General features: G+C 39.4%; 1 protein-coding gene across 2 annotated transcripts in view; it reads right to left on the minus strand.

The window, feature by feature from the left end:
* Positions 1-277,258: 277,258 nt before the first annotated feature.
* pcdh12 (protocadherin 12) overlaps positions 277,259-288,358 on the minus strand; it is a 21,441-nt gene continuing 10,341 nt past the window's right edge. For both annotated transcript variants that reach the window (XM_059346700.1, XM_059346699.1), the window contains exons 4-5: positions 280,617-280,781; positions 277,259-280,026 (exon numbers count right to left, since the gene is read on the minus strand). In XM_059346700.1, coding sequence (XP_059202683.1) covers positions 279,773-280,026; positions 280,617-280,781 — 419 coding nt within the window. In that variant the 3' untranslated portion in view covers positions 277,259-279,772. The remainder of the gene's footprint in view (positions 280,027-280,616; positions 280,782-288,358) is intronic.

A 288,358-nucleotide genomic window follows, 5' to 3' on the forward strand; every position in this document is an offset into this window, starting at 1 on the left:
TAAAACAAAATATAATGAACGAAAATAAATGTTTTTGTGGAATTCACATATGAACCTGCTACACCATGCCCTGATTAGTTTCACCTGTGTCTTGTTATCTGTTAATATATACCCTGTGTGTTCATTCCCTTGTCCCTTCATGACCAGTCTCTTTTGCCTTTTTACCTGTACTCTCTGGACACCTTTGCCTAGCTGACTGCCTTGCTATGTACCGACCAAAGCTTAGTGAAGCTCGTTTGAACTGATCTACCTTGTCTGAGTCATGCATTTTGTGCCCCAGTGTCACAGCCATGTTTCTATAGTAGCCCAGAACCAGAAAGCCATTTTTGAAGCAACATTTAGAAATGTTACACGAAAGAAAATGTGAATTAGTGAGTTTCCATCAGCTGGTTTAGAGCAAATAAATAAAGCTGCATAAACTTACTTTGGTCTGCAGATGGCAGTGTAATGTATTGCTGAATGCTAATCCGTCAGTTAACAGGAGAAGAAGAAAAAGAAGAGAGAAACCAACAAACAAGAGGTTGTGAGAGAAAATAGAGAGGTCTTCAGGAATTAGATTTGACTGGACAACATAATTGTTCTTTCATGTCAGAGGAAAGAGCTGATCAGTGATGAGTTGCCAACATCCTCAGTTGATTTTACCCTTTTAAGATAATCACTTCTTTGCCACATTCATAGGCATCAGATAAGAACCCAGCAAAGAAGAGCTAGAGGGAGATTGTTTAGTTATCAGTTTAGTTTATCAGTGTTTTATTGTTGACACGAATATTGGTAACACTTTATTTTGAAGGTGTCTACATAAGAGTGACATGAGCGTGTCATAAACATGCCATGGGATGTGTCATGAACATTAATGACACTTTGAAGTAACATTAATGCTCATGATACTTGTCATGTCATGTTTCTGACAGGCTTGTGTGACTCTTATGTAGACACCTTCAAAATAAAGTGTTACCATATCTTGCTTAAGTCACAAAGGCATGTTCAAAAAATTGCCTAAGTCATTTATTTCTCTTAAGTTACATAATTTACACACAGTGTTATTACTATGCCAATAGCCATCCTTTGTTACATCCTTTTTGAGTGAAATGATCAATAAATGTCATATGTTACACTTTTGGTGAAGCGTTTTGTGTTTCCTGCAAAACTTGAAAAAATGAGTTGAATTTTAACAGGTTGACGATATATAATGTAGCTATTTCATGTACATAATTGACAATTTGAAGGTGGAAGTAGAGAGAAATCTATGGGTTGACGCACTTTGGCTTAATTTATCTACATAGATATCTTCAAGACTTTCTTATTCACGGCTCTGAGTCTGGTAGTTAGAGATTAATCATACATCAAGCTCACAGCCAACATGAGGAATAATTTTCCTCTTTCCTAAAGCAGCTCTCTTTACATTTGATGACAGTCTAACTGCTAGCCTGCCGTGTTGTTACCAAGGTATCCATTAGATATTTCAGCTTCCTTTCAATCACACCACTTTCATCCATCCCGTAGTAACCTTCAGCGGCAGACAGTTCTGCTGGGAGACAATAAGCTCTCTGTTCTTTTGATTCTTGGCTCTGTCTGAGGAGACGAAGCCTTTAATCAGTCTGGTCCAACACCGAGACTACACATGTCCTCCAATTTCACCACTTTTCATCTCCTGCCTTTGAAATGCAGAACTTCACTAATGGCTTTCGCTTGTCACAGGATCAATACATCCCCTGTACATCCTGAGAGAATAACATGCTATTAATTTGTCGGACCGGATGGATTGCGACAGCCCCTGTGTCTACCTTTTTTTTTTAAAAGCATGGCGGCACGTCATCTGTGGCTGTGATGTACTGTAAGCCTGAGCGGCAGAGCGCTCGGGAAAGGGACGGTGGAGCTTGAACTTTAAACCCTCCATCTGAGTTGTAGAAAGGTCCTCCCTCCCTGATGTAATCCATAAGCTCACAGCGTTAAGTGCTGCAGGATTATTAGCACAGAGGCGACGTGTGGAAGCAGATAAAGCCTGGACCATATGGATGTTCAGCATCAGCTCTCAGGGCTGGATGAAGCTTTCTAGGCCAGAAAGGAAAACCTCCGCAGATGTCCGACACATTCATCCGCAACGAAATGGACAGATTTGTGACCACAGATTTCTGTTTGTGTTTGAAGAAAACATGGCCGCCAGCAGGCTTCTGATCAAAACATTGATGCTTTGTAGATGAAACATGTAAACACTAATTCAATTCAATTTTTATTTTTATTTTTATAAAAACAGGTGGAAAGTTTACAGCACTCAATGATTTATTGTTTCAGTAAAAATGAAATCATGACTCGTGTCTGCAGTTTCATAACAAAACTTGGAACAGCTCCTTCATTCGTAATCTTTTTATCTTTTTCATTTTCCTTCTTGGCTAAATGGTGACACTTCCATCTGTCGCTAAATGGTGGCAAAAATCTGTGATCGTTTCTGTGCTTCAGAACAAATGAATCACTGAAAATGAGCATTAAGATGAAACGAATGTGAGTGTAATATTAAATGTACAGACGGTCTCTAGAAACTAAGTTATCACACTGGGGTTAATGCTTGAAAAGTTAAACCTCTAACAACTTCTTTGCCAACATCTTTGGTGGGTGTTTGGGCGGCTGCAGTCATATGATCACTTTTAACTTGCTTCCTAATATTAAATCTGTGAATTAAGAGGTGGACACAAAAAACAACATGTGACTAACGCTTACTTTACTCACCATCTCTACACACTGAGTCTAATAAGACAATAGTCACAACAGAAATGTCCTTAACCCTTTATCAGGCAAAGAACCATATTTGGTAACTTGAGCGGACATCTCTAACAGGTCTCCTCGCTCTCCGTGAGCTCATAGAACCACATGGATTTCTATATCACAGATAGTGACACTGTGGCATCTGACCAATCAGTAAATCATCCAAAATTCAAGCTTTCCTTTATTTTCACTGTATTAAAAAAAGTATACAACTAAATTTATGTGTGCTTCTCATATATAAGGTGCTTCTAAAAAGACATTCAGACATTACGCATATGTAATAAGTAGTCTAAAAAGATAATAAATAGTTTAAAGGTGAAAGATAAAGTGGTGATGGATGCAAATTATGTGTTATTGTCTATTTAGGGTTGCTGTGGGAAAGAGACTATAATAAATATAATAATAATAATGACTCAATTGACCTTGATTTGCAATATAAAAATGAAACATTTTGCAAAAAGTCTTGTAATATCCTCCAATAGCACTTCGGGGTTGACATTTTTAATTTCCAGGAGTGCCCTATAAAGGGTTAAATCAGCTGCAATCAATACTTTTAACAATTCTAACAATGAATCAAAAGACAATGTGGAAGAGGTCACTCATGGTGATGACCCTCCAGAGAATCAGCAGCTTTATCAGCAGCTCCAATGTGATTGATGGAGCTTAATAATGAGTTTTAGCTCATTGTTTATCCGTCCAGCTACAATTTTACAGTTCTGGTTCACCCTCACAGCTTTCACTGTGCCATTTTTAGAGAAAATGCTCAGGAAAAAACACTGTATATGACCTGCTCTGCAGCAAACAGCAGACAGACACTGAAGCATTAAACAACTAAAGGGATTATTCCTCTCAGAAGTGGGAAGAGACCAAAAACAGAGCTAAAAGAGAGTGAATATCAGACTAATATTAATCAGTTCGCCCTTTTCACCTGGCATTCAAATACATTTTGTGTGATCTGATTGCATTCAGATAGTGCTTGACCTGGGTTTGAGTGCACCCAAAACGCATCGAGGACAGATTATCAGCCAAACCACCTCTGGAGCTGGACAGGGACTCATTGTGCCCACAATGAACAATTGCCTTTTCAGTCGATACACAGTAACTAACCAGCACAGAGGAGCGCACAGCTGCCCACACATGAACATCTCCATGCAACAGCAAGAGAAAAAGTATGAGAAATAAAACAAATCACAGCTGGATTGTAAATGGGGCCTTCGTTTCCAGAGAAAAGAGGAAAAAACTGCCACATAAACAACATGTCATTCACTTCGTTTGTGTTGAACTGTGAGTGGCAGAGAAACCAAACCATGTCCATTACTGGATAACAACAGTGACAAAAAGCTTGATTTGGGTGAACATTTAAAGCATTTAAGGTGAAAATACAATTGCAGCTTGTCTCTTTGATGATATCTCCATCAGCACAATGTGCTTGAAATGCACACGGCTCTCTGAAAGGCCAGTTTGTGTTCAGCAGTGCAGAAAAACAACAACAGATACGAACCTTTTCATTACCGAGGTCACAGAGATATTTGTATCTGTGTATCTGACCTTTGACTCCTCTTGTGTTTCTAACATAAACATGTGTGACATTACTGATAAAGTGTTTGCAGGTAAAGTCCATTTAACTTTGAGTGCAGTCTCTTCAGCTTTCTATCTTGTGTTTTCCGCTGTTTGGCTGGCTCACCCCATTGACTCGCTGTTCTTCGCCCCAACCCCTTTCATCACAGTTATGAATATTTTCACATTAGTCGTGGGTGGCTGATAAAGTAGCATTGTTTAATGAGAAGTTTTTGTCGGTGGTGTCAGGTTGGTCTGTTTACTAGATCTCAGCTTGTGGGAGGCTGGCATCTGTTTCACTCTGACTGTAACGCTCTGAGTGTCAGCTTGTTAGAAAAAACAACAACTAAACAATGGTTTGGAAAATATTTCATATATATACGTAAAATAAGAAAAACAGAAGCGAATGTGTGGTGAAATAAAATAAAAACAAAGCAGACCAAGAAAGAAAGAAAGAAAGAAAGAAAGAAAGAAAGAAAGAAAGTAAGGGAGGGTTTGAAGGCAAAGAGAGACAGAAGTGAAGGAGTTCTGCAGACTACTGTTTGGACATTTCCTGTCAATCATCTATTTAACCCATTTAAGGCGGGAAAGCATTTCCGCATTTCTACCATTAAAACCGGGGGCGCTCTTGCGTTATTCTACCATTAAAGCCGGGAAAGTGGATACGTCATTTTGTAGTATTTTTCTAGAGTTTTAGTATTTGTATAATAATGTATAATAAATAATGATAATGTTGGCAGATATAAACAATGTAGTGAACATTATTACACCAGGTTGAAAAAAAAAAACCCTAAAAAATCATAGCATCAGCAGCAATCTTAGCTTAATTGACAGTTTCTCATCCAAAATTCAGAAACCTGTCTAAAAGAAAGGGCCCACTATTTAAAAAAACCAATGCATATTTTCATTGGTAAATCTGCAAAAGAGCCACGCTAGAATCCATAACTCAAAGTCATAGCAGCTGTAAATACGGGCCGTGGTCAATCAAACGAAGGTTCACTCTGTTTTGAAGCAGCATTATGTTTCTGTGGTGAAATTTGATGTGACGGCTGCTGACGTGTCAATATCAACATGCTAACAGTCCACACTGGGGCCCTGCTGTGCATCAGGATCATACCAGTCTGTGAATGTTATTTTCCTGCTCAGTCAAACAGTCAGTGTCTCCTCCTCCTCCTCTCTGTCTTCGGTGGACATTGATTTCTATTGGTTTCTACCCGAGCCTCCTGTCTTGTTAGTGAAGCCTTTGCTATCTTTTCCATCAGTAAACGAACAGACTGGGGACGTCCCAAAGCAATCCACAGGATCAGGATCAGGACCGATTTTTTTTTTTTAATGGATCTGTATCGGCTGTATGAAGATTGATCCATTTCTGATCCTCTGTTTATTGTAACCTAATCCACTGTGGTGATACGGGCTGTCAGGAGCGCTTCACTTCGGCTCTAACGCAAAGTGACTGAAGCGCAGGCCGCAAAAACAGCAGCCAGCAGGTCCAGTTAACATCCACACACACACACTGACAGCAGGCAGAGCTGCTCCGGGTTAAAACTGCGGTTTTACATCTGTTTTAGTGACAAGTCTCAGAGGAAATGCTCCTGTTTGACACTATTCAGAGCACAGGAAACTCTTAGGGGACATACAGCATGTGTTGTGTGTTCTGTCCATCATATTTAAACTGTTCTTTACTATATTTAGCATCACCCTGGGTCTATAGTTAGGGAATAAAGGCACAAAACATGCCATAAAAAGATGTCTCAGATCAGATTATGTCTTACCATTTGAGTTACATTTCAGTGTTTAGTCTGACATGTTTATTTTAGTCACTGTGTGTGTGAGCTGGTTACTTTGCCCAGGAACCATTCAGTAGAGCTGTATGTATCCGCCTCCTCCGTGTCAGCTTCAGTCAACACGGATGCATTTAGCAGTTCAGGTTGATCCAACAGTTATTTCTGTAAATTGACTTTTCACTTTCACCGATTTTGTTTTGGCTCTACAGATTGTGTGAATTCCATGTGTTCAGTCTGTCTACTTGTAATGTTGTTGTTTTTTTTCAGTTTAATTATTTGTTTGATCTTTTTTTTTTTTGCTCTGCTTCTTGTAAATTTCCCTTCTGTGAGAGTAATAAAGGATCATAACAGCCAATGATAAATATGACTTATTTTTCAAAGTGGAAAATCCTTTTTTTCAGACTTCGGTGTGTTTATGAGCTGTAACAACACATTGGAAGTGTTTGCATGACAACTAAGAGCAAAGGGAACACATCAGGGGGGGCATGAAATGTGACTGGGAAATTATATTTCCAGTTATTCCAACACTGCATGAATCAGCACAAATTTTGCCCATTGCATTGTTGATAAAAGTAGAAATTATTTTGTGTATCCAACCAACAATTTGAATCATCTCAAAAATGTAATGTTTTCTTCCTCTGTCTGTGCTGCAACCTTCCACTAAGTTTCACAAAAATTTGGCCAACTTTTTTTTGTAATCATGCTGACAAAAAAAACACAGAATCTGAACTGAAAAGTATAAAATAATGTATACCTTTCTGCAAGAAATAATATGTTGACCTGCAAATCTGCATGTACAAATCATCATTCTTAATTTAAAAAAAAAAAAACGTTTCAAAAAGTATAATCTGGCCAAAAACCACTCATTCCATTTTCTTTAAAAATTCTTAGTTTATACTTATTTACTCACCATCCTTAACCACGTATTAGAACTCTGATGTCTGTGATTCTGGCATTTCCATATTTAATTTACTGTTTAAACTGTGTTTTAGAACACCTAACCAGAAGGTGTTCTGCCCTTTACCTAGGTCAGTGGTTCTGTGGCCTAAATTCACAGAAACTGCAGCTTTTTTACAACCGTGAACCGTACGTGTATGGATAATGACGTGTGTGCTATTTTTTTAATGGATGGTGCTGACAAACGGTCTATTCTGTTATTTGGATTGGAGTTCTTGTTGCTTAGTAGCTTCTTAGCTCCGCCCGTGAGACGTGAGGGAGAAATGTGAGGGTGGAGGAATCCTCAGTTGGGTAACGGGACGTCCTTGATCACTTTAAAACGAGACGTGTGCACAGCTGGATCACCTGCCACTTGACTCAACACAAACGACCAAAGTTTGGTCGAGGCGATTAAACCTGCACCCTCAGAAAGAGCGAACAACAAACACACACACAAACATATGCACACACACACATTTCCGATTGTTTGTGGATTCAGACATAAAGAAATGCAGTAGACTGTCTGTCTGCTTCTTCTTCCTCCCCCTCTTCATCTTCTTCTTCTTCTCCTCCTGTGATGAATGGTTCTGCTGTGTCTTAGTGTAAGCGCTATCTCAGAAAGCTCTGACCCAGATATTTTAATTGCTTATTCTCACTTACGGTGAGTCTCTATGATAAATAGCAGTTGTTTTTTCCTGCCGAAGGGACTATTTTTGAGCCGCGCACATCACAGCGGGCTGCTGAGTGCGTGTGTGTGTGTGTCTGTGTGTGTGTGTCAGTGTGTGTTTGTTTGCACACTCAAGTAGGAAACGTTCTGCTCTGTAATGAGGAAGGTGTCTTCTGCTTGATTTTTAAGGATAGCTTCCTTCCCTCGCCGCTGTTATGAGTTCTCTGTTAAACTTTACGAATGTCTCAAACCCTGAAAAGCAAACGGGGGAATCTGGAGGTGAAATGGGAGAAAACCCCTCCTCAACTTAAAGCGGCTGCTGACTGATGAGACAGAGTTATACTGAAGGCAGTAAGTGGAAAACATGCATCGTAATATAATTCTTTATTGTTGTTTTCATCTATTTGACCTTTATCTAACCAGGATCCTCGAAATGTCTTTATTGAGGGAGGCCCAGCTGAAATGGCAGCACAAATTATGCTCTGCAAACCAACACAGAAGAACAGAACACACAGAGGAGAGGGGTAGAAAGAAAGAAAATATGGGGGAAAAGTACAAAAAGGAAAGTATTATAATCGGCACACCATTTCTCAAAAAGCAGCACTTGAACATGCCAATTCCAGGCTCTAAAGCGCTCATGACTTTAGGTTTAAAATCCTTCAGAGTGACTAATGTCTGTAATTTCAGGGCTTTTGTGGATCATTGTGAGCAGATGGAGCTGCCCACATAAAGGTTTCTCTTCCCGAGCTCTGTATGAACCCTCGGCACACGCAGTCCTGAGAGCAACAGGCTGCAGTTTGACTTTGACGACGCGAGAAAATGCCGAGATAACCTGCATGCTTTCTGATGTGAAACACAGTGATGGCAGTAATTATCACTGGTGTCAAACCAGCACACACACCACTGTGACATTCATATGCATAACACATGCTTTCTTTAATGTATATATAGATGAATTTGACCTTTCCTTTGCATGGAACTTCATCATATATCTCTCTTTCGTAAGTCTGAACTTAATGCACTTTATTCAGTACTAACTGCAGGGTTCTATATTCACTTTCTGAGTCAGTAAAGCAACATATAACAAATCCGGCAACAGATGTCGAGACAGGAAGAGCGTTTTAATTATACAAGTCCCAGAGTTCTGTTGGAAAAAAATGACCAAACAAATAAAATAAAAAAACAACTCCAACCATTAACAATTTGATTTGAAACTTTATGATTATCACTTTAAAAAGTACACTACAGAGATTCAGATGAATTGAGCCTTGGCAGGGGCTCATTTTGTCTTCTGGCTAAGTTTCTTATGAAATTAATGTTAATTAGCTACAGCTGTTAAAGTCTGCCAGTGACAGCTGTTGTTTCAACGGGCAAAAGCAACACTCGGCTCTGGCTGAGAAGCTCGCTACCTGAGTGTTTTGTACATTTCACTTTGCAAATGAAAAAGAAAAGTGAGAAAATTAAAAAAATATGATTTCTACAAACTTGGACTTGAGCTTGGAGCTTAAAGAAACACAACATTTTAGCAACTTGGATCCAGATACTTATTGAACTTTCCAGCTTTTCCCATCAATTGATGCATGTTCAAACATTTTGAACTACAGATGTCTAAGATGACCCTGCACACCTGTGTCTTGGAGGAGATGCTGTACACTGCAGATCACACAACAAGTCCTCCAACCTACGACCACAAAGGTTGTTTGTTCCTCCAATCTAATACGACTCACAGGATGTTTCCTAAAGTAGCAACCATACTGGTGGCAAGAGAACAACACATCCTTATATCACTTATATGTCACTTTTTTTTTAACATGTAGCATCACATCTGTCAACTTACTCTGAATGTGTTATGTTGTTTTTTATATATACTGTTTTATTTTGAAAGCATTCCAGCATTCCCTCAGTCTCTGTATGTATTGACCAGCTTTGCAAATTTGTATTTTGCCTTTTTGCGTGTTGGATACCTTTGCCTCTCTGACTACCTTAACATGTACCAACTAAGCTTAATAAAGCTTGTTTTAACTGATCTACTTTGTCCGAGTCGTGAATTGTGTGTGACTTGTGGTTAACATTGTGAAACAGTCACAGTATGGTTTGGTTTCTGCAACAAATTTACTTGGTTTGGGTTAGAAAAATGTCATGATTTGAGTTAAAATGAGTACATTTGTTATGTCACTTCCTTATGTAAGCACATAAAGAAAGTATGTGAGTTGCATAGCAATGTTAAAATAACTCACCCATTCCAGACTCTGTCCATCTATTTTCCACCTGAGTTCCTCCTATGCTCCCTTAATAGTTAGTACGGCCTCTATAGGTTCCCACCTCACACAAACGTAAATTTGGGTCGTAAAAGCTGCTGTTGTTTTTCATAAAAATATTTATTTTAACCTTGTCTTGAGTCATGCATTCGTCCCTCTTGTGTGCCCCTGTGTTAAATGTGGTTAATGTTTTGAAACACACACGAACAAGTTTAGGCAACATACCTACATGGTTAGTTTTTAAAAAATATATATATATATTTTGAGTTAAAATGAATATATCTGTTACTCTACGTCTGTACGCAAGCAAAGAGGTAAGTAAGTTAGTTGCTTTGTGACGTTCAGTTAAACTAACTCACCCATCCCAACGCAGACTTTGTCTATCTTTACACTACGTCACATGGCCTCCTCTGCTCCCGTAATAATTACTACAGCCACTAGAGGTCGCTACCTAAAAATAAACATAAATGTGGGTCGTTAAAGCTGCTCGCACATTTGACTTATGAAGTTGTTTTTCATCAAAATATTTATTTTAACCTTCTCTTGAGTCATTCATTTTGAGTCCCTCTTGTGGTTATTGTTTTAAAACATGCACAGTTTGGTGAAGTTTAGGCAACAAAACTACATAGTTAGTTTTACAACAAGATCATAGTTTGAGTTAAAATGAGTACATCTTACCACACTTTAGCACGACATAGTTACGTTAGTTGCATAGTAACACTAGATTAAAATGACTCACCCATCCACATCTTTTAAAATGAGTTATGGAGTTGTTATTGAGGACATTTTCATATCAAAAGTCATTATTTAGGCCTATATATGTGTATACATGTTTACTGTTACAACAGTAACAGGACATAAGCTGTAGTGTGGACACATTAACACTGATAATAAAACACACGGCAGAGTAAACAATAACATTAAAGTGCACATTAAAGGCTAAAGATGTGAGTCAGTGTAGCCGTGATGCACAGCGCGACAGAGGAGGACAAATGGCCACGGCTTCCATTTACTCAGATCTGACCAATGAGCAGGCTGCATTTCATCTTTGTTGTGCTTTGCCGTTAAACTGCTCTCATATGCATTCCTGCTTTAAACTCTCCTTCGTTTCCCTTCAGATCGGAGGAGCACTTAGACCCTCCATCAAAGGATCTGCATTTGACAGATAACTGTAATTCCCTCCACTCCAGACTGTGTTTACTAACCTCACATGAAAGTAGCTTTGCCCTGTGCATTGTGGGAGATTTGCATCCTCTCTACTTTAGTCTACTTAGGAACACGGAATTGCAGTGTCATGTGTTTCTCTATACAACAACTGGATGTGTTTGTGCAGGCACTAGTTTGTGTCTGTGAGAGAGAAGTGGAGTGCTTGTCACAAAGAATTAACCTTCTGTGTGTGTGTGTGTTTGTGTGTGTGTGTGTGTGTGTGTGTGTGTGTGTGTGTGTGTGTTAAATGAAAAAGTTTAGCAGAAGTCTAGTTAGTACTGAGGGTGGCGCTCAGAGAATATCCAAAACTTAAAGCATTCATCTTTTGGGAATGAATGCCCTCAGTATGTTTTGCAGCAGATTGTTATATTTCCAGTAGAGAATTTGCCTAATGGTTTTGCAAGAGGAAAGGTTATTAAGTCAGCTTGAACACGATTATTCATACTTCTGACACTAGAAAACTTATCAGTAGTTGTACATCCATAATAAACCAAAGTGTTGCCTAAATGGGGGTGATGTGTGCAGCCAAGTGGTCATTAAAATCAAATGGGCTCATCCTCTAGGGAGCATGCATGTGCTCACTTTATTGCATGCTAGTTTGTTAATTGGCTTTGAAATGTAGATTTTGGCCCTGAAACAAGACACACGTAACATAACACATTTATGAAACATTGGAAAGTATTTCATGACCTTTAGTTTCTCTAAAGAAAAGGTGAAGGGACCATGAATGCTCAAATATCACCAAACATGTTCGGAGAGATCATCTAGGACTATGACTATCAGAATAAATGTTATGTTATACTTGTGTGTAGTTGTGCTAAAGTAAAGGTTGTTGGATCATGAAATTTCATGTCAGTTTGACCAATAGTTTCCTTGTCTACAAGGAATTAAAATCTTTAGGTTTCACCCTGTGGGGACCATGAATATATGCAAAAAAGGAATTTGTCTTGTACACTTTGACACTTTAAGGGTGATGCAAGGGGTAATAACCAAAACAGTGTGACATTTTGGGCAAAAAACTACTGAGCACACTTAACAATTTTTCTTCAAGTGCACTGAAGAAGAAGAAAAAAAATTACTTCAAGTGCATTTAAGAAGAAAAAAAATCAATAAACATTTAGATATTGATTATTTTGTATTTTGTCAACCTCATGTTTATGATGTTTTTAAATTAAAAACTACATTTTTTTAAATAACAAAGTCAAACCAAAGTATGGTAGAAAATAAAAAGTATTTCCTTTTTCTTTTTCCTTTTTTTTTGGCTCTCCTGTACAGTTGGTCAAATGTTGCCCCTCTGGTTCTCACCTACCTCGCTTAGTGGAGGTTTTATCCTCTGGGGAGCATGAATCAGCTTTGTACAGTTTGACAATTTGACTTTCATATTTTTCTCTTATACACATGTGGGATATTTTGGCCAGATGCTGGCAGCAGCATGAAGCTCACCAGATCACCGAAATCCTCCGGGGACTATGAACATTCAGAGCAGCTTTAAACAAAATCTGTATTGTACTTTTACAAATACCACAAACAAAATGAGGGGGATTTTGAATAGCTCATTGTGCCAAAGAAAAGGTCAGGGGGTCACCAACCTCTTTACAAATAAACCTCTGGGGACAGTGAGCATCTATGCCAATATTCATATTTGAAGTCTTTCTGGCAGTTGTTGAATTTCCCTGTTAGAACAAAACCTTTTTAAGATTTTTCATGGGGTTTTTTTCCGCGACGGGTCACTGTTTAAAAGCAGAGCTCAGAGCAGAGGTTGCCATCGACGGGACACTTCACATTCCCTGAGTGGTAATCAGCTCATCACAGACTTTAAGGAGTTTAAAGACATATTTTTTTTCTTCTTTTTAAGGAGTCCTGTCTTTTGGCAGACGCACCGTCCTCGGCACTAAAAACAAACACGCAGGAGAAACGCTGCCAAGAACCCTTTGAGCTCGAGGCAACATCCAACAAGCAGAAGAAAAGCTGCTACTGTAGAAAAGGAGGATGGAAATAATTCATCTGTCTGCTGAGCCAAAGATGTAACATCAAGTGAACTGATGCTCCAGTTTAACCCTTCAGATAAGAACTGTGTCGAGCAGGATTTATTCGACCATGTACTTTTTGCGCATATTTGAATTATCATGTTACAGAGATTGACTTATCGATAGAGAGGGAGTGTTTTGGAGCTGTGTGAAAGATAAGCCGGAGCTGTGATGATCCTCGTGAGCAAAATAGGTTAATGCAGTACCAAACAACAGGACCGGGATTAAAGAAACACAACAAATGTGGAAGATTAAAGCAGCAGCATCTCAGTCATGCTGATGCAGAAATCCTAACCGGCTTCAAAGCACCCTCACATTCTCGGCTATAAAAAGATTTACAGCCGTTTGCAATTTTGGACAAATTTACATTCAGGGCACCAACTTTATTCCAACAGTCCACAGCTGATAATCACCTTGCTATCAAGTGATTAGAATGTGTCACTGAAAGCCTGTTGAAATACTTTATAGATTTCCACTGTCTGGGTCAATCGGGGTTAATCCTTTTTTTTCTTCTTTCTTCATGAGAGTTTGCCCTTTTATATAGCCAAATGTCCAGCCTGTAAGAAGAAAAACACATGAAGAAGTGGCTCTTAAGAGGTTAAGCAAAGGGGAGTCTCTTGAGCTGTCCTTGGTTTAGATAAATCATAAAAGAGAGTTTAATATCTTTTAAAATGGACTGGAGGAGGTTTATGGTTAAGTGCGGAATTAAATTAAATATATGATATTTAATGCCATGAAATTCAACGACACATAAGTCAAAATTCTCCGTGGATTTCAGGTGTAAGATGTTTTTTGTTGGTCTGGGGTCTGGATCCAGGGAGTGGGTGGGTTTCATCTGGGGCTTTTGATTTATTTAATTCATTTGATTTATTTGTTTGTGTGTAGTATTATTTATATTTCTTCACAATTATTTTATTTAAATTGTTCATTGATGTGCCTCTGAATGTGGCGTACGTACTGGTATAATGGACATATGACTTTTGATCTATCTTTCTTTTTTATAATGTGCTTTTGCCGATTTGTAACTGAATTTGCACTTATTTTTGAAATAAAGAAAAAGTTGATCACAAAAAAAAACATACCAGTCAATGAATGATGCGGCAAAGAAACGGCCACCAGTATGAATGTGTGTGTGAATGGGTGAATGAGCGTGGTCTGTAGTGTATAGCGCTTTGGATAAATGCGCTATATAATTGCAGTCAATTTACCATTTAAGAAATCTCTTCCAGGTTCATGGTTTTTATGCAAATTTTCAGCTGTAGACAAACTCCTTCTGGAGTCAACAGAGTGCAGGTGCTAACATGGTGCTAATCGTAGCGGGAAAGGTATGTGAAGCATTGCTAAACACAAAGCATGGCTCAGTGGAACCTGTGAGCAGATATCACCAACACAAGGAAGAAGAAATTATGCAACCATCAGAAGCCTCGCTCCACGCCTACAAAGATGCTTTAAAACAGATGTATGTGCATGCAGCACAGTGTTATGTTATAGATTGTTGTAGCTGTTTTGATTGCTTCTGATGTGCTCTTGAGTTCTGCAGGGGCCTAAAATTGAGACCTGCACCTGGCCCGTACCTACTTTGTTGAGACCCAACCTGACTGAAGCCAACTGGTGCTGCCAAATGTGAGGCCGGACTCCAACATAAGCAATATTTTTTACTTTATTCATTACTGTCAGGCTAATGCAATGCACTGGCCACACTTGTCTTTTCCTCTTCCCACTTGGCATTGCTTATCTACTTGAAACTAATGACACACATGGGCACGACAATCAGCACAGAGATACATTTCTCAAATAAATTACATTTGGAAATAACCAATACTAATTCAAAACTGAAAGAACTGAAAGCCTAGAGGAAAAAAGGCTGGAAAGTCACTTACAGTCCAATACTTTGTTGGGTTTGCATCTGTTATCCAACAGGTGGCTCAAAATGACAAAAAAAAATGTGTGGAAAAGGGCAAAAATGGACGAACAAAGTATTCTAAACTAAAATTGGTTTTGATTTTCAGTTGGTTTGGAACCATAAGCAACATTAGTTTTGACATAATAACACAAACGCTGCACCCCTACCCAACTTTTAGCCTCTTGAAGATTAGAATTTTTGGCTTTAACATACAGGGTGTAACATTCAGCAGCCATAGAGCCAAATATTTTCCTTAGGATGGTGGAGACCAAACCAGTCCAAATATTGGACTGACATTCTTCAGGTGGACACAAACAGAACTCTAATGGGGTGATAACGGTCTCCTGTGTCTTCCAGAACTGTAGGCCCAATTACTCCATAAGGTGATGGACTATCAGGGCTGTTTCTGACAGTTGGCTTTAGAGGCCTTAGTGATCAGAAATCTGAAAATATATCTATGAAACATAGACTGTATAAAAGAGGTGAACATAGCCAGCATGAGGTGCACAACAGTTTTAAAGTCCATTGAATCCATTATTCAAAATTAACAGCTGACTCCTTATACCACTTTTTGACCAATCTGAACCAAATTCTAGTGCTGGGGCTGGTTCGCAATTGCTTCAACTTGAGAACCTTCTCAGAGCCTGCCAGCTATCACAAGCCCCTATCAAACACATTGCAGTTTAAATCAAATAAAATTTTGGTTGTTCTTGTTGGACATGATAATCCTGCACCAGCCCCTGACGGAAGTGGTTTGTGGTTCGAAACCAGCAGAGTTGGTGCTGCTTTGGAACCAGTTTCACTGGCCGAGAGCTGGTTCTTTGGCTGTCGAAAATCTTACAGTTAAACACAATGAAAGAGTCAAACTTAGAACTCAAACACTGGTGTGTCGTGGTAGTGACTTGGCAATAACAATGTAGCCCAGCCCTAAAGCATAGCCGCTTTATCGTGTATTTTACTCTAAATAAGGACATAATTTACTAATTGAACATAATACTCTACTAAAGAAGACTTGAAACTAACAATTGAGACCATAAATTGATTATGAGAATGTTTACTGAGGTCGAAAATCAGGTGAGATTTAGATTCATTTTCTTCTATACAATCAGATTTATATTTGCAGCCGGTGGAGGTACCCTGCTGGCCATTAGAAATAATGCAGGTTTCAGATATTTTTCAGATCTTTGCTGTGTTAAACCAACAAGCAACCTCCAGATCAGGGAACCTTCCAATGCATTTCAACAAAATAAATTGCTTTTTCACTTTTCAAATGAGCAGCACATGTCAGATGTTCTGTTCCATCATGATCACAGTGTGATTTAATTCAGGATCATGAGCCTCCTCCTGTCCGCCAGCACATGAGACAAAACCTTCCTCAGTCCAGTGAATCAGCATGTAGCAGTTCCTTGAAGTGGACTTTCAGCAGGGGGCGCTGTGGACCAGTTACATGCTAGAGCCATTAACTTGACTCACTGATGAAGAAACCCGTCTGGCTGTAATTACGTTTTTGGGATGAGCCGAAATGATCAAACCACTGAGGAAATCAATTGAGGTTCCAAACACAAAATTTGAAATTGTTTGGCAGCGTTCACCCTGAACACCTAGCTTAAAACAACACAGTAATAATCATGTGTCTGAAGCATATGTAGAGGTGATCCATTACACTGAGAGCTGTGTACCGTGCACCACACATATCACTCTCTTTACTGTGTTTAATCAAACCGGAGCCCAACACAGACAACAAAACGAAGGGTAATTGCGCAGCTGCCATTTGGACGGCTCTCAGACGCTTTCATTTTCATCTGTCCTCCATCTCTCCATCTGCAGTTTTCAATTACGCAAAGAGAAACGCCGATCTAAAACAAACATCTGGAGGTAATGCTGCATTTTGTCTGGCTCCAAGGGCCAAACACAGATAGTACACACCTGTGGAAGAGGTGCTCGGGTTATTTACTTCAGCAGAAACATCAACAAGCAGTGAAAAAATACTCCATTACAACTGGAAACAAGACAAAGTACTCAAGTATCAGGAGTTAAGAGTATTGGGAGTGTTTGGTAATTACTGTTTTATTGGCCTTATGCAAGAACCACCACAATTTAGAGAACTTCCATTTTCACCATTTTTTTTCTTAGGCACAAACAGAAATTTCAAGTGGTCCAGACCTTTTTTAAGAGTCGTGCAGTTTTTCCACTATTGGCTTCATTACTTTGAAGTAATTTTGAGTTTGAATGATACCAAATGAATGAGAAACTATAAAGTAAGAGAAAGTTAAGATAATAATATGAAACATGTTCTTGCATGAAGCACATTGTGACTCATTTTGCACCAATAAGTGAGGAGTTCCAGGGACACTTGTGATTCATTAGTCAGTTCAGTTTGATAAAAGTCAGTTTGCCCTGATAACTACCTCTGAGAATAATTTTAGGAAAATTATTGAAAAAAGGGTTGGTTTCTGACTGAAAACAGGCTGAAATACTAGAACTTTTTTTTGTCATTTTTCCAGTTTTAGCACTTTTTGTCAGCTCACCAGGAACAGGATCTTTCTGTCTTTTCTTTCTTTACATTCATTAGGTGAATTATATTATTATGACTTATCGTAGAATGAACATTTTCTTGAATTTTTTTCACATTTTTGGGAAACATGGATGCATCTTTGCTTCAGTTTGCACTGCTGACATTGAATCAGCCTTTATTGCTGTCTTTGCATGTAACATGACTTTTAAAATTCATTTTTTATGGCATCATATTTTAAGTAACCAATGGCATTGGTGTCATCACTCAATTTCCTGCATCACATTTTTACTGAACTGTTTACTGTTTAAACTGTCTTTTATAACGGCTAACCAGGAACCTTTTTTACCTTAACCTAGATCAGTGGTTTTGTAGGCTATATTCAACAACAAGACCTTCAACCTTAACAACAGAATAGGTCCTTTGTCAGCATCACCTATATACTCATAAGAGCGTTTGGCAGCTCACGGTCCAGAGTGGAGTGTTCTAAAAATAGCACACACATCATGATACATACACGTACGGTTCACAAAGCTGCAGTTTCTGTGAATTTAGGCTACAGAACCACTGACCTAGGTTTAGGGCAACAAACTTCCTGGTTAGGCATTTTAAAAGACAGTTTAAACAGGAAATAAATGTTCAATTTTCTATGTCTAATTCCAAGATAGGTTTAAAAAGATCTGGGGCCCTTTTATTGTATACATTAGAAAAGATAGACCCTCAAACTGGGACCTGAACGTACAGCTCTTTTTTTCAATTCCTTTTTTTTTTTTTGCTGTTGTTTTTTTAATATGTATCCATGTTATGAGACTTTGCTGCTCCCCTCTGGCTCGGGCCTCCTGGACTTAATCTCTGGCCCTTTTCATATGAGCTGACATTCAGGGGCATTTTGTTGGATCTGACATGTTTTTGTGTACATTTTCTTTTTACATTAATGATTAAGTGGTGGCAGGCTGTCTGTCGTTTCTGTTTTGTTTGTTTATTTTAATTTTATTTTTTTTCTGTTGGGTTTTTTCTACCTTTCTTGTATTGTATGTGTCTGTATATGTATGTGCCAAAACTTTGCATGAATAAAATTGACCAAAAAAAAAAAAACTGTAAATAAATGTACTTAAATGCTGTAAGTCCGCTATTTGTCCGAACCATCCACCTCCCCTCCCACACTATCCATGTGTGACATCCGCCATTGAAACTCCACATCACCGTCGATCATTACTACTACATCAGCAAGTTGGCGGCAGAGGAAAGTCTAAAATATAAGGCGTATTTTGCTGCCTGTACAAACACCCTGTACTGTCGTTTTTGAGGGGAGACCAGTCTTAAAATTCAACGAAACTGCAGCTTTCCGTGGGTCGAAATTAGGAGAAACTAGGGGCTCTGTACCAGTGAAACACTCATATGGGTGGTTTAATGTTGGACAACCTGTTCTATCTATAGGTTGGAGATCTTGTTGGTTCTGTGTATTGACCACAATGTCTGTAGACATAAGTTTCTTGGTTTCAAGAGGAAGAATTAAATCCCTTATATATCCCACTCAGACTGTACAGTACGTGTGTGTACAGTATTTTTCTGCATCTCCGTGAATCTCTCACACACGGCTCGCTCTGCAAGCCCCTGAGGACCGATGGCAGAGTTGTATCATCTGTATCGATTATTACTGTTTGTGAATTAGCGAGGGGCAAACAGAGCAGACGCCCGGTGAACCGAGGGATGCAGTTGTCATGGGAACGTCGTTGCGCTGCAGGGCAACGTATAAAAAGCTGAACTTCTCAGTCAGCAGGTCTGCACATGTGATGCCAGTCAAAGCCGCGGCCAGGTCTGCTCTTCCAAGGAGAAACTTTCTCTCTTTTTTCTTTTTTCCCCCCTCCCTCCTCTCTCTCTCTCTCTCTCTCTGTCTCTCTCTCTCGCTCTCTTTCTGTTCTCGTTGCTTTCCCATGTGTACCCAGTCGGACACTGTTGCCATGGAAACGTAGCCGTGAGACTGTACAGGATGTGGCTGGAGCTCAGACGAGGAGAGCGCTGTTTGTTCATTTAGAAAAAGAAGTTGGAATGGATGAAATCCTTCTACTGGCTGGATGCAGCAGACCTTCATTCAATTTGAGCTAAAAAAGACAAAATCACACAGGAGGCTCAGCAAAGGATGAGTCCGTGTGGGATTAGAGCCGGTCAGAGCTGCATGAGTGTAGAAAAATGTTGTTTTTTTTACTGACACTGGCCTCTCTTTACATTTCATTTGTAAGTTAAAAGGAAACAGAAAACAGAAACAAGCAGGAAGAAGCTGAGTCTCTGAACTTGTTTGGTTCAAAGTTTCAGGTGCACATCAAAACACATTAAACAGTGAGGTCAGAGTTCACTATTACTTTTTTAACCCTCGGGCCCACTTAAATTTACTTCCCTTTCAGGCTATTCGGGCTGAAAATGTCCACCTCCAAAAAAATGCTATAAAAACGCCAAAAGCATCAAAATCAATTTTGTTCAATTTTGTTGTTAATCTTTGACATATCCAAGGCTGTGATAAAAACCAATGCCCCAGCCAAAAAATGATGTATCATATGGGAAATAACTCAATTTTTTTTGTGTTTTTTCTTTGAAAAACAGTGATATTGTGCAGTCAAACTGGCATTTAAAGGGTTAAAATCCTCAAAATCGTTGAATGCTTTGTAGTTTTGAGCAGGGCAGAAGTTGTTTAAGAGGTTTATGCAGAAAAAGTAGAAAATAATATTAATCTGTAAAGTTTTTTAGCATTTTTTTGGAGGTGGACATTTTCAGCCTGAATGGCCTGAAAGGATAGTAAATTTGTACACAGTGTATTATTGACCCATTAGAAAAATTTAAATTTGAATTTCAAAATATATCAATAAAGAGATCCTTCTTCCAAAAATCATGTCATTTGCAGTACCACAACCAGAATTATTGCCAAAATGACAAATATGGCTGAAAATGTCCCTAGTAGACCTAAGGTTAACCCATGACATGGAAAGTACTTCAACAATAAGGCCTTATCAAAAATAAAAAATAAATTAAATCAACTAATCACTAATTTAAAAAAAAAAATCTAGTGCTTTTAGTCACTATGCTGCAAATTATGTGAATGATAAAATATTCCTTTATTGATCCCCATGGGGGTCAGAATAAACAGATTAAGATATTAAAAATAAATAGTATGAAATAAAAAATACAAATTAGAACTGTAAGACATAAACAAACAACAGGGACACTTCATCTACTATGATTAGATTAGATTACAGATACTGTAGATTAGATAATACTTTATTAATCCCACAACAGGGAAATTAACTTGTCACAGTAGCAAAAACAAACAAAAGGTCCAACCAAATGGTCTTAAATTCGCTCTAATTTCTAAAATAATCGGTTGATCTCCTGTGCCCCTGATTGATCTGAATCTTTACTGCACTTTTATTTAAAAAATAAATAAATAAATTAAAAAACAGAGCAAAAAGCAAAAGGTAAATTAATAAAAACTTGACTAAAATTTGATATGTGTATTATACTTTTTACATGTTATTGTGACATGTTTTATATATATTATATATACTGTGCAGTGTCCATAATGTTTCCCTGCAGCAGCCTGGTGGGCAGTGGGCTTGTCGGGAGGATTGAGTTTACCTGGTCTGCTGCAGGTGGCAGTCAGCCAGTTCCTCACTCTCTGCTGACTTCTGCCCTTTAGATTTGTTACATTTAGTTTGTCTTTACACTGATTTCCCTTCGAGCTATGTAAGATTTTTTTTTCTTCGTTATTACCTCTAGTATGTGGTCTCCAGTTTTGTGTGGTCTGTGAAGAGTTCACTGAAAGAATTTGGCAAAAAATGACTTGAGTTAAAGAACTAAGGTTTGATACTTTTTGTTTTAATTTGATCTCTGTATTTCCTTTACAGATGAGAAAACACTTGAACCTTAATTCCTTCTTTGTCTTCTTTAGTTTACTGATAATTTCAGCTCATTAAACAACATGACGAAGCATCTACAGCTATATATGTGTAACATCTCCATGAGTTACAAACACTTCAGCTCAATTTTAACACGTCTTAACCCTCTGAAATCTTGGGCTATTATGTGCGTTAAAAGAATCTGTTAAAAATCTTTACCATGCCATGTTGGTATCAGTTCTCCCCCATATGTCCTGATAATTCATTTTTAACTTTGACTTACTTGATCAGAATTTTGAACCCAAAAAGAAACAAAGGAAAACATAAAATCTGATCTTGAAAATAACATTTCACACAGAAATGTACATGTTGCGAATATGAACACAGGTTGCAAATATAACATATAACAGGTAAAACTAGGATAATATCTAGTTTTATATTTTTATACCTAATATATTTGACATTATCTCCGGTTTTACTTTGCCGAATATCATCAAAAAAAAATCTGGTATGGAGTTTCAAGCCAGAACTTTAGAAGGAAGCTGATGGCAAGACTCAATGTTGATTCATTTTTATGTCTTCATGTCATGAAGAAGTAATGTGCAGGTGGTTTCATGGACTCTAGAGGGTTAAAAAACTAAGGTTTGATACTTTTTGTTTTAATTTGATTTCTGTATTTCCTTTACAGATGAGAAAACACTTGAACCTTAATTCCTTCTTTGCCTTCTTTATTTTACTGATAATTTTAGCTCATTAAACGACATGACTAAGCATCTACAGCTATATATGTGTAACATCTCCATGAGTCACAGTGACACTTCAGCTAAACTTTAACACGTCTTAATTTAGTGCAAGCACTCGCTAATTGGCACTAAATAATGTTTACATCATCCTCAGCTGTACTTTGTAGTTTAAGTAAGTATTAATTGGAGTAAAATGTTCACATGATGAGTCAGAGGATCACCAACGTTATTACAGATTATTGTGAGTGTGATTTAATCCAATCCATTCAATAGTTGATAAAAAAAAATTCTCCACAAAACTGAAAGTCATGACGGCGTTTGAGGCAAAGAAAGAGGATGATCGAAGTCATTATATCCTCTGGGGACCGTGAATCGTTAAAGAAGATATAATCATAATAATCTGTCCTGTATTTGTTGAGAAGAAAGAGTTCTCTAGAGAACTCCAGTCCCAAATACTTATCTGTAAAATCAGGAAACAGCATTATTGTTTTTCTTCGTGCACACTGGTCTGGGAAAACTTTCTCCAGCTCTCTAACTTTGATTTATTTCTTATGTGCATCTATTTTCTTCTTCTAATCTGTATTCTGTTTCACCTCTCTGGTCAGTTTCGTGTACTACTGTAAAGCTAAATTTATCCCCTCGGAATAAATAATGTTTTTTAATTAGGCATCTTTCTTTAATGTGATTAATGTGGAGATAATTAGCTATGTCTATGTTTCCCCGGAGTGGATTTCATCTTTTAATATCTTATACTCAGTGCACCTCGTCTTTTTGGGGAGGAAGTCATTTGAAATTCATTGCTAATCTCTCTCTGACTCTGTGTCCTGACTGAACATGTGCAGGAGAGTTTTGTGCTGGTTAAAGAATATTACAGGTATATTTTTAGTTGTCTCCTCTCTCCACACTGCCCATGCAGAGTGTAAACCCACTGATGAATTCTCAGAAGCTCCTGCTGCTTTTTTTCTCTTTCTTTCCTCCTGCAGCTTTGAACTCAAACACTCGCAGAAATCCACTAAACAAAAGCAACTCAGAGGAACTGCTGCTGCACTCTCCACTGTTACAACTGGATTTTTCCACCTAATATGACTTCATTACACAGATAGTGATCCGTGTTCTGCGTGAAAACCTGTCTCCACTTTCTGTTTCGCCCCCCTACAGGAGAGATATTTTTGTGTTTGCCACTTGTCACCATCTGAGAAACTAATTAGGGGACAGTTGGCAACCGTGTCTTCTACCGACACCAACACTTTTGTCAAACAATACAGCATATTTAGATCAATTTAAGCAGTATATAAATACTTGCATGCATCTAGCCATTCAGAGGAACAAAAAATATGCATATACTGTATAAAATATATGTGAAAAAGTATTTTTAGTGATAATCTCCTGTACTGGCTGAGTTGGAAGTCTTTTTCTGATTGAATGGGTGTAAAGAAAGCTGATTTTTCTGCCTGCAGTGATTTAGAAATAATAGGTATTATGCCCCATGCAGGTAAAACGTGCTTTAAAAACCCTTATACCTTCACTCTCCTCTGCACTCACTGAAGGTTTACCGGAGCTATTATTTCTACATTTTTTTCTTTTCAAGACAAGCTGGAGAAACGGGGGAATTGTTCATTCTCTTCTCGGGATGGGCCAGAAATGGTGTTTGTGAGAAGAAAGAAGAAGAATGTGGGAGCAGGGTGGAGATTTATAAAGCTCTGGTTAGAGCGAGGATATGTTTAGGTTGAGAGTTTTGCAGGAGGATGCTCCAGGGGGTTTCCATGATAAATGGTGCTACAGGGATGCTGTGTGTAGTTTTGAGTGAGGGAGAAGTACTGTTTGCTGAACTGCTAAGATGTTTTGTTAACAGCTGTGTGGAGCGTGTTTCCCTTAGGGTGGCACATTTTGGGGTTGAATGCACTTTATGTACATGGAGGAAGAAGCTGATTGGTCACTGCAGCTTCCTGTCGTTCTGAGGACAGTAAAATATAAAAAAAAACCCTCGACACTCTTGTGGAAAGAACAAATTTCTCATTTGAAACTAACAAAAGGTCTTTTTTTAGTTGAGTTTAATTTGAGTAATTATTATTCCAGCTCTCTGCGGGTCCTCCTCCACAGCCTAAAGACAGGCAGCTTAAGTTTAACTGGTGGCTCAAAATTGCCCATAGGAGTAAATGAGAGAGTGTGTGCCATCTAAGATCAGCTCCAGATAAGCTGTTAAAGGAGAATGAATGAATGAATGAATTATTATTCTATCAGTTTTGAGAGAGTTTAATGAACCTCAAGGCTGGAAAATGATGGTCATTTTAATATCTTTTGATCAAGGAATAATGGAACATATTCTCATTAATCGGTTCATATGATTTCCTCCCATAACTTTTGCAGCACCATTGGATATCATATGAAGTATGACAAGCACCGTTTTCAACACATTGAGGACCGTGTGCAGCACAGAGTGCTGTTGTACCGTACATTGATCGCTGTTTTAAGCATTACAACCGCTGGTTTTCATGGCATCAACAAGGTGTTTAAAACATTTCCTTAAGGTGAGGAAGAAAGATCAGATTCAGGCTAAAACACTACAATACTTCAATACATAACTTCCAACAACAGGACACAAACACAAGTTTCCTGGTTCCTTGGCACAACAGACCTGAGTTTGAATCTGGCTCGGAGCCCTTTCCTGCATGTCTTCCCCTTTCACAAGGTCAGAAAAGCTGTTAAAGGCCAAAAAATATCTATTAAGAAAAAGCAGGACACATCTGAGACCTTCCTCCCCCCATGAACACTCCATGTCCTTGTACAGCAGCTTATTACGAGCCATATTTACATTGTAGTAAATCGCGCCCCCAAGTGACAGCAGTACTTACCAGGGTTCGTACGGCTGCTTGAAATGCTTAAAAATGCTTAAATTTTAATGTTGTATTTTCAAGGTTTGAAAACTGCTTGGATTTTGGATAAAGTGCTTGAAAATGCTTGAAATTCTTACTGTATTTCTCTTGTAATCTGACTATAGATATTCACATGTTCAATGAAATAATAAATGGAATACTGAGATTAGCAAACTGTACTTTTGGTTGTTGAAAGTTTAAAACCATCGCTGTCGGTATGCTTAAGTGAAATTACCCCTTTTAGCATGTAAGTACTCAACTACAACATGCAACTTACAACCGTTGTAAGGTACTAGAAAAGCTTGAAAATGGACCTTGAAAGTCCTTGAAAAGTGCTGAATTTGACTCAAAAAGTGTATGAACCTTGATTTATGAACAACGACAAAGCTAAAGGGACGTTACAGAGTGTGAAAGCAAAGAGAGAAGGGTGTAAACAAAAGTAAAAAAATGTTATTTGACTTAACTTCTACATCATGTTTTTACATTACCAACATAACTCATTCACTTACTTTCAGTAGTAATGTGTAATAATTTTACCTTTTTAACAAACTTTTGACACAACTAACCAGTTTTTACGGTAACCTGAAGGTAGTCATTTTGTTGCCTAAACCCAACAAAACGGTGACATTCCACAATGCAGCCGTTTTTTTTTTTTAATGTATGAGAACATGTTGATCTCCTGCAAAGCGGTAAGGGTGACATTTTTTGGGAACCTTCCTGTTGTTCCTGTTAGAGGTTAGAACAAGCTCCATATAAGGTCGTATTGTTTGGACGTCTCCTTGAGTCTTGTGTGTTATGTTACACTTGCATCCACATTGTGTTTGCCTGTTTTAGTTTCTAATAAACCAAATCATGCTTTCGGAAAGTCACTGAATGTGTTTTCTTCCACAAACACAGAAACATTAGTCATGGATCAGAATACCTGCGATGCATGCTGCGATAGCTTCCCTCAAAAAAGATAGGAAAACAATTAATTTTTCATCTCTGTAATTTTGACTTTTTCCAGAATAAAATACTATTTGTTATAGTACATGAAAACGTTTTATTGCTATAACTCCTGCAGGCTATTTCTGCTGAAATAAAATGTAGAATTCAAGGTTTGCAGGTCTTTGTTTGGCATTGTTGCTTTTTTCTCAAGTAAAAGATTCAAATACTTGAAGAAATTCCCAGCTGCATTTCCAGACACCTGGAGTGCACTTCATGTTTTCTGAAAAGAGGAAAATGAACAGTGAGTGAGTGAATTATGGCATGTCAGAATAACACAAAAAAGAAAAAAAGGAGCTGGACAAATGGAATCGCCCTGCTGTTTCCTATGAGACCAATTCAGTGAAGAAAAATCAGAGAATGAACAACCAGAGAGCTTTTTAGGACAAAAAATAGAGAAATGAGCTAAAAGATGGTTGGGGAAAAAAGGACAGGAAATGGTTTGTTGATTGTTGCTGAGCAGTGTTAATGGAAGTGAAAGGTAGCAGCTCTCTTTAGCTGATTAGTGTATTAATTGTTTGATAGGTGTGTTTGTCTGCAGCTAATCCCCTGTGTTTACAACAAAGCATGGATCCTAATTAGAGCCGGCTAATCACACCACAGCACACACTCGTCCAATCAATCAAAGGCTACAGGAGAGATGAAGGAAAGGTGAGCTGACAAAGAAAAACCAGAGACTTTAACATGTTCCAGAGGCTTCTGTTCTGCTTCCTTTTACCGATCAAGAGTTAAAGTAAACCTCTAATGTGGATGTCCAATCAGTGTTGATGGCAAATGGAGTCAGTTGAAGCACACATTTTCTCAGTGTGTGACACATTGACAGAGAATATGGAGTTCTTCCAGGATGCATTGTGCACAAACAAGCTGCATCTTTATTTTACTATGCAGGTAATAGAATATAAAAAGGAGGTTCAGTTATCCAAACCAGCAACAATTCTTTATTATTTAGTACACTGTTAACTCTATGGAGTCTTGGGCTATTTTGACAATTTTTAATCCTTTCCATGTCATTTTGTGTCTTTGTAAGTCATTTTGTGCCTGTTGTTGTGTCTTTTTTTAGTTATTTTGTGTATTTTTTTTGGTGATTTTGTGTCTTTTTGTTTCTTCTGTGTAATTTTTTTGCTCATTCTGTCTTCTCATTTTGTCTCTTTTTTGTTCATTTTGTGTCTTTTTTTTTAGTAGTTTTGTGTCTTTTTTTTGTTCATTTTGTGTCTTTGTTTAGTCATTTTGTGTCTTTTTTGGTCATTTTGTGTCTTTAAATTTACAGTAGGGCTCCACGCTGCTTTGTTTTAGTCTGGATGTCATAAAGAAGTCATTATTTGGTGATTTTGGAGACTCCAGAGGGTTAATGGCAGCACATTACATCTTCCATTTACCTTTCACAATAAAAGCTTAAAACTTAAATAGCAGTATAAGCCCAGTCTTGTTTGTTTTTTTACCAGTTTATCTTTGGGATTCTGAAGAACATCTCAATCAAAAATCAAATCAAATCAAAATGACTTTATCCGTGAGGGGAAATTCAGTTTGTCCGTTAGCTGTAGCCTGTTGGCTGTAGGAGAGAAGGATCTTTTGTATCTCTCCGTCCTGAAAGAGAGAGAGAAGCCGTCCACTGCTGTTTTTTTGGTCCATAAAGGTTTTGTGTAGCCGATGATCTGGGTATTTCAATATGGCTTCGAACATCTTCAAAGTACATCTCTCCACCACCTCCTCCAGTGTGTCCAACCTGGCTCCAACCACAGAACCAGCTCTTTAGACCAGTCTGTCCAACCGCCTTGCATCTCTGTGTCTGATGCTGCAGCATAAAACAACACACTGATCTGAGCTATATCACAGTGCAAACACACACATAAAGTTTTGAAGCAGAGTGCAATTTGGCTCCTTTTTACACATGATTATCCAAGCTGTTGCTTTTAAATTTGATTGGACTTTAATGGCAACACGGCTTGTGGTAAAATGAGCCCATGAGAAGCAACCGTATCATTTGCTTTAGAATCAGATTATTAGCTGAAATACTCAGATTGCAGCAAAGACGTGACACCAGTTCCCTGGTTCTTATTCATCTCCATCTTCTCCTCCCATCTTCCTCCTCCTCTCTGAGCCCTGAGGCCTTCCTCCGTCCCTCCACTGTTCCCAGTCTCCGCTCGGCTCTGCTGACTGTCAGCGTGTCTCTCTCAGTCTGAGCAGCTGATGGAAAGGGTTTTAATAGAATCACGTTACACGTTTTTTTTTTTTTTTTTGTCACCTCCGCGTTACAAGCTTTTTTCACACAAATGTCACAGAGTCCTCCGTTGCCATGACAACAGATGTAAGTCAGCCACTCAGCCGGCTCCCGGGCTCCTCTCATCTGTTCCTGTCTCGAGTACACGCCTTTTACCTCTGACAGCACGGAAAGCACTGAAAGAAAATCCCCACCAAAAAGATAATCACCCACATTACATTATGGAAAATACTGCAAATAATAGATTTGGTGTTCATTGTGATGCCTTATAATGAAGTTTATAGAGTCAATGAACTGAAACCCTTTTATAACAGACATGATCTTGGTCTCCTGAACGGAACGGTAACTCAGTGACATGCTTTTATGAGAATAATTAAAAGGAATAGTTTGAAATTTTGTGCTCATTCAGTTTCTGGCTTCAGAAGATTAAAAACCGCTCATGTCTGTCAAAGCAAAGATGAAGTTGGAGTGAACAGCTGGTTTGGTTAGCTTAGCATAAAGGCTAAAGATGGAGAGAGAACCGCCACTAAGGGGAGGCACGGCTCGTTCAGCTGCAGCACATCTATAAATTTGGGTCTTGTTTATTTTTTCTGTGTGGTGCGCGAAGTTCTCAGCTAAAAATAGACAGTGAAATTATGTTTTGACAGTCATATTCGCCGACACAACAAATACATTTTATGTGCAACGCAATTTGATTATTTCATGTGGTATGTCCATGTAAAGTTAATACTTCATTTCCTCTCTGCAGGTAAGAGTTTTATAATGCAAAGTGAAAAAGAATGACAGTAAAGTGTTTATCCTTCATATCAGCTCGCTGTGAACAGGCTCAATGAATTTACCATAAATATCACAATACGGGCGCACTACATATATATATATATATATATACCTATATATATATATATAGGGGCGGCTGGTTTGACTATGGAGAAGCGAATGATGGCAGCAACCAATCAGGAGGAGGATCAGTGTCCAACATGTACCTAGCCTTTCCGTTTGATGAATTGCTGGTGTGGTTTGCACTTCAGGGCCACCGTAGTTCAAAGCTTTGATGTACTCTGAAACATACCCTTGAGTTAAATTTAATGAAAATGAATTTCTGAAATGATTTAATGGCTTCTTATAAGGTCAATGGGGACATTTCTTCAGTGCACAGTGGAGTTTTGATCAGTGTTTTTAAAAAACCTATAAATGCACAATTTTGCAATTTCTTAAAAAAAAAAATCTGGTCTCGCCTACTTTTTCTGCGTATGAAGTTTTCAGCAAAAAAATATGTTGAAATTATGTTTTGATTATTTATATGGTAACTAATAATATGCTAGTATATAGTTCAACATACTAGCATCATTACACCTTTCATTAGGTTTCTGATGTCTTTATGTGTAGTTTGCATTTCAAAATAAAAGCCACTTAACACTTTTGTGGACAGAATCCCTTTGTTTGTTAACACAACACTTTTATTTTGAATTATATTCAGGACTGTGTTGTGTAAAAGGCAGTGATTTGCACAGATCCATAAATTAGTTAAATAACCGGCTTTTACTTGTGGATATACAACAGTAGAAATTAAATGATGCGTTCTATTATTACAGGCAATTATCAAAGGCAAACTTAGTGTAGATGACAGGCGGTGCAGAAGCATGGCTGTCGCCGCAGCAGGACGGCGAGGTAGCCATCACGCAGTGCTCATGCAGACCGACTTGTCTAAAAGAAAATGTCGTTCCAGAAACTTTTGGGTGACAATTTTATTTTACAGGCTGTGATGACACTAATTTGCACAACATATATACAGCTGATTTTGATGTGTCCAGATGAATCAGTATCTGACTTTTTGCACATATTCAGCTGTGGTGTTTTTGTGTGTAAAACAGATATTTAAAAGACATTAAAGGCAGTGATGCACAGCAGGATGATCAGATATTTGCGGAGCAGGATGAGAAGACAAGAACACAACATGCAAACAAATGTGAGCACTAAATCATACTAAACCCAAAAAGTAGTGAGACACCATGAACCCAGAAGCTTTTAATCTTGCTTCTAGTCTCAGCAGCTTGTAGAGGAGATGCAGCAGAAGAATAAGCATCTTTCTGCTCTTTTTTTTCTCTCTTTTCTCCCAACAGAAAAGCTGCATGTGTACTCAAATCTTCCCATCGTCATGTAAGCTTCTATTCAGCGGGGCGTCTGGCAACTCAAGGCAAACTCCTTTCTCCCTCCAACGCTGCTGCTGTCAATCAGTACCCCAACCCACCCCGCCACTGCCTGCCTGCCTGGGGGGAGATTGCCCTCTGTTGCTTGCAGTCAGGACTGCAGGAGCAGTGATGGATGGATGGATGGATGGATGGATGGATGGATGGATGGATGGAGGTGTGTGGACTGATGTGAGACTCTGAGCTGAAAGACGGCAGACTCTCCGACAGACCAACATCCTGACTAAACATGAGGAGGTGCAGAATAAGCTTCCTGTTTCTTTCTGAAAATTATAGACATTCAAAGCTTTTATCATCTGAAAAAAGATTTTTTTGAATGCAATGAAAATGGATATCTGAAAGTTTTCAATGCATTTTTACAAGTCATATTATTTGCCTCGAATGGGAGTTTTGTCAGTTATAATGTCAACATAATTGAGCGCTGCTTGGTTTATTTCGAGACCTATAAATGCTCAATTTTGCAATCCGAAGCCTGTAATAAGCTAACTAAGTCCCGCCCCTCAAATACAGACTGGCCAATCATCGGCCAACTCTGCCCACAGATGTATAAAGAGCACACCATTACGTAAAAGGCAATGCAGATGCGAAAGCTTTTCAGCGATGAGATTCTCCCACACAGCCTAGCCTTGATCGATCTGAACTCGACTTACACATCTGCATCATCATGTAGTTATTTCAGGATACTTTTGATCTGTTTATTGCAATTGAATCACAACAATATTTGTGAGATTGGTCTCACATATAGGTTGTTTGTACAGGCAGCAAAATACGGCTCATAGGCTATTTATGTTTTAGACTGTCCAACGCCACCATCTTGCTGAGGTAGTAGTAATGATTGAGGGGTTTAAATGGCGAAACTCACACTCAGGGCAGGTGGAAAGGAGAAGGGAGGTGCCCGATGTGAAAACAAAAGTAAAGCATGTGATTCAAACATCACTTAACTTCCTGCATCGTGTTTTTACTGAACTACGTCACTTCCAGCATCTTTACATAATTTATTTACTGTTTAAACTGTCTTTTATAACGCCTAACCAGGAACCTTTTGGCCTAAACCTAGGTCAGTTGTTTTGTACCTTAAATTCACAGAAACTGCAGCTTTTTTTCTTACAACCTTGAACTGTACATGTATGTATAATGATGTGTGTGCTATTTTTAGAACGCTGCACTCTGGACCATGAGCTGCCAAACTGTCATATGGGTCGTTATAGGTGGTGCTGACAAACGGTCTATTCTGTCGTTTAGGTTGGAGATCTTGTGGAAATTTTTTTTTTTTTAGAGTTGTAGTAGCCAGATGCAGTTCCTGTTGGTGAAATTCACCGAGCTGTGTGTTCCTCTGGATGATGTTAAGGACCTAAGAATGACAAATCTTGAATTGAATCGACTTCCACAACAGGTACAAAGCAGCAGTGGTGATGCTTATTATGATACTATTGTTTACACCAGCATATTTTACATGAGTAACTGAAATAAACACGGCCAACAGTCTTTTGGTGTGAACACACCATAACAGCTTACTGACAAAAAATTTGCACCCTCATCAGTTGATCCATATTAAATACATAAAAATAAAGAAAATGCATAGAGCTACATATTCATAATGTTATGAGTATGATAGGAAAATAGTCCAGGTAATTCCTCTACCCTTTCCCTGTCTTTAAAACTCTGAAGTCCAGCAGATTTTGGTTCAAATTTATCTACTTCCTATGCATTCTCTCTTTGTTCAGAATCTTTCAGTCTGTCCTCACATCACATGCATGGCTCCTTTTTCTCGACACAAACTTGGCTATCAGTCAGATTTTTAATTTTATTTTAATTAACAAAGCATAAAGCTGCCAGGAACCGAACATACAAACAAAAGACTCTATGTGTCTTTGTGTCATGTGTCTATGGAAATGTACCATTTTTTTTTTTTTTTTTTTTATCATTTACACACACAAAAACAGCAGTAGTTTTCATTGTAGAAAATAAAATTCACATTTTAAAAATGGTCTAGAAACATAAATAGCACACTGTGAAAATTCCTATGATTGCATTTTCAACTGGCTTTCTCAGCTTGTCTACATATCATATATAAATTAATTTATTACTGTAAATAAAACATGTGTATTTTCAATAAATAGATGTCACATCCACCTAAATCACAGAAATGTGGATTTATTATGGACACCAGCCACATTCATCAGCATAAAGTACTAACAGGCTTGAAATAAAAACCGGAATTTCCTACTGTACTTCAATGCTGATGTGGAGCTCCGCACATAATCAAAAAACTATGTGTAAAACATGCAGAAGGCTTATTAATGATAATAATACGACTAATAATAATAACAATATTGAGATGTATTAGAAGCTGAATCAGAAGGCCTTTGTTTGCTCGAGCAGCTGAACATGAATTAGTGACTGAGGAGCTGCTGGTTGCTGGAGATGAGCGCAGCAGCTGTGATGTGTATTTTTTTTATTCTTCTGTGTCAGACTCCTCTGGGAGAGGGATCTAACATCCTGTACTGTATGTGCTCGTCTCACCACAACCGCAGCACTCCGACAGCTTTTTTTAACATCTCAACATTAAAAACAAACAGAGTGACAACAACTTCTTCATGTCGCCTTTTTCTTTTTTTTCCTCTCCTTTTTTTTCCTCTTCTCTCCCTTCTCCCTCCCCGTTTCATTGATGTCGGGCTTTTCAAGAGCACAGGAGTAGCACTCAAAAGAGCGTTGTTGCTGTTTTCTCTCCCCTCCCTTTCCCTCTGCATCAACACAAAGAACGCTTTCAATTTTTAATGCATCGAGCTCACAGAGAAGACGCCCCAAACAAGAGGGAGAGGAGTAGTAATGATGAACAGCTTTAAACAGATGAGAGGTTGTACTTTGCTCAAAATATCCTCTCTGCTTTCAGCTAAAAAGAAAAAGCAGGATTCAGCGGGCTGCAGGGATGTTTCCCGATATAATATTCGTAAAAAACGTGTGTGAATACATGTTCTTTTGGCATTATTAGGAAGCCTTTTGTCTTGTTTTCTTCATGTGGTTTTATATGTTTACAAATAGCACATTATTTACATAACAATCCAACATTTTCCAACAAGTATAGATCTCTAGTTTCATGTTGGTAAACTGACAAAAATGGTCAAAAATATCATAGTGGGCTGAATGTCCTGATGTGGGTCTACATTGAGTATCACAGCTGGATATAGAGAACCTGATGTTGGTCACTGTCAACAGCTTTGATTGAGTCAATCTGAACAAAAGTGATATGGTGATGCTGTTTCTGTTCAGCCAGGTGTCATAGTATGTATTAGTTTCTGGGCAAGAAGCCTTTCCTGTTGGGATCCTAAATGTCATGTATATGCAAATAAATAATGCCAAAAGTTATATCAGGGTAGGCTTACATAGAAAATACTATTGTTATGTTAGCCTTGTTGTCTTTGGGGCTAATTGTAATTCATAACATCTTAAGAATATGACAGCAACAAACATATCTGTCCGCTTACAAATCCTTTTTCACGTTAACACAGAAATAAACCTGGTGGATGTTGGTGATCTTGGATGTTAGTGAGACTATGTGAGGATGGAGACCTCAGGACAACACTGCTTGGGTAAAACAATTGGAGAAAATTATTCTGGCTAGAGAATCGGTTCATGGAGGATTCTTTAATTCCAGGTCGGGGAGGTTACAATAGTGAATGTGTGGTTCTGAAAATACAAGAAACAACAAGCTTTAAATCACATTCTTCCAAACATATACATTTATATAAACTTAAACAATCTGATGACACGGGTTTCCATTGATGACAAATGTGGCACTTGTTTTCATAGAACTAAAGGTCTTAACAAGTAACCTGTAGTTGCTATGAACCAGGTGGCAACCTCCGGGTCTGAGCAGGGAGGCAAACCAGGAAGTGTCTTAAGCTGCATTCTACCGAAAATTCCAACAGGGGACGCTACGTGTGTCTGCAAAAACATTTCTGTCCATCCATTTCAATGCAAAATGAGAAAACTTCTCACTTGATTTATTACCTCAAATTTTTTTTAGGACAACACTATGGTCTCAAGGCGAGTCATCATCAGGAGAGAAGCAGAACAATGCGTATCCACGGCAACGTGTCATTAAAGTTATATATAACGTTATATAGATAGAAAAAAGGTGCTTAATGGTTTGGTCTCATAACTTTGACCCTTTGACTGTATTTTCAATTAATGCCAGTTTGTTTGAACGTTTTGTTCAAAATTGTAAAAATGTCTTGTTCAGCGTTTGGTTGGACTAACAGACACTCCAAGGAGTCACTGTTCATTTTTCTGAGGTAAGTAACATACATTTTGTTTTTGTTTGTTGCTAGCCAAAACAAACATCCCAGTTAATGCTCCGGTTAATGCTAACATGAATTAGCAGCAGCTTCTCTCAGTCAGGTTGAGGTGAAGAGAGGTACTTTTTTGCACTCCTTATGCACGCTCCAGATGTATGCAACAATCATCAGGGGGCACATCAAGGGGCTTTCGTACGGACTATATACATTGTAATGAGTATCCAGTGTCGCATTGGCAGGTCCCCCAGCAGCATTGTTTTAACAATATTCAAATTTTGGTTTTCCTTTCAAGATAGGCGAGCCAAGCAAATAGCATTTTAGGTAGAACGGATCGGGTAAAGTAGAAAAAAAAAAGATTTTGATTGTACCAAAGACTGTTTAAAAGATGTATATCGTTTCTACTCTGCCACTCATATGTTTCTGACAAGCTGGATGGTTCTGGCTGTCAACCTAATCCAAACAGGATGATTGCAGTGGCCAGCTATAAGGACTGCCACCTGTCACTCAGATGGGTATGCTCTTAATTCTGTATTACTTTGAACCTTGATATAAATGAAATGAGTGAATTTTTTTAAATAACTCACCTCCCTCACAGTTGTCATGAATGGAGACATTAGCTATAGAGACCAAAAGCAGACTGCTAACGTTTATTTCTTCTGTAGAGTTGGGAATTTTAACATGGAAGTCTTTGAGAATTGACTTGGAGCCAGCCTCAAGCGGCCACTCGAGAAATTTCAGTTTTTGGCACTTCTGCATCAGCTTCACTTTTTGGCCCTTGAGGTCAACACTTGGTTAATTCCAAGCATGCACAACAGACTTAGGATCAGTGAACTGGAACTTTGGAAGGCAGAATTAAAAATGAAGCTTCACCTTTCTAGCTACCCTCAATAAACGGTAACAGTAAATGATACAAAACTGCTGACAAGTGTGGAAAAGGTTGATAAACTGTGCTAAACTTTGTTGGTCATGATAAACATACGGTAAACTGGACCTTGCAACATAAACCAAAACAAACAAAAAATATCCTCTTCCAAATTGAAATGGTTTGAAATGAGCATGTCAAAATGATTCACTCAGATTATCAGGCTAGTATTTAGCCATATTTAAAAAATCACTACATAGCACAAAATCTTGGCTGCAGATCCTGCTGCCAGTGTTAACCATTTTCACAGTTTTGGGTTGTGGGGTTATCACTCTCCTCTCCTGGCTGCAGAGTCGGCCCGGCGCCATGGCGAGCATCAGACATGACAGCCATGACGTGGCATTCAAACAGCCGTTTCCAGAGGGACTTTGTGATCGGCGGTGGTTTGGTCCGTCCTGCCCTGCCGATTTGTCCGCCCCCAGTCGGAGGCGGCGGGCTCAGTGAGCTCGGACGTTGTCGGTCCATCAGATAAAGTGGAGGAAACCTGCTGGCTTTACTCCAGCAACAAAGAGCTGCTGATAGCAGCCACCGCCGCCTTTCAGTGTAAAAGCCTCTTTCCCCCCCACACACGTTCTTTCTTTCTGTGAATCTCCTGAAATCTGCTTGTCCCTGCTTGCTTTGTGAGCGTGTCACAGTATGTGGCAGGTACCAGCCCCCAACCACCACTTCCTGTCAGCAGACAAGAAGAGGACAAAAGGCCGCAGTGCAGCCAGACGAGAAGATGTAGTGGAGTAGAAGTGTAACCCCCCCCCAACACCTCGCAGCAGAATAGCTTCAGTTCACCTTGTCTGCTATGATGACGAGTAACAGGTCGCAGACTCGACCTCACCAGAGAAAATTACAAAGAGAATCAGAGAGAAGCTGCTCTGGATGAAGACACACATGAATAAAAACAGGACAGAGTGGGTTTCACTGGATATGGAGTCTGAATTCCACTTTTCTCTGCTCTTCAGAGCTCCTGTTGCAGGATCTTTTAGCACTGTAACAAGCACAAAACAACAAAAATGCATCTTAAACAGAATGAGATTGTTCCCCTTGAGGCATAGTTGGAAAATTACATTGCGAGAAATAAGCTTAACAAGTGATTGCTAATTCCTAAATCTAATTTCCCTTAAATTCAATATAAATGTTTGCTAAAGGGGTAAGATTTTTAAAACCTATTTCCAATATAAAATAAATCAATTTCTGCTGCTGTAATGTGACTTGGCTCACTATTTTCTGTAAAGAAAGAAGTTGAATAAACTTCTTCATTCCTTTCTTGCAATAAAAGACATATTTTCTGTAAATTGAATAATGTGTTGCTCCTGCACTTTGTCTTCTTTCTGGGTCAAAGTTCTTCAGGGCAATTGTTGTGACTGAAGTGATCTTTATTTAAGTCAATATACATTTGGTTGACACTGCACAGCTATAAATTATGTTCACTTTACACCAAGCTGACCTTATTTTTCCCAACGAAGAATATTGTTTACAGTCTGGCATGTTTCCATGTTTCTATATTCTGTCCTCAACAAATCTTGTTAAAGTCAAAGTGACTTAATGTCTCTGCAGAACAGGAACTATTTTTATTCCTCACAATCAAATATGATTCAATAGATTAAATGTTGTGACTGATCCACAAACTGCTGTGAGTCTGTGTTGCAGTTTTACATTGTTTCTTACCACCTTTTAACAAGGAGGTCATTTGATTGCTTGTGTTTGTTTGTTTGTTTGTTTGTCAGCAGGATATCTCAGAAACATGACAGATCTTAATGAGATTTGGCAGAAATTTAGGCCATGGGCAGAAAAACAAGCGATCAATTCCAAGAAGGAGTACTGAGGCATACGGCATCTTCAACTTTTTTACTCTTTCACTGCTGCGAGTGTTTTGATTGGACTCAGTACCTGCAGATTAAACATTTCTAAATATTTAGATAATAAAGAGATATTCATTTATGGAGGATTGTTCTGCTTAGTAGAGATGAGCTTTTCTCTTTAGCCGTTTAAGTTAAAGACTGTTTTATTTCTGAAAGTCTCAGTAAACTGCACTTCTATACAAACAATTATTTAAAGCACAGCTTAAAGGTTCGCTTGGCGTCTTGCCCAGTTCTCTAAATTACTCCTGAGTCTTCTTTCTTTATGTTTTATGCAGGAACACAAACACACTATAATACGACTTTACTTTAAGCCTGACTCCGACTACAGCAGTTTATTATATCCTTACTGAATGTGAAATTGGGTTCCATCCATACAAGATGAACCTTAACGGATGTTTTACAGTTATAGTTATATTCTGTCTCTTGTTCCGTGAGATCGAGAGGTGAAAACTGTCAGAGTTAATATCTGTCAACAGTATTATGCTCACAAACATTAGCCTCAGGGACCACAGCTTAGCAACACCTTCACCTGCTCCAGCTTGTCTCTCTCCTTGGCTACTGTGGTCCTGTTCAGAAAGGACTGTCCTATAGTGATGTGCGGATCGATACTGAAATATCGATACTTCCGATACCAGATCTGTATGCTCTAAAATCGATTCTCAAATGAAAATATCGATACTTTTGATACTTCAGTCATTTGTGGTAATGTATATCATTAAGAGGAATACGGTGGAAAGTAACTAAACTATTCCGATCTTGTCTAAATGACACACTGCTGGTAGGAACTACTTTTTCTTCCGCTTGGCCTAATACGTAAGGGCAGTGACACGCTGCTGCTCACTCTTCTCTCTCTCAGTGTGTGTGTGTGTGTGTAATTCAATGGCGTAGCGGAAGAGAAGCTATATTGTGAATGAATCCATATACTTCTGAGTTTAAAATAAATAGCTAAATAAGTGACTCTGATGTCTTGTATTCATTCTTAAGCCATTTGAAATACACTCCACATTTACCAGGCACATTAGGTGTATTTCTATCGGATCGGTATCGCCGATATCAGCCTGAATTTTACTCAGTATTGGATCGGAAAGGAAATCGGTGGTATCCAACATCACTACTGTCCTAATCAAAAGCTAAAATAACCATTTCAGTTCTACTCAAGAAAACCTTTTCTTTTCTGTCTCTAAAACTTTGTTTCTCTCACATGGCTCAAATGACCGAAAAATGTAGTGAATCCTTAATAATTAGAAGTAAATGTAGTCAAGATTTCAGCAATACTACATCAAAACATTGTTTTAAAGTCTCACATAGATCCTGCAGCATAATTCAATTGTGTTTATCCAGACATATGCTAACTACTTCCTAAAAATGTGTATTTTACAGACTGGTCTCCCCTCAAAAAAGAGCATATAGGACATTTGTACAGGCAGCAAATATATATACGTTTTAGACTTTCCTCCGCCACCATCTTGATGAAGTAGCAGTAATGATTGATGGTGATGTGCAGTTTAAATGGCAGACGTCGCACTCTGGGAGAAATCCAAAAGTAAACTTTTTTTTTTGTAACTTCTGTGGCTCACTTCACCCTTCACTTCCAGCATTTATGTCATTAATTTCCAATATTAACTGTCTTTTATAACGCCTAGCTAGGATTTTTATTTGCCCTTAACCTAGGTCAGTGGTTTTGTAGCCTAAATTCATAGAAACTGCAGCTTTGTTTACAACCGTGAACCGTACATGTATGTATAATGACGTGTGCTATTTTTAGAACGCTCCGCTCTGTACCGTGAGCCGCCAAACGCTCATATGAGTCTATGGGTGGTGCTAACAAATCGCCTATTTTGTTGTTCTCTGCACGCCTGAGATTAGCCTGGGTATACCCATGCTGCCTTGCGCGTTCCATTTCGTTTCGAATTGCAAGGCGGCATGGTGTCGATGCACCGCTTTTGGTATCCAATCACAGAACGGGGGGACGGCAGGACGATGACACAAACTCTTTGACAGAGGGAATCTTGTAGTTTGCTTATGGATCCAACGTGGCTGCAGCAGAAGAACAACGTTTGGCTTTACACTCCTTTATCACCACCAAAAAGGATGTTTTAGCCTTGTTTCCAACAGGATTTGCCAAAAGTCTAATCTACCAACTAGCCCCATTAGTGGCTAAGCCAATCATATCAACTCTATTAGCTAAGAGCTACATACAGACGCTTATGATAGACATTCGTAGCACCCAATAAATGGCTGTGGACGATCGTAAACCACGCCTCCCCCATGGAAAATTGAAAAGGTGGTCTCCAGACTATATCACATTTGTGATATATCACATTTGTGATATAGTCTGGCGTTAGCCAGGCTAGCCTGAAATGGCAATGGCTGAACATTTCCAGATCTAAAACAAAAGTTTTCGTCAAGAACTTAACATAATAAGAACACCTAATAAATAATGAATCTATTAATGGTCATGTTAGGTAAAATATTCCTTAAGGCACTAAGGCGGCTTCATTGAGTCTGCGAACAGTTCAAGAGGTCTAAGAATGAATCTGTAAAAGATTTTACCTTACCAGATAATCTGGGCTGAACATCGGTACCGACCAAAGTCCAAACCAGATTTTTGTTGTGATTTTCGGGGGAGATGAATTGGGGCTAAATCAGGCAAAAACTTGTCTAGTTCTTGCTGTCTTTGTCCAGTCAGAATCACAAGACAAGCCTTCACACCAGGTTTGAGTCAGTTTGAAAAAAAGCAAATCAAACTAAAGTATCTAAAAGTGAAAACAAAGTAAACCCACACACACCATAAATCCACACACACCATTATAACCCCTCACTGTATTGTAAAAATGAGAGATGTTGTGAGTATTGATTGTGAAACCAAACCTGGAGGAAGTAATGCAGATTAAATCAGCAGGTTTGTTTCTATAGAGCTGACACCTGCCTGAGCTTTCTAAACACCTCTCACACCATCAGCCGGTAAACATCATAAACTTTATTAGCGCCGTTCTTTTCAGGAATAGTGAGCACAAAGTGTGTTACTGAAGACAAGATAAAAAGCACCGAGACGAACAGTAAAACAAGTAAATCCAGTTTACAGCAACAGGAATAAAAAGCAAACATATAAAGAGCTGTTTGTCCTCAAGTGTTTTAGATGGAGATTTAACAGACAGGCTGATGTTTTATCTCCCAGGAGAACAGTATCTTCTGTCCATCAAATATACTGAGAGCCGATAGAGACGGAGACTGCTGAGCTCAGCTGAAAACTGCTGACTGAGTCTGGAGTGTGTGTGCTGGATCAGGATGATCAGGGCTGCAGATCACAACACCCGTCTGAGGAAATTTAAAAAGACAGTACATCTTGCTTAACTGGGGCTCTGCCTTCAAAAACTGGTAACGCCAATGTCAGATATAAAAAATAATAATCATTTTTGGAAAAACAACTGAGCTTTGTGGAGTGTGGGAATTTTTAGTGTGTAAATACTTTTAGAGATAGTATTTATTTTAGTGTATGTGATGTTGTAAAAGCTAATTCTTGTATTATTATTACTTAACTGTTTCATGACTCTGACTATTGTTGTTCATGTGAGCATTTTGTGGTATTTAAGTCAAGACAAACTGTATGTTCAAGACTGGTCTCCAATCAAAAACCACTGTAGTATATTCTATGTTACATATAATATAAGAGTTCTGCTTTACTAAGAGAAGCCACAGTCTGACCTTTTGTTCAGAACAGAGTCTCCATGTAACAACTGGTTCAAACCAGAATATTTCACATTAACATCTGGGAGTTGTCAGACAGTAAAGGCTTTGGAATTTGAACATAAACAAATATAGGTTGTATCCTTTTAAGGTTAAATAGTAGACTTAGCAGCATGCTCGTGCCCAGGAAAATGTACACATGCGTTGCGTATGGGCTGGAACATTCAAATGAAATGATCTTACACACAGACAGAAAAGCCAGAGAGAACAAGGGCTGTGATTGGAGGGACACCTTTTTTCAGAAGCCTTTGAGATTGACAAAGTTCTCCTCCGCTGTACCTAGGCAGTGTATTCTGATGTTTGATAATAAAGAAAACTGAAAGGAACTTCGACTTGGTCTTTCATCCACTTTTCTCACTCAGAGAGGTAGTAAATTTACACCACACGACAATTTATGTCATTTGTACAGGCTGTCTTCTGCCACCATCTTGTTGATATAGTAGTAATGATTGACGGTGATGTGGAGTATAAATGGTTGATGTCACATTAAAGGCGGATGGGTCAAAACAAACAACTTTCTTCAGGAGAAGCAGGTTCATGTCCCATTTGAAATCAGAAGTGAACAAACTTTTTCAAAACTTACATTTTTTGCGTAACTTCCATGGCTCACGTCACCCTCGTAACTACATCACTTCCAGCATTTACATTATTGATTTGATTGATTTGAATTTGATATTGATTTCCTGTTGAAGCTGTCTCTATAACTTTTTTCTCTAACTTTAAAGAAGTGGTTTTGTAGCCTAAATTTACAGAAACTGCAGCCTTTTTTTACAACAGTGAACCGTACGTCTATGTATAAGATAGATAGATAGATAGATAGATAGATAGATAGATAGATAGATAGATAGATAGATAGATAGATAGATAGATAGATAGATAGATAGATAGATAGATAGATAGACAGAAGGGAAATTCGGTTGTCACAGTCGTCCGGTATTTAAGTACAATAAAATACAATAGAATAGAATACTAAGGTAGAATAAATAAAAACAACAATAGAAAAAACACAGAATAGAACAAGGACACTAAAGAAGTAAAAAAGTACGTGTGCTATATTTAGAACTCTCCGCTCTGTACCGTGAGCCGCCAAATGCTCATATGAGTCTATGGGTGGTGCCAACGGCCTATTCTGTTGTTTAGGATGGAGATCTTGTTGGTGTGTTTGTTGAATTTTCGTGCTGTGTTCTTCTCTCCATGCTACATAAGCCATCAGACTGACATGGTAAATATTTTAGAGAACAAACAACTCGCAACATTTTAGAAAACATTTCACTCGTAGGAGACACCATTTTTTTGTGTCAGAGGCAAAATTTGGCAACAAAAATGCTTTCAAGCTCAGTGGTGGGCAAAGAACACAACACCAATGCCTTAGTAGTTTCAATGCTTATGGTGAAATATTACTCCAATACAAGAGAAAGTTGTTTAGTCAAACTCTTACATGTACTGCAAAATATTTGTTTCTTACCATGGTCAAATAACTTAGATTTAGAAGTGTTAGATAATTCATCTTGTTTAAAGAGTTAATTTCTTATTTTAAGTGTTCAACATGCTTATTTCTAGGTTGAACAATCTTAATTCAAGAATCTTGTCAAGTAAAATTATCTGTCCATGCAGCAAGATAATTTCCCTCAAATTTTGTGTTATTATCTTGTTTTCAGACAACCCTGTTTTGCAGTGTGGTTTACATAACTGCAGTATAAGACTCAGACTCAGACATACTCTATTGTCATTCAAGTTATGCATAGAAAATTGCACATTTGAACAAATGTTCAGGCTATGAGCTCTCTGGTGTTGTATTTAGCTACAGCAGTGATTTGAGCTAAATGCTAATGCTTGCACGCCAACATGCTGCAGTTCAGGTATAACAGTTAGCCTCTGTGAAAGTGAAGTGAAGCTGAGGCTGATGTGAATGGATGAAAATGTATTTTTTATCAAACTCAAAATAAGAGGATCCCCTGAAAATGTCCGACACACACAGGAAAGTTGCACGATACTGCAAATGCAGCAGCTGTGTCAGAGAAGAAACCCTCCAACAGAACAGAAAAGAAGCAGCAACATACAGTTCGACCATAAAGAACACAGAATCACGCCATACAGTGCTGCAGCTGAGTGCAACTGTGGTTTGTATTTTGAATTGGCTTGCATGATCAAATCCAACTGTGTCACTCTGTGGCTTCACTCCTCCAGCTTCTCTCTGCTCACTTCTCCCTCTGGGCCCAAATGGGTCACTGAAGAGAGGCTCAAAGTGAGAGCCCAACCAAAATATTTGAAAGTATTTCCTCTAAAAGGGAAAGAGTCTGGGTGCATTGGGGGATACTGGGGAGAAGAAATAGAAAGATTTATTCTAGCTTTTTGTCATGGTTTCAATCTTTCATGTTTTTGTGAGCGGGGTCCTCTGGGAGCATTGCCGACGGCTCTGGACAGAGCTGCCCGGACAACAAAAGAGGAGTCTTTACTTTTCATCCGTCCTGGCCTCGCTCTCCCGGGGTTAAGATGACCATCGATCGGCCGGGCTGATAAACACAAAGAGCTGCTGGTAAAGGAGCTCACAAAGCAGTCTAGCTCTGCCTGTCAATTACCCACAGTCTCTGCTTAAACCCTCTCTGTCTGTGTCTCTGCTCTGACTACATCTCGTGTGCTTTGAGTGCATCGTGCAGCCATGCTTTAGATCATTCCTCCTGGCACAAATATGATCACACAAGGGCTTTGTGGGACTTTCGGAGATAATGTTGTTTATTCCTCTTTAAGGAAATATCTCTAATTTTTGTGCAAAAGTGCTGAAAGAGCTATTTCACAGCTCAAAGAGCGGTTTAGAAGTTTTCCCCTCTCTTATTTCTGCCACCCACGCCTCTCTTGGGAATCACTTCTCCCATGTCCTCCAGACCCACCAGCATCCCCCGACCTCCTCCTCCTCCTCCTCCTCCTTCTCCTCCTCCGTCCCTGGCTCTCAGCCCTGTTCAACAGAGATCACATGCTTGCAAATGGGCCCCCTGACTGGGTTGCTTGGCGGTTGGAGGGCTCCCTGGTGGATCCGCCAATTAGCCCCAGCCCCCGGCCTCGGAGAAGTGGAGCGAGGCCGGCGGTGCAGAGAGCTCCATGACGTCCCCAGAGTTTCCTTTTAACGGGTGACCGCCAAAGACGGGTCGAGGAGAGGCGAGGAGAGGAGAGAGGAGAGAGGGGGGACGCCGGGCGAGGACGCAGAGGATAATAGATGACCCTTTTGTCTGTTTTGCCGCTAAGGATTTTGAATCAATTGCAACTTGTGTCGCCCTGCCAGGCCCCACAGCTTCAGCTTGGGGGGGAAGAGATGAGCGGCAGAATGTGGAAAATGTTGAAGAAATCTCAGCGGTCTCTGCAAGGCCAGGTCTGAATGAATGTGGATTCATCTGAAAATGTGTCTTTTTGTCTCCAGCTTGGCGGAAGATGGTGCTTTCCACCAGTGAAAATCAAGCTTTCCAACATCACTTGCAGGATCAGTCTATTAAGAAGCACTGTAATGATATTATTTAGATACTTGCTTGTGTTCTTTGTATGTATTTGGAGGATTAAATTGTAAAACCACGAGTGGTATATACAGCTATGTACAATGTAAACAGGATAACTAAGATGTTCACGTTGAGATCATGTCACCAATATAGATTGTTTGTTGGTTTCTCCCTTAGAAACTATTTGTTCAGAGTCTGAGTAAGTAAAGACATGTGGCTCTGCTTTAGATATGCTTTGGTTTTGAAATTTCACAAAAAATAGCCCGACATAACCAAGTTGTACTGCCACTGAGATTTCAGGCTGAACTGCAAACAGTAAGGGTTGGTATTTGAGGCCACCAAGATATGGACTTCAAATATACATTATCAACATTTTATAACTAAGCCAGTAAGCACAGCTGATTTGCAGGTTGAAAAATATAATCATAATAATCTAGACATCAACCATCAATGGTTATGCCTGTACCTGGAGCATCTACAAATCTAATCTTGCAATAAAATCTAGCCCAGTTTTAACACCAATGTTGTTTGAGGTGTAAATCACAAAATGCCTGTTAAGCCACTTCACATATTGTTTCAATGATTCAAGTGGAACTAGTGCTGTGCCCACTGGAGACATGATCTTACAGAGCTCGAACACTTTCCAATTAAAAATAACAGAAAGTGAGGATGAGTTTGATGCAGCTTTACGGGACGTTGTAAGTTGAATTACAAAACTCTTAAATCAGTATATATCTTCTGCTGACACCACAAACGGTAACTGCTCTTATCTTCCACGACCACAATGTCTGTGTTGACTGAAACTAACATCAATGCAGAGGAAACACCAAATATGAACATGAAAACCAAAAGGCAATTAATTCTGATCATCTAACTTATAGTTTAAATGCAAGAAAGTATACTCTTCTCTGCCAATTTACACTATTTGATCATGTTTTTTCAAAAATAGAAGAGAGAAGATACAGATATTGTGGCTGATGTAATGATGAACCACCAAAAAAACAAAAACAAAGATTAAGTCCCACACTGTAAAAACAGTCCAAATACAGAAAACAAATAATGTTTCTGTCTCAGGCTGAAACACAAACAGTGTGGCCTGTGAAACCCCTGGTGAGCTCGCTGTGTGAATGCAGGCAGCCTCTGGTGTCGCCGCCGCTGTTTACACTGGACACACACAGACAAGTCAAGGAGGTACCTATTTACCCACAACCCCCCGGTTCGTTAAACCAACAGTTTCCTCCGAGCTCTTTCAGGAAAAAAAAGGGGACTGAATTAACGAGAGCACACAAAGTCACGACTCTGGCGCAGAGATAGCAGCGAGGGTGCAGAGAAATTTCCAGCAGCAGAGCACAGAGCGGAGCAAAGTTTGCCCAAAACTCTTTATGAGGAGGACAATGAAGGAGCAGAATTAAAGAAAGTTGGAAAGCCGAGATTAGCCGAGGCTGCAGAGAGACAGAGGGGAAGTGAACAGCTGGCTGGGACAGATACTGCTGTTTCAGACCTCTCCCCAACCCCGGCGGGTAAACAAACCGGCAGTCTGTTTGATTTATGGAGTGCGTCACTGACCGGATGGCCATTATTGCGACTGAAAGAAACAGTAAAGAGCGTCGTCATCATCAGCGAAACGTGTCCATATTGCAGCTTTTCACAGGTACGGCGGACTTTGTCTTGTGCTCTTTTGTCAGCTTGGCATCTCCAAACACTTTTCTGATTCAGCGGCTGACAGCCGAGCCCAACGACACCGCTCGGACGCGCTGTAAATCATCAGCGGCGAACAGAGAGAAGCTGTTTGGCACCAGGAGACACATCTTTGTGTCTCCTCAGTGGAGACTTTGCGGAGTGATTAATCATCACACTCTTCAATGTTAGGAGGTAATTTATGGCTTCAATTCATGGCCTTTATCATTATGTGCGGGCGAGCGGGTGAAGAGGAGTGTTAGTCTCAGGGAAATACAGCTGGAGAGCTCAGACTGAGAAAACAACTAATGTTCATTGTAACGCCTCAGTTAAACCGTCACATTGTCCTCTTATTGATTGTACATCAGCGCGATCCACGCTCATGTGAGTCCCCCGGGTGTTAGTGAGGGTCCATCAGCTCCATAAAGGCCCCGCAGGTCACTAATGGCTTCAAGGTGAACTACCCGTCGGACCATATGAGCAAAAGAGGGACATCTTTTAGTTCGAATGGCCGTAAAAATGGAGGCCAGCATAAGGAATGTTTCCATTACGTGTTTTTATGTGCATTACCCAATATGCACATTAAACATGTGGAACTGACAGAAAACAGTGTGTCACAAAGAGGAGATGCAATGGAGGTTAATGGAAGGTGAACCTTCTACTGCAGACATAACAATCATATCCCACTGCCTTGTGTTATTACAGGCATCCTCAGACAGCAAACAGGTAATATGTTAAAAAAAAAGAAGGGTACCAAGTCCTGAAGGTTTTGGTTTAGTGGTGCCTTTGTAAGTGTTTATACTGAAGTACACAGCAAAATCTTTAGTGTTGTTTTTTCAGTGTTTCAGTGAGTTGGTGGGTGTTGATTTTTTGAGTTGTTTTAACACTTGTAGTGATCAAAAAGCTCTGCAAGCGTTTTTACATGTAAACACCTGACATCTGAGTTAGATTCACTTCAGCTGGAGTTGATTTTCAGATTTTGTGACTTGTATGTTCGGCTAAAGACAGAATGCACTATTAATGTATCATAACACAAAACAATGAATGTTAATTATCACATTAGTGAACGGAAATACACTTTAATGTGTCAAAGTAACACAATGTATGTTAAAAATTAACACTCAGTGAAAAGGAATAACACAATTTTGAGTTAAAAGTGCACTTATGTGGTGTCATAAAACACCAAGGGTGTCAAATATTTTACATTAATAACTATATAAACTCAGAAGAAGTGTTGAATTTGACACTCTGTGAGTTGAATTGACACTCCTGATTTTGCTGTGTACAGTGGTCATGGTTACAGTGATGGATGCAGAATAATTCCTAGTCAAAGGAGTTTGTTTGTTAAATGGAGTAAATGGAGTGCACTTTTATCCAAAGCACTTTACACTACACACTACGCTCATTCACCCGTTCACACACACATTCAAACTGGTGGCGGAGGCTACCAGGGCACACTGGTGCCTCCTGCCACCATTGGGAATTCATTCACACACCGATGAACGCAGCATCGGGAGCAATTTGCAGTTCAGTATCTTGCCCAAGGATACTTCGACAGCCGCCCATGTTCTCACATGTTCTCCCCTTGTCAGCGTGGGTTCTCCCTCTGGCTTCCTCCCACAGTCCAAAAACATGCAGCTTAGTGACTCTAAAGAGAGTTCTGATAAGTGGTTAAGGAGAATGGATTACTGAATATTTTTTTCTGGCGCAGGAAGAAATATTTAAAACTACAGTTTGCCATAAAAAGTGCAGAGCTCCAGGATTTGGCGGCTCAGTTGGAGGGCAGTGCTGTTCATCTGCATCTGAAGAGTTTCCTCTGGCTGAGCGAGAGAAGAGGAAATGGTCACCGCTGCTCTTGATGGAGAGAGCTTAATCTGCCATCTGCATGTCCTGTCCTCACTGCAGTGACACAGAAGAAAATCCTTTAACCCTCTATGGTACTGTGTTGCCCTCAAGCAACATTCCCATTTTCGGCCTGTCAAATTTCTATAATGCATGTTTTTGAGTGATGCGATACTTTAAAAATGAGGGAAGAGTATAGGGAACCAATAGCAATGCTTTAATTTGTCACATGACCTCCAGGAGGCCATATTGAAACCCTATTCTGCAGACTTTTCCAAAGGATACAGCTTTGCCATTTTGCACCACAAAAAAATCACTCAAAACATCATTTCCTGGCCCTTTTCCATCTGGAAAAAAAAAATATTCCTACTGATAGGTGAGAAAACCTTCATTTTTGATAGTTTCATACACTGTTGAAGACATTCATTTCAATGGGTCGTTGGTTCAATGGTACAATGTTGCCTACAGGCAACATTCAGACAAGAAACCGGTTAAAAAAGTTCCTTTTATTATGTTTTTAAATTTAAAATGTTATGTATTGTACACTGCTGATGCTACTGAATCTAATGAATTAATTGTAGACATGTTTATTTAATAAATGATGTTAAAATTAATTTTAAAAACTTTCTTTTTCACTTGTGCACCGTTATGGTACAATGTTGTCAACGGGCAACAAACCCCAAAAACTTTTTTTTTTAAATGTATAACATTTTCTCAGATTATGTTTATTTAGTCTATTTTGAGACAAAAAAAACACTCCAAACATTTTTTTTCCTAACAGGCATGATAATGCTACCATAGAGGGTTAAGAAGAAAAAGGCAGAAGAAATGGTAAGCGAATAGTGAAGATGTTTGATTTCTTACTTTACATCCATTCTCCCTCTCCCTCTTCCATTACTCTTTGTCACTATCAAAGTAAAGCACGACAATGCCAAACCTTTTAATAATTTGACCCTGACAGACGTGACCACTAGATGCACTTCCCACTGTAATTGTATTATTGCAGTTCTGCTTCTTTTGCTTATGTAAAGAATTTGAATCTCCTCCATCTCCTCGAGATGCTTCTCATTTGAGCTCCTACTTGTCCTCAGTGACTTTCTTGTCTGATAGTTTTCTTTTTCACCCACAATGAAAAATGATTTTCCTAACCTTCTCCTCAGACCCTTGACCTCTGCTCTGCTCGTAGCATGTAAACATGAAGTGCAGCTGTGAAAAACTCTGTCAAACACCGGGCCATCAGTGAGACTCTGATGCTGAGAAAATATTTAAGATTTTCTGTTTTTATCTCTGTGACCTCCCTGCCTCCTTCCCTCAGCCCCCCAAAAAAACACTTCTCCACTCCGCAGAGTGAGAGATAAGACGTTCTCTATCCACCCGCCGGGAGAAGAAAAGATGGAGTCCATCGGGCTCTCATTCATCACTTTTAGATCAGTATTGATCAGCTGGCAGGGCGGCAGCAGCGGCGGGGAGATTTACGCCGGCCTTTTACCATGACGATAGGGGCGTTTGACCCGTCCAGCGGCTAAAAGCCTCTCTGCTCGCCGGTGGCTCTATCATCTGCAGCGCCAGACATGATGGCCAATGAGATACGCTGATGAATCAATCATCTGGAACGGCTTCTTCTCCTCCTCCTCCTCCTCCTCCTGTGGGTTGTTGGAGAAGCTCCTGACTCTGCTGGTTTTTGGGGCTTTTGTGGAACGTGTGGACAGATAAACACGTCAGCCACAAGCACATTTTACAGCTCACATATGCTTCGGCCAGATTGGACATCGGGCCGTTTTACAACTTCCACAACAGAAACCAAATTGTCCTTTAATATAACGCAGGATTTATGGATGCTGTCGACCTCTTTAATCAGCGGTGTGTATTCACTGAGCTGCTTTATGGGCCTCTGTGAGTCACTCCGGACCCGATTTGGATCTGAGCGTTTTGCTGGCGCCGTCACATTATATCATCGCGACGACTGTCAGCACAGCGGACGTCTGCCAGTTAATGAGATGAGAAACAGCATTCAAGTCGAGATTGGAGAGAGAAATATGGAGAAAACAATGCCTTACTACTTTATTGTCTTGAAAATACTTGTTTTTAAGTTTCTTGCTGATTAATTTCCTGTGCATACAGAATTATCAGTTCTTAACACTTTACAATAACCAACTAAATGATGTTTATAGATGGTTTATAGACCAATTATTAACCATTTACAAAGTGCTATACAAATTTTATCTTAAAATGTTTTCAACCAATTTTTTAAAAGTATATGAATCATTTCAAAATCATTAACATACTCGATATGGTGTTAAAAATGTTAAAATGAGTGCAACTAAAACTATTAATAAACTATTCATTATAATTGAATTGTTTGTTAATGGTAAAGTAACTATAAACTTACATTAATATACCATCTATTTGTCATTTATAAATGATGAAGTTAGTTTAACATTAATAAATTATGTATTTACCATTCTAAATGGCCTATGTATGGTTTATAAATGATGATTGAACATTAATAAATCTGTTTACCATTTATAAATGATGGTTATTGTAAAGTGTTATCGAATTATCTAATAATTTCCATCATGAAATAACATAAAATGTAAAATATTAAAGATTGTGTGACAAGAAAGCTCAATTTTTTTGTCATTTTTCAAACCCTCTTCAATCACTTCTACAGGCAGGAAGTTGGTTTGAGTAAATTTGATTGAATCTGAACAAACTGTAGACTACCTCAGGGAAATAGAATATGAATGTGCTTCTCTCCTGCTTTATGTCACACATGCACTCACACACTTGACAAGAATACATAGTAGAGAGTGGCTCGTCTGATCTTGTGTGTTTTCTCTGTGACTGAAGGTCATGTTATTCCCATGGCCCTGTTTCTTGTAGATGCAGAAAAGTGGGTGCTCAGTATGTTCCTGCAGGTAACAAAGCATGATGCTATCAACCAGCAGAGCTGAAAGGAAGCTTCTATATTTGTTATTTTTCTCTGCTCTATCATTAAAGGTGTGATTTTTATTACTGCCCACATGCTCCAATAAATAGAGAGCAGTATGTCACCTTGTGCATGACAAACACTGTACTAGTGCACTGTTAGTCATGCAATAAAGAACTTTTCAAACTAAAAATAAGACCTACATGTAGGCTGAAACTCTGTTTGGCTGATGCGATGGACAGGTCAAAGGGGAGGCACACATAAATTTCATGTGGAGTCGAGTGTGGGGACAATGTGGCTAAGCTAAATGATGTCACCGTACTCTGCTCTCTTATGTTGACAAAAGTGCACATGTTGGTGAGAAAAACATGGTGTCAAGGTGTTTTATTCAGGGCTGCTCTTAGCCTATAGCCTCACTTTTGCTTCTATTTCCTACAATGTTACAGTTTTATATAGCATGTGCTTTTATCCACGGCGTGAGAATTCACACAAGCAAAATGTCTAGTTAGAAGGCACCATATGAGTAAGTGCCATGGGGTTATATTTGAGTCGTCTCTGCTGATTCCCTGCTGCCGTGCACTTTGCTGACTGACTAATGTCCACCAGTAAGAAACTAATAAACACTTGCATCAGTCACTTAAACGCAGAATCTCACTTCCTGTGTGGATCTTAACTTTAGTTTTGGTTTAGTTCAGTACAGTAAAGCTGCTAACTGCTGTACAGCTAACAGTGCGACTACTTGTTTAGACTTGATAATGTCAAATTTCTTCACTCTGTTGATAATGTAAATAAGTATACATTAAATATTTGTTTTTTTAATAACCTATCTGTAGAATAGCTAAGGATTTTACTGTTTTCCTTAATAAAATGTACATTACATTTAAAGTTGTACTGTAAGAAAACAGAAAGTAAAGTAATATGATGTGTATTATTTGTATTTGTATTTTTTTTTTTTTTACATATAATTCACTGTAATTTAACATTCAAGACCATTAAACAATTTAATTATATTGTAAAAAGAAATCTGAAATGTTCTATTATATTACTTTCTAGATTTCAACATCTAGTTTATGGTTCAATTTTTTTATAAAATTAGTTTACCTTTTTAATGGCACATCATGCAGAAACCCTGTAAATAATAATAATAATAATAATAATAATAATAACAACACATATCAATTGTAATACACTTTACATTACAGGAAATCTCAAAGTGCTACAGGTTAAAAACATAACAGTCTAATTATGAAAAGGATAAAAAAGGAAAAAATTGCTAAAAACAGAAAACATACATACATAATCTAAAAAACATCTAGATGTGAGGAACCAAAGGTTTTGCTTAAAAGGAATGTTTTTTGGTTCTTTTTTAAAAGTGTCTATGGACTGTGGTGCTTATAAATGATTAATTTCTGGAACAAAATAACATGTTTGTTTTTTTCCACAGTGTAGGTGTCTGCAGAACTGTAGTGTTCTCCTGAGGATGAACCCTTTGGATTGAGAATCCTGCAGCCTGCAGAGTCCTGGGAAGGAAACAGTAGAAAGCCTACTCATCAGTCTGATGTTTGATTGTCATTCATGTTTATTTTCTCATTGCCGGGTCGACACACGTGTCAAACACTTGTCAAAACCTGTAGCTTTCCCTCACAGTTGTGTTTCAAACAACAGGCTGGATGATGAATGTGTTCTTCGCTCCCTCCTTCTGTCGAGTCCTCCAGCCCCACTCCTCTGGCCTTTTCCTGCCGACTGATGCCTGTTGTTTGTTTGTGCTCAGAGGTGATGTAGGAGCTCGCTCTGTTGTCTGCAGTGACTCACCTCCAGCTCCGGCAGCGAAACTCCTCTCGACAGCTCGGCGCGTTAGAGCGAATGCAGACTCCTCTGTCACTGTAGTGTTTTTGTGGAGAGTCAGCCGGCTGCTTGTCGGACCTCTCAGCATCCTGGGCGAGATGAAGGTGGGCGGACTGTGTCGCTGCGTGCTGCTACAGCACGCTTTTTCATCTTTTCATTCAGTTTGTGATTTTTTTTTTTGTTTCTCAACTGCGAGGATGGTAAGAGTCTGGCATTGAGACTGAAAAGACACTGGCAGAAAAAAGAAATAGAGAGAGTGTGTGACTCAGTGTGAATGTGTTTGTGAGGACAGAACTTCAGCTTCTGAGAAAAAGAGTTGTTTTCTGCAAGGACCCTGGTCTGCATGCAAATATGCTGGCGAGTTGTGAGAGCTGTAAGTGTGACAAAATGTTTTTTCTCAGAAGTTATACGTTTTCATTTCCTCACCCGAAATTATGCAAATTGAGGGGAAAAAGGAACATCAAATAAATCCCTGCCAACAAGCACAAGTATCAGAGAAACTTGAAAGAGTGACATTTGGATTAAAATTCCCAAAATACAAACTTATCTTTGAATTTCACAAATGTTCCATCTACTTGGGCACAATTTTATGACACTGATGACTAAACTTGAACACAAAGAGCTTGAAGTAACCAAAAAATGGACCAGTTAAACATATTGCCATAAACATGAATTGACAATGCGCATTTCTGTTAAAACATAGTTGAAACATTATATAAAATATTTATCTGTATTCAAGTAAATGCCAGAACTTTGACTTCAGTTTATTTAATTTACTTAATTTCTGACCTCAGTAAACATTCTCATTATAATTTGATGGTTTCAATATTTAGTTTCAAGTCTACTCAATAAAATATGATGTTCATTTAGTAAATTATGTTCTGATTTAGATGATAAAGCATTGTATACTTTTACGGTGGGGCTACCTTATGACTGACAGGTCTCTTACACAGTGCACTTTGTCCCTTTCTCAGTGTGTTTTCACTTCATCAAACTTAACTTTAACTAAAAAACATCCTGGTGACTACGTCCACTATTTCATACGGTGAATGGTCAACATAAAGGCAAGACTTCAACAATAATTTATCAACTTCAAACCATCTTAAATCAGGTGGGAAGAGGAACTTTATTAATAAATTCCAAATTCAAATCAGCCATAATATGTACAAAGACCAGACTTGTGTTATGTGTGCTTGTTTTTCTGTCTCTGTTTTATCGTAGTTTAATTTATGTGTTTTTCCTCTTTGGCAAGATTGTAAAATGACTGCTGTAAAGGTGTAGGTCTGGTGTGTGGGAAGGCCGGTGGGTTGGATGCATACATGGGATTTGCTCAGATATATTGTGCTATTTGTGTTATTTATATTGTGAAAATCTGCTATAAAAGACCTTAATTAAACATCTTATTAGGAAATTGTTTTAGAACATTTTTAGTAGCATTCACATGTCTAAAAGTGGCTTTTCTGACTAGCTGCACATATTCTAAAAATGAGCAGCTCAGACATATCAGGACTGTGCCAAAGGCCTGTGAATGAGAAGTGAAAACTGTGCAAAAAGAGCTTTTTCAGTTCAAGGGTTACATTTCCACTAAGATTGTGTTTTCCCCCAAAGAAATCACCGCTCCGTAAACGTACCTGAGCCTTTGTTGTGACTCAAAAGAAAAATTAAGAACACAGAACATTTAGCCTCCAAATATTTCTTTCCCCCACTGCGCGGGCTGCAGCAGCTTTCTTCCTCTTCATCACTCTAACAGCAGTATCTTCAATATTTTCCTGGAGTTTCTGCGGCAGACAGGCAGTTTAGGTTTGAGAGGAAGAACACTTAAGGGGAAGATAGTTTCGCCTCCAACTCTGCTTTCATCAACCGGCAAAGAACCACACAGAGCGAGCGAGGATTAGATCCACCACAGAGGATTTCATCTCCCTCAACCTGTTTTTTCAACTTTTTTACTTTTTTTGCGGCGGTTTGCGATCATGGCCCTGATCAGTTTCAACCACTGACGGAATAATGGCTGCTTTCAGCGTCAGTTTAAATCACAAGCCCCATTTCATGTGGGTGATGAAACTGTCGTTCACGCTGCACTGAAGCAGCTCGCCGCTTTGGAGGAAAACCTGTTACAGTCCGCAGTGTGCACAGTTAGTCGGGCTTTAAGCATAAAAGTTCTGCTGCTAAACAACTGGTCCTTGAGAAGCTCCTTCACCACAAACTCAAGCTTTGTTCAAGCTTACACAACCTTATTTTAAATTCAAGTGGATGTCTAGATGTTTCCAAAGATAATGAAAAGCTGGATTTGACAGAAATCTGTATAAAATGATGTTTTGATGGAAAAGTACAGCCATGAAAATCATGTGCCATGTTTGTATTTACATATCAGCAGTGGTGGAATGTAACTAAGTACATTTACTCATGCTGTACTTAAGAACAATGTTGAGTTTTGTTTTATGCAACTTTATACTTCTACTTCACTACATTTACAACTTTTGTTACTTTTCAGAGAGAAATAAAATCAATTTACAATGATTACTGTTTTTTAAAGCACAAAGCAGTATATTAAGTAATTGAAATAAGTCCTAACTGTACTACATAACATGCTGTTTACATAAATGCATAAAAAATAATTATCCAATAAAAAATTGGGAATATATATCATTCTGCAAAACAAGTACTTTTACTTTTGATACTTAAAGTACATTTTGATGCTTTTGTACTTTTACTTACAGTATGTTTTGAATGCAGGACTTTTGCATGTAGTGGAGTCATTTCACAGTGTGCTGTTAGTACTTTTACTTAAGTAAGGATCTGAACTATTTTTCCAACACTGCATATCAGTCAACATCTGTCAATGTACAGTACAAAGTAATGTTCCAAAAACAAAGAGAGCACTCCCAGTCCTTTTTTATTTTCACAAACAGAAGTTTTAGGCAACAAGCCGTTCTTCAGCATGTATTCTGGCACTTTCACAGTAAGTCGGTGTGGTTAATTATAGGTGACCACAACCAGTAGCACCAAAATATCCCAGAATAATTGGCTTAGTGTATCTGACTTGGATCAACACGTGTAAAACTTAGCATAAGGCACACTTCTAGCTTGTGCAGTTTATTTATGTGGGAGTGTGTTTAAATATAATGTGCAGAGAATAAAGCACACGTGTAATTTCACTAAATATAGGTCTGTGTTGAAGCCAGCCTAAAATGAGGAAAGATGCTGCCAGATTGGGCAGAGAAAACTAACCAACAAACTGAATAAATCTCTGAAACAAAGCGAGATAGAGTGGAGGTAAAGCAGCACTGCACCAAGGATCAGCTCCAGGATCAGCACCCTGGACAGCGGTCTTGAAACAGTCTTCCCATAAAAAGGAGGAGAGAACATGGGGTAAAATGACATAATATTTTTCGGCATAGCCTACAACCGTCATGTCCTGAACACCATTTGACCCCATGTCTTCTCTTTCTACTACCCTCCTTGCTGTTTCTGGCCTTTAGGATTAAACTAGAAGAGGAACCAACCAGAGCTCAGTTCAGGTCCAAAAGAGCCTGACTAGAGGACGGTTAGGCCGTGTTCAGACTGCAGGCGAATCTGATTCAAATCAGATTCCTACTCAAATCCAATTTTTAGGGCTGATTGTCCACACTGTTTTTAGCAAGTGTCCAAATCGGATATGGCTCTGTTCAGACTAGCCCACATTATTGACTGATCTGACAGGTTGCTGTAGTAACGGCGTCTGAGCGTCTGACATCATATAATTGCGACAGCGACAAGAACAACAACAACAAACATGATGGAGGCAGCTCACCTCAGTATATTGGCCTTATCACTGTCCAGTAGAGGGCAGAACATCTCAGACGCACCAGGGGAGAAACCGGGCGGATGGACGCACCCGTCTGGCGCGGCTGCCGGTGGACACCTCGTCTCCGCGCTGCCCGTGCTATGAGTGCCGCGTAGAGTGACGTCACGGACAGTCAAAAAAAAAAGTGTTTAGAGCGGTTCAGACTGAGACGCATCTGTCCAAATGCGATCTGAAGCTACCTCCCAAAGGTGGTTTCGATCCGGTTTGCAAAAATCGGATTTCATGTGATTTGTGACTGGTCAGACTTCAAAAGAGCCATCCAGTTCCAATCTGGATGGGCTAAAAATCGGATTTTGGCTGGCAGTCTGAACGCGGCCTTAGTAGCAGAGGTTTCACTAGATGTCTCCATTATTGTCACATCTGCTTTTCACATCTGCTTCTCTCCTGCCTGTCTGCTGGTAATTTTCCACTGCTCCCCTCTACCTGGCAGCCACGCCCCCTCACCAGCTCGACTCACCTCTCCTGTGAGCTCACCTGCGCTGTAGAGCTCTGGCAGCATTTCAGCCTGCTCTCCAGTGCAGACTGTTCTTTGTGAAATGCAAGACTTTCCAGCATTTGTTTTCAGACTGATCTTCCATTCTCGACCCTAATTGTTCCCGATCAGCCTCCTCTGATTGCCTCAGCCTTCTGTCCCCGACTACAAGTCCAGCCTGCTCCCTCCCTGGTTCTCTTCTGCTTGGCTCTGTGGCCACACGGGGCCTCTCCGGACCTCCCTCCGCCATCTTGCCTGGTCCTCACGCTTGCCCAAGCTTCGGATTGAAGCTTCCCTCGCTGCCTGTAGTGAACTGTGTTTTCCTGTGTGCCTGTGCTGCATTTGGTCCACACTCGACCCGTTACCAGCTGTGCAACTCAAACACAATATTTAGAGCCTATCAAGATGGATTTGCAATCTACTGATCCTGTGATTATCGTGCGATGTCATGATATTAGAAAAGCATTGTACTGTTTGCATCCAAATCAGTTCCATTAACCTGTTGATTTGTGAAACATAAAGCTATGTTTTCTGACTATCACAGCTCCAAACGGATTGATGCATGTACTGTCTGTAGTACTTTGTACAGTACTGTAGTAGTGATCACAGTGTGAGTACAGTTGACAGTATTGTGGAGGCTCTCGGGGGCCCAGCATGCTCTCTGACGGCTCTTTCATCGCTGTGTCCAGGTTCCTGAACCACGGGAACTCGTTAGAGCACATTTTGACTATGTGTGTGTGTGTGTTACTACCACAATTCTTTCTGATGTGCTGAAGTTATACAACATGTGTGAGTGTGTGTGTGTGTTAGCAGGAAGCAGCAGCTCTGCTCTGTTCTGTTTGTCCGTCGCCCACACTCGCTCGCTCTGTTCAGCAGGTTTTCTGCTCGCTAATCAGGTAGAGAAGCTTCCTGCCGGGAAAATAAGAGCCGACTCTGCCCCGGGAAAACAATTCAGCCATCATCCCGCCATTACAGCGATGGCCACACTCCTAATTTATCTCCCAGTGTGTCGGTTGTTTTTTCTTCTTCCTTGTATTGGAGGAGAATTTCCGAGCAGAGCGAGCTCAGGCTCCTAATACTCTCTCGTGCCTCACACACAACAAACAAATGAGGACAGCAAATCTTCGCTGCCAAGTAGATTTACTTTTATCTGCGGTATCACCTCGCTCCCTGACCACTCATAAGATTAGAGCGAGCGAGCAGCACTATTGGATCTGTTTTGTCAGCTCTGAAGATGCTGTCCGGCTGCTTTTCCCTCACAATAAATCTGGGAGGTTTTTTTCTTTTCTTCTCTCTCTGTAAAAAAGCTTTAATCCCCCCTCTTCCTGCTCCTCCTCTGTGAGAGCCAGAAGTAATAAACTACAAAAATCTAGGAAGTGAAGGATAACGCTGAGGTTTTGCTCGGTGTTGTGTCCGCCTGTCCGTCTCTCGGCTGAGATGGACAGGTGGTTCGGTGCAGCTCTAGCAGTGATGCCGGTGTTGTTTTGGACCATTGTGGTGAAGAGGGAGCTGAGCCAGAAAGCCAAGCTCTTGTGTAGTGACTGAAAGAAGGAGATTGCGGTTACAAGCGGCCAAAATAAGATTCCTCTGCAGGGTGTCTGGTCTCAGCCTCAGAGATAGGGTTTGGAGCTCAGAGCTGAGCTGCTTCTCCTTCACGTTGAAAGCAGCCAGTAGAGGTGGTCGGGCCGCCTGATCTGGATGAGCGTCTCCTGTTGGAGGTTTACTGAGCACCATCCAACCGAGAATATACATCTTCCCTGGTCTTGGATGGCCTCGGGCTTCAGGAGGAGGAGAAGGACTTTGCTTATCCTGCTGCTTCCGCGACCCGGCCCCAGATAAGCAGATAAAATGGATAGATGGTTCCTGCATGCTGGCACATGTTGTGTTCACCTAACAGCAGCAGTTGTACTCTCTTATGACAAAAGAAATGTGAGAAAATTAAAATATTCCGCACATCTCAATTTAGTACAATTTTAGTACATTTAGTACAGAGTATAAATGTTTTTGTGTTTGCTGGCTTGCTCTGTAAATCTCTTGAACTTCTATGTTTATCTGACTGCCAGCCATGATTGACTGAGTGATGATGATGATTAAAACCTTACTACTATTACTATTAAAAACCCATATTGTACACATAATTAGCTGCATGAGTCCAGCGCAGGTGTGCAAGGCTTCTGTGATTATTGAAGTTGATCACAAACCTTACATATAGAAACAATAATTACAGTTAGAGTTGTGTGCCTCCACCAACTAGTTGCAGTTAATGTCCATGTCTGACCAGCACTCATACTTATTTTGCAGCATTTTTTCACACCTGCCTAAAACTTTTTCACAGTACTGTTTGGACTTTAAATGAATTGAATAAAAGTATTTAGTGTAGTCCTTCACAATCACCAAGGTTTCAAGCTGTTGGCATTAAAAAATGTAGAAAAGTGTATTTTATATTTTGTATCTCTCATCATGCTTTTAGTGGTTGTTGTTATGATGCTCAGAGGCAATTACGCCAACTTACCTACAGCAAGCTTCATTTTCTTCCATTAGAGTATTCTATATAAGTGCTCAAGTAGCCTGTTCTTCGTGAAATTACATCATTATCTTCAGTAAATCTACAGAGTCTAAACTACATCAACACATTCTGCTTCTTTGCTCAAACTTTTTTACCTTAAACTTCACCACAAACACGCCATATGCCGTATTTTCTTCCTGAAGGGAAGCCACCTGGAAGAGTGTTGGTTTTCAAACCCCAGTGCTACGGAAGGATGTTACGAAGACTCGAGATGACTCAGGTTATGTACAACACATTCATCATATCACAACTGAAAAGGCTCAGAAAACTTTTGACTTTTAATCCAAATATGTGAGATAAATGGACAAAGTGCTGTGGATGATGGCAGGCCACTACAGGTGGCCTCCTCCCCACTGTGGAGGGGAGGAGAGGGGGATTGTGGGTGTGTCCCCTGCCTGGAAATGAAGCCATTTCAAAGGTCTATAATCTGTTTATGTTTCCAGCGTCCCGTTTTTGTCCGTCGGATCGATCCAAAGCTGCTTTTCCTGAGGCCTTATCATGGAAGCCAGAGGGGGAGACCCAATCTAATTCTGCGCTCCAGCAATATTCCACAAAGCAATATAACCAGGCTGCGATCATATCACATCCAAAGGGAAAGAGCAATATTTTTCCATCATTCTTCTCTTCTTTCTCTCTTCCAATCCTCCACTAATGCTGGCCTTTTTTTTCCACTCTCCCAAGGCTTCCCTCTCTTATTGGACAGAATGAAAGGACTTCAGTCAAGTGCTGACGCTCAGTTTCACCACGAGGCCGGTGGCTCATCTAAAAGCGTCCTGTGGGGGAAATAGTTCCTCCACACCATCTGTCATATAATTTGATTAATTAGCCGTTGGTACCACTGTTGCCCCCCGCAGTGGGACTGAGGGTCGGCACTCGTCCATCCCTCCATCTCTCCGTCTGTCACACACAATATCTCGGATGCTGCTGATCAGATTTTGATGAAACTTCAGAGAAGGATATTTGTCACTGCTCCGAGTCCCGGCTGGGCTGCACCGATATTAAATATTTTACAGTGCGATTATCTCCAGCCAGAATTATCTCAGTGTATTTTGTTGCCTCAACTTGAGCCACAAGTGGAGAGTTTGTGGTTCAGGCACCATTTGTACTAATAACCACAACACACATGGAGCAACAGAACTGCTTGTCATGTTTTTATTATAAAGGGGTGATTACAAATATAATGAACTGCAAGCTGCGAAACAGAATTCACAAAAATACTGTTGCTATTGACACTCTAAATGCAATCTGTGACAAAGTGTTGCAAACATGTTACTTTTTAAAGTAGACCTATGTGTCAAACTATGACACTCCACTACAGTTGCAATTATAAAACAAAAAATGTATTAAATATGGACATTCTAAAGCTCAAAGTGGGTGGTTTCCTGCGCCTTTGAATATCGCTATCTTCCCTCAAAAGAATCGATAATATAGAGCGTTTGCACAGGCAGCAAAATATGACTCCTATGGCTGACTTTCATGCAGGAGAACTGGGTTCATGTCCCATGTGAAAACAAATGTTAAAGTTATTTTACGTAACGTCCGTGGCTCATGTCACCTTCATAACTACTTCACTTCCACATTAACGTACATTTATTTCCTGTTTAAACTGTATCTTGTAACGCCTTACCAGGAAGCCTTTTGCCCTAAACCTAGGTCAGTGGTTTTGTAGCCTAAATTCACAGAAACAGAAACATACATGTATACATGACGTGTGCGCAATTTTTAGAACGCTCGCTCTGTGGGTGGAGCTGACAACTAGCAACCTGTGAGGGCAGCAGCCTGTTACTGAAAGCGGACCTAGCCATTTTCCATGGTTTTCTTGAAAATGATTTTGGTCATTGTCAAGAAAACCATGGAAAATGGCTAGATATCAGCTATTAAAATAAACTATTTTTGTTGCTATCATTGTATTTGTCCAAACAAATGTACCTTTAATTGTACCAGGCATTAAAATGAACAAGATATTGAAGAAAACAATGGTCTAATCATTTTTTACATGACTGTATTTCTCTTATGAATGGGACAATTTCTTATAGAAACTGAAACCGTTTTTCTACCAGCATGTAAACATGTTTATTTGAGCTGTAAAGTTGAGCATTTTAACATGGGGGTCATTGAGAGTTGACTCTCTTCTGGAGCCTCAAGTGACCAGATGAGGAACACATGGTTGATTCGGAAATTATATACAAAACTACTCGGTTATGTTTCGGCAACAAACTAACTTGATTACAACTACTATTTCTTAGCCTTATACATTTGTTACATGCGTGAATTAGTTATTGCAAATAACTCCATGTTAACTTTGGCACATGGGACACAAAGAGCAGTGAAAGTGAATGTGTTTGTCTGCCTTTAGCGGACTTTCTCGCTCTTTATACTATGTTATATGACTTTCTGAGCACTAAATATTGGATGGATTTACAAGGTCGCCACAATTAATAATAATAATTTTGTTTTCAGACACAATGCTTTATTAATTGTGCTATAATTTTCATTGTGATATGTTTGGAAGAGATTGATGAATAAAGTTTTAAAGATATACACTTTATCTGTCGAAAATAAATCACATTGTCACAATCATTTCATGGGAAGAGGTAAAAAATATTTTATTCCAACCTTATGGGCGACCTTGTATATTGCAGATACTTGAAACTCGCTCAAGGTTGCCTTGTGCGTTGGTATCACACGTCATCAGTAATAAGAACAAGCTGTGAAAAAATATAAAACCCTCTTCAGAATGACAAAAATACAAATTTTTTGCTTTGTAAAGCATAAAAAACACAGTCTACAGTTTCTGTTGAATTCAAGCTGTTCTAAAAAACCCAGTGGACGAGCAAATAAATCAGTGAATGAATGAGTTCACAGCTGGAACGGAACTGACTTGTTAGAAGTACTGCATAAATATTGTGAGAGTTTCTATTTTATTTTTAAACTATTTATTTGAAGTCCAGGAGATTTTGGTTGAAATTTGTCGTCTTCCTATTCATTCATTTCTGTCTCTGTTCAGAATCTTTCAGTCTGTCCTTACATCACATGCATGGCTGCTTTTTCTCCACACAAACTTGGAGAAAATCAGTCAGATTTTTCATTCTATTTTAATTGAAGTATAAAGCTGCCAGGAACCGAAAATACAAGCAAAAGACACAGGTGTCTTTGGAAATGTACCATTTTTTAAAAAACATTTATACACACAAAAACAGCAGAAATAATAATAAATAATAAAACTACAAAACAGTCTAGTTGCATGTAAATTAAAAACAGTTTTAATTGTAGAAAGAAAATTCACATTTTCAAAATGGTCTAGAAACATAAATAGCACACTGAAAGCTCCTATGATTGAACTTGAACTGGCTTTCTCAGCTTGCCTACATATTTATAAACAAAGTTATTTCTGTAAATAAAACATGTATTTTAAATAAACAGATGGACTCCAGAGGGTTAATATCAAAACCTTTAACCCGTTTAAAACATTAGCTGTGTTTCTGCTGTTTACTTCCATTAAAAGAACAGAAAGAAAGTAAAAGAAAGTTGCCCTTTCCACTATCTTTTACGACGTACCAGTGAAGTTCTAAAGCAAATGTACTGTAACGCTGGCAAAAGGTTACCATCCATCCATCCATTATCAGAAACTGCTTATCCTGTTTCAGGGTCGTGGAGCAAGGAGGAGGGCTGGAGCTGATCCCAGCTGCCACTGGGCCATGCAAAAGGTTACTGTTTAAAACAAGATGAAAACTTTCCAAAGACAGGAAATATGTCTAGTTATCAAAAACAGATGCAAAATATAGAATAAACTTTCAATAAACTCTGACACAGTAAACATGAGTGCTGCACAGATGGAGCTTATAATGAGATTTACAGACAGAATGCAGCTCCAGCCTAAAGAAGTCACTGCATTGTTTGTGGGGAGCGATGTGTGCCTTGTTATTATTTGTGTGTGTGTGTTTGGAGCGCTTCCTGTGTTGGAAAAAAGAGCATGTTGGATCGGTGTATCCCTGCAGGAGAACACACACTCTCAGATCTGGTGACATCAGAGCTTCACCTGCTCAGGAACAACAGGTTCATCACTCAGGTGCACCAGCAGGCGAGCAGCATCCTCCGCACTGCGCCCAGGACATAATTTCAGTTGATTGCGACATTCTTTTTTTATTAATGTGTCTTTTATTCTGGCGGACGAACACTCATCCCACCTCCCTTCCCACAGGAGAGAGGGTTGGCTCTCCCCATGCCAGTGGCTGTGAAAAACAGCACATTTTTCATTAACAGGATTATCGTCCAACAATATAAATACAGACGAGTGTGTGTGTTGTGTTGTGTTGCCTAGGCTGCCAGTGAATTTAATCACTAACCATTCCCTTTTTTTTCTCTTCCACCGCCAAGACGTGAAAGCCAATCAGCCTACTCCAATATGTGCAACATCTCAGTGCCAGAACTGATTGAGAGTCTCAACAAGCGAGGGCTAAGCGGAGGAATGTTCTGGCAGCCTGCGGGGCGAGGGCGTTCATTTTGTTTCCTGCTTTAACTAATTCAGCATCTTTTCCTACAAAGGGAGTTCAAAAACACTGGGACACAATAAGATGCCTTCTGAGCTGATTCTTCCACGTCCACCATGTTCACCTTTTAAAGACACTGGCACAGCTTGAACACTTTTTTGTTTATTTGTGAACAAAGAGAATTCTGTCCTGGTTTTCGTTGTCCCTGTCAATCTTTATAAAGTCTAAAAAACCGAATCAAAATATATGTAATTTAAGTAAGAGAACCTTCAACTTAATCTTTTTATGTATTTTATTACTGTATATATCTGAGGCTTCTCTAGCTCCACTGCTTTACCTTTTTATAAATTGTTTAGATTCATTAGCTGCTATGGTAACTGTGTGGTACTTGTACGTTAAAAGAATCTATATCCTTGATAATGTCATTGTTTGCTTTTTTTTTTTTTCAAATATGGTAAATTAATATAAATTATCAGCGCACATTATAACGCACATTGCAGAGACCTTGCATTATATTCAAAAGCATTCATATGCGCTTTCCATCAAAGTACATGAATACTAAAGGTTTTTCTAAGAAAATGGAATATCAATAAATGTTTGTGTGATGCAGTTTGAAATGTTTCCAGTTGAAAGAGGAGCTCATAATTAACAAGAGCCTTCATCTCATAATAAACATAATTTGATGCATAGAGCCAACACATGTCATCATCGTCCTTCAAACCAGAGGACCACGTAGGTTCATACCCTCAAATACCACAGGAGGATTTTCAAAATAAAAGCCCAAACCGCCTGTAGGGGATCAGCACATCCTCGTTACTAATGTCCGAAACAGTTAACCTTTTAAAAAGATTCTGAGACGGTTGCATTTTTATACTTAAAAAGGGAAAATGTGATTGTATCGATGCACAAAACTTTAGTTATTTCACTTCAAATGGCAACAATTACTTTTGGTCTTATTGAGGAAAATCCTGACAAACAATGGGAGACAAAGAAGAGTTCTTGGAAAACAGCCTTGTGCTTTTGAAATTCAGGGGAAACTCACAATTTATATTTAGTGATCAGCAACTTCTTATCATCCATTCCACCTCATCCTGTGTACGTGACACTGTGTCTGCATCTATTTCACTTATTTTTTTACAGTGAGAATGCAACTAGAGAACTGGGTTATACTTAGGTTATTCTCTCATAAATTCCACAACAGTTTTACATTGGCCTTGTCGTTCTTTATACTCAACTTGGTGTCAGCCACAATTATTACAGCCACTAGACTGTTGTTGTCATGAGCCTGTCATTCATTTGGTGTCTTGTGCTTTCCCTCAGGTGTAATCAATGAGGTTGATTGAGGGAAGGTTATAAAGAAGCAGTGACCTCTTCTCACTTGCTCACTTCCACCTGGCAGCAGCAGCAGCAGCAGCAGCAGCAGCAGCAGCAGCAGCAGCAGCAGCAGCAGCACCAGCACCAGCACCAGCAGCAGCAGCAGCATGAAGATGGTGTTCAGGCCTTTTGTTTGGTTTGTTTTTTTCTTTGTTTTTCTGGTGAGTCTTGTGGCTCAGATTTCGATATTTAATTTCTGTTTCTTGTTTTCACTAGGTTCTGGTTCTGGGGTAGAAGGATTTCATTTGGCCCATTGTGGGTTGGTCCAAGTGTCCCCCTTTCTTTTATTGATTTTTGCTAGCCCATCTGGAGCCACATGTATGAAATCATATACATATCTATCAATGCAGCGTACGCACAAAAACATTGCGTATGCTGTTTTTCCCACACACATGAAAAGTGAACTTGCTATGACAATGCGCGGACCGCTGTGAAAGCTCCGAACATAATAATATACACCGAATATCCCTCCGGGGGATCAATGAAGTATTTCTGATTCTAATTAATATGGAGCACAGTATAAACCTGGTAAAACAGATTTTTCACAGATGACATGTCTTAATCACTGTGTCCAAGTCACGATCGCCAACTGCTTTCCCTTTGGTTTAACATGGAGATGTTAACGCTGCAGTTGCACAGCGATCCATGGCTCACAGATCCCTCTCCCCGGAGAAAAAACGTGTGGGAAAATATTTCAGAATAAGTCAGGTGTGGTGCATTATTGATCCAGTATGTGATGATTAATTGGGACAACAAGTTATAGGCAAAGTGTGGCTTGTAAACTGATGTGTGAAAATTATTTTGGCACGCATTATACAAAGGCTCTGGCACTGTAGGAGATAGACAACTGTGGAGTTTAGACGGAGCGTGTGTTTAGGAACACTTCTGCCATCCGGGTGTGTTAACATCCACAGTGACATCTTGTTGCTGATCCCAGAGCAGAGGCAAGAAAAAGCACATTTTCCTGCCTCCATCTCGGTGATCAGCACGTCTACCTCGCGTGCAGCATGTTGATTTGCCATTATTATTTCAAAAATCAGCGGGCAAGCCAGGTGAATTATAGTCATTTGCATGTCATCTGCGTATTCATTTATGGGAGGAGCCAGGCGTGGTCTGTGGCTCATGCATGTGCGCTCAATTCCACACTGATTGGGATGTATTAGGGTCAATGACGTGATGTAACGCAGTGTCAGTTGGTGTAACCGGTAATTTTTTTCCCATAATAATCTGATTATATACAGGGAAATAAATGTTAACTAAAATGAGAAAAAATACAATCCAGGTTTACATTGCAACATTATGGTATATAACACATTTTTACATAATTTGTCAAAACTTTTGAAAAAAATGGCTGCATTTAGAATGTGTTCTGCTCAATATTGGTGAAATGTGTAAATGTAGAAATACAAAAAAAATAAATAATAATTTGATATTTTTTTTAAATTAAGTTATTTATATATATATATATATATATATATATATATATATATAAATAACTTCATTTTAAAAGAAATATCAAATTATATGTGTATATATATGTCCATTTAATACAATGTAGGTGGATGAAGTATTTAATATTTATCATTTTTTTGTGGTTACATCATTCTACATCTTGCCAACCCTTATTTGTCACTGACCCATTAAGGAAAGGTGGGCAGAACCTGCCGTAAGCACAGTTTGATACATGTATAAGGTACTTTTCTAGTTTGGGAGTACGCCATCTTTCAGTATGAAAGCTGCACACTCTTTGAAACATGAGGCCCCCAGACCTTTTTGTTTTCAGTCGTTTGATTCCTGTTCTTGGTTTGTTTGGGCTGTTTCACCATTAGTTAATAAACCCTTACTATTTTGCACGACTCCTGACTTGTGTAAATTTTGTTAGACCTCTTTTATGGGAGAGCCTTTGGTGTGTTGGACCTCTTTTAAGCTGCTGGACAAACGGCCTATGGGGTTGTTGTTTGGGGAAAACAGTCTCCTCAGCTTTGCCCCAGTGGCCACTTGTGGTACTACAACTAAAAAACAAGCACAAAACATTTGGCCATTTTCCCTGAAGTGTTGTCTGTAAAAGAGACCATCTGCAGAACAAACAGGGCCAATTATTACTCATTATTAATTTTCAAAGCAATTACAGTTCATTGCATCATCCCAATGTAAAGCTAATGTGCATGAGTGTGTGGGCGGCCACTTTCACGTTCGTATAATTCATCCGTGAGTATTAATGTGACAAAACGGTTGCTTTTCTCTGCTGTTAAAAGGACACAGCAGTGTATATTAATGCATTAACTAATCCTTTTTTGACATATATTCAATTCTTGTATACATTCAGTGTCCAAACTGATACATTTGTGTTTTCGTAAACTGGATAGGGAGTATTTTCAGCAGCGGATTAATCCACATTTGGTGCTCTAGTGAGTATTTGATGCAGTACGGTGTGTGTTAAAATAAACTAGTGTGTGTGTTCATTATTTGAAGGAACATGTGACTTGGTGCAACACTGTGGCTCATTAAAGTGTTTTTGGACACAGAGGAAGAGGACCAGGCTGTCCTTTAACAGTCTGTCCTGTCAGCACCCTCTAGAGGCTTCAGGGTTCATTTCTGCTGCAATAGTGGAGTGCTGTGTGCTTTAACTTTGAAACAGGTCCTGATGGTGGCGCAAGAGGACATGTCGAGAGGTCAGGAAAACCATTAACATGCACCCTCTGGGGTTCATGAATTTTTACAGCAAATATCATCAAAATGCAGCCTGTCGTTGTTGAGACGTCTCACTCCGGACCAACATGTCGGACTCACAGAAAGACCCACTTCACTGCTTCGGCCCGGCTGCCAGCGGGGATAAAAATATGCGTGTGTGACAGAAAGTAAGGGGAATTATTATTGGACAGTGTTAAATCCAGCAGGACTGCTAAACTGAGTCCTGATCTGAAGGGCAAACTGTAATTAAAACATGAAACGTGGCAGTCTAATTTGTTGTGAAAATGCCTCTGAGGGCAGATTATGAGGAGTTTCAAACAGCACACAGAAGCTCTTCATTCTCTTGTGACCAAGAAAATGTGCTTCTGTAAAACTCTCTTAAAGAGAGAACAAGTGCAAATACAGCAGCTGCATGTGTTTGAGGCAGAAATAATTCAGAGCAGCAGTTGATCCTTCTAATACTGATGGGGCTTCATCCCTCCCTCGTGTACACATCGTCTGCAAACCAAAGCTCTCAGACTTTTCCTCTGCTGAGGTTGTTTTATTTCACAGAAGAAAATGTTGAATCTCTGGCCTCAGCGCCAGATGTTGTGAGAAAGAGCAACAGAACTGTCACAAAAGACCGAAATATTTTTTTGTTTGATTGACGGATTCATTTTGTCCAACCTGGGCTTAACGCCGGTTATTTAACCTTGCTGCTTTTATTTAAGTTTAGACATCCTGTCATGGATGGATGTGCTGTCAGCTGGTCACATATTTTTTACAGTATATATAATATTATTTTTTATGGTGTTTTTGCCTTTATCAGATGCAGAAGTGACAGCAGAGTGACGGAGACAAAATTATTTTTAACCGGACAGTTCTTGCGACTCTGTAACATGCAATCATTTTTACCCCAGGACCAGCACTTTCTTTATTTTAATAAAAGATTGAATCTTCTGTAAATAACAGTTACTGTATTTGTATTAGCAGCCATCTCTTCTCCATTTTCCCTTGAGTTTTGAGTGAAACAGCGCCCCCTCTGGTCATAGAAAATCAGCCAGTTTCTGTGGTAAAAGAGGATACTGCACTCCTAGTGGTTATTCACAATCAAGTCATTGAAAAACATTTTCACAGCAAACATTTTGACTTTTTATTGCAGGTAAAGCACAGGAAGCACTGCTACATTAATGTCTCATTCAGTGACCCATGAAAACTTGCCAGCGAGCCTGTTTGCATGATACCAAATCCTGGAACTGGCCCACCTTAATGGATGCACCATTGTTAGTTATTAAACACACCTGTGCTTTTCCTGCTTAGAAGTCGGTGGTCCCCCGTAAGTGATGGCCACCCTGCATATCTGTCCTTCTCCATGTGTCCAACAAACATAATGCAGATAACCATGAATCATTTTTCCACTAATTTCAGCATGAATAATCTCAAATGTCGTTATGTTTAGTGATGTTTATCCTGTGAAAAGAAGGAAGTGTGTCACCCAGCATCATGTGGCTCTGATCTGACGACTTTCGAGTCCTTGAGCTGTATGAGCTGCAGGAAAATGAAGACATTGACCATGCATGTCATAAAACATGATTAATATCATACAAAAACATGATTCAGTTGATTAAAATGTATGTAGGTCCACTATTGGAAGAAGAAAAGACTTAAATTACAGCAGCGTCAGTGTCTCAGCTTTTATCCAAGTCAGTCTGTTTATTTCACCACCTTTAACCTCTGAAAATAGGTTTTCACATACAATGAATATATATTGCATGAAAATATAATAATTTGTATTGGTGCAAAAGAACAATGTGTTAAAATGTAAATATAGATTAAGGCAGGTACTTCAAAACAAAAAACATGATAAAATATGATGAATAGAGAAACATTTTTTTGTAAAAGTAGAAACAAATGTTGAAATATGGTGTCACCAGCAGGTACCAGTGGGTTGGACCAAAACACTTTTCACTTTTTTGACCTAATGTAGTTTCAGTTGTGTTTTAGCCTCAAGCTTCACAATCACAACTGCAGAAACGACATGTTACCTTTCAAATGAAGACTCAAACATGCATCTTCTGTTCTAAACTTTAGCCAACATGTATTGGTCCTACACCTACCCCTAAACACATCTACCACATGGATTTTAAGAGTTTAACTTCCCCTAATCATCTGCTTCTACATTATCCAGAAGACTAATGGTGGGAACGGCAGTTCTTTTCGGTGTACTGAATCATTAGAATCTGGTCTTTAAAAAGATAAGTACAAAAGATTAGTTCTCCAAATCATTCAGTACTTAACCGGAGCTGTGACTGTGTATCAGTACTTACTGAACTGAAACAGGGTGTGCTCAGTGCTGCTTGCTAAGTGAACTGACAACGGCCGTATGTGCTACAGTTTGTAAACTGAAAGTTGCAATACCAATTATAAAACACACAGGAATACAAGAGGATTAACTGGAGCAAAACTAGCTCTCTGTATCAAACCTTGCTAGCATGAATTACTTTTAATTTTATCCAAAACTTATTTAAACACAAAAAATACTTGCAATATATGCAAGGTTACTGTGAAAGCTTAAAAAACATAAAACATCGAACCCCTTGGCCATATCTTTACAGTATAATCTCACTTTATTTAGTTTTACGATCGACCGGAAGTCTCTTTTCGCCCTTTCAAAATAAAAGCGTCCATTACCAAAACAGGCCACTCTCACAGGGCTCCAGTTGACTGTGGCAGTATTTCAGTGATCTGAATGACAGAGGCAGTACATTCATTGAACGTCTCACTGGGTGAGACAGAGAGCGGATCAGGAATCTCGTTCACTGCACTAGTACTTCAGTAAATGAACTGAAACACTGGCTGGGATGCTACAGGGAGCGGCAGTTCCTCGGAGAGGGCGAAAGGGAGCTCCGGGGCAGAAGGTGGCGATAGTGCACCTACTGCTGGTTGCCAACTGCAGGTAAAACACAAACAGAAGGGAAAAAAAGAGTAAGGGGTGGACTTGAGCAACTCTGTGTGCACTCTACTTAGCACTTACTGTCTGGAGAGAGAGACACATGAGACGGGACGGGAGTTGAGAGAAGAACGAAACTTTTCACCTGTTCCACTCACCTGACTGACTCACCTGTTCCCACCTTCCCTCGTCAGCCTTCAGAATAAAAGGCCCAGTTCCACTGATTCTCTGCCAGGCTGTCAGTGCTACCTGCTTCTGACCTGCTCTTTATGTTCTTTGTTGCGTCACAACTGTCTTCAGGATGAATTTCTAGACTTTACCGTGTCTGAATGTGATAAATGATAAAGAGACAGGAGGTTGTGGAATAGACCTGGCTGGTTTATTCTGGTAATAAAACTCCTGAGAGGCTGCAGACTGTAGCAGCAGCAGCAATAGATGAGTTTTCTAAGCATGGCGTCCTCAAACACTGAATATTCCTCTCAGTTTCCAGAGCCTGTTTTTTTTTTAGTTTTTTTTTTATCATTCTGACAACATCCTTTGAACTCGTCTTTCTCCAGGTTGCATCAGCAAGATGTGAAGCAGATAAATGAATAATTTTTGTTGGGATTGTCAAAAACTGTCGCAGGCTCGCAGCCTTCATCTGATGGATACTGAGACTGCTGTGCATGTGTGTGTGTGTGAGTGTGTGTGTGTGTGTGTGCGTCAGACGATACTCATTTTGACTTTTCAAGTTTTTTTGCTCCTACGTATATGCACACTGGATTTTTTTATTTTTTTTTTTAAAGGAGAGAGAAAATCATTCTCAAAAATGAATCTCACAGAGAGCAGAATGCACTCAGCTTCAGAAATAAAATATTTCTCAATTTAAATCTTCATGTACGTTTTTACACTGACCAAATTCAAGCTCATTCAGTTTCTACTTCTCCACACTTTCAATGTTGCTGTCGGGTTAAATAATGTCGCCTTTTTTTTTTTCAGGTTTTTAACTAAAGCTTAATTTATAGTAATTTCAAAGATTTCTTTCACAAACCAGATGTCAGTGGCGACATTCCTGGGAGAAATCAGAAGCAGTGGCCTGTTTACTTTGGCCAGCAGTGCTTGGTCCAACAGAGAGGATAGGCCGATGCCATAGGGACTGCCAAAAAACAATGAAACAAAGATCTTCCTTGAAAAATCAGACCACTTTTAAAAAATTAAGATTTTCAGCCATGCCAGAGGCCCTTTGGTCCAAATGTTTCAGAATCGTTCAAATTGTGAACGAATGTGGAGATGAAACACATCTGTGGTTTGCACTTCCATAGGGGCGTCCCGGTGGATCACCGGTGGAGGGCATAGCGTTAAGGCTTAGTCGCTGGTGAAGAGGGCCTGAGCTTCATCCGGCTCTGAGCCTTTTCCTGCATGTCCCCCACTTTCTCTGCCTCAATCAAAGCCAGAACAAAAACAAACATTTATTCTGGCGACTGGTTGAAATCTCCTCATGTGTCTAAATATGGGCAGTCCGTGGCCTAGAGGTTGGAATCAGGCTTGTAAATGGAGAGTTGCGGTTCGAAATCCTGGTACTGACAGGTCAAGGACTGAAGTGCACAAGGCACCTAACCTGCACAGCTCCCCGGGCGCAGTAATGTGATGCCCACTGCTCCTTGCATGGTGTGTTCACTTGTGTGTAAAAAAAAGGATGAGTTAAATGCAGTGGCTGAATTTCCCCATTGTGGGATGAATAAAGCAATTTAAAAGATAATTATAGTATTGATAATGCACATCATCAATCATCATCATCATCAATGCTCATCATGTTTCATCGAATCGTGCATTATTGCCTTATATTTTTCTGTCAGATGAACCAATCTTAGTTAGCCAGCAGCTAGCTGCACATGCAAAATAACTCTTCAGTTAAAGTCATTACTTTTGGTGTAAAGTGAAACATCACACACATCTGATGGTTTTTACTTGCCGAGTCCGTGATGTCAAATGATGATTGACATGATGACACCAAGGCTGAGTGACGTTCACTTTTGCCATTTATGTGTATTTATTTTACTCTTTTACTACGTCTAATCCGGAACACTGTTGATCTTACCTCAGAGAAGTAGTTTTGTAGCATAAACCGAATGAAATTATGGCGTTTCCCGGTGCCTAAACCAAACATAGGTGAAACTGAAATGCAACAAAACAGCAACTGTCCATTGAAAGGGCTAATAACAACCTACTGGACCTACTAGAAGGTAGTGATGTGCCAATGAAGCTTCATGAACCATTTTCTTTATTTTATGACCCCACTAGATGGCGCTCTTGGCTTAAAAAAAGTCTCCAGCAATGGTAAGTGAGTGTGTTTTCAGACCTTTTTTTAACAGAGAGTGCCATCTAGTGGGCTCAGAAAATAAAGAAAATGGTTCATGAGGCTTCATTGGCACATCACTACTAGAAGGTAGAGTAGGCCTGTACTTGCCAATACTTATGGGATAAGAAGCGCTGATAAACTACAATATTCAGGTGGTTTCGTGGAGATGAAGAAAGGTTTCTTGTTTGTTTCAATTGATAGTAACTGAACTGGATACTAAAGTTGACCCAGTTCCTCTCTGCTGTAAACATTTGTACAAACAAAACACCAACACCTTCACTCTGTGTTTCCTTCTTATTTGTTCAAAGCAAACAAACTTTATAAAAATCTTTCTGTTTGTCACCTGAGTGACACAAAACCACACCTGGAACGTTTCCACTGAGTCACAGCTCTCAAGTCGTTCAGCGGCAGCAGAGTGATGTTTAATTCATCGCGGGCCGTCGCTGTCGCCTTGATGGCGTGCTGGTCATGGCGCTGTGACAGGGACGAAGGGAGGGAATCTGTGGATGTCTCATTTCCCGACTCGTCCTGATAAGGTTTACTAAGAAGGTTTAAATGGCAGTGACAGGTGTCGGCCTCCAGGCTTCACTTTACATCACTTTCCTGTTAATTTTTTTCTTGTTATCTCGCTCCCTTTTTTTGTCGCTCTGTCTCTATTTCATTCCCGCTCTCACTTCCTCTCAGTCTCGTCTGTCTTTCATTTAGAGGGTTTTTTTTCCTCCGCTTATTGTTGTGGCCTGAGGCGATGTTGTTGTGCTGGCGGTTGTCATCATTCAGCAGAAAAAAAAACATAATTCTCAGCTGTTTTATTTCTTTTCTTCATCATGCCACAATATTCCTCCCATGCTTAAAGGATTAGATTATTTTGGTGTGACATCCTTGCCTCTTTCTCTTCTTTCTTTTCACAAAACGCTCTCTGGAGGAGGAGGAGCACTAAATCTGTTTTTCAGTCAACACTTGTACTGTGTTCTGTTCAAATGCTCTTTGAAAATGTTTGACAATATTGACACTGACAAGAAGGGGAATCTTAACTCCACCGCAGAAATCTGGAGGTGGATCAAGCAACGACACATTTCACTGAAGAAATCAGACGCCGCGACACCTCGCCCAATCAGACCTTGGGTTTACAGATAGATTTTACAACCTTCCTGGAGTCCTTGGCCATCGTTCATTTCTGTTACCGCCGCTGGTTAACAGAAACCTTCATAACTAATTCATCACTGTCAACCTACAGTCTCCTTTTTTCCTTTGCTTATCCTGGTTTCAAAGGTGTCTGAGGTTCAGTTGTTGGCTGCCCTAAATTCAACCCAGAGTCAAACAAAAGGTAAGAACAGAAGCTGTAGGAAGGCTTTTATCAGCCAACGTGATGCTGAAGTGTTACTCTTTGGATGTGACTGTAATATGTCTAAAAATAAAAATGATAATTACTATTAAATGATGCATGAAAGTTACTATGGTAGTGGCTTATGGCAGTGGTTCCCAACCTTTTTCTTGAGGGACCCACATTTTTACCATTGTAAACTTAGGGGACCCACCCCCCCTCCATTAGCTCTCTCTGTTGTTAGATGAGGTTACCGCTAGGTGAGGGTACCTCTGTGTCTGTCTAGCCTTTATTTTTAAACTTTTCTATTGTGATTTTTTTATTTAAATAAATCAATAAAAGTTTATGTATTTAGTTGTTTTTGTCCCACTAATTAATTAAATGCTGACTCATCTATATTGAAATCAAGAGGGCTTTGCGACCCCCCGTGGATCTTTGGTGCCCCCCCTATTGGGAATCACTGGCTTATGGTATGGTCATAGCGAAGATATGCATTTTGAAAATGTGGAAATCTGACTCACCACCTAAATTCGAAGCCTGGCTAAGCGAGTTGGTAAGAATCCTCCACATTGAAAAACTGAGATACGAGATATCCAGCAACTTACAGAAATTCTATGGTGAATGGGGACCTATCCTGGAGCACTTGAAGCTGTAGTTAACCCACCTAAAGAGTACTTATTCTGACATATTTGACACACTCAAGTGGACATTCACTTTTGTGAATTTTATTGTTATAATTATTATATTGTGCCTCTTTGTGTGTAATTTGTTTTTGTATGTTATGATATGTGTCAAGTTTTTTATTTTTTTGTCTCGTTTCTTTATTTATTCATCTATATATTTTTTTTATTTTTTTTTATTTAGCTTCATTTTGTGCATGTGTGCACTGCCTAGGAAGTAATTGTTACAATTATATTTTTTACTATTATTATTATTATCATGTGTTCTTGAAGAGTACCTGTTGTGACATTTGATACACTAAAGTGGATATTCAACTCCGACATTATATTGTGTATACTCTGTTTTGACATGTCATAGTTTGTGTCTAGTTTTTATTTATTTACCTTTTATCATTATCTTTATTAATATTTGTATATGTATGTTATTTGTTACTCTGAAAATTGACAATAAAAATATTTTGGGGAAAAAAATGATACATGAAGCCATTTTTTAAACTAATATTTACAGTTTACATGTTATACATGTTAAAGAACCAGAGGCAGAAGGGCTCTACAATATTTAATATATATCTGATATCATTGTTTGCAAACTGCTGATATGTAGCACAAAATAACTGTCTAATGACTCGAAGTGTCAATGAAAAGTCACATCAGTTGGATTCATCCTCTAGTCACAATGGATGTAGACAATAACAAACTTAATCATCCATTACTCTGAGCAAAAGTGTTGAATGACGACTGACAAAAAGAGAAAATCCTCCTCCTTCTGAAGCGAAACAAACTTTGCAAAACTCTCTTCGATCAGCTGGGAAAGTCCCTGTCACAAAGCTGAAAACAGATCGTTTTTTTCCGACTTTTTAGAGATGTGTGGAAGCATCGCTGCAGATTAAACTGCTCAAAATAAGTAAATAGAGCACAACATCTGTTGAATGATTAAGTTTCTTTTTCTTAAAATAGCTATTTATGTGTCTCTTTATATCGCAATGTACATCCATGTATTACACAATATACACTTTGTATATTAAAGAGTATTACACCTCATGTACATCCCACTTTCACACACCACCTCATTTGGCCATAATTGACAAATCTACAAAATCTCCCAGTATATGAATACATACTTCCTACAGTACAACATAATATGAAAACACACACAGGGAACATTTTTCTGCACAATGAGTACTTTAAGTAGTTAAAGTAAATGTTTCTTTATAATCTTAATGCAGGACCTTTACTTGTGATAGAGTATTTTCAATGCCTGGTGCTTTTATTTCTATATTTATTTATTTTCTTAACACCCATCTGGTACACAAAGGGCATTATGAGAGCATTTTCATTCCAAGGTTGTTTTTGCTCCGGTCTGATTAGTTTTTAAACTTGTTAGTTTCTTTTCACACATGAGGTTACTTAGTAATGTCCCACTGCTGATGGTGTGACAGCTCCTGCTTAGTTCTAACACTTTTAAGATGATTTTCATACCTGGACTTACCTGTTTTTCACTGGCCAGAGGTTTGAATTGTGCATGGTGGTGCTGCCTACATGACTACAGAGCGGCTGTAATTTCCCCCGGGGTGTCAGACCTGCGTCCTCACACCTTCTGTCATCAGGAAACAAACTCCCATCATCACTCAGTGGATCAGATTCAATATATCTTATTTAATCCTCGTTCTCTGTGTATACGAGGAGGCGGATGAAAGGAAAATATCTCTATGTTTTCTTTTGGTGCTTTGACCTGTTTCATTTGTATCCACAGAAATATTAATAACACAACAGGGATGTGAAAATGTTTTTATACCAGCAAATTGATCAGTATGAAGGGAGGCAGCTGCTGTTTGTGAATCAGAAAACATCATTTCACTCTAATGAGTAATAACCACACGTATCAAAAGGTCGGAAAAACATTCAGCGTGTTTTAACAGCAGAAAATATCAACCGGCGAAGCATTCAGTGTTAGATTGATGCTCTGCAAAAACATGTCAGCCTCTTAATTTAACTCTGACTCTCGTTCACAAACAGGCGGCCGGCGGAATGAAATCAAATAAGCATTTGTTTTGAATATACGGTGACCCTTTCAGAAGAGTTTGTGGAATATATGAGCTTGTATTTAAGTGTGTGAATCTGGATTCAAAGAAGAGTAATGCAGATAACTGTGTCAGTATCCAGCTAATGGTACTCATGGTAAGACATGATAAATAGGGTTGAACTCACTTTAACTGGCAACATTTGTGTCAATCTCTCCCTGTGGACCGAATGTTAATGGATTATCTCTTAACCCAAATGATTTCACTTCTTCTGACTTTTTATTAAGTGCTGCCAGGGGGTCAAACATGCCCAACATTTCAGTTCACACTTCACTTTACTGCAGTATCTCCAAACCAAGTGTGAATTCCTCTCATTTTTAACTTTACTCTGAGAATAAAACCAGCTGTGGCATTGGAAACATACTAAATATGTCAGAAAGAGTCAGGAGACTGTCCTGATAAATAGTATTATGGACAATAATCTGTGTAAAATGTACATTATAGAGCATTAAGAGTGTGACATTCATGGACTAAAATATTTCAAGGACGGCACAAAAAGTTGTCCACGACATTTAAAGAAACACCTATTTTAGCATGCATTGTGATCATTGAAAGTTGCAAAAATTGCAGGTGATGTGCAAAATAATATCAATATTGGTGTCTGAAACTTACTGGTCACGTAAAGGTCAACTGAGGTTAGTTTGCATAGATCTGATCATAAGTTATAGTCCTTCTACATGAAATTTAGCCATCAACATCCTCAAGACATATGACTGAGTGTGTGTGTAGTATATTTTATTCCACAAATGGTATGTTACATGTGGTATAGGAGTTTTGTCTCAGTAAGAGGGGCCTCACCCTGACCTTAGTTCAGAACAGAGTCTCCAGTCTAGGGGGCTGTGGGGTCAGGTGTATATCAGACAGAAGAGACGTTGGAGTGTGGACATAAAAAAGTCCTTTTTGAGGTTGAAAAGTAGATTTAGCGGAGTGCTTGTGCCCGGGAAGATGCGCCCATGTGTTGCGTATGGGCAAGAACATTTGACTTAAATACCCTTACACACAGAGAGAAATTTCAGAGAGAACACTTCATTGATCAAGGGACAGATTTCTTTCAGCAGCCTTGAAATTGACAAAGTTCTCCTCCGCTGTACCTCGGCAGTGTATTCTGATGACTGATAATAAAGAAAATTAAAAGGAACTTCGACTTGGTCTTTAATCCACTTTTCTCACTCAGAGAGGTAGTAAATTTATACTACATGTGCAACAGAGGTGTGACTTATTTACAGATCAGCCAACAAAACAAACAAAAACAACCCTATCTTGGATTCATGCAGTAGTTGGTGATCTGCAGTCTCAGGTCATCCAGCTTACTGATGCAACAAGAACTCCATAGTGGAGTATTCTAAAAATAGCACACACGTTTTCATACATACCAGTACAGTCTGTGGTTGTAAAAAGGGCTGCAGTTTCAAGTAAGCAGTAAATAAATCTACTTAAATGCCGGGGTGAAAAGTCGTTTACTTTTGTTTACCCATTCTCCTCTGTGAAAATGTGCAGATTGTACGACTTTGCAGGTTAGTGTGTGTGTGTGTGTGTGTGTGTGTGTGTGTGTGACTGAACACAATCTTGTACAATATCAATTAGTAAATCATGTTGTTGTTCCACATGTGAAATGCTGCCCCTTATTGTTTCTGGAGCATGCACAGATTGCACCTTTTAATGAATGTTTTCACAGATGTCCTTGGTTTCTAAAGTACATATGAGACATTCATGAGAATGTGATTGAATATGCTTTCTACTGTGAGCCATAGTAATAATAATTATAATGGTTGGTAATATACATGTTAGTTAAGTCTTTTCCAACGATTAATCAAGTCTGCAGCCGTACAAAGTTATTAATTAGTCAATCACTAAAAATATGAATGCATGATATTTTAATGGCACAATGTGCATCTAATCTGATTATGGACACTCAATAGAGTCTGAACACCACATACATTATTAATCAATTAGAAAATACTTTAGGTAGCTCATTGTTATGTTTGAATGTTTCTTTTATGAATTAGATAAAGTGCAGAAACTTGCTAAGAAATAAGACTTTAAATCAGTTAAATTAACTGGAATCAGTCTTCAGTTACAACTTCAGGCTGTCACTCTGAGTGCCGAAGGGTTAAATATTATATCTGCAGTATGTTACACATGTATACTATCTTCTTAAGATTACACTGCTGTTCTCAAAGAAGATTATATTTGTCTTGTTCGGTTCCCGGCGGGCGTCTCCTCCTGAGCTGAAATGGAAGTTAAGACCTTGCTCGAGGTCGACATGTTTTGCAGCGAGATGTGTTTATGTACTTAAACATCCAGAGGCAAAAGTGTTTTGCATTAAGCCGCTGCAGGAGTGAGCGTGTCAGGAGGTCAGGCGATGATGGTTTTAATAATCTATCAGATCTATAAAAAAGGCAGATATGGAAGGTGTTAGGAAGCCGCTGCCTGAGGGCTCGAGTGAAACCATTCCCCTCGCTGAATTTTTAATCTTTATGTTTACTTAAATTACTGGAGCAGAAAAACACAAGTGTATCGGCATTTGCTAGATCCACAAATTGATCAGTGGATCGCATCTGCAGATGGAGAGCTTTATGCCTTTTCCCTGCAGCGGCAGCAGCTTCAGCTGCACCACAACAGATCTATGCTGAAACATGTTTCATATCTGAAAACATCTGAGTTAGTTTGAACTGAATGTTTCTGTCTTTGTGTTGATTTACCTCAAAGCGAGTCAACAATAATGTGGATAAATGTAAAAACAATCCATTTCACATTTTAACCATTTATTTGATTGAGAACCATATTTGGTAACTTGAGTCTTGAGACATCTATAAAAGGTCTCCTCGCTCTCCGTGAGCTCATAGAACCACATGGATTTCTACATCACAGATAGTGACACTGTGGCATCTGACCAATCAGTAAATCATACAAGATTCAAGCTTTCCTTTATTGTCATTGTATTAAAAAAGTATACAACTAAATTTATGTGTTTTTCATATATAAAAGGTGCTTTAAAAAAGACATTCAGACAGGCATATGCAATAAGTAGTCTAAAAAGATAATAAATAGTTTAAAGGTAAAAGATAAAGTGGTGATGGATGCAAATGATGTGTTATTGTCTATTTAGGGTTGCTGTGGGAAAGAGATTATAATAAATATAATAATAATGACCTTGATTTGCAATATAAAAATGAAACATTTTGCAGAAAGTCTTGTAATATCCTCCAACACTTCAGGGTTGACATTTTTAATTTCCAAGAGTGCCCTATAAAGGGTTAAGAGAAACTGTAATTCCAAAATACTCCTGCTTTGAGTGACCTTTAGGCCTTTTATTTAGTGACTTCTTCAGGACAAAATCTCCATGTGCAACATGGAGAAATGGGAGGATTTATTGACCTCCAGTATTGCTGCCTGCAGCTTTCTCAAGAACCAGTTATAATCCAAACAACTTCACACTCAACTCTGTGCAAGCAAAACACCTGTCACGACATAGTTGCATGCCCCAGCAATGCTGGAGTATAGGTGTCATTTGCTAACAGCTATTTGGGACAAGTGTTTGCTCAAAGTTACATCAGGGATATAACTTTTGGAGCAATGTTTAAGTTTGCTACAGTCTATTATCCCTGGTCTGTGGTCCAAAGTGGCTTAAGGTCCTCTGACCTAAACATTTCTGAATGAAAATGGGCTTGATGGGTACTAAAAGTCTCCTCTTTACATACAGGCCTACTTTATGCAGATAACATACAGCATGCATGCATTAAAATCTGTTATTCTGGCTGACTGTATCTAAATATTTTTGCATACTGAGGTTTTTTTTTTCAACCCTCTGAAATCTTGGGCTATAAAAACCTGTTAAAAAATATTTACCATGCCATGTTGGAACCAGTTTTTTCAGCGCAACCTCACCTATATGTCCCGATAGTTCATTTTTAACTTTAAGTTAAAAAAGTTAAATTAAGTTTCACACACACAGAAATGTACATGTTGCCAATATGAAAATATATGCAAATATAACATATAACAGGTAAAATGAGGATAATATCTAGTTCTATATTTTTATACTAAATATATTTGACATTATCTCCAGTTTTACTTGGCCGAATATCATTAAAAAAAATCTGGTATGGAGTTTCAAGCCAGAACTTTAGAGGGAAGCTGAAGGAGAGGCTCCACGTTGCTTCATTTTTATGTCTTCACGTCATGAAGAAGTAATGTGCAGGTGGTTTCATGGACTCTAGAGGGTTAACAGTCTATGATTCGAGCATGAGTGAAAAGCTGAGACTTTGTGGATTTAATGAGTCCAATTTTCTTCATGTGTGATTATGTTTCATTGTAGTGAGAGCATTTCTGTTTGCTACAATCTAACATCTCTGGTCTCTCTTTCTTCATCTGTCCTTGAATGTACTGCACTCAGTTGTACCCAGCATGTTGTTTGGTAGTGTAACAGCTAATATGTGTCCGCTCACAATACATTACACAGCTTTACATAATGCAGTACTTATAAATATGTCTCGTAGATCTCAAGACCTCACTTTCAGCACTGCACTTCTTAAATTCTCAGAAAAACACCTGCCAAGAGTGGTGTTGATTTGGCTTTTTCTTGTGGTTTTCACAAAAGTTTTCTTGTTCGGCTTTTTAAATTGAACTCTGTTCTATAATGTAAAAAGGACTGACATTTCCTGCAGCTCTCAAATGGACTGTTTGTTGCTACGTACATCCATTTACAGCTGGAACCTGCTGGGACTAGCTTCAAATGTGCATGACGAATGCCAACTTTCATTTTCTTAAAAACATTATTTAAAAAAAGGCTTTTGGGGGAAATATGGATTTTAAAACCTGTGCAAAAAAAGAAAGAATCATATTTTTTGTTCCACGTTAATCTGAGTACAGTAATCCCGTCTGTGTACTCAGGTTTTCTTCCCAGCAGCTCAGAGTTTCTCTGCAGGAGGAAGTGACACGTTGAATCACGCTCCGGCCTGCAGGAGCGTCCTAATAAGTGAGAATAAAGGAAATAGAAGGTTAGTGTGAAGCATGCCTTGTGCCTCACTTCCAGTCCAGACCCTCCTTGTTTTAACATTAAGCACTGGACTCTCGTATACAGAGTCCCAGTGTGAAGTGAACCAGGCCTAAAGATTACAGCGCTCGAGTAACGAAGCCTCGTTTCACCCCAGGTTCACTGTGTGATCGCTGTGGCAGCTCTCAGAGAACACAAGGTTCACCTTATTACAGCAGCTGTGTGTGTGTGTGTGTGTGTGTGTTTCTCTGGGGTGTTCATTATGTGTACACAGCGAGGGAACAAGATAACGTGCTGACAGACAAAATCGCTCAATCTGATTCTGGAACAAAAGCTCCTGAAATGGTTTTATTGTCAATAATCAATAATGTGATCCCTGTGTAACTTCACACTCTATAATCCACTCCACCACTGTGAGCTTACATGTTGCCATGATAACACTAATGTTGATATGTGTGTTGCTGGCAAATATATACTTTTCTCTGTTAAAAAACAATTAATTTAATAAACTGTAGTGTTATATTATGACCTCGTTGCAGCAGCAGTGAACACGCTGAGAGTGAAACTGTTCTGTCAGCATGTGAGAAAAAAATATATTTTATTGATATTCCTCAGAATAAAACACACAGTGGACTTTGCGAAATGAATAAGCGGTTTGAACTACACTTTTAATCATTAATTGTTTCATTGTCAATGGATATATCACTATATATTCATGTTAAAATCACATTGAGAAGTAAATATCTGGATACAGGCACTGCCATCTTGCACTGTTGATGCCACATGGAGTCTGAGTCTGTGCAGTCGTGACAAAGAGTGGAGCTGCAGTGTTGAGTTCCCGCCCAAACACCTGCATGGCCAATCAGGAGTCAGTTACAACTGTCAATCATGACGTCACAGCCCCGTTTTATAGAATCAAATAACTAATTAAAACCAAACTGAACACACATCAGCATGTTAAAAATGAGCTAAAATGACAGAAACCATCTTTGGGAAACATTTATTTGAGTTTTTTTAGTTTGGCTCATAACATGGAGGAGGGCAGACTGGTCTCCCCTCAAAAAACGACAATATATAAGGTGTTTGTACAGGCAGCAAAATACAACTTATATTAATTTACATTTAGACTTCCCTCTGCCACCATCTTGATGACGTAGTTCTGATTAAATGTCACACTCGGGAGAGTCAAACAAACAGCGGACTTTCACCAGGAGAACGGACTTCATGTCCCAGGTGAAAACAAAAGAGAACGACTTTTTACGTAATTTACGTGGCTGAGGTCACCCTCTTAACTACTTCACTTACATACAGCATTTACATACATTTATTTACTGTTTAACCCTTTGATGCACAACATATTGACACCCCTTCTAATGCACAACATGGGTCAAAAATTACCCAAATTCATTTCCCCTGTTATTTCAAATTCAAATCAAATCAAAATTACTTTATTCATCCCCGAGGAGAAATTCAGTGCTTTAAAGCTTGCTGTGTGTTTCTGTGCTCTATCTTTTGATTTCAACTTATTTTATGATTGAATATTCCAAGCAGGCTATTCTTTAAATATCTTGTTTTTGGCAACAACAGATCATTATTTCCATTTTGCCTCTCATACTTATATTTTTATTTAAATATATTTAAACAAACACTGTTTGGATACAGCAGAGAGCAGCTGAAGATGCATCTGTGTCCAGCTTTCACATATCTTTGACTGTCTCTGACTTTAATATACCAGCAGTCCCAGTACAGACAAATTAAGTACATTTTATTTTTATGAAATGACCTGAAAGTGAACCTGCCATCATAGAAAATGTCTCCTGAGTTTTAAAAAGAGATGCGTGTTCTCTGCCCTGACATCCTGACCTTTGACCTCCGCCCCTGGTTGAGGTGGGGATCTTCCTGTTGACCTCTCCTGCTGATTTGTTTGTTTGTCATCAGTTGCATCCCTCATGTAATGACCTGCCTGCGTGTTGTTATGAACCGCCCCGAGCGTTGATCAAGGTCTGCGGGTCAGCGGGGAGCTGAGAGCTGCAGAATCGCCCTTTATGTTGGTTTGTCCACATGTGATGCGTCAACCCCCCCCAACCCCTCACCCCCCCTCCCCCGCTCCCCCCTCTGGGACCGGATCAGAGCATAAATGCATCACAAGCAGCAGCACTGTTGTTGAGGTCACCGTCAGCAAGTTTACATTCTGCTTACACCAGATTAACACGACTAATCAGTAAACTTCACCCCGAGCCTCGGCTGCAGGCCGCAGCGGCAGCCTGCAAGCCATCTGTGGAGCGCCACGCCGCTCCAACTGGCTCTGTTTGTCTACGTGATGGGCACCTGCCAACACAGACGTCTACGCCACGGAGACAGGTGATGCTGCACTCTCATTGGCTGAGGGGCTGTGTATATTATTTCCAGTTAGTTTACATCCTCATGAGCTTTTTAAACGGTTTCTCACATCAGGCAGGATGTTGGTTTCAGCTGCTCTTTAGAGGCAGTCTTCAAAATGTTGGTGACCTCCTGACCCTCACTGTGGAGTCACCAGTACTGCTCAGCTTTTCTTGTAATTGTCTGGACTGCACTTCACAGAACATGAACCCTTTGATTGACCCAGTGACCCTTCAGTCAGCGCAATCTCTACAACAAACATTATGTTGTCCCTCCACTGCTGATAGGAAGATTTAAAATAAATGTTGTTTGGTTTGTCCGACAGCATTCAGACCCCTTTTTATGGAGTCGGGTTTAGAACATTATAGTATGGCTTTCTGATGGCCATTTCCATGCTTAATTAAGAAGACAACAACATATAAGTAGTTTTATTTCATAAACCCCTGTCGCTGTGTATTTCTGTAAAATAGATAGATAGATTACTTTGCTCCCCTGTGTTTTATTTGTAACGGTGCACTTTGCTAATAAAAGTGACTTTTACAAAAAAGGTAAGGAAAAAAGTCTCTTTTTGGCCATATCGCGTCCTTTGGTGTCGTAAACTCTCGGGGCGAGGCATTTGAATCGAGTATATATTAGGGCGTGATATTTAAATGACGATTTTTTCCAGCCGCCACATTTATGCTGCGTTCGATTGCAATCGGAAAGATCCGACCTCCAAGTGCAATAGAACGGCCCTTGAACTCCGGATTCCGACTCAGGAATTCGGGTCCGATCCAAGCAGCCCGATTAGGTCAGAAATATGTGGAAAACGTCACAGCAAAAGGGATTAAAAGGGTTAATAGTCACTTTCTCTTCAACATTTAGTCTGTTATGTGTTGTTTAATTTAGCATTTGTGTTACTAAAAGTGTAGGATTACTTTGTAGTTGTATTTGCACTCTGCAATTTTTAAATGCTCAAAAGACATCCAAACAAACATCAATTTGCTGTGGCCGGCCATGTTTTCTGAGGCTGAGCAATGAAACGCATTTACCTCGGAAGCGCTCGGAAGTCGGAATTTCCAACTCTGATCTTTTCGAGTTCCCAGTGCAATCGAACGCAGCATTATGCCGTGTTTGGAGAGATACGAACGTTTTATGAATCACACGTGAACCCTATCGTCAGACTATATATACACGCTCAGATCTACGCTGGTTTGATAAATGAGGGCCACTATGTGGATATCAAGAAGAGTAGCTTATGGTGTTGTTACAGCAGCCAATGGGGATAGAAATAAAACTACTTGGCAAAGTTTAGTTTAGTTTAAATTGAAATATGCAGTTTCATCCATCCATTGCAGGCCTGAAGAGCTGCAGACCATCACTGCTCACATACACCCAAAACAACATGCAAGTCAATCCAAGGACTGACTCCCAGAATGTAAATCATTTAGTGGCGTTCCTATGTGGTTCGCTCTGTTGCTTTACTGCAAAAAGGTTTGTGGTTTGAATCCACTGACCTCCTGCGGCTCTTCTGTGTGGAGTTTGCATGTTCTCCCCGTGTCAGCGTGGGTTTCCTCCTAGTCTTCTGGCTTCCTCTCACAGTCCAAACACATGCAGGTGTTCGGTTAATTGTGGACTCTAAAATTAGGTGTGAATGTGAGCGTGAATCTGTGATTGACTAGCAGCCTGTTCAGGGTCTACCCAATGCCTGTGAGGGCAGAAAGCAGGATTAATTTCACAGTAAGTCCAACTATAAAAACTCTTAATTTTAGTTTCTGTCCTTTATTTTTCAATAAACATTTTATACTCCATCACAAAGTTGCAGTCTGTGTTTCATGCTGCCTGCCTGCGTGTCAGTGTTAGTTCTGAAAAATATTTTTCTAATTTCAGCGAGGGCTTCCTGTTTCAATAAAGGTCAAATAAAAATAAAATGCAACCAGATGTATATTATTACACGGAGAGCTCTCCAAAGAGCCAAACACATTTTCCATTTCAGTCTATGTCAGTTTAATCCTTATGTTCATTATGAGTAGATATTATGTGCAGTCTGCTGTGCATACTTTTTTTTTACTCAATTTATCTACAACCGGCCACATTTCGGAACTTTGTTATTATTATTGGAAGTTAATATCCGGTATCAACTTATTATATGACGCGTTGCTTCATTTTAAGTTCCATTTAGCGCTCTACCTGACAGTGTTTGAGTTAATGACACACTGTTTATTAGAAGAGCGGTTAATGGTGCTTATCGGCTATTAAACATCCTGTAAACAGGCCGTGTGTGCAGCAGCTGACGGCAGAGAAGAAGAAGAAGAACAGAATCAGATCATCAAGGTCGACTGGACGTCAGAACAGAACGCCACCCTCCGAAATTAGCTCACGACCTTTAAAAGTATGCTAAATTAGCAAAGCTGTCCAGTTCATAAAGCCTTGAGGTAAGCATGGTAAGATGTACTGTCCTGCCATTAGGGGAAGGGTGAAGGGGGGGAGGTGGAGCTTTATTTAGCAGGTGCAGTTTATTACCCGTCATCAAATCCCCCTCCGAACAAGAACAGCTGACCATGCAGAAATGCGAGGAGACCCAAATAAGCTCAATCAACTGAACTGATAATATTTCATATCCCGGCGTGTTTGTGTGTGTTTTTCTCCTCCACTTCCCAGACAGGAGCACATTTTTCAGCCTTTCGCTTGTCACCCGCGTCGACCTCCGCAGGGTCACCTGGGCCCCCGCTGAGAGGGGGGCCGCGGCGAGCAGCCCGTGCCTTTGGAAAACCAGGGCGCCTCTTCTATCTCCATGTCCCGACTACCAGCCGCCGCTGAGGACAAGAGTGCTCTCTGGGATTCCCGTCATCAGCTGCTGGGGCGGAGGGAAGTGGGGAGGGTTCCCCTTTTTTTGTCCTTCCTCCTGCTGGTTTCCTTTCTACCCTTATTATCTCCTCGCGGAGAATAATTAGGGCTAAGCAAGGAAAGTAAATAAGGAATGTAAAGGAGATGAAAGTGAACAGAACAAGAGACGAGACATCACTGTTCGAAGGAGGAGAGAAAGAAATTTGCTGAGAAAGAAAAGGAGGCAAAAGTGATTGTTGGAATGAAGTAGAGAAGGAAAGGAGGAGCTCCGCCGAAGGACAAAAGTAACCAAGGATTGAACAATGTGAAGTGAAGTGAGCAGGTGCTGAAGCAAAAGGAGGCAGGACTGAAAGAAACAGAGAGGTAGAGAGCAAGCGGGAGGGTAGAAAAGGAAAAGAACAAAGTTGGAAATAAAAGCAGGATAGAAAGGTGAAAGAAAGGTGGAAATAGATAGAAAATGAACAGCACAAGGGCAGGATGGAAATATATAAAAGCAGGAGGGAAGACAGAGGGATGGAAAGTAAGAGGGGACTGAGAGGGGGAAGTGAGGAGCCAGGGAAGGAAACGAGAAGGTAGGGAAGGACAAAAGGACGAAAAGTTTTGAAGACAAATTGGAGGGAGGGCGGGAGAACATTACTATTATTAAAGATAATGGAGAGAGGAAAAGGGAAAGCAATGGACATGTATGTAAGGAAAGTATGTAAAGAAGGAAAGGAAATCTGAAGACAGAAGGAAAAAGGTGGCTGAGAAGTAAAGGGTGAGCTAGGGAATGAAACAAGGAGGCAGTGAAGGAAGAGTAGAGGAAGAAAGATGTAAGTCAGGAAGGAAAGGACAAGAAATGAGTAATTAGGCAGGAGGAAAAGGGAGTGCACAGTGAAAGAAGCGAAGAGCGAGTGAAGGAGGTAGTGAAGGCAAAGACAAGGATGTGAAGAAAAGACGATGGTGAGGAAGGAGGAGATAAGGAAGAGAGAAGGTTGGAAGACAAAAGCAGGATTAGCAGAGAAGGAAAGGAATGAATGATGCAGTAAAGTAAACAGGAGGAAGGAAAGGAAAGGGAATTATTCCAAACGTAGTGAAAAGAAACCAGAATATTCTGTTCTCTTTACTCTGACCAGCAGACTTTTCCATTTGCTGTGTTGGCGTTTAGTGTTATAAGGTACAATGTTTCTCCGCCACCTCCTCTCTCACTTTGTCACCTCTCTTTTCACAGATCTGTTTCCTCTTTCACTTTCACTTACTCCCCGCGCACGACACGGCGCCCTGGTGAGTGGCTTCCCCGCGGCGCTGAGACTCTGCAGACCTGTTAGTGTCAGTATGCAAAATAAAGGCGAGAGCTTCATTCACATTCACAGCACTGAGTTCGGTGCAGGTTACACCCTGAGCGTGTGAGGTTGGAGCGCAGAATGGCCCGTTACATTTTCATTTTACAGTCTGAGGGGTTTAACTGACACTCTCACACTCTGCAAGAAGCTTAAATTTGAGATTGGCAGCCGTACAGGCAACCAGCTGTAAAATCAACACAGGAGCCAACGCACAGCTGCCTCAGAGAGCAGGGAGTGACAGTAATATAATAACCATAAGTTTACACATGGCTCCAATTTGTTACAATTCGGATTTTGTTCCTCTTGCGTATGCCTTATTTCATATTAGTGATAATAACACTGTGCTCGTAAAAGACAAAATCTAAGAACAGGGTGACTCGCAAACACACAAATTATCGGAAGCACTTCTGAAGCACTTCTATCGGAAGTAAAACTAAAGGTGAGCATTTCTGAAGTGTTATAATAATAATCCATCATTGCAAAGAAAAACAGGAAACAGGATGTACCAAGAACTGAAACTGACTGTCATCTGACTTTTCAGAGGACACCTAAAAGGATTTTTTTTCTTTTCTGTTGTCGTTTGCTTTGTACCAAAGATATATTTGTATGTATGTATAAGGAAGATGGTGCATTACCAGCTTTGCCAATGCAATAAAATTGTATACACTTCCTGTCTCTTAAGTGGGCGTGGTCGCTTCTCCCACCACTTGTTTGGAAGTATTGTGAACATCAAGAATAATTTATTGATATTATATTTTGCTGATATTAGATTTTACACAACTAACAGTCACATTTGTGACAGTTGGTTAGCTTAAACTTTCGCAAACAGTTTTGAGGAAGTCTCGTGTAACGCTAACACTATCTATGTTGCCAGATCTCAGACAAATGTAGTTGCTAAGACAGGGACAGGTCATGAACAAAATACATTTTCTCCTTATTTGTCCATCAGAAAACTGCCATATTTGTGTCAGAAGACATGTGTTCTGTGAAAAATGATCGAATAATTACTTGAGTGACTCTGCGACAAAAGACTCTGAGCTCACTTTCATTTAATTTGTCCCATTGGAATCAACAGACCTGCTGCTAGTCTCTAAAGGGGGGCGTGGCAGGAACTGATCCCACTTGACACAGACAGAGAACTGGATATAGTGTTTGAGGCAGGGCTCTGCTTATCCCCATGAAAGTTGTTCAGTGGCGCATGAAGTTGGAGATCTCTGCATAAAAAAATAACCAGATCTTCTGCTGCTTTTCAGCTTCTACTGGGCTCATGGAGCAGTGCAGTTAAGCGCTCCACTAACTTAAACGTAAATTAAGCAATTTAATCTTATGGCTCTTCTAGACTTTCCAAATGTTATCAGACCAATCGATCAAATTCTGAGTCATTTCTTGGATTTTGATGTTCCAAAAATGATCCGCTGGTTTACAGACGTTTCTTTATTAATGTGAGTCTGTGTGAGAAGCTGCACCCAGTGGCATCACATGACATAAATTATAATTCTACCATTTCGCCGATATGTCACATCAGCTTCAGAGCCCGGCGGTCTTTTTGGGTGCCTGGGTTGTATCTAGGGCTGGGCGATATATCGATATGAAAGATATATCAATATATTTTTAAATGTGATATGGAATTAGACCATATCGCATGTATCGATATAGTTCAAATTGTGCACTGTGATCCTTGCTCCAGGCAAGCTGCAGCTTTTATTTAAGATATTTTTTTCATTTAAATGTGCACTTTATGGAGCTTTGATTTCTTTTTTTAAAGGTACTCCTGTTGTTATCCAGTATTTATGTTCACTTACATAAACAGTTTCAATAAAACTACTTGTGTCATGTCACATTTGGCTTTGACTTAACATTTGCTCTCACTTTGCAATAAAAATATCGGGATATATATCGCAAATCGATATTCAGCCTAAATATATCGGGATATGACTTTTGGTCCATATCGCCAGCCCTAGTTTTTCCTTTTTCTGCTGTTGCGGTTGATGCCCACATCAGTCAAGCACAGTGCGGTTCTTGTTCATTTATCAGCTCTGGCTCATTAAAAAGTTCAGATTGGGCTGTTGACTCTGTAATAGGCCTCCTGCAGCTCCTTAAATACAACCTTTGCTAACAACAGACACTCTTGTTGTCAGTTTTCCATTCATCTTCCTCTGAACCGAATCCTTCCTTTAGCTCTCACCTCGGAGAGTTCCCTAAACACCTCCTGCTTTTGTTCGTCAGATCACCGAGCTTGCTTTTTCTATTTTCTTCTCTTTCTTTTTTTTTCAAAATTTTCTATGATTGAATTGTGTTTTGCAAAGTACTAGAGGCAAAGGAATTTTCATTCGTATCCGTACATGAGAGCACACAAAAGCAGCCATTGTTGCTAGTCTAATGGGAATGTTAAGTACAAGCAGGCAGAGCCATCTTTTATCTTGGGTATTTACAACTCTGTCACAACCAGCAGGAATTTGGAAACTGAGGGGAAAAGCATCCTTCTTTTTCTTTTTTTTTTGATCCCTGCCCGGATGCACCGGCTTTCATCTCTCTCAGTGCTCTTAACTGAACGGCCTGCTGTTTGTGGAGGGAGAAATGGAATCAAAGCCAATGATTAGAACGAAATATTTGCAGAGGTTTAGGGGAAAGAAGAAGAAAAAAGGAACAACATAAAAGAAGAAAAAATTGGAGGAGAAAGTTAAATTTACCATCTCCACAAAGTTGTTGGCTCTGTGTTCGCTGCAGGAGCCGTGGCCTCCAGCAGCTTCCTCTCATCTCCATGCAGAATAATCCTCTCTTTGTTCAGAGAAACAGAATTGTTGCTTTAAAAAACCCACCATCGTCTTACATTATTTCACTCTTTCAGCATCTATAAGAGGCCTTGAGCGGTGGTGTTATTCTCCGTGTTTTTGCACAGCCAGGACGGCTCTCTGTGTTCTGTCTGATATCCATCCATGCGTCGCCCGCAGCAGGAATTACACTTTATTTTTCCCCATTTTTTTTTCGACCTGCACACCTCACAGCCTTGCACCACTTTACCTCCAGCTTTTGGGCGGGTTTTAACAACAAGATACAGTAGCTTACCACGGTAGGTCAAGTCCAGTTCAGCATGTGGGCCGTGAGTGTGTCGCCCAGTAACTCCAGATAACGTGGAATTACACGGCTAAGTTATCCAGCTGCAGCGTGAAGGGGGAAGAACCTGAGGGGAGTTTTAACTGAATGTCAATGGGGAGCGGCGAGCTTTAATGGAGGCCACTGGGGGTCAGCGGAAAGGAAACCAGGCGGAAGGTCAAACACTTTCCCTAGTCAAGTCAAGCCATGTGTGTGAGGTTAACTTATAGAGGGAAGAGCATGGAAAGAAGAAGTAGAAGAAGAAGAAGGGAAGCATGGCTCCCCCGCCGACGAGCGCCGCTCTGCCCCCCTTGATGCTAATCCTCTGAAAGCTGTTTTCTAGCGAGGATTAGTGCCAGCGAGAACAAGGCTTAGAGCTCTCCGCCGAGTCGAGATGAGAAATCGAATACAGGTGCTTGTTGGGGGCTGAGCCCGATGACTTTTCTCTGTGCAATATCATACAGGGGGGATAGCTCTCACTGCACCAGCTGGTATTACATCCTTCAGGGTGATATTGTTGGAATTCAGGCCAATGCTGACTCGTGCAGAACAGAGGAAGAAAAAAAAAACTGAAGCTCAGTGGATCCTCTAACCCAGAAATCACAACTTCCCCTGCTCGCACAGTCAGGTTCTGTTTCTAGGGCTGCAGCCAAGGATTATTATCATTACAGGCTCATTTACTCATTCATTTTTCAATTAATCTGTGAAGTATTTTCACTATTGAATTATAATATAATGGCAAATAATGGCTCAGTCTCACTAACAGTCAAAAAAGGTGAAAAAAAAACAACCCAGTAAGATTAAATGGAGACATTTTCATATTGGAGGAGTGGAACCAAATGATGTTTGATATTTGAGAAAAGGTCATCACCTGTTTTCTACATCTCAAGTGATAATTGGCCTGAGAAGGTTGTGATTTTCTGACTATCAGATCCAAAATGTAGATTTTTATAAACCTGCTTTATAAACCTTATTTTGAACAAAACATCTATACCAGGGATGGGCAACTGGAGGCCCGGAGGCCGCATACAGCCCGCACCCTCACTTGAAGTGGCCCTCAGTACAACTACATGCATTTGAGCATGAAATCTTAAAAGTGCAGTATAAAAATGCACAAAATTACTTCTTGCATTAATGTTGGTCTGCTGTTCTTGCACTGGGAAAAAAGAAATCACAGTAAGTGGTTATTTGTATTTGCTTCAAACCTTTTGTATTCCTATTTATACTGTTATACATGCATTTGAGCATGAACTATGTTAAGTTACTGCACTGTTAACATATTTAAAATTGCAATTTCATCATATGTGGCCCTGTGGTAGTGTTGATGAAAAATTGTGGCCCCCTCCAGCATTTAAGTTGCCCATCCCTGATCTAGATGAAATTAAATGATTTTTCAAGGAGAAGTTGCAACATCGTGAACAGGCCAAACTCAGCCAGTTGGCCTGTTGCTTAGTCAGCTGGTTATGCTGTCAGTTGCTCAAAATGCATTAGTCATCCTGGACAGCAGCTCATGAGACCAACGAGCTGTGACTGGCCTTTCAAAGTGCTGCAGCCTGAGCCTCAGTTACAAGTTTCAACTCATGTTGTCATGAATCTGACACAAAGTGTGAGCATGTTCAAAATGAAATAAATAAATTCTGTGTTCTGTCTTTGGTGTGGTTGTGGAGTTTTAATGGTTTTGGTTGGTTGGTGTAAAAAAAAGTAAAAAAGCAAACATTTCTGTTCTGTTTTTGTTTGTTCAAAATTACCAAAAACAAAAGTCCACACTTGGTTAGGGTAGAACCACGGTCCACTGTTGGTAATATAGGTATGTGTGTGTGTGTGTGTGTGTGTGTGTGTGTGTGTGTGTGTGTATTCTTGCCAACCGGTCGACCAGTGGACTCAGCAACAGTGTCCAACTGTTGGTCACTCTCTGGTGAACTTTTCTTTGATTTTTTTTTTTTTTCTTTTTTACTAAGAAGAGACTTTAAAATGATCAGAAACAAAAGTCCACACTTAGCTATGGTAGAGTGACAGTCCACTGTTGGTAATATAGGAATGTATATGTGTGTGTGTGTGTGTGTGTGTGTGTGTGTGTGTGTGTGTGTGTGTGTGAGTGTGTGTGTGAGTGTGTTTTGTGCTGTATTATTTTCTATCCTACTGATTTCTGATTGCTATTCCTGCCAAAATCTTCTCCAGTTGGAAAACAGCTGAGGCAATAAGACAATTAGTCAGGATTAATAATGTGTTTGTCATCTTTTTGTGCCAGAATCAGAAAAAATTGTAACAAAATATTCACAAAGTGAGGTTAATATTAGTGCAGCTGATTAGGTTTTCCAAATCTGAAATAATATGAACTAATTGCAACAAGTTGTCCTGAATATAAGACAAACAGAGTGGGGCAAAGGTACAATATGTCTCTGTTAGTGAACGCTGAAAGTTTTCAAAATGAAAATACTGGAAAAACAAGGATTTTCTCAGATATTTGCTCAGATTCGGGCTCTTAGTAGCAGTAATGAGGCTGCTCTGCTTCCCTGTGATGATGTTTAATTTTAAACCTGATGCAGCAGAACAAACACACAGCATGTTGTACATTATATAAGAATAAACGTGCTCTCAGCTCGTCCTTGTTCAGGGGATTATTTTCTGTCAGGAGCTGCTGTTTATGTTTTTTTTTTTTTTTTCAGGCAGCCAGCTGGTGCCGGGGTGTACGTGTGTGTATGTGTGTGTGTGTGTGTGTGTGCGTGTTGCGTCCCCCGGGGTCGGCGGCTCGGCACTTGTAATGCATGGCTGTGCTCACCTGTTCGACACGGGAGACGCATCGCCTCCATCGCCGAGGCCCGCAAGACGGATGGGGAGGAGAAACAGCAGCATCGGCGCTCCTGGAGGTGACCCAGCTCCGATCGGCGCCGCAGCCCAGGCGCATGGCGGCACGGGCGGGCGGCAAGCACGGCAAAAGGAAGGTCAACGGTTCAAGGTGCCTTTGAGCAAGGCACTGAACCCACAGACTGACCGCTGGAAACTATGACCCACTTCCACACCTTCTACTCCACTACTGCTACATGTACGTCCTCCTCTCTGCTCTCTGTCTGTCTCTCAGCTGCTCCGGATCAGCTGATTGGCCCTGCTCTGTATTTAACAGAGGTTTGCAGGAGAAGAAGCTCTCTCTTCTGCAGACAAAGCAGCCCTCACATCAACTTAGCTGCTGATTTTTCTTTGTTTATTTCTTTGGAGTTCACAGCTTTGTTTTGTAGTTTTGTTGATACACTTTAGAGGGGGAGTTCTGGATCTGCTGGCCCTCGTTGGTCCCATGATTTCTCAGTTTTTCTCTATCTGGTTACACCGTCCTTAACATTTTTCTCACAGGTGTTAAAAAAGCCCATGTGGCTGCAGGTTTTTGCAAGCATTAGCATACCCGAAACGGCGAATCACCAGATTGAAGACATTTCTGGGGCCTCATGTATCAAAGAGTGCGTAGCTTTCATACTGAAAGATGGTGTACTCCCAAAACTAGAAAAGTACATACGCAAACTTACCGCCACATGTAACAAATTGTGCTTAAGCCAGGTTCTGCCCACCTTTCCTTGATACATCCCAATCAGCATGGAATTGAGCGCACATGCACGAGCCACCAACCATGCCTGGCTCCTCCCGCAAATGAATACAAAGATGACATGCAAATGACTGTAATTCGCCGGGTTGCCCGCTGATTTTTGAAAGAGTAGTGGCAAATCAACATGCAGGCAGGAAAATGTGCTTTTTGGTGGCAAACTGAGTGGCAAGGTGTCACTGTTAACACAGCCGGATCAGAGACCTGTACCATGGCAGAAGCTTTAAAATCATGTAATACATTGTATCATCCTAGGCCGGTAAATCGAATTAACTTCACTATTGTCTATCTCCTCCAGCGTCACCAGAGCAGCCATTGCGTAATGCGTGCCAAAATCACATTCACAATCACGTCAGTTTATAAGCCACACTTTGCAGATACCTTGTTGTCTCAATGAATCTTCACATACGGGATCAACCACACCTGACTTATTCTGATACATTTTCCCCACACACGTTTTTTCTCTGGGGAAAGGGATCTGTAGGTCATGGATCGCTGTGCACCTGTAGCATTAACATCTCCATGTTCAACCAAAGGGAAAACTTTCGAAGAGCATGAGTTTGACACAGTGATTGAGACATGTAATCTGTGAAAAATCAGTTTCACTAGGTATATATTGGGCTCAATATTAATCAGAATCAGAAATACTTAATTGATCCCCAGAGGGAAATTTGGTTTCTCTCCAGTTACTCCTACAAGAACAGAAAGACATAGAGAATTATATGGATATAATAACGGTAGAATAGGCAAAATATATAGACTTTAGAAAAAATACAAACCTAATAAATAAACACACTTAAAAATATACGTAGTCTATACAAATACACAAACTCATGAAATATACAGACTTAAAATACTATTTTTGCACAAGTAAGCAGCGATACTGTTAGATAAATTATTGAAGTCACACAGAGTTTACATCCTGCCATTTGGGAACACGTATGAAAAGTTTTTCAGAAGTTTTATCCATCAATGTTTTGTTTCTCTTTGAAGCCGCTTCAATCCATTTGGAGCCTAATGGAGCCACTTCTCCATTCCTGTCGAGAGTTGCATTAAAGGACAACAACCTCCATAAACACAACACTCAAATACAGGTACATATAAAACAATTTGAATATTGTGGAAAAGTACATTATATAGATTCATTACGCGTAGAGTGAAATATCTCAAGCCTGTTTTTCTTGTAATTTTGATGACTGGCTTAGAGATCATGAAAACACAAAACTCAGTGTCTCAGAAAATTAGTATATTGTGAAGAAGTTCAGTATTGGAGTTGACAATCAGTGGTGATTTGGGTCCATGTCCTCTGCTGGTGTTGGTCCACTGTGTTTTCTGAAGTCCACAGTCAACATAGCAGCCATCTAGCAGGACATTTTAGAGTCTTCATGCTTCCACAAGCTCTTTGGAGATGCTGCTTTCATTTTCCTGCAGGACTTGGCACCTGCCCACACTGGCAAAGGTACCAAAAGCTGCTTCAATGACCATGGTGTTACTGGGCTGGACTGGCCAGCAAACTGGGTTGACCTGAACCCCATAGGAGTCTATGGGCTGTTGTCAAGAGGAAGGTGAGAGACACCAGATGAGCTGAAGGCTGCTATAAAAGCCACATACTGCTGTAGGCTGATCTCCTCCATGCCACCAAGTATTAATGCAGTAATTCATGCAAAAGGAGCCAAACTAAGTATTGAGAGTAGAAATTAACATTATTTTCATAAACCTGACATTTGTGTTTAAAATATACTTTTTTTAATTGATCTTATGTAATATTCTACTTTTCTGAGACACTGAGTTTCTGGTTTTCTTTATCTGTAAGCCATAATCATCAAAATTACTATTACTTGAAATATTTCACTCTATGCATTAATGCAGTAATTCATGCAAAAGGAGCCCAACTAAGTATTGGGAGTATGGAAATGAACATAATTTTCAGAAGCCTGACATTTGAGTTTAAAATATCCTTTTTTTAAATTGATGTTATATAATATTCTAATTTTCTGAGACACTGAGTTTTGGGTTTTCTTTATCTGTAAGCCATAATCATCAAAATTACTGTTACTTGAAATATTTCACTCTATGTGTAATGGATCAATATAATATACAAGTTTCACTTTCTGAAATAATTGACAAAAAATATTGAACTTTTTCACGATATTCTAGTTTTTGAGATGTTCCTGTATTTGTGAACATTCTGGAGTTTTGTGCAACTGGACCACAAAAACTATGCTTCTTCACTTCTTTAAGACTAATTTGTCTTCAGGTTGTGTTATCTGCCTGTGGAGTGAGATCATCCAAAGTTTTTAATACTTTACAAAGGTCGATCAAGTCGAAGAAAGTGACTTTCAGGAAATGACTGAGGCACTCTCATCATTGGTAATGAAGAAAAATAATTTCCTAATCCTCCTTAGTTTGACAATATCTGCAACATGCTCTGTGATTCTCCAGGCATCATTGTTGACATTCTCCCAAGCTACTGAAGGATTCTTCAGGGCTCATTCTGCCTTTTCAAGTCACAATTTTTACCTGATCTGACAGTTTCCACCTCGAAAGACCCGCATGATGAGCTGCTTCAATATCTTGGTTCTGCTGCTCCTTAACAATTACGAAAACAAGATGTTCCTGCTTGTTCACAAAGTTTTCAGATCCCTTAATTTATGTTTGAACAGAATTGTAAAACAGCTAGATCCCAATGATGATCTATAACTTAAACTATGATCGTCTGTTTGTATTTCTGCAGGACCGGAGCCAGGATTTGCAGAAGTGTTGAGGTCATGAGTCCCCCAGTGCAACTCCAAGAAAAATTAGACGGACCAGAAACTAAATTCAGTGCAACTTTTGACCTTTTTTTCCACATTTGACTCATTTATATATTCTGTAAATTTTATCTTCCCCCAGTGACTTTGTTTAAAAGTGTTCTCCTGCCAGGAATTCAATTCGGATGCAGAAATAGTAAATCCAGTAACAAGTTTCTTCTCATGCCAAAGTTTAAGATATTGCCTCTGCCTTTAAAAATTAAATATCCTGATGTATTTATAGCAGCATGTTGACTTCATCACTATCCCACAGGTCAGTGCCTTTGATAACTTTTAGCATAACTCTTCAAGTTTAAACAAGTTAGAACAAACTTAAAGCTCCATGCTGCTGTGTGGAGGTTTCCTACTGCGGTGTGGCTGCTGACGTTTCCTTCCCCTCTTCAGTTTTCCATCGGCGCCGCAGAGCGCTGCGAAGCCAAAGGCCACAACCCATCAGCTCCCTCATCAATACCTGATAACCTTTCTATGAGAAACGCACCACGCCTCCATCTGTACACATAAACAACATGGACGATCAATAGCACCCTGTTCGATAAAAGTGCAACAACACATTACAGACTCCTGCTGTTTCTTAACTTTGCAATTAGTTGAGGCCTAGTGGCCACGCCCCCCGCTGCGGCCTGCCAATCACAGCCCCCACCCCCACCTGCCGACAGCATGCAGCATCAGCTTCGTCTTGTCCAGCATTTGCCTGCTCTCGTTACCGAGCAGTGGGCGGTGCTCCTCGTTAGTGTCCTTATTAACGAGCAGCAGGGCTTCTAATTAAACAGCTCAGTGGCGGTTAAGTGGCTCGTCTTCATTTTCCCGGGCAGAACCTAAATGGGGTGATTTGTTCGTCGCACACCCCCCCAACAAACACTCCCAACTCCATCCACCCTGCTAAGTTCCTAACACGATGGGTCTCAGAACCTGCTGTTTGCCTCTGTGTGTCCAACACGAGGGCTGAAATGATCTCTGCTGCTGGTGAGTCACAAGCCAAGCAGAGCAACAAGTGCCTGAACAAGCTACGTCAAACCACAGTTATTAACAGTTGCTGGTGTTTGGCTGGAAATAACAACAGCAGCAGTCTAGACTGTAAGTATTTCTATCACATTGAAAATAAACATAACAGATGTCTGAGGATGTTAATGCAGGTTTGTCTTGGCATCCAACACACAGGAACATTTTATTTTATTTAGACAACAATTTGTCAAATCTCTGAATTTTCATCTCCTGACTGAACTGCCATTTAATTCATTTCAAAATGTAGTCTGATTCTGTGTTCATCTTTGTTGTTTTTATTTTATTTACCCATCATTAGTAGGTAATGTGTTTCTGTCAGTGCTGTAAAATGCTGTTAGCATTTGCTATAAGCAGTTAACTTTTCTGACTGATCCAACAAAAATTGTGGGGTTATTATTATTTCTGTTGTGAAAAATTGTCACCATTTTCCTGACAATTTTTCTGTCCCTGTTTTCGGGCTGTTACACATGAATATGAAGCTCTGATTGGCTTAACTGATTCTGCACTGAGGGGAACAGTTATTAATGGACAGGTCTTTCGGAAAGAAATGAACCCCTGGATTGTCATTCTAAACAGGCTTCCTGACCCTGTTAGTTTTCTAATGATCTCATCGAACCTTTGATCTTTCCTTTTGCTTTCCTCTAATCATTTGGAAATTTCAATTCAAAGAAGCTTTATCCACATGGGAAACATTACATAACATTTCCCTTTCACCACTGTCAAAATGGTCTTTGACAAGTTATGTCAAAAACTGCTGTCAAATGCTTCAATTTTGTGGAAAAATAGGTCACATGATACCAGGTGGTCCTGAAGTCCTGTTTGTCGAAGGTTGTTTTTGAAGAGCTGTTTTCTCTCCAGTTATATAAAATTAGCCAGCTGGTTTGCAGTCTCACCACCTCAATCCCAATCGGTCTTAAACTACTTCACCAGGAGAAGAGTGGACACAAACAGACTTACTACTTAGACTTAATTAGCCACTATAGAAACTCAAATTTATCCAATACAAAAACCCCAGTGTCAGGGCTCTGATCCCAGACCACTCCAACTCCCTCAGCAAAGTTTCTGTTGCTGCTACACAGGTAAGAACCAGGCGGCAACCTCCAGGTCTGAAAATCCCAACACGGGTTGCTGATTGAGGTTGCAGAAGCATTTTGGTCCATCCGTTTCAGTATAAAATGAGAAAACTTCTCACTTGAGTTATTACCTCAGAATGACACTATGGTCTCAGTCGCTTGTAAAAAACTTTCCTCAAGACAATTTGATGTTAATAGTTTAAATAATGGCCCCATTTAGAAGAAAATAGAAGATAAGGAATCGTATGATTTTGGGCGTGGCTACCTTTGATTGACAGGTCACTAACAAGGCGAGCCGTCATCAGGAGAGAAGAAAAGCAACGTGTATCCACGGCAACGTGTCAATAAAGTTATATATATAAAAGGACGTTTAGCGGTTTGGTCTCATAACTTTGACCCTTTCCCTGTATTTGCATTTAATAACAGTTTATTTGAACGTTTTTGTTCATTAGAAATATCTTGTTCAGCGTTTGGTTGGACTAACAGACACTCCAAGGAGTGGCTGTTCATTTTTCTGAGGTCAGTAACATACATTTTGTTTTTGTTTTTTGCTAGCCAAAACTAACATCCCACTTAATGCTCCAGTTAATGCTAACATGAATTAGCAGCAGCTTCTCTCAGTCAGGTTGCGGTGTAGAGAGGCTGTAGTCAGTGATCAGATCCCTCTCCTCCTCCACAGTCCAGATATGGTCTGCTCCCCGTATCGGAAAAAAGATGGCGATACAAGATGCCATCTGAACTCGATGCTTCCAACGGGCCACAAACCAATGGGTGACATCACTGTCACTATGTCCATTATTTATATACAGTCTATGGTTAGAATGAATCACCACTCCTCTGTGCCATGAATTTTAGTTTCTCATCTCATCGGCAAAACTCAAACTACAAACTCATCGGCAATGAGTTTGTAGTGCGACAAATAGTAAATCCATCAAATAAGTGTTTGCAGAAGTGGCTGTGGTTTTGGTCATTTGCAGGAAAATGTTGACCTGATAATGCTACTAGAGGACAGGTTAGTCATTACATGAATCTTGAAGGGACCATGAATATCCATAGCAAAATCCATGACAGTTTAGCATGTCGTTGTTGACATATCTTTGACCAAAGTGTTGCAGGACTTTCTCTACCTCAGCTGCCTCACATGAGCTAGAGAAAAAAAGATTTCCATTTCATACACAGTAATACATTTGAAAGGCTCAACAGATTTTTTTCTGGTAGCAGAGTGCTGCTGTATTTGCTGACAACATGTAACATTTCTTGAAAGTGATTTTCCTGAATATTTTCTCTATTCTGTTGTGTAAAATGTCTAACAAAGATCCATGTCGGCAACATTTAAGGAATAAAAGAATGCGGACGTGCTGCTCAGCCACAGCGCCGCTGCAGGGATGAATGTACATCCTTTCTTCCCCGCTTCATTTCAAGTACCTGAAATCTGGAGGCCAGTTAGAAGAGGAGAAGAAGAGGAAAGAGAAAGAAAAAAAAAGAAAGGTAGAGAAGAATGTCTGTGACTGTCAGGCAGCGCTGGCCATTTATCCAGCACACCGGCGGTCATGGAGCCGTGAATAAGTAAAGCAGGAAAAAAAAAGAAAGAAACCGATCCCATTTCATCTCTGCGGGAACATGACAGAGGAATAAAAGCAATACTAAAGTTCAATGGGCCCTGCAGATTTCCTTCCACATGCAATTTGTCACAAGCAGCGAAGTCCATCCACCGGAAGGAGCCGGTCCTGGAGCTCCTCCACAGCTGCTGTATTTGTTACAATGCTGCATTGCCAGAGGAAGCATTACAACCTGCACATACATGAATGTGTGTGTGTGTGTGTGTGTGTGCTTTGTCATATTTGGGGATCGAAGTCATTCTTTAAAGAGCAACTGCACAATAAATCTTGTTACGAAGGGAAAGAATCGTTGCTCTGACCTCGGGGGGTTAAAAGGTTTGGATGTTATGTACTTGTGACCACACCCAGCGGTGATGTCGTGTCACACTAGTGTATTATTATTACCTGCTGCCTCACAGAGGAAACAGCAAATACCAGGTGGTGGGGGAGCCCAGGGGTAGCTGCTTATAAAGTGTTATACCGGTGATGTTTTTTATTGTCAATAAATCCCACAAAAATACCAAAACCAATCACAAATTGATCCTGCAGGTATTGTCCATGTAGCCAAAGCCTGAAATAGCTCATTCCACTGTATTTGAGCTCCACTGTTGTTAAAATATATACCATAATAAAAAAGACAGGTTTAGAGGGACTTTTGAGGTACTAGTGCAGTGCCTGTAGGAAGTATGTATTCGTACATTACATGCAGACCACTACAACGTCTGCAACTCCATAAAACACTTACTTTTCATAAGATACGTACACCATCCAGCACATACACATTGAACATTGATATTAGCTGCAAAGTATTTGAATATTATTGGAAAATCAAACCTTGTAGTGCACTTTAAAACTCCAAAAGATAGGTAGGCTAAATAGACTTACAGATGAAATGAATCAGGCGTGGAAATCCAGAACGAATTGGGGCCTGCGGCTTAATATGACTCAACATGGGAAACCTCACCTGGCCCGGACACGGAAAGGATTGACAGATTGATAGCTCTTTCTCGATTCTGTAGGTGGAGGTGCATGGCCATTATTAGTTGGTGGAGCGGAGCTCCCCTAAAAGGCGTCCGATTAGAAACAATGAAATGTTGCAACACGTCCTACGTAAATAATGATAATTTGAAAAATGAATTCAAAATTCTTCAAAATCGAGGATGCACACCTTCGTGCCATGCACAGGCCACATACGAAATCTGAGGTCAGTCTGACTAACGGTCAGCGAGATATGCCCTAGACACACACACACACACACACACACACACACTGTAGACGCTTCTTGCTAGACAACGGACAGAATTACTGTATGTCTAATAAAGGGGAAACAGCTGATACAACTGATACCTTGTTCATTTGATAATAAAATGACAACACACATAAAGTACTTTGTCCAAAAAGAGTGGCTTTATTGCTAAATTAATCTCCTCAAGTTTTAATTAAATGTCATGACTTCTTGTTTTTAAATTATGGTTTAATGCAACTGTGTTGGAACTGGTGCAGTGAATCGATTAAAGTACTGTCAAAATAGTTAAGTTAAGCAAAATCTCTTCAAAATGTGAGCCAACCTTAAAGGGACTTTTCCCACATGCTTAATGCTTATATGGGAGTGGAAAAATATGCTTGCTTTATACAAATATACAGACATGGAAAAAAATTATTAGACCATTGTTTCCTTCAATTTCTTGTTCATTTTTATGCCTGGTACAACTAAGGTACATTTGTTTTGACAAACATAATGATACCAAGAAAAATAGCTCATATTTTTATAAATTAATTAATTAATTTAAGAGCTGATGTCTAGCGTTTTTCCATGGTTTTCTTGATAATAACCAAAATCATTATCAAGAAAACCATGGAAAATGGCTAGATATCAGCTCTTGAATCAGATAATCTCCAGTGAGTACACCTGTTGTGGTCTGTCCCAACTCCTTCGACACTTGTGCAGCCTTCAAAAAAGTTGAGTGTTTGTGTTTGAGGTTTTGGCTCTCAAAGGCCGTACATGTGGAGCTAGTTGGATATGATTCAAATCATTTCATGCATTCCCTTGTTGAGACTTACATTTAAACATTTTTATGATTGATAGTTTATTGTTTTAAAGATAGACAAAAAACAACAACTATTTGACAGATACATGAATCAGGTTGACCTAAAATATTTAAATAAAATGGAAACAGGACTAAATCGTACATAAGAGACGAAAACAAAAAATGTATACATTTATATATAAATAAAAGTAAAATAGATAAAAGTAAATAAAAACAGAAATGCATGGAATACTTAAATGTATTCAGCAATGCATGTCAAATAAAAAATAAAAATAAATGTTTGTTTGTTTAGGCTGCAGTACCACAGTTGCCCACTGGGACAAAACGTAAGCAAAGATGAATGTATCTCAACTTATCAGCTCTTCCAATAAGTCCCTGGACTATACTCTTAGACTGTTTAAAAAACATGCACGTAGCCTCTGGGATTCAAAAATGAAGGCAATACGGAAGTGCCTTAAATCTGCATTATTTCAAATGGCCAGCAGGGGGCAACTACTGGTTGCAAAAAGAAGTCAGATTGTGTATATAAGAATACTGGCCTTCCTCTCACTTGATTTATCACCTCAGTAAACATTATCATAATGAGTTTATGGTCTCAATTAAGCTCCAAGTCTTCTTAAATACAGCATGATGTTCATTTTGTAAATTATGGTTTCATTTAGAATAAAATAGATGATAAAGCAGGGTTTAAGATTTAAGGTTGGGCTACCTTGTTCCCAGTCACATCCACCCTCTCACCCAACAAGCTCAATTCCGGTGCCAAAATACAAGATGGTGAGGGCCAAAATGCCATCATACACATTTTTTTATGCAGTCTGTGACTCGACTTATCGTTAAACTGCCGATTGGCAGCTCGTTCAGCACACACAGAGGTATTCTGGGAGATGGAGTGCTGTGAGAAGTGATTGGCAGCAGAAATGAAGAAAGAAAGTGAGAGAATGACACACACACACACACACACACACACACACACACACACACACACTCACATAAACTCCACCATTTTATAAGTGGGCCTCATTTCTCTTTTTATCTTTAATGGTTTGGGTTTTGTCCTTTATTGCTCTATAAAACACTTTGTGACATACTTATTTAATTGAAAGTGCTAAAGTCTAAATCATTCTGACTTTTGATGAATCAGGTGAACTAAAAGCAGAGATGGCAGCAAAGGAAGGTCTGAAAATTAGGGGAGCAACAGACACATAAAGAAAGATTACATTACTTTACATTGGCACACAGTAATAAATCAGCCGGCAGTGAAGGTGTGTGCAGCGTGCAGGTGAGGGCAAAATCCAATAAAAGCACAACGGAGAAGAAGAGCTGGCTCCTCGTGTGATTTAAAGCATTATCCCTCTGTTCAACTCCTTTCAGCTGATCAGTGTCATTGATCTATTATGTAATATACAGTGCATTCATGGAGTATTCAAACCTACTTTTTCACAATTCATGTCACATTGTATGCTAAAAGCCTTATGATGCTATACTCTATACCTGATGATAGCAAAACAAAAAATATAAATTGAGACTTTAAGAAGATTGAATGCTTGGCATCTATTCTAAGTGTCCTGTCTGGATATGAACAGCTACAGTCTGAGTCGAAGGTTCACTTTTGAACAGGACAACAAACACTGCGGCCTCACAGGCTACTTTTCTTACTCTCTAATTTACTTAAATAACTATTTGTCAATTTGAAGCTACAGTCAAAGAACCCCACATTGACACACATGCAACCCCTTTGAGGACACTGTGTCACTTTCTGCTAGTTCGTCTTAAAACGACTGACTTTCACACAGGTTCGATTAAAGTCGAAGTGAAATTTGGAGGAAAATTTGGAAATGTGCCATTAAAGAAAATGCAAATTAGTGAGTTTCCATCAGCTGGTTTAGAGCAAATAAACAAAGCTGCAGTAATGTACTTTGGTCAGCAGATGGCAGTGTAATGTATTGCTGCAGGCTAATCTGTCAGTAAACAGGAGAAGAAGAAGAAGAGAGAAAACAACAAAAAGAGAGAAAATGTTGTAAATTGTTGAAATTTGATGTTTCATCTCATGAGACTCTTCAAAATGCATAGAAATTGACTCTTGATTTCACACGGGACACTAACACTGGTTTCCTTGGTCAAAGTTTAGGGCTTTTTACACTCACCGTCCACTTTATTAGGTACACCTGTTCAACTGCTTGTTAACGCAACGGCAACTCAGTGTATTTAGACATGTAGACATGGTGAAGACAAGCTGCTGGAGTTCAAACTGAGCATCAGAATGAGGAAGAAAGGTGATTTTAGTGACTTTGAATTTGTTATGGTTGTTGGTGTGAGGAGTACTCACTTGCTGCTCCTTTTGATCTGTGATCAGCTCAGTGCAGTGTCACGTGTGTGTGTGTGTGTGTGTGTGTGTGTGTTTGATGTTTGATGTGCCCTGATTTGGACCGGGAGTATGAGGCCTATATATGTAGCTGGTTCAGAGCTCTGTCCTGACTCACTGTCTCATCATCAGAGGCAGTGAGAGCATCTCCTCTTCCCCTTTCATGCATTTAGATAGTTTTCGTAGTGATTACTGGTGTCTTCTAGTGTGCTGGTTCTTTGCCCTGGGTAGTTATTAAACCCAGCTCTTTGTGTTATTTAAAGGGTTCCTTGCAGCCATTTCTGTGTTTTTGTTTATAAGGGCTATTTTATGCCTCTTGAGTTTGTTTCTTAAGTCAGCTGCTCTGCAGCGGTGGTTTTGTTTCTCCTTCTCGAAGCCTTTTTTATTTAAAGGAGCTTGATATTCCTTATGCCTCATTTCAACATATTTCCCCCTTTCCTATCCAATCGGGTGTGATATTTGTGATTATCTCTCTGGGATAACTTTAAGGTGCCCAAAGTCCACAACTGTGTCCCATACCTCGTCCGTGTGACAGTTGGTCTGAGTATTTCACAAACCATTTCTAGGGTACTGATCAGAAAAAGAGAAAATATCTAGTGAGCCTTGATGCCTTGTGGAGGTCAGAAGAGAATGGAGACTGATTCATACCACCAGTTGTTACAACCAAGGTCTGGAGAAGATCATCTCTGAACACACAACATGTCCAACCTTGAACCAGCAGAAGAACACAGGTTTTCCTTTATTAGGGAAAACCTTGCTAGCTAGTAAAGTGTCCAGAGAGTGTATATGATTTCTATTTACACAGATGGGTTTACATCACAGTCAACAGAAAGCCTGATGCATCTCATATATAAGCTACAGGGTGCCTTTTGTGTCGATATCACATGCAGAGGGCTGAGACAAAGACTCGGTAATTGGCATGTTGGGAGTGAGAACGGGCTGGAAACTTACATATGTTGCACATTAAAAGAGTGTGAACCATCCATCTCCTCCTGTGTTTCAATGACAGTATCCTAACACCAAAAAAAAAGCAAAATATAATTATTTAGAGTTTAACATAACATTGCAGAAATACAGTTTTCGGTAACACTTTACAATAACCAACTAAATAATGTTTATAGATGGTTTATAAACCAATTATTAACCATTAACAAAGTGTTATATACATATTTAATCTTTAAATGTTTTCAACCAATTTCTTAAAGGTATATGAATCATTTCAAATCATTAACATACTTAAAATGGTGTTAAAAATGTTAAAATGAGTGTAACTAAAACTATTGATAAACTATTAATTATAATTTATTGGTTTCTTAATGGTAAAGTAACTATAAACTTACATTAATATACCATCTATTTGTCATTTATGAATGATGTAGTTAGTTAAACATTAATAAATGATGTATTTACCATTCTAAATGGTCTATATACAGTTTATTAATGCTGATTAAACATTAATAAACTATCTGTTTACCATTTATAAATAAGGGTTATTGTAAAGTGTTACCCAGTTTTCAATTTGCCATGCAGGCTGTTACAGTACATGTACATGCTTAATTTCAGGATTTATGTTATTTTCTGCTTCATTGTATCATCAACTTTGGAATCTAAGATGTTTGTGAATGGACAAAAATAACTGAAATATCACAATGGCAGCCTGACCGAGCACACTAACAGATTAAGAGTAACCTCACAACACAACAGCAGATAAATATTATGCGAGAAACAATGCTGGTGGATCCACGTGTCACCAGTAAATAGATTACAATCACCAGTGGAGAAGAGCCCTCCCTCTCCTTTGTCCCCTCGTCATCCTCTTTGCCTATCTATAGCCCAAGTGCTGATTAACTCCCCATGAGACTGAAGGCTTGAACACTACTGAGGCCTGCAAATTAAAGACCCCTTTTCCTCATCCTGTGCAATCAGCAGCTCCTTCCTGCTCTCCACAAGTGATGTTGAGCTTCGTCTCAAATGTCAGAGGAAATAAAAAGTGTTTCCACCCCTCTTCCTTTAAAGTTCCGAGAGTGGCGAGCGAGCGGTCGGAGCGTCGGAGAGAGGGCAGCAGCCCTGCAGAGGACACGGGAACCTAAATTCACAGCCTCCTGAGTATATTTTGGAGTTGTGGGGATGTGGCGGCCTTCAGCTCCCTGCAGCACAGAGCAGCTCTCAGCTACAGAAAGGTCGTCACAAAGTTCCTCACTAACACTCTGTAAACACTTTGTAGGCCTGCAGGTTTCTACAGGAAGCTTGCAGTTATGCAAACGCAGAACAAAAGGCACTTTGTACACACACAATATCATTAATAATGTTAGTAGTAATTGCACTATTTTTATTGAAGTTGATGATACATTGCATGGTAGGTGAAGGAGACTTACTATGATTTTGTACAGCTTCTTTAACTTGGTAAAATATACAATTGCTTCAAAAGAATAATGGTAAAATTGCCACTGGGCTAAAATTGTTAAAGTTGTAAAGATGGACACTGCATCTCCACTTCCTCCCCATGTAAAACATTGAGGCCTCAAAATCCAGATACAGGCGCTGCCATTGTGTTCTGGTGATGTCACACTGAGCCAGAGTCTGCACAGTCATGACAAAGAGTGGAGCCGTGGCATCGAGAAACACCCACCTGACCAATCAGAGGTCAGTACAACTGTCAATCATGACGTCATCGCCCCTTTTTATAGAATCAAATAACTAATTATCACTTGAACAAACATTAGTGTGATAAGAATGAGCTAAAGTTACAGAAACCATCTTTGGGGAACATTTATTTGACCTCTGCTTTGAGTTTTTAGTTCATGTTCATGGCTCATGTTCCATCCACTAACATGGAAGGAGTGGGGTTTATAACCTGTACTGCAACCCGCCACCAGGGGGCCGTCCTTATGTTTTGGCCTTGTCCATCTTTATACAATCTATGTGTTGACGGTCGGAACAATGAGGCCAAAACAAGAACAAAACGGACAAAATAATACACAAAAAAGACGTTGTTGTCCCTTTAATGTCGCAGCCCGCCCTCTGCTGATTGACACATCTGTCAGCCAATAAACTGCAGCTGTGAGAGTCAATGTGCTCTCCGACCTTAGCAGATTGTTCGGCTCAATCTCCGATTTCATCCTGAACCACCGGGGGTCACCGCCATGTTTGTTCCATCTATTGTCTGCTGTGACCTTTGACCTCTGACCTCATTACTGTGGCTGTTTGTGATGTTGACCTCTGAGGATCACCGAGTCGATGTCAGTGCCACAGGAGGAACAAAGCCACAGAAAAATATGTTTTTTTTTCTTTTTTATACCAAGTGCATTCACAAACACACACACACACACACACACACACGCACACACACACACAAACACACACACAAACACACACACACACACACACATACAGAGAAGCTTGTGTGAGGCATGTGGTGTTTAATTACAACCTCTGCCAGTGCTGTTTGTTCCATTAAATTATGCATTAGCATTAATTAACATTAAATATGATTGTAATTTAAATAAAATTTGAACTGTACACAGTGAGGTCGCATTTATAAATACATGTTTTGTTTTACTTCTGCAGCGAGTCTGACATGTTTTCAGACTGATTCCCAGTGGACCTGCCTTATTACGCTCATTTATTTTTTTAGAATAAAGTCAATGCAGATGCTGCAGGAAGCTGTGATCCTGGTAAAGAGGAACTTAACACTTAATTCCCTTTTTTTGAGTCAGTATTACAAAGGGACTTGTTTTTTACTATCAATTGGTCTTCCTCTCATTTATAGTGTTTTTTGTTTCTTCAACAGAGAAAAAAAAAGTAATTTTCGGTCACATTTTACAATAACCAACTGAATGATGTTTATAGATGGTTTATAGACAAATTATTAACCATTTACAAAGTGCTATACATATTTAATCTTTAAATGTTTTAAAACCAAATTCTTAAAGGTATATGACTCATTTTAAAATCATTAACATACTTAATATGGTGTTAGTAAAGTAAAAATGTAAAAATGTTAAAGTAACTATAAACTTACATTAATATACCATCTTTTTGTCATTTATAAATGATTTAGTTAGTTAAACATTAATAAATGTTACGGTTTATAAATGATGATTCAACATTTATAAACTCTAATCTGTTTACCATTTATACATTATGGTTATTGTAAAGTGTTACCTACTTTTCTACACTTCACAAAATCTGTGACATACTGCAGAAAACTGTGTCAAGGTTCATCACTTACAGAGCAACACTTATTTATTATGATTATCATTCTATCATTTGTCTATTTTTGGCGGCAAATTGCTCCTGATGCTGTGTTCATGGGTGTGTTAATGAATTCCCAATGGTGGCAGGTGGCACCGTTGTAGGATAGACTCTGCCACCTGTATGAATGTGTGTGTGAATGGGAATGTGCGAGTGTGTAGTGTAAAACCATTTGGATAAAAGCGCTATACTGCAGTCCATTTACCATTTCACCATTTATTTTAATGGCAGGTTCTGAACTGTATCCTTCAGAAATCAGCCTCCTGCTTTCCAGGGGTACAATGTAACTAACTACATTCTCTCAAGTACTGTACTTATGTAACTTTATACTACTCCACTCTATTTTAGAGGCAAATATTGTGCTTTTTACTTCGCTACATTTAGCTGACAGCTTTAGTTACTTTTCAGATCGAGAGTTAACATAAAAAAACAAAATCAATTTAAAATGATAATGCATTTTAATAAATTTAACCATATAAAAGTACATTGAGTAGTCATTAGCCCATTAGAACAGTAGAAAGCTGTTTACATTAATGCATCGATCATAATAATCCAATAAAACAATCTGAGTGGGTCCATTCTGCATAAAGAGTAATTTTACTTTTTATATTTTAGGTACATTTTGCTGCTGATAGTACTGTTTTACTTTTTCTACTTAATGCAAGACTTTTACCTGCAGTGGACGATTTCACAGTTTGGTATAAGTACTTGTTTTTTTCATAACCAAATTATATTTTTCACTATATTTCACCCAAAAATCTTTGACATACTCTGAGAAACTATGTCATTGCTCAGTCCCTAAAGAGCAACACTTTTTTCAATGCTGATCTTATACTTTCTGAACTGCACACATCATGACTGATGTAATTGAAAACTTGTTTTTTTTCTCATTCCCAGTGGACCCACCTCATTATACCCATTATTCATTATTATTATTTTCAAGAATAAAGTCGATGCAGATCCTGCAGGAAGCTGTGATGCAGTTGAAGAGTTACATAACACTAAATGTACTGTGAGTTGGTGTAATAAAACTGATTGTACTTGTAATATACTAGCAATTCCTCCCGGTCCCATTTTAGTCTAACCCTAACCCCCCACCCCCTTCAAAAAAATTAAATAAATAAAATAATAATTCTCACATACCACTGGGAAACTGTACTTACAGAACAACACTTTTGTTTGGTTTGTTTTTTAACTTTATTCTCTATTATAATGACAGAATACATTTGTGTTTTTTCGTACTCTCAGTGGACCCACAAGAATAAAGTTGATGCAGGTCCTGCAGGAAGCTGTGATCCCATTGAAGAGTTATGTAACACTAAAATTACAAGTAAAAACTCCAATGATATTCTCCACTTTATTTCCCCCAAAATCTCTGACATACTCCAAGAAACTGTATCAAGGTTCTTTACATAAAGACTTATTAATCATGCTGATCTTATACTTTTCTGATGTATACCAGTTCAGAACCTCCTGTTAAAATAGGCATCAGCCTCCAGCTGACAGAATTGCATTTGTGGTAGAGACATATAATAAGCAGCAGGCCAACAAAATATCCGTCGCTTTGAGAGTTATGGACCAATCAGTGCTGATTTCCTGGTTGTTTGATGCTTGATGAATACCATCCACATTTTTTCCTCAGTCCCAGCGTACAGCAGGGGTCTGTTTCTCCTACTCAGCTTCTGACACTGTAGCATCATTTCTGATGCCAGTCACGTCTCAAGATGCTGCAGATGGGCGGAAACATGCTTTAACCTCGCTGCCCGCCTGTTTAGCCGCCCACTCCCCAAAACTCCTCGTCCTCAGCTGGATTAGCAGGCTGGTGAGCGGGTGCCGTCGAGTTTACCTGACCTTTGAACTCCCTGAGCCGTGTGTGGGTTTAGCTCGGCTGCAGTAACTCGTCCCTTCCCCTTTATTTTCCCAGCGTCCTGCTTGACTCACAGCTTGGCTCCCTGCTAAGGTTTGTAGCTCGCTAGTGAGCGGCGAGGAAGAGGGAGACCCTGAGGTTGTGCCAGTCTGAAGGTGGAATGCCTTTGATTATACGATCTAATCCTCGCTATAACATGCCTGCCGGCCAGGCAGGCGTGGGCGGCGGGTAATGGTGGTGGTGGTGAGAGGGAGAGGGGGGGTTGTTGTTGTTGTTGTTGGATGATGCTCTCACACATCCCTCTGACACAGGTAGGCGATTCATCCCCGGCTGGACGAGCTCCAGGCCAGAGTGGCGAGCGTGATTCACATCAATCCAAATTCACCTTCTTTATTTCCCCCACAAACCTTTTTCTTTTCAAGCACCACTTCTTCTCTGGAACGCAGCTCTGTTTGGCACTAAACACCGCCGCTCAGTGTGTGTGTGTGTGTGTGTGTGTGTGTGAGCGGTTTAATCCCCTGCTACCCAAAGACCTTTTTTTTTTTTGTAAAAGTGGATTTCAGTCGAGGAGGAGAGCCGAGCCTTTTCTGTATGTGTTTTTTTTCTGGAGCTTGTGATGTCGGCCGCCCACGACCGCGGAGGATTTGGTCCAATCTTTGTTTACAATGCAGACACTGCTGACTTTTTGCTCTCTTCCAATTTTTCAATTATGTGTCCTCTGGCGGATAGCAATTACAATTCACTTGACGGAATACGAGCATCTTATTCCCCCCCTGTGTGCGCCGCGCCGCGGTGACGTGGATAAAAACACTTGTTATCTTTAATATGACTACAATGTTCATCCCTCCCGACGGGGCTAACTAAACAGAGGCTTATCTGTAACTCTGACACCACAATCCATCTCTGACACGGACAGACGCAGTGCATTAAGCCGATGCAGAATACGCCGCTCTCTCCGGCCTCCCCCACACACTCAAATAAGCGTCTGTTTCAATTATTTTACATTGGAAGTCCGATTTGTCTTACTGTCACATTGAATTGCAGCGGAGGGTGAATTGATTGGAGTATATTGGACGATGGGGCGAGTGACAGGGCAGCCTCTAGTTAAAGATGGAGCGATTTGACGCCTCTTCCACACTGCTACATCTCATACTGGATATATTCTCTAACGACACTGTAAAACAAATCTTTATTTCAACCTAACTTAGGTTTAAAGAACTGGCTGATCCTGTTCAGGTCCCAAGGGCCCAATTACAACATTTATCACAGAACCTGCGAGTCTGGAGAAAATTTGGTGGTGCTTTTGGATTCTGAAACAAAATGAGGCATCTTTAAAGCTGCACAAATACATATTTACACATCACCAATGGATCCAATGACTCTGTGACACACACACAGATTATTCTCATCAACCTTTTCAGCTCAAAGGACGTTTTTAACCTATTTATGATATTTTTTTTCAATTTCAGACAGATTTATTGTCTGGTTCAGTCTCAAGGGTGAATTCACAAAGAAAGGATTGCGGACGCTGATAGCACAATTATAACATTTATCATCATAACACCTTTGAGGTGGGAGAAAATTTGGGGGTGCTCACCAAAATACAGGATCTTTAAACCTGCACTTATAAATAATTACACATCAGCAATGGATCCAATGACTCTGTGTAACTTGTGGTGGCAAATTCATGTTTTATTCTCATCAACTTTTGCAGCTCTAAGGAGGTTTTTAACCTATTTTTAGATTTCAGACACATTTATTGTCTGGTTCAGTCTCAAGGATGAATTCACAAAGAATGGATTGCGACCGCTGAGAGCAGTTATCTGCTCTGTCTCAAGGTCCAAATCACAAAGATATTGAGGTAATAGTATTCCCGTCCAAAATGCATATAAATAAAGTTTTACAGCAGAGTGCAATTTTGCCCTTTCTTTGCGGCTGAGTGTGTGAGGAAAAATCTAAATGTTGCTTTTGTGCCAAGAACACAGTGGACAAAACAACAGCAGAAAGAAAACAAACAAAAATGATGTTTTCTGAGCTGACCAACAAGGTGCAGAGGCATTCTGCAAAACTTCAGGGAAGGAATTTAAATGTGACAGAAAGAAACAGTTTTAATATCCTCGTCTGCCAGTGCAGCTTCAGTTCCCACAACTTTATGAAGATCCTTATATTTTCACTGTAATTCAATATGACACTGATTTGCATAGACAGGGGTGAATTCTGCACCAAACTTTGCACATTACCTCATTTGAATGTGTGCAATTAGCAAAAGAGCCTGACACTATTTGCTTGGCAGCACAGTTTGGGGTGCATTTCGTCCTCTGCAGGTTGATTTAAGAAGTATAAAGTTTATTTTTTTACTTTTTTGTGCAGGTTTATCGGCCGCAAAAGTCATACAAGTTAGTGACTCACTGGTGAACATAGTGGAGCGTTTACTGCTGCAGCGAGAGATAGTTGGTGGAAACCAAACCGGAGCTAAAAGACTTGAATATTGGACTCAATTACTATTATTTATTTTTACTTTGTCATGCTCTTCTCTTGGAAGGTGCTATATAAAGAAACATATTATTATTATTATTATTATTATTATTAATAATAATAATAATAATAATAATAATAACTACATATATTTAGACATATATATCTCTGACTGTTCTGTGGCCTTAAAGTTTTTGTCCAATTGTGATTAATTGGACATAATATTGCCTCATTAAGATGGATATATATATATATATTTATTTTTTATTTTTTTATTGTTATTTATTTATTTTTAATAGTGCAGTGATTTAACTCTGAACTAAATGTATCCCAGCAACAACAAGTGAGAAAAAAATGCTGGTAGTGTCCTGGTCAAACAGCAGCACAGGCAGTAACATTCAGATGTTTTGCATGTGAACATCGCCATGCAAATGAAAAAGCTGAGCGCTGATTGTAATGGAGGAGGCGGCAGCAGTCACCTGTTCGCAGGCCGGCTGCAGAGTTTTAGCGGCGACTGTCAGCCGCTGACAGAGAGCAGAAAGACACTTAAGATAATTGGCTCCCATCCCTCCCGCCATCACCTGCGGTGAGGAATTAAAATAAGAAATGGGGGGAAATGACTCTAAGCTCTCACAGCTCGGCGCTGAATCATAAATCAACCGTCAGTCATCGCTGGCGGAGAGCAGCTCAGATGAATCATCTCCTGGCACCTTCCCTTTTTCTCTTTTTTAAAGCCTAGCCATCTCAGTCATTAGCTCCCCTGGCCTTATGAGAGGTGTGACAGTGCATGTGTGTGTGTGTGTGTGTGTGTGTGTGTTAGCAAGAACACATGCCAGGATGATCCTTAACTGTAATAGATGTCAGGCGACGACTCGGCGAGCCAGATTCTGTGAACGCTACCAACCCGGGCAGAGCAGCGAACAGCCGGGGGACAAACTGGTTAATATGCTCTTGGTGTGTGTGTGTGTGTGTGTGTGTGTGTGTGTGTGTGTGTGTGTGTGTGTGTGTGTGAGGAGGCCCGCTGCTGTATTGTCTCTGACAGAGGTTGGTCTGATGATTGGGGCTGTAGTGGAGGAGGAGGAGGTGATGACATGCTTAGTATCAAGGAGAAATCCTCCCGACTGTTAGCCCAGTTTCTGCAGAAAATCATTACATTCAACTCACAGCACCGAGCTGCTGTTCAGAAGGTTGTTTAACAAGAATCACTGCTTTTTTTAAAAAAAACATGTTTCAAATTAAAAGTTATAATAAATGTTGATTGACGTTGTTACAAATCAAAGAAGATATCTGGATACCTGGAAACTGAGTCACAGCTTAAAAAAACAACCATTTCATCAACAGTTTGACAACTCAAATAGAGATAAAGAAGGATTTTTTAAAAATATAAATTAAAACTGACAATACTTTTAAAAAACAAATTAGGATTAGATTGTTGTATTATTATTTGTAATAATAATACTGATAATAAAAGTTGGTTAATGTTGTTGCAAACCAAACAAGGATTTAAAAAAATATTTTCTTTCTTTTGTTTTTCACAGGTGGTTAGAAGAGTACTTGAAGAAACTGGAAATACCTTAAACAGTGATGAGTGTCTTTAAAAAAAAACATATCAGATCTATATTCCGGGGGGAAAATATGCTCATCTGAGTGACAGAAATACAATTTTAACTCGTAAGAGGCACAAACCATACAGATGCATGAATCAAATCACCAATTTGTAGAGAAACCAATTTTTGTAATCACACAAAAATGAAGATCTTGTAAACCTGCATTTTACTGCAATTGATTGTTACAGGGCAACATTTATTGTCTAATTTCAAATCTCTGCATTTCCCAAATAAAGTGCAGCACAAAATTACACATTTCATCTTTAAAATTGAGCCTTGATCCGTTTACTTTGGATAAATTTACCAGCTTACACTGCTGGCTAACTGGTGAAACTCCACTCAAAACATATAGTAAATAATATTTTAAGTAAGATGCCATTGGGGGCTTTTCACCTGATTTCTGAGAGAGAGTAATTATGTGGTCAGTATTAAATGTCGCAACTACCTTCAGAAGTTTGTGTCTCTAAAAAAACTTTGAACCAAAAACTAGAATTTTTGCTAAAAATTTGCTGCACTAATCACAATGCTGCTGGCCAGAGAATGAATTCTACTGGAGCCATCCTCACTACAAACCTTTACACCTTTAAAAAGGTAAACCATCGACATGCTTGTCTATCCAACAACACCGCTGCCTCCCACAGTGATCCGTCCACAGGAACCAGTGAGCAGCTTCACTGGAGCAGTTAAGTTGTTTGCTCAAGGGCACATCAGTCATGTTCTTACTCTACCCAGCTGGGGAAAAAACAGAAACCAGTCTGGTGTTCTGTCAGTAAAAAGATAATGACTGTGTTTTACTGGTTTCTGCACCAGCGGGGTGATGCAAGATGTGTGTTAAGATGTTCATCAAACTTTTGTAAAGCTCGAAAACAAAAAATCCTGCAAAGTGTCTCACTTACTGCTGGTTGATTTTATGCAAAGTGATAAAGTGAGAGGGATCTAATCACTGACTACAGCCTCTCTACACCTCAACCTGACTGAGAGAAGCCGCTGCTAATTCATGTTAGCATTAACTGGAGCATTAACTGGGATGTTAGTTTTGTCTAGCAAAAAACAAAAACAAAATGTTCGTTACTGACCTCAGAAAATTGAACAGTGACTCCTTGGAGTGTCTGTTAGTCCAACCAAACGCTGAACAAGACATTTTTACTGAACAAAATGTTCAAATAAACAGTGAAAGGGACAAAGTTATGAGATCAAACCGGTAAACGTCCTCTTTTCCATCTACATAACATTACATATAACTTTATTGACACGTTGCAGTGGATACGCATTGCTCTGCTTCTCTCCTGTTGACGGCTCGCCTTGTTAGCCACCTGTCAATCAAAGGTAGCCACGCCCCAAATCATACGATTCTTTATCTTCTATTTTCTTCTAAATGGAGCCATTATTAGAACTATTAACATCAAAACATCTTGAAGAAGATTTCTTACAAGCAATTGAGACTTGAAATTTCTGAGGTAATAAATCAAGTGAGAAGTTTTCTCATTTTGCAGCCAAACTCAGCACCCCCTGCTGGAATTTTCGGTAGAATGCAGCTTAAGGCACTTCCTGGTTTGCCTCCAAGCTCAGACACGGAGGTTGCCGCCTGTACAAAACACGATATCAAACCCTCATCAACCAATGACTAAAACATTGTATGATAGACATTTTAACTTGCCCTCTGATGCACTTTGCACATGTTCAGGTGTACAAGGAATAGTAAGCAAATTTTGCAAAATTGAGATTTCTTTTTTGTATTTTAATTGTTTTCTGTGTTGTCCCTGCAGCTGTTTCACCACTGTCCACAATGTGTCCTTTTTTTCTTCTAACAGTGAGCAGTTTTTCCATTTCCTTTGTGCTTGGCAGTGTGGGGACAAAGTGTCCATCATGACCGCACTCAAAAATCAAGCAAATTTTTTTTCCCTGTGTGCTTTGGGTGCTCACAGTCAACGTGAACGGACCACAGATTTAAAACTAAGTGGAATCTGAATGAAGTCTGGTACTGAGACACTGTGCTGCAGTCTTGTTTTATTAAAACACTGTGTCAATACAGATTAATTGAATTGGATTGAGAGACATTGAGAGAGAGGGAGGACAGAGGGACGGAGGAGGACGAGGAGGCAGTGTGTGTGTGTGTGTGTGTGTGTGTGTGTGAAGCCTCTCGCTCAGCCTCTCCTGACCTCCCGCCTTTATTTAAGTGTCGAAAAGAGGCAATTTGCCTGCAGTCCGCCTGCGTTCTCCACTCGGCGCTCCGTCTGAAGTAATCTGCCATTTCAGACCCATTTTTACCTGATTGCTTCGTCAGAAACGAAGTGACACCGAGGTCGCACGCTCTGAGCGGAATGTAGATGCAATACAAACACTGTACACCCACAGATTGAAAATGAGGAGCTGACTGAAGAGAGAGGAATAACAAAGAAAACATTTCTGACATTCTCAACTTGTAGCGGAGCTGATCAAATGTCAGGTGAGTCCGAGCCGCGCGGCAGGTGGACGGCATTCAAACCTGCAGGTGGAGAAAATGTTTATATTCAAGACCAGGGCTGCAACTAATGTGCCTTTTTAAATAATGCATTGAATATTTTTTCCATTTATGATTTAAGCAGCCACAATCAATAGTGTTTTATTAACAAGGGATCCCCTGCTGCAAAAAAAATCAGTTATTGCAGTTTTAATTGCTAAAATAAAAAAGTCAATTAATATTGAATAATAATGAATATTAAAGGAGTTTGGTGTTGACCTAAGATGAACCAGCCTGCTGCAAATTATTGTACAATGCCAAAACAAATAATAGATTAGGCATATCACATGATATAAATGACAAAATAATAAACAAGAATGCTGGATGTGCCAAAACTACTAAATTAGGCACTTTTTGTCATCTAATGTCTAATTTCTTGCCATTAAAACAAAAATGTATCTAAAATTGTCGTGGTAGACGAGAGCTGGACCTACAATGCAGACAACAGGACCCAAAAAATAATTGCAAAAACAATGTCTTTAATGATTGTGGATAGGCAGGAGCTGGAGCTGGAGCTGGAGCGGGGCAGAGGTGGTTGTTTGAGTCTGGGGGGGAGCAGGCAATGGCAGGAACTGAAAACAGAGAACGCAGTCAGGATTAGCAGGGGAAAAATGTGTAGCAAGTCAAAAACTACAGAGCCGAAGTACATCACACTATCACAAAGGTAAGCTGACAATCTGGTGATGGGTAGTGAACTGAACCAGGCTTATGCTGCGTTCGATTGCACTCGGAATTCGGAAAGATCCGAGTTGGAAATTCCGACTTCCGAGGCAAATGCGTTTCATTGCTCAACCTCAAAAAACATGGCAAAGTTGATGTTTGTTTGGATGTCTTTCGACGATTAAAAATTATTCTGGGGAAGTACATCAGCTACCTAATATGGGAAAAACTATAATATTTTGTACACTTTTACTGAGCTTTTTCGTCCCTACTACGCTCACACAAACTCTTTAATTAACAGAGTGGGAGTGCAAATACCACTACAAAGTAATTCTACACTTTTAGTAACACAAATGCTAAATTAAACGACACATAACAGACTAAATGTTGAAGATAAAGTGACTGTTTACCGCTGCTTGGATCCTACCCGAATTCCTGAGTCGGAATCCAACGGAAGGGCCATTCTATTGCACTTTTCCCACTCGGAGGTCGGATCTTTCCGAGTTCCAAGTGCAATCGAACGCAGCATTATATCCAGGGAAGAGTGGAAGTGGCTGATTGTTGGCAAGTGGCTTGATTGGAGATGGCTGATGGTGTGCAGGTGTTCAGGTAAGTGGTAAACTCCAGCTCAGTCCAGCTCTAGACAAACACACACACACACACACACACACACACACATAAGACAGGGAAGGGGGTGTTCCATACGTGATTGAGGAAAAGCCTGGTTCATTATGATAAACCTCGCTAATTTAAGTGAGCGATGCGTTCCATCAAAGTGGCTTATGTGACTCCCCGCTCAGTAACCATGGTAACTTACACCACTGAACTAGCCTGCTCCGGGGCAGGCTAACTGTCGAGCTAACTTCAGCTGTGTGTCAAATAATTCCCGACGGACGGAAACAAAATCCCAAAAGACAGTTCCGCCACGTTTCTGTTCGCGCGTGTCACTTTTGTCATGTCCGTGCGGAACGTTTAGACTTAGTTTTTTATGTTTCAGTCTGGTTTAAACCTTGTTTCTCACAATGTGACAAGGCACGAATTTACACACCTATTTCAGTCAATCTGTTTTTTAATTCATGCAACTTTTGTATTGGAGGGAACCCTTTATTTGAAAGCTAAACGTATAATTTAAGAAAGTAAGTAGTAGTAGAAAGTAGTAGTCCTTCATTCATTCATTCATTTTGTTATAGCTGTTAAGACAAAATAACACATTAAATGTAGTCAAAACCAGTTACATTTTTAGCTTTTTGTCTCCATATTGAGGTTTTCAGTTCCCATAATCAAATGATGCTTGCAGATCGCACCGACATCCTGTAAAAGAAAAGGTGTCAAAGAGTAGGCTTAGCTCATTATGTAGTTGCCAATTATTATTTAATTTCTTGCTGCTGTAGTTGTTCCAGCTGTGTCCTGCAGCAAGGTGCATGGTTATACACAACCTAAAGAATGCAGATACAGCCCAAACAATATTACATTTTCAATTGTCCAAGTCCTTTTTTGGCTGTTCAGATTTATCCTGTTGAGATTTAACAGAATAATTAATATAGGACAGGGTTACTTTGCCAAGTTAGGCCAATTTACAGTAAATTCAATTTAGTTGTGAGTTCTCCTAACTTAGCCTACACATAACTGTGAACATACAGCTGTTATTATCCAGCCTACTGATAATATAACCACTCTTATACCATGCCATCTCCCTGGCTCTGTTAATGAGAGCAGTATTGTCTGTTATTGTGACTGTCACTTTATATTCATACTTCCATCATAATTTTAAATATCACGTCTAAGTTGTTGTCAAAGTTACATCACTGCTGTTTACAGATTAATTGCAGCTGCTTATTTACAGATGAACTCAGAGATGTCTTGTCTTGTCAGAGATATCTTTTTACATTCCTTTTTCTTTGGAAAGAAAATGTCAAATTAAGAGTGATTAAGCACGTCTGTCACCTCGACAATTACAGCTTTAGTTTTAAATAAGCTCTCGATATAAAGAGATCCTCCCTGTAAATCTACTTGATAGATTTTAATCTGTCTTTGTGACTGATTTAAAATTAATTAGTCACAACAACAGAAAAATCCTCAAATTATTAGTGAAACAAGAGCTCACAGAATAGACCACGGATTGGATAATTTTGCACACAACAATCACACACAGTGAACAACAATAAAAGCAGAGATGAAACCGACTGATTGATCATTTAGCTGCAATTAGCTGTGTCATTCATCAACAAAAAACACAAACACGAGCGTGATCCAGTGATTTCTTTCACAGCAACATGCGTCACATTGGGGTCACGCGATATTGGCGAAAATTAATTTTAAACAAACACACCTGCACATGCACATATTGCTTCATATCCTGTTTAGTTTACAGATAAGTGCAGCATAATTTGTCCACATGCATCTTCATATCCTGAAACACTAACAGCCTTTTGTGTATGAATGAACAAAAGCAGCTGATTATTACCATGGAAACAGTCCAGGAAACAGACGGCAGCGTTGCAGAGCGGAGTGTGTTCACATCACCATCAGCATGTAGCAGTAACAGGCTGCAGACAGGAGACATATAGAAGTCCGTACTGTGGATAAATGTGACTATGCACCATTAAACATTCTGTTTCTGTTCATGTACACACACAACATCAGATAAAAACAGACACAAAGGTGCCAAAAGTATGTGGGCATGTGATTCTAATGCATGTTCATTAGCTGGCCTCCACTCTCATTCTTTGCAGCAGATGTTGAACCTGCTGCAGGGTTTTTCTCACATTCAGCCAGCAGAGCATTAATGAGGTCCAACACTGATGTTGAAGTTATCAGGTCTGGCTCACAGTCGCTGCTCCAGTTCACAGGAAAGGTGTCAGAAGGGGCTGAGGTCAGTGGACTTCATCCACTGCAAACTGGGAGAATAATTGTTGGTTTTGTGCAAAGGGGTGTCACATTTACACAAGACAGAGACGAATACAAACTGCGAACACAAACATTACTGTCTTAACCATCCAGAGTTGCAGATCGTGCCAGAGTGCTCAGATCTAGTGGTCGACTGATAAAGGTTTTTTAATGCCGATACCGATTATTTTGACATCAGTCTTAATCGATTCCTGATATGTGCTGCCGATTTTTTTGGGCCGATTCTTGAAGCCGATATTGCCTTTCCCCCCTCCATTTACATGATAAAAATGACACAATGATAACAAAAGTTACAGAAGTCTCAATTTAAACAAAAAAGAAACATTTATTAACAAAACAAACAAAACATATTAACAGTTGGATAGCAAACAATGTGTATGTTGTCCTCGGCTTGATGTTTTTCTTTTTTCCGGTATCAGCAGCAGCTCACCAGAGAATGCAAATATCGGCTGCTACATATATATCGGCTGGCCGATATATTGGTCTATCTCTACTCAGATCCCATGACTTCATTATGACGTCACAACATAAAACCTTCAGCAGTGTGTTTCCTGCCATAAGCTTCCCTCTAAAGTTCTAGTTTCAAACTCCATGCCAGTTTTTGTTTGATAATTATAGTCCAATTAAAACCGGAGATAAGGTCAAATATATTTGAGATGAAAATATACTATACTAGATGTTCTCCTCATTTTACCTCTTAGATGTTAGATTTGTAACCAACGCTTTACATTCTGTATTCACATCATTTTCAATAGCAGATTTTAGGGGTTTTGTGTGTTTTTGGATTCATAATGTTGATCCAGTAAGTCAAAGTGAACAAAAAATATCAGGTCATTTATGTTAGGTTATGCTGACAAAGATGATACCAACATGGCATGATAAACACCTTTTAAGTGTTATTTTCAGGCAGAATGAAAAGGATTCAAAAACAGACAAAAGGTTAAGTGTGATTGTATGCTTTGGAATTAAGATTTCCCTTCATTGGAACTAACAATCTTAAATCATGCAAAACAGCTTAAAATCATACTTAATTATGCGACCACCAGGCTGATAAGTAGTGTCTTTAACCTGCATTCTATCCAACGGCCAGCAGGGGGCAACTCCACTAGTTGCAAAAAGATCTAAAGATCTTGTCAACATATTAAAACTCATTACTACATGTTAATTAGCTCATAATCATAATCATCATCTTAATTCTGTGATTGTGTTTCTAAGTATGTCATAATCTGAAGATATCAAACAGTATTTTGTGACTATGTCGATTTGGAATATCACAGTGGCAGAATTATCTCTCATCTGGACATATACAACCATTTTCTTGTTGTTGTTTTTTTGAGATAACAAGCAATACAAAAATAAAACCCTATTTAATCCCCTCTATGGATTAAAACAGAAAGCTACTCAATAGTGTTATTTTATTTTACAGTGCATGCTCTGAATATGTTTGACTGTACAAGCCTAAATGTTTCTTCTGGTAAAACTCTGTTACCAGTGCATCGTTTTAGCACTTAGTGATGTCAAATGTTCACTCTGAATCTGTGAAATAAGAGATGAGCCGCAGTCTTTTGTATTCCTGGAGGTGAAGGTAAGGCTCCCAGTCAAAGTATTGTACCTCAAGGTGTGTTAGACTTAAAACACATCAGTTATCAGCTCAACAATTCAACTCTGAAGATGAAACATTTGCTCTCAGAGGAAACTTTTCTTTACAAACAAACTCTGAGTGCATTAAACTCTGGAATGTGAGGTGCAGCCGCTGGCGTGCGTCTACCTGCTGTTACCTTCTGAACTCCAAACAAGTGTCGGAGCACGTCGACGTGCCACCCTCCCTCACCCTGATTTCCCCCGGCGAAACAGCCATCCTATTTGGAGTCTCAGGTCGCTGCTCTGGCCTTTCAGCGTCGAACCCTCAGCGACCGAGAAGCTGGTCCCCGTGGCTGTCTGCGCGCCCTCAAAGGAGCCACCGGTGACCACGGAGCAGCCCGATCGGACTAATGAGGTCCCTGGGTACAAGCAGGCAGCAGGACAGCGGGCTGCAGCTCGCTGACTCAGTCCTGTCCTGCTTGTAATGTGCTGTAAGCTGCTCTTCAACATGATGCAACAGCTGTGCTCTGCAGGCGCACGACACTAAACAAGATTTTAGTCACTGAGACGTCTTGAAAAAGAGGGGAGAAAAACAGAATAATCAGGGATTCACTTTCTCTTCAGTGAGACTCCCTCTGACTGCTGCACATTTTTGAGTACTCCTGTAAATAAACAAAACAAATAAACAATTTAAGTCATGCAATCCTATGGAATACAGCTAAATATGACACACCCAAATTACCATGCACATAACCCCTGTAAAACCCCTTTGTTCTGCATGTGATGCTAAGCTAACTGGCTGCTGCCAAGTAAGCGGAAAAGTGTTTTCCTCAAAATGTTGAACTATACCTTTATTTGGCGCCCAAACAACTTGCTTCCAGTCTACAGTTGAAGGAGGACTGAGGTTAAGGGGTTAACACACAGTCTGAATCACGTTGCAGTCCATCCAGTGGCTGTGCAGCGGTTCAGTTGCTTCTTTCAGATGTGCATTACACCAATTCAACCAACCACCTAACAGACCACGCCCTGGTGCTCAGGTTTTTTTTATCTGTTGTACCCCAGATGTGGTCTGGTTGATTTGATCACATTGCAATCAAAAAGCACTGTGCGTGTATTTATACGTTTCATCTTTATCTTTTCTTGATGTCCCAGCAGAGACGACCTGTTCGCATAAATGTGAGGCATCTTGTTCTGGTGACGTCACGCAGAACCAGTAGTGACAAAAAGTGGAGCCTACCTGCCAATCAGGAGTCACCTACAGCTGTCAATCATCGTGTCACAGCACCATTTATAGAATAAAAAAAAATCAAAATGATCAGAAAAATGAACTATTAAACAAACATCAGCATGATAAGAGCAAACTAAAAAGCCAGAAACATTTATTTGACCTATGAAACCCGCCACTAGGGGATACAGAAGCCTCACTGGTGGGGAGCTGTCATGATGTCCATCTTTATTATACAGTCTGTGGAGCAAACCAAGAAGTCTTCCAAACCATAGGTTGTTTGTTCATACTCTTTAGTACGACCCACAGGAGCATTTCCTAATTTAGCGCCCCCTACTGGTAGCAGGAGATCAACACATCCTCATATCTAAATGTAACAGTCACTGATTTAAACACGTGGTTTAGGCAACAAAGCAACATAATTAAGCTTAAGAAAAGATAGTTTGGGGTAAAAAAATTACTGCGGCACATGAGGTAGCTACAGTAGTTATGTAGGTGGCATAAAAGGTGATGTAGCTACACAGAAGTTTAATCATGTACTTAAATTACTCAAAATAACAGTGTTGACTATTAGTCTCACAGGGGACACAAATACCAGTCTCTTAAATTCAAGTCCTGTCTTTACTGTACCCATCTTCCACCCTTTCTGCCTGCTTTAAGTGGACCTTTTTGTTGTTTATACTCCATATCCTAACTTTAACATAAATATGGGTCAGAAAAAGCTGCTTTACAAACATCATATGCGGTTGTTTATTGCAGAGGACAGTCACAAATAAATATCTATGCACATATTTGTTGGGAGACTTCCTGAACCACCTGCAATAGCAGCACAGATCACCATGGTATGTGGACCCCGAGGCTCTCAATCTGCATGCGTATGTGTAGCTCCTCTTCTCACTTTCTGTTGCCTTTTTTAATCAAAATGTTATTTACCTCGAACATATAAATCATTGTCTCCAGAGAGGCAGTCTCTTGAGGAGCTGGTTTGTGTTTTGTTCACAGAGAACAATATTAAAAGCAAGTGGAACATCAAAACATTGAAAGCTTGCTGCTGCTGCTGGATGGATGTGTGACCCCTGGGAACAAACTGCAGCAGGTCTTTTCTGTTCAACACGCCCTTTTTATGTTGACCTTTTCCAAAAAGCCCGTTCCCACAGGGACTTCTGACGACACAACAAACGGCCGTCCGTGATGCAAAATGACGACTGTTCTTGCTTACATGCTGCATTTTAACACCCGGGGCCGTTTGTTCCGTCTCCTGCTCTGTAACATTTCATATTTTTTAAAATGGAGATGGACAGCAGGAGCGGGGGAATCAACACAAAGGTCAGCACCTCACCTTTCCCCCTCGGCGGAGAGTGTCAAGGAAATGATGTCGCCACCGCTGTGTCATTAATTCCCATGAAAATCACAGGTTGGCAGGGATGCTGCCATCCCCACCTCCTCCGCCCCCTCACCCACAGACAATTACAGGTCATCCGGGCTCGCCTCCATGCTGCTGTTGTCTGTGGAAATTGCAAGCTGTTGCTTAAGAGCCCAGGAGAGTGACTTTAATTAAAGGCTGCAGTGACCGACTGCTGCTGGCAATCAGCAGACGCCTGCTCTACCTGCTGCCTCTGTCTGTCTGCTGCTCGCTCCGAGGCAGCTCTCTGCGTCTGATCCGTTCTTCTTCTCTGCGTATGCTGCTTGTACTCGGGTTATTTTAGTTCCTCGCTAACAGTTAGCTGCTGCTAAAGCTGCCAAATCTGAACACTCGGTTAGTCAGTTTTTTACCTAGCAGTTGCTAAAATATCTTCCTCTTGAGCTATCGGGAATATGATTTGGACCCACACCTGGTCTTCATCACAGGGCCTTCATCAGGGAAAAACCTTATGAGAACACGTCCCTCTAGCATCACACGTGATTGTGCATGCCTGCCGGTTGCAGAAAGAATCAGAAGTCAGCTTAATTCATGAGAAAACATTAATCACAGGAAGAGCTGTAATCTGTTTTTAACCTGTCGTGCTGTGCAGTGGCCTGCCAAAACCAAAAAGCTACTAATAAAAGTCTTTATTTTTATTCTTGCCTCTCTCAGAGTGACATTTCAACAGTAAAAAAAAGAAAAAGTCCAGTGACAAAGTCGTTTTTGCGCACTAGTTTTCATAGAGATCACAGTGTTCTTATTGGTCTTATTTTTTGCAACCTGCATGTGCGTGCATTGTCAATGTAATAAAGGAAAAAAAAAATTGGTCTATAGGCACACTATGCTCCCCAGAGGATGAACCCTTTTGATTTTGGAGTATCCTGTTGGTTTATATTTTGGTAAATTCCAAACCCTTCCTCTAGCGCCAACAACAGACCAAAATTTAAACTTTATACTAGACAAAAAAGGTGTAATTACAGATTGCAGTTGGTGTCAGGGTTCTGTTCAGACCAGTCAGGATCTGGGATCTTTCGGGACCTACTTTTGGGCCGTGCAGGATTGTCACGTTGAAACAGGAAAACGCCACAAAGTGCCACAAAGTCTAAAATACAATTGTATGCAGGAACATGAAGGTTTCGCTTAATTGGAGCTGAAAAACAAACCCATCATCAAAAGTCTGCAAGTATGAGGACTTATTTTCATCAGTATAATGAATGTCAGTGTTGACAATGATGTGGGTTTGGTTTCATTTCAATGATATAATTAAACATATTAATACTTTGCGAACAGAAATAACTTCAGTTTGTGCTTCTTTCTCTTCCCTACTTGTGATGTTTGTCTCTTTACTGTCCACACAGCTTCTTTTACTTTTCTACTTGCTGCAAACACACACACACACACACACACACACACGCACACACAGAGTCAGTCTTCTCTCTGGCCATCTCTCTCATTTTCTTCCCCTCACTCTCCATCTGTGTGTGTGTTGGATTGATTGTACCTCGGGTTACATATTCTGTCCACATTTCTGTTCTCTGCTGCTCGCCTCTCCTTCACATTCGTCTCTGGAGTGCCGGCCGACCGTGGGCTATTACTGTCTCATTAAAGGGAGGCTGGGGAGACGCAGGCCTGATAAATCAATCAAACTTCCTCTCGCTGTGCCAGAGGGGAGATGGATCGAGATGGATTTTGTCCCAGCGAGAGAATATCCCAGGGTGCACCTCTTCCAAATGGTGTCAGAGGATGTATATGCTGAGGCAGCACGCTGACTCCAACAATAGCTGAGCTTCTATTTTCATACATTTAGTGGGATTACATTGGCAGCGGAGGGACAGTCTGTGCTTTCATTATGTCCTATCGCACACACTCAACATGCATCATGGTCAAAGACGTCCGGTAATTAGACAGAAATATCTGCTGTCATCTGAGGGGAGCTGACTCTGATTCCTCTGCCAGACATTTAAACTTACTTCACTTTTCCACTGCTGACTGTCACACTGCTTTATGAATCAGATAACATTCATAGTGTATGAGAGTTCATCTGCCATGTAGGGATCATTTTATCTCATGAGTGTGGAGAATGTAAGGTGTTGTTAACATCCAAGTTTTTAGTAAATTAGCTTTTACGTCTACTGATGTACAAAACAAACCAAAGTGTTAAAGTTAGAAGACGTACTTCCACAATGACGATGGTAGCTTTCTGATTGGTTGGTTGGTTGGGTGGTTGGTTGGTTGGATGGATGGATGGATGGATGGTTGGTTGGTTGGTTGGTTGGTTGGTTGGTTGGATGGATGGATGGATGGATGGATGGATGGATGGATGGATGGATGGATGGATGGATGGTTGGTTGGTTGGTTGGTTGGTTGGTTGGATGGATGGATGGATGGATGGATGGATGGATGGATGGATGGATGGATGGATGGATGGTTGGTTGGTTGGTTGGTTGGTTGGTTGGTTGGTTGGTTGGTTGGTTGGATGGATGGATGGATGAATGGATGCTTTATTAATCCTGTAAGGGAAATTGTTGTGTTATAGCAGCATAAAACAGCAATAGACAGACATAGGCAGTATAAGATTATAAGACGCAAAAAGATGGAGTAATATAAAATAAATAGAGGTATCTGCAATATTAAAATGTAATATTAATAACTACCTGTACAAAAGAGAAGATTAAACAAAATGACATTTACCCCTATATACATATGAGCTGTGCAATAAATGGCCTTTTGCAGAGAGTAATGACATATATTAACATTAAATATATATACACAGTAACTTAGTGGTGAGATTATCTGCTACAGACTGGTGAGCTGTTGTAAAGTACAATTGTGAATCATAGGAAAGACTTATTGAAGCTGATGGGAATGCCATTAGATAATCAGGTTTTTTGTCACAAAATCTAAAATTTTGACCTATTGGATATATTATGAGGAGCTCTGAGGTTACATCCCCTGGTAACAATAAATGTTGACAAAATTAAATTTCAGTCCATCAAATATTTGGCAGATAATTCAGTCCAAACCAAAATCGTGGAGTGTTTTTTCCTACATTTTAGGAAATATTCGAACTTGCTATTTTTGCCAGAAGAATGGTGAGAGGTTCAATGCCTTTCATCTTTGAGCATCAACTCTTCAGCCTGCAGTTAGTGAGCTAAGCATAAAGCATAAAACTGCACGACTGCAATTTTATCCTCACAGAACACAGGAGTTGCTGGTTGCCTATGTTTTTGTTGTTTGTATTGGTGGAGAAAAATAGCAGCCAGTTGCTGGATTGGTTGCAAACAGGTGCCTATTTACACATCCAGCAGACACAGAGAGACAGAATCATCCTATCTGAGCTTTCAAAAATGGTTTTAAGAACATTAATTTCCAAGGAGCTGGCTGAACACCAAGGAGCTAGTCACAGAATAACAAAAATATTATGAGGCCAGTAAATATAGATGGACAAATGGTTGAAATGGTCGATGATTTTAAATATTTGGGCACATACATCAACAGTAGTCTTACCTTTCAAATCAATACGGATCAGGTTTTTAAAAAATGTTTAAAACGCCTCCACTTGCTAGTTTTTGGACAGAAACAGTGTATAAGAGCCTGGTGGAAAGTATTTTATCATTTAATATGATCATTTGGTACGGAAACCTGAATATTGAACGGAGAAACAAACTGCAGAAAATAGGGAACATGGCCTCTAAGATTTTAGGGAAGCCACAGAAACCTTTGAGCTGTCTTTATGATGAATTAATTAGGAGTAAAGCTGAGACGATAATTAATGACTCCTCTCATCCCATGTACAGCAGATATGAGCCTTTGCCTTCGGGTAAGCGGTGTAGGCTACCGATGGCAAGGAAGAACCTCTACAAAAAGTCCTTTGTTGCAGAATCTGTCAGCGCAATGAATAAGACCAGAATACGGTAGCTATTTACCCTGTTTACTCCTGTTTTTTCCTTTGCTGAGGGTTTCCCTGCACAGCAGGTTCTCTGAATAAGGTACTGTATGTGGTGTGCTTATATGAAATTATGTACTTGAATGGGTAATGTGTGAAGTACAGTAATTGCTATTTTATATTTTTCTATCTTCAAATGTTTTCTTTATTGTGTCACTATTTGTTCTGTTGTTTTGAGACAAGACTATGGTGAGAGAGAGGAATTTCAAGAGGAATTTCCACTCAGTGGATAATAAAGTTTTCGTAATCTTTGTTGTGTTTGTGTCCACCCAATGAACTTGAATGCAATACTCCCTCTCTTTTAGCTCTGCTTTGGTCTCCACCACCAAAAAAAAAAAAAAAAAAATCAGATAAAGGCATCGGTAGACAAGCAACTCCGGTGTTCTACAAAGTAAAATAACTGTTCTTTTTTAATGGATTGTGGCGGCTTTGACTAGGGATGAGTAGCTTGTACAAACAGTTTAATTTATTCACAATCAGTAATGTAAAAACGACTCGATGTCAACTACGTCTTGGCAGTAGCAGCAGCCAGACGCAGTGATTCCCTGCAGTCTATATTATATCTGTGGTATTTGCAATGAAGAGTAAACACATCCCTTTATTGTGCCTCTGTCTGAGTCGCCTGCTGTCTGTTTGCTCTTCTTTAATCTCATTATCACAGCTTCTACCTGCAGACTGAGGACCAGTTACATTTACACTTTGTTCTTAATAAGGCCAAATGTGTCTCTGACCTCTGGAGGGAGTTTGTCTGATTAAATTAGAGTCCATCCTCAATGTGTCCTGGGTGTGTTTACACTGTTGCATTATGCAATTACAATTCAATCAGCGAGGTGTATTGATTAGTTCAATCATTCGAGCTTTGGGCTGCATTTTCTTTCTTTATTTTTTCTTTCATTGTGTTGTTTAGAATTTTACAGCTTTTACGATGCTTTTGTTTCATTTACAGCAGATGACTCATTAAAAACCAAACAGATCTGTGATGCAAAGAGAAATAACAGTTTTCCAAACAGTCATAAACCCATTTTAGAGCCATTCGTGAACTCTTTGAACTCATTGTTTACATAGTTTTCTCATATTTTTATTGACAGAATTAAGGAACTCACTGCAAGCCCTAACTTTTCCTCATATATTGTTATTTTTAGAAGAAATTAGGCTCCCTATAAACTTTATCTACACAAATCATTACATGTTATGGGTTCGTGATGTCTGTTTCCATTAATGTCTGGGTGATTCTACACCCATCCACCAGATGTCCTCAGCCTCTACCACCTTTCCCAGTAACTTGACTCTCACCTGTTCACCTCTCACCTCTTCGACTTATCAGTCCTGCAGGGTATAACTGCCAAGTTTCTGCACATTGTCTGGCTCTGTGCCCTCTTTTCCAACCAGCTTAACATAAACCTTTATCATGTCATCATCTCCACTTCTTAAATAAATCAGCAAAGTCTTCCGGGACAATCTGCATTTGGGTCTTTCCATTGTTGCACTCATTTGCATGACAATAGGGCACTTTGCAAGAAAAACAAAAAAGCTGTCAAGCTATTTAAAGTTAAGTTTATTACCTTTATGTCTAAAGTTGGGGAAACACTTCACAACTTTCAGTCTTTATAGGTTTTGAAAAGACTTGCAGTACACAATACATGATGTTTTTAGCAGATTTTTGTATGCATTCTGAAAGACTGAAAGGGGATCACACACTGAACAACTGGTGATCACAGACTGCATGATGTGTCAAACCGACTAAAGCATTCAGTTGCTTTAGTCGGTTTGACACATCATGCAGTCTGTTAAGCAAACTCTTGCGAGGGCAACAGTTTAAAGTGTAAACAAACAGACCATTTGGTGGCCGTAATGCACCAATTTGTCGTTTGTCAATAAAATTTTAAGAAGAAGAAGAGGAGGAGGAAGAAGTAAACAAACATGGACGTTATTCGCTGTCTGTGCAGCTATCTGCTGGGAATAAAACATCAAGAAGAAAAAACGTTAACTTCCTGTTGATTGACTGCGACGGTCATTGGGTCTGTTTTTTCCCCTCACACACTAACACATTTTTGACCGTCCCCAACTCATGCAGACTGCTGTAGACTTTTCCAACTGGTAATCGTGGGTAAAATCTGCAAAAAATCTTGTAGTGTGTCCCCAGCTTTAAGGTTTTCAACACACGGATAGTATGCTTTATCTATTCATGATGTTTACATCATGAATAGATAAAGCATACTATCCGTGTTCCAATCATTTAATGACTACCATATAAAACCAAACAATAAGTGTATACTTGACAACACAATATTAAATTAAATTGTTGTTAAGTGAAAATCATGCATTCCCACAAAGATGTTCATGAAATAAGATGAAGCCTATTTTGGGTTTTGTAACCCAGAACTTTAAAGACATTTTAATGAGTTTTTAACTTTTAAAAGTCATAGGAGACAATTATCCACATGTAATCATTAGATTTGTCTGAATAAGTAGATTCACAGTGCATAGAATAAAAAGAGTGGAAAGAAAACGCAAATGAGAAAGTATACAAAAGAAAGTTGACCAGATTTATTTATTTTTAGAGTACTATAGTGGGAACTATTACCAACAACACAACCAAAAGGACTTTAGATGGCTCCTGCTGTCCTGCCCCGTGTGTTTAGTCGCACCTGAAGCGTGTCTGGATTTCTTATTTCAAGTGAAATGTTTCCTCTGTGAATGTTTCCTCCACATTCATCGGCTGCCAATCAGCTTCCCAACATCTCGTGAGCGGATGTGACAGGCAGCAGCAGAGACGAGCGGCTCCTGTCAAACTGGAAATGAGGGAAAAGTAAACAGGTGAAATATGACAACAAAGCAACAGCAAAACATGTCGTTCTTTCGCTATTGATGAAGTCCCCCGTCAAAGCCAATCAGGAGCGAGCGTGTCTTCTTCATTCAAGCTGCAAATGGAGTTTCCTCTGTGAGTCAGAAACATTTTATATGCTGGGACTGAGATGAAAGGAGCAGCCTGTCTACTGGTTTTATCAAAACTAAAATTAAAAAAAAGAGAACAACAACAGATGTTAGTGCCCCCTTCAGGCCAGTTATTCATGCAATTCCCAATCAACAGATTCATTTTAATTATGGATAAAAACACACATGGCGTCATGCTGAGGTGAAGAAAAGTGCAGCGAGTTATTTCCAGGTACTGACTCGCTAATCATATTAAAAGACTATGCATGTGTCAGGGAGTTTTAAATACAGCCCGAAGATATTGTTGCTTTGGGGCTTTTAATTTGCAGTTACATATTTTGACCTGCGAGGCATTTTGCTTTTATTTGAGTGGACAGCAGGGGGGAATGATGTATGAGCAGAATTTTAAGACAGAGTATTAACAAAGTGAGAGCAGCTGATTCACTTGATTCAGACTTCTGACCAACACATGAATTGTGCTCAGGTGTGTTTCAGTTGAGAAGTAGCAGTAAAAGTCCGATTTTTGTGATGCAAGTCTTTTTTTTGTCGTGTGTTTCATGATACACAACTGAAGCTGATTAATGAAAGTATTTTTTGTTTGATGGATAAATGTGAAATGAGAAGTGATGACCTGCACCAAGGCCCTTCAAATGTGATCAATTAATAACAGGAAATAGTTCGAATTTTTTTGGGCACAGATATTAACTGAAATAGAAAATAATATACTCTCAAGACCTTTTTTTTTTTTTAAATCATTCAAGCAAGTTTGACAAACAAAATTGCCTCACAAATGTTCTCTAGCATCCAACTATATATTTTTTTAACTTAAAAAAATTCTCCTAAACATAGAGACTGTTACATTTTTACTGTAATTGATGATTATGAGGGATTATTTTCTGTACAAGTCCATGCATTGCTTTTGTTTGTTTGCATTTAAGGAAAACCATACAAATGTATTTACACAACAAACAAACAAAAAAATTTCAAAATAGTTGCATAATCTTTGCAGGTTGCAATATGGGCAGGTAAAGGCCTACTCTACCGTCCAAATGGTATCAGCTCATTCAATGGCCGGTCAATATTTCATTTTCAGTTTCGGCTACAAAACTACTTCTCTAAGGTTAGGGCAGAAAAGTTCCTGCAATATAATTTAAAGTTAAACTAAATACACATGATTAGATTTGTGTCTGGACATCACTTGCCTTTCTGTGTGGGTTTGCAGTTGTAACAACCTAAATAACAAGTGAAGCAGCTTTTTAACACGGAAGCATGAGAATTTGAAGTCCATAATTTCGCCCTTCAAACACTTTATTTCTATTGTTCTCCTCCACATTGTCCTGCATACCTCTCTGTTAGCAGCAGCTTTGAGTCCACTCCGCTCTTCTGTCACTTTGATTTGACATCACTGTTGTGTGTGATTTTTTTCAGTGATGCAAGAGACACTTTGTAATCCATGCATCTATGGAAAATTAATGTTTGTTTGTTTTTTTCTCACCAGACTCAAAAACAGATTCATGCTTTGAGAGAAAAACAACAGGTGGAGCAAATAACCTTCATGATGGTTCCCTTCCAGCATCTCTTGCATTGTGTTCATCATGATCATTATACTCACAATCAAACAGCATACTGAATTTTGCTCTTTAAAATGAAATGCAGAAAAAATATATTATTTTTCATGCAGATATCTGAGGAGGTCACGTTCAAGGCCCACTCAAGATGTAAGATAATATGCATGTCTTTACTTCACAGGACAAAGTGATTACACTTAAATCAGCCCTGTGTGTGAGTGTGTGTGTGTGTGTGTGTGTGTACGCGCACTTGTGTGTGTGTGTCACTCCCTGTGGCTGATCAGGGCCAGAAGTGGCTCAGCTAGCCTGAGAAGCCTTAATTAGCCAGTGTGGCTCGTATAGCTCACCATCACACTGCCATTGATCCAAACACACACACACACACACACACACACACACACACACACACATGCACACACACTGTTAACGACCTCTGACAGCAGGGACGGGGCTGCTGGTTGGAACTAACTGCTTTTGGATCACTACAGCTGTGACATTAATACAGCGTATATGAGTATGTATATTTACTGCGAGCAGTTAAAACAAAAGGAACAAAAGGAACATCCGCTTAAAGGCGTCGTTTCATTTTCCATCCAATTATTCTGTGAGGAAGCGGAGAGCAGCCGCTGCTTTGTGGGAAACATTCATGCTGCAGAAACAGAGCTGTTAAGCTCTGAGCTTTGCCTCGCTCGCTGCTAATTCAAGAGAAATTCTGTTGTCTCTGGTCCTTCCAAACCCCAATTTGTCTTCTTTTTGTTCTTTACTGTATGACTGTTAAAATATGCTGATGAAAGGAGGCCGAGCGTTTGCAGGGAAACAACAGTAAACCAGTGCTTTTATACCCAGAGGAAAGCAGGCTTCTTGTTAGTCTGCTTTTCTGCCTGACTTGACACTTTTGCCCGGATCAAACGTCTCATCACAAAATGCAACCTACAAACAAAAGTGCTTACCCATAATCCATCAGTGCAGGTGTGTGATGCGGCGGGCTCTGAAATGAACAGCAGAGCTTGTTGTTAATCCTTCAGACAAGCTTCCCTCTAATTAACAAGCTCGACTTTGGCAACACAACGGAAAATGAATTGTGTTTTCTCAACAAAATATAATTCTGCTCTTGTGCTGCAGCCGCAGTGTGATTCTGTCAGAGTTCAGCAGAAAGCTGCAGCTAAGAGGCTTTAAGGGAACATACTGCTGCTTGTGCATGTTGTTGCTTATTTACAAATCCTTTAATTGGTATGATATGACATGTGATCCTGTATGATACACTGCATGACCAAAAATATGTGGACAACTAAACATTATGACAATTTTTAACAGATGACCGTGTGATTATATAATTCACCATATGAAAACATGAGCATTATTGTTCTGCTCTACCAGCCTCTATTGTTGTGGTTTCATTTTTTTTCACCATTTACTGGCTGCAGGGATTTGCTCTTGATCGTTATGGATGGCAACTACGTTCTTATTACTGAACGTAAGATGTTGTATTAGCCTTTTTTGTAAGCTTAGCTCGTTAGCCCGCTAATGCTAGTCAACATCAATCACATTGCAGTTAAACAAATAATATAAAATAAAAGGAATGATACACATTTTAGTTGGTCTTGTTGGTAATAATCCCGCCCCAGCCTCTGACGTAAGTGGTTCATGGTTCAAGACCAAAAAAGAACCAGTGGAACCAGTTTTCCTGGCCGAGAGACGGTTCTTTGGCTATCGTAAAGCGAAGAACTGGTTCAAGATTAGGCAATGGCCCTATAACTGCCTTAGTGAAAAAAAGGACATAGTCAGTTTCAGTGCTCGCATCGTCGTCGTAACACCTTAATATACATTTATGTGCATTTATTTGACTTTTTAAACTATCTTTTTTTTATCAGTTGCACGATAGTCTCGAAACAAGATCATACACAAAGCCACTGAAATGGAAAATGCACTCTCGTCCAATAACATGTTGCAGACCTTCAGGAGGGTCTCAAGAACCTGACATGAAATGGTAAAATCTAAAAAAGTAAAATCCAGTTTTATAACCTCCATTGTTTGGGCATATTTTTGAAAAACATTGGGCTAAATCATATTACTACACTGTAAAAAAAAAAAAGATGAACAATAGCTACACAATAAAATTGAGGTCAATATTATTAATTAAATCAAATTAAGTTACAAGTTGAGTTAATAACAAAAACTGACTAATTCTATTGTGTTGGATTCATTCAAAATTCTCTTGATTTGGAATTACATACACATAAAGCTTATATTTAATGTGATCGAAATAAGTAGATTCTATCTCAAACATGTTTATATTAAAGTTACTTAAACAACTGCCTCAAAATCAGGGACGCATTTATATTTAATACATTTTATCAAATATATTAAGTAAAATGAAATGACTACAGAATAATTTATTACAGTGTACATAACAAACCTGGGATCATGTAATATTCCAGCACAGGCAGGGCGAGATGCATGCATTAATAGGAGCCTAGCAGCTCATTTTAGCCCGAGGGGCCCCTAACAGGTTAATCCGTCCATGTCAGTATTAATGCAAACTACATATGATTTGCAGTAAATGAGCTTAACTGTGTAAAATAAGTGGTGCAGTCATTTAAATTGTTGCTCGACTGAGTTTTTGTTCATTTTGTCAAAACCTGTCACCCTGCTTCACTGTCACTGCCACATATTGTACATTGAAATGAGCCAAATCAGCAGAGCCAGTCACTCCTGACTTGTTATTATCTTACACATTTTTTGAGAAACTGTCCGGCGTGTCCTGTATATTTTGTTGTGCTGATGTAGAGAAACCAGCGTGATGCAATCTGAAAAGACGACAGGAGGCGCGGAAGGAGATGCTGAAGTTTCTAAATCTGGCAGCACAGAGTTGGAGCGCTGATAACTGTACAGCAACAAAGAGGGGACATCAAACACAGGGAGCAAATGCTCACCTGATAGCTGGCGAGTGGCGTCGAGCCCACATTACACTGCAGAGAAAAGAGAGGGCAGGAGGAGGCAGCGACAAGCCGCTCTCGCCTGTTAACACTCAGTGAAACAGCCAGAGCTGCTTCTAATGGCCTCGCCAAAACTTTTCATTTTATAATTGGCAGGCAGCCGCGGCGAGATTGACAAATGAGTGTCAGCCATCAGCGATTCCCAGAGCCAGGGATGCCAGAGATGGAGAGCGGGAATCAAAATAATTAAAATAAATAAGGTGCCAAGTGATGGCAGCGCTCCCTCCAACATGGCAGATGAGAGCTGCCAGCGAAAAAGAGAAGGAGGGATGGTTGGAGTGTCAGTCTTCACCTCCTCTCCAGGACCTCTCACCACTAAACCGTTATTAGTGACAAAAATCTGCCAGCTAGTCAGTCTCCTGTGTGTGTATTTGTGTGTGAGTGTGTGTGTTAACAGAAGCCTGATTGTCTGATTCAAACAATGCACCGGTAATCAGTAGGAGTTTACACCTCAAGATGAGCTAATTTTCACTTCCCTTGGCTCTCGTCTGCCCTCTGTGTTTCTGTGTTGTTCCATAGAAGAAGAGAAGAAGTGAGAGGCGATCAGTGTAATGAAGCTGCTGGAGATGCAAACGAGAAGCAGCTGCCACGTCCCTCTTTACACCTGAGTTAACGTCTTGTGTCTAACTTGTGTTTATATTTACAGACAAACCTGTTTCCTCTTTGTTTCGTCACATTATCACCAGCCTCACTCGTGATGTGCAAAGGGTCGTTAAATCCTACTATTTATTGTCTGCTCATTAACATGTAGGAGAACACAAACATGTTGTTTCTACAGCAATTTTTGGGTTGATGTCATTTGGTGCTAAATCAACCCCTTTGTGACCACTCAAGAGTTGATAAAAATGGTCAAAAATCACTTGAAAAATGCCACAAGACCTTGAGGAACACCATAGAAAAATCATGCTGTGATTTGGTTTCAAAAATGTTTTTGTAGATTTCTGTATTTAGTGTGATTGTGTGGCGAGCACTTGTGTTGTGTTGAGTGCTGAGAAACCTCATTATTTACAGTCCGTGGCCTAGAGGTTAGGAATCAGGATTGTTGCCGGTTTAAATCCCAGGATGGACAGGTCAAGAACTGAATTGCCTTTGAGCAAGGCACCTAAACCCCCAAGTATAGTAGTATAGTGTGGAAAGCCATTCAGTGCTCTAGGTCTGTAGTTTATGATTGTATGTATGGTATCAGCATAAAGTGGTCATGTCTCTAAAGAGGAGACTTGTGGGTATCATTTAATTGAGATATTTTGAGGTCAGAGGTCATGGCACCCCTTTAAAAATGGACATTCGGGCTCATTGAATGCACAAGACTCTCAGCTTTCCAGTCATACGCAATTTATTGAACTTACAGCCCCCGGTTTAGGGCTCCCAGTGTGCAGAAACATTCACATACAACAGGTGAGAATAACGCCTGTATTCCACTGGATGCGTAACGGCTGCAGATCCGTCGTCGGAGCCGTTACGCACCCATTATAATCAATGTGTGAGATTCCACCGACTGCAGATCCGCTGCGTAATGAGTCCGACAACGCAGGGCCATCCGACAGCCCTCGCAACACTTGCGCAGAGCTTCTATTTTTGTCGGACGACGGAGCACGACGCATAAATTCAGCACAGAGCAGATCGTTCGGGACAGGAAGTCTTGCACAGACACAAAATAAAACACCGGTATATTTTCAAAATAAAATACCTCGGGGTCGGCCGGCTCGTTAACAAGCCGGCCGACCTCGTTAACGCTCGTTGAGACGGAGTCGCTGGATTTGTCTCCAGTCATTAAGGAGGAGATGTTGATTATCTTCCAGTTATATCAATTGATTAGGCGTGAATTCGCGAGATCTCGTGCGTCCTCGGGACTCTGCTGTCCGCAACAGCTCCGACACAGACGGATCCGGTGGGTGTTGACGGACTGCGTAGATACGCAGCCGTTGCGGACAGACCCCTGTCGGAGTCGTTACGCATCCAGTGGAATCCCGGCGTAATACATTTCTACTGCATGAAATAACTGCAGTTTTTTCATCCACTTCCAGAAGACATCATGACATGTTTGGTACCTATACCTTCTAGTTTCATAGATCAGTATCTTTACTGTAACCTTAGACATAGTGTGTACACTGTGCAGGCAGTGAAATATGAGCTATACTTACGTATTACGTATCACTTCCAGCATTTACATAATTTATTTACTGTTTAAACTGTCTTTTAAGAGTTTTTTGCCCTAAAACCTAGGTCAGTGGTTTTGTAGCCTAAATTCACCAAAAAAACATTTTACAATGTTTAGGTTGGAGATCTTGTTCACAACATAAATTCACAGAAACTGCAGCCTTTTTTTACAACCTTTTTTAAACCTTACATTTATGTATAATCTTATCTTAATAAATTTTAGAATGCGCCGTGATACATACACTACCGGTCAAAAGTTTTAGAACACCCCAATTTTTCCAGTTTTTTATTGAAATTCAAGCAGTTCAAGTCAAAAGTGGTGAACTGCCAAAGGTAAATAAAAAAAGGTAAGCTTAACCAAAACTGAAAAAAATGTACATTTCAGAATTATACAAGTAGGCCTTTTTCAGGGAACAAGAAATGGGTTAACAACTTAACTCTATGGAGTCTTGGGCTATTTTGTCCATTTTTTAATTCTTTTCATGTCTTTGTAAGTCATTTTGTGTCTTTTTTTGGTCATTTTGTGTCTTTTTTTAGTCATTTTGTGTCTTTTGGTGTCTTTTTTTGTCATTTTGTGTCTTTTTTAGTCCTTTAGTCCAACATAAAATGTGATTTTGAATCTTTTTTTTTACTTTCAAAACACTATCATGCTCAATAATGCAATAATTTCAGAGTACACTGAGACATTAAACTGCATAATTTTCAATTAAATTCTGGAAAAGTTGGTGTGTTCTAAAACTTTTGACCAGTAGTGTACATATGTGTCGTAATGGGTGGTACTGACACACGACCCATTTTGTCGTTTCGGTTGTAGAACTTACTGTAGCTTGCAGTGGAACAAAAGGCTGCAGTTACTGTCAATTTAGGGCTACAAAACCACTGACCTAGGTGTAGGGGAAAAAAACTTCCTGGTTAGGTGTTCTAAAAGACAGTTTAAACAGGAAATAAATAATAAAAATGATAGAAGTGAAGTAGTTACGAGGGTGAGCCACGTAAAAATATGTAAGTTACATAAAGGGTTGTTTACTTTTGTTTTCACACGGGACACATACCCCGTTCTCCTGCTGAAAGTCCGCTGTTTGTTGTTGTTGTTCGTGGCACATTATTTTCACGCATTACGTGCCACCACCACAGAATTCAGTGTTAAGAAGTTGTCGTCATTTCACGTAACTTGTGAAATCAGACTGTCCAAAAGCAACTGTAAATGGATTGGCATGCAATGTCTTTGGCTACAATTCTTCTTCAGTTGTTGTGCTGAAATTTAGCTCGCCAGCTAATGCAAGTGTTACTATAGCTGCCAATTATTTGGGATGTTGTTTTGATTATTGCGATTAGATGTATTTGCAGCAGATTTTGTTTCTGTTTTTTTCTTTTGTTGTGGACCAAGGTGATCAGTTTCCTCTGTGCTTTCTGTCTGAATACATCCTACCTCAGGAGAAACAACAATCCACCTTCTACTCTGACTCCTATTTACTAAAATGTGAATGTTTTCTTTCAAAAATCATGTTTCTCTCTCTATCTGATGAGGTGAAATAATAATAATAATATAAAAAAAACTGCTTCTCTCTCTCCATCTCATTTAAAAGTCGACCAAGGATCTTTGAAATATAACTGTGTGAGTATCGTGACCGACAGATGACACACACACACACACACACACACACACACACACATACAAACACTGCTATCATCTCTTTGGAATTCTCGGCTCATTTCTCACCTCTTTCTCTCTCTCTCTCTCTCTCTCGTTTTCTATTTTGTTTCGCTCTCATTTTCCGTCCTCCTCTGTGCTGTTATCTAATGGAGCTCTGCCGTGATGTGCGATGCTACGTGAGATGGCAGCAGAGCAGACAGGTGAAAGCCACTTTGTCATCACTAAAAACCACCTGCGAGCTTCCAAAAAGCTCATTAGCACCTTTTTTGCTTCTCTTCTGTTCGCTTTGCCCTGCTGTTTTCCTGTCACTAACCAGCCCCTCTCACCCCCCAACGGCGCCGAGCTTTGTTCTGAAATGTCACGTTGCCATCCGGTTGTTGACGAACGCTGATGCTGATTACTGAGTGAGGACCCGGACAAACATTTCAGGACGGGCGGAGAAGGAAAAAGAGAAGTTCCTTCAACCTCTCAGCCTGTCACTCTGAGACATTATTATCGATCCACAGGTTGCTACATCTGAGCTGAAACCCCACGTTAATCTCATCTTCTAACTGAAATGCATTTCTATTTTTCCACCTGCATTAACAGGCTCACACTGACCACCCACAGCCAACTGTTCTGTAGGCCATTTAACCAGCAGGTGCTCAAATATTGAGTGATAGGAGGTAAGTAACAGCCTCCACGTCTCAGTGCGAAAAGCTGCAACACCTGTCAATCAAGCAAACATGCCGCCCACAAGCTCATTTACCTGAATTTAACTTAAGACATCGACTTCGACATGTCTTAAGAACTTAAACGCACCTACGTAAATTGTGCTGTGAGGGGTCTCTCCATCAGAACAATCACAAAAGACAGACATTGATGGAATCCTGAAGTGCCTGGGATCATGGGAGTTGTTGTCTTCATTGTTAAACAACTACCATTGCTGATGTGACTCAGGGAGAAATAACGTTCATGGATTCAACCAGGTTGGGTCAGCGACTCAAATCCAGCCAGTGCAAGCTGCAGCTCTACACTGTAAAAAATAATCTGTTAAATTTACGGTAAAATACCGGCAGCTGTGGTTGCCAGAATTACACCGTAAAAATTACATTGAGTGGGTTTTCTACTGTAAATTTAAATGTAAAATATCAGCAAAAACTGTAATTTAGACTGAGTAGTCCCTTAATTTAAAGGTAATTGTGTCCTTGAGACAATATGGTATTTCTCCATTAATTTTACACGATTTTTAAAAATATTTTTACAGTAAAACTGTGTGTTTTTCAAAAGTTTTGTTCTATTCTGTGATTTACAGTAATTAAAAGTGTGGTGATATGGAATTTTTTATTTTAGCCCGTATTTCTCATGCAATTTGACAGCTTTTTACTGTAATTTCTACAAAGACTTTTTACAGTGTAGGGTCTGATCCTGGACCCTCCCTGTCCTGTTGTGGACCAGCCAACTCTCTGTAACTATTAGTGATGTTGGTTCAAAGAGCCGGCTCTTTTAACCTATTTAAGCCGGGAAAGCATTACCTCATTTTCTACCATTAAAACCGGGAAAGCTGATACGTCGTTTTGTAGTATTTGTAGTTTTTTCCACCTATTTTCGGTCTCTTGGCCAATGAAATGCATCAGAATACATGTGGGAGTGTCGCAATGCAACATGGGACTTTTCCAGAACTGAAATCATGGCGGAAGACGACTATAGCGGAGGGAGCTCAGATATAACAGCTATAAGCTCTCAAATACTTTTTGCATTTCATTTCTATCTGCTACAGAGGCTGAAAAATCTATTATTAAGTAGGCGTTGTCACTTCTGTTGAATTTCCAGAAGAACTTCTGGTTTTAGGATGTTATTTTAAAATCCCAAAGGTTTTACAGGCATTTTTTCCAGGCGTTTTAAGTCTATATGGGTTAAGTGAATGATGGGAGCCGGCTCACGTCTGTCAGCAAGCCTTTTTCTTTCCTTCTTCTTTTTTTTTTACTTTTCTCGTAAGGAAAAGTACCTGCGGGTGCTGTGGACGCTGACTACGGGTGTAACGTGCATGCTGTGTGAACCCATCATGTGAGGATTGACAAGGATCATACCACCAAGCAGGGAGGGGCGGGGTGGCAGCGCTGAGACGGTGACAATGACAGAAATAATGTAATATAACATAATATATAATATATATAATTGGTCTTCCTCACTCCCAGTCTGCCCTGAAAAAACTAATAAAAAGTTACAGTTAGACAGATGATGGTGATTAGTTCATAGAGACACCTAAAATTGTTGGATGCTGCTGTTTCGCACATTGTAATGTATTATTACCTTGCTTACTTATTTTTATTTTTACTTGATATGAAAAACATTTTGTTTGTTTTTTTTGTCCAGATGTCAGTAGTTGGCATTAACATGAATGTTCAGGAATCCAAGTAAATAATTATAATTTCAACATCTAAATAGAGAAATAATAATGTGCTTTACTATTTTTACTTTTTTTTGTAAAACGGTGAATTCATAGATATCAATAATAATTATATCTTAGTATTAAAAATATCAATTCAGTGAAAGAGCTTCTGCAAACTGGTGTATTAACCATTAGAGAAACATCAAAAATGATTTTGGTAATTACTAATGCCGTTAATTTAGGACCGCTGTGGCATAAACCAGTGGTCTAATACTTAATGGTTAAGCATGTTATGTTACAAAGACTGTTGTTTTTGTAAATACACTGAATACTGGATTTGATGCATTCTATTTTTAATTATGTTTTGCACAGAGTTCCAACTGCCAACTTTTAATTGTTGTTGTACTAAAAATAACTTTGAGCATGTTGAGTGTTACCTTTAACTTGGTGTCTGGCATGGGCCACTTGTCATAATAACACATCAGAGTAAGCTGGGTTAACCCTTAACAGGGCACTCATTGAAATACTTTAAAAAAACGAAATTCCAAATTTCAACCTGAGAGGAAATTGGAGGATATTACATACAGCCAGAATGTGTAAAAAAAAAAAAAAAAACATACGGACCCGGGGGAGGGGGGTGATAGTTTGAGAAAAAAGTTTATGAGATTGAAGTGGCAAATCTATGAGAAAAAAATGTGCAGATTTATGAGATTTAAAGTGGTGAATCTGCGAGAAAAAAAGTTTTTTTTCCCCACTTTTTTCTTGAAAATCTGCAACTTTTTTCTTGCAGATTGGCCACTTTAAATCTCTTAAATCTGCGATTTTTTTTCTTGTAGATTTGCCACTTTAATCTAGCAAATTTGCAACTTTTTTCTTGAAATATTACACCCCATTTTGGATATCCACTGAAGTTACCAAATATAGTTCTTCGCCCGATAAAGGGTTAATATTGAAATATAATCTTGATGAATTAGGTTTATACTAGATTACTTGTATTACTGTTGAAAAAAATGTCAATACTTTTTATGCCTTAAAACTTATATAAACTTAATATATATCTCCCTGATGTACACGTTGTTTGACTCTTTGTCTTTATCTAATCAAAAATCATTTTCACAGCAGTGTTTCATTTCTGGTGTTCTGTAACTGTAAAATATCTGGGAGGTCTGGTTAAGTTCATGTGTGGATATTAGCAGATATTGAATACAAAGCTGCCTTGACTTCAACATCATAATTATATCTTGCTCCAAAAATATTGATATGTATTTTTCAACACATTATGCTGTATGGGTGTGAACTAGCCTGGGGCCGATAAAGTTCCTGTTGCTGTGAGTGTTGACAGTTTAGTCATTTACAATCACCTCATTTAGACTCAAAAGAAAGACAGGCCAGCCAGACAGCCTCCTTTTTAAAAATGCACAACAAAAACACAACCCTGACTTAGCAAGAGCTGCCAGTGTTCTCGAGCAGAGCTGAATTAACATGCACAAAAAGTCGTTTAATTAACTGACTACCTCTTTTGTTATCGTTTATGTAAGCATTAAAAATGTGAAGGTCTGTAGCACTTTCTGTCAGATAAGAGCCGTCTCTGCGACTCAGCATGTCATTGAGTCCAATCTTAGTTATCAAACAAAACAACATTTCAAAACTTGTTGCATACTTCTTTTGTTGCAAATCTTTTTCTTTTTTTGTTGTATATTTAGTGAACAGTTGGTGTGGTGAACTCATATTCTCAAGCACAGGGAGTACAGTTGTTTTACTCCTAAAAGATATTCATGTGGATTTTTGTTCTGTGGTTTTATGTAAGTTTCCGTTAGCAGAAGTAACCAAAATGAAGCTCAATATTGTGATATTTCTTCAAAAATGATTTTTTTTTTACATCTGTCAAAAATAAAGCGTTTGCACTAACGAGATCCTGTTAAAAACATTCAATTCTGCTCCTCAGCTACACTGTGAAGCCATGATTGATTCTGCTGAGACGAACGGTCACATGACAAATATTCACTGAAAATCTGTTTACACAGAGCAGAGAGGAGAGGACAGGAGAGGCTGGAAACATGACAGTATTTCAATATGTGTTGTTTTTTTATATTCACAACACTTGTGGGCATTGGAAAAGTGTTCATATATAAATGTTATTTGATTGAATTGAAACATATATTTATCCGAGAAATTCAATTGCATTTTTTATTTTTTTTATTTCTGTAATTCTGTGTTATTCTGCACAAAGACATGTTTGAGATGTTTCAACTTCTAGCCATGATTGTGCTGATTCCATAGATCTGCAGCACTTTTTATATAGATTTTTATAAATTGCAGTGACATATAAGGACACAGTGAGTAAAATGTAAAAAGATCAAAATAAAACCCTAAAAACAGCTTGTTATTTTGGGGGATGAGAGGGTTAAAGTGGATGATCATGAATGATCCTCAGAGGCCGAATCACAAGGTCAAACTAGGCGGCAACCTCCGTGTCTGAGAATGGAGGCAAACCAGGAAGTGCCTTAAGCTGCATTGTACCAAAAATTCCAGCAGGGGGCGCTAAGTTTGGCTGCAAAAAAAATCTGTCAGTTCATTTCAGTGCAAAATGAGAAAACTTCTTACTTGATTGATCACCTCAGAAATTTTTTTAAGGACAACACTATGGTCTCAATCGCTAGTAAAAAATCTTCTTCAAGACAATTTGATGTCAATAGTTCTAATAATGGCCCCATTTAGAAGAAAATAAAAGTTAAAGAATCATATGATTTGGGGCGGGGCTACCTTTGATTGACAGGTCACTAACAAGACGAGCCGTCATCAGGAGAGAAGCAGAACAATGCGTATCCACGGCAACGTGTCAATAAAGTGATATATAACATTATATAGACATAAAAAAGGACATTTACCGATTTGGTCTCATAGCTTTGACGCTTTCACTGTAATTTCACTTAATGACAGTTTATTTGAACATTTTGTTCAGTAAAAATGTCTTGTTCAGCGTTTGGTTGGACTAACAGACACTCCAAGGAGTCGCTGTTCAGTTTTCTGAGGTAAGTAACGTACATTTTGTTTTTGTTTTTTGCTAGCCAAAACTAACATCCCAGTTAATGCTAACATGAATTAGCAGCGGCTTCTCTCAGTCAGGTTGAGGTGTAGAGAGGCTGTAGTCAGTGATCAGATCCCTCTCCTCCTCCACAGTCCAAATATGGTCTGCTCCCCGTATCGGAAACAAGATGGCGGCGAGTGTAACGCTGAACTCGATGCTTCCAACGGGCCACAAACCAATGGGTGACGTCACGGTGACTACGTCCATTATTTATATGCAGTCTATGTGTCAAACTTTCTCAATTTCCACCATTGGGCCAAAACTACTGATTTCTGTTTGTTTGGGTTTTTTTTTTTAAGAATAAAGTCTTCCATGGACCAAGCCAAGAAAATGGCAATCATGGCCTTGGCTGCCACTTTTGTGCAAATATGACCCGACACAACAAGTGAAGAAGTGAAACAGAAACATGTGGGCCCTGACCGGCTGCCTGTGGTTTAACTGTGTGAGGCTGCAGGAACACAAGAGAAACCATTCCTCAATGAAACTCTGAAAAGCTTCTGAATTTTTTTTTGTCACAAAGCTAACCCCGGGAAATAAAGCCGGTTGAGTTTTGAGTTTTCAGTCCTTCAACTTTTCTTTCATTTATTCTTCCAGGAATAGAGGGGGAGCAAAAAGAAGAGGACGTGCAGGAGCAGACGCGTCATGTCTCTGCAAAAAGAGCATTCAGCAGAGAGCGCAGAGTTGCCTTCTATTATATTTCCTTAGATATGAGTCTGAATAAGGTCAGAGAATAACCTTTGAAGTAGTGCACTATAAGCCACACAAGGGCTGACTGAGAGACAGAAGGAGTGTGTGTGCTGTGACATTTCCTCCATCCTCTAATTTGAAGGCGAGCCACTTTAAAGAAATTGGAGGTGGAAGGACTTTGTGTGTTCCAGTGTTTTAGAAGAGTTTATCATCTGTTGACCTTCTCAGCCACAAAAGCCACAAACTAAAAGAAAGAAAGGGAGCACGGAAAAAAGAAAACAGCCACTGCTTTCTCTTGTGTTTGTGATCAAAGCCTGCAGAGCTAACCAGCCACTTTCCTGCACAAATAGCATGTTAGCTTTAATCTGATGGCATTATGTTTTTACTGATTCGCTGCTGGCTGTTTTCTCACCATCAGGGGGTTTTCTATAGAGAAGGGAACTGTTCATTTTCTGTAAACACAGTTATAGTTTGAAAAGCTTTGTATTGGACATAAATCACCAGTAAAAAACTTATTTACAAAACATTTTGTTACTTAACAAAAGGCATTATATGCAGCTCACAATATCCAATCGCAAAAGCTAACATTTTACGCTGTGTAATTTACTCTCTACGCTCTGACTGCAGCTAAGTCTCCTGGGTGACTTTGTATGGAGGCAGCCGTGGCTCAGTGAGCGCTCATCCACTGATCACAAGGTCGGTGGTTCAATCCCTGACCATGACAAAGTATACTATGTCATGACAAAGTATACTTTGTCATGGTCAGGGATTGATACTTACAACCTCCGGATGTTGTGCATGTGTAGCGGCTTTGTACTCTCTCTCTCTCGTGCGTTGTGTAATTTTATGGTGAGACGAAGAGATCCAATCGGCAAATCAGTTGCATCTCCACACACACATAACATCTGAAAAATATAAAATTAAAAGACAGTGCAGGTTAGCTAACTCGTAAATAAAAAAAAAAGAAAAACACTGTCAACTTTCTACGAAAAAAAGAAGGGCTCAACCGTAAGGGAGCTATATAACAAACAAACACAACTTAAACCACCCATCTGCAGTGAAATAAAATGAATTAATATAAAAAAAAGACGGAGCTCATAGCCTGTGAATCTACCATGGAGCCACAAGGTCCGACTGTCGCTGCCCCCCAGGGTGCACGACTCTAAATCACAGGGGTGCTGCGTTCAATCACCATGGTTATTGAGAGATGTGTTTTTTATACATGGCAAGTGGAATCAAATTTCTCATGAACTGATTAACTACGTTACACATGTGAATTCCTGATGGTGACAGGTGGTACCTTGTAGAGTAGCCTCACCGCAGTGTATGAATGTGTGTGTGAATGGGTTAATGAGTGCAGCCTGTAGTATAAAGCGATTTGGATAAAAGCGCTTTATAAGTGCAGTCCATTAACCATTTACCATTTAATGTAAAAGTGCTGGTTGCTATGAAAAGCACCATACATGAACAGTCCGTCATAGAAAAAGTCTCTTTTCAACGCTACCATTGTGATTAAGGAGTTATGGACGGACAGAAATAAAACAATTTTGTTCTACATTCTGCCATCAGACTAACCTAACATCATGTTGGACAAATGGTCAGCCCTGAGACAAAGTGCAAGACTTCAAAAAGTGGTCTAAAAGTGCTACAGCGCTGGTGGAAGGGGATTTTTTTTATCAGTTTTGATGGAGTGACACAAGCAGTTTCTCTTTGCACATCCAGGCACACAGACATAATTTATTATTGTTATTATTATTAATCCGAAGTGTGTGAGTGTTCCTTTATTTAACTAGACATGAAGTTGGCAGCTTCTTCTGCCAATTTCTTCCAAAATAACTGTGCAATGACGGGCCACGGCTCCCTGATAGCAGAGACCTGTGACACGGCGACTTGACGCTCTGTAAAAGCCTTTTCTTTTCCATATTCGTGTCTTTTTGTGTAGAAATGACACTTTCTTTGTTTGTGATCCTGACCTCACACCAGCCTGTTAAAGCTATCTGCTCTGTCCAGGTTCCCCGCCTCTTTGCTTTGTCTCTCCTCGCCATTATTAGTTCTTCCTGCGACAGTGCGGCCACGCTCCAATCTTTGGAGCCGGCCAACTCGCTGTTCCCCAAATATATTCGCCTCTGATTCATGACTCATCAATGTTTGTTTATTGCGTTTTTATATTCAGAGTAGATATAGCGTTTGTTTGCATCTGTTCCCTCCAGAGGGGGGACGGGGCACAACAGATGTCGCCATGCTGGCTCCGGTTGTTTCTGATCAGCCACCAGCGACGCCACGACTCCCATCCATCAGAGCAGGTCGGCCGCTGTCATGTCACCAACACACACACACACACACACACACACACAAACACACACATACACACACACTCACACTGAGCGTATAGGCAGAAAAACGCAATAAGTATGCATACAGTTTATGTGTATGACTATGACCAGAAACACACAGCATTTGAGTACACACAGGCACACTGTATAGAAATACACATGCACACACATACACACACACACACACACACACACACACAAACACACACACACACACGTACACACACACAAACCACAGGGAGTAAATGGGCTGCAGTTGCCATAGAAACAGTTGAGTCCCACAACATCCATTCCAGAGAGCCTTCGGAGAAAAAAGAAGTGTTTGTCTCATTTTTCAGATGTGTGTGTGTGCGTGTGTCTCAACATAAAGAGTCACACACACACACACACACACCACACAAGCACGCACACACTCACACACACACATACTGAGAGCGAAAGTGTGTGTGTGTGTGTGTGGTAGATCCCCCTCTGTGATCACAAAGAGCAGCTCTCATCCCTGAGAATCCCATTTCACGGCCAGGCTTAGCGATGCTGGTGTGTTATTATGTGTGTGTGTGTGTGTGTGTGCGTGTGTTGGCGTGGTGGCGGCAGAAGAGGAGGGGGGTCAGAGGGTTTTTTTTTTACTGGATTACTGGGCCGCTGCTCATACAGGTTGGGATTATTTCAAATAAGATGTGAAATTCCTTCAACACACCACCAATTGGAAGATATCACAGTGTGAAGACTCTTCTGTATCCAGAATGTATTTGTTACAATAGTTGAGGCCAGATTTACAATAACAGCAGAATAAATGGGAAAACAGGCTGTTTGACATTTAGAAAATGACCCAAATGAGCCTTTCTGATCACTCACTTCTCAGGTTAAGGTTGAGTTAAGTCTAGGCAAATAAGGCTGCTTTCACATCTGAACTTTTTGGTTCTGTACAAACACACTGCAGTGTGTTTGTATGTTTAGTTCGTTTTGTTTGTGCTGGTGTCAAAGCTGTTAATTGAACTCTTGTGCTGACTAAACACCTGGACTGACAACACCTGGAAAGGAGGCGTCTGCCTCCAAGCACAATGCATGCTGTTCATTTGTGGCGTGAAAGCAAAGCAGACCAACCACAGTGTGACTGTGTGACAGTAGATATGTGATTTTAGCATAAATCCCTCATCAATCATGGAGAGAAACATGCTGAGCTTGTGTTCTGCTCCATGTGTTTCATCGTTTCCCAAAAAAAAAAGTGAGGTAAACAGTGACAACACAGTAAATACACTCTTTATCTACTATTTATGGAAAAAAATGTCAATTAATGTTGCACATTTTGTACATATCTTTCAATTTATTTTATGTATTTACTACTCATTATTCTAATAATGCTTATGATCACATATTTCTGTACCCAGAGTACATAAACAGGTCATTGACACTTTCCTGTGATGGCTCGTGCAGTCACCAGATTTTGATTTCTCCCTGTTTTTCAATTTGGTCATGACCCAGTCCCAGCAACCATCAGCTAATGGTCTGATGGTGTTTTTGCCTCTGGGGCAAGGACCAATATTTCTGGCATCCTCTTCCATATGCCGGTCATTGTTCACAGTCTGATGAGCAACACAAGACATGAGAATGAAGATGGAGTTCAGAAGAGATTTCTAATACTTCTGCGTTTGAATGCTGGTGCATTTAAAAAAAAAAAATGGGGTTCCAAGATTGCATTTTAGCCATTGCATTTCATTTTTGCACTTCACACAGACACTTCACACCTGCATGCAACAAAAAGTTCAAACATGATTAATCAAGACAATTCTAATTATAAACCAGAATGCTGCCACCTGATCTGGATGTTATCACACTATTGAATGGGCATTTATCAGGACTTAAAAACCTACTAGAAGGTAGAGTAGACCCCTTACTTGCCCATACTTACACTGTCAGAAATAAAGGGCTGAATTTGTACCTTTAGGGTTAAAAACGGCTTGTTACTGGAGCAGTACAATCGAAAAAGGTACAGCTGTTGTGCCCTTGATATTGACTTGGGAACATAAATGTACCCATTTGGCCCTCAAAAAGGTATAACTTAGGTCCAATAATTAGCCAGGTAATTAACCAGCCATCAGGAATAAGGGTACAACGTGACTCCATTTCTGTCCCCCAAGACACAATCTACCGTAATGTACACCCAAAGGGTCATTATTGGACCTCAACTAATTACATGTACTTTTTTGAGGGTCAAAAAGGTAAATAAAGTATATGGTTCCAAGCCAAAGTTAAGGGTACTGTCCCAGTGACAAGCTATTGTACCCCTAAAGGTACAAATTTAGCCCATTGTTTCTGACAGTGTATGAGATGATATCAGCCCATTCAATGAGCTGCTCCACCTTCAATTAGGTCCAGTATGTTGCTACCAGTACATTAAATGTCCCGTCACTGTTTCATTACATTTTCCTTTAACTTTAGTTAAGTTTAGGCACCGAAAAGGAAGCAGTTTCTTTTGGTTTAGGCTATCAAACTACTTATCTTAGGTTACGGCTAAAAGTTACTGGTTAGGCGTTATAAAATACAGTTTAAAAAGTAAAAAAAACAAACATACGTGGCAAAAGTGAAACAGTTACAAGGATGGCCTTACTGGAAATGACATACTGTAGATGTGTTTGTGAAGCATGGAACTTAAGTGACGTAACTTCAGTAACATCACCGACAGAATAATTTTAATCTTTTTGTAGATAACTGTCAGGACCAAATTAACAAACTGCAGGATTGAAAGCCGAAAACTACGATTGAGGTCATAGTAAAATAAAAACTCTAGTCGCTGGAGTGAAAACTGGAATTTTTATTGAGAAACTCAGGTGCTTTGTACGCCCCAACCATCCACTACAGTTGACATGCATTAAATTACCCACATCCATATATAAATCCACACGATGGGACATCTTAATTTATTCTAACCCAGAACAAAAGTACATGCCATGATCTAAAGTAACAGAAGACGACAAATATATAATCTACATAAAAGGATGCATACATAATTTTGCATCCAATAACAAGATGGAACAAATGAATACAGAATGTTAATGTGATATTTTCAGACAATGTAGGACAAGTTTTTTCCCCCTAATTCTGAAGATACTTAAAGGGAATCCTTAGGGAACAACCAAGGATCAAAGGATTAAAATGAGAAAAAACACTGCCAGTGCAGTGAGATAATTCCACTTTTATCTGATGCAGTTTCAGGAATTTGCAAGAATTAAATGTCAAAATATTAAATCTAGAAACAATATAATTGAGAAAATGAGATAATTACACATTATCCTCTGAAATGCTTGAAAAGAGTTGATTTGCATCGCAAACAAGAGAAATGATCTCACCCCACTGGCGGTTTTTATATTTCCCACTTGTTTTATGAAAACATTTTCACATCAGAGTGTGAGGCTGAGCAAACAGCTGGTTTAGATGGAGATTGTTTCTGCAGTGATGATAGGTTTGGTGTGAAGACTGGATTACTTTGGAAAACTTTTTTCTAAGGCTGAAATTTAAATGCGAGAGGAGGAAAGTCAGACGCTGTTCAGCTGCATTTTGTTCTTCATCTTCAATTCTGTCCTGGTGGGATGAAAAAGGTTTGATTTGAGAGTACCTGATCATCCCTGTGTTTCTCTGTGTGGTCTGAAAGGAGTTATTACAGCTTGTGATAAGATTCAGGTCCTAGGTCGATAGTGGAGGGGTCAAAGGTCACAGCATGCAGACTGTAGAAGGAACCAGGAGTGATGATGATTGTGATGGGGGATGAAGGAATAAGAAGGAAACAGAGCAGAGAGGAAGGAAGCGAAGCTGCGAATGAGAGTGGAGCAGTCTGAGGCTTTAAACAGACAAATCCTCCACATGGAGGAGATAAAGGAGACAAAGTGCGGGAAGAAAGCGTGTTTCTCTCAAAAAGAATCCATACAGAGAGGCCGCCACCACTGCAGAATACCAATCAGAAGTTTTCCACGCTCCGTGCGGAGATTCATTCATCGTCTCCAGCTTGAAGATGGACGAGAGAAGAGAGGAGCCGAGTTTATCTGACGGATCAGAAGCTGCAACAGAACAACAACACTGAGCTGCATTTACTGTACTGCTGCTCTCAGGGTTTACACATCTGTAAACACAACTTGTAGTCAAAAAAACACTGTGTACTTTTCAACTTCTAAAACAACATACAGGGATTTCATTTCAGGTTGGAGACGTAATCACAAAGATCTGTCATGTCATGTTTATTCAATCAATTTTCTAAATCTGAAGACTACGACACCTGGATTAAACCACAAAACCCAACAGAATTTAGGGGTTTGCCCGTCTATGTGTGCTTTTATGAAAAACACATCTTCAGTAGAGCTTGCACATCCACAATCCCTTTACAATTCTTTTTCTGAGCACTTTAAGGATCTTCTTAAGCATGTAAATCAGGGATGGGCAACTGGAGGCCCGGGGGCCGCACACAGCCCGCACCCTAACTTGAAGTGGCCCTCAGTACAACTACATGCATTTGTGCAAGTGCAGTGTAAAAATGCACAAAATTACTTCTTGCAATTAATGTTGGTCTGCTGTTCTTGCACTGAAAAAAAAGTAAAAACAGTAAGTGGTTATTTTCTATTTGCTTCAAACCTTTTGTATTCCTATTTATACTGTTATACATCCATTTGAGCATGAGATATGTTAAGTTACTGCACTGTAAACATATTTAAAATTGCAGTTTCATCATATCTGGTTAAGTGCACGGTCCTATATGTGGCCCTGTGGTCGTGAACATGAAAAATTGTGGCCCCCTGCAGCATTTAAGTTGCCCATTCCTGATGTAAGCTCACCAAAAACTACTTACTTACTGAATTGGCATTTCTGAGCTATTTCTTTCTCATCTGCTGTTTCCAAAGTCAAGAATGAACATGAACCGCCTCAGTGTGTTTTGTGGACTTGGACCCTGTCCCTCAGGGTATCCTGTATGGGTTGGAAGGAATGGAAGGAAATCACTGCAGGGATTATATTTGCCATCTGCCCCGGGGACATCTTGGCATCCCCTGTGAAGCCCGCTTCCAAAGTTATCAGACGATTGAATGGCCTTTATCAGCGGAAATCAGCCCAAAGAATGGGCGAGTAGGGGTCTGCTCCACCTGCTGGCAGGTTGAGAAGGTTGTTATCAGGATTTTAGGATTATGGCACTTCTCCAAGTTTAGTGCAAAAAAAGTAAATTTTTGGTTTTATAAAAGATAAAAAGTAAAATAAATGCATGTTAAGGCCGGACATTAAGGTGGAGAGTGACTTTTCCCAAGATTTAAGGTTCTAAAAAGGATGGATTGGTGGATAAACCCTCATGAATAAATCAGGTTTGACCTCATCTGGACCATATTGAGCATTTAGTTTGAGATCTCTGAGGTTTATCTGTTGATTTCTTTGAAGAAGCAGGTAAAGTCGAAGGTTACTTTCTCTATTTTGGGAGTATTTATAAGCTTGTATACAAAATATCAAAATATAACTTATGAACTTTCTTATAGTTCCACCATCACGACAAAATGTCAATTTTGCACACATGATGTCTCATAAAATTTTTCTTTTCTCCTCTGGTTGATGCCATTTCCTTAATTTTAACATTTAGTAATTAGTTTAACAACTGTTTGTTCTTGTGAAAGAGATGATTTACATGTTAACAGCTGTGAGTGTCATCTCTTCGGAGTGTTCGATATTCACGACATGTCAGGACACACACAGCTGGATTGTATTCTTAATATGCTGACCAAGAAATACTAAAACACGGCATAATATTTAAATGATTTCCAGCAGGGAGTGTGTATACGTGTGTGTGTGTGTGTGTGTGTGTGTTTGAAGTGAACAGAGATCAGATGGAGCAGATGGATGGTGACTGCAGATCTGTGATCCACAGCAGATTAAACAGACGCTTCCGGCATCATTTCCCTTCTTGCTCATTTTTGCACAATTAATATTATTCTTTTTGTCCTGTTTCTACCTGCATGGTGCACATTTTAAAGACATTTTTTAAAATCTTAGAGGTTTTAAATCTTTTTTCAGTTAAGAGTATATATATATATATATATATATATATATATATATGAATATATCTGAATGATTTAATGTCATGTAACCGAACATGATTTAACCCTAAACCTCCGACCTCTTGGGGCCTCCAGAAACCAACCAACTGTGGTCCCATCCTGTCTTCTTCTATTTTAATCACATCAAATTAACCAACTGTGTGTGTTGTTGTGTGTTTTGAAATTGTTTTGATATTTCATAACAATTAAAACCAACAATAATATTATTTATTGAATTCTCAGGGACTGTTGATTGCTTTGACAGGAAGTTGAACGAATCAGGTTTCCAGTATGGATCGGATCATTATATATATCCATATTGGAAACCTGATTGGTTTTAATTGTTATGAAATGTCATTAAAACTTAAATAAATGTTGTTTTTGTTTTTGCAAAGAATGTCTAAAATATAGAGCTAATGAAATAACTTTAATTACCACCAGAAGTACCATTTGTTTTACTTACAGACATGTTGGGGGCCCTTGATAAAAAAAATGTATCTACGAAAGTGGGGCCCAGCTGAAAAAGTTTGGGAACCACTGCTCTAATTGGTTGCTGGGTGTGTCCGTCATGATGATGATGACGTAGAGACGTCAGGTGTGCGTGAGATTTCGAACAGCGCCGTGCTGAAACTTTTGCCGTTGACAAACAGCTGAAAGGGAGGGCTCGTTTTCCAATACGGAGCGGATTCAAACTGAACAATAACGCTTTAAACTCTCTCTCGGCACTGTGGATACAGTCTGAACTGGACTTTACTGATGTGGTGGAGCAGTTTTTCCAGGAGAAAGAGCAGAAAGACATGAGGTAGGACAGAATTTTCTCAGAGTTTTGATAGCAGCGGCGGGGCGGTGCTAGCTGGAGCATTGCTGCCTCTTTTGTGAGCTGATAAACATTAATAGAAGGCGTTGTTTCTATGGTAACGCGGCCGTCAAGGCTCCCAGTGTGTCGTGACTCTGCCTGAAGGAGAAAACACGGAACTCTCTGTTGTTTATTGTTATTGTTGATTGTTTGTCATGACTTTATGAATGATTGACATCCTGTTACTGTTACAGCTGCTTTTGTCTCCAAGCTGTTGTGTTGATACAATGAGAAGAAGTTGATATTGGTTGTTTTTGTAAACATTAGGCTGTTGTATCTTTGTGTGGTAGGCTATGATGTAAATCCTGTATAATCGACTATGCAGGTTACATAGATAATATTATTTAATTGCTATATGCAGAGCAGTATGACTGAGTGTGTGGTAAAATGTATCTGAATCATAATACAGGTTGTATTGGGGTAGGTGGGCAGTGTATTGTATGTTAACTTGATATTGTTGCCACTCAGGATCAATCGATCGATCAATTAATCAGAATACCTAATTGATCCCTGGAGGGAAATTACTTTTGTTACAGTTGCTGCTGTTTAAGAAATAGAGATAAGTAAGTGTGTAAATAAAAGCATGTGGTGTAAATCCTGTATGACAGAAGAGATCTACAGGTGTTTCTATTGGCCTGCAGGTTCTGATCATAGACTGTAGCTTTTCAGTTTACATCCTGTATAAGATACAGGTGTTTCCAACAGATGGTATGATAGAGTTAGAAGTTGGAATCAGAATATTGGATTTGGGTGTTTGGATGGAGTGCAGGGTCCAAGATTGTGATCCAAGGGGTTTAGTCTTAATCTGAATTATGTAATGATTTCATTGATTCGATTATGTGTGTGTGTGTGTGTGTGTGTGTGTGTGTAAGATACTACTTAGAATAACTTTATTTATTTAGAACCTTTAAAAACAGCGTTCACAAAGTGCTTCGTCAGACCAAGCCAAGCAAAAGCAGATAAAAAAGGCAAAGTAACAGTGCGGCCGAACAATAGCAAGACAACACATGATGGTGAAATGAATATAAAAAAACAAAGATGCAGAACCACAGCAGACAGAAGGCAAATGAACAAGTAATAATTATCAGATTAAAATAAAAAATAAAATAAACAAAACTGAGGACACAAACACAAAAACCCTTCTTTGTCTATTGTTAGGTTCTTGTGGTGAAGTTTAAACCAGTAATGGTGTTTGACAGCAAAACATGGGTACTTTCAGGTGTGCCAACTTTTCCACTTGAGTCAAGAGTTAAAACAGTATTTTGGCCTGCGTTTACACTCCTGCACAAATTCAATATGCACCTAAAACAGTCAGAGGGAAAGTGACCTGCAGGCATCACTACTGCTCGCTGCACATGCTCACCTGATCTGTTCAGAGTAAGTTTAGCAGAGCTGCTGCTCAAACCTTCTCCTCTGTTTTCTGTAAACTCTGTTATCTGCTCAGCCTCCTCCAGCAGCTGACAGGGGATATTATTTATACCCTGGAGGTAGAGGAGTGTGTGTTTGTGTGTGTGAGAGAGATTGCTGGCTCAAGCTGAGACACCACTGTAAGGGTCCTGACCGGGACTAAAAAGGAACTTTGATCCAGTGGAGATCAGTCCATTAGGGCGAGTTTCCTCCGATCAGTTCCGAGTCATTTATCAATCGACCAAGCGGAGCAGAGCGCCGTGCCTGCTGGACGCTTCGCCTCCGTGTTTTCTTTCATTCATTCTCAGGTTGTGTTTCCAAAATGCCTGTGATTGGTTGTGGCTGTGGTCAGAGACGCTCAGGTGGTTGCCACCTCGGGTTTCTGGATCAATTTCTCTGCTGGTGTGATACATCAGTCATGTACTGGGTGCCAGGTTGGTGTGCTGTTTGTTTTAAATGACATGCAATAAGGGTTCAGCTCAGATGGTGACAGGTAAAATGTCACAGTGACCTGAAACAATCCTTTCCAGCCTTTGGAGTTTATTTTGCAGTTAATAAAGTAAATATCTTCTTTTAAAAGATCTGATCCCAGCTGATCAGATTCAGTTTGAATAAATACATATTAATTGTTTAACCGATCAGTAACACTTCCTGTTTTTTTTTAAAGAGTATTATTTAAGCAGATGGTCCAAATCTAGTGTAAAGACTTTTCTACCCAGAGGGATTCTGGGAGAAACATTTAATATTTGCTATTTTTTTTATTATCTCCTAGACATGAAAATGGTCCAATTAAAAGAATACTGAATTTTCTTTGGCACAACACATTATATATCTGCAGTTTTATTTGCCAGCTCCTGGTATTGGTACAATGATGAGCATGAAATTTGCTCGGGAAACTTATCAGCATCACACAAACACAACGGTCCATAATAACAACTCTGCAAGCAGAGATCGACTCTATAATTTAATATTCTCATCAAAACTGTAAACTATGTGTGTTTGTTGATATTTTAACAAGACAGTGTCTGCAGCCTCCGAGGAGCTTTAATGTTCATTACACACACAGTAAAAAAACTGCTGCACAGGAACAAACAGCACTCTGATGATTTGGCTGAAATGAAGCTGAAGCTGGGAATGTAAATCCTGTCCTGATGGTGGCGCTGAAGGACAGGCAGAGAGCATTAGGACTCATCCTCTTGGGAGCAGTGATGTCTTTGAGATGTAGTCATTTGGCCTGGGATATTCATCAGGGAACTAGCTAAATTGAAAAAACAAAACAAAAACTATTTTATTGAAATCCGACTATTAAGCAATAATATTCAAACGTTTCATCCTCAGTGGAGCATGAATGCAATCAGTAAATGTGATTTTTTTCACCAAAATGATTATGACTGAAGAGAAAAACAGAAAAAGAGTTTGAAAAATACCTTCATTGCAGACCCAAAGTTTTTAACTGGATGTGTGTCGTGCATTTTCCAGTTCTAGTAAAAACTGCCATGCAAGTTGCTATCAGAAAGGTAAACATTCAGACTCGCTCACATACAGATGAGACAGATTTGGGGCCCACTTTGGGCCCAGAGTCGAACCACCACCAACAGAAGTCTTGTGCAGCCACGTGTGTTTGTAGGGCGGCTCATCCACAGTTACAGAAGAAGACTCCTTCAGTTTGTCGATGTATGTCGTTTCTGTTTTTAACTGATGGATATATGAATTAGAGGTAGACCGGCTGATATATCGGGCCGATATTTGCATTTCTTACTTGTATCGTCATTGGCCGATACGTGTGTGCGTTCGCCGATCAATTAGCCCATTTCACTGAGCCAACACCAGGCAAGGCTTGGTGCAACATCTGCCATTCTCTGGTGAGCTGCTGCTGATACAGGAAAAAAGAAAAACACATAAAATATGTGGATCATCTGAGGTGCCACCACCTCGAGGCCTAGAACAACATACACATTGTTTGCTATCCAACTGTTAGTATGTTTTGTATGTTTTGTTAATAAATGTTTCTTTTTTGTTTAAATTGAGACTTGTGTAACATTTGTGATCATTGTGTCATTTTTATCATGTAAAAGGAGGGAGAAAAGGCAATATCGGCTTCAAGAATCGGCCCCAAAAAATCGGCAGCACATATCGTGGATCCGTTAAGACTGATGTCAAAATAAGTGGTATCGGCATCGGCCTTAAAAAACCTGTATCGGTCGACCACTAATATGAATACCTTCTGAGTCCATCTGTATTTGCTCTGGCGGAAGAGTCTCCACTCTCCAGTTCAGACTGCTTTCCAAACACTGTGGGCCGGGCCAATCAGCAGGTTTCACAGGATGACAGACTTCCAGTGCAACAGGAAACTTGGATCAAACTGTTAAACTAGGCAGAGCAGAATCAAGATCCTGTTGCCATGTTGGCTATTTCCCTTCCCAAAGGTGTTTCAGAAAAAAATCTTTAAACTATTTACTTCCATGCCACTTGGATGTGTCACTGAGCACTGCGTCACACGCTGTATTGCTCTGATACTATGTCTTTTCTGGTCTTTTCTGAGGCATTTTTTTCTGCACCTGTTGAGTAGTTGAGAGGCTCCAGACTAATAAAAAGAATTAGCCTGAAGTCGGCAGCTGATGTAGCCTTGCATCGCCAAAGTTTGTTAATGTATGTTGTGTTTGTGGCAAAACATATTCATCCACTTAAAGCACATCCACACACCCACTCAGCAGCTCTATAGGGCCCCTGTTCTACCAGAGGATGTTGTGCAGCCCGGTGGCCTAAAGCCTTTTCCAGAGTGATGACCCAAGAGTGATGTTACAGAGCCCGCACTATTTGACGATATGACAGCCGGCAGCATGATTCGAGGCCTGAACCCCAACATCCATTTTTCAATGTTTTAAAAAGTTGACGGTGTTCCAAAGTTAATCTCTATATCTCCAGTTTGTTTCCCTACAAAGGACAATGGAGGGGAGAAAAACTTTTACGGTTCTCGCTGCCGTTCAATTAACTATCTGGAATGTAGAAATCAAACCATATGATTGGTAGGTGGAGTAGGCGGCTTCTGCATCATCACTAACTTTAGTATGTCACTGACAGATGGTGACAACTTGGCGAAGACATTATACTTTTTAAAACTGCAGAAGAGTGAATGCACACATAGATGTTTATGTCGTACTCTGCATGCACACGCTAACAATTATATGGGCACGTTCAGTCACAATAAACACAGTAAATGACATCACTGCATAATGTAATAAATGGCACTTTGTTTGTTCCAGATGTGGTACAAAAGCCTTTAATAAGTCAGACTATAAGCTATCACTCGGCATGAATTCGTCCGGGATGTGGTCCATGTTTTGATGAGTGTTAAAAAGTTGCTAACTTTCTTTAGCTGACTTCATTATCGGAGTAACAGACGTTAAAGCAGCGGCTGTGCTGAGGCTCCAGAGGAAGGCTTTGTCTGAACTGGATGGAGGCTTTGTGTGTCAAAAGCTATTCTTCCCCCTCCCCTCCCTGCCTTCTCCCCATCTTCCTCCTTTAGTCCTCTGGGCCAATTTTTGCAGGCAGCAGGGGACGAGAGGAATGAGTCTCCTCACAGCGAGGTGTTGCGCTGAATGGGGAGAGGATGATGAAGGCTGGAGAGAGAAAAGAGGCAACACTTGGCTGTTTGGCAAACTGAGTGCAGAGGAGCTTCAGAAACCTTCTGCCTTTCTTTGTCAGACTCGAGAGCACAGGCGTCGTATTTGTTAACTCACACACATATTTACTTCTTCTCCTGCTTCCTGTGGACTCTGAGGTCATTTCTGTACTTTCACTAGTTGTTCTTTTCAGCACAGAAAGTCTTTGTTTCTAACCTTAAACACACTGAAAACTTTATTTTATTTGCTTTATTTTCACATCATTGTGGAATGATCATGAAACATGGCTGCAGACAGTTGGATCCTGATCAAATCTTTGTAGGGAGTGCAATGCATGTCCTCTTCCATTTTATATGTGATGTACAATGTTTTCTCTCTTGTTTTTCTTTAGGTTATTCGTAATGTATGATTTGTAATTTTTTTTGTACATTTTCATGCTCAGGCACCACATATGCAAATGTGCTTTATTTATAACTCTGGTTCAACAGATGTATGTTTGTGCATGCCCCCTGTTGAATAAAGTAATAAACCTAACTAAATCAATGAAACATTTAACACTTCATGAACAAATTGAAGCCCTATGCTGCTTATACGTTTTTTATAAAAATGATTGGCCATTGAGTTGCATAATCTTACAAATAATGGGAAATCTGTGTATGATCATATGATATATATATTATATATATATATATATATATATATATATATATATTAGTGTGTGTATTCACACCTCACGTGATTAGAGATCCATTTACATGTGTTAAAAACCTGTGATCCTACTGGGAGTCAGGAAAAGAAAAACAAATGTTAAATCAGGTGGAAATGGAAGCACAACACATTGCAATCATAATGTAATTGGATCTAATTAGACCACATCTGGAGGTGGGCTGAATTGTAATCAGACCTTAGCCAGCTATTACATGTAGTATGTTTAGTTTGTCCACATTTGTAAATTGGCAGTAATTCATATTTTTATAGTAACAATCAAATGGAAAATACATGTAGTTTGACAGGGGTCATTTATGATGATTACGAGTTTTAGGAGCTTTAACAGCACATGTCCTGTCTCCCCGTCCTTCTTTATCCTCTGAATCACAATTCAGATCAATAATAACATGCAACATATTCTCATAAAGGGGTTTGTACGTTTTGCACCAAAATCCGGATTATATCCTAGCAAATTTGATTAGCTGTCATACCCTACAACATGAAAGCCGTTTTAAACATGTAATGCTGTGTAATGGGTAGGTAGCCACAAGACCACTGTTCTAATATAAGGAAAAAGAGATCTACTCATAAAGACCCAAATTTCAGTACTGTGACGAAATGTGACGACCGTTATTGTACACTGGTTGTACCAAATGTCATGAAATCTGTTGTAAAAGCATTGTTAATGCTGTAAAATGGTTAGGTTTAGCCACCATAACCACTTCGTCAATGTTTGAGACCAAAACCGCTACAGGGTTAGGCCTAAATACACAAATTTTGAAAATATTCTGACTGTAAAAAGGGTACTACTTCAGGACACAACTTCCAACAACAGGAGCACAAACACAGGACTCCTGGTTGAAAGACTGGGGATTTGACCCACCCACCTCCCCCCATGTAATACCAGTCCATATGATATCAGTCCATATGATATCAGTCCATATGACACTGGTCCATATGACACCAGTCCATATGACACTAGTCCATATGACACTAGTCCATATGACACCAGTCCATATGACACCAGTCCATATGATACCAGTCCATAGTATACCAGGCCATATGACACCAAGCCATATGACACCAAGCCATATGACACTAGTCCATATGACACCAGTCCATATGAATCCAGTCCATATTATACCAGTCCATATGACACTAGTCCATATGACACCAGTCCATATGAATCCAGTCCATATTATACCAGTCCATATGACACCAAGCCATATGACACCAGTCCATTTGACACTAGTCCATATGACACCAGTCCATATGACAATAGTTCATATAACACCAGTCCATATGACACCAGTCCATATGACACCAGTGCATATGATACAAGTCCATATGATACCAGTCCATGTTATACCAGTCCATATGACACTAGTCCATATGACACCAGTCCATATCATATCAGTCCATATGATACCAGTTCATGATATCATCCATATGATACCAGTCCATATGACACTAATCCATATGATACTAGTCCATATGATATCAGTCCATATGATAGCAATACATATGATACCATCCCATATGATACCAGTCCATATAATATCAGTCCATATGACACTAATCCATATGATACTAGTCCATATGATATCAGTCCATATGATACCAATACATATGATACCATTCCATATGATACCAGTCTATTGGATAGCTTGTACCATGTGTAAATACAGTCAAAAGGTTTCACTTGTTTATTTTCAGCATTTGGAGTGTCTGGCTGTTATATAGTTGTTGTCTGTTTAAAGAGACATTTATGTTGGGATAGGTAGCAGCTATAGATGTTTTGTATTTAGCATTTTCACAGATTCTTCACATGCTGCAAAATAACACCAGAAATGATAAATAAACTGCACTTTATAAAATAGTTTCCAGAGACAAACCTCACTTTGTGTCTGCGTGTACAGTTTGGTTTGTTTAGAGTTCAGAGACAGAAAAGCTTTTCTACTGCACTCCTATTCAGAAAATAGAGGGGGGAACCACACACACACACACACACACACACACACAGCAGGTTGTGTCTCTGCTTGTTTTCAGCATCGATCGCAGAGATCGACCTGCTGAGCCTCACAACATCCAGCCAGTAACCAGTCAGCAACTGACCGGCCGCTCCATCGATCCTCTGCTTCACTGGCTGACTGATTAAAAGCCTGACGTGGCTGTTTCCTGCCTGTTTATGAACTGACTGACTGGTTTCCTGTTAGAACAGCTCTGCCACTGCACTCAACCTGCAACTGTGTCCCATTTCACCCAGCTTCCGCTCGATTCTCCTCATTCTTTCTCTTTGTATGATTCATTTTCAGCTTTTTTTTTCAGGAATCAATGACGTTTCCTCTAATGTTCATTAATGTTGAGGCCCAGGCAGGGAGAGCGTCCTGTACGCAGCAGGCCGCAGGTTTGATCCCTGCCACAGGTCGTCTTTCAGCTCCGTCGAAGAGCTCGGACGTTAAAAGGGTTGGAGGGTCGATAGCTCGCTGTGTGACCGCGCTCGATCGACGGGCTGATATCAGCTCCTGATTGGCTGCGTAATGTTTCCATGGACTCGTTCGGAGAGGGATGTTTGAATTTTATGTGCAGAGCTTAAGGGTTTATCGGATGTTTCCTGTTGGCTTTGTAAGATGATGACGACTCCGAAGATTGAATGTGACGGGCGACTTCTTCTCAAAGACAAATTACAGCATGTTTATTTACACCAAACTCAACATTCATAACGCTCTTCGACCTTTTAGTGGCTAGAAATTCTCTTCAATTTTCTCATCAAATGTTTGGCTTGAAAGCAGCCTCGGGCTACAAAAACACATCAGATGGAGAAATTCACACGTTTGTTTTTTCACAGGGAACTTCAGCTTCTGCCATAATGGTGAAATAAATACCAGCACGCTTTAACATGACTGATGTTTTTGTGGACTACTAATGATAAACTCTCCGCCTGGTGAGAATAAATTAACAGGAGGGGAGGCGGTGGAGTGCTGCTTCTTATTTATTTCTCTGGTTTTTATCAGCGCGGGGCTTCAGAGCTGCATGTTTTCACGGTGAAGTGGTAATTTCTTCAGGCGGAAGCGGATTGTTTCCCACCTTTGCTCGCTCGTCCTCCCACTCGGAGCTCGTCTGGAGCTCAGCGCTGGCGTTTTTAAAGCTGTTTTCTTGTGGCTTTAGTTGGCGAGGGCGAACGCACAAAGACCCTGCAAAATCACATAAAACCCCCCTTCTTTGAAACGCTCCAACCAGTGCATGCTTTTTAATGCACACTGCTTGTAAATGCAGGAAGAGGAAATCATGTGAGGAAGGATCACATTGAAGTTGAAGCACTTTGTGAAGAATCGTCAGGCCTGCGTGGATCCAGTGATTCTCCTTTTGGATTAGACGTGTTACCTTATTGTATTGCAGTATCCATCCACCATGTAAACATGTTTATGTACCCGTCGCTATTAATATATAGGAACAGATGCACATTAAGAGCGCCTTCTTTATATGCATAGGACCTTCAGGTTTATTGAATTTCTATAGTTATATTGTGAATATTGTTCAGATATGTACAAAGCACCCCAGTGATGGTTGGGTTTCATTCCATACACATAAAATAACATATGCTTCCATGTACAGCATCAGTACTGTTTTTAGCTCGACGAACGGCGGTGTAAGCTGGCTGATCCACCACTTTGATCCACACTAAAAAACATTTAACAACTGTTAAATGTATTGCCTATAGATATTGCTTAGATAGTCATGCTCCCTAGATGATGAATCTCTGATGGTCCCCTGATTTTTTCATCAAACCACCATGAGGTTGCCAGTTTTTATGCCACCGTGCTTTTGCCAGCCGTGGAAGGAGGGATTTTGTTGTCAGGTTGTCTGTTCTCGTTCACGTGGATTTCTTCTAAACTGGAACACACATGCATTTAGATTTTGATAGGATGAACAGATTCAAGTTAAAAGGTCAAAGGTTAAAGATCACTGCTCTGTGACTTTTTGTCAATGTGATATCTCAGGAACGCCTTGAGGAAAATTTCTCAAATTTGGCAAAAACAACCATTTGGATACAGCGATTAACTGACTACATTTTGGAAGTCAAAGGTCACTGTGCCCTGATGTCCGTCCTGTTCTTTTTAATGCGAAATATGGCACAACGTCCACCTGGACTCCAGGATGAACTGATTCGATTTTGGAGGTCAACATTCAACTGTGCCCTCTTAAATACATAACTTCACACAAATGTCTAAAAGGATAACATTTTGAAGTGATGGCACGCTACATGCAAAAGGCCAAAGGTTATCATCACTGTGACTATATAATTCTCTGGAAAAACACTTTTTGGCCTTGATATAACACCATAACTGAAGAACAGAATGGGAGATTGTGGCCATAATTCACCACAGTATTAAGTCGGTATTCCATTAAACGTGATTGTATAAAGAAGTAAAAAGTATTCATGTTTTAGAATTTGTAGCTTCTCTTGTAGCAGCAACATCCATATTTGTAGCATTGTTGGCGAACATACAACCATGAGGTGGTAATTCTAGTTTGAAGATGAGTGCTAATGGCTTTTGTCAGCAAGGTAAAGGTAATCTTTGTGAGAGGGGGGTTATTAAGATCCTAGATCTGGGCAAGGAAACAACAGATCCACAGAGGGGAAAATGTGCCGTTTACTTTTGTTTGAATGGCAGAACTTCACACAGTCTACATAAGTGTTTTTAATCTGATGACCTACAGGTTCATGTGGTGACCCAAGCTTGATGTTCTGCTAATGATCACAGGACAGATTGTCCCCTCTCTGTCTGGCTTTCCTTTAATTAGTGTTAACATGTGATCAGGGACTCGAACAGCCGGCTCGGCCTCCCGAGGACGCTCCATCACTATCTGCACGATCCACAGTGCTTTCTGTTAAAAACTTAGGACCAAGAGAAGAAGGAGAGATGGGGGTTTGGAGAATATGAAGGTTGAAGGATACGAAATTGTGATTCAGAAAGTACTATGATTTCTGCTGTTTTTGACAATATTACAGGTGTCAGAAATGTCCCGTACGTGTTACTCTGAATTACAACTAGCAGGCTGACATGAACTTTTTCTCTTACTCCGCTAATAATAATTATGGACTGGGTGATATGATATTATCCATAATGACGGTAGGTCAGAAAAATGATTACATAGCTCATTTTGAAAGACACTGACAAACAGACAGTTTTGTCATTTGTCATTAAAGCCATTCAATTAAAAATACAGTGCTACTGGGGGAGTGTCCTTGAGGATTGATTAGTGTGTGTGTGTGTGTGAATGGATGAATTAGAAACATATTTTACAGCTGTCTGTTCGTTAAGTTAAAAAAAAACCTTCATAAGTTTGGTCCATTTACCATTTATCTAATCCATCACATCAGTGCATACCAGGTCTGACCTCTGTTGTGACGTCAGTGTCCTCAGATCTGTCCTGTCCAGACCGTACGCCCAAAAATGACATATTGTTACGTTGCAATGATACGCCCTCAAAGGCTGCTGGAATTATTACTCCGGCCTGTTACGTGACATCTAATGGCTACAAAGTCCTCAGTGGGAGGTGGTCACAAGAGTGGGACAAGTGGGTCAACAAAACAGAACACCACGTCAAACTATCCAAAATTATTATTAAAATATCCACGAATAAAAATCTGTAATAAAACCAAAAAACATTTGTCAAATTAAATGAAATATCCTTGAAAAAATCTGTTAAATATCTGAAAAATTATCGGTAAAATACCACAAAAGTATTTGTGATAGGTTATGAAATGGGGGTTTCCCTGGGAAACGCCAGACACTAATCTGTCCCGCCATAGTCTCCTGTGCTGTGCTAATGTCACATTTCAAGGTTCAGAAAGTATTTTACACTATTGTTAAACATTATCTGAAAGCTAAATATCTGAAAGTTCAACAGTGTTGGATGAAGTGTTTCAGCGGTGCAACACCTCTGCTGAATGAATGCCGTGTTTAACTGCAATGTGATTGATACGGGCTAGTGGGCTAATGTTATATATCACGTTATGACATGAAAATATCATTATCATCAAATAACGTGATAATTTCACAAGCGTGTCTAGACCTGTGCATCACTTTGAATGGTCCTCTGGAAACACTTCTGTTGTGTTCTGGTCTATTTGCAGCGCATTTTCTTATTCAGTAGTTTTGTGGTCTTTTCAGCATGTTTTCTAAATTCTGCACTCGTGTTGTCAAATTGATTGAAGGTCTTTTCTCAATTGACTTGTGTTTTGTGTATTTGCATGTGTTTTCTTAAGTTGCAGCGCTGTGAGCTCTCAGGGCCACCGTAGATTAAGGAGGAGGGTTGGAATTGGTTGAAACACTGACTGGGGATTTCCACCGGACGCGTTACAGCAGCAGCACGTCTCCACAGCGTTTTTGCTGCGTCTGTCAATTCACACCGGGCGCGTTACAGCAGCAGCACGTCAGCTTAGCGAGCCGGCCGTATACACGCGAGATAACGAGATCACGCGATAATCCTGACCATACGGGAGACCGCAAGATCCCGTGATAAACTTTAAACTCTATTTATACAGTCTATGGACAAACTGTGTATAAAGTAAACAACAGCAACAAAAACCAACTTACTTTACTTCTCTGAGGTGAAAGATCTGTTGATCTGACCATCTATCCTTATAAAAACAATATCTTATGTCATAAATGATTGTATGATGTTCCACTTCAACAATCAGTCTCTTGTCGTCCGTGTCGCCGATCCTCTGAGACCCTTTGATTGATTGATTGCTGATCTGGTGCCCCGGTCATAACATAATGTTGATGTGAAGTAGTTTTAGGCTGCATGAACTGCGTATTGTGTTTTATTTTGAAAGGGGCGGAAGTGTTTTACGCTGATTCTGAGTCGGACTTCCTGCCTGGTGCGATCTGCTCTGTTGAGATTCACGCGATTTGGCAGCGTCTCGCGGAGAAATAGAAGTCCTACCTAATGCTCGTGTAGAGACGCTGACGTGACGCTGCAGTAACGTTACGCAGCGTGCCTGGTGGAAATGCTCTCAGTGATTAGAGTGTTACCTATTTGCAACGTCATACGCGACGCTGACGTGACGCTGCAGTAACGCGCCCGGTGGAAATCAGGCTTGAGATGCCATAACAATTAAAAAAACAAAACATAATGCAAACCACACACAATCCTTCTCTCACCTTTACGTTTTTACCAGTCTGAACCAAAGCTAATCACAGCTGAGAATGATCACATATCATATTATTTTTGTAACAGGGTTATTAATATTATGAAGTGGACGAACTGTCCTCACTGTCCTGACAATTTCTCTGCAAAGAAACATTTTTAAGGTAGACATGAGGAGAGTACCTGAGGAAAATGTCTTGTTACCAGCCGTGACATCACCCTGTGTGTGTGTGTGTTAATGTGTGTGTGTCATCAGATACTTTTAAAAAAGGACTAAAAACTTTCCTTTTTAGCAAAACCTTTTTTGCTTTATTTTTAGGTTCCTCTCGTCTAGATGGATTTTAGATTATGTATGTATGTTAGGCTTGTCAAAAGTATCAATACTCAAAAAAGTATCAATACTAAAACGTATCCGGATATGATACTCATTTTCAAAAGTATCGATACCTAGCCAAGGAATGAACACTTAAGTAAAGTTATTGTTATTTTTTTAATCAAGCTTGCCTAATATTGTGAACAGCATACAACCTCAAAATATTGTTCTAATTGTTATTGTTTATTGTGTTTATTTCTTTTTTGCACTACCTCAGACCTGAAGATTGTTATCATAGTTGCAGTTTCTTTTTGCACAACTGTTATTATAAATTTTTAACTTGTGGTTCTGTTAAATTTTACGTTTTATCCTTGTGGTATCGAAAATGGTATCGAGTATGGAATATTTTCGGAGTATCGGTATCCAGTTTAGTATCGTGAAAACCCTAGTGTGTGTGTGTGTGTGTGTGTGTGTATGTGTGTATGTATGTATACTTTTTCTTCTGTTTTTAGCTTTTTTATAATTAGACTGTTATGCTTTTAACCTGTAGCACTTTGAGATTTCCTTTAATGTAAGGTGCATTTCAAATCATAACAAATTATTAGCATGTCAAAATGTGTCCTGGAGACACCTGGTGTGGTGGCAGCTTCTACAGAGGCAGTTTTGACTGCTTGTGGGGTGTTTGTATTTCTGTCTGTCTGTCTGTGGATAGATTTTTGTCAACAAAGTGATTGAGAGATGCAAGATACAGTCACAGAATGTTACAGGTGTGTAAATCAGGAGGCTGAGGTTGAAGATGGGTGTGTTAATAGTGGCTAGGAAGAACGTTACACCCCAGGACTGGTTTGGTGTTGGGGCCCATCTCAACATGGTCTGCAGTTTTTATATGCTGGAAGCAGATATCTCCGAGTGAAACTGATCTATAAGTATATGTTGTTCACATGTTGACAACATGCTGTTGAACTGTGCCCGCTCACTGAAGCAGAACTTCCGTGAGCACTCGTCCAAATCCAATGGTGAAGAAAAAAGTCTTTCAGTGTGTAACACCGCTGCTGGTGAGGTCTGATACATATGTATAGATGTAAGATGAGTCTTACAGAAGTGCATCACAATACGCCTGCGGTGTAGATAGCCCTCCAGATACTGAAAACACAAACTTAAAAGGATAAATAAATAATGACTGTCTGCATTTAGTCTGATCTGAACAGCCTCATTAATGTTTGACAACTGACACGCTTTAAAGCCTACACACTCTACATATAGGGAGTGACTCAGTGCTTTCAGACACACACACACACACACACACACACGCAGTGTTTCAGTAGAATATATTACAGTAAGTAAGATGCTGCTTGTGATTTCTTGCTTTTGAACTAAAAAAAGGGAACAGTCTGCAAATTAAGACGTGTGTGTGTGGCAGAGGATATGTGTGTGTTTTTTGCTTCATCAGACAAAAAAGACATTTTCTGTGAATCCATAAATATCTTCCATTTTGTGTTTTCCTGCCTGCGTTCTCTTTCATCCGCAGGACGCTGACATCAGGTTTTAATGAGCGCTCTGTTGTTATCATCATTAGCACTAATGCTTATTATTGTTGTTGTGCATTAAGACTCCGTGTACGGCATTAAACTGGAGCAGCAGCAGACGTGAGCGGTCATTTTTGAACAGGTCGGCTCAGGAATCGTATATACTGTCTGTATATTATGTTTGTAAACAACTGTATTTTTATTTTATTTTTAGAAATATATTTTTGCTTGTTGAACAAGGAAACAAACAGGAAAAAAATGCTCTTGTTTTGTTTTGTTTTGTTTCTCATGGTGTATTTTCAGCAGATTACTGTGAGCTTGTGAATGACTTTTTGTTTCTGTTCTTGTTTTTCGGAGCCTCAGAGCAGCGATGTGAGAATCTGTTACTGATTTCCAAAAAGATTCACTCGTCGCTGAATTTGTACCAAAAAAGAGGAAATAAGCTGCAATGTGGTAAACATAGACATGCTGAAAGGAAGAAACTTACATAAAGTCGTAGTTTAACAGTAATCTCTGCTGCGGTTTGTCAAAGAGAGGCTGATGTGTGAGTGATCTGCCCATAGAACGGCTCTGTAGGCTCAAAACTAAACCTCAGAGATAACAATAAGAGATAACAAGCAATGGATTTCTTGAGGGTTGTTAGAATAACACGATGAATGTCTTGGCCACAAAAACTTGTTTGGACCAAATACAGCCTCAAATTTGTTTGTTCTGGCTGGTCCGAAAGCTCAGACGGACTCAGGTTTGTGGATGATAAACAACTGGACGGAGGCATCTGGAAAATATGCATAATTATTAGTAAAATACCCCCCCCCCCCCCCCAAAAAAAAAAAAAAAATCTGTTAAATAATGACAAATTATTTGTATATAAATATTTAATAAATGATAACTGTAAAATAAGATATCTGAAAATAGTAAAATATATAAAAATAATCAATAAAATATGTGATAAAAATTTGAGCCAAATATTTTTGTTAACCCCCCTCCCCTTCCCCCATTAATAATCAATAAAATATCCCAAAATGATGTGTTTCCAGGTGGATATTGTACTGTGTTCAGACTGCCCCACAGTAGATGCTGTATTTGATATTAGCATGAATTAAAAAGTTAAAGTGCTCTTAAATGTCTGCTGCCTGTGGCAACTCTCAAGAAATTCATTCTCTAATATAGATAATTTAGTTACCATGGTAACGTCTGCATTGATGTAAAAATTATATAACAGAAAGTTAAAAGAAGTTAAAGCAGAAGTGTGTTTGTGTTTTGGAGATTCCTCATTAAAATGTCTCTACTTTTATAGGAAGTATCCATCCTATAATAAAACCTAAGAGGTGACTCATTGTTGTCCTGTTTCTAGCTGTCAGTCATTATTTATGACAGCTTGGCTCCAGTTACAGTCTTGTACTAAAAATACAGGTGTACTCAGTACAGTGCAGATCTCAACCAGGTGTGTTTCGCTCTCTTCCTCCCAAACACAGAAGAAGAAATAACAAAAACTATATAACTTTCAGAGATGCAAATGTGTGTTTTTGCTTGGTGTTCTTCAGATTTTGCACAGGGATTCATTATTTGATGTTTTGATAAACCCCTAAAAAACTTGAGTGGATCATAAGATATTGGATATGGAATGATTCCGCAGATGCTTCGGTTTAAAATGACACCAAACTTTTCCACGGACGTGAATTTTTGAGCTGCAACAAAGCCCAAAATGTGGCTTGCAACGGGCCAGCTAGAGCTTGTTTTGAGCCTTTAACTGAAACAAAGGAGGCAGAGTGAAGAATCAGTCAGAAACAGTATAATAGTACAAACCAGAGCAGTCAATAATAGGTGGTGAATCACTGTAAACCCAGGCACCAATCCTGTGGTTGCAGTCATACATTTGCACAAAAATATTAGGCTGCATGGTCGAGTAGAATGTGTGGCAGCTGCAGATACAAGCATGCATTCACACACACACACACACACACACACACACACACACACACACACACACACACACACACACACACACACACAGCCTTGCCTATAGCACATGGTTGGGACACAAGACTAGAACATGCAATGTGGGAACCGCCCTTTCTGAAGGCTCTACAGCCCTAAAAAAAATTAAGTAACATACTGGCAGCCAGAAACACAGATATCACTTCAAATTGTCAATCAGACAAAGTCATCCAAATGCATGATGATAATAATTGTCATAATAGAGGATCTCATCATGAGGGTCAGATAAATGCAGCCTGACCTGCAGTCAGTCCAGAGTTCGATTGTGGGTCTTTGATGTGCTGATCACTTCAACAAAGCGGTCTTTTCTTTTGGTTTGTGTGGAATTAGTCAGTGTAGTGCCAAAATTTAATGACTACAACTCAAAGGCAACAATGGATCGTTTGAGTCGTGAGTAGACCAAACAGAAGGTATGAAAGAATATATTTTTAATTAATGTCACATTAAATTTGAAGCAAAGGTGAATTTATTTACAGCAGGCTTAGATTACAGGACCTTTCGGTTAATTTAAGGCTGATTAAATTTTGACAGGGGAGATTTCAAGCTTGATTATTGTTGATCTCCTGCACAAATATGTCAGGATTAAAAAAAAAAAAAACGTCCTATTGTCTGCGTTCTGATTTATGGTTGTAGTATTGGACAGGCCCTTTGCATTTAGCAGTTAAAATTTTTTTGCATATGCATGTAACGCCTCACTCAGTCTTATATTGGTATGCAAACAGTTGCATTGTGAGAAATCCTAAGCTAATTCTTTTGCTTCTAAATGTAGAATATACCAGCAGAGCACAACATTGTTGGAATGATTTGAAAACTCTGTAAAACTGAATCTTCCTGCATGGCTCCTTACTGTTTATGAAACTATGCTGCTTTGTGTGAACTGGCCCTTTAACACAGTGCTGTACTGTGCTGTAGTTGAATCTGTTGAAGGTAGAGAAGCTGCTGTGTAGCTGCACTGCTCCTCACCCCCCCTTCCTCCCTCTCCTCCCTCTGTGAGAGTGAAAAGCTCTTTTTGTTTAGCACCAAGTCGCCCTAAAAACTACAATACCAGGAGACATGTTTAATATTCCTCTCTGTACATCAGATATTTTCTTTTGCATGAAATCAGATATTTGCCCCGTTAATATTCTCCAGCTTCCATTATGCACAAAAAAACATTTTATACTTTGACCAAGAAAATGATGCCTGGGAGGCGTTTCACTACGGGGGCTGCAGCCGCACCAAGGGGGCCGGGGCTGACAAAGAGCCACAGTGACCCCTACAGGACGGAGGGAGAAGGACTGCAGGGGGACACGGTGGGCTGAGGAGGGGGAGAGGCAGAGCAGAGGTACAAAAAGCAGCCAGACAAAGTAAAAGAAACTGAGAGATAGATAAAGAAAAGGAAGCAGGGAAGGAACAAAAACAAAAGAGCCAAATAAAAAAAATAAAGTAGGACAATTTCGAAGGGAACAATGTTTGGAGAAGTACTGATAATTTACTCCTCAACTAAAATGAATTAGAAAAAATATTTTATTTTGCTCCTAAAAAATTTAAAATATTAGCATTTACAAAAGTGGCTCTCAAACTTTTTTCTGTCGTGACCACCTTTGCACAAAAATAAAAAATATTTTTATTATTTTGAAACCATTAATCACATTGGAAATTAGAAACAAAAAGTGCCAAAGTTCATGTTTTGGAAACTGCAGAAATAGTTTAACCTTTAACTCATCACTGTTGTGTGAATGGAGAGAAAACTCTGTTTATTACGACACTGACAGTGAACGTGAGAGCACCTTAATCAAATCTGTCCATCTCCTCAACATGTTGTTTTCCTGTTTGAATAAATCACATTGTTCATTGTTTCCTCTTTAAACTTGAGAGCCACTGCACATTTGTATGCCTGGACATGCACAGTACACCACTAGATCACTGAAATGCAGGTTAAAGACACAGTTCAACTCAGAGTGCATAAAAAAAATACATATTTTATTCTTGCCTGTCGTCTTTTTTATCAGTCGAGATTGTTTTCTTGTCCATGAATAGATGTGCGCTTCCTTCTGCGTCGTGATACAGTTGGCAGGTTTAGTTTGGTTGAATATAAAGTAGTTCCAACATGTAACTGCTCACAACAAGCTTTGTGGATCATCTTTAGTAACCAGGTCATGATTTCTGGAAAGAGACATTTCTGTTGAGTTGTTTGAATGCAGTTTTTGGGGCTTTGAGCACCACGAGAGGAATACCATTTACTTCCATTAAATTTGAGTGAAGGCAGACATCTCTAAGCCTGATATCTCCAACACTCTGCAACTCACACCAAAACAATATCGATTGATTAACAGCACTGGAATTTTTCAAATATAATATATATGTAAAAAAATATATTTTTGATTTGAGCGTGAAGTGTCCCTTTTAGCCCATTGCGATTAATCATGACGTTTTCAGGAGTGCCCTAATTCCAATGAGTCTAGAACAATTTAAATCCAATTTAAAAACATTAGCTAACAATTAAAGTTGTTATAATCACAAAAAGCCACTATTACTTCCTGTCGCTAAACAAATGCAGCTTTCAAAATAAGAGCACATAATCCACCACAGAATTTACAAGAATACTGAAACTGTCAAAAAAGATGCCTTAAATAAAAGATACAATAACCCTTATTCTCCTTTACAATAATTGATTAAAATAGGCAATGATTAAGAGCAGTGCATATGATGGAATCGTGGCATTAGAATGTGTGAGAGGCACCAAATTTGGGCTTTTATGAAAAAAAATTCTCCAGGGGGGCCAGCCCCCAGGCCCCCCGAGCCAGCTATTTTTCAACACTGGCTGCTCCATGTCCTAGTGGAAAGCCCTGTTGACTGAGAGCTTAATGTGAGAAAACACCTCACATAACAATTTTCACAAAGTGGACGAGATTGGTCACATTGTGCTATAAAATGTACAACATTTTCACCCGGGGCTGCCCCCTGGACCCCCTAGATGGTTATTTTTTACCATTTGCTAATACTCGAGTAGAGTAATTTTGAACTGTTAGAGATTTGCAATTTACACTACATTTAGATTTAGGATTGATTTTTATTTTGTTGTACATTTTTTTATTTATTTATGCAGAAAAAACAATACTTTTCTATACATTTTTCAGTATTTTTTAATATCGTCAAGAATATCGTTCTCTCAAAAATACTCTGAAATATCGTGGTAATCTTTAAGGTCCATATCGCCCACCCCTATTGTCAATTATGTTTTGAGTTCTCTTTCGAGCTCTCTGAAACTGCAGGTGCAGTTGTGCTACTTGTTTATTGATGTTTGCCAAATATATTTCTAATCAAAGCTTGCAATTGTGCGTGTCTGAAGGTTGTCGGAGTAGTTGGACTAGGGTTGCAAAATTCCGGGAAATTATCCAAGTTGGAAACTTTCCATGGGAATTAACAGGAATATATGAGAATGAATGGTAAAGTAAAAACGTGAATTAAAAATTAAAAACAAAATTGAAGGTTGGCCTTTTAACAGGGAACTGAAATATGGTCGGTGGGGGGGGGGTATTTTAGCATTATCTAATTTTGTTTTAAACCACAATGTTAACCATGTGTTTAAAACTGCGACTGTAACTAACTGAGACAGAGTTGCCAAAGGAACAAACACGGCTGATTGATAAACTCTAGAAGATGCATAAGAAGGACTACAAAGAATAAATAAAATCCAACAAACAACATAAAAGTAACATAATTAACACTTGTGGCACACTGTTGAGATGAGGGGATTATGGATTTAAGATGTAATGGTGAATTGTTCCAATCAGAGGAAGCTTCCAAAAAGAAAGTTTGTGAGAAATATAAAGGCTCTAGTGCTGATCAGTGTGCTTTGATAATTACACTTAAGCTAAAAATATATATCTGTAAACAGCCGAGTGAGTGCTTGTAAAAAAATCAATATACATCCAACATACATGTCAAATAATCAAATCAAATCTACCCAACACAAATGAAGATTAATAACCATCAACAGAGGAGAGGTTTTCAACACAACGGATGATTTTAATTCTGAAATGATCTTTTGTTTAAACTGGAAAATGTTTTTAAACCTTAGCGGAACAAAAGACAAATCTGAAGGCCTGAGACACTTTAAATCTTATCTCGCTGTACTTCTGTAAATAATAAAGTCTAATCACATAAACTTCAGTGACCCGTGGCATTAAATAACGGTTACATAATGTCTATTTTCTTCAATACGTCTGAGGAAAAACTTCGTCTAAGGTGGCCTGATTATGCAGGTCAGTTTTATAAAAAGACGATTATACAATGGCAATTATGTAATCAGCAGATCAAAGGCAGAACAAAAGATAAAGGGACAAAGGGTGAAGCATGTAGGCAGGGAGGAAGAGCTGTACAGCTGCCTGCGTGTGTCAACAAGTTCTCCCAAATCTTCTTTTCACTTCTTAAACAATTACTCAAAGTTTGCTTCTGTTCCATAACAGCATGTCTTTGTGAAGGGTGTAAAGAAGAACTCCCTGACTTATCTTCATCGTCCCCAGTCCACAAGGAGAAGGGGGAAAAAATTAAATAAAGAAACATTCAGCATTCAGCATGTGCTTTTATTTGATATAAAAAAAGTCCCCAAAGTGACCCACCACGGGCCGCGGCAATTCAAGGCAATCCAAAAAATGTGGTAGCTGATGGCGGAGCTTTCACAAAATTGAAAGCACAACAAAATTGAAACAAATCGATAACAGAGGGACAGAGAATAGCAGAAAATATGAAGAAAGCAAATTGCTGAAGATATAAAAATGTTTATACAAAAGAAAAGAGAATAATAAGAAACTTCTGGTCTCGTGCTGGACAGAAGAATTGAACAACAACAACTTTTCAGTCAGGGACAGATTTTTCTGTGTTACTGGAGGTATAAATCTCAATGTTACAGCAAACAGAGATATTTAATGCCATATTTAATGGCCCAGACTGCATAATTACCCAGAGCAGGTGATCACAGTCATAAAGTCGTGCTGTAATTTGGCAGAGAGACGACACATGTTGGAACCTGATCAACCATAGTGTGACATCTTTCACTACATACATGCAGCCTGCAAACATTGGCAGCTTCATGTTTCACGATAAGGTGTCAACTATACCAGAAAATGAAATGTCATACTTGCCTCTACCTCCAGTCACATGGTGTGTTTATTGCCCGTGAGACAGCCACAGGAAGAGGACCAGTTGATTTTCCTCCGCAATTTGTCATCTGTGAAACCTTGGCTTCAAAAATCTGACTGTACGGCTTTGTACATTCAATTGTATCAAAACTACCAATTAATGGACAGTGTATCATTTTAAACACATGATATATCTATAGAAAAACCTAAGAATCAGTAACCTTTAACAACCTTATTTCAAAAATGTGTATTGCCCTTGTTTATACAAATTAAGTTTACATGATCAAATAAAACAAGGTACAATGAAGACTGCACAATATACAAGTCAAAATAATCCAACAACTTGAAGTTTCCACCATATTTAGTCAAGCGTGCAAAGACATGTCTATTGGTTTATTGAGTTGAATAAAACGTTGTTTAATCGTGGAAATAGTCTCTTGTTGAAACTTGTAGCTTCCATGTTGCCACTCTGTTTGAACGGGCCTCAGGTTCACTGAAATGACCTAAAACACGAGTTTAGTTTAATTTCTGCAACTTGTCAATGAAAGAGCACTCTGGTCTCCTATTGGTCAACATACCAGAACAACAGAACAGAACAGACAACTGACCAAAATCACCATGACGATGCTCTAACAACAGCCATCACTTCTGGGTCGACAACTGCCGCTCGATTTGATTTGCATAGATATGTTAAATCGGCAAACTTATTTATTTCTGTTGTCATTTTCAGCTGTAACAATGAAACATATGTAGTTAAATACACATTTCCTACTTAACTGGGGTTTATGCTGTCGCTTGTTTTATGTATGAAAGTATGTTGCTGGTCAGACTTACAGCTAGGATAAATAAGGTTGACATTATAAATGAGATATGAAAACATTAAAAATGCTTTTTAGATGGAGGTATATCTCAGTCTTTTGTTTGCTCAGCGATGTTAAAAAAACCCCCAACAGTTTATTGCTTTGATAGGATGCTTTTTGTTTGTCCTTTTTCCTTTTTTTAACATGATAAGGCACAAAGACAGCTTCATAAAGCCCTGACCTCCATGCTTCCAACATGTTTGGGATAAATTGGAAAGCTGACTGTAAGCCGGATCTGATTAGTAACATCAGTGTTAGACTTCACTTATGCTCTTGGGACTGAATGGGAGGAAATCTGTGCAGCCAGGAAAAGACTTTTCAAAGCATGGAGGCTGTTCTAGCAGCAGATTAATGCCCATGTGGGTGTAATGGTCGGGCGTCTCGTACTTTTGGCCATGTCATGTCTCAGTGTTGAGAGTGTGTCTTCCCTTTTTTACTGTCCAAAGCTAACACTATTTTCCCCTCCAGTGACGGTGAATTCAGAGTTGACTGCTTTCGCGAGCGCGCCCGAGAATCGTCAATCTGTCCTCCCTTGATGCTCCACCTGACAGTTTCCACCTGCTCGTACTTCCAACACAACCGTCCTCCCACTTTAACGAGTTTCCACCTGACCGTTTCCTCCCTCCTGGTGTTTGTCGAGAGGTCGCGGAGGTTGCCAACCCAGATGACCGGCGGCGCCCGCCAGAGCAGGTGTTTAGCCATATTGGCACGGCCGTTAATTACCCGCAGTCCCCCGCAACAACACGGGCACCGGGCAGGCACCATATTGCCGCCATATCGTCATGACAACACATCAAACAGACACAGTGGGGCCAGGAGTGTGGACTCGAGCCTGTGGTGGTGAATTTTTATGATGATGATTATGAATAGAGGGGGAAATAATTACAGCGCTGCACTCGCCAAAACCTACTCCATCTGTGTGTGTGTGTGTGTGTGTGTGTGTGTGAAGTGGGGTACCCGGAGCTTTGTGGTGAACGCCACCCGATTCCATTCCAGATGAAATGGGATAGCAACACAATTATCTCAAGTCCAATTCTTTGAGGCCTATTGTGTCTGTAAACTGAGCCTGAGCGAAGGATTAATGTGTCTGTGGGGTTTAGAGAGGGAGGGATGGAGGGATGAAGAGGAGGGATGGAGGGGGGGGGGGGGGGGGGGTGGAAGCAGTGGAAAGCTGTTGCTTCATCTCTCTGGTGAATAGACTCTAAGCTCTAACCATCAGTGAGGTGGAGAGAGACGAGGGAGGAGAGAAAATCAGATGTGGAGGGAGCGGGAGAAAAGGCGAGGGACTGGCCTTCACCAGCAGCAGACAAGAGAAGAAGAAGAAGAAGAAGAAAAGAAAAAGCTCATTTATACTGTCAGACGTAATGAATGTAACAAACATAACGAGTATTAACCACACCACCCACCCACAGAGCGGAGGGGAGGAGAGGGGAGACAAAGAGAGAGCGGGGAGGGAAAGAGAGGGAGTCATAGCCATCACAGCCGTCACCACGGCAACAGATTGGCAAAACGCTGGCCGGTCCTCCCAGGATGCTCGGCTCCCCTCATCTGCTGCAATTTACCATCCAATGATGAAATGACGAGTAAGAGCCCAAATCTCCAGCTGAGAGAGTTTAGACGACACGTCTGCTGCTGCAGGAGGAGGTACTCCCTGTCGTAGTTACACAAGCAGTACTCAGAGTAACAGTACTTCAAGTACTGGAGCACCTGTAGTAGGGGTGTGCCATATCGTGTCGTTCACGATTATACCGGTATATTTTTTCATGGGTAAAAAAAATGCATATCATGATATTGGCAATAGGGGTGCACTGATCAATCGGCCGGCCGATCGATCGGCGTCGATTTCCTTAATTTTGCGCGATCGGCCGATTCCTTTACGTCAAACCGACCTTATCTACCTAGATAATAACCCCCCCCACCAGAGGCCGGCTCGTTAAGAAGAGCCACTGTTAGCGGCAGTTAGCTACAGTTAGCTCTGTCGCAGTACAGTGTGTATGTGCTGCTGCGCAGATGTTCACTTAGCGATCTCTGTTTGTCCCGCCCATAGACTGCCGTGGAAAACCCTCTCCCCTGTTTGTTTCTTCTTCAACAGTTTGTTTCTTCTTCTTCAGCTTGGCATCTAGTCTGCCACACTGTATCATCAAATGTTACGCTGCCCCCGTGTGGAAGGCACCAGTAATAAAACATTTTTTTCTTCCAACTATGATGAACTGTTCGATTTTTTATGATTTAATGACTATTCGAATATTCGAAAATCGATGCCCTCCCTAGTTGTCTGTATGTTGTACAGAACAAAAAACACTTTATTTATGGTTCCAGTTCTTTTGTTAGTTTGTCCTGTAAAATGTTGCTATTTATTTTAAGTTCAATATTTTATTAACTACCTCAGGCATTGTGATTTCCTTTATTTGTCAAAGAAAAATACTGCTGTGCTATTGTTTTTCAATATAATAAGATTCAAACATTGAAGGTGTATGCTGTGAGTTATAAAAAAATCGGTATCGGCCAAAATCGGAATCGGCAGGTCAGGCTTTTTAAAAATCGGTGATCGGCCAGAAAATTGCAGTCAGTGCACCCCTAATTGGCAACATTCCATACTTCTTGATGTAGTGGCGTAAGGATTTCCCATTAATTACCCAGACTGTGGCGGCCCACCAGAGTCTCATGTGCTTCGCTATCGTCACATTTCAAGCTACTGAAAGTATATCTACACTATTCATAATATAAAGTTATTTTGCGTTGTGTCTCTGCTCAGCAGAGTGTCTGTCACTCGTCAGTCAGTCAAAACTCCGACCCACCTCTCCGTTCTCCTCCGAGACAGCGCACTCATTCACACACACGCACTGAATATACCGAGCTGCCCTCCCACTGCGCTTCAAGACAAGCACCTACCTGTCAGTAATGTATCATTACCGTGCTCTCTCTGTGTGCGTCTGCGTGCGGGCGAGCTGAACTAAATACTATCAACCTGTCAGAGGTGCAAACACACTCACACATTATGCCGTTAGTTAGCCACGAGCTAACATTAGCTAACAATTAAAGTTGTTTTAATCACAAAAAGCTAATATTTGTTCCTGTCGCTAAACAAATGCAGCTTTCAAAATAAGAGCACAGAATCCACCACATAATTTACAAGAACACTGTCAAAATAAGATGCCTTAAATAAAACATACAAGAACCCTTATTCTCCTTTACAATAATTCATTAAAATAGACAATGATTAAGATCAGCATATATGATTGAATAGTGGCATTGGAATGTGTGAGAGGCACCAAATTTGGGCTTTTATGAAAAAAAAAGTTCAACATTTTTTAACAGTCTGGCTACTCCATGTCCTAGTGGAAAGCCCTGACTGTGTTTTCTCATATTTAGCTCTCAAAGTGGACAAGATTGATTACATTGTACTATAAAATGTAAAAAAAAATAATTTTCTATATATTTTTCAGTATTTTTTAATACCGTCAAGAATATCGTTATTGCAAAAAAAATCTGAAATATTGTAATAACCTTTTAGGGCCATATCGCCCACCCCTAACCTGTAGTAGGAGTACACAGAGTGGCAGGAAGAACTGCAGGAAGAACTGGTAGTAGTAGTAGTAGTAGTGGCAGTATTGGTACCGTTGTATTAACAAATCCTGATTTTTCACAGAGTACTTAACTTTCGGCGAGCTGTATTATGACCAATGACCAACACTAGTTTCACCTATAACCTGATTTGACAGCTGTCAGCAGTCCATCAACCCATAACTATGGGCGAGTTGGGTCCTGCTCCACCTGCTGGTAGGCTAGTAGGTTATTATCAGCCCATTGCATGCGCTTTTGTTCAGCGGCTCACTCTACCGGCCATAGTAATTGTGAACAAGACTGAGAAGGCAGAAGTGATGTGATGGAGTGTGAAAGTGAAGGAGATGGAAGACACATTTAGTGGGGCGGATTAGCTCAATATTGTACAACAATCGTTCACTTTGTGATAAAAGCATGAAATTTGGTAGATGTGTTGGTGAATATGTTTCGAACAAATCTGGATATTGGGCCACCTCAAAAGCGCCCCCTAGTGGCTGTGGCAGGCATTTGTTATACGAATAAATCAATGATGAATAAAAACTGCCCTTTTAATAATACCAACTGGTGATGAATTGTATATTGTTGGAAAGCCTGATTAGTCACCTTTACAACGAGGTACAGCTTGTAAGGATCGTGCATTCATGGAATGAGCAACGGGGCTAAACGTGTGGGTAGCACCCCCCAAAAATGTGCATCCCCTGTGTAGTGGGGCAGATTAGCTGAACAATCGTTCATTTTGTGATAAAAGCATCAAATTTGGTACACTCATTGCTGAATACATGTTTAATGAATCTGGATATTGGGCCATCACAAAAAAAATTCTGATGGCTGTGGCGGCCATTTTTAAAAATGGTCATTTAAAAGCCGGTGGTTACTGGCAAGGAATGCTTTGCCTACCCTACAGCTGCTGTTTCACGTTTTCAGCACCAAAAATATATAATTTAGAGACATGTTAAAGTGACAAAAGCTTTACTACAGTCTAATAGAAAAGAACATTAACTTTGTATAACATTTTATTAGGTCTTGATATTCCCATTCACAGGCTACGGCCTCCTCTTTGGCTTGTATTCTTCTGTTGCTCCTTAAAAAGAAAAAATAATTTTCAATATTGTATGACCTGCAACAATAAAAACAAAACACATTTAGACAGAGAAAAAAATCATACATTTTAAAAATTCTACTAGGGTTACTTGTAGCAGGTTACTCTTTCTGGCAAAATCCTTGTACTGAGGTGTGTGACTTAGTCAGGCGGCTTAGCTTTCCACATACTCTCTATCATTATAGGTTTCAATTTTTAGTAGGAGCCACTTCATCAAGATTGCGGTGATGGCAGCCATATAAAGTCTATGAGAAATGCTATATCATCCAAGCCACTTAGAAGGTCAATCTTGGTGTCAAAATATACATTTTCTGGGTCCAGGAATCATTTAAAGCTATTGAGAATATCACTAGATGATTATTTGATCAAATAGATATGCTCATTTTCACTCAGACTGGGCCACTCACTTCAAGTGCTGCAGCAGGGTATCCTGAGTTGAAACTGTTTGGAATCTATGTTCACAGGAGAGTGTGGATTAGCTGCCATGTACACTGCTCAAAAAAATCAAGGGTACGCTTTCATCTCATGTCAGATCTTGATCAACAAATTATTTACAGTGAGTCATCCAGTGATATTCTCAATAGCTTTAACCCAGCTTCTTTGACCCAGAAAATGTATATTTTGACACCAAGATTGACCTTCTAAGTGGCTTGGAAGATATATTGGTTCTCATAGACTTATGGCTTATATCGCTGCCGTCTCCTATCTGCAAAATTTTGGTGCTTTTGTCCGGCGTGTCCCTTTCTTCTCAAATCTGGTCCTAAGCCGCCTGACTAACTGTGATGGAGTTATAAAATACATTTAAAAAAAGAAAAAAAGAACCACATGGGCAAAGGAGACATTACATATAGTGTGTGTGTGTGTGTGTGTGTGTGTGTGCCTGTGTGTGTGTGTGTGTGTGTGCAGAGAGGCATGTCCACATTCCACAGGACATAATTTAACAGTGTCTTATTAAGCTTTCACACCCAACAGCCACTGATACATGTTCCAAGCTAACTAGCTAGCTTAAGTACCTATTTTTGCTATCTTGCTAATTTACTTTTCCGCCAAGGCCCATGATGATTTTTTTTCTCTTTAGCCTTTATGATGTTCATAGCATATTTTATTCATAATTATAACAGGTGAAATAAAATATTTAGACATACCTTGATGGACAGTTCACTGCACTGCTTGTCCCAGGAAGCAAATGCTAGCTAGCTCATTTGCTAGCTAGCTCGATGGCTAGCCCAATTGTGGTGGGGCAGGAAAAATAACTGAAAGAGTGCTTAACTGGAGTTTTGTTAATTTAATATGTGTATTTACATTTTTTAATTTACGTTTGTATATTTAGTTTCAATTTTTAAAATATTTAAAGAAATAATTTAAATATTTTTTGTAATTTCAACGAAGAAAATGACTGCTATGGCCACTAGGGGGCGAATTTGCGATGGCCTAATATGCAGATTTGTTTGAAACATATCCACCAACACATCCACCAAATTGTGTGCTTCTATCACAAAATAAACAATTCTTGTGATTTATTGAGCTAATCCGCCCCACAGGGGATGCACATTTTTGGGGGTGGCTACCCACACGTTTAGCCCCGTTGCTCATTCCATGAATGCACGATCCTTACAAGCTGTACCTCGTTGTAAAGGTGACTAATCAAGCTTTCCAACAATATACAATTCATCACCAGTTTGTATTATTAAAAGGGCAGTTTTTATTCATCATTGATTTATTTGTATAACAAATGCCTGCCACGGCCACTAGGGGGCGCTTTTGAGGTGGCCCAATATCCAGATTTGTTTGAAACATATTCACCAACACATCTACCAAATTTCATGCTTTTATCACAAAGTGAACGATTGTTCAGCTAATCCGCCCCACTAATTCCAGTATTCAGTATTTGGAAATGGGACATTCTGTAAAATAGTTACTTCTATTTTTTGGTACTTGGTACAATACATTTTCATGCCAATACTTTATACTATTACTTAAGTAAAGTTTGACATGTATGATTTTTACCTGTGACAGAGTATCTCTACACTGAGGTATTTCTACTTCTCATTCCAAGATCTGGATACTTCCTCTGTCACTGAATTATAGTAGTAGCCTTGATAGAAAAGAGTAGGTGTACAGTCATAGAAAAGCATGCTGATTGTATTGAAGTAACACTGGTCCTGCCTCCTTGATGACAGACCATATGAAAACCATTTGCTGATTCCAGTCCAATGCTCTCGTCCTGAAGCTGCTCTTCTTCCATTAACTAATGCAGCATTCCTCTGGTTCCTCTGGTCCTGGGGTTTATTACAAGGAAACGCCTGATCACCAATGAGGTCACTAGAACATTTCTGTTGGTAAGTTGTGAATGTAATAGTGATGGATAATGACTAAACCAAAATACACATATATTTTGCCCACAACATAAGTGCAGGTTCTTTTAGTATTTGTGAGAGAAAACCGCTCCTTTGACTCTGCAGAAATCAATCATGCCGCCGCCCCTCCCTGCCAAAAACAAAACACAAAACTTTTCCATCCACACTTTTCCATCCGCCGTGATACCCTCAGGCTGTTGTAACTCTGCTGGTTTGATTTTTATTTTTTTTACAGTGCAACAACAACAATACCAACATGCCTGTCTGTCGAATCAAACCCACAATGCACCTGCTGTAAGTCAGACTTCAGCTCATTCACTCAGACGAGCCTGGAGGAAGGCGACGTTTTGTTCCTGTACGATTAGACTCCTGCTGAGGGATGTTCCCTCCAGGAAAACATGCACATGCAAGTAAACTTTAGGGAGGAGCAAAATACTAATCTACAGAGTGTCATCTAATTAAGATATAGTAAGTGAAATTTATGGCGTACTAGCTAATGGGTGTGGTGTCACACAAGCCATCCAACCCATATGAACACAAACATTGCTTGTTTCTACCTTGTAAATACGACTCATAGGAGCAGTTATTAAAGGAGCGCCCCTAGTGGTGGCAGGAGATCAACACGTCCTCATAGTTGAGATTGTAAACACATGATTAACTGTGTTGAAACGCTCATAGTTGGTTAAGGTTTTAGGCAACAAAAGTAGTTGCTTAGGTTAGGTTAGGACAAAGTTATATTTATTCCTTTTTTTAAATTAAATTACTTTATCTCAACATTATCTCATGACAGTATTGAACAATAATAGATTTGATTTCAATTCCAGCTATACATTTGGTTAGCAAGAACCAATAAAATAAAAAAAATACCTGTCTGGTTTAATGTGAATCCCCCACACCTAAACTCTCATAGTGGGGAAATCTTTATGGTGGCAAAATCATGGATTACTGTATGATAAATATGATTCCAGGACTTGTTTTTGAAGCATTTTCTTGGGCTTAAACTCATCGTAATGAAAAGATGTAAGACACAGGTGCTCTCTGTAGGCAGTCCAATCACAAAGACAGACAGGTGGAGAGACAGACAGGTGTGGAGACAGACAGGTGTAGAGGCAAACATGTGTAGAGGCAGACAGGTGCAGAGACAGACAGGTGTAGAGGCAGACAGGTGCAGAGACAGACAGGTGTAGAGACAGACGGGTGCAGAGACAGACAGGTGCAGAGGCAGACATGTGTAGAGGCAGACAGGTGTAGAGACAGACAGGTGCAGAGACAGACAGGTGCAGAGGCAGACAGGTGTAGAGACAGACGGGTGCAGAGACAGACAGGTGCAGAGGCAGACATGTGTAGAGGCAGACAGGTGCAGAGGCAGACAGGTGTAGAGACAGACGGGTGCAGAGACAGACAGGTGCAGAGGCAGACAGGTGTAGAGACAGACGGGTGCAGAGACAGACAGGTGCAGAGGCAGACATGTGTAGAGGCAGACAGGTGTAGAGACAGACAGGTGCAGAGACAGACAGGTGCAGAGGCAGACAGGTGTAGAGGCAGACAGGTGTAGAGACAGACGGGTGCAGAGACAGACGGGTGCAGAGGCAGACAGGTGTAGAGACAGACAGGTTTAGAGGCAGACAGGTGTAGAGGCAGACAGGTGCAGAGACAGACAGGTGCAGAGGCAGACAGGTGTAGAGGCAGACAGGTGTAGAGGCAGACAGGTGCAGAGATAGACAGGTGTAGAGGCAGACAGGTGCAGACAGGTGCAGAGGCAGACAGGTGTAGAGGCAGACAGGTGCAGAGATAGACAGGTGCAGACAGGTGTAGAGGCAGACAGGTGCAGAGATAGACAGGTGCAGACAGGTGTAGAGGCAGACAGGTGCACAGACAGACAGGTGCAGAGGCAGACAGGTGCCTAGACAGACAGGTGTACGGGGAGCTGTCTGTCTGTCTGCCGTGTCAGTCATGTCTTGTGAGCTGCGGTGTAAGAATGAGCGGCGGCGTCCCGCTGTCTTAGAGGAGAGCAGGATCAAAGCCTGCGTTGGGGAGCGAGCTCTTTAAATGACACGGAGAGCTCGGCGGCGTTGACATCACACAATAATCCTCTGCCAAATAAACCCTGTGAGCAGAAATCAATGAAGACATGATGTCTCATTCATCCTCTTACACCACTAACGGTGACAACGCTTTGCCAGGACGCTCCACGAACACGGCACCAGCTTCAAAGACCAACTGGAACCAGGGACTTCCCTAAACCTGCAGCCTCGACTGCGGCTGCCGGCCCCGAGAGGCTGACATGCTCATTTCAGTCACACTAATGAAGAGCTGGACAGAATAAAAGGCATACAACATTTAGCTATTCTTAGAACTTTCAGGTACACGCTCCAGAAAATTTCAGAAGCGGTTGTATTTAAAAACACAGCCCTTACTGGTTTAAATAGCTGCTGTTTGTGCATTTTTCAAGTGCATCAAATGTCCTTCATACACAATGCAACTGAAATGTTTTTTTTAAACACGCGTGACCCCTCACTTTAATTATCACTGACACTTTGAAGTGCAGGAAGCGAGGCCGGCTCTACGCAGGGGCTTAAATAAATGTCTTGCCCCCTCAAATCAAAATTTTAGAAGTTGAGAAAGCACATTTTAATATACTCACAAAATGAATATACATTACAATTCGACAAAATTATCTGCAGTAGTGGGAAAATCCGCCGAAAAAGGGACACACAATATACGATTGTTGGTTGAAATCTGGATTAAGGATGCTTTTATTTTATTTTATTCATTTATTTTATTTTTCCGTTTCCCCCCCTGAGGGATTGCCACCTTATTGTGGTCAGAGGGGTTTGCGTGCCTCAGTGACCTTAAGAGCTAAACCAGCAGGTGGTCTTCAGGTGGGACACCTGGACAGGTGTGAAGGTAGAGGCCTGACAAAGTGCAGTCCACTTTTCCAGGTTGGGGTTGGACACATAGACCCCTTTCAATGAAGAAAGCATCGTTACTATAAGCACAGAAAAAAAAAGTGCTTGAGCATGATGTGTACACATTTCTGACTCATACTTCATATATGCTGCCTAGAACTGGCCTTGGCAGGAAGTCTTTCGAGCACCGAGGATTCTTGTTCATATTGAGCTGGAGCACTTCAAGGCTCGGATGAAAAGAAACTCTGCTGATCAGTGCGAAGAATAAATTGAGAGAGTACGGTGGTCAAAGGTACCATAAAACTCTGCATAAATCGTTAAAGAGAGCAGTTATCTACAACTTCAAGGTGTGCTCAAGACTCAGACCAGTAATCATCCCTTTGAATTATATTTATATTGGACCTTTATGTCCAAGGCCAAGGTTCCAAGTAGCATCCGACTTTCATGCAGGAAATCTTTATTAGTTTAGTTTATCACAGATCTCTAATCAACTTCCAACTTTTTATTCACAGTGACTATGATTATACCCTACATTTAATCATTACTTTGGTTATTTGCATAACCATTACCAGATTGTATTTGCCTTGCACAGATTTTTTAAAATTTTGAAACTGGATGACAATAATGAAAACTATAATTGACATAGAGGATTTTTGCAGAATCCTAAATTTTATTTGAGGTTGAAAGTGAAAAAAGACAATTTCAACATGCAATTTGAGGGGAACCAAAGTATGAAGAAATATTCAAATACAATAGGCAAAAATAACACATTTTTACTGCATGAGAACTGCTGCTCCACTTTGCATTGGATTAGAATAAAGTGGGTATGTCAGTAATGGGGAGACTTGTTGGTACTCATGGAGCCAATTTTAATCAGATATCTGGAGGTCAGAGGTCAAGGGACCCTTTTGAAAATTGCCATGTTAGTTTTTTCCCTCTCTAAAGTCTTGCCTAATGTTGGATTATTATTCAGCCCCTTCACCAGAAGCAATCATGATACTGGTCGTTGGCACCAATGGATTCTATGAAACTACAAGACTGAGGAAAGAGTTTCTGTAGCATTAAGACTGACCCTGCTACACAGCAAAATCGGGAGTGTTAATTCAACTCACAGAGTGTTAAATGTAATACTTTTTCTGAGTTTATATAGTTCTCACGGATTCTGAGTTAAAATTACACTTTGAAAAGTGTTAATATTTTAACTCTTTAATAGTGTTAAATATTTGACACGCTTGGTGTTGTTTTATGACACCACACAAGTGCACTTTTAACTCAAAATTGTGTTATTCCCATTACTGTGAGTGTTAATTTTTAACATAGATTGTGTTACTCTGACACATTTAAGTGTATTTTCAACCCTAAATTCATGTTATTTCATGACTGGTATTGACATGCTGGCAGAGCTTTTTTATCACTATAAGTGTAAAAACAACTCTATAAATCAACACTCACCAACTAAAAATTATTAACACTGAAAAAACAACACTACAGATTTTGCTGTGCCGTCTCTGAAACACCAGTCAAGGCCACGTTTTCTGATTACAACATCAGAGAAAAGCTCAGAGAGCCTTTGAAAACCAAAATGGTTCATCATCTGGCTTCATTTAATGACAATCTGACGGTTGTATTTTTGATATTTTTTTTGTAAACTGATTTTTTTCCTGGTAGTAGAACAGCAGGAAAAAATAGGATATTACAAGTAAAAGTATTATGATTCATCGTCTTTGCTCCATTAATGTCCACAGCAAATGTTGTGAAAGTGTGTCTACAAGTTGCTGAGATATCTCAGTCTGCACAGAGGGTTGGATGAGCTACACCACCACCAGCCTGATCACTTTCTGCAGGCAGCAAATCTGCAGATAGACGGCGGCCATGTTGAATATCAGACAACTTTTGTGCTGCCAGACTGGATTTCAGGAGGCTGTGGACGGCGAGAGCTCACACTTACACATATTTATTGATCTCTGAGCTCCTGTGGATTTCCAAATTGACCAGAAGAAAAGCCTGTTGTGTTTTTGATGAGTGACCAACAGAGATAAAATTGTGACACAGAGCACATCCCTGCGACGCTTCCTGTGTGAAGCGTGATTTAAATTCTCATGCTCACATTCATTAATGCTGGAGGGAGTTCCTGCAGCCTGGCCCCCCATGGATGACTCCACTATCATCAGATATTGCCTCCTCGCCAGTGAGCAGAGATTAAAAAAAAAAAAAAAAAGCAACCAACTATTTTGACAGAACTTTTAACAAGCAAATCCGCCATCAGAGGACGCTCCATTGAAGGATGAAAAGTATGGCGGTTTTGGAGAGTGTGACTAATGACGACGAGGTTGTCAGACTTTGTTGAATCTCTTTCAGAGGCAGACGGGGAGTCGTTCAGGGTTCTTTGAACATAGAATATATCTGTAGAGGGTCCTTGTGCTGTGTTTTGCATTCCTTTGAAAATATGTTGTCAATAGACCATATCTGAAACCATATCTGAGAAAACACTTGAGTGCTGTTTCATCCCGTATGGATACGGATAGTCTTTAAAAACCCAATGCCACATCGCAACATTGTAAATGCCTCTTTTCAAAAAGCATCGCTTAAGTAATATTGGAGCTGCACCGGCTGAATAGGAAGATAAATCAACAGTTTGTGACTTTAGAAATCTTGAAAATTAATGGTTGAGTTACAGCTCTTGTGTACAACTCATTAAGGGATTTTTTTTTTAAACTGAATTTTTAGTGCGCAAAAACAAACCTAATAAACCATGCTGTTCTGCTTTTATTTCTAATTAAATTGCATTTATTATTTGTTTGCCCCTTTCTTTGAACTGTGGCCATTTAAAGTGTAATTTTACTTCATCTGCTATATTTCAATGTCTTGCTTTTGAGTCCAGGCCCGTTACCAGGGCCAAAGAGTTTTCACTCCACTTCATTCACATTTACTCTAAAAACCTAATTAAAGTTTAGCTGCACAAACAGGCTTGCAAGCTGCCATCGAATGAAAAGTAAAAAGACGAAAAGGCTGCAGCAGAAATGAAGTTTTTCCACCACATAAAAAAGGTCCTTGCAGGTATTTATTCAGAGATAACGAATGTTTTTGGGGGCAAGAGTCCAACTCTGAGTGTTGGACCCTTACTGTGCACTGATCTGTGTGAACTTCACACTTAAAGTATCGGCACTAAACGTTGAACAAAGCAGCATTGACACATCTCACAGAAGATGCAGCCTGTTAAAACTGAATTGTGTTTTGCTAAAAGTTTTATTTACCACTCGGTGTTACACATGATGCACATACAGGCTCATCGTCATGTTGCCCTAATCTGTATGAACACGGTTCAGCTCCACAGCTTCAGCTTTTAATTGCTGGGTTGCTCTCTGGCTGCAGATGGAGTGCAGAGCATCAGGCTCAATGTTTGTTTACATCGTTAAAGACACATGAAAAGATAAAAGAGGATAAACAGAGAAGAGGCCAAAGATCACTCACATCACTCCACTTTCAAAACAGCTTATCTTCAAATCCCGAGCCCCGAAAACATACAAACTGCAGCACGAGCAGCATGGAACGACACAAACAAACCAACAAACAAACAAAAAAGGGCACCATTTTAATATGAAATACTGACTCTGAGATTAAAAGCAGAAATATTAGAATACTGTGAATACTTTTCCTCCTCGCACACAACTAGTTTCCAGAACACCAAGCTAATGCCTTCCATCACAGGAAGCTTATAGGAAACCAGTCGAGATGCCACTGGTGTCATGGTGCAATCAACACTTTATAATGATTAGGCAAAGTAAAAAAAGAACTGTTAACCAGAGCAACGAGAGGAACGTTGACAACTTCCACTAGTGCTCTGCTCAATATCGCTCAGATTTAACCCTCACTCCACTCAAATCAGTCATTGAGAAACCATGAAAATCCTTTTTAAACTCAATTGTCGAGCTTGTAACAGCCGATTTTTGACAGAAAATTGCATGGGTGCACAATACAAAGATGCATTCTGGGTCTGGCATGCTTCAGATTCATGCTGTGAGCAGTATCAGAGCAGTATTGGAGCGCCACGGTGATGTGGGATATAAGGCGATGCTCCAACGTTTAAAAAATCTGCCCTGTGCTCTCCTGCTAGCCCTCCCCGCTCCGCTCCTCTCACAGGCTCCGGGAACAATCCCATTGGTTTCTGAGAAAGCCTTAAAAAATAATTTGAATGAATACTAGCTTCCTCATGACATGAAGACATAAAAATGAAGCAACACTGAGTCTCTCCATCAGCTTCTCTCTAAAGTTCTGGCTTGAAACTCTATACCAGATTTATTTTGGATTATATTCGGCAAAGTAAAACCCGAGATAATGTCAAATATATTTTGTATGAAAATATAGATAAATAGTATAAATTATATGTTGATTGTAATTCAATGATTGTAAATATTGCTTTCTTTTATTGTTATTAGTTTTTCTTTTCTTTTAAAATAAATAATTTATTGTAAATATTGCTTTCCTTATCTTGTTATCTTTTTTTCTGATGCTTGCTTTGGCAATATATACATTGTTACGTCATGCCAATAAAGCCAATTGAATTGAATTGAATTATAGAAGTAGAGATTATCCTCATTTTACCTGTTATATGTAATATTTGCAACCTGTATTCATATTTGCAACATTTAAAATTCTGTGTATTGATTTTTCAAGATCAGATTGTATGTTTCCTTTTGGGTTCAGCATTTTTTTCAAAGTTAAAAATTGATGATCAGGACATATAGGTGAGATAACGCTTGAAAAACTGATACCAACATGGCATGGTAAAGATTTTTTAACAGATTTTTTAAAGGACATAATAGCCCAAGAGGGTTAAATAAAAAATCTAAATTGACTTACCTTAAAATCTTCCTTTGTAGACTCTGAATAAGAGATGAGGCTTCATATGTTAGATTAGTCTGTGGAGGGGCAGAATAATCAGGACTTTCACTGGGCATTAGAGAGGACATGTGTCCTTTAATTCTGTAATTATCAGGGTTAATGAGGAAATGAGTCCGGCAGCTGTTTTGGAAACTTGAAATGACCAGAGGATGTGAAGACATCAAGCTAAATGAGAAAACGCACATTACAAGCCAAAGTGCTTCAGGTGAAAAAGTGAGAAGAGACTTTAAACTTCAAACTAAATTCAAACTTTTTTTCTTTGTGCTTTAGTGACATATTCTTTAAATGGATAAATTCAGGATGCTGCTGTTTCTGTTTTGAACAAAGCGGTTTGAGACCATTTTATCTCTTCACACACAGTTGTGTTTCTTCCACTGCAACTTTTGAAGAGTGAGCCTCGACAAAGGACGGCTGCTTTTAAATGCAACGGGGAGAAAAAAAAAGAGAGAGAAAAATACCAGCATGGTGATGAGCGATAGAGCAGCTAATTGTGTCCTGGGAGATAAAGACGCCGGCAAAAGAGAGAAGTAGAAACTCCCTCTTGGTTATCAGCTCTCTTCTGAGACGGCGGCTGGCTTGGAGTTTCTTCTCTAAAAAAAAGCTTGTTAAAAGGAAATAAAAAAGGTGTGAGGAGGCACAAAGAACGCTTATCCACCTTTCATGGAGCCGACAAAAGGAAAAAATCTCAGCTCCGGCTAATTACAACCAAGGTGATGAAAGAGACGGAGAGAGACAGAAAAGAAAGAAAATCCCTCCTTTTTCCTCACCTGAGAGAAGGTGGAGAGGTCAACAGTTTCCCCCCTCAAACTCAATCCTGTGGAGGGAGGCGGGGGAGGGAGGGAGCGGGGGAGGTTGATTTGATGGACGTGGAGGTGATTAGTGGACGCTCGTCTTCGTTGTCTTGCCGCCGCCAAATGGAAATTTAAAGTGTCTCCAATCAAATGAAAGCAAAGTGCCCTCAGAGCCTTTCTGTCGCTCTATTTCCCCCAGAAAAATCCGATTGTCACTCGTTTATTCAAGCCGCTCCAGAACGATTTAACCTTGTGAGGATTTCTTTGACTTTGAGATGTTTGAGACAAATAAAAGCTGGGAACCAAGGGGGAGGGAAGTGGGAGCACATCCAGGCAGGTTTTTCTCTTCTGCGTCGTGGCAGCTGGGATCCGTTCCAAAATTCTGATGTCTTTATGTCTTGGCATCACGCTGCGTTGTGTGATTAATAAGCTTTTTTTTGTTTTGTTTTGTTTTTTAAGGGATTTGTGTGTGTTCCTTCAGCTTTTTATGTTGGGCTCAACCACCTGAAAAGCCTTAAAATCACAATTTAGAGTTTTTTAGACTCAATCATTCATCAGTTTGTGTGAAAAAATAATCACAAAGTAAAAAAAACATTTATTAAATCTTAATAATGTATGAATTGCCACCAACTGTGTGTGTGTGTGTGTGTGTGTGTGTGTGTGTGTATTAACACCAACTTATACTAAATACAAGCAGTAAAACACGAGGCGGACGCACACACAGCATGATATATTTATTTATTAATAATTCTCAAACTGTTGGCAGGAAGATGTATGTTGTGGGTTTAAATGTGAATATTAAGGTGCATGTTCAAGATACAAACTAAATGAGAACATGCAAACGTGAATCCACAGAACGGCTAAAGTCAAAACTTTGCCATTTTGTGTTGCTGCCCTAATTCTGACAAACACCTTGAGTCTGTGTGGTGAAGTTGCATTCGTTGCTGTAATAACTGAGTGAAAAATGTCTCGTTATTTAGCTTCTAACTGATTATTATCTTACCATGAACACAGCTCCAAAAGTCAATATTGTAATTTTAAATTAATCTGTAAATTAACTAATTATGTAAATATATAATAGTCAATGTGTCTGTGTGGTCCATGTATCTGCTTCTATTTTAAAAATATATATATATAAACAGATGTATTAAAACTGTTTCAAGTGGTTATGTATGAATTATTATTATATATTTTTTATTATACTACTTTTTCTTACCCTTAACCAAGAAGTTTTGTGACCAAAACGACTCATTTTTGTATGAATTTGCAACATTAATAATGGGTAAATCTGTAATTCTGTTCTTCATGAGAAAGGAATGAAAACAGGAGTTCAGAAACATTAAGATTCAACATATGTTGTTTAATACTTACCACCCGTTCTCTTTCTACTGGAGACTGCATATAATTGCTCTGCCTCTAAACTCTTGTTCTGTCTGAAGCAAAACACTGCCAAATATTCTACCTACCCAACTCTGCATAAATGTTTAAAACTTTTAACTTGTGCTTTTTGTTGCTGTACCATCATTGTATCCCGTCAGAGAAACACCAGGGGTCAGAATCGCATGCATAAAGAGTAGAGCTGTTTCTTTCTGTATTGTTCATTATTTCTATAATTTGTGCAAGCCTTGCATGCAGTTAATTGTGTAGACTATTCATGAATAAAAAGAGAAAACTAATAGGTTAGCAGCTACTTGCACTGCAGCCCTGCAGACTGTTTGACAGGTGTGCCTGGAGATAAAAAATCTTTGCTCTGCGTTCCCACATCTCAGCAATTAACCTAATGAGAACAATGTTATTATAACCAACAGGAATGATGTCAGGAAGTATGGAAATAAAACCCGATGATTAACTTAAAGTTTCAGTAGCAAGCCTTTGAAAATGAGAGCACACATGCATATATCTATATACTACAGTGGCTTGCAAAAGTATTTTTTTTACAAAAGTAAAAGGGTTGCAAAAGCCCTTGGATGTTTTACCCTTTTGTTGCTTTTACACATGAAATCATGGTCAATATAATTTGGCCTTTTTAAAAAGAATTTGCAAAAAAACCCTCTTTAATATCAAAGTGAAAACAGATTTTTACAAAATAGTATCAATTAATTTTAAATATATAAGGTAATTCATACCCTTTAAAGCAGGGGTCTCAAACTCGCGGCCCGCGGACCAATTGTTTTTTCCGTAATTTTGTCTTTTTTGTAATTTTGTGTCTTTTTTGGGTAATTTTGTGTCTTTTTCTAATAATTTTGTGTTCTTTTTTGTAATTTTGTGTATTTTTGGGATCATTCTGTGTCTTTTTTTGGTCTTTTTGTGTCTTTTTTTTAGTAATTTTGTGTCCTTTTTTTAAAGTAATTTTGTGTCTTTTTGGTCATTTTGATACTGCCTCCAGCGGCCCCCAGGTGATTTGAGTTTGAGACCCCTGCTTTAAAGTTACTGACCTAATTCAACAGAGTTCCAGCTAGTTGATGTCAGCAGTGTCACAGTTATTGAAATGGAGATCACTTGAGTGCAGTTGATGCCTGTCAAGTGATTAAAGTATAAAAATATCTGTGTCAGGGAGGTTCAATCTCTGGTTCATCACTATTCCTGCTAAAATTGAAAATAGAAGACAAAGAACACTCCTAGCAACTCAGAGAAAACATCATTGAAGAGTATAAGTCAGGAGATGGCTACAAAGACATTTCAACTCACTGGACACCCCACAGAGTCCAGTTAAACCATCATTAAGGAATGGAAGCAGTGTGGCACTTGTTTGAATCTGCCTCAAGCTCCTTACAGTCTGATTGACGGGAGTGGTATGAATACTTTTGCAAGCCACTGTATTTTTTTGCAGAGTTCAGTCAACATGCAAACTGACATGTTGTTTTCATGCACTTGCTCCATCTCCAGCCTGTTTCAATGGTTAAAATAAACACAGACGTGATGATTTTGTTTCTGTTTTCCCTCAACATGGATGAAGACAGACTCATTTTTATGGTTGCAAAGTAACTCTCTATGTGACCTCCAGCGTTATAAAATATTAATAAATACCTCAGACAGGGAGAAATCACAAAGGCACCAAAAATCTCATCCGCTTCTTTCGCTGCAGAATTGCTTGGTGTATGAGGAAATTTTTTGGAGTTCGCTTGCATGTTAGGAAGAGGTGTTAGCCTACCTCTTGCTATCAGTGGGTGGAGACCGCGGCGGCGGTACTCGGCATTGACAGCGCGATGAGTGGGAACAGAGAGAGAGCTGTCGGAGTCAGAGTTCAGCCGGTTTGTCATCGCCAACACCACAGAGGAGAGGCTCTCCACGCCGTGAGCTGTTATGACTAAGAGACTGTCATGAGGGGAAATTTGGGAAGTCGACAACACTAGAAAGACTCTTAGTCCCGGCCGGCCCTCTTCAGCTGCTAGACAAACACACAGTCTCTGTGACTGTAAATAAACAGGAGCCTTCAGCCTCTCCACGCTCCACTTCTTTTCTTTTCAAGAGCCGGCGCCCAATGTCAGCGCTCGCCGCCAAATTATCTGTGAATACGGTGACTTTGTCAGAGTCACCGCCTGCATTCTCTCCCCACACAGAGATCAGGGGGTCTTTCAAACTACCTGTTAGCCCAATGTCACCGGCACACACAGGATTTTCTGCTTTTCTTTTTTCTCTTTATTGAGGGAGAGGCAGCGGCTCTGCTCTGTTTACCTCCAGCTCTCTCAGTCTGCATAGACGGCTGTTTGACTTTCAGCTGGATGGAAAATCAGACAACAAACAAGCTCAGTGTGCTCTTTGTTCACAAGGTCTGCTTTTTGTGTGTGTTAGTGTTTCATTTTTTTTCTTAATTTGACTCGGCTGCTTTGTTTTCTGCTATTTCGCTCTGCAGAACAGAATGTGGCAGAGTTTTGAAAAGCAAAAAACGTATTTGTGTAGTTTTGGCGCAATTCCTATCTGTTATATTACCATTTTAGTCCCCAGATTAATTGCCGTTGAGCACACAAAGTAAACAGTTTGACACTTTTGCAAACTTTTTGGCAATTCATCTACCAAACTCTTCTAAATTTCTGGTGGTTGTACATTTGCCATCTCCATGAAACCCTCTGCATGCATGTATGAAACTATTTAATGAATCTCAGTGAGTCCTTGCGCTTCTGAAAACGGAAAAATAATTCTTCTTTCCAAAAGTTCACTTTTTTAATACTGCGACTCACAATTCTGTCAACGTGAAACATTTCACACAGACCCTTACTTAATTTGTCTTAAGACACTGGGTTCATTTTGGTGTGTTCAAGTCTGAGCAGAGCTTAAAAATCAATGCAATCAGAAGGGACTGCAGAAATACAGCTGCTGCAGGAAAATGTAAGAAATAAACAAGTCTGCAGCCGTGCCAGCAGCTCTGTGTGTAATTAGACACAGCAGTGCTTTCAACGAAATGCTAACGTATGTCAATCAATCAATCCTTTTTATTCGTCACATGGAATTGTATGCTTTCAGCTCCTTCAACTTGTGCACTCGTCACCATAAAGTAGATTGTGGTGCCAGATTGCCACACAGAAAACAGTCACCCACTTATTTCAGGATCAGACCGAACACAAAAAGGCTCCACAGCTCCTGACATCCCACTGGAAACTGTAGGGAATGCCTGCACAATACCTGCACACTGGCCAACAGGAAGCCCCGCCTACCTCTGTGCTCCCTCTGAGGTAGAGATGGAGACAGGGGCAAAGGTATTCTTGCTTGTGCATGTGTTGGAGACTGTAGCTGGTGCTCTTCTCATCCACCTTTAGGGATGGGTACCGAATTCGGTACTTTTATTGGTACCGACCGAATTCCGTCTGTACTACCGAGTACCGATTCATGTAAAATCAAACGGTACCATGTTTCGGTACCTAAACGGCATTACCTTTAAACTGATCACTGATTTCAACCTGTTTTCATTTGACGTCTCTGATTAACAAGCGTGCTGACGATCGCTCTATTTTTAATTTTTTATTACCTCCTCGTCTGGTCCTGTCTGCTCACCGCGGCCACTAGCCACTAGCTGCTGCCCTATTCCACCGCGGTGCAGAGACGAACAGCCGGCTCTAGGCCTGTTAGCCGCTAGCTGCTATCTCTCCAATGTCTCTACCCGGGCTTGGCCTTCGTCTGCCTCCAGATTGGACCTTCCTTACTCCGTTTGCTCTCTCCATTCTTCTGTAGACCAGTCATTAACAGCTAGCAGCTAGCTGCTGCATCTCTGGTCCTCCGCTAATACTCCGCTCTTCAACTCAGGAATATTACCTGCCACTTTACTCCAAACTGCCTCGCTGAAATTAAATCCCTCGGACTCCTGCGTCATCCTCGATATGTGCACAGAGCAGCCCGACTCAACTTTGTTTATTCCAACCATGCTATGCCCACAATACTGTCTGACCGGTGCTGCGCCGCACAGCTACGACGTCATCACAACAAATCACACGTGCACTTGCAACTTTTTTTTTTTCTCCTCCGTGCACTTGCCACCTGAGAGCGCTCCTCTGCATTCTTTCATAACACTGCAACCTTCATGTTACAAAATGCACGTTCACTCAACAATAAAGCACTGCTCATCCTGGATTTTATATTCTTTTGATATATTTTTTAAAGTTATTATTATTTTGAGAAATAAATATGTTGAATTGAAAAAAATAGATTTTATTATCAAAGAAATTAACATTTATTACCACATAAACAAACTCAAAAGTACCGAAAATTGGTACCGTTGAGTACCGGTACCGATACCCAGTACCTGGGAATCGGTACCGTATCGGTTCAAATGTGAAAGGTACCCATCCCTATCCACCTTTACCTCTGTTTTTACTTTAATGTTTACATTTGAAAACCTCGACCAGCCAGGCAGCATAGTCTGCAAGAGAAGAGAACACAGCGGCGAGTTGATTTCCCTAAGAATACTTGAATCAGTCGTGTTCTTAGTGCTTGTTTCCACTTGGACTTTTAAGAGCAGGACACTTATGAGAAGTAACTGGCTAAGATGTTTATTGAGCCATGTTCATGTAAATATGTGAAAGTTTAAATGGTGTAAGCTGCTAAATTGCTGATTTACATTTTATTTTATTTATTTTTATCCTATTTTTAATTTATTTTATCTTGTTGCATTTTACAGTTCTATTCTTTACTACATCTCTTTGTATTGTGTTATCTATTTATTATTTGTGCAGCACTTTGGAAACCTTGAGTTTGCTAAAATTGTGCAATATAAATAAAGTGAATTGGATTGGATTGGATATTGTTCATTCTGCACAATGTACAAACCGTGAAAAAGGAAACAGTTATATATCATCACTGCCCAACGTCATCATAAAAAGTCCAACTAATGTTGCATATATTTAGCAGATTGGAGAGGTCTGCACCTTCCAACTGATTCAACCTGCTGATGTGCAGCTGCTGTAACCAGGATAAGGATGTAATGATGATGGTGCATTACCAGCTTCCAATGAAATCGTATGTACTTCCTGTCTCCAAAGTGGGCGTGGTCGCCTCTCTTGCCACTTTTTTGGAAATATTGTAAAGTCAAGAAAAATTCATTTGTATTTTCTTTTGCTAACATTAGATATTTACAACACTAACAGTCACATTTACAAACATTGGTTAGTTAGGATGTTAGGGGAAAATTAACTTTTAGTTTAAGACCTGTCTCTGTCTCGGCAGCTCACTCTGATTTGTCTGTCAAAAAAAATGACATTACTGTGTCAGCATGTTCAGAAGACATGTGTCCTGTGGAAAATGGGTCCAATAATTACGTTTTGGACTCTGTGACAAAAGACTCCTGTTGGAATCAACAGACCTGCAGCTCGTCCCTTAAAGGGGCGTGGCAGGAACTGAACCCACCTGACACAGAGGCAGGAAGTGAGTCCCACCTCTTAACCGTCTCTGGTCTGATATTTACCATCTTAGTTTAGCATGTTAGCACAAAGTAGAGCTCAAGACTGATGTCAAATACCTTACAATTTCCAGATATTTGCTCATAAATAGAGTATACGTGCAGATATCCTGACCTGATGATTCAGCTATATGAAAGGTCAGGAGTTTTTACAATTCATCCTCTGGTTGTTTGTTGAGACTTTTCAGTAAACCTCAAAAATGTCAACCTGCTGGTGGCTCTACACGAAAGGTCAGGAGATCACTAAAGTTATGAGAATACATTGTGTGGAACCTATGAATATCATTAATTACAGTGCGTCCAGATCTTAAGTCTGGACGGAACCACTAGGACCAACATTACTAGATGCATGATTAGCGTGACTAAAACTTTTCTCTGTGTTGTGTGTGTGAGAGTCACTTTCCCTGCCAACCAACTTGAGTCAAAAAAGCGATATAACGTTCCCTCCACCTCTCCGCCTGCAGCCACACACTCAAAGGTCAGGCTCGACAACATGCACCTCCATGCTCTTCAAAAACACACACAGGCTGTTCTCGTCTCTCTGCTGCAGGTGATGTCACATGACTTGGCAACAACGGCCCTCCTAATTACTAACATCACACAGAAACACACACACACGCACACACACAATCACCCACCTATTGAAGTTTCATTTTGTCAAGTTCATTGATGTGCCAGATGAAGTGCGATGTCCGCTGAGAGTTAAATCCTGCGACAGCCAATCAGCACATCAGCTCCTAATTTAATTAATAACTTCTCCGTCTAATTAGCAGGCGACGGGCTGGGAGGAAAAACAGCTGCAGTCACCTGAGCTTCTCGACTCCTTCACAATCCCCGAAAAGATGAAAACGACAAGAAGAGTCTCCGGGGGTGATGGCAGCGTGTGCGTGTGTGTGTGTGTGTGTGTGTGTGTGTGTGTGTGTGTGTTCACAGGGTGTAGAGGTGCTGATCAACTGTAAATCCTCGGAGTGTAACGTGTGATTTCGAGCAGCAGGAAGGCAGCCTTCGTGTTATCTGCCGGCCCCGAGAATGTTCTCCAGTGGTTAAAAAAAACAAAACATGGTGCTGAGTTGTACCTTTGGGATTCTATTGACAAGTTGTAGTGAAGCAGCAGCAGCAGCAGCAGCAGCGGTGGTGGTGGTGGCAGCGGGGCTTGTCAACGCTCGCCGTCTGGTTGTGTTAGTAATTAAAAGCGGTTGAGCTGGCCCTCTCACATCCAGAGGTGATAATATCATCAGGGTGTGGAGATAAAAACATCTCTGCAGCTGCGGTGACGGTTCGATTTGCTGACGGCTCATCTGCAGATGTTCATAAACCAGACTCCCGTCATTTGTCTGACAATTTTAACCTCACAGCATCAACGTAAATACATCAAAAGACAGAAGACGTGTTGAAAAACTACAGAAGACTAGAAGCTACTTTAGCAGAATCTGAATAAATGTTGAGGGAGCATTCATCCACTGCCACCTCTGTCCACCTCTGCTAAGTGAGCTTTGATTTAGTGATTTGCTGTGGTTAAAAACTTCAAGGTTTTCAAACATACAGTTTAACATATAAAATGTAAATTTAATTAACAACATTTTGCCGTGTTTGTTACTTGTTACTTACTGCTTTCATTTAAATATGTGCAGTGTTCAACTAGGGTTGTGTTTAGTGTGTTCATGAGAAGAGAGAACATAAACTTCCTGTGCTGTATTCATGAGTTCCATTTAAAGGCCGCAATATTCATTCAAATGCTGCAGAAAAACTTGTTAAACGTTGTATGCAACCTCGCCATTGAAATATCTTCTCTGATTTGACTTCAGGTCTATAAAAGCACAAGGTTGAACCTGAGAAGCACCTATCTGTAAAGGCAAAGTCAAACGATTACTTTTTTGCAACTTTCAAGTTGTTTCAGTACATTTTTAACCAAATTGCCAAATCCTTATTGACTAGGAGCTGTCCTTTCAGCACCACAACTGCTTCAGTGCTAAAAGAACAGCGACCAACAGCCCGACCGTCTCCTGCAGGAAACATACAAACCTTTATTTTTATCTTCACCCCAAGAAAGTTCAACGGGAACAGGCCCTAAGTGGCCAACATGAATAATTCACATTATGTGTAGTAATGTACAAGAAATGCAACATCAGCCACTGCAACATTTTGACGGTTCAGATATGAGGAAATTGTTGTTATATTATAATGAAATTCGAGCAGATTTTCCATTCAATTTTGTAAAAAAATAATAATTTTGATTTAACATGGACATATTTTTGATCATTGTGAAACAGGATTTCAGCATTTCAGCCTATAAGAGAAAACTATTATTATTTTAATGTATGAGAGTTTGCATTATTCAAGGTGACTTTCTCTGTATTGCAGCCTCAAAACCATTCAGATATGTCAAAAGAAAGAAAAAGAAAAAAAAGAAAGAAAGAAATCCACCCACCGTCATCAGGCCAATCACAACCATTTATCTCACATGGCGTGGGTTTGACAGGGTGATTGGCATCCAGGGTAACTTTTGAAACTGGCAAACAAGGCAGCGCTGATCAAATATGAATCAAGATGTTTTCAGAAATGCCTTTAACTGCCCTGTACTGTCTGCACTCGTTGATAACTTGTTGAACTTCTGCAAATCAGTCTGGCGAAGCCGGGCTACATGTACAATATGTGCAATTTAACTGCTTCAAATGTTATATTGTCATAGGAACATTTGAGCAGAAATCCATTACCTCTTCTCAGCAAACTAGATCCAAATCCCTGGATATATAGTCTGTCAAATTTCTTGGCAAACAAATAAGTGCACATATGGTGTCATCAAAATCAGAATCAGAAATATTTTATTGATGCTCCGGAGGGAAATATAGTTTCGCTACAGTTACTTCAACCAAGAATAGCAAAAGAGATAGAAAGTATAAATAAATAGTAGACAGACTTAAGGAAACATAAAAACCTAAGAAAATACAATAAAATCTGTGAAAAAGGTTAACATTTTGTGGAATATGAATATGATCAGTGAATTATGTGGTTTAAAAGCCATATAAGGTCATACTGGGCTCTGGTGGAAGGTTAAATTAATGACGGCACTAGAGAGAAAGTCAGGAAGTCAAAAAAAAAAAAAATCCTCTGACAACTGTGAATATGTATAGCAGCTTTCATTGAAATCATGCCACTTAGGCTCAGCCGCCATCAGGCCAAAAGCCCAGTATAATAAGTGACTCTGACCTGGCAGGGCCACATCATTTGCACATATATTTCCCAGGAAGGAAGCAGCAGATAGAGTGTAACATCCTCCACAACAATAAGAAGAAAAACAGGAGCGATTCACTTGTTAAAAGCAGCACCGAGCCTTTGGACCGACTCTGCTGTGATAAAAACCCTCTGATGGCGGGAGGCCTCCGTCTGGCTTCCTGCTGAACAAACAGATAAATCAGAGCGAGGGGGAGACGGTGAAGTGCCCACCACTCGCCTCCTCCGTCAAGTTGCTTGATGTTGCCTGAAGTGTAAAACAGACCCCAGTGACTCGCTGTTATGGAGACGGCAATGAAACCAGCGATGGCTCTCCTGACAAGCTCCTGCTTCAAAAGAAATCTCTCCCTCTGTCCTCCTCTACCTCTCTCCACCTCCCAGTCTTACTCCGTTTCTCCATATGCATGTGAGCTAAGTGTGCAGGTGAAGTGGGAATCGCTTGAAAGGGAAATTGAAATGCAGCAAAGCTGGTGACTGGAGCGGAAGACGAATGTGCAGAGTGAAGTGGCTGCTGCTATGGATGATTATCATTATGGCGCTCCTGAAGGCTGATGGACTCTGTTAGTTCTGGTCTGCAGGCAGGATGCTCACAGGAAGCGGAGAGGACGCTCAAATCACAGGATAACAACAAGAGTAACCAGGCAGCACTGACCTCCAAACACAACAGCAAGCACATGCTACTGATCTGAGACAAACACAGACTTTCATTCACACTACAGATATTCTAAAACTTCCACCGCCGAGAACACAAAACTAACCATCCACGTTCAGGCATTTAACTCTTTGAACTGCTTTTCATTCTGCCTGTATACCACTTGAACCCTTGTGCATTCTCAATATTCTACACTGAAAAAAATTGGAGTGACATTTACTTAAAAAAAGCTAGGCAAGTTTTTCCACACAGAAAGTGTTTGTAATCTTTACTCAGGCTGTTTCTAAGTAATATTTATTTCATAGAACCACTTTTTTTATTATGAAAATACACAAGTAAATTGCAGATTCACTGATGTCCCTCAATTACATTTTACTATGAAATATCAACTAATTAAGCCAATTAACTGGTTTAGTGAATATTACTTGGAATGAATGATTCAATTTACATACAAAACTGAGGACACATAACAACAAACAATCACTAAGTAATGCACTACATGAAAAACTACTATTTTAAAGTAAAAGCACTGAATTCGTATTTCTTTGTAGAATTTATATAGAGGATTGAAATAATAATGACAGGGCCAAAAAAATAGTTTTTTTTCAGTGTATGAAAAAAAATGTTTTTTGTATGTAAAAATTGACCAGCCATCACTAACTTAACTACTAAAATAAAGTGGATGTTCTATTTAAAACCCCAAATCTTTTTTTTCCGAATAAACAACCTGTCTTTCATCAAAAACTTGTGAATATCTGGATTTTCTCTCTTCACAGTTCAGAAAAACTGAAGCGAAAAAATTACTTGAACTACTTTTGCATTACAGTTATTCGGAAAAGTCATCAAATTTCAACATAAATAATCATTTAGTGTTTATTTGTTTTTGTTGGTGAACATCGGGGTCATTTTTGACCCTTAACACAACACAAGGGTTAAATAATGTTTACCATGCCATGTTGGTAACATTTTTTCAGCACAACCTTACCTATATGACCTGATTATTATTTCAACATTTTGAACCCAAAAAACACACAAGAAAACAATAAATTGAAATCTGAAAATTCTGTTTATTTGCCCATTGAAGAATTTTAAGTTGCAAATGTGAACACAGGTTATATATTTTACATCAAACAATAACTAACATAAGCTATATCACACGTTATCCTCCCACAACAACTCTGGGTTTTTTCAGCCGTGATGCAAAAGACAAATTTACAAAATTTCTGAAAATACTACTGCCGCCCTTGTTTGGATGAGCCATCTTCACACTTGGCCTTCATTTTGATCTCAACACTCCTTTAAAGTTTGTGACACGTAAACACTTGTTAGAGTGTCAAACTGTTTCTGTGATATTTGCTGCTACAGTAGATTTCTCCAGAAACACGCACAGACTCAACACTGTCACGGCTAGTAAACATACATTACTGTAAACTTGTGTTTTATGAGGATGGACGCTGCTCTTTTCATCATATAAAGAGATAAAAGCTTTCTACTTTAGCTCTAAGGTCACTTGTGGCGCTGTAGTATGAAGACGTTTTAAAACAGATGGACAGATTTCTTATGTAATATCTATCTGACTGATGGATCTGTGCTGTTGATCAGGTCCACTTAGTCAGCTTATGATGTGTTTCTATCAATCAGTCAGTTAGTGTCCTTAAACCCTGAGGAGGAGGATGAAGATTGCTGGATCACAAGACTACTTGTATGTGATAAACTCACAGAGAATTATCACAGGAATCAGTTCTACTCTTGAACTCTGATGATGTCATTCTATGAAATGATATGTGTGTGTGTGTGTGTGTAGCTGCTGCTGTCAATGACCCCCAGCATTACAAACAAATCGCCTCCTGGGTAGAGCTGGGCGATATAACCAAAAGTCATATCCCGATATATTTAGGCTGAATATCGATATACGATATATATCCTGATATTTTTATCGCAAAGTGAGAGCAAATGTTTAGTCAAAGTCAAAGCCAAATATGACATGTCACAAGTAGTTTTATTGAAGCCATTTATTTAAGTGAACATAAATACTGTATAACAACAGGAGTACCTTTTTTTAAAAATCAGAGCTTCATAAAGTGCACATTTAAATAAAAAAACATTGTAAATAAAAGCTGCAGCTTGCCTGGAGCAAGGATCACAACAAGATTAGCTTGATGCTTGTCAGTGTTAGCATGTCTCTCCATAGCTGCTTTGCCTTTGCTGCATCTACATGGCTTCCACATAATGTACAAAAAAAATGAAAATCATACCTCTTACTTTTTGTAACAAACCCGTGTTCTCTTGCCCATTCCAGGTTAAAGGAGGTCTTTCGCTTTGGCATTTTCAGACTTTCAGTCGTTGAGAGCTTGATTGACAGCCTGGTGGTAGCAACTGGCTTGAGCGCCTGTTGTGCTGAATCAACGCATGGCTAATTTGAATATTCAAATTAGCCATGCGTTGAAAGGTCACCACACAAAATTGTAACCAATGAATTTACTTATTTTGACACAGCTTTTTTGGCACACATTTTTAGCCAATAAGTATTAAACTAACAAGGTAACGTGTCAAAAGGCGGACCTTTTTTGTTATTTTCTCAAAAGAAAGACAAATGCCCTGTCCAGCTTAAGGCTGCGCCTGCAGCCGGACACGGCATTTAAAAGCCGGACGAATGGCCACCCTAGCCCAGCCCTCCTCCTGGGGAGAAACTGCTGCGGATGTTTCTGGACTCAGTCATCAGTTCTGGTCCACTGGGCAACAACAGACTCCCGAACAAAAAAACGACTAACCAAAGTATTGACACGTGCTGCTGAAACATCCTGTGGTCCGCTGCCTCCAACGTGTCAGCCCTTTCCGGCAGCGGCGCCTGTCAATCCTGTGCACAGGAAGTGGAAAATCAGTTCCTGGCCTGCCGACTCTTGGAGTGCTTCATGAGCTTCATAGAGACGTTTCAGAGAGCAGATAGGGCGCTCCGGTCCGCAGGCAGCCAGACTGCTGAGGCAGCAGGAAAAAAAAGGAGGCCAGCTGAGGAGGAATGCTGGAGGAACACGACTCTGCCGCCACCGCCACCGCCTGAATCCGCTGAGCGAGCAGTTCAAGGCTTTGAAATTAACGTTGATGAAGTAGGCTGCGCCCCCCCTCCCCTCCCTGCAGAAAGCCCTGTGTGCTAAATCACAGTGGGGCAGACTCACTTGTCATCAGACTGAATGGGTGCAGCGGCCTACATGTTAAAAATACAGAGAGAGCTGCAGTCGGGCCCCGGCGGCCCCTGAAACACCTGCTGACTGAGGGAGACCAGGTCTTCATCCTCAAAACAAAACCTCTAAGTGCTGTGGGAACTGAAAGAGTTGGAAATGCACCACAAGGAAACCTGCCACTTCCAAATTAACTAGTTACAAAGAACTTTCTAAGCTCCCGCTCTGGCTTTAGCATCTTGAAGCCATAATTCCTCTTAAATTCAATTGAAAATCAATGTTGTGCACAGTGCCGAGGAGCAGACATGAAGTTTGGCTTTTTAATTAGCTTTTTTGGAGAAAAGGGCTGTGTACAAAAGGCTTTTATACAGATCAAAATGACTCAGGAATGTTTGATTGTGTGCTCTCCAGCAGCTTTTCAGCCTTGTGTGTTGGCTACACAGTCACAAACAGTGTAACCCACGCACTGACAACAAAGAGCGATGTGTCCACAATGAGGTTAGCTATGCCAAAAGTGGAGAAAAACTTTTAATTAAACATTTTACTGCAAACAAAAAAGGTCTTGGCTAAGTGCTGAACGATGAAAACATGCTTTGCTGTTAGATCTCACACATCAACACTCAGATCTGACCTCAGCTTCACCTCATTCTGCCGGTCAAGTAATTAGAAAAGTCCCTGAGCAACTTTAAAACAAGGTTAACTGAACATAAACCTCAAACAGAAGAAACAGAATCAATATTTGGATTAAAAAACAGTAAGAGCAGTTTAGAGTTCAAAGAACAATCTGTTCAGAAATGAAGAGTGTATAAATGTTCAACCTTTTTAGCTTCACTCTGACTCTGGTGTCCTCAGCCGACATGCTGTCTTCCAGAGGCTGCTGCAGACTCAGCTTTAAAGCCACAGGATCATATGAAACTAGAAGAACTAAGGAATCCATTGACGCCAATCATGTCATATTATCTTGTTGAGAAGAGGGCTAAATAATTCTCCAAATTGGCAAGAGAAAACATAAAATGACTATTTTTTGAGGGGTCCATTGACCTCTGAACTCAAGATATGTAATTATGCATCTAATCCATGCATTTAAGGGACAAAAAACATGCAGTTTGTTCCATGTGTTATTTTTTGTCTATTGTATTTGAGTAATTCTAACACAAACCCATTGTAAATGCTAATAATTTCACAGTAACTTTTTATATTTGATTGTATCTGCAATGAGGCTCATTTGCAGAGGAAGGGAAAGGGAGCACTGAGACGCCGTTTCTTTGTCATTAGCATCTTCTGGTGCTTTGAGGGTTACATGGTTTCTTTTCGTCTTATTTGTGCCGCACACTGCTTTTGTGAAGTTTCCTGTCCATCTCTCACATTTGCTGACATCCCTGCTCCGTCCTCAGCTAGGAACATGTTCGGGTTTTCACTGCCGTTGTGGAAAATTCAAAGGTCAGGCCGAAGCTGCCCGAGAGCAAGTGACGCATCACAACTCCGGACTGCTGCCCCACTTACCTCCCGGTGACATGATCCCAGTGATTCATCATGTAAATAAATGTGTTTCGTGGACTTTCTGCTGAGCAGGGAGAACATGATGTAAGCGCACAGAAACCGCAGCCGGCGCTGACAAGTATTAATGACGTCAGGCAGCGCAGGAGGGTCCATACGTTATCAGACGTCCCACGGAGGCAAAGTCACAGTCGTTCAACTCGAATTTGACTGATTTTAAACTTAAGCTGAATCAGTGCTGACAAAAAACACAACAAAATGACAGCAGCAGATGGTGAAATAGGTCAACAGCTCTTCATTTGAGCTTTTTAAATGTTGCTTTTTTACCAAAACGGTCTCATCAGCGATCGAGCCTCTGAATGAGGATATTAAACGAACGCCGCGTGTTTACACGGTTTTGCAGCCGTTGCCGCAGCAGCAGCCTCTCTCCCGTGGGGGCTCGTAAAAGCAGAGGGGTGTGAGGGGGGTTTGAGAGGTGGGGGGCACCCAGCGGGGGTAAACACGCCTTCGGGTGTGGGTCCACGTCGAGAGACACGCCGTGACCTTTACAACAGCGGTTGATGAACGTCACCAGCTGAGAGTTTGCCCTTTTCCCACCTGTATCTGAAACCCTGCTGAAAATAATCATTTCCTTTCCTCTCCTGCTCGCTCTCTCACTGCAACCACTCTGCTGCATTCTGCTGAGCTATTAGTGTAATGAAAGAAAGAATAATTCAAAGCCTGTAATGCTGACTATACATTAAGAGACATTTACACACACTCACATTTATCAACAATCTGCTGTAACTCATTTTTCTCCAGCCGGAGAGGTGAACACAGCAGAATCAAACTCTGGACTCTTTGTGAGAGGTTTTAGCTCTCAACTCGACTTCCTGTTAGTAACTCAGAGGAACGATCCAGGAGCTCGTTCCCAGCATCACTTCTCAGCACGTTTCTGTCAATTAAAGACACCCGTGGCTACTTTCACAACTTTTCTTTGGATGATTTGACTGCAGTCAGACTTCTGAATGATGTTTATCAGCAAATAGGGGCCTATATTACCATCTACTATGGATTTTCTCCCTCGTGAAATTATTACAATAGGTTTCCCTGCCCATTCATTGCGCTCACTGTTTCGTCACATTTCACTTTCACTTTTGTTTGATTTAGGCACCAACAAAGTCTGTCATTTTGTTCAGTATTTGGATGGCCGGCTTGTTAGCTACAGTTAGCTCTGTAGCCGTACAGTGTGTATGTGCTGCTGCTGCAGGAGGTGTTCACTTAGCAATTTCTGTTTGTTTACAACAAGGACCGGACACTCTGTGCGCAGTTAGCGATGCTGTTATTTCACAATCATTATGTTTATGATCAGCAGAGACGCTGTGCATAATTAGCCATGCTGCTAACTTGTCCAGCCGTGGAAAACCCTCTCCTCTGTTTGTTTCTTCTTCTACAGCTTGGCATCTAGCCGCCACACTGTGTATCATCAAATGCTACGCTGGCCCCGTGCGGAAGGCACCAGTAATACAACTTTTTTTTTCCCAGATATGATGAACTATTCGATTTTTATAGATGCCCATTCCTATTACAGACATAACTTCCAACAACAGTACACAAACACTTTTGTTTATAGATCGAAGGTTTAATCTATCCACCAGTCCTCCACCCACCTGACAGGAAACTAGAGGTGGGAATCAGATAAGGCCCCACAATACGATTTTATCCCATTACTTGAGTCACGATACAATATTATTGCGATTTTAAGCATTTTGCGATACGGTGAGTACTGCGATACAATATATTTATCTGTTTTGAATGAATTTTTTTTTTAAAAAGCCTTATTTTGCAGCGTTTTTTCAACAACTTCCCAACACAATTTCCTGACGCACATGGTGCCTATAGATTCCTTCGATCTTTTAGTTTCATATAATGCATATGAGTATCTCCAGTATATTCCTAAAGAGAGCCCGATACAGCCGCCGGCTAAAAATCGATACTTGGCGGCCATGAATCGATATAATATTGCCAGGCAAAATATGGCGATACTATGCTGTATCGATATTTTACCCCACCTCTACAGGAAACCTATGTGGCTTTTATCATGTCATTGCTTCATCATTGGTCAATATTTCGTGGCATACATCTGAATTCTAGTGCTTTACTATCAGCCTGAGCCCAGAGCTGTAGTACATGACTGAAAGGTAACTAATTAATGAGACAGTTTGGTGACTGTCCTCCTGCTTCAGCAGCATGACATAGAGCAGGGGTCTCAAACTCAAATTACCTGGGGGCCGCTGGAGGCAGTATCAAAATGACCAAAAAAAGACAAAATTACTTTAAAAAAAGACACAAAATGACAGAAAAAACCTAAATTACTTAAAAGAAGACACAAAATGACAAAAAAAGGACACTAAATGACAAAAAAAGACAAAAAATGACAGAAAAAAACTAAATTACTTAAAAATTACACAAAATGACCAAAAAAAGACACAAAATAACAAAAAAAGACACAAAATGTCCAAAAAAGACACAAAATTATTTAAAAGGACACAAAATTATTTAAAAAAGACACAAAATTATTTAAAAAAGACACAAAATTATTTAAAAAAGATTCGATTGATTGTGGTCATTAAAAGAAATTGCCTTGATGAAGGTCTGCTGGAGGATTTAGGTTCGTAGCTGTGGACGAAGCTGCATCAGAGGACGATCCAGCAGTTGCATCTTATCCTCTTATCTTTTTATTGGGAGCAAGTTTATCACATGAAAGAGACTGTTTCATCAGCTGCACCTCCTGAAGGCTTTTCTCTGTGTTGAAGAGTTGCGCCGACCACACCTTTACAGTATCTGAAGTGTGTGTTTATTGACCGTGACGTCCTGCATCATCACTTCCCGCTGCTCTGCTTGTCAAACACACCGTGATCTGTTTCTTGCTGCTGGGTTACAAAAATCCCTGCTGGCATCTTCACACCTCGGCATCCGACCAGGTTCAATCTGCCCCAGCGCACACACACATGTACACACACATACACACACACACATCTCTTCCCAATTGAAACCCAGCTGCCACGCATCAGTGATGGGCAGGTCAGCCGCGGCAACCGCAATGAAGGACAACATCATTAAGCTCGATATCGGCGGCGGCAAAGCAAACAGCCTGTCCACTGTCATCAGGGTGATGCATTGGCACTCTCCGCAAAGAGGACGTTTTAATTGTGTCCAAACACGCACACACAAGCTGACATGCAAACACACACACCTCCAAGGACCCCTGCGTGTGTGTGTGAGATGCTGCAGTTGGGTGGTGTGCAGAATAAACCTGTGTATTGTGCGAGGCTGCTGCTATTGAGCGCTCCATCACACACACAATACATGTTGTCTGAGATCAATTGTGTGGTAACCTTGTGCGAATGAACTTTCCTATGTTGCATTTGGAGGCCTTAGCTGAATGGAGCCAAAGGATTTTATACTCAATGACCGATGAGAGCGAATCAAACTGTTCTGCGTGTACAATCATGGCTGCACTTCAATGGCAGTTTTAATTTACTATCAATAACTGCTGTTATTTTCTGACGTGTTCTTTAGTCCGCGACATGTCAGAAGTGACAAATGATCTCTTAAATGTTCTCAGAGTGCCAAGTGATTTTTCAAACTGATTATTATTATGTCCAAAGACGTGCAGTTTACAGTGTTATGAGACAGAAAATAGTGCCAGATTGTTACTCTGGTGAGGCTGGAAATAGATAGTGTTTGGTGTTTTTGCTGGATATATTAGATGTATCATCCAGAGAGCCTTTAAAGTCTTAACGTTTTTCCCAGTTTTCAACAAGCTGACATAGTTTTGGCTTTACAGCATTGGCAATTTTAAGTTACTACAGGGAGTTTTGAACTGGTTATGAAACAATCTCAATTTATTACTGATGCCACTATATGAGCTACATAAGCAAACAAGACATCAGAGGGAATATTGGCAATTTCTTCATGGGTCTGATTCCAGTGAAATCGAATGAAATCATGCAGGTTCACCAGCAAATATTATAAGACCACACTTTTTCTTGAATTTCTTGTTCATTTTAATGCCTGGTACATTTGTTTGGACCAATATAATGATAACAACAAAAATAGCTCTTTAGAGTTTGATTTAAGACATTTTCCATGGTGTTCTTGATAATTATTTTGGTTATTATCAAGAAAACCATGGAACATGTCTAGATATCAGCTCTTAAATCAAACTCTAATGAGCTATTTTTGTTGTTATCATTATATTTGTCCAAACAAATGTACCTTTAGTTGTACCAGGCATTAAAATGAACAATAAGGTGAAGAAAACAAGGGTGGTCTAATATTTTTTTCCATGACTGTAGATCTGGCTGTGCTGCTGCAGTCCACCTCTAGTCCAACTAGGAAGAGATTTCTGTGCCCAGCAGCAGCAGCAGCAGCAGCAGCTACACCTCTCGGTCCCTGCTAGTCCACGGCCAAAGATAAGGTGGTGGTCTTGAGGACACAGTCGAGGACAACCTGTACATCAACTTTGTTAGGAAGTCCACTCTTTGTGATTGGCCAATGGAGAGAAGTTGTAGCAATGCCGTAGAGTCTGTCAGCTGCTGCAGGATCTGAAGCTCACAGGCTGCATCCCAGGAGCCAACACCAACACGCTGCTGCAGGTCCACACTGTGTTGCGTGGCCCACTTGAGAGAAGATAGGCATGGGAAATCCAGAACCAGGACTGAGTGAGGCAGTCTGTGAGACAATAATGCAGTAAAATTAGAGGTTTTGTATATATATCCTTTATTTAACCAGGTAAAAGTCTCCTTGAGATTAATAAAAATATTTTATGAGAGAGACCTGGCCAAGAAAGCAGCATAAAAAGTGAAAAGTTGCAACATTTAAAACACAGTTAACATAAACAATTAAATACAATTAAATACAAATACAGCTATCACAACATCAGTGAAAGAGCCTCAGTAGAGACTCATACGGAGCAGTCACACTGACCAAGGGAAATTATTTCTTTATCCTTTAGAATCTATTTAAATTCACCAATTGTGATCAACTCAGACAATTTCAATTCTTTTTGTAGATTGTTCCATAATAAAGGGGCGGCGTAACTAAAAGCTTGTCAAGGGAGTCTGGTGCTAATGGAACCATTACCACTTTATCCACAGGGGGGATGGTAAAATTATACATAATTTAAAGTAGATTGCTTGCTGACATTACCGTACTAAAAGTAACTTTTGTTTCATGTTATATCATCACCGTTATTTCTCAGCTCCTGCACATGGGTCAGCGACAAATAAGGATTGGCAAGATGTCAAATGGTGTAACCACAAAAGAATGATAAATATAAAATACTTTATTATTTTTGTTTGTTTTGTTTTTTTGTTTTTATTTTTGTTGTTTTTTATTGCTTTTTTTCTGCTATCATTCTGCTCTTTCGTGTTGATTTCAAGTATAAATGAACATGTACCTTCTTTATTTTTGTATGTGAATGAAAAATAAAACAATAAAAAAAATAAAGTTTAAAAAAAATAAATAAAATACTTTATCCACCTACAGTGTATTTAACCGGACTTATACATATAATTACTTAACCTTAACCTTAAAAAACATATTTCTGAGTATTTTTACATTTACACATTTCATCAATATTGAGCAGAACTTATTCTTAAAACAACCAAGTTTTGACAAATTATGTAAAACATGTTATATACTGTAATGTTGCAATGTAAACATGGATTGTATTTTTTCTCATTTAAGTTCACATTAATTTATTTATTTATTTATTTATTCATTTATTTTTTTTACCCTTTTATTTGTCTTTATTGTATTTTGTCTTTATTTTATTGTTTTACTGTTTTTAGTATTTTATTGTTTTCATTGTTTTTATTTATACCTATTTGTGTATGATTTATTCTATTTTAATAACTGTACAGCACTTTGGTCAACTGAGGTTGTTTTTAAATGTGCTCTATAAATAAACTTTACTTTGATTTGATTTATTTTCCTGTATATAATCAGATTTTTATGAAAAAGAATTACTGGTTACACCAACTGACACTGCGTTAGATCACGTCATTGACCCACATGCATTATTGTTTCAGTTTCGTATTGAACTTTTGAAATAGTGGGTCTAGCATTAGCTGTTTCGCTTTTACGGGTCCAGTTGTGTTGACAATAAACCAGACTGCCAAAATGAACATAAAGCAACGCTGACCACCCGTCTGTTAATACCTTACCATGACCGTGTTGGAGACTATTTCTAATTTTAATTAAAAGCTGATATACGATGCTTCAAACTATTCCGATTCAGTACCTTTCCTATAATAATTAAAAATGTAAATACTGCTATTATGGATGATGAAGTTGTAATTGCCACAGAGTAATTTTCTTTCACTCAAACTGCATATTAATTGACTGTTTCATTATTAACACAAATTACCAATAATTGCATATATAATGAATCAGAACAGCAAGAAACGTGTAAATACAATGTTTTGATTAACATCCTATAAATGTGTATGTCATTAATCATTCTGCATCATTTAAAACAAGGTAGCAGTACAACATTTCATTTTAAATAGACATTTATAACCTTATTTTCATTTTCCATTGTCTATTTTTTACTCAACCACAGTTTTAAACACCACTGACAGACTTAAATCCAACACTGTAATGTTCATTATAACCACAATATGAAAGTGTTGGAGCGTGCAAATAATATTCTAATCATTATGTTTTTCTAGAGCTTCTAGTACTCCAATCTCAACAGTAATTACTGATAGAAATGATGGACAAATACGACAAAAATATGATCAAAGTTAAAATAAAGTTATTATGAATGTAAACATTACACACAAGATGCACTTTAGGACAAAAAATACAGCAATATAAGTTGTTTAAAATGCTTTATTTCATGTTTGTATTGCAAATAATCAGTTGAGTAGTAATTACAAAATAGGATAAATAAAATGTTAATGTGCGTGACACTCACTGTGGGCCAGGGAGTAAAATATTTCAGCATTTTGTTTGTTTTAACAGATAATTCCTGTTGTTTTCCCGACACAATGTTCTCATCTGCATATCAGACTGAAACAACAGCAGACCTCCGTCACTACAGCCTCTGACAATGATCCATTATTACACAAATAAAACAAGAGCAGGACATAAAAATAAGCATAATATCAGCAGTGTTTGTGAAGATTGCATGGCTTTATGTAAAAATTGTGCCATTATTTCCGCAGCATTCTTCAAAAACAAAAGGATAAATATGTCCATTTTCCCAACTTTAGTCTCATTTCATGCTGTTCTCTTGCTTTTCATTTCACGCTCGGCTTCAGCCTATTTATAGATGAGACGGAGGAGGGAGGCAGGAGGCCATTACTGACAGGAACTAACCTGTATGTGTGTGTGTGTGTGTGTGTGTGTGTGTGTGTGTGTCATACATTCTCCTGCATTGTGTATTGTTGTGGGCAGTTCTCTCTAAAAATCAAGTTCCATTTTTACTGAAAATGTAACTGAGATTCGAACGTTAAGAGAATATTTTGATCTTAAAATAACCTTTTGTATGTCACTCACTCTGTGGTAAAGAGGGGACTGTTTAATGACAGCAAAAATATATCAAAACATCCATTTACAAACTCAGTCTTTTCCAAACGTGCATTTTTCGCTTAAATCTTTCTTTTTGCCTGTGACTGTTTGCCAGTGTTTGCCTTCAGTCGTTGAAAGTTATGGAATTAGTGTTTTGTATGCTTGTTGTTTTTACCTAACCCTAACCAAGTGGCTGTAAAGTGTTTTAAAAAGTTTTTTTCACATCTTGGAGATAGACTTGCTGCTAACTACATGTTTTGCTTGTGCATTATGGCTGCCATGCATCTTCTGCGTCTGTTTGCAGCGTTGGTTGTGCACGTCACCAGATATTAATGCTATACATCCACAAGATGCAATAAACACATGAACGGTAGGGAAAGTGTCTGAGTAGTACTGACCATTTCCACAACGTGCTTTATTTAATCATCTTCGATGGCGCCATTGTGACTTTTTCAGCCACGATCTCAGCTCTAACAATAAAGCAGAGACCGTTTAGAGCAGGGGTCTCAAACTCAAATTACCTGGAGGCTGCTGGAGGAAGTATCAAAATGACCAGAAAAAGACACAAAATTACTAAAAAAAGAACACAAAATGACGGAAAAAAACACTAAATTATTTTTAAAAAAGACACTAAAACACCCAAAAAAAGACACAAAATTACTAAAAAAATTTAAAAAAGACACGAAATTACCGACAAAGACACAGAATTACAAAAAAAGACACAAAATTATTTTAAAAAGACACAAAATTACCAAAAAGTAATTAAAGGGACCTTCCACACACAAAATGGTAAAGTGCCATTCATATAAAACTTGTGGGCCGAGCGGGACATTAAACTTTCATATTCAGGTGATGGCCACAAAATATCATCACGAGGGCCTCAATTGGCCCGCAGGCCATGAGATTGAGCCCCATGGTTTAGAAGCTTCTTTCTAGAATCTTTAAATTGTATAGTAACCTCCGGGCGTGTTGCCATGTTTGTTATTTACATCCTGCAAATCTGTTGGTTCTATACGGTCTGAAAACATCATGTACACAAGCAAGTATTTGTAAACAATTCTGTTCACAACACAGCTGGTTGTGTATGTGAACACATGGTTTAATAGCAAGTATAATTGCAGCCTATGTTGACACTGATGTTTTGTAATACTAACATACTGGTTTTTTTCAGGGTTTTGAGAGTTGAGTGAATTCAAAGATAGAATGAATATTGGGAAGCTGCTGTTTCGTGTTATGGTGTCATCCTGGTGGAGTGGATGGATTCAAAGAGGAAAAATTAATGATTAACCGATATGGCAGCTGATTGGAGTTTTTGAATGAACGAGGCCAGCTGTGTACACAAACGTATGGTTCAACATAAACATACTGTATATATACAGCCATATACAGCGATCATCACATGTTTACAATGTGTTGCGGTTGTCGCGTGTCTCCAGTGTGTTTAAATCAGCGGCAGCCATGTGTCACAATGAGAAATGGTTGCAGAAATTCATAAACATTCAACATATTTGTGGTTTAAAGACGCAGGGATTGAATGTTATCTGCGGGTTTGTAGAAATGCACAATACCAACATTTATTCTGGCGACTGGGTTGATTAGAGTTATAAGTCCAGAATCTGTTTAGCACCAAGCCTGGAAGGAGTCCAAAATCATAACCCCCTTGGCAGAAATAATAAGCATAAGGGAAGGGTTAGAACAAAGACGGTTTTTATTAGCTGATGTAGTTTTGGTTGTTTTTAAGCCACATGCTAATAAAGCATAACTGCAGATACTAGAAGATGTTACCTTTCAGATAAAACCTCAGCCTCACAGTTCTTCTGCTATAAACTTTGGCTTTAAATGATTTATGGTCCAATCCTAATCCCATCCCTTACCCCCAAACCTCCCCAGGCCGGGGGGTTTTAAGAGGTTAAAGTCAGCAATCCCAGCAGTATCTAAAGCTACTGGTCACAGCCAGACGGCAACCTCCGGGTCTGAGCGGGGAGGCAAACCAGGAAGTGCCTTATGCTGCATTCTACCGAAAATACCAGCAGGGGGTGCTAAGTTTGGCTGCAAAAAATATCTGTCCATTCATTTCAGTGCAAAATGAGAAAACTTCTCACTTGATTTATTACCTCAGAATTTCTTTATTTAACACTACGGTCTCAATAACAAGTAAAAAATATCCTTCAAGACAATTTGATGTCAATAGTTATAATAATGGCCATATTTAGAAATATTAGAAAAAGAAAATAGAAGATCAAGAACCGTATGATTTGGGGCGTGGCTACCTTTGATTGACAGGTCACTAACAAGGCGAGCCGTCATCAGGAGAGAAGCAGAACAATGCGTATCCACGGCAACGTGTCAATAAAGTTATATATAACCTTATATAGATATTTAAAAAAAAGTTTGTTTACCGATTTGGTCTCAAACTTTCACACTGTATTTTCACTTGATTTATTTGAAATGTCTTGTTCAGCGTTTGGTTGGACTAACAGACACTCCAAGGAGTCACTGTTCAGTTTTCTGAGGTAAGTAAAGTACATTTTTGGTCTGCTCCCCGTATCGGAAACAAGATGGCGATGCAAGATGGCGACGAATGTAACGCTGAACTCGATGCTTCCAACGGGCCACAAACCAATGGGTGACGCCACGGTGACTACGTCCATTATTTATACAGTCTATGGTTACAGCAGAGACTGTGGAAGTCAAATCCCTGAGTGCAGGGACTACTTTTCATTTCTTAGACAGTCCGTGTGCCATGTCACACTTAAACTGTAATTTATCAAGTAGCAGTTACTTAGCTAAAACTGTGTGCTGGTGATTCCTGTGCAGGCTTCAGGTTTGGGGCCCTGAGGGCAGGCCCCGCTCCCCCCTGCAGGTCCAGGTATCATGTCAGCCATGCTGTAGCAGATGGAGATCACACTGTCAAATATCATCAATAGTCTGCAGCAGTAAAGCCAGCCTTGGAGACCAGTGCAGCATCGATTCCTGAATATTTACTCTGATATCTGCTGTCGACTTTGACTCTGGAGTTTTTCCCCTCTTAAATTAAATCTGGCTAATAGCGTTGGGTGGGGGATTTATTTCCTCGCGGTTTAAAAACCACCACACTTACTTCCTATTACACTTACAAATATTGAGCTCATGCATAATTTAACCTCCCGCCCACATCCAAAATGCTGCAATAGACTTCATTATTTATTTTAACGGCACTTCAATAATTTATGCCCGTGTGTATGAGAGCCATCAGAACAGACTGCTGCTCACTTAATTACCAGGGCTGCCAGCTCGCTGAAGTTCTCTGGTATTAAACAGAGTATTAGCCAGGATTAGACCTTACACACACACAGAAACACACACACATACACACACATTATTTATTGCTTTCTAATGAGGAAAGGAGTTAGCCGAGCTAGCGCGCAGACTCTCCTCTGTGATTATTTAAAGTGAGAGCAGACGCGGGGCTCGTCACGCAGCATCTCAGATATCACGGCGGGATTGGATGGGATGACCAACGCACACGCTCAGATCAATACTAGATTAAGCTGTTATGTCCACTTAGAGCTGATATAATAGGAATAATGGATTCCAGCGGGAGAGCGCTCTGATTTGCTCCGATTCAGGGGTGATTTATGGCCGCTGCTACTTTAAACGGGCCGCTTAAAAAATGAGACTTTTCATAATAAATACTTTCCAGAGTGCTGCAGATCAATTGTGCCCGGAGAATGATGAAGACAGATGGTTTTTCTGTATATGGCTGACTCGTCGCAGCAGACTTATGTACTTTACCATCTCTGCTGCCTGGAAAAGAGGCCTTATGCAGGGGAAGATGGATTAAGTGGCTTTTTATTTTGAGTGTTACTTAGAGACAAAAAAAAGAAAAAAGAGAGAAAAGAAAAGGGCTCTCACTGGTTTGACTTTGGTTGTCTGACAGGTCGGACGCAGCAGAGTGTGTGTGCAGAGGAGATGACTCTACTATCAGATTTATACGACTCCAGAGGGAAAAAAACAAGTAAAGAAAGGAAATTAAATGTATATCTCTGGTGCAAGAAGGTGCCAGTTCTTTAAAGCAGTAGACACAAATCACATGTGCGAACTATTAAAAGTAAGTCAATAGAAAGACTACTATTCTATTATCTATTATCTATATTACTATTCTACTATTCACCCATTAAACATTCTCAAAATGTTGTATTGTATGTTTGAAAATGAATGAATGGCGACAGTAAACAGTCTAGGAATCTTGATCAGTTTATGGTCTGCCATAGTCACATGTTAATTCTGATGAAATAATTACAGAAAAAAATAGCAAGTCAAAAGAAAAGGTTTATAAATCACGCTCTATGATGCCCCTTGAGCCTGTACATCACCGAATAAATAACCATAGTGTAAGCAGCTTTGTAAACATGATGAAAGCAGCTGACGAAACGCTTCTTAGCCCACTGAAAAAAAACAGTTTTTCTGAATTGTCTTCCAGTGTTTACGAAGATGTTAATGCTGTTGTTGTTTCATTTTTATTGCTTCTAAGTGTACGTTTGCCTTTATCAAGATATGAAAGAGAGTAGAATAGAAGGTTCACTTAACTGCGGACTAATATCTTAGCCACCGCTGCTCATCGAGCTCCACTGGCTACCTGTTGCTGACGCATCAAATTCAAATCTCTAATGCTGGCCTACAAAGTTGTCTACGGTACTGCACCTACCTACTTGAACACCCTGATTCAGGCATACACTACCTCTAGCTCCAGCTCTTCAGAGAGGACCTTCTCTTCTAGCACCACACCACAATTCTCCTTAAAGAATTGTCACTTATTGTTGCACTAATGGCTCTTATCCTACCTTGATTGTTTCCCTTTTTCTGTAAGTCCCTTTGGATAACAGTGTCTGCTAAATGACTAATTGTAAATGTAAATCTTGCACGTATAGTGCTGTCCAGAATGCTCATCATGCAAAAGGAGCCAATGATTTATTTTTTACAACCGATATGTTGGTTTGCAGTTAGCCTCGCCCTCTAATGGCTTTATTATAAAGGATGCCAAGGTGGAATTGACTTCAGAGTGTGAAAGCAACGAGTGACACGAGGAAAAGGCGTATAAAGCACTAAAAAGGTCCACTTGGGGAGGGAGGGGGCCGAAGTTAAGTGAACAATTTTGTTTGTTCACTTAACTTCACTGCCTCATGTTCTCATGTCACCAGCCTAACTTATTTACTTTCAGTAGCTACTTCAGTTCCTTCAGTACTACAGATATATGTATGTCTCTTCTGGCAGTTTCCTGCATTTTTCAAACTTTTGAAACTATTTTTTGGAAATCCTAGCAATGTATTTGTTGCCCTAACCTTGGGGAAGTAGTTTTATTGCTAACGTAACTGTGAACTGTAAACAACGTTTCTAAATCGAATGTGGATTTTGATCTCCTTTAACCTGTAAAATGGCTAATTTTGGAAACACTCCCACAGGCCGTATTTGAAGACAGGTGGTTGTATGGTTTGGAGAACTTGTTGGTCATGATTTCGCTGTTTAAATGACATTGTTTTGCACTAATGACTGACTGAGGCAGCGGACTGTTTGTGTATGAATGGTAAGGTTTAATACTGGGCTGAGACTACTCAGAGACTTGCATATTAATATAACCATTCTTATCAATTATAGGCTGCCTTATTTAGCCACGATTGATAAATATCGACTTGCAGCCTTGAAGCCCGTGCTTTAAGCGCCATTGCACCTGTTGCAGGAAAAAAACGTGTTATCGGAGACACACAGAGTATACACAAGTGTTAAAAGTTAAATCTCCTGTGACTTCTATCGGAATATGAGACAGTATGGGGAATGACGACTGTAAAAGGTTCTTATCTGGTGGATTTCCAACTAAACTCCGTCACATATTAAACCCGGAAAAGCAGCTGCACATCTCTGCCTCGTCTCACAGAGTGTACGAGCTGGAAATTGGCCTATTTTATCTGACACTTACAATAACTCCACTGTGAATTCCTACATTTATAAGAAAGTACTACTGTACTGAGTAAAAAAAAGTGAATGTATTGAGTTTGACAGAAATGTTAGGTGGCAGAACTCTGCAGAGGTGAGCTCTATACATGTATCTAAATATATTAAATACATCTTATGGGTAATGCATTACTGTGAAGAAGCTGAATGCTCTCTAAATGTGTTTTCACTGAGGCTTTTAAACTTCTGTGCATGACGTCACAGAAAAATCCACCGTTTGAATGTTTTTATTTGTGCAGGAACTGAGAAGCAGCAGCAGCCGAACAAAGAGCGGCGTCTCCCTGAGTGTTTCCGACCCCCCTCCTCTCTCATCACCGCCTCATGAATAATCCTATTAGATAAATAAATGAAAAAGAAAAATGATTACTACAGCCTTCCATAATGGTTTGCCAAAAAATCTCGTTTTGAGACATCGAACCTCACTATTTATCTGAGCGGACGCCGTCGTGAGCGCACTGATGCGGCAGATTTAATTTATGGCGCGTTATTAGACATTATCAGGCCCCGGATCCTGCAGCTGAATAGGAAATAACAGCTGTCCCTTTTTCTCCGAGTGAGAGGAGCCACGCCAAACCGGACCGTGTCGTCCCCACAGATAAGATTGGCTCTGATTTTTTTCTTTTTTTCTCTTTTTTCCCCCTCTCTCTCTCGCTCTCTCTCCCTCCAACACCACATTGTCATTTAAGGACATTGTATTTTCCTAATTTATTTCCTTTGTGGAAGCCGGCATAGATGACATGTTCGAGTCTGAAGGATTTGGATGTTACAGCACGCCGGGGCTTTTCAAATTGAGAGAGGCATCGCTCTCCTGGAGCGCATTTATCTCTGAATGTTGAATGAACCTTCACAAGTGCAGGTTTTTTTTGCAACAGAAAATTCATGGTAACAAAAGATTCCTGCCGCCAAAATGAGACGGCGAGCCACAGAGACAGAATTATATTGATAACTCAGAGAATAAAGCAATTTCTTTTTTATCATAGTTTCATATTGCGCCCTGTGCAATGGCCCGTGAGGTAAATTTACTCTTGGAGCACTTCTCTGCAATATATAGTCCTCCTCTCCTCTCCTCGCTCTCTCCGGCTGCCATATTTGCTCTCTAAAACCAGTCCTAATGTATCAATTGTTCTGATCTGGCTCTGCTGGAGTGTGAACAAACAAATTGGATTGTGCCCCCGTCCCCCCAAATAGCTTTCCCCTTATCCACCCCCGCCTGGCCGACAGGGGCTGTTCACTACATATTTTCATGGAACATCTCAATCCAGGCAATTTCTTGAACACACATACATGCACGCGCACACCCAAACACACACACACACACACACACAGCGAGACCTTTAAAACCATTTCCCAAGGTCAGAACAAATGGCCAGACTGTAGTGGCGTATAATGATAAAAGCACTCAGAGCGGCTGCCGCTAAAGTGCCTTTCCAAAAACACAAAATGGCCTCTCCATCCCCGCTGTGTGTCACTCCTTCAGTCTGCAGGGAGGCGGCATGGCGGGAGCGACGCCGTGGACCGAGCCGAGCTGTTTCATAACGCTCTGCGGCTTTTATCTGGAGACAATAAACGCTCGTCTTACAGGATGAAAGTGGGCTGACGGTGTTTTCTCTCTCTCTCTCTTCCAGAAGCTTCTGACACCAAAAGTGTATTTTTTTCTCCGCTGTCAGGACAAAGCTGCAGCACATGAGCTCAGGATCATGTATGATGTGATTCACTGTCTCACACACACACACACACACACACACACACACACACAGTGGAGGATCCTGGCCCCAGCCAAACAAAAGCTCTATTAAATGATTTTCTTCCTGAGCAGAAGCTGATGGATGAACAGAGCAGCTCGACGCAGAATGATTCATGTTTGACCTGCATCCACTCCGCTCTCTTCATCTCATTTCTGAGCTGTTTTGTAACCTTCAAGTTGGCAGAAATGGTTTTGTACACCATTTGTGAATTTTCTTTTTTTCTTCTTCTTCTTCTTTAGTGGAAATTATAGTCTTATTCATGATTTCCTGAATGTCTCCACATATGAGATGTTTTCAGCCATTTGAAGAGTATAATATCATATAAAATGTACTCTGTTCAACTGAAATGAAATGCCAATTCACTGTGATTATCACATTAAAAAAATCTATGTTGTGGCCACTTCTAAGAGCTTGTCGACCTGTTGAACCAGAAGCTGTTATTTTGTCAGTTTTCAATCCATTTATACACTTCAGATGTACAAAGAGACAGAAAATTAGGATGTTCGGATAGAAGATAGTAAGTAGTGTGTAGTTTATACTGGAAGTAACGATAAATCAGACAAATGTATTTTCTAACTGTTGTGCCTTCAAAGCACTTAATTGATTTGGCATAAAATGAATCATGAAATGTACTTTTACATCCTTTTACTGTAGCCTACTTTTCATATATTGAGGATATATAATGGCTGATGCACAGACATGTCAGTCATGGCTTTTTTCAACCTGCATAGAAGAAAAATGTCTCCTTCACATTATTTCTGCTTTACTGAATAACTGAATATTTGGGGTATTCATGTAGATCTCTAACAGACAGTAGCTCTCTTTTCTAAGCATGCAATAACCTGTATTTTTAGAAAGCTCACGATTAGGGATGAACACAAATAGATATCATTTTTCCTGTGTGTCTACATATTTTACACAAACAGTAAATATATCTTTTTTTTGTAAATAAATGATATGATATTCTGAGCTTCGGTTAGGTTGGAAAAAGATTTGAAAAGGCCACTTTTTTGATGATCATGATAGAGAAATTGAGTTTTATGTAAATATGTGTAAACATGTGTTATACGACACAGCATGTGGTTACACATTCTGCCTAAAACCAACACAATAACGTGTCATTTGTCACAAAATTAGTTAAACTAAATTGATTTATGCCATTATTTATCCCAGTCTGCTTCAGAGGCTGTCACTCAACAAAATGTTCTCACATCAACCACAATACAACACCCATTAATTCATGCCAACTTTTGTTATTTTTCCTTATTTACAAAAAGCTATTGTATTTATGATTAACCATTCTGTCGTCAAAAAAACACCTCTTGACAATTTAGATGTCCAGCAGTGGAGTTAAACATGTAAAGTTTGTTGTGAAGGTTCAATAGCAGGGGTCTGAAACTCGAATTGCCTGGGGGCCGCTGGAGGCAGTATCAAAATGGCCAAAAAAAGACACAAAATTACTAAAAAAAGACACAAAATGACAGGAAAAAAACCCTAAATTACTTAGAAAAAGACACAAAATCACCAAAAAAGACACAAAATCACCCCCCCAAAAAAAATGACTGAAAAAACACTAAATTAGTTCAAAAAGACACAAAATCACCAAAAAATACACAGAATTACCAAAAAGACACAAAATTATTTTAGAAAGACACAAAATGACCCAAAAAAGAAACAAAATGACCAAAAAAGACACAAAATGACAGAAAAAACTAAATTACTTAAAAAAGAAACAAAATCACCAAAGAAAGACACAAAATATATTTTTTTTAAATACACAAAATTTCTAAAAAAAGACACAAAATTACTTAAAAAGGGCACAAAATTACTTAAAAAGGACACAATTGGGCCGTGAGTTTGCGACCCATGTTCTAAAGGGAACATCAGGGGTTCAGAAAAGTTATAGTAAGCTATAGTAAGTTATAGTTAGTTCTAATCTAACCCTGTGTTGATTATTCATTTATGTCAGTTAATTGTTAGCTTGTGGCTCGTCATTAGAGCAGTATTATAGTAGGTGTGTGTTTGGATTTCAGCCGGCTCAAACATTTCCAAAGACTGTGGCTGAAGTCAAACTGATTAATCTCATCCTCCTCCTCTCTAACGAGTGAGGGAGGAACGTGTGGAGGCCGACATTCCTCTGCTGCTCAAAGGAGTCGTGGGAATCTCATACTGATATACTGTTAATACTGAAAGTATGACATAAAATTGAGTATACAGTGTGTTCTAATTTCATAGTACGTGGATTTTGTGGACACGAGATGGGGCGATTACTAGGTGTAAGCTCTTCAAAGTGTCCAGTGGTAAACGGTTTAAATAATCAACTGTTGGATAAAATAATCCTGAAGACAACACTCTGTTTAACAAGGAAACTGATGATGGAACTGGAAATAATTAAATAGTCAAGACAAGTGCAGACTACCACCATGGCCGATGGAGCGTTGAGGTGCTTCTTTAATGTTCCCATTTCTAGAGTTTGGAAGTTATTCTTTCAACTTCAGTGTGTTCATGAGCTTTAACACTGTTGTATTGTATTGCTTGGTGCTTTAAGACATCACATTGATAGCTGTTTGAAGTATGTATGTGGCAACAGAGAGCGGAAGAAACAGATCAGTTGAGCCTTTAAATATGATTTGGACAGTAATTCTACAGATTATTCAAACGCAGCACAAATTTATTATCTCACAATGTTAACAAAAGTGAAAATAAATGTGTGTATCTGTCCTGTCATATTTGCACCAAAATGTAATGAATTCTTCCATGACCCATGCTGCATCCTTCCACCAAAATCTGGCTTTTTATTAATCCTGCAGACAAATAGACAAACCACACTAAAAAACAAGTAAAATTCACAACACAGCCACCAGAATCACCTGGAATTCTCCAGCTCATCCCCAAGGGAAGCATTTCAGATTTCATCTCTAGGCTCAAAGCTGTGTGACCCCGACGCTTGGAGTCATTTCAGTTACATTTGTGTGCCGTGTGTTCTCTCTCTACACAGAGCGCGGCGGCCTTCAGGCTCCGCTGGCGGCCGCTGAACCAGATGAAGTTGGGACGAGTTGTTGACAAGGGAACACATCTGAGTTCATCATCTCCGTTTGCTCAGGCGGAGGCTGTGGAGGACCATTACCTGCCACAACACATCCATCACGCCTCGACCTGGCCAAACGGTAAGCACCATATAATGACTTCCATTGATCTGTTCACTGACTCCTGCCCCCTCCCACATGCTCGCACTCTTCTCCTCCATTTTGCTCTCCGCTGCCTCCATCCATCGCTCTGCAGAAGAAGAAGAGGAGGCCGACAGAGAGCCTGATCCGCCGGCAGCCGGGCCGGCCGCCATGTCACAGCTTTAATCTAATTGTGGACACGTAAAGATTCACATTAAGATGCTCAATGAGGCTTGGCGTAACAATTCTCTTCACAAGCTTCCTGTATCATAAGTTACAGGAAAAGCCCGCTCCTCTGATTAAAGCAATTTATCATCTGGGCCATTATTAAAAGGCATCCTGTGACACGGCAAGTTATCTCGCATCGCTGCGTGCGGCCGACACACAGAGCTCAGAGGCTGCTGGGAGTGCCGAGAACACTTTACTTCTGTGTTAAACTCCAGTTTACAGGTTCAGATACTTTTAATTTTCAAGCACTTTTCCTTTTTTCTCTTCCATTACATTTCAGAGTCGTTCCCCTACATTAATCTGACAGGAGTTGCTGATTATTCTGGAGATTCATATTTTACTTTATCATTAGTTGAAAAATGTTGTTAGCGATTCTCAGGAGCAATTCCTTTAAGCTTGATGGTGCAAAGACTTTTGGATGTTTCCTATTGAAATGCAGCAGTGCAAAGAGGAAATTAAGCCAGCACTCATTTGCCAAACCAGCCACTTAAGATACTTTAAAATGGGAAACAGTCACCGCCATCACTTCCAAATACCTTGAAAACATTTCATGAAAGCTAATTTTACTTTGAACAGAGCACCAGGAATACATTTAACCAATTAGCATAAACTGAACTTTTACTCATTAATGTTAAGTTCAGTGTTTGACTGCAAATCAGAATGTTATCAGTAGTTATTATCCCCATAAGAATGGGCGAGTGGGGGCCTGCTCCACCTGCTGGCAGGTAGAGAAGGTTATTATCAGCCCAGTCAATGGCTGCTCGCTGAAAACAAAGGGATTATGTTTAGTTAAAAGGCTGCAGTTTGCAAACGATTATGCTACAAAACTACTTCTCTAAGGTTAGGACAAAAAATGTCCTGGTTAGGCGTTAAAAATGGATCGTGTAAAAAGTAAAATAAATGCATGCAAATGCTGCAAGTTAAAGAGTCATGACAGTAATGCGAGTACCAGAAGTTACATAGTTGTGAAGTGCATATAAAAATGTGGTGCAGACGTTAACTCCTGGGTGAAAGTCTTGGGGTTGTTTGACCCATCCTGCCCAACCTTAGAGTGTTTTTTTGTACTCTGTTTCCTTGCTCCCCTCTTCTCTTTCACACCCCATAACATCACTTCCCCCTTAGCGTTGTTCATAATTACTACAGCAAGTAGAGAGGGCCCATAAAAAACATGTTAATTTATCAATGGTAATTCAATGGGATGATAACAACCTACTGGCCTACCAGCAGGTGGAGCATGACCCTACTCACCCCTAGTTAGGGGCTGATAATTGCTGATAACAGCCATTCAATCGTCTAATAACATTGGAAGCGTGGTTTCCGTGCTGTTTAACCGCCCCTTAACAGTAGCAGCAGCTACTTCTTCTTCGATAAAACTCACAAACTAAAAATAAAGCATCAATCTCTTTTTGTCTTCGAGTGGAGCTGTAATGATCTTGTTGCTGCTCCACAACTGCTTCTCACAAATGTTTTATTTTACTTCAGCCTCAGTGGCAGGTTGCCCACTTGGCCACTGAATGTCCAAAAGCATGTGGATCCTGAACGTTACACCATGTGACTGTCACACATGTTTCCAGCTCCTCCTCCTTCTGCTATAAGAGGAGCAATGCTTTAAATGTAGAGTTGAGACTCTGAAAGGTTTCATCACATTTATCAGTTGAGTTAAGAAGCACCAATCTCACTGCTGTTTACCAAGCTGTTCAAAATATTTTTACATAAACTGACACATTAATGCTCCGAAAGCAGCTCGGCTGTGGCAGGAGAAGCTGTGACCTCACCATTTAACTCCAGACGAAAGAAGCACTCAAATCTTACATCAGTGTTTTTTCCAAAGTGAAACGCCCGATTTCATCTCGTGTCATCTCTGCTGTGTGTCACAACAAATAAGAGCAATTACTGCAAACGAAAACATACTGAGATATGGAGAGCGGCACGAGCGCCGCCACCATCCAGTCACTTTCTTGGCAGATCGAAGCTCGCCATGCGGACGGCTCGCGCTCCAAGATAGACTCGCAGATTGGACGAGAAATGAAAACCGCTTTGCCAGCCGACAGACAGACGGACACAGCCGGGATCTGGACGAGCTGTCAAGTAGTTGGTGCTTCTTCATACGAGGAGATGGTTAATTTGACCCAGGAGAGCACAGAGAAATTGATTTTAACTCTGTTAAATTAAGTCTACTGAGGGACTCGGGGGCACCGGCCTCATGGGTTCATTTTATCCCGATGTGGAGATGATGAGGAGCTGCGCTGCCAACGGCAACTTTGTCAAGAGTCTTCTGACACGCTGTACTCGCTCACTTTCTCACTCCCTAATTGCACATACACACACATGCTGGAGTTAGGCATTCACACAGTCTCGCTGTGAAGAGAAGAAACTGTCCACCTTTTGAAAAATCATTGCAGAGTCTCGACCGACGAGAGAGACGGAGGGAGTGAAATTATTATAATACTCAGGTAAAAGTCGTGAATCCTCACAGTTTCACTTCAGGAACACTCAACAACAAGTATTCAAAGTACAAGTACTCGCTGTGGAGGCGTAATTTAGCTTAATTATCAGGTAAAAAAGTAATATCTGTGATTTATGAAGAATTTAAATGGGGAGAAATGGGGGGAAGGGGAAGATAAGAATGCAAAAAGCAGGAAAATAAAGAAGGAAATGATGGAAAATGAGTCAGAAGGAAGGAGTGAAAGAATAAAGTTTTTGTTACAAATAATCTGAAGAAAGAAGAAAGAGAAATAAACAAAAGAATAAAAAAGGAGTGGAGAAAAGTATGGATGACAAGAATAGAAAATCTAAAGAATGATGGAAAGGAGGAAGTAGAGACGAAAGACAAAATGAATAAGGAAGAATATTGGAAAGGAGAAAATAATGAAAGGAAGAAAAAGAGAGAAAACCTGCACATGAAAGGAACAAAGTAAAAACCATGAAAAGAAAGGGAGGGGAAAGAATTGAATGGAATGCCAGAAAAATAAACGGATTATATTTCTCTGTCTGTGAATATTAAATTCACACAAATCCATGAAAATTAAATTATAGCTCCCTTATTGTTCTGTGTGACTCTTGAACCTTCCAAAGACGGTAAATCGATAAGTTGGAAGGTTTGCAAAAGGTTTGGCCCGTTACTTTGCCAGGTGTTTATATGTCTGTCCATTTTTCTGTGGACAAAATACAAACAACGGTGCAAAATGCAGGAAGGAAACTTTCCACCCCAGGCCTGTTTGGCTCCGTGCCTGCTGTGATTCCATCTGGATCGATAGAAGATCTCTAGTGAACGCTACAAGGACTGTTCCTGAGATTTACTGGAAATGTCTGCTTCCTGTCGCATGCACTAATTGTGTGAAGATTATTTAACGCTCCTATTTGCACAAAATCACAGTGCTGGTCCGTCTCATGAGACATGAGGAGTTTTTAAATAAACACTCGGGTCAAGATAGGAGCACAGTTCTACCTGCTCATTCATTGCTCTTCATTAAAATCCCTGTCTACACAGCAAAGAATTTATCTTAAAAAAGCCTGGGTCACAAAAATGTTAAGACCTAAAACTTAGATTTAGAGCCCAAAAAGGTCGGGAAGCTCTTATATAAGAAATAGGAGAAAAGGGGAAAGAAGACAGGAGAAAAACTACAAAAAAAAACTAAATTTAATGAAATATTGAATTGAAGAAAAAACAAGACATGCAAGTAGGAGGCAAATAGAGATAAAATAAGAAAAAAAGGTTGGGAAGCTCTTAGATAGGAATTAGGAGAAAAGGGGAAAGAAGACAGGAAAACAACTACAAAAAAAATAAATTGAAGAAATATTGAATTGAAGAAAACAAGACATGCAAGTAGGAGGCAAATAGAGATAAAATAAGAAAAAAAAGGTTGGGAAGCTCTTAAATAAGAAATAGGAGAAAAGGGGAAAGAAGACAGCAAAAAAACTAAATGTAATGAAATATTGAATTGAAGAAAACAAGACATGCAAGTAGGGGGCAAATAGAGGTAAAATAAGAAAATAAAGAAGGAAAGTGAACATCTTAAAATAGTAGAAGTCGAGAATTGAGCTGCAGAAAATATACTCCTTTTTTTGGGGAAAAAGAGGAGGCGGAGGAAGAGGAAGAGCAGGACGAAGAGGAGGCGGCGCTCCCTGTGGAGACGCGGCCCTGGCTCCAAATCAACTGTCTGGGAACGATAGCACAATCCACACATATGCTCCACTAATGGGGCAAATCAGCGGCGAGCGAGGCGGCAGATCAACAACATGTGACGGACAGAAGAAAGACGGCGATCCCGAGGTTGAGACGACCACCGTGTCCTTGCAGAAATTGGTCCGCTGTCGTCACTTAGCGACACTCTAAATTGTGTTTTTTAAGCCGCAAATAAGAAAGTGTGTGTGTTTTTTTTAATGTGTGAAATAGTTTGTGTTGTGACCTACAGAGACAGCCGGGTGGAGTCAGCTCCTGTTTGTCTCACGGAGAGATGTGAATGTACACGGGGACGGTCAAATTAGACCTTTCACATGTTACAGCAGCAGCACCTGTCCACTATCATCTACTTTATGTTCTCTTTGACCTTTTGTTTTAGCAGGACGGTCTCCTGAGATCACGGTCGCTTTTAGGAGAGTCCTCTCCAAAATGGCAGCGCAATTATGTTTCAGAAATAACACAGAAGGTGACAGACAGATATAAAGAGGAAAGGGGACCAAGGTATGAAAATCCTATATTATTTTATTATTCCTTATTGTCAACCAAGGAATCCTACTTACCAAGTTTTGTGACTGTATCTTGCTCTGTGCCATAGATCATTCACTACAGCACAAAATGTGTGTAAATCTTGTGCTTAAAATAAATAGAATTTAAAAAAATGTAAAAATAAATATTTGTGTAACATTTGCTAAAAACTGCAGTGAGCAGCTGTTTTTTAAAAATAAAACAATTTGGTATTTCGAGCTAGTTTTAAAGATTTACATCTTCAAAAATGAGCAGAAAGTACTGAGAGACAGACAAACACACTGTTTGGTACAGAAACCGTGATCATTTTTAAAATGAAAATAACAATCCAAAAATGATTATTCTGTGCAATATCGTGAATCATATCACAATGGCAATATTAGTTTAAAAAATTCACAATTTGATATTTTTGTCTAAGTTATAAAGCCCGAAAATGTATCCTCATTCAATGGCTCGTATGATATCTTACAAAATATGATTATTATAAATAAATTTGTGAAGCTATCACAGTCACAGTTTTAAACACTTGGTTAACGTTGTGAAACAGAACTACTTGGTTGAGAAAAAAAGACCATTGTTCGTTTTAAAATGAAAACTTACGTACCAAACTTACAAGTTAACTTAAAAACTAAACTTAAAACAACACTGATGACTTTTTGTTTTTACAGTCTTGTATTTGTTTGACGCATTTGTCCATCCACACGTTTTCTCTGCATCCTTTGTTGCTCTTTATATCACATGACTTCCTCCTTTGCTCCCGTCATAATTGCTGCAGCCACTAGAGGTCAAATGTCAATTTGTGTCTTCTCACTCAAGATTACCTGAGTTATACAAATAATAGTGCATTTAATACTGTAGGTAAACATTAAATTAGAACAACTGGTTTCACTGCATTTGTTAAAAATACCACCAGTTTTATGCCTTAAAATGTGACACAGATCGCCACGTTCAGTATCTCTGAGAAAGGAGTTGATAGGATTTAAGGTCTTTATTGAGGCAGCTCTTTGTTATATTTGTATTACATTGTTCTTGTTTATTCTTATTTAAAGTCCAGTTAAACCTCTGAAGTCCAGGAGATTTTGGTTCAAATTTGTCAGCTTCCTATGCATTCATTTCTGTCTCTGTTATCACATGCATGGCTCCTTTTTCTCGACACAAACTTGGCTATCAGTCTGATTTTTCATTTTATTTTAATTACCAAAGTATAAAGCTGCCAGGAATAGAAAACACAAACAAAAGACACAGGTGTCTATGGAACTGTACCATTTTTTTTATTTTTTTTTAGCATTTATACACACAAAAACAGCAGAAAAAAATAAATAATAAAACTACAAAACAGTCTATTTGCACGTAAATTAAAAATAGTAATAGTTTTCATTGTAGAAAGAAAATTCACATTTTAAAAATGGTCTGGAAACATAAATGGCACACTGTGAAAGCTCCTATGATTGCACTTTCAACTAGCTTTCTCAGCTTGTCTACATATCACATATAAAGAAAGTTATTACTGTAATAAAACATGTGTCTTTTCAATAAATAGATAGACTACAGAGGGTTAAGGCTGGCAGGGATGCAGCCATCCTATAATGAAGTGAAGTGTTAGAAGAAAGAAATATGATTGTTAGTTCCAAGTGAGATCTCTCCACAGCATTTTACATTAATTTCTGTTGGAACAATGTGCTGACATGCTGTTAGTGTGCCTGAATTTAAAATGATTTAGAAGTGTGAAAAGGCCAAACAGCTAACACTAATTCTAATTTTATGAAGCTAAATCTGTGTTATAATGCTACATTCTTGCATTTATCAAAGCAGTATAAAGACAGTGGCTGTTTCACTGCAGCTTCCTTCAGTTTGTCGACTTCTCAGAAGAGAAGATGATGAAGAAGAAGAAGAAGGCGTTGATGGTGTTAATATTTACCCCGCTGAGGAAAGGGCACAACACTCTGCAGAAGCTACAGATGACTTTAAAATGTCATTTTCTAGTTCACTGCCCTGTAACTCTGCTGCTGCTTCTTTAAAGGAAAACAAATACCAGCATTTAAATCACAGCCGCCGCCTCAAACACTCAGAAAGACTCTCAGCTGCAAAATGTCACAGAGAGAAAGAGCTCTTCAGATATCTACAGGATAATCCAGTTTATGAGAAATGATTTCATGAAAAACATTTTTTTCACCCTTTCATTATTAAAAAAAGGATATAGAAGTCTGTAATTCTACAAATATACTCAAAATTACACCACAGGAAGAGTGGATTGTCTTTATTAGCTCTATATATTTATATTACTGGCCACCAGTTCTAAGATTTTTTTAATGCATAAAAATGTATTATTCTCGCCTATTGCATATTAATATTTGTGCATACTGGGTCCATTAACAGTCTGTGAGTTGCATAAATGGGGTTTGACTGGAAAGCCGAGACTCTTGTGGATTCAATGAGCCCAGTTTTCTTCATGTGTGATGAGGTTTGTAGAACCTGATAATGTAATAAATGCCCGATAATAATGTAATAACTTCCCGATAATGTAATAAAGTGCATTTCCCAATAATGTAATACACTTTTTACCAATAATGTAATAAAGTATAACACCAAGCACCTTTAGATTTCAATAAGCTGTTGAATGCATTGGTGTGTCATGGATACCTCGTTTGTGAAAAACGGATGAACGGGTCAAAAGTTAATAAACATTCAACTTTGACCTGTTGGTGGCGCTAGAGCTCTTGAGCTAGAGTTGCCTACACAGTATCACCACTTGAACCCAAGTAATGGGTGGTCTGCTGTTAAATTATTACAATATTGTGGAATTATTACATTATCAGGACTTGCGAAATGAAGGCTAACCTGATAATGTAATAACCTCCCATTAATGTAATACTTTATTACATTATTGGTAAAAAGTGTATTACATTAATGGGAAATGCACTTTATTACATTATCGGGAAGTTATTACATTATCAGGTTTTATTACATTTTCAATGGACTCAAGTGCAGATTTTTATTACATTATCGGGGTTATTACATTATCGGGAATTTATTACATTATCAGGTTCTACAATGTTAGTCAGTGAAACTTGAGATTCAGTGTATAAAATGAGCTGCTGTGACCTCTAGGATAATCACAGCCTCATGAAACTTTAAAACCACAAACTAGAGACCTAGAGCATTCAGAGGATGGATGGCTTTCCACACTATACTGACATAACAGCAGGCACACTCAAAAAAACAATACTGCATATTACTTAATTCAATCAGGGCAACATTTTTACACTTAAAAATATTGAGTTGATTTGAAAGCTCTCAAATCGGTTAAACAAAACATGAGTAATGAGTAAATTTAAGTAATATTTAAAGTACATCTGAATGAATTGACTTGGCTCAATTACCACATAAATTGAGTAAATGTAACTGAAATATTATGTTAACCATATGGAAAATATTTAAACCGTGTAATCTGTGAGTCAAATATTAATTTAATTTGAAGAAGTAAACTTAATTTATTTATGGATATTTTACACAAAGATTCCTGTTGGAGCTCTACTAATGAATTTTGATGTAGTCAACTCAAATACTCATCATGATGATATTCAGCCTTTTCATTTAGTATGCAACCTTTATATTACCGTCACATTTACAGGCTTCTTGAATCATGTCTTAGAGTGCAACACAACACAAGTGCTCGCCATACAATCACACAAACTACAGCAATCTATTAAAAGTTTTTGAAACTAATACATAGCTTTTTCTCTGCTGTTCCTTGAGGTCTTGCTGTCAGAATGTGGCATTCTGGAAGGAGTTTTCTGTTTTTAATCACTTATTGAGTGGTCAAAAATGGCAAAATTTTGCAACAAATGTGTGTCACAAATGGTATCAACCCTCAAATTGCTGCAACAACTTATATACTTCCATCACAATGTTCCCAGCCCTAATAACTCTAAACTTCAGCTACGCAGTGTTCATGTGTTGGACAATCGACCCGCAGACTTTCATGTACAGAAATGCTTTTCTCGGCCCAAGGGAACTTTTTCTGATATTAACCAAACTTTACAACCACAAACTAGAGACCAAGAGCATTCAGAAGATGGATGGCTTTCCACACTATATTGACAATAACAACAAGCAACACAACACAAGTGCTGCCATACAAAATACAAGAATTCTACAAAATATGAAAAGTTTTGGTAACACTTTACAAAAACCAACAAAGTGATGTTTATAGATTTTACAAAGTGCTATACATATTTAATTGTTAAATGTTTTAAACCAATTTCTTAAAGGTGTATGAATCATTTTAAAAATAATTTACATACTTAATATGGTGTTAAAAATGTTATAATTAGTGCGACTAAAACTATTAATAAACTATTCATTATAATTTAATTGTTTGTTAATGGTAAAGTAACTATAAACTTACATTAATATACCATCTATTTGCCATTTATAAATGATTTAGTTAGTTAAACATTAATAAATGATGTATTTACCGTTCTAAATGGCCTATATACGGTTTCTAAATGGTGATTAAACATTAATAAACTGAATCTGAAGGCTTAAAATCTGTTTACCATTTATAAATTATGGTTATTGTAAAGTGTTACCAAAGTTTTTTAAAGCAAATCACAGCATCGATTTTTCTTTGGTGGATTGATGTAATATTCTGGAGGGTTTTGAACATTTTTAATCCATTCTCCATATGGAAAAAAATGTCAAAATTCAGCACCAAATGACTGGAATCAACACAAAATTTGGTGCAACAACTTATGACACATTATTGAGCATGTAAACAGACTTTATATATTTCTTCCATGAAGTCCTATGTCCTTGTACGCTCTTTCTGACTATAATGATTTAACACACAGTGCTGAGCTGCATCTCAAATTAATATTCAGGCTTCCAGCTTTTAGATGATGGACACCACTTCTATGTGATATCTACTGTCGACCTGCTATCTCCCCTTAAATTTTTTTTTTTTTTTTTTTGGGGCGTTTTTGCTTTATTGAAAGTGATAGATAGAAAGGGGGAGACAGAGTGGAGGACATGCAGCAAAGGCACCTCAGGCCGGATTCGAACCCGGGTCCGCCGCAGGAAGGACTCAGCCTTAATGGTACGTGCTCTACCAGTGTGAGCCACCGGTACGCCCCTACCCTTAAATATTAAAAATGGACACAAAAAATGTGTCTTTGTGGGCTACAGAGGGTTAAAAATCAAGGGTTTAAATGTTATAAAAGTCTCTGCTGGCTTATATATGAAGTTGTATGCTTTCTTTGTCTGACTCCGGAGCGTTTATTCCCCACTTTCCCTCCTCTCAGCACAGTCACAGTCACATCTGTTCCACATCACACCACCATCACTGCTAATTGTGCTCCTAACAGTCTCCATGGTGAGAGCTTCAGTCACACACAGCTGCAGTTTGGTGCTGTATCACACACCCAACACACCTATTTATACCCACTATGCACATGTGCAGTTGTGTGTTTTTGGAGTGTCCAGGCCTCCCAGGACGTCACACCTTGGTCCAGCTTTCTGTCCAACCGAGGGCGGCGTGTCACTCACCAGCTCACACCTCACAGCAGCCGCCGTCTCTGAGGCTGAACGCTTCATCCTACTGTGACTGATGGGAGGTTCAGAGTGTGTGTAATATCTCTGAGAAAACATTTCACTGGTCAAGCAGAACATGTCGCACTGATCCGCAGCAGAGGGATTTCTGTCTGGCTGCTGATTGGTTCGAAATCCTTACCCCTTATTTTCCGGTAAATCGATGACAACCTGCAGGACGTGACAGAGTGAAACCAAGCAGAGACACCTGGAAGAGACTGTAACACACCAACAGCCATCAGACTGAGAGAATTAACATCATTTTCAGGTCTGGTTCCTTCAGCAGAGATGGGACCTGTGGATGTTGGAACAGGGTTGTTTTTTTTCACTCTACCAGCTTGAAGATGTTGTACAGAAGTTCATCTTCCATGACGAACCTGTGCAATATGGTTTTACATGCACAAGAGTAGAGAACACCTCATTTGATAATATGATGTCCCGCCTCTCCGCCTGCTGCCGCTGTGAAGCCTCCGCGCTTCAGGAGCCACAACCAGCTGATCTGCTGCGATCGCTCGCTGCGGTTCGTGTTTGTTCCATTTCTGCTTTAGTCTCCTGACTTCTAGTTGCTATAACTGGATACAGAACATACCAGTAGTCACAGCCCTGATCAGTCCTCATCACAAGATAAGGATCAGGTACATTTTTCTCCTCAGTCTGCTTTTATTTTTCACAGTTAAAGACGCTTCACACAACATTAAAATTTATTAAATTAGCATCCTGACCAGAGAATGAAGTCACACTTCCTCTTCTTCTTCCTCAAGTTTATTGTCATTACCGGAACATGTTTGTACATGAAGTGGAACGAAATTCTGTACTCAGGTCCCCTTGGGGGAGCAAAGATAGAAAAGACTTGGAAGCTATTAAGGCCCTAAAATAAAACAACAAATTGTTGTGGTAGCCAGTTAGTGTTAACTACATGTTAGTGTGTGTGAGACACTGTTAATGTTCCACTACTTATTTTACATTTTTGTTCAACAATGGATAAACAAGCAAGATACAAAATTTTAATTAGTGAACTTTACACTCTCAGAAATAATGTGCTGAATTTGTACCTTCAGGGGTGCAATAGCTGAGGTACAGCTGCTGATTCCTTGACATTGGTTTGGGAACATATATGTACCTGAAAACAGTACATATTTTTAGGTTCAACACTTATCAGAAGCAGGGCTACAGTAGGAGTCTGTTTATGTCCCCCAAGGTACAATGTACATTAATCTACCCCCAAGGACTAATTATTCAACCTGAAATGACTGTGTACTTTTCTGAGAGCCAAAAAGGTGCATACATTATAAGTTTCCAAGCCAATGTCAAAGGTACAACAGCTGTTCCTTAGAGGCTACTGCCCCAGAGACAAACCTTTATTTCTGACAGCAAAGAGGTATATGTTTGACCTCTGGAGAGTGCCAGGATGGTTTTTCCCACCTGCTAGGGGAACCATATCTTGACTCAAACTCAATACTTACAGACATAATATCAGTTTTGGCAAGACATGCAATAGGTGTATTTCCCAGAATGTCAAACTACTCAGTATATATATATACAGTACAGGCCAAAAGTTTGGACACACCTTCGCATTCAATGTTTTTCCTTTATTTTCATGACTATTTACATTGTAAATTCATCAAAACTATTAATGAACACATGTGGAATTATGTCTAAAAAAAAGTGTGAAATAACTGAAAACATGTCTTATATTCTAGTTAACAAAGGGTGGCTACTTTGAGGAATCTAAAATACAAGACATGTTTTCAGTTATTTCACACTTTTTTTGTTAAGTACATAATTCCATATGTGTTCATTCATAGTTTTGATGCCTTCAGTGAGAATCTACAATGTAAATAGTCATGAAAATAAAGAAAAACGCATTGAATGAGATGGGTGTGTCCAAACTTTTGGCCTGTACTGTATATATATATATATATATATATATATATATATAAGAATAATTTCCTCCAAAAAGTTGAAAAGGTTTCAGCAATTTACTAAAAAAAGTAAGTTACAAAGGTAGTCACTGTTGGTTGAATCAAACATAAAAGAGGATATAGGGACTATTTTCAGAAGCAGATTAATCTACATTCGGTCTGCTAATGAGTATTTGTGGCAACTGATCAGTGTATGTGGGATTGAGATTAAATAAACTACACTGCATGTGTTTATAGTAATGAAGGATGTGACCTGTGCAACAGAGTGGCTCACTGATGAGTTTTTAATAGTTTTTGGACACAAAGGAGCTCTTTAGCACAGAGGAAGAAGGTGCATCAGGCTGTGAGATACACAATACTTCCTAGTAGAAAAGATTTTGAATTTATGGACTTCTTTGCTAAAAGAAAAACACCAAATATGGCTAGTTTCTCCTTTAAAAGGGGTCAGGACTTTCTATACAAAGCATCCCTGTTGCAGAATGAAGACCAGCACAATATGTATGTTGACACTAAATATATTTCTCTTTATTAAAAGTGAGATTCGGGTGCCCCCGTAATGTGTTTTTCCTGTGTCTAGCTTGTGCATTCTGTGCGAGTAAATGCACTGGATATGAGAATTTATTTCCTCTGCTGAATTTAATCATTCTCTCTGCTCTCCAAAGGCCAACACAGATGCAGACCTGAATCACTTCTCTGCCTTTAACTCCTGAATGCTTTCCTTGATTCTCGTCCTTTTCAGAAGCTTAAGAGGGCCAGAACAAAAATTCAGAGAGCTAATGAAAAGACTCCTGTGAATATGAAGAAAGCATTTAAAAGCTTTGAGAGCGAGCCGACGTGTCTGTGTACCATTGAGATTCAGGGGAGGTGCAGGCTGTGTGGAGGTGTGAATCAGGGTCACATTCTCCGCTCTCCTTCCTACTCCATTTTCAAAGAAACTGTTATGCTGACAGGAGACCTTCTGGTTTTTCTGCAGTGGGTACGGAGAGCTGGAAGTGCTGGAGAGACAGCCCAAGCCTGGTGAACTCCTGACCTTTAGCTGACTGAACACGATCAATGAAAAGCTACTGAGAAAGTCAAATGGTCACATGGTATGGATCAGAGCTGGGCTGCCTGGTGGTTTATGGATTCCAAAAAAAAAAAATCCCTTCATATTCAGGTGTGTTATCACGTTGTCTCTAGTTGATCGCCGGCTGGAATATAAAGCACATCACTTTTTTCTTTCCATGCTTTGTCATGGACGGACGGATGTTATTAACAATGTTAAGTAGATTAGAAAACCATTATTATAATATGTATGAAATGTTGAAAAGACCAAAACCACAAAAGCTCGGCTGCCCTCTGTGTAATGTGTGTTAATCATGAAAAACAAAAGGTCACAGTCAACACATTAAAGAGAAAAAAAGCTTCCGGCCTGAGATAAAATAAAAACCCTCTCAGGCTTAACTGACGTCACCTGCATGTGTGTGCAGCTGTAGTGTTGAGTGTGTTAGAACATCAGGACTTGATAAGCTGCTTGCAGCAACATGTTATGCTCCATTAAAGATGTTAAAACATGTTACCAGAGTGTCCCATGACATAATTTTTGCCAAAACTGCATCCTGATGCGTCTGAATGTTTACTGAATACCCCTGGACTTTTACACCTGTTTAGGAGTGACTTCTCCTGCCTGTGCATGGTGAGAGAAGTCGAGCTGCTAAAAGAGATTATTTGCTCTCCACCTGTAAAATCCGAGTCTGGACAATGAAAACGCTTGGTTGTTGTGTAGGAACCTAAAGTCGCTGCTGCCTCTGTCCCTCCATATAGTGGTACAGTAATTGCATTTATGTGTAAACATGTAAAAAAGTCCCATTAGCAAGCTGAGAATCAGCAGTGTTTTGGCCACTTCATCCCAAAATGACACGTCATATCTGAAGGATCACAGAAGCTACATCAGCAGTTAACACACTGATGTTACGAGACAAAAACTCGGGAAAATCTGTGCTTCCATCAATGAATTTAGATGCACATTTTTGAAGATTCTCATGATTTAAGCTTGATACCAGTCCATACTACAGTCAGGTAGCCAACAGGTCTGACTGGCTGACTTCTTTCTTCTTCTTCTTTCCTGAATTCGTCACCATGGCTTAACCCTTTTAAGCCGTGAAAGCATTACCGCATTTCTACCATTAAAACCAGGGGCACTGTTGCGTTATTCTACCATTAAAGCCGGGGAAGTGGATACATCGTTTTGTAGTATTTGTATTTGTATTTTTTCCACCTACTTTCGGTCTCTCGGCCAATGAAATGCATCAGAATACATGTGGGAGTGTCGCAATGCAACATGGGACTTTTCCAGAACTTTTTAATCACTCGCTCTTCCAATGAACGGCGCCTAGCTCTGCCCCCCGTTGGTCCAAGGCAATCCAGACTCTTTGCATTTCTTGTTCCCCGCTGGTGGAACACACTACCAGTTCCAACCAGAGCAGGGGCATCCCTCTCTACCTTTAAAAAACTCCTGAAGACCCAGCTCTTCAGAGAGCATCTTCTCTCCTAACACCACACGATAATTCTACCCTTAAAGAATTGTCACTAGCACTTATTGATACACTAATAGCTCTTATTGCACAATACCTTGATTGTTTGCTTTTTTTCATCCTCTAAGTCGTTTGGATAAAAGTGTCTGCTAAATGACTAAATGTAAATGTAATCATGGCAGAAGACGACAATAGCGGAGGGAGCTCAGAAGTAAGTAAGTAAGAAGTAAATACTTTTTGAATTTCATTTCTATCTGTTATAGAGGCTTAAAAAATCTATTATTTAGTAGGCATTGACACTAAATAATAGGGGTTATTTAGGGGGTTATTTTAAAATTGCCCATAGGTTTTACAGGCATTTTTTCCAGGCGTTTTAGGCCTAAGGTTAAGGATGATGGATATATATATAGCGCCTGCTTGTTTGCCGTGCTCTCAGCTCTTCAGTTGAGTTAATGTGTTTTCATGTAGAGAGATTTTTTTTAAACAAATGTGGAAAAATCCCAGTTTATACAAAAACCCTTGCAGGTGTGGATGAGGCCTTCTAGCCTACAACCACAATACCAAAGAAAAGTTTGGACACCTATGAATAACATCAATAAAAACAGAATTTAAAAAATTGGACCTTTTATCAAATGAATACAGTACAAAGACCAGACATTTGCTCAAATAGATGAACGTTTGTTTTTGTTGTCAGGGTTGTGTATGCTTGCCTTCCTCTTATTTCATGTGCTTTAATGTACCGTCTTGAATTCTTAATGGTATTGTAGTTTTTTCCCTTTAAATTTAATAAGCCAGGCTGAACACCTATGTGCCTTGTTTACCTTTTATTTATTCATTTAAACGCTGCCAGGCTTACCCTGGTAACCCTGTGTTTTGTGAATTCTGGCTGATTCCCTCAGGCAAAGACTGCAGAAATGCAGGCTTACGAATGCATTTACAAAGGGTTCAAAATGGACAGCCGTGAGCCATTTATGCACTATTAACACACGGACTTACCGAGGACGCTGGCAGTCCACATATTGGAGTCTTGAATCGGTTCTCGACTGTATGTCAACACTCTATCTCGGTCACGAGAGCCTCACTTAAGGGTTTTTGCTCGTAGAGAAGTGGCTGTTTGTGTGAGGTATTTCCAGTTATTGCACAAGTGCCCATTAAGATGGAAAAGTGTGTGGAGCTTCTTCATAAAAATGTTCACAGGGACACACTTGGTTAATGAGGCCATTCTGTCTGCTGCTCGGTTCAGTCGAGCTCTGATGCTTTAAATTGCTTAAGGCTTTTAAAGTTGCATAATTGATACACTGATTTTTTTATGGCCACTTGGGGGCAGTGCAACAAGCTGTCAACGCAACACTTACACATTATGATATTATAAAGCAGAACGTGCCACACACTTTCAGCCGAGAAAGTAACATATTTCATGGCAGACATTTGAACTTGATGAAACTAATTTCCACGATTGCTCAGTTTCATCGAGTGTCCCAGTAAGACCTGACGCCTTTTTGTTCCATAACATGTCGAAATGTGTGCTGTGAAACGCATCTGTTGTCATTTACTTGGTGATTATGTCCATCTAATTAGTCTAAGTCCAATTTTCGATTTTGAAAGCAAAAGGAAAAATATAAAATATAAAACACATTCTGGTTTGTTTAACACTTTTTGTTTGCTACATAATTTCATATGTGTTGTTTCATACCTTTGATGTCTTCAGTAAAGACTGGTACTGTACATACATAACTTAGGTTATAGGAAAGATATAGTTATTTAAACCCAAACTATGGTATTTTCCCAAACTTTCCCAAACTCTAACTATCTCGCAGGTTACCTTTGCAGCAACATGTTATGCTATCTTAAAGATGCTATAACATGTTGCCTTACAGAGTGAAGTGAGTCCAATGTTCAATTTCATCTTTTTTTTTTACCAAAACATCATTAGGCAAAATTAAGACCTTGTCCAGACCAACACAAACTTATTTTTATAAGCATAACTTTTTCTGTGCGTTTTTAGTCTTTCATCTGCACATAAACGGCGATTTAAAACACTGAAACTGAGATCTTTAAAAAACATAAACATTAGCCATGTTTCCATTAAGGTCAAATTGAATTTTGAAGCAAAATTTTAAATGTTGCATTGAAGAAAATGTGAATAAGTGACTTTCCATCAAACGGTTTACAATGAATAAACAAGCTGCATTAAAATACTTTGGTCTGCAGACGGCAGTGTAATATGTTGCGGTAGGCTAATCCGTCAGTAAACAGGAGAAGAAAAAGAAGAGATTGAGCAAGAGAGAAAAAATTATATTAAAAAAAGGTTGCTAATCTGAGACTTTTACCACCCATGAGAGAAAATATATCTTCAGGAATTATATTCAACTGGGCAACTTCTACTTGTTCTTTCATGTCAGAGGAAACAGCTGATCAGTCATGTGAGTTAAATGTTTGCTATGTCAGAAAAAGTGATTCCATCTCCCTACTATTTTTCTAAAATGAGAAAAACATCTCCAGTGAGCGTAAAAAAAAACTTGTATGCGCATTTTTGCAAGCGTTTCCATCAAGCTTTTCTCATGAGAATCTTCAAAAATGTGCATCAAAATTCACTGATGGAAACACAGATAGTGGAAACAGAGTTCAAGTTATACGAAATATATACTTATTAAAACCCAAACTATGGTACTTTCCCAAACTTAACCAAGTAATTAAAGACATTAACCGCATGTTTAAAACTGCAACCATTTCCTGTACCTGCAGCTGCTCTCCAAAGGTCATATATGTCGTTTTGAGAGCAATTGGAAAATGATTGTTGTTCTAGTAAGACATGTTTATATTACACTCCAGACCTTATCACCCCACAATCTATACACTCTTTTGCACTTAGCCACCCTTTAAATTGGTTGATCTTCTCATCAACGCTCAACTCCTCCAGTCTGCCGAGTCACTCTCATTTTAAAAAGTTGACCCAACTTGTCATTTCATTTCCCGCAGACATGCAGCATATTAATTCCTCACTCTGCATTTGCCTGAGGATGATTACAAAGCTTACCTCTCAATCACGGGACGCTAATGACGGCGGCCAGGCATGATCAGGTGATTGATAGGTGGCATTTAGCTGTGATGGAGCCTGATGTCCTCTCGCTGGGGGCCCTGCGGGGAAGAGAACGAGCCACAACCTTTCAATAATCGAAAGCCTCTCGCCCTGTGAAAGGCTGATCCTTTTGTTCTAATTAACCCATGAAATGAGTTCAGTGGCTCTCTCTCTACCTGCGGCGTAAACGCTCTAATAGTCTGTGAACGGCCAAGTGAGGAGAAGAATGCCAAGAGGTGGAAGGTCCGCCGGGCGATTTCCAACAGATGCTCTGTGTCTCTGATAGCATTAGCATCAAGGGAGAGGAAGAGCAGCCGCAGTGTGATGTGAAGGGTATTAACTCAGGAATGAGAGGAGACAAAATGTCTGATGGCACAGAAACAAGTCACCGCTGAATATTACCGACTTTAAGAAACTTCCCGTGTCCTCTAGCAACATTCAGGGGTGAGAGGTAATTAAACAGGTGCTCCCATAAGTTTAACTTTATGCTCTCAGAGTTCAGTAATCCCGCTTCTACTTACAGTGAGTCAATGTTTCTGTAGTTATCACGACTCATTTAACCCTCATGTTTTGTTGACACTTGCTTTTCTTTTCATTGTCTGAGGTCAGACTCCACTTGTAATTATTGCAAAATCAACTATTATTTAACCACTTAGAACACCCAATTGAAATGTTATCAGATGGTTGAATGCGTGTTATCAGCGGTTATCAGCCAGTAGGTATGGGTGAGTAGGAGCCTGCTACACCAGCTAGTAGGCCAGTAGGTCGTTTTCAGCCAATTCAATGGCGGAAAATATATTAACATGTGTTGTTTATTGGCGCCCTCTACCCACTGTAGTAATAATGATTGATTCTGAGGCAGTAGTGGAATTGCAGAGTGTGAAAGCAAAGGGAGAAGCAAAGAAAACGGAGGATTATACGAGAAAAATCGATCTTTGGGTGTGTTGGAGGGGAGGTCAAAAGTCCAAACAAACCGAAGACTTTAACCCAGGAGACTGGGGTTTGTGTGCCATATCAAAACAAAAGGCAACAATGTTATTAGAAGTAAGATTTCTCCATTTAATTAGCAACGTAACCAACATAACTATGTCCCTTCCAGTGCTCACATTGCCACCTAATACCTTCATTTCTGGCATTTTCGTGCATTTTTTTGTACTTTCTAAACAGTTCTTTAGAACACCTAACCTTAGTGAAGTAGTTTTGTAAGCAACCTGCAGCCTTTTAACTAAACGCAAGCATTTCTTTTTTTCGGCGAGTAGCCATTGAATGGGCTGATAACAACCTTCTCAACCTGCAAGCAGGTAGAGCAGGCCCCTACTCACCCATCCAGTTGTCTGATAATATTTGAAATGGGTGTTGCAGAGATGTTTAAGTCCTTATGTACAAACTGACTTCTCAAACACAACATCAGTTTGAAATAATCATTCGAAATACAATAGGGATCTCGCAGGTCGTTGCCTGCTCGGGCCCTAATAATGTTCATAAGTGATTCTTCTAAAATTAGGAAAAGGCATAAAAAACACAAAAGAATTAACCGTAATCAGATAGACACAAACACCTAGGCAACAGGATTAAAAACAGCTCTATAGACTGATGTCAACTGGTTTTGATGTGTTGTCACTTCAAATAAGATGTTTTCTTTTGCTTTGGAAGGTTAAATTGAGTTTATTAACACTTCATGCTGATAACTTTAGGTTTCTTCCTTTTATTTTACACAACACATGCGCACAGACAGAATCAGCGGCAGAGCAGGAGTTCACTAAACCATAAAGCCCTACTCATCCTGGATAGTTTTGATATTCTGGTGTTTTTCTGCACCACCAAACCCCACTGAGCTGGTGTCTATTTCTGCAGACGGGAAGCAGCGAAGGACTCGCAGAGAAAGAGACAGGAGGAGTGAGGTGGAAAAACAAAACAAATTCTCCGACATGATGCCTGAGGCGGAGAGGCTCTGCAGGCGGACCGGCTCTCCTTCATCTTCCTGCCGAACTGAGGAGAGGATTTTCAAACGCCGTCAGAAGCAGAGGGCATCCCCGCTAACAGGGAAGAGGGCCGGCGGCGGCGCTGTCAGTCAACATGCGGCTCATCTGTCCGCGCGTACGGCATTATATTTATACCCTGTTACTGTAGGAAGGCCTGTGGGTCCCCTGACAACACTACAATATGTCTAAGTTTGGCGTGTGTGTGTGTGTGTGTGTGAAGATGTTAAAAACAACATCCTACCAAACTGTCTCCTGCCAGCTGCATGTTTCCAATAAATGTGAAACCTGACAAGTCCTGGTAATTCCTTTTTTGAATTTACATTAAAGATTTGTCAACAAGACCTCCAAAAAAAGCAACAATATACATCATTGGTGACCTCCAGAGCAGCATGAGTGTTTTCTAGAGATAGGATGACGATAGAAAATAGTTTTCCTATCTGACACCACTTTGATTAAGGTTTGGTTAGATTTATGCAGACAAAAAACTGGAGCTTTACAGCAGAGTTTCTGGAACAGGGCCACACCTCAACTTCAAGCCTTCCTGTATACACCCACGTAGCCCTCTTCTCCTTTTTGCCCTCACATTCTCCTCCTGTCTCCTACTGTTTGGCCTCCTCAACCAAAAGGGGGCCACCAGTTACACCAAACTCCCAACTAAACCTCCCCAACACACAGATGGCTAGCGAAAATGACAAGCAACTTCCCATCCTCGTATTTCAATCTCTCCTTTTAATGAATGAGTTTGACGCATTCTGTGAATGGTAAAATAAAAGGTATGGTTAGATGACCTGTGTTGAACTCATGAGCTCATGATCAGTGGGAGAAGATGTTTGACTGATCCTAGTCCTCACTTTGTTTGTGTCTCTGTGTATGCACGATGATCATATTGTTTATGATCATCAAACACTTCTGAATATTCAAGCCTTTGTCATGGATTCTCACACTCTGGATTCTGTTCAAACACTTCCCTGCAGCCGTCACTGTATAAAATGAACGAGGAGGTAGCGTAGACTTGCAGGCGCCTCAATTGAGCTAGGAATATTTCTTTTTCTGGCTTTTGGTTGTTACATTTCTCTGCCCTGCCTCCAGACCAAGTAAACCTTCCTCCGACCAGACACAGACCTGGAAACCAAACCGATGTTACACAACGGCCTGATATACAGGTGTTTTATGTTTAAACACACACTCATACAATAAGTTAATGCATATTAAACAATGCACCTCTACAAAATTTGCATAAAGATGCTGCTGGAGAGTGAAATTAGTTTCTTGATGTGAGAGCAATGTGGAATGATGGGAAGGTGATTTTTACACTTTCAGATGGATCTATTTCTTCTCTTCTGGAGGCTGCAGCTACACACACACACACACACAGACGCATTATCGGGTCTTTTCTAATCACTAATACCCAGGGCCGTCTCGTTAACATGCAGCTCTGCAACGGGTTTGTTTTGAGTCCAGATGCGGCGGCCGATCCACCGATTTCTGGCATCAATCTGCTGCTGTTGGCAGCTCGACCAGCCAAACAGAAGTATAGATTTCGCCCCCAAACACACTCTCTCTCTCACACACACACACACACACACACACACACACACACACACACATAGTCTCTAACATTTACACTTGCATGCACATTACCTTTGGCTGTTATTATCACACCGCACCCACTCAGTGATTCGGTGTATTGGTTGAGTGGCCAGGGGCTTGAAGTATTGAGTCCTATTACAGCGGTCCGAGCAGAGCGGGATAGCATCAATGTAAACTTGGTAAACAGCGGGGGGGCCTCTGGCTGTTTCTGCTGCTCTCAGCCAGGAAAATGAGCACAGACTTCAAAATGTCATTTGTGGTTGCTGGGCAGATTAAATGGAATTGTATACATTTGTGAGAGGGGAAAAAAAGAACAAATCTGATAGCAGTCGGAGCAGCTCCTGGCTGTTTGGCTGCAGTTAATAAAGCAGGTTGTATTTCTGTCTGGATTGTTGAATGGATAAACAAGCACAACCACCTTTTCACACCATCACCTGCACATTCATCTGAGTCTTCCTTCACAGCCTGACCTTTGAAGTTTTATCTTCCTCTCATAGCTCATCCGAAACCTTTGCTTTTGATCAAATGTTCTTCTAGAACTTCAGTTTCATCCAAATCTTCTTCTGAGTCGTAACTTTTATTTGAAACTCCACCTCCATCCAAGACTGCTACCAGACCTCAAGCCCAAACTTGTGTCCAAACCTTCAAAATCAGCATTTGAAATTATTTTTCTAGACCTCCACTATGGTCTGTACCTTCAACTCTGTCTTTGAAACTTTTATCTCCATCCAAACTTTAATCTTTCTATAAAACTCTAATACCCCCTTTCAAACCTCATCCCCAACTTTTGTCCAAATCTTCATCTTAAATCTCCTCTGAACCTAATCTTCCACCCAGAAGACTTCTTCTTTTTCTTCTTCTTCTTCTTCTTCTTCTTCTTCTTCTTCTTCTCAGCCCCAACTTCTAAACTTCAAAATCAAAAACATTTTTTTCTTTTTGAACTTCACTGCATTTAAATATTATTCCATACCTTAAATTTTAAAACATTTTCTTTGTTACAAATTGTTCTTTCAGACCTTCACCAACGTCTGTACCTTCTATTACATCCCAAAAATTCTTCCAATTTTTTAAACTTTTTATCCTTGGGTTGGGGGTGAGGTTTGAAAAGGGACATCCCTTTCAAACTTCACCCCCAACCTTTAAACTTTTGTGCAAACCTTCATCTCAAATCTCATCCAAACCTTCTTCCAAGCCTGATCTTAGATGTAAAACTCCACCTCCATTGAAGACTCCTTGAAAACCTCAAACGCAACCGTTAAACTTGTCCAAACCTTCATCTTCTTCCAAATTGTCCTCAAGAACTTCACCTCCTTTCCTTTGTTAGATTGTTCTTCAATACCTTCACCATCAGTACCTTAAACTTCATCCAGATATTGTTTCTGGAAAAAGTGTTTTTATCCACGCCTCCTTTCAAACCTCAACCACATACTTGAAACATGTGTCCAAATCTTCGTCTCAAATGTCATCCGAACTTCAACCTCCATCCAAATCTTCTTTCCAGCCTTAACTCCTGTCTAAAACAACACCTTTATACAAGACTGCTTGGAATCCTTAACCACAACTTTTAAACTTCTATCCAAACCTTCGCCTTTGTCCAGGTTGTGCTTGAGAACATCAGGTCATCCAAACATTCTTCCATACCTTTAACTTTGTTCTAATCTTCACCTTTATCTAAGCTTCCATCAAAATAATAATTTCAAATATTTCCTTTTGTAACAAATTATTCTATATATTCAGACCCTGACCATGGTCTGTACCTTCAACTTCATCCAAATGTTGTTTCTACAAAACTTTTTTGTCCATGTCTCCTTCCAAACCTAAACCCCAATCTTGTTCTTCAAAACCTAAACATTCATTCATATCTTCAGAACCTTCACTGTTATCCAAGGTTTTAACCAATTCAGCATTCAATCGTGCCTGTTTCAAATTGTTCCAGACCTTCACTGTGGTCTGTACCTTCCTACTTCACGTTTGCAACCTGAAAAATAAACACAATGTTAAAAACGAAACATTCAGCTTTGCTCATCCAAATCTTTCTCTTTTTCATTTGTAAATTGACAAAAACATGACAAGGCTTTTCATTCATTCAGGCTTTTCTAAATGATGAGATGAATTGAAGAATTCGCTCTCGAACCTTCATCTTGTAAACATATTTTTCATCAAAATCGACAAGATCTGACCTCTTTATTTTGTCCACGTTAACCTCCATTTCTATGAAGTTGCGCAGACATTTCAACTACAAATTTTAACTTTTTGTATTTTAAATGTTAACCTTGTGAGTTGAATCCAAATGTGTTCAATATTAGACCCCCATTGCCTCCAAACTTTTCTAAAAACCTTTTTTTCACTTTAAGTTGGAACCATTTTCCATCTCAAACCTCCACTTCATCCAAATTTTGGTTTTTCACCACCTAACTGTGCAGCCGCTCTCTGGCTGTGACTGTCATTTATCACAGTGTGAAACACAGCAGTAATAGACCTGCAGCTGTAGGCTACATCATCCTCTCCTCCTCACTTTACACTCTCTCCCAGAGGTTTAACACATTGACAAATGTTCCAAATGTCCTCGATTGACTGACAACAGCTACGGCATCAACCAATGGTCTCCAGAGATCAACTGGGTTCGAATGTCAACTGTTTAGCTGCACAGAGTAAAGCTTGTTAACGGGGTCCTGGCGAAAAGAAAAAGTGCTCAATTACAGCTAGGAAGAGAGGAGTTGTGGGAGAGAGGAGTAAGAATGTAACATAGACAGATGGAGAGAAATAATAATTGAAATGAACAAGACCAAGTGAGGAAGGTGGAGAGCGAGGCAGAGGGAAATAATGAGAGGAAGATAATCCCAGGTAGAGTCTGGGAGGAAGGTGAAATAAGAGAGGGAAATAAAGAAAGGTGGAGTGAAGGAGGAAAGTAAAGTGAGCCAGTTAAGTACTCGCAGTTTGCATCAGGGAGCTGCAGGCCTGAATGACAAAGTTCCCATTAAACCAAGATGGAGTCTCCTGCCTGCAGCAAAGCACAGCCAGCGCTGAACTCGCTCAGGTGGATCCATTACAGAGGCGTAATTAGAGGGAGAACACAGTGATTTCCAGAGCCGGGGCCGCTGCTGCAGTTTACAGCAGAGCGGCTGAAGAGTTTCACAGGAAGCTGCTTGGATTGTGGTGGGGGCGACGGGACAGGGTCTTAAAGTCTTGTTTGCTCTCATATGATCCAAATTCATTTCTGTGTTTGTTTGCAGATTGTGAATGAGACTGACATGTTTGGATAATTAGTGTCACCTGACAGTTGAACAAACCAACAAGATCTCCAAACTCAACAACAGAAGGGTTGTTGGCCAATACCACCCTTAGAGTCATATGAGCGTATTGTGGCTCATGGTGCAGAGCGGAGCGTTCTAAATATCACACACATGTCTTTATACGTACATGTATGGTTCGCGGTTGTAAAGGAAAAGGCTGCAGTTTTGTTTAATTTAGGCTACAAAACCACTGACCAAACATCGTTCTGGTTAGACGCTTTAAAAGACAGTTTGAACAGTAAATAAATGTACGTAAATGCTGGAAGTGAAGTAGTTAAAAGGGTGACGTGACTACAAGAAATGACATAGTTATGTAAAAACGTGATGCACAAATCGCGAAGCACAGAAGTTCAGTGATGTTTAAGTCACATTGATTTTGTTGTCACATGGGACACAAATCCCGTTCTGTGGGTTGAAATGTCTGTTCTGGCCCTACCAACCTCCCAAAGTGTGAATTCCGCCATTTAAACTCCGCATCGACGTCAATCATCACTACTGCGCCCGCTAGAGGGTGGCGGAGGACAGTCTGAAATGTAAATATGAGTCGTATTTTACTGCCTCTACAAATGCCCTATTGAGTCATTTTGAGTGGAGACAAGTCTCGAAAGAAATAGCCACCAGTCTAAAGGTCCAGTCAGCATTTAAATGTAGCTGAAATCAATATATTGCCACAATCAGAAGAGAAAGTAAATCTTCACACATTTTTTTGCATGAAGTTCAACTTAAGTGAGCTTTGACATAAGATCTGCACAGTTGCTGAACACCAAACCATCTTGAACAAGATCTTTGAGAGAAAGGAGCACAAAAGAGTCAAATAGTTAACGCTGTCGAAGTTCATCAGCTGTTATGCACCATCAATTTTTGCCTCAACACTGAGGTTAGTCCTACACACGGGTGGGTATGTGACTGAGTGAGTGATCACACTTTGTTCAGAGGGTGATGCTGCTCCTCAACTGTCCTATTCCCAGCAGGCTGTTTTCAAACACTTTGTCATTGTGCAAGTACAGTGCTTTAACTTAACTCATTACATTTCAAAGGGAATTCACCCAAACGTAAAATGGATATCTAGCTGTTTGTGGATAGTATAATTTATATACATCGCCCAAAAAAGGGCATGAACCAAACACAGTCAGCCATACACTAGATCAGGGATGGGCAACTGGAGGCCCGGGGCCGCATATGGCCCGCACCTTCACTTAAAGTGGCCCTCAGTACAACTACATGCATTTGAGCATGAAATCTTAAAAGTGCTGTTTTAAAATGCACAAAATTACTTCTTGGAATTAATGTTGGTCTGCTGTTCTTGCACTGAAAAATAAATAAATCACAGTAAGTGGTTATTTTCTTTGTATTCCTATTTATACTGTTATACATGCATTTGAGCATGAAATATGTTAAGTAACTGCACTATAAACATATTTGAAATTGCAGTTTCATCATATCTGGTTAAGTGCACGGTCCTATATGTGGCCCTGTGCTAGTGTGGATGAAAAATTGTGGCCCCCTCCAGCATTTAGTTTTTTTTAACTCTCTAATCGGATCTTTCATACTGAAAGGTAATTGTAGAACTAGTTGTAGTGGACGTCTCTCCTTCAGTTTTTATGTCCACAGACTTAAATTTTTTATCAAACAGCAGATATTCTCTAACACTTTTAAGTGTCTAGGAAAAGGAAAATTCCTTCCACTTCCACTTCTGACACTCTATACTTCTCTATACTTGAATAATGACGACTTTATATAATAAGGTATCATAAAAATGCATCACTAAGTTTTAGTCTTGTTATAGTCGAGTCTTATCTTTTGACACATGATAGATTTGATGTTGGATCTGAACTGAGATGAAAGATGTATGAGATGTGTTTTGCTTTGATGAGAGGCTTCAGAATATACGTATATATACTTTTCTTTTTTTTGCCAATAAGACACCTTTGAATTGAAAATCAAATAAGAGAGCGAGAGCGCCGTGCAGATATAATCATCTCCCTGTTTTTTATTAACTGATGGATCTGCCATCGGGCCGCACCATTGGTTTAACCTTCTAATCAGGTATCGCCTTGCTCGCCCCCGTTGCTACTGCTTCAATTAATGTTGAGAGGGAGAGAGAGAGAGAGAGAGAGAGAGGAATAATGAAAGATGGTGAAGGAGATGCAGGAAAATGAAAGTGGCTGACAGAGACAGATTGATGTAGAGATTCTTACATATATGAAAGCACTAACAGGCCTGCTGGACTATTGTTTATATTTTCATTTATTCTTTTTGTCTAAACATGTTTTTTTTAATATATTTTCATACTTTCATATATCGCTCACATTTAATGTTATCTATTTCTCTGTTATCTGTGAAGGTATTTGTTTGTTTACGCTAACAATGTTTTTTTTAATATATTTTTCATACTTTCATATATCTCTCACGTTTAATGTTATCTATTTCTCTGTTATCTGTGAAGGTATTTGTTTGTTTACGCTCATTAGAGTCGTGAATCTCCAGCTGTTTTTATTTTCCAATGTCTCATTTCCCTGCGATTACCTGTTTATCAGATATTTCTCTACTATTAATAAATGGCAGCCAGCTTAAAGTTCAACACATTTGGTTAATATACTTATTCGCTTTCTTTCCAAGAGTAAAGACAAAAATATTATCAACAACAAAAACAACCCCATTATTTATTTATTTTGTATTATATATTTATTTTTATTATTTTGTATATTTTATTTGTTCTGCATGTACATGCTCATGTCTTTGGTTTTCTATGAACTCATAAAAAGCTGAATATCAAATACTTAACTTGTGTTTGTTGTAGTTTTTCATTTATTGGGCATATGTAACTACTTTTTTTTCCAACTAAAATATAATTGGAGTCTATTACAAAAACAGTAATGCACCATGCCCAAAGACTAGATAGAGTATGAGAAGAAAAATTTACTTTTCAGCCAATATGACGTTTTAACTGTTTTAAAATGTCTTCTCATCTGTGCAGAGGAGCAGCGACTCTACACCGAGCTCTATCTGTAAGGCTCAAAGAAACCTTACTGCAACGATCTCATTCTTTCATTCACTACCCAGAACTTACTCATGAAGAAAACCCTGACATACTTGAACTCCTTTGCTTGGGGCAGTCCACCATTTTCCAGCAGAGAAACATGAACTCAGACGAAAGGCTAATGCTGCGCTGGATTGCACTCGGAACTCGGAAAGATCCGACCTCCGCGGGTAGGATCCAAGCAGCCCGAGTAGGTCGGAAATACGTGGAAAACGTCAAAGCAAAATGGCGCCACACACCGAGAAAGGTAAACAGTCACTTTATCTTCACATTTAGTCTGTTATGTCTTTCATTTAATTTGTGTTACTAAAAGTGTTGGATTACTTTGTAGTGGTATTTGCACTTCCAGTTTGTGTGAGCATAGTAGGGACGAAAAAGCACAGTAAAAGTGTAAAAAATATTATAGTTTTTCCCCATATTTAAACTCCATTAGTCTATAATGTGTAATACTGCACTTCTTTTTATTTTATCCAGGAAATTGATGAGATTTAATTCAATTTTTGTCTCAAGTATTTGCAGACCAAAATTCCACCCTATATTTGCACCCAGAGAGGACGCAACCATTTCTCTCTCTCTCTCTCTCTCTCTCTCTCTCTCTCTTAGGTAGCTGATTTACTTCCCCAGAATAATCATTTTTAAATGCTCGAAAGACATCCAAACAAACATCATCTTGCTGTGGCCGGCCGTGTTTTCCGAGGTTGAGCAATGAAACGCATTTACATCGGAAGTCGGAATTTCCAACTTGGATCTTTCCAATTCCAAGTGCAACCGAACGCAACATAATACATACTCCACAAGAACAAAGAAATGTGTTCTCTCTTCCAAGGCTGCAAAAACAAAATGACATCATCTGGGCAGAACTTTTTCTTGTTTGACGTCTGAGAACTATTGTGTGATTGGTCAGGAATTTGACATGTTCTGCAGTGGGAGGGTCCTATGTGGACTTCCCAGTAGTTCTGCATTTGAGTTTCTGGTGAAGTATGAAATGTCCTGGCCAGAACTAACTTTGTTCTTGTTCTTGTTGAGTGTAAAGTCTCAAAAAGAAGAGTGGACGCTGTTCTAGCAGCACAATAATGTTCACGATTTTAGAAAGACATGTTCAGCCATCACATATGGGTCTGATATTTGCACGTCCACATTGTTTTGGCTGCGTCGCTGCATCGCCACTTATTTTGGGACCAAAATTAGCGGACCAACTGTTCTCTCCATCTTTCTCCGTCCCCAACTGGGCATTGTGCTGGAGCTCCCGGTCCGTCCAAAATAAAAATTGTGCTGCCTGGTCAATGCGGAGGGAAATCTCCTCCTCCACACACACAAGAAGTGACTGATCCAAACTGAAGAGTCAAATCCAAATATTTTTCCTAAAACAGCCGCACAGCCCAACTGTTTCCTCTTACTGCCGTATGGGACCGACAAACAAGTTACACTTTGTTAAATAAATAAGAGAATCTGGTCACCTAAGCTGTTATATGTTGGTGTGGATTGTTCTGCAGTTTTTCCTGTCTTTTCTCTTATAATAATATAATGTGCTGCTTCTTGGGGTTTGGTTTTTCAAAATAAATGTGTTCTCTTTCAATTCTGGGAGTTTGGGGGTTTCTTTTGTTAAATCAGTTACTACAGAGCTTCTCTTTCTCTCCCTCTGGTTACACTGTTGTATAAATGGAGTTTCTTACAATATACATGCAAGTTCATGCACACACACACACACACACACACTTATTTCTGCAGCCACTGAGTTTGAGGTCCCTCCCCAGGAGTTGCAGAGCTGCTCATAAAGCTATATGAGGTGTGGGATTAAACTTTGTGTGTTTGTGTTTATGAAAAACTTTATAAGATGCAACTTTATAAGAATATGAAGAGAACGGACTAGATCCCTACCTGCTCCAGGCCCTGACCTCTGACCTCTGGCTGGTGTAGGAGTAGACCGGCCACACATGGACCAGGTGCTGCAGGCTGACACAGCTGCACTGGGGGTGAAGGGAAATGATGATTTTTCTTGTTTGTTTCAGGATGTTTAAACCAGCAGGAAGGTGAACTGAGAACTGAGAGTTTATCCGCTCTTCGGTATAATTTTTCTTTCTCTTTTTGGTTATGCTACAAAAACACTCAAAGCAAAAGAAAATTTAAATTGGTAAAAAGAAATACATGTAACCAATTAGCATAAACTGAACTTTACTTCTTTATATTAAGTTTAGTATTTGACTGCAATTCTGAATATTATGCTCCACCTGCTGGCAGGTAGAGAAGGTTGTTATCAGCCGATCCAATGGCTGCTCGCTGAAAACAAAGAAGTTTGTTTGGTTAAAATGCTGCTTTCTCTTTTTGAAATACACCATAAAACCATTTCTCTATGGTTAGGGGGAAAAAAACCTGCTTTTTATGCGTTACATAGGACGGTTTGAAAAGTAAAATAAATGCAGAAAGTTGGCGTTATGAGGAAGACATGAGCACTGGAAATTACGTCATGTACAAACGTGACACACAGGTGTTAACTGACTTAAGTTGTCGACTTTTATTTTGACACTGGACATGAACCACACTTTCCTGGGTACTTATTTTTTGCTTCCTCCTTCACTTCCACACTCTGTATCATCACTTTTGCCATATCATCTTTTATAATAGAGGGCGACTCTAAACAACCTTCTCTACCTGTCAGCAGGTGGAGCAGGCCCATACTCACTTATTCGCTCATTCCGTCATCTGATAACATTCACTTCATGTGCATATCCACACTCTTTTGGCTATGTCGTAACTCACCACTTGTTTTGAACTTCTCTGGTCGTGAATTGTTAGAAATGCCAACTCCTAAAAAAACATATTTCTCCAATCAACATGACAAAATGTTGTTGTTTGCTACCACAGAAAGTGATAGATGCTCAGTGGAATCAACACGTCTAAATGAGTAAATGGCAATTAAGTCGATACCCAAAATAATCATTTAAAAAATCCCAAAAACATCAGACATAAAGAAAGTAAAGCCTTTTGGGGGTAAAAACAGCTAGTGTTGTTCCAAATAAGCACAGAGGGATGAAGGGAGACAAAGAAAGGAAAGAGGGCCGAGCAGAGGATCAGAGAGAGAGAGAGAGGAGAGAACCTGGAAGATAAACCTCCATCAGCAGTCGCAGCTTAGACTCTAATAAATGTTTGGTGTGGAGTAAATTGCCTGCTAGCCGCTGGTGTTTGACCACAGTCTGCTCTGTCACTGAGCTTTACAGCCTCTGAACTCACATCTGAAAAAAACCCATCTGGGCATCTCACACACACTCTCCACTGCTGAGGCCTGGAGAGCAAATAAACATTTATCTGCACTGTGGATGCTGGAACACAGAGAGAAAAAAAACATGCTAATTCTACAAGCTAGACATCGTGTTGCGGCCAGGAATTCTTCATCCTATTGCTCTCCCTGTCCTTTTTATTCCTTCAAGGTTTTACTTGACTGTTATTCCATTTTATTCACACATTCTGCTGATTTCTGTGGCTGCAGACGCTCTCAAACAGATATAGAGAGCTGGTTTTGAAGGTGGTTTATCTCCAGCTGCGGTTCTTTGTGCACGACCACCAAAAAGACCACAACAGAGTCCTGAAGCCGACACAAAGCCGTCTTTCTGTGTCGAGTGAAAGGAGCATTTCAAACAGAGGTAAGTCGGATTGGTCCTTCCTCTGAGGCTGAATGTGTGTTTATCAGTGGAATCACCTGGTGGAGGACTTGGCAGCAGTAAAAACCTGCAGATTTTTTGGCTCCATATGGCACATAAAGGCCCAGGAAGTTGTACGGGAACAATTCAGTTTAAATGGAACACACAGAAACAATGGGAGGAATCAAAATAAAGCAACACTCACAGGAAGAACAAATGCTTTCACCATTTAGTTCTCTATTTAGGGAAATTATTTGCTTGTTTATTTGGTACTCTGAAAGCAGCTAGATTGGATATTTCCAAAGTTCAAAAATACACCTGGCAACAGCTCTAAAGTTCATTAATTAACAATTTGTTTCTCAATTGTTTCCTCTAGGAGATTTGTAAAAAAAAAAAATAATATTTAGTAGTAGTTTTAGAGGGAACCTTGTATATTTGTACCTTTATTGATCAGCTAATTGCCTCCCAGCTTCTCATTTAACACAGACAAAAATAAAAAGTTTGGTTTGACTAATGCTTTAAACCAGAGTTCAGCAGGGGTCGCCAACAAAAAAACTCCGGTCCTATCTATCTCAATACAAACTGAGACAACTCCTCACTCGATTAATTACCTCAGAAAAATTCTGGTGCCGACATAATGGTCTCAATCTCTAGTTTCAAGTCTTCTCCAAGACAATCTGATGTTAATGTGTAAATAATGGTCCCATTTAAAAGAAAATAGATGATAAAGTCTCAGAACTTTGACCCTGTCACTGTGTTTTCACTTGAAGTTTATTTTGTTCATTTAAAAATGTCTTGTTTTACTAAGAGACACTCCTAGGAATCGCTGTTCAGTTTTTCCAGTTAGAGACGTACATTTTGTTTTAGCGTTAACAGTTTATTTTCAGATACACCCATATTCGCTCCTCTACAGTCCAAATCTCTCCCGGTTTCAACAAACAAAGATGTCGACAGCTGTAAGAGTGAAACTGATGCATCAAACGGGGCACAAACCAACAGGGGACGTCACGCTGACTACGTCCATTATTTATATACCGTCTGTGGTCTGATCCAAGCCGCCAGGAAGCGCACCAGGCTCATATGCCAATTTGATAAAGTAGCAAAACGGTGAAATTACAATATTTGATGCATCTTGTGACGCTGTTGGGCCAAGACTTTTCTCACAAACTGACATCGGTAAAGAAATGTCTGCAAATCAGCGGATAATTTTTTTCCAGTGTCACAACAAATGACTTTGATTTTGATCCATTCAGTCCGTTAACATTTGGACAGTCTGGAAGAGCGATAATGATTAAATCGTTTTTTGTTTTTTTTGCATTCAAGTTAGGAGAGCATTTAACAGTCGAAGTCTTCAGTACGTTGCTCTACGGGACCAATAGATGCAGAAGATCCTGTATCAATTTTTAGTGTCATACACCACCAAGCAGCTTTCATAGGAATAAACAGAGTCCCGCCTCCAACACTGTATCGAGTTCTCTTAGACCAATGAGCCACGTTTCCATTAGGGTAGAAAGTGGGCGCTGGGAAAGCTTCAGGCCACGCCCTCTCAAATGGCGTGTCTCCATTACAAAAAAGGTCCCAGAGGGATTTACGAGACTCCAGAGGTGACTTATGGTTTTCGATCGCCGCGTAATCGCTTAGCGACAGTTTCGACCATGACGTCACATATGCAACGGATTTAACGTGGTAGACACGCCAAACATGAACAATAAGGAAGGAGACGCCGAGATGGAAGCGCTTGATGTGTTTCTTATCACTGTGGAGGAGAGAAGACGAGTCCTCAAAGTGACGACTCGCTACTTCACCGGCTTCTAAAAATGGCGCGTGTTGTTGTGGCGTCAAGTACTACATCACATCCCGCTAAGCGTTCTATCCAATCAGCAACCAGGCTTTCTTCAGGGGAGAGAAAAGGACCTGCTCTTTGACAGGGCCAAACAACGGCCACTAGCGACGGCTCACATTCAAATTAGGGGCGTTTCAGCGCGGGACCCGCCTCATTCCGGGTATTCAACTATGGAAACGCACCTATGATTACTGATGTCTCACATCATGTACTTGACTGCAGTTGTGCCTCATCATCTTTTTCAGCAGCATGGCAGACTGTGAGGCGAAGAGGAAGTGTAAGGAACATTTTAATCTATAATTCATGGCACTAAAGTACATCTACTTGTGTTAACTCTATGTTTAAAGTAAACGCAAGATGGGATATTTTTCTTAAACATGTCAAATATCATATGAAAAATGTATAGCTTTTTTAAAAATCCCCCATCCATTGCAATGGATAAAAATCTGAATGTCAATGGAGAAATACTGTTTTGAGTTATTCTGACAGTTTTTCTAATGACATAATGAATTTATGATGCGTCCTATAGATTATATCTACAGAAAATACAACTCAGTAGACTTTGAACAGACTTTTCTGGGGATTATTTGTTTATTTTCTTGTTAAAATAGTATTTAATTTATATTAAATGTGTTTAAAAGCATCGGTTTATTCATTGATATGAGTTAACCAATCATAAAAAATGGATAAACGCTGCAATATATTGTCACATGTTTTTGGTGTGTGTTTGAAACATAATATGGTTCTGAGTGGGTTCACCAACCCATAGGACTTACTTTAACATTTTAACAGACTTCCCAGTGTTTCTAAAGATGCCACATATGTCAGACTGAACATCGGGGGAAACATGTTTAAAGTGATGGACAAGACAGAATATTTCAATTTAATGGAAAGGAAATTTAAGAGAAAACTCTGGGCTCAAGGGGTTGAAATGTAAAGCTCAGTCAGATAAATCTGATATATTCGAATGAAGAAGAATAAGTGGTTGAGAAGACGGATGTATGGGAGGAAAAGCGTAGTATCGTCTCTCCCTGCAGCTGAACGTTATGAGCTGATCTCTCTGCAGCTGCACCGGCGCTGTCTGACAAACACAGGAGCTAACAGCAGATCTGTGGAGCATAGCAGCCATTAGCATCGACGCCGTTCCAGGCAGCAAGCCGTTTACATCTGTCGCTGCAGTTGGACATTTTCCTCGCCGCTGTGTGTGTGTTTGGCTGTTTGGTTTTGTTTGTTTGTCTGTTCTGTCTCTCAGCCACCTGTCACACGCCGTGATTTTACCTGGCGGTGGATGTCGCCGCTGGCCAAGCCGGCACAAGTCCCTGCTTCGTCCTCTTCCTAACTGGGGAAGGTCACCTCGTTTTTTTTTGGTTGGTACCAAACTATTTTTTGGCACTATTTCCCAAACTGTCAATTATATGAAAGTTTGAGGGAGTCTGAAAGTTAACAAATACAGAAATGCACAAAAATAAAGCAGTTTAGGTTTTGATTTTAATACTTTCCTCCATGTTTACCCATTTAGGCCTAAAATGCCTGTAAAATCTATGGGCGATTTTAAAATAACCCCCTAAAATCTGAAGTTTTTCTGGAAATTCAACAGAAGTGTCAACGCTTCCTACTAAATAATCGATTTTTCAGCCTGTGTAGCAGATAGAAATGAAATTCAAAAAGTATTTGAGAGCTTATAGCTGTTATATCTGAGCTCCCTCCGCTATAGTCGTCATCCGCCATGATTTCAGTTCTGGAAAAGTCCCATGTTGCATTGTGACACTCCCACATGATGCATTTCATTGGCTAACAGACCGAAAATAGGATTAAATATACAAATACTACAAAACGACGTATCCGGCTTTAATGGTAGAATAACGCAACAGCGCCCCCAGTTTTAATGGTAGAAATGCGGTAATGCTTTCCCGGCTTAAATGGGTTAAGAAAGTTCCTTATTTTCCTGGTTTTGTTACCAAAACTTGTAGGGGTCATCCCTTTGTTCCCTCAGCCCGATTAGAGCAACGCCACTGAATTTTGTGCACTTAAAAAGCAGCCATTTTGGAAAGGAGGACAGGATAATTTCAAACTGTTAAGAATGATAATTTTTCTAAGCAAAATTGTTGACTTTATTTTCAATCTGAGGGAACATAGACACACTCCAAACTTGTCTATCAAATGGCATAAATATCTGAAAATTTAAAACAATAACATCCACCCCAAGCTCAGTGCATTAAACAGTACTATTGGATTGTTTGACGGTCTTTGAAATACTACATTGGTCTCGTTCCAGAGCTCATGTCACCCTCCGCATTACTGATATTTTCAGTGATTGATACTGGAGATCTGGCGTTCTGCTAATTGACGATTAGTTGGAAAATCAGTTGACCAATCGCAGGATAAAGGCCAGATGTTTTCTTCCTGCATAGTGAGCCACATCCATTAAAAGTAGCAATGTGTCTCACACTGTTCCCAGTGTTGTATATGAACACGCATGAGGACTGTGTGGTGAACTGAACATTTTGCATTAAATTAATGTGTGCTGATAACTTTTGCAACAGTTAACAATGCTATCACACATTCACTGACAGCAGCCAGTGAGCCAGTGTTGTAATAAAGTTTGTTCCTATGTAGAAGAATGTTTCCCTTCCCTGTTATCGACAATTTATATAAGATACAACGAGCAACCATGGACTCATTTGGCAGAAGGTGACTCATTAAACGAAGTTGAAGCCTTTAGAAAAACAAAGAAACTACTGTAAACTAGTTTATTTTGTAGGCCTGGCTCCGCCCCGAGTAATTTGCAATTGTGTATTGGTCTGGAACCTCTCAACAGGTGCAGACAAAAAGATGAACAGTGATTCTGAAAACATTTTAGATGAGAAATAGGAAATGTAACAGAATCTGGATTCATGTTTGATCAGTGCTGCAGATTAAGAGTTTGGTGAGTTGTGCTGATCCTAAAACCCTAAAAACAACATTGAACCTGAACTAGTTAATTTTCATTCATGTGAACTGAACTTCAACATCACTGACTGCATCGCTGCGCTGACCAACAGGTGGCAGTAACACCCCAATATATGCAACAATAACAAGATGCAACTTATAACAATAAGCACCAATGAAGAGAGAGAAGAACAAGAGTGTAAGCTGGTACATAGATGTAAACAATACAAAAACTAGCTGTTGCAGACATATATATATATATATATATATATATATATATAAACCTCAGAGTTGTGGTTATGTTCCTGCATACTCAAGAATATTTTTAATACATTTTTATATAATTTCACTTGACATTTTTTTTTAAATTAAGATTATTAAATCTAGAAATAAGCATGTTGAACACTTAAAATAATAATTAACTCTTAAAACAAGATACATTAAAGATGCAAGCAGTGATTGACTGGCCCGAGCAGAGTGCACTGACAATTATTTGGTTCTTACCAAGATAAAAAAAAACCTTTAGATTTACAAGTGTTAGATAATTTATCTTGTTTTAAGAGTTAATTTCTTATTTTAAGTGTTCAGCATGCTTATTTCTGGATTGAATAAAAAACAGAAGTTGTGGTTTTGTCCCTGCATACTCGAGAATAATTTATATAAAAATGTATTTAAAAAACTCCACAGGGATCTTTTAGGTTTAAATTTGACAGTAATGATGACATATATAATATGTATATTAATCCTCTGCTGAAAATAGTCCCCACAAAATCCCCTGTTTACTCCTGTTTGAGTCGTGTTTGCTAAAAGCTACAGTGCCCGCAGGACGATACACAACTGATTTTCATGGATGTGAGCTGTTTCTAAAGATGTCTTCAGTTGGAACCAAAAGACATTCTTTGACATCGCTGGTTTTGGTCTTTTTCTGAATATTGTTAACGGTAAAAAATTAATCGCTTTTCCTGTACTTGAAAGCTTTCTGTGTGTCAGACAGACAAACACTTGAAATTTCCAAATCTTGTTTCTGAAAGTCCTTCAAATACAAACGGCAAAATGCTCCATTTGTTGCTGAATGCTGGAGGCCGCTGCCATCATGTTTTTATCTGATCTCGTATAAAATGATTTCCATTTTGGTCAGCAATGAGCAACTTGGAGGCTAACATTAAAATGTTTCCTGTTATGACAGAAAAGAAAATCTTTTTTTTTCTTTCTACTGGTGCTCCTCTCCGTCGTTTCACCAAACATTGAAGCCGGCTCTGGTTTGTCCCGTGCACATGTTGTTGTCATGGATTCGGCTGTAAACAGTCCTTGTCCTGCCTGCTGTCCTCAGCAGGGAGCTGACAGCAGCATCTGAGAACATCTTCTTATTAAAAATATCATTTATTTGAACAGAATTTGGTGCAGAGCTGTAGTTGGTGTGACAGCTCTACAGCTGCTGTGTTTGTTTGTGCATCATTGTGGTGAATTTGTGTTAAAGTGTTCATGGGACAGATTTTTTCCTGTTATATTTAAGAGACTGCAGACTGATATATTCAACAGATCACACATCAAACAATCTAGATTGAAAAAAACCAGCACAAAAACAAATTTAATTTTTAAACTGTAAGCTGTACTGTCCCTTTAATGCAGAGGACTCTGTCTGACAGAAATGCGACGCTCTGTTCTGATGTTTTTTTGATGCATCCTTTTGCTGTGTGACTAGTTATTGATCAGTAATCTGTAAAGGAGGCTTGTTACCTGTGAGAGGCTTCAGTGTGAGGAGGAGAAGCTGTTGATAAAATACTCGACCTGACTCATCTTGATTCAAGTCTTTGAGGTTTGTGAAGCTGCACATGTTCATCTATAGGCTGCTGCTGCCCTCCAGTGTCTCCTGCAGCTGCAGCAGCTCTCTGAGAAACAGTGAGAAACAGAGAGAAGCTCCTCTCTGCTGCTCTGATAGACTCTTATTATGTCCAGGAGTTATCATGCAACAAAGGTCCCCAGCTGTAATGAATGGGGGGATATTGCTGTTGTATGTTGTGCATACTAACACGCAGAAAGGCTGCAGTAAAATGCACAGAGTAAGAAACGAAGGGCCCTGTTTTAGTTGTGTATAAGCACGATGTGCTCTATGTGAGTGTTTTCCCATTTTGGTTCAAAGTTTGTGCAGAAGCAAAAAGTGTTGCAGAGTCTTAAAGGAGATTTCTCTTTTGGTGTTTTTACAACTGGGGTTCCAATGAAGTTTGGATGCTGTGTAAAATGAAGAAAAACAGAGTGCATCAAATTCAGGATTCAGGATTCTTTGGTTATTTATTTACTTTTGTGGATTGGATTTTTAGTTCTGCACATCTTGCTTCTTTTTTTCCTGATTTTGTGTATCCAGTCCTTGTTTTATTGCATAAAAATAAAATAACATTTACAGGTAATCGTAGTTTCCGTCAAACAGGAGATGAAAAAGATTTTTCTGAATAAGTTCTGACATAGCAAACATTAACTCACATGACTAATCAGCTGTTTCCTCTGACATGAAAGAACAATTAGAAGTTGCCCAGTTAAATCTAATTCCTAAAGACTTCTCTCCATTTTTCTATTTTGTTGTTTTCTCTCTTTTTCTTCTCATGTGTACTGATGGATTTGCCTACAGTAATACATTACACTGCCATCTGCTGACCAAATTATGTTACTGCAGCTTTGTTTATTCGCTCTAAACCCGCTGATGGAAACTCACTAATTCACATTTTCTTTAATGCCACATTTGAAAATTTTGTTTCAAAATTCGCTTCAACTTCAATGGAAACATGGCTTAAGATTTACCGTCCTTGTACAGTTTACAGTTGGATTTATTGTATGTCACAATAGATTTGCAAATTATCACATTCTGTTTTATTTACATTTTAGGCATTTCAACTTTTTGGGAATCCGGTTTGTATGGGAGTTATTTTTAGTTTGACAGCAATATTTGATGATGAATATTTTATTTTAAAATGCATCTATGATTAAACTGATGATAAAAGCATACAGTGCCGTGACGCCCTGATATACTAAATTAATGATGCAAAGCCTCGTTTCGCACATTTATTTTCATTTTGTAGCTTTATGAGAACTTTCTGTCGATTATTGCCCAGTGAGAGTCTGATGCAAGAATGAAAAAAAATATAAAACTCTGTAACAAACCTTGAAAGAAAACTTATAAAAGCATCATGAAACATAAACAAAGTTTTGCTGCTGCTTTCTTTGTTTTGGTAGATAAATGTTCAACTGAATATTTTATTTGTTATCAACAGTGAAACTTAGAGTTAACCTTACTTAAGAGACAAAAGAGGACTTAATTCTCAAGTTCAGTCCTCCTGTGCACCTCTCAAAAGTAAAAAAAACAGAAAATAAAAGAAATGCTGTTAGTTGCAGCTGCGGTCAGAGCTGCAGGTTGTTCACTTCAGGTGAAATTACAACTAACGGGGGAAAAAACAACCCAAAAAAGTATTTTTGTTGGTTCTCTCTTTGTCCACCACTTGGCAGGAATTTTGCCAAAAACAATCAATAACTTCTGCCTGAGCCGAAGAAAACCACCAGAGTTTGAGAGGAATGAAAAACAGAAAAACATAGCTCAAAGAAGCAGCCTACGGCAAGCCTGCAGGCCAAAACCCACCAGCAGTTTAACAGTGAAGGAGTTCTGCTTATATAACTCTAAATACTTTCACTGTGTCACTCTGAGCTGTTTACATAACTTGTGTTGGAGCAGCAGATGTTTGTGTGCAGCACAAACTCACAGATATAACAAGTGGTTTAAAAAAGTACAAAGAGGTTCGACTCCGTGAATCTGAGCATCTGCGCCGTTACAAGTATTGGACAGGAAGTGGAGACGGCGCAGAGACGAGCCAAAACATTTCTAATTATTCATATGTTTCAGTTTGTTTTGGGGAGATTTATCAGCGGAAAGTTTCTGTCATAATGCGGATAAAAGACTGCTGCAAGAGGACAAAACTGGGCATTTGTTAAGGAAATGAACATTTCAAATCAAGTTACGAAAAATGTATTTATACAAAATCCATATTTCAAATTGATCAGCACTTTTAATAGTTATGGTCTTTGTTTTACCTGGTTTTTCATAGCCGTCATAATTGCTGTTTTAAACACATTGTTAATGCTGGAAAGTGGTTAAGTTTAGTCACCAAGACAACTCCCTTAAGGTTAGGGGAAAAGAACAGGGTTAGGCTTAAACAAACCAGTCTGCTGGTCGAAGAGCCGGGTTCTTATTTGTCAAAAGCACTCAAAAATAAAAATAAAATTAACTGTGCTTGTTGCTAGATTACCAAGGTACCAAGGAGGAAAGCCAGAGAGAATAAATATGTCTGCAGCAGGGTTTTGAACTGATTAACGGTCTGGGCAGCTCTTACATAAATAGGTATGCTGTTCCACAGCTTAGGCCTCTGTGTCTGAGCCTGAACCTCAGGATGTCCAGGAGCAATTGATTTGTTGGCCTCAGTGTGAGGATGTAAGAGCTCAGACAGATAAGGTGGCACCGTGCCATTGAGACTTTTAAAAACAAGCAATACAATTTTGAACTGGATTCTGAAATAGACGGGAAGCCAGTGTAAGGAGGCCAGTACAGGTGTGATGTGATCACTCTGCTGCATTTTGGATGACATTCTACAGTTATTGAGCACAGTGGGTGATATATTTTTAAGTATTAAGTATGCATACTCTGAGAAGGATTTTTAAATGCAATGCTCCTATGTCACTGTCAGTGTAAGGAGGCCAGTGCAGGTGTGATGTGATCACGCTGCTGCATTTTGGATGACCTGCAGGTGACGAAGTGACAGCTGATCAAGACCAACATACAATGAATTGTAATAACCCAAGCGGGAGTCAATAAATGCATTTTAAAGTCACGTGGAGAGAGATAGGCCGACACTTTACCAAGGACCTGTAATTGAAAGTATTGGCAGATAGAAGCATAGATCATCTGCAAATTGGTGAAAGGAGATGTTGTATTTTTTTTTTTTAAATGGACCCCAAGGGAAACATGTATAGTGAGAAAAGAACAGGGCCTAAGAAGGAGCCCTACACACCTACAAACTATACTTGTACTAAATCATATGAACTGTTTTTGAGGACAGTCTGACTATAAGAAGTGTCACAGTCCTTCCCAGGAGGTTGTTGTCTGGTTTAAAACTGTGTACCAGTGTGTCGGTATGTGTTGTGTTATTTTGCCTCAAAGCATTTTTACCACACAACAAGATCTCCGACCTAAACTACAGAATAGACCGAATAGTTTGTCAGTACCACTCATAGACTCATTTATTTCTTCAAGATTAGATTACTGTAATACCCTGTACTCTTGGATCAGCACGGGAAATATCCGTAGACTACAACTAATTCAGAATGCTGCTGCCAGGCTTTTAACAGGTACAAAGAGAAGTGACCACATCTCTCCAACCCTTGCTGCCCTCCACTGGCTGCCTGTGAACTTTAAAATTGATTTTAAGATTGTATTACATGTTTTTAAAGCCCTGAATGGTCAGGCTCTTGCCTATATCCGTGACATGCTTTTACCCTACGAGCCTGAACGCTGCCTGAGATCTGCCGGCACAGTTTTGCTTATAGTCCCAAGGTCCCGTCTCATTACAAAAGGTGACCGGGCCTTCGCTGTCCGTGCTCCACAGCTGTGGAACTCCCTGCCTGGCAAGCTCAGTGGCTTCTTTTAAATCTTTTCTAAAGACTCACTTTTATCAATTGGCCTTCTCTTAATTTCCTTTTATTATCGTTGTATGATTACCTTGTTGAGAATAGTGATTTAAAATTCAAAATTTTCTAAGTCCAATGTCATTTATTTTTGTGGTTTTATTTTGTTGTTGTCAGTTAATTGTATTTGATGTTTTATTTCTGTTATATAGCACCTTTTGAAAGGTGCTATATAAATAAAGTTATTATTATTATTATGAGCGTTTGGCGGCTCACAGTACAGAGCAGATCGTTCTAAAAATAGCACACACGTCATTATACATACATGTATGATTGGTTTTACAGTTGTAAAGCTGCAGTTTCTGTGGTTTCCTGAGCAAAAGTCCTGCTTTGTTCGACCCATCGACCTCCTGACAAACTTTGCACGGATGAAAGTTGAAATTGGACATTTTAGGGGATATAAACATGAGAAAAAAACATCTTTAAGTGGTTTAATTCATGACTTTTACTTAAAAACAGTTCTGAATACTTTTACCACCACTGTTCTACAGATCATTCAATTTATAATAATTTATAATACATTTTAAAAAATGACAGAGCTGAGCAGAGAGAGACAGTGATCATGAGACAAGAAGTTATTTGAGTGAAGGTAAATGTAGTCTCTTTTTTTCAGTTTTTGCTTTTTTTTAAATACAAACAACAGTTTATTTCCTCAGCCTTAAATGATATTCCAGCTCTTTCATCATCCGAGATGACTGGAGCAAAATTAAACACCTGTTGTTGGAACACTTCTGTTTTTATTTATTGTTTCTTTATATATTTCCGTGGAGGCCTGGCCGTGTTTTATTCTGCAGCAGGTGAATCTACTTCCCCTCCTCCTGGGATTCACTCCGCGGCACAAACATCTTCACATTTTACCACAAATGAGTTTATACTCCGCTTGTATTATTGGGCTTTACAAATAAAATACTAGTGTTGTTTTAATAGACTTTTTATTGGATTTTTGGTTCCTCTCACATTCAGTAACTCACAGGTGGCACATTTAATAGCAAACTGCACATTAGCTGCTTCCAGATCTATTTCCTGCCTCGGGGCTGCTGCCTGCTCTCTACCTGTTTACTCTCCATCTGTGGGAGAGGAAAAGTGTTTGTTTTGCTCTTTTTTTGTTCCTCGGTAAATCTGAACCGGACCCGTTTATCTTATAAATTAATATTTCCTCTACAGACTGAGATCGTTGCTGAGATAAATGCTCGAAGCTCTCCGGAAGTCTCCCGAGATAATCTGGAATTTTTAACTGGCTAAAGAAAGTGAAAATGAAACACCTGCACACTCTCAGCTCTGAGTTTACTGCAAAACCCAACGGAAACAACTTTATCAGTGTATCTGAAGGTCCACAGAAGCTGAAATATAATCTACTGCAAGAGGACTCCAACAGTTTAACAGCAAGAGCTGTTTAAGAGGAGTGAAGGAAGACTAAGGACAGAAATCACAACGGTACAATAGCTTGGTTTATCTAATCAAGAAGTATTTTTTTCAACACAGAAAAGGAAAGAAAGTTAAAGGAATTCAACTTTTTTTTAAAGTTCGCCAGTGAAAACGAAAAAATGTATGCAGTTTGGTTTATCGAATGTGGAAGTATGTTAAATGATCTGAAAACACCTAAAAATATATTCTTAAGTGAGTAAATGTTTCAAAATTGAACAATATATCAATATATCAGTTGTCCAAGACAACAATAAAAATAACTTATTATCTAATCTAGAAATATGTTTAATAATCACCACCTAAAATAAAATTCTGAAAGAAACAGAACATTTTAAAAGTTTGGCAATAAAAACACATAAACTGTTTAAGTGAGTCAATAGCTCAATATTTAACAAACAGGCTGAGAGATAATAAAAAACTGTTCAAGACTTCCATAAAACCATAAAGATAAAGAAGTTTGGTTTATCTAGAAGTCATTTTGATAATCAAAACTTAATGACAAATAGTAAAATAAATTCAATATTATCAGTTCATAATTTATTTATATATTATATATATTATATTATCAAGTTTGCTATTAAGAACTGATTGAATAGAAATTAAGAAAATAGCTCAATATGAAACACTATATCAGGCTAAAGGCATTTATTTTCTTTTTATTAATTTATTAATTTTCTTGTTTTGTCTGTTGTTGTTTTGTTTGTTTTTTCATTGTTGTCTCATTGTGGCTACATGGGTGTAATACATGTGTTCTTATGAGTGTGTAAGTTAATAACAAGTTATGTATGTTAATAATAGTAATAATAAGTTTATATACTACATTACTATGTGTTTTACATACATACATATATTATTGTTATATACTGAATATAGTAAATTAACATAGGGAGAAGGGGAGGGATTAAATTAGCTTTGACTCCTTTTGAACACAAATAAGTGTTGAGTCTTGTTGTTGTTTCATTTTGTGTTGTTGTCTTGTATTTATTGTTGTTTGTTTGTTTTTAATTGTTCATCTTTTATTTTGTGTTCAAATAAAGTCTCAATCAATCAATCAATCAAAAAAAAAAAAAAACACTTCATCTGGACTGACTGACATCTAAACAGGTGGCAGCAGTACGTTGAACCCATAGCGCTCACAGACGGATGGAAAATTAATAATTATTTTAACATTGTGTTGTGAGGTAGAAAACAAGCATAATGAAATCAGAGAAGATTTAAAAAGTGAAAACATGCCAACATTTATTCATTAAAACTCCACATTAAAGGATAAAGTTGGCGCACAGTCCTCACACTCCATGTGTGGGCTGAAAGAGTTTTTAGTTGCTATAATAAGTTCAGTTTTCTATCCTTGCTGTGAAGTGCAACTCAGCTGCACTGAAACAGATTCACAGTCCTCCTGCAGTTCATCTCAACATAAATTGAAGCTTCAGCAGTTTTACTTTCTCATATCTTCTTCTGAAAAGTCCTTTAGGTTAACTGAGGCTTTTCTGTTGCAGCAACACATATATTTTATATTCAGGTTTTATTTTATTGTAGCTTATTTCACAGCATGTGCATTTAGTGCAGGTTTTTAAAAAAGAATATAATAGATTTATATACGAAACAGTGCTTTTTAAGGTGAGAAACTGCAGGCAATACACTCCTGAACAAAATCTTAAGACTATTTAAAAATTTAGAAGAAAGCTTCAGTCATGTTACTGAATATTCTTCAGTCTAAAATATTCACAAAAGTTACATAAAAGCATATTTTCCCAAAACAATAGTTGCAGTATTACCAGCTGGGGTGGATTATTGTGTGGATTTTTTTTTACCCTACACCAGGGATGAGCAACTGGAGGCCCGGGGGCTGCATACGGCCCACACCCTCACTTGAAGTGGACCTCAGTACAACTACATGCACTTGAGCATGAAATCTTAAAAGTGCAGTGTAAAAATGCACAAAATTACTTCTTGCAATTAATGTTGGTCTGCTGTTCTTGCACTGAAAAAAAAAAGAAATTACAGTTAATGGTTATTTTTTATTTGCTTCAAACCTTTTGTATTCCTATTTATACTGTTATACATGCATTTGAGCATGAAATATGTTAAGTTAACACTGTTAACATATTTAAAATTGCAGTTTCATCATATCTGGTTAAGTGCACGGTCCTATATGTGGACCTGCACATTCCAGCCACAGCCGATCATCCATTTTGCTCAATAACTGTAGAATGTCATCATGTCTCAAACCAAGCTTAAAGTAGAATTGTATTGCTGTTACTGGATGCTTGAATTCCCCTCGGGATAAATAAAGTATCCATCCATCCATCTATTCTTGCCTCTACGCATCTATTCTTGCTCTTTTTGTTTTGTCATCATGAAATAACGTGAAACTTTCACGTTATAACGTGTTAAAAGTTGTTGTTTTTTAGTGTGGCAGCAATAAGTTTCCATACCATTCTATTAAATAGTATGCAATAAGAAATATCAAATATATATAAAGTCTTAATAATATAAAATAATGTATAACCTTACAGAAGAATAGTATGTTGGTGTAAATAGTTTGTTTGCTATTATTACTGTTATTATCATGCAATAAATGCATCCAGTCACATAAAAAAAAGAACTCAGCATCAGTTCCCTGCTGCAGCCACAAGGTGGTGCTGTTGATGCTGAAAGTCTGTTTAACCTCCTGGATGTAATGTGTCTCTCAAACACCAGATGGCGCTGGACACATGGGAAACATCTGAACACTTAACCTCCACAACACACACACACACACACACACACACACACACACACACATTGCATTGCCTCAGTGTTTATTTATTTATTATTTGGAGGTTCACCAAAACTTTAACCATCCATCAATCTTCTGACCTTCACCAAGAAATAATCTGCAACCTAAAATAAGCAGTTGGAGGCCAAATGTTTGATCCCACAGAAAGGAGGCGAGTCCCCATAATGTGAGCAGATGTCTGTGCACACATGCATGCGCCTTGTACTTCTTAACCCTAACCTAAACCTTATTGTAACCTCAAACTTAAAACCAAGTCTTAGGCTTTAGGAGAAGTGAAGTCCTCTGATGGTTAAAAACGTGTTATGGTCCCCACTATGTAGGGAGTACAAGTAGAAACACACACAAGTTTCTGAAGAAGGAGACTTGTATACATTACAACCCTGATTCTAAAATGGTTGGGACATTTTTTTAAATTAATAAAACAGAATGTGATCATTCCCTTATCCTTTATGATATATATCCAATTAAATTGTACAAAAAGAGAATATTCTGTTCAAACTTTAGGTTTTTGTTAATACAACTTTGAATTCTGAATTTGATTCATTTTCTTTTGGAGTCGGGCTTGTATTTCAGATGGCATAAAAACATGCTGGGAACTTGAGAAACTCAGTTTAAACATGATACACAGTTTAATGAAAAAGTTACAAAACTAACATTCAATAAAAATGTTTCACAAAAGTTTTCTTGATACAAAAAGACTATGTACAAAGTGCTGTTCATCTGGTAAGTAAAAACAAACAAAAAAAGGATAATAAAACAACTTTGGATAGAAGGTAAACCAATAACTTAAGCGAGAGAAGTGGAGAGTTATTGCTACCTATAATTTAAAATCCTGCTGGAAAAAGCACAAATATAATCTTTGAGTAATCAACGTTCAGGGCTGAGCTTCTCGACTGTCAACAAACACTTTTCTCTCCCTGCATTCAGCTTGTTTCTGTTTAGTCTTGAGGAAAAACAAAAAGACAAAGCAGCGTTTCCTTTTGCCCGCCGGCTCACTTTCTGCCGATCAAAACACAGAATGATCGCCAAGTTTACTACGTCCTGACGGGCGATTCAGACGTCCAAACAGGATGAAGTCCACAAGAAAACTAGATTTTTCAGCTTTCTGATTCAACATTAATGTTAATTTCTACTGTCGCTAAAGTTCCTCCTTCTTCACTTCCTGTTTTCCTTCACATCATTGTCCATTTTTCCTCCACTGTACTATAAATTTGTCTCGAGCATTTCTCAGTTTCTCTTCTCTAGTCTACATTTCTCCTTCCATTCTCCTTCTACTACACCTGATGTCTTTGAGTTGCAGTTTTTAATACCTTAATAAAAGCTACTAAAGCTTCTAGATGTATTGACAGTAAAAAAGGCAGCAAGAACTGTACAGTAGCACCATTTTAACAGGATATTTTCAACACATCTGCATCCATGCACCGGTCTGAAGGGTTATAAGTCTTTGGAATCATTGAGCCAAAGTAAAAAAAATCTCTAAACATCTACTCTTCAGATTAAAATTCACACCCCTGATATTTTTCCTGCAGCTTGCCAATTAAATGTCAGATCATTAATGAAAATTAGAGGCTGTGACAAACCTTAAAATGGGAGGAAAGACACACGAACACAGTCACTGTAGGAGGTGAAGACTGAGTCACACCAAGTCACCAGAATTAAATGTTACATTTCTGCAAACCACAGACAGACACAATGAATCTCAACATTTCATAAATGCTGCAATCCTCTCTCATTTCATACTCTTCTACACTTTGGCATCATTTTTTGAGGTTAATGTTGTGAATTCAAATAAAAACTACTTAATATTAAGGAAAAGACCGTAGTGCAGGTTAAAAGAAGTATGTTTGTCTTGTTTCACTTTCACTCGGGACACTAAAAAACCCCACAGTGTCTGTCCACCTCAGTCTGACACTTGTTAGACTACATCTCCTGACTTCTAGATGACTTGTTCTAAGCTTCTAATGTTTGATACGGATGACTTTATGCTGGAGATTGTTGAAAGCTTTAACCCTCTGAAATCTTTGGCTATTATGTCCTTTAAAAAATCTGTTAAAAAATCTTCATCATGCCATGTTGGTAACAGTTTTTTCAGCGTTACCTCACCTATATGTCCTGATAATTAATTTTTAACTTTGACTTACTTGATAAAAATGTTGAACCCAAAAGAAACAAAAGAAAACATAAAATCTGATCTTGAAAATGATATTTCAATACACAGAATTTTAAATGTTGCAAATATGAACACAGGTTGAAAATATTACATATAACAGGTAAAATTAGGATAATCTCTAGTTCTATATTTTTATACTAAATATATTTGACATTATCTCTGGTTTTACTTGGCCAAATATAATCCAAAAATGGAGTTTCAAGCCAGAATTTTAGAGGGAAGCTGATGGCAAGACTCCACGTTGCTTCATTTTTATGTCTTCATGTCATGAAGAAGTAATGTGCCGGTGATTTCATGGACCCTAGAGGGTTAAGCATCTCATACAGGCGCTGAAGGGTTTAGAATATATGTCTCATATTAATATATCTGTGGTTTGCAGAAACTTAGAATGGCAACATTTATTGCTGGGGAATGAGCTGACTGTGTCTATAGTTTTTTGCTGTGCTAGCATTGAGAAGAAGTAGCGATCTGTTTTCATGCATAGTTTTATGTTTCAACTCCCAGTAGCCTTTCACTGCCATGATAACATTTCTCTCCGTTTTGTTTAAATCTCAAAAAAACAACTGATTTCTTTAGGGATCAAAACGAGCCCTTTTGGTTGTGCGTGACAGGCATAAGAGAACATTTGCATACAGTCAAAACTTCGTCAGTCTACAATCACATCGCTTCAGTTCTTGAGTCTTTATGTGTGAAACGTTGAGGACTATAAAAGCAAAAAAAAAAAAAACTGTCAAATGTATGTAAAAAGAACGTCTTCTTTGCGTCTTCTCTTTGGCACAGAAGTGTTGAGACTGAAGCATCTGTTATACTGGAGTTCTGATTCTACATGTTTCATCGTTGCACTATTTACATTTAAATCATATTTAAGTATTTTCTCCCATAATGCCTATAAAATCCCAACATTTTCTTCAGACGCAGAAGAAGTCTTTTCCAGTGTTCCAGTGTTGACTTTACTGATAGAGTCCTGAGGGTGCAGCCAGGCCCGGCCTCTTCTCAGAGGTCTTTGGTGCGTTTCCCGCTGCAGTCGTGGCGGTGGCGGCGTCCAGGCCCAGAGAGCGCCGGTACGCTGCAGAGAGTCGGTACAGGACGTCGGGCCGCGGGCCGGGGTGGGCGTCGGCCTTCTGCGTCATCAGCATCTCAAACAGCGTGCTGACCTCAGACAGGAGGGCGCCGCCCAGTGGGCCGTCCTTCTCCGGAGTTTTACCTGCAGGAGGAAGAGAGGAGGGGAGGAGTCACTCTGCTGCTGGACACAGACTGTAGCTAGAGCAAATATCTAGTTAGTTGAGTAAATGTCTAAATCAGGGATGGGCAACTTAAATGCTGCAGAAGCTGAAATGTCAAAAATTCACTGGTTACGGTTTTTGAATTGTTAAAATGTGATTTTCTTATGATTCTAAACTATAATAAAATAAGTCAAATTATAAATTAGAGATTTTATCTAGATACAGATTTATAGAACAATCAAGAAAAGGATTGTTAATGAACATAATCATAGTCAATCTTTTTTATCTTTTAATAATGACAAAATTGTATTTAGTAACTTTTTGGGTTAAATTTATGTTTTAGATTTTTGATAAACATTAAAAAACTGTTGCATCCATTAGTTCTTTTTTGTACATTTTACCAAAATTGTGATAAATATGTACAAATATGCAGCCTGTTTCTTTAAAAGTGACAGATGATTTAATCTGACCTTTTAGAAAAATACATTCAAAACATAATAATATTTTATTCAAAACATGCATGAAAAATTTGCAATTAATTATAATAAGTAATAAGGCCGTTGTGTTTTACCGAAGGTGGAGAAGGACGAGGAGTCCAGGGCGTCCCGGGGAAGGAGCTCACTTTCAGGAGACGGAGGCGCGTTGGGGACAAAAACGTTGTCGTGGTAATCACTGACGAGTGGGAGAGACAGTCGGGCCATCCAGGACGGGTCAGTGACCTCCGAGAACACGTCATCTGTGTTTGGAAAAAGATCAGAGTTTGGGTTAAAATACCCACTTACTTGTATTGTGTATACTTAGTGTACGCAACTATTGGATGCAGTTACGTAACAGAGATGTAGGAGGTGACTGAGAACATGATGTATCTACCTATGTCAATACATTTAAAGGTAACTTGAAATAACAATCTTGCAGGAGTTTTAGACTGTAAAGTCCTAAGATAATTGTATAATTTGAGTACACTTTGTAATAATAAATCCTATACCTTGAAATAACAATGTTGATTTTTGGTTTAATCAGATATAATAAGCTGGTACACAAAGGCTGTTATCTGTCTTTTTTACTTATGAAATATAACTGAAACAGCCTGTGGAACTGCATATTTTGATCAGATCTTCTATCAGCAGAGCCTGAGAAAGAGAAGTGCTTGTGCAATGTTTGGCTACCTTTAGTTTGTGCAAAATCGAAACCTCCTGGAAAGAGAATCTTTTAGAAATTCTGAGACTTTTCCCACCCCGATCAATGTTTCCAGAGCAGATTACAGGTTCAGAATAATCTTCTCTTTTCTCTCTAACTGCTGGACAAGAGTGTGGCAGGAAGAGAAGGAGGAAGAGACGCAGTGGTTTTATCTGGCTGCTGTCAACAGACTTTTCCTGCCATCCATGGCGTCCTGCTTGCTCCGAACGTACGGTTAAACATCACGTCCACACCGCCATAAAAATAAAAAAAACCCCGTGGCCTGCTCGCTGCCTCCAGTCTGACATTCCAGTCAGTGTCAAAGGCGTAAACGCCGGGTGTGTCTGAGCACACAAACCGAGTGCCTGAGTCACAAACTCATCCCAGATGATTATACGTCTCATTTCATTTATTCATTTACAGTAAAACATTCTGTCTGCTGCACAGAATGTGAGAGAAAAGTGTCTTAACACCCTAATTTTCTCTGATCTTATCCTCATTACATCCTGTTTATGTCCTGCTCTTCCTGCTCGTGTCTCGTTATCTGCTCCCACAACACGAATCCCCCGTCTGAGCTATTTCAGTTTCATCTGATCTAATTTAATCTAAAAACAATGCGTAAAGCTGGAATTTAAGATTGTGGAAGGTTATGACACAGGAAGGTGAGATGAGAGAAAACAACGTTGCAACTTGTCACTCGTGGAAACAGACACACAGACGCCGACACAAGAGGTTTACAGTCTCATGAAGACAATCATAAACATTAAACATATGACACAAATTATTTCAGTTTGTAGGATTTAACAAGCTCTGTCTGTAAACAAGGAGACAGCCTGACCCAGTTATTGTTCATTCTGACATTCAGAAAAAAAATGTTTGGATGCATGCATGAGCATCTCAGATAATAAAACTATTGGAAGGTCATGTGTGGATTCATACCATACATATAGTTATGTCATTTGTCATTATTCAGTCAGTTCAAAGGCATTGAAAATGCATGTTGAATAAATCAAGGCCTTTCTTTGAGACTTTATGATTTATTCCTGTAATTGGTAATCCTTTCACCAGTTTCACCCTTTTCAAATGGGGCATTATTAGTGATCATTCCCATAAGAATGGGCGAGGGTTGCCTGCTCCACCTGCAGGCAGGTTGAGAAGGTTGTTATCAGCCCATTCAATGGTCACTTCTCTAAGTTTAGGGCAGGGAGCGGCAACCTTTACTAACCAAAGAGCCATTGTTGGCCAAAAAAAGAGAGAAAATGTCACAATAGAGCCACAAACCGTATTCCGGGCCTTACAATGAAGATAAAACAGCATACTGAGTCTAAATTAGCATTAGCATTAGTCATAATGAGCATTTATTTTTATGATTTTGGCAGGATGCAGCAAGAACCCAAGTGCAAATGAGAGTCTGGACAAATATCTCAAGAGATCAAGAGAATTGAAAGCTAGTCTAGCAAGGGAAACTCGAAAGTAGACTTGAAGATGGCAAAATTTAGAGGTAAATGCGGTAGACATTCGTAAACTTTGGTGCACATTTCAGTTTGTAAAACATTTTTTAATGGCATATATAAGCTACATTGACAAATACAAATGGTTTTGGGCCCACACGGATGATAATAGTGAAAAATAAAATGTAAAGAAATAACTATTTAATTTCAAATCTTTTGTCTCAGCCACAGGGAGCCACTGCAGACGGCCTGAAGAGCCACATGTGGCCCACCCCTGGGTTAGGACAATAAAATGCAGTGAAAGATAGAAGATAAAAAAGTGCACATAAATGCTGAAAGTTATGTTGTTACGAGGACAATGTCAACAAATATCAGCCCATTTATAACAATCTATGGGCCATTTTTATGAACCCAAAGCTGGAACTGCTCTCGTTGACGTCAGATGTCTTCATATATGAGGGTCAAAGGACAGAGGGTGTCGTACTATGTACAGTCTGTGAAGCCCTTTGAGGCAAATCTGTGATTTGTGATTTTGGGCTATATAAATAAAATTGATTTGATTTGATTTGATATGGATCTCTTAATTACTTTAAGTCAAAATTAAAGCCAAACTGGATCCATGTGGTCAGTACAGATTATTGAGATGTTAGAATTAAAACATCTCAACAGCACATAACAAACTTTTTTTTAGTTATGAAATTATGACTTCAATATCTACTGACTGAGACAGTTACAGTTAACATAACATGTCTATGCTCTCTGATTGAGGCTGTTTCTGTAACTAAATATAAGGTTTGTCTTCGAAATACACTGTATGTATGTTTATCATCTACGCTGAAGTTTTGGTCAGGCTCTAGTAACAATATGTCAATCTATAAATTCATAAGTCCCACTCAACATTTAATTGAAGTAAAATAAAGTCTTAAGGATGATTAAATACTCTGAAACTCTTTAGATGTCTAAAAGTCACTGAGCTGAAGCAAGCCTGTATTTAGAGCCTCTGAAAAAAAATCCATATTAATATAATGTTAAATGTAAAATGTGAATGCACCAAATAACCAGCAGATAAGTGCAGCAGATTAATGTAGTGGAGTAAAAGCTCAACACTCTGCGTCGCTCAGCTGTGACTGATCAGCCTGCTGAAGAGCTGCGGTCTCCTTCATCTAACCACAACCAGATGCAGAGAATTAACTTACTAACACACACACACACACACACACACACACACACACACACACACACACTCAGTGTGGCACAGACCGCCCCCAGAGTTAATCCCCCTCCCCTTCTTTCCTTCTTTTGTTTTGGCACTATATCACCAAACACGAAAATGCTCTTTCAGTTACTGAACGCATCAAGTTTCAGAAAATCCTTCAGAGATTAAATGTCTACTGTTTAAAACAAATGATCATGCCTGTTCAGCCTGTAAAATAAACCTCACTTTAACCCTTATCGAGAGGATCAAGTTTGAACTTTTTTTTCAGGCGGGTATGAATATTTGGTGCAAAAATTGACAGTGTGCATCATTTCAAGAACAATAAACCTGATGTCAGTGGAGCTACACAGCTCGATATCAGCAGTCAATGTCAGGTTTAAAGAATAAACTATAGAGAGCTGCTTTTAGCTTACTTATCACAATATTCTCTACAGGTTGTTTTGCAGAAATATCAGGTTTGGCTTTAAACTCGACCACCAAAAAAACAATAAAGCCTTTTTTCTTATTGTCAACAATTCCCAGAAAAAGGACCAAAACCAACAGTGTTAGTCAGGCCTGTCTGTGGCTCTCAGAGTCTTCTGAAGCCGTAAATCTTTCAAAACACTGTCATCTAAGTTCAGTTGGTGTTTGTAGGTCAGAATACTCAGAAAAACCATGCTGACTTGCACACTGCAAAATTCCACGGGATGCAGGAGGACATCCTGCTATTTTTGTCATACTGCATTTGACACACTTTGAATTGGGACATCCTACATCTTTTCTTTTTTTATACTATGGTAGTGTGGGAATAGGAACAGACCGAATTTCATTAAAAATGTCAGTTTTCATCCAATACACAGGAAAGGACTATCTTCAGCAGCGGATTCATCCACATTTAGTGTTGCAATGAGTATTTGAGGCAGCTGGACCGTGTATGTTGGATTCAGGCAGAAACCTCTGGGTCACATAAGTGAAGCCAGTTCATATTTGCCTTAAACCTGCATTATTTCTAATGTCCAGCAGGAGGCGACTCCATTGGTTGCAGAAAGAAGTCGAATTGTATAGAAGTCCAATGAAAAAGACCTGACTTCTAACCTGATTTCTGACCTCTCAGTAAACATTCATATAATGAGTATATGGTCTCAATCGTTAGTTTTTATTTATTTCGGAAATAATGGTTCCATTTAGAGTCAAATAGACGATAAAGGAGGATATGTGTAGTAACCTTATGATTTACAGGTCACTACAAGCAGAACAGTGTATGTTTTCGTCTTTGATCTTTCACCCTTTCACATGTCTTAAGTATTAGGTTGTACTCAAGGAGACACTCTGTGGAGTCGGCTCTTTATTTTTGATTATGTATGCACCTCCCTTACAAAGCTACCTAACTAACACATTAATGTTAGCTGATAATTTAACATCCTCCTCCCCATCTCAAACCTCTACTTCAAATATGGTCACCCTAGCTGCTGCTGTGTTTCTCATATCACAGAAACCACTGAGAGTGAATCTTGTGATCTTGTGAATCTTGTGATTAACATAATGTGTGATATTGGTGGTTGTATTCTGGTGCAGGGACTCCCAGGAGACAATAACCTTGTTCATAAAATGTACCCAAATTCACGTCTATGTAGGACATAACTACAGACATTCTTGTACGTCAAAATGATCACTCTATTAGCCATGTGTTTGCTGTTTTACTTTATATGCAGATAAAGTAGGGAAGTGAGCTCCGATTACACATGTGGAGACACTTTCCACTGCAGGTATAAACAGCCTCAGAGTAGCTCATTGATGTGTTTTTCATAGTTTCTGGACAGAAACAGAGTTCTGTGGCACAGAGGAAGAACCTGCACCACCTGATCATGTTGTAGTTTCTGTTCAGATCACCACCACACCTTTGTTAGCACTTATCCTTACACTACTCACCTAGCCTGGCTAGCACCAGACCAAATCTCATTGGAGATTAGGTCTGGACACCTTCAATGCTTTTCTCCGTAGAGGAGGTGTGGTTTACGATCCTCCGGAGCCGTTTATTGGGCGCTTAGAATGTCTATCAAAGCGTCTGTAGGTAGCTCTTAGCCAATCAGATCAGTTATACCAGATGACGTAGTAGAGCAACAGAGATGGATGTTTGTTGTGTGTGTGTCTGTGAGAGAGTGTTGTTTGCTGCGTTGCTTCTCCAGTTCTCGCTTTCTGCAAGATTATTTATTTTCACGCTTTATTCCCCCTCATGTCATTCTGCCACACACATCCACTGATTTTATGGGCAACAAACAAGCTGCTGCGGGTCTCTCGGCGGCTCCGCTGTCCCCCGGCTCCTAGCCAGATCACCGCCGGTGCGGCACTAATAGCCCCGCTACCGGTGATCTCGCTACCAGCCGGGGGACAGCAGAGCTGCCGAGAGACCTTTCGCCTTTCAACTTTCGCTCTAAACTATTTAAAACACCATCTACAGCTAAAGAGAGTTTCGCGTCTGCAGCAGCCATGTTGGATCCGGAGAGCTTCCAAGTGCCGAGTAGTACGCGTCATCGTCTCACCGTCCCTCCCCGCTCTGTGATTGGATCCCTAAAACAGGGCTAAGAAACCTCTCGAGTTTCCAGACCCCGCCGCAGTTCGAAATTAAATTCGAGCGCGCAAGGCAATCTGGGTATACCCAGGCTACTACTCACCATAGATTTTATATAATCTTGATCTGCATTTATATTTTTCATTCAAATTACTACTATTTATATTCACACCTCCTGTTTTTGCTGCTGTGACGAGTGAATTTCCCCGTTGTGGGATCAATAAAGTATCATCTAATCTAATCTAATATCCAGTTTATTCAGCAGGATACATTCAGTGTTGGTTTGGGCGTTTTATGTGAAAAGGAAATTTGCCTTTTAAATTTGTCATTGAAGTGGAAAACATAGTTATAAAATGGTCCATAATACCACAGTGGTAGATTGAGTCTCACTGCGATTTCAAACAATAAAAACACATGAATAGCAGGAAAATATGTCTCACAAATCACCATCGTAAACTCAACAATAGTCGGCTACAGCTGAGAAACACAACCAAGGACAAGCTATCACACACTCTGCTCTCAACGTCTGTAATATCATCTTGAGACCTGAACAAAGGGGACAGGTCTGTGTTTGTGTGATTCATCATGACAGGCTTGAAGAAAGAAACAGTTACAGGTAACAAATACAAGACAGCGAGAGAGGAATGTGTTGCCTCGGACGGCTCCATCAAAGCTCCGACACACACACTGAGCTGTCACAGCTCTGCGGTGTGAGTTACACTGATAATACGGCCTGCAGGGGAGAAGGTGAGTCAAGCATCACACACATAACACAACGTACGCCCACTCGCTGTCTTTGTTTCTCTCTCTCCTGTCATAAAGTGCAGCTCGCTCGACCATCATCAAGCGGTAAACCCCTCTTCTCGCCTCGGGGCCTCTGACCACCACAATACCAGGAAGAAACTGTTTAACACACACACACACACACACACACACACACCTAGTGTCCACAGACTGAGTCTTGGCCTACATAATGGAATTCCCAGCTAAACAATAAGCCTGAAGTGTGTTGGATATTTGGCAGCTAAACTTTAAATGATTGAAATAACACAGTCAAGTCTGACCACTATATTATAAACTAGGGCAGTCGTCGACCCACTCGTATCTCACAGTCTGACTTTACACAGCGCAGTCTGACTTGGCCTATATAAAGCACTATTAACACTGCTAGTGTGCTAATAACCCCAACATGCTAATAACCAGCATGTTGACAACATGATTGGGCTAATCACACTAACCTTTAATATGCTAACAACACTAGCATTTCTCTATTATACTATTACTAACATGCTAATGTCTCTTATATCCAAACATTATCATGCTAAAAACACAAACATGCTAATACTATCATGCTTATAACACTAGCATGTTAACGCTATCATGTTAATAAGACAATTTTAAATGCAAAAAAAAGCTAATATACGAATAATGCATGCTAACAACCACAACATGCTAATAATGATATCATGCTATGACTAACATGCTTATCATGCTAACAGCATGCTAAATCTATGATATTATCAATGGCATGCTAATAAGCCTCATAATTTATAACACTAAAGTAACAATAACATGCTAATAACACTATCGGAAATATATCCATGCTAATAAAATGAACAAATTAATAACACATGCTAATAACACTAGCAGACCAATAAACCAAACAAGCTAGGCTAGTAGGCTACTTTGTAGATGTAAAAAGTTAGTTCTAAAAAGTAGGTTATTTGTTTAGGTGTTTTAGAAAGTAACATAGGCCTATGTCTCATGTGGTCTGAGACCTATAAGAAACCTGAACTGCTTCTAATAAGACATTTTTATCAGAGTTTGTAGGAATTTTCCAGCATGAAAACATCGTATTTGAAGAGGAAACGTGTCTTTCAGCTCTATGAATCTTAGAAACATTAGCCCATGAGTTGTGGTAA

Source organism: Centropristis striata, chromosome 12 (assembly GCF_030273125.1).
Source record: "Centropristis striata isolate RG_2023a ecotype Rhode Island chromosome 12, C.striata_1.0, whole genome shotgun sequence".
In the NCBI taxonomy this organism is placed as follows: Eukaryota; Metazoa; Chordata; class Actinopteri; order Perciformes; family Serranidae; genus Centropristis; species Centropristis striata.